This window comes from Aedes aegypti, chromosome 3 (assembly GCF_002204515.2).
Source record: "Aedes aegypti strain LVP_AGWG chromosome 3, AaegL5.0 Primary Assembly, whole genome shotgun sequence".
Classification (NCBI taxonomy): Eukaryota; Metazoa; Arthropoda; class Insecta; order Diptera; family Culicidae; genus Aedes; species Aedes aegypti.
In genome coordinates this window covers 8,723,618-9,011,975 of record NC_035109.1, presented here as the reverse complement: position 1 = coordinate 9,011,975, position 288,358 = coordinate 8,723,618, and the positions used below count along the sequence as shown (strand labels likewise).

The window sequence follows — 288,358 nt, the reverse complement described above, 5'->3', positions numbered from 1 at the left end:
ATCCATCCCGGGCACCGACTGCTGTCCGGTGGATCACTAGGGGGTGGTCTGGAATGACCATCCATCCGGCTATGACGTGTTGTGACTAACCAATACTATTGGATGTTTTTAATGCTCTCGACGAGATGCAGCCGAAAAGGAAACCACAAACACGACGGGTTCCGTGCTAGTGATGTACTGCGGCTTCTATGTCGTCAACAAAACACGTTCACAATTTGCAACAGAACTTCACTTTAGCGTCTATGATTTAGTGGATAACACTATTGACTATTAGGAAAACCTCTAGTACCTTTCACGATGTGAAAATCACAATTAATTTCGACCGTTTTCAAGAGAAATAACTCGATTTGAGTTTTAAGTAAACAAACTCACGCAACCGTACTGATCATGTTGTGATAATTTTTTGAATGACCCTAATGCACAAGGAAGGTTAAGGGTTAGTTCACACTAATTTAATGAAAATCATTACTAGAATATTTTGTACAATTTTCATCTTTTTATACACAAGAGCTATATGAGTTTTTTTGGATTATTGATAACGATGTTTTCTAAAGAAGCTTCTAGTATAAATATATTCATTACATTTATTTTGATTGAAGATTGGACGCGGAAAAAATGCGGCACTTTGTTTTGGGTGTAACTTTTGATCATGTGGACAAAATTTCATGAAATTTTGGGTAATACTAGGTTAGAGTGTTATGTTTATGTATGCAAAATTCAAGATCTGTCAAGTGGTTTTCAAGATGCATTCGAAACAAGAAGAGCTACGCCAACAAATCTTGGGTGCGGTGATCGAAAAATCCTGGTCAGTGGATCGGCAAAAGGCTTGGAATCCACCAGTGACGAATACCATCGAGCCGAAAACCGAAAACGGAGAACCCACTGAAGGCGCGGAAGATAAGGCAGTACTTTAAGAATAACCCGAACCTTTCCACTCGAAACGTGGCCAAAAAGGTCAATTCGTCGAAGTGATTCGTCCAGTAGACCATGAAGCGGGCTGGGCTACGTATTTTTAAGGTCAGAAAAGCGCTAAACCGGATTGACAAGCAAAACACAGCGGCCAAATTGCATTAGCGGAAGCTGTACCGTGAGTGGCTGGTCAAGTCATGCTGTCTCGTCATGGGCGACGAGACATACATCAAGGCGGACACCAAACAAATCCCCGGCCTCGAGTTATTTGTCGGTACGTCCCGCATGGAGATGGAGAAAATGGACAAATTCGCGAAGAAGTACCTGTTGTAGCAAGCAATCTGCGAGTGCGGACGATACTGCAAGCCGTTTGTTACAAATGGCAGATTTAGCTATAGGAATGCTTGCAAAAGTGCTTGCTGCCCTTCCTCCCGTGGTCCCACGCTGTTCTGGCCGGATCTCGCTTCGTGCCATTACGCCAAACCTGTAATGGATTGATACGAAGTGAAGGGCGTTAATGTGGTCCCGAAGGAGGCGAACCCGCCAATATGGTTATTTAATCCCTGAAAATTTGAGAAGTATCCCGTTCAAAACAAATGGATCATTGAAGGTAGTTTTTGTCAGTGGTCACCGCATCAAAACAAAGGCGTCACTGTATATGGTATTTAACATTGTGACAGCATTGCTGTTCTGTCAAACACACATGGCTACGGTGGCGCTATCTATGCTTTCCATAGCAGCCATTTTGGTTATTTTAAAGATCCATCCATTGGTGATCATTTTTGTGTGTCTGAGTCCAGTCTTTAGTATCAGTTTATTCCTTGTACAAGTATAGTTGCTCTTGCTGCAACTGCGGGCGGTCCACCAAGCTCATGTTCATGCCCTCGCTGTACCTTATAAATAATGGACCAATTTAAATTTAGTGAATTCGTGCATCGGTCCATAAAGGATTGAATCTTGATTGCCATATGTCATTTAGTATGGAAGATTCCATGGCATTTTTCAACAGCCTACTCGATTTCGGAACTACTAGTATGATATTAATTTGGACTTATCAGTATAGTTGCCCTCAAACGATAATTTTAATTTTTTGAGTGTACTCCTTTCTATCAAGTTACGATACGATACAATATACGTATATTTTATAAGTTAAATATACGTAAAGGAAATTTTCTCGACTTCCCAGGGCATAGAGTATCTTTGTACTTACCACATGATATACGAATGCAAAAATGGTCAATTGGCAAAAAAGCTCTCAGTTTATAACTGTGAAAGAGCTCAAAAGAACACTAAGCTGAGAAACAAGTTCTGTCCCAGTTGAGACGTAACGCCAGATTCAATGCTCTGAAAATCTGGCATCGCTGTTTGTACCTTTGCCCAAACGCACGCATAATGCTGCTGCGAGATGCGACTAACGAAAGTACCAGAAGGCATATCAAATATTGGAGAATATGAACAAAACGGGATAAATGCGAATGTCCCTAAAGGATTTTGGCCAGCAGGCAACGACGCGTTGCAATTCCTCCAGAGAGAAAGCGGTATGCGCTGGCAGGTGAGCTGATTTACCTCTTCTCTGCTTGGACAACAGTTGGCATTGGGTTGGGATGCGAGATTTACCGTTTCGCTTGGCCCAGATCTGCTATCAATATCTGGACCATACGGTGGTTTGTCATTTCCTAAAATAATTCCTGTGCAGGCATTGCAGAACTCTTTCTCAATTGATTTCGAAGCGCTATTAAAGCAAGAAACGAAAAACATCGCATCGGTCCATGATCGGCAATGTTTCGAAAATTGTAACAAGCTTGATAAGCAGCAGCAGCGAAAGCGAATCTTAAAGAGAGATCGATTATAAAACCCATTTATCTCGCTTATCTACCTTTGGAGTAGGTGTTTTACTTTACTGGCATGATAAACAATCCCCGAACATCTCCCAGGTTTGGATCTTGTTTAGACGGATTTCATCATGCATTGTTATCTCCCCGACCTAATCAGAGCTGTAGCAGTAAACGATAAACAGATTGTCATGATGTGCAGCGGATCACGATTGTTACAGAGAGCGATAAATGAGAGATACTCTCAATTTTCTCAGAATTCAACCCCTGGTCCTGTGACAGTTTCCTTGGAATACCGATAAGCCACTCTTACCCAGTCGATCAATCTCGCGCTAGGCGTGTATAATTACAGCTTTTTTTTTACATCAAAATCAATTTTATGCTGCAAGAGGCCTACTTTGTCCTGCGGTTGGTCATCTGTCATTTCCCTCTGACACAATGGTCAAGAACAAACAAAATCGTTCAATCATTTCTTTTTTCTTTCCTCCGAATAATAAAGAGATCGTAACGCCACAAAACGACTTGGTGTGCATTATTTGCCTCCGACCCAAATTGACCTTTCTTCGTTTCGCTTTTCTTGAGAAGCTGTCCTGCTATAGCAGGGCCAATCGCAAGAAAATTGATCCGTTTGTTTGACGTTGATTGCTGTTTTGTGTGGGTTGCTTTGTTGGTGTTTTGTTGTGTTTTATGAGGTGACATTTCGATACTCATCGGAGTAGGCTTTTGAAAAAAAAGACGTTCTTAACGCTATTAGAGAATGTAATCTTTAGGGATTACATGTTGCAGGTGAGATCTTCACCACTTTAAAGGAACTGTGAGAAATGTGGAAAAACATTTCTTATAATTGTTCGAATTGAATCCAAATCCAATCCAAATCCAATCCAATCCAAATCCAATCCAAATCCAATCCAAATCCAATCCAAATCCAATCCAAATCCAATCCAAATCCAATCCAAATCCAATCCAAATCCAATCCAAATCCAATCCAAATCCAATCCAAATCCAATCCAAATCCAATCCAAATCCAATCCAAATCCAATCCAAATCCAATCCAAATCCAATCCAAATCCAATCCAAATCCAATCCAATCCAATCAAATCCAATCCAAATCCAATCCAAATCCAATCCAAATCCAATCCAAATCCAATCCAAATCCAATCCAAATCCAATCCAAATCCAATCCAAATCCAATCCAAATCCAATCCAAATCCAATCCAAATCCAATCCAAATCCAATCCAAATCCAATCCAAATCCAATCCAAATCCAATCCAAATCCAATCCAAATCCAATCCAAATCCAATCCAAATCCAATCCAAATCCAATCCAAATCCAATCCAAATCCAATCCAATCCAATCCAAATCCAATCCAAATCCAATCCAAATCCAATCCAAATCCAATCCAAATCCAATCCAAATCCAATCCAAATCCAATCAAATCCAATCCAAATCCAATCCAAATCCAATCCAAATCCAATCCCAAATCCAATCCAAATCCAATCCAAATCCAATCCAAATCCAATCCAAATCCAATCCAAATCCAATCCAAATCCAATCCAAATCCAATCCAAATCCAATCCAAAATCCAATCCAAATCCAATCCCAAATCCAATCCAAATCCAATCCAAATCCAATCTCAAATCCAATCCAAATCCAATCCAAATCCAATCCAAATCCAATCCAAATCCAATCCAATCCAAATCCAAATCCAATCCAAATCCAATCCAAATCCAATCCAAATCCAATCCAAATCCACAATCCAAATCCAATCCAAATCCAATCCAAATCCAATCCAAATCCAATCCAAATCCAATCCAAATCCAATCCAAATCCAATCCAAATCCAATCCAAATTCAATCAAATCCAATCCAAAATCCAATCCAAATCCAAATCCAAAATCCAATCCAAATCCAATCCCAAATCCAATCCAAATCCAATCCAAATCCAATCCAAATCCAATCCAAATCCAATCCAAATCCAATCCAAATCAATCCAATCCAATCCAATCCAATCCAATCCAATCCAAATCAATCCAATCCAATCCAAATCCAATCCAAATCCAATCCAAATCCAATCCAAATCCAATCCAAATCCAATCCAAATCCAATCCAAATCCAATCCAATCCAATCCAAATCCAATCCAAATCCAATCCAAATCCAATCCAAATCCAATCCAAATCCAATCCAAATCCAATCCAAATCCAATCCAAATCCAATCCAAATCCAATCCAAATCCAATCCAAATCCAATCCAAATCCAATCCAAATCCAATCCAAATCCAATCCAAATCCAATCCAAATCCAATCCAAAATCCAATCCAAATCCAATCCAAATCCAATCCAAATCCAATCCAAATCCAATCCAAATCCAATCCAAATCCAATCCAAATCCAATCCAAATCCAATCCAAATCCAATCCAAATCCAATCCAAATCCAATCCAAATCCAATCCAAATCCAATCCAAATCCAATCCAAATCCAATCCAAATCCAATCCAAATCCAATCCAAATCCAATCCAAATCCAATCCAAATCCAATCCAAATCCAATCCAAATCCAATCCAAATCCAATCCAAATCCAATCCAAATCCAATCCAAATCCAATCCAAATCCAATCCAAATCCAATCCAAATCCAATCCAAATCCAATCCAAATCCAATCCAAATCCAATCCAAATCCAATCCAAATCCAATCCAAATCCAATCCAAATCCAATCCAAATCCAATCCAAATCCAATCCAAATCCAATCCAAATCCAATCCAAATCCAATCCAATCCAATCCAAATCCAATCCCAAATCCAATCCAAATCCAATCCAAATCCAATCCAAATCCATCCAAATCCAATCCAAATCCAATCCAAATCCAATCCAAATCCAATCCAAATCCAATCCAAATCCAATCCAAATCCAATCCAAATCCAATCCAAATCCAATCCAAATCCAATCCAAATCCAATCCAAATCCAATCCAAATCCAATCCAAATCCAATCCAAATCCAAATCCAAATCCAATCCAAATCCAATCCAAATCCAATCCAAATCCAATCCAAATCAATCCAAATCCCAAAATCCAATCCAAATCCAATCCAAATCCATCCAATCCAATCCAAATCCAATCCAAATCCAATCCAAATCCAATCCAAATCCAATCCAAATCCAATCCAAATCCAAATCCAATCCAAATCCAATCCAAATCCAATCCAATCCAATCCAATCCAATCCCAATCCAATCCAAATACAATCGTTAACTGTTCAATTCCACTTGAAATCCAATAAAATCCAAGTTCATTTCTTATCCAATCTAAATTTATTTCATATTCCATCCTAGTCCAAATCAAATACGAATTCAATCCAAAATCAAAGACCATTTAAATTTATGATTTATGGATGAAATTATGACTCCATCTGTGAGCGCCCAAGTTCTAATCATAGGCATCTGTTCCAAAAATAACAGAAACACACGTGTCTTCTCTTATCGTTCAAATATTCTATGATGACCACGCCGTAACATGCTGCAGCTGGACATCGCAGACGCCTTTTTTCGACCGATAATCAACAAATCGAAAAGCTTCAATCAAGAAAATGTCATATGGAATTTGATCGGAAAACTGCGCAAGATCAAACATCTCTCCCGAAGCGCACGTGATCAAGACGAAACAATCTTTTTCTTAAGGAATCGAAACCATCGGGCAACGTAAAACTTTTCCGAGAATTTCGCCCTCGAGATTTGTCCGCAAGAACCACAAGAAAAGGGGTTGCCGAAAGTGACTCAACAACTTTTATAGGAATTATGTTTGTCAAAGGCTTCAAAGTAGCTTCGAAAACCGGGAACGATTTGCTGGTTCCTTAGTCTGCTTTGACCAGAAACCAGGACTCATATGGTCAGCATGTCGAAACGACGAAACAAAGCAACCCGTTTTGCCAAAAAAAAGGTGGAAGTTGTTGAAAGAAAGTTGCCAAATCATTGCCACATTTTGTCTAGGATTCAGTTATGTTGATTTGCATAAGAATGTAGAAAAATGTTTTTCTTTTGTACGGTTTGGAAATCTATTGCGTTGCGAAGGGATTCAAATTTCACGGAAGAAGTCTCCATTATACGCATGATATTAATGATCTTTTCTCTTTTTTGGCAATGCGGAAAACTTTCGCAATTCTCGACAATCATCCAGAACAAGCAAATATGATGTCGAACAAGGATTTTTCCTGGTAAATCCTTGTCAAGCAAATTTGTTCATCTCGGGTAAAGAAAACACGCAGCTAATCCCAATATTGACCAAAGCCAACCAACTCCAGCCGAGTCACGGTAATCGATTCATGGAAGATGCCTTCTCCATGGATACTGTTTCTCGTAAAATTACACCCACGGGGCAACGCCTACTTTGCTTCTTCGGTCGTCCAGTTACAAACTCTCTTGTAAAACTATAATTGTACGTCTGCTGGATGGATTATGCGCAAGAAAACAAACATAAATCCAGTTTTTTGCACGCCTGTTTGTTTGCTTTCCTGAACTCCATTGCAGCCTTTTGCAGTCAATTTGATCTCGAGTAAAAAGAATGTCACATTAACACCTTCTCGAAAAAAAATGAAAGAATATCCAAGAAATAATCAGCTTCCACTTTTGGTTTCCCATCCATCTCCGGTAAGCTGTTATTCATCACTTTATCGCCGATGGAAGACGAAGGACGGGATCGAAATCCTTTTTTCCCATCGCTTCCTAGAGATGCAGCTGGGAAAGGATGCGACTTAAGCCGTTCGGTTCAACCAACCGTTGTGAATCCGCTTCCCGTTAGGTTCGCATCGCTCGAAGCACTGTTCAATACTTGTGCCCTTGCCAAAAATATTGGATGCTGAGTGCAATTGAAAGGTGTGAAAAATTGGTTCAGTGAATGTCAGAAGGAAACTTTTTTTTTGTTCAGATTGTTAGGTTTCCTAGTTTGGGTTTGAGATCAATTGATCAAGAAAATGTCGTTGATTACCATTTGTTTTTAAATGAAAATGAAGCTCGGTCAACTACTTATGGTTGTTGCTCTCTAAATTCACAACTTCCTTCCGAAAAAAAAGTGGTTTTCAAAACTGTCACTAAACGCGGAATCATCATTTTTCATAAAAAAAATCGTACGCTGAATCCGAAAATGCGGTCGAGAAAATTCTAAGTAGAACCAATCAGTTAGATGCTCTACACAAATTTTCCGAATATCAAATCGAATCAGACTCTAGCCCAGGCTCTTTGATTCAAGTGAGGAAACTAAGAGTGCCGCCAATCATGGCTAGTTGTTCCGAATTCGGAAGATTCAGTCAGAAGGTCTTGAACTCCATAAGAGGAATCGAGGTTTAGTTCCAAATCGCAAAGAAAGGAGACTGGAAAAACCTTCGGGTTACAAAGAACATTTGTTCGGTGTTCAGACAAACTGGACTTGATGATATTTTGGCGTTCTGAAAATACGTTAAGGACTCCATCAATTCTGATTTTTCCGATCCTATTTTGATAAAAATGTATCATCATCTAGATAAGTTCTATTATTACAGCAAATAATGCAAATATGTTGATATAACGAGCGTCTGGGATACGTTTTTCTAAAACCATTGGTCCAGTCTGTCTGAACACCGACCAATACGTTATCTACAAGCATTGTTCTACATTCTACTTTTGAAATATGAGTAGCAAAACGGCATTTCAATATTCTGATATCGTTCAAATAATCTGCATTTTTCCTAGTTTGTTCGAAAGTTTATCCAAGCTACGTGTATCCAGCACATACATTAGCGTGCTATCGTTCAACAAATCTTCTTCTGGTCTGTTTCTTATAGGGTGTCTGATCCAGTCATAGTGTGTGTACCAATAATAGTGGTAGTGCCGTTTCAAGCGTGTTATAGCCAATTTTTATTTTTATGTGTATTTTTCTAACATGGACATTGTCAAAATGATATGAATGTGTGAAAAAAATCTTGTGAAATAGTAAGGAAATAGTAGAAAACAATTAAAATCCTTAACTTTTTTGCTCCTTTGCACCAGTTATAGTGGGGCGTTCCTATAATAGTGAGTCTCAATGGGAAATCAATGTGAACCACTATTATAGGATCAAAAGTTAGCAAATACCACTATTACTGGAACGTGTTCCAGCAATGGAGGAAATGCTTTTTTGATAGATTTAATGATTTTATCATTCTAAGATTATTTTTTACGTGAAATATAATAAAAAAGCTTTCGAATGACGTATTCAGATATAAAAAACGAGTTTCCGTTATTTTTTGGCGATTTTTTATTCCTCAACCCGTTACTATTGCCACTATCACTGGTACAGACGCCCTATACGTTTTCAAGTGTTTCAACGAACAAAATGATCTTTGAGTGCAAGTCACAGTAAGAAGCATTGCGACTATCAGTAGCAAGGCAAATCAGCATTGCAGATATTGAAGCATTTCCAAATTGTACACCAAAGTTTGTGATTTTTAATCTTAGCAACGGAATGATCTCCTTTAATCTTTCCTAAGATTTTTATTTGTGATAATTTAAAACTACAGAATTACTTCTCCGGAAATTCACGTGCTCTCTGAAGGTCATAACATTTGCCTAAATGCTAAGCTAAGTAAAAGCTTCTTCAAAATATTGAATTTTGCATCAATCAGTTATTCATACGGTCCGGAAATGCATACATATTTGCATTGGCGTAAATACGAAGAGGCTAGGGGGTTCTAAGCCCCCCCCTAGAAATTTTCAAGCCCCCCTAAGAAAATTCAAACTTCTCTTCAAAACCATGTTTCTTATTTATCAAAAAAAAGCGAGAAAATTAAGTTTTTCAAAACCCCCCAAAACACAACATAATTGGTAATACAACTTACTGATCCGGTGTTTATTGACTTTAGTGTTAAGTTTTAAAAATATATTTAAAAATTCTTCAATAAAATTCCTATTATGGGGGTAGTGTTGATCCCCAAACCCCCCCCCCCCCCCCCTCCTTGGTTGCGCCACTGACGAGCAACCGTTCTAATTGTTTCAAATCAAATGAAAAAAAAACCTTGCCGCCACAGAAAACTTCTATTCCGCCTCTCATTCTACCAAAATTTCTAACGGAAAATCATCAGATAATGTACCTACTTCAAGTAATATGTTTCCCTCTGATATTATTTCTCTAGCTAATATGTCTCCCTCTGGTATTATTTTTCTGAACAATTTAATCAATTGATCGATGCAATGTTCAAAACCATCACTATGTTTAATTTTCTGACAGGTAATAACATAGCTACATATTGCAATTAACACTGAAACCTATTTGAAATCTTGCTCCAAATTCAAAAGAAATCCAAACTTTTTTGTTTGTCATGATGATCGACTGGTTGGTGCATCATCACTCATAGGCCTATAAAACACACCGTTTTTCGTTATTTGAAGCACAAGTTCTTGAAACTTTGGGTGTTTCTGTTGAAACACGGCTTGGTAAATATCCTTCCATTGCTGCCTATTTGCCTTTTCAATGCTCTGGGCAGCAAGTTCATTTGCTCCAAACAGCGAAAATTGATTAACAATAAGTCATTTTTTTGTCATTGGTGACTTTAAGGCCAAACATCGGTCATGGAATAATTCGCAAAGTGATTCCAACGGCAAGATTTTATTTGATGAGTGCTCTTCAGGATATTTCTCAATTCAATACCCTGATAGCCCTACTTAAAAGAAGACACCGACACGTTAATACTTCCAGTGGACGGTTTGCCCTTTGAAGGAAGCACCACACTAGACAACGGACTAGCATGCAACGCCCAGTGGGACAGCCGAAATACGTTCCTGACGAAAAGTATTCCGGACTGAAGCGGGAATCGAACCCACACACCTTGACTCGATGTGGCTAGATGCTTGGTAACACTAACCGCACGCCTACGGAGCTGTAACCAGTGTCAGTGTGGTGTCTAGTGTTGATGAGATTTGTCGCGTTTAGTTTCGTAAATGTATTTTTAAGAAAAAGAAAACGTTTGTAGATAGGTTTAAGTAAGATGTTCCGAAAGCTCCCACGAACGCAGCCAACACAGCTCCACCCTATATCAGGACGACGGCAGTGCCGCTAGCTACCACCAGGGCGGCGCTAAACCACACGAATGGGCGGCCATGGGGTGGCGAAATGGGTGGCCAAGCATTGGCGTAAATAGGGAGGGGCCAGGGGGGGCCTGGCCCCCCCGAATCATGGGCTTGGCCCCCCCGAAATAAAATGGAGAAGAAATGAGAATATAGTTAAAACTAGTTTTTAGTATAAAACATGCACTTATGAAATTAAACGCGTTAAATGCATTTTGAATATAAATTTCTGGATGATCATTGTTTGACAGGCAATAGCAATATGTAATTTTAAAACGTCACATAGTGCCATACTGTTTCCTTTTTGCCCTTTCCCGATTTTGAAATTCATTGAAGCATGTTTTAGAATTAGCAGAACTGGCTTGATCTATTTGTAGTGGTATTATTAATTAGAAAACCAAAGTCTCTTCATATTTTAAAACTAGCTGCGATATTTTGTGATCAATTATCTAGAATGAATCGTTGCTACTAGGAAATGTTTGTGTATGAGAATTATGGTAAAATTTTACAAAAAAAATCTCAAAAATAAACAATTGTGCAGCAAGCGAACTATAGTTTCTTCACATTTTTCGCGAACCTTTAAATGTTTCATATTAAAATTTATTAGTCATACGATGTATTTGTCTACAAAACGTCGGGAACAGATATGAACTGCTAGTAAGTTGACGACAGTGAAGCAGTTGCATTCAATAGTGACAGCTAAACTGTTAACATTGAAATTCCTTTACGTATAGTAAGATAGTGGCGGATTCGTATAAAAAACAACATCAAACCGTGTAAAGGCGTAGATTTCGCAGCATTTTTTTTTCAATTTTCAATTAACAAAAATGTTCTGAAGTGTTCAGATTGAAAAAATAATAAGATCATGTTACTATTTGTTTCTGTAGAACAAGCGTAAAACCTAGTTCATACTGAAGATTGTTTTTAGACACGCTTTTAATTTTTCTATAAGTGTTTATAATATGACTTTTTTTATTATTTTTTCTTACGCAACATTTTTTGGCGTCTTACGTAGGTTATATGGAAATTATTTCAATTCTTTTTTTGTCTTTGTAAACGAGATTTTTAACCCTGGGCTAGTTCATCTCGAGACCAACAGCTTTACTTCCCTTCCAAATGAAGTCACCAATATAACTTTTCTAGTCATAAATGACTATCACCGGGATGGGCTTCGATCCCAGGTCCTCGGTGTGTACGGTTAGCGGTTAGACTACACTAGGTCCGTCCCCACATCAATTCGGTTCAGAGATTTTTTTTTCGTTTTAAATATATATGCATTCATGTACAATTTCTGTTATTTGTAAGAAAAATAGAAAAAAACTTGTTTCTAGAATAATGAGGAGATATCGATGATGTACTGCATTGTTTTTTATATGTTTTTATTGCAAGTATGAACAAATCTAGAAAGCCTAATTGCAATCAATTTTCTTTAAGTGAAACTAACATTAGAATTTTATACGTGTAAAATCAAAATACAATCTTAAATTTGTCTTGGCTCAGTCTGCTTATTTTACCAAGTCCAATGAAGCAGCCGTTTGTTAGACGACCTTTACTAACATCTATGTCAATCTATTGTATGAAAACTTATTGTTTTCCAAGCATGAGCTCACGATTTTTAGTCAATATGTATTTCTCAGTCGTACATTTATATTTTAAGACCGGCCGGATTTATTTTTAGATTTTTAGTAGCCCAAAATTAAACATTACTAGAGAGACTGGGGCAAAAGTGCGAGTGAGACAAGATTTTGTTTTTAAGATTTCTAGCTCGATTCAAATCAAAGCTAATAAAAACCAAGAATGTTCAAGAATAGATTGAGATTTGGATAAATTATGGTCATTTGTTGTTTTTTAACGTAAAAAATAAAATTTTTGGTCAAACTTTCATTGCATGGAAATGAATAAGGATAAAATCTTCTTTTATTATTTATGTAAGGCCGTTTTTAGGCATCACAAGGATGCATTGAGGTGTATTGATTGCTACATAATTGCTTGGAATCAAATTTTGACCCATTGTGTGGCAAAAGTTTGAATCAGCGGGGCAAAAGTTCAAGTCATATAAGCTTACAGAGAAATTCACAAATTACCCCAAATTCACACGAAATTTAACGAAATTTGGCTGATCGTGCAAAAAAAGTCACAAACTTTTCACATTTTCACTTAGTTTTGCAAAAAACTGCTTTTTTTGGGCTTTGGGAAATTTTTCTTTTTAACTGCTATTGTTTTCCATCCTGCTTTCTTCAAACAACTGTTATCGTACGAATTTGCTGACAAAGGCTTTATTTGAATACAAAAAAACCTTTCAATTCTTCAATATGATGTTAGCCAAGCAGCTTTAGGTTTTAAAGTTTTTAACTCTAAATAGGTATTATTCAATCCTATGTTCAAATTTTGGTTTCGTGAGGTTTAGAGAAATAAATCGTTCGCTACAGAAATTCTGAGCAACGATAATCCATATTTTCAAACTAGCAAGCGTTATTTTTTTTCAAACGCTAGGTTTTTTTTTTAACTTGTCTACTTCAAAAGGTTTGAATTTCACATTGATCTTGAACCTTAATTGAACTTGTACATTTAAATCTTTATCTTGTTTTATAACTTTGAAAAAGTTCTAGTTCAAATCTAAATGGAAAGGTAAATCCTGATTATAGTCTGTTTTTTTAATTCTTGTATTCTATTCGATATCATTAGATTGGGTTGAAATTGTCATCTTGGCAATATAAAACGATAAAATAGATTTAAAGATGAAAGTGACATTTGGTATCTAAGAAAGTTGATCAATCGGTTTTGGACGATTTTTAGGTTTTGATCCACCTCTGTATGAAAGTACGTGACTCGGTTCACAAATATTATCGAAACAAGCATTGTTAAGTTATCTAAATCCCTTATGACTTTTATCTCTCATGAGAAAGGGGCCGTGGCCCCCCTCAAGTCTGATGGCTATTTACGCCCATGTGGCCAAGATGAGGTGGATTACGTCATCGATGGACATGGGTCAACGGCCAAAGGTTCGGGGTCAACGTTCACCAGCAATACATATCATAAGCCTGGTGATCGTTGAAGACAGCAGAAGTGCTTTCCAAAAAGTTATAAAGTTATAAGAGAAAGTTTGAAGAAGTTTAAGAGACTAGATATTTTGAAGAGGAGAAAGGAAGTGAAGTGATACTGTACATTCAGGTAAATGTTCAGCCTCAAATAATCCCGAACCTAGTCTGACCGTACCGCGTCTAACTCCCGCCATTTTGTATCCGTCGTGCCCATAGGATAGGCTGACCATACGTCCCGTATTTAACGGGACAGTACCGTTTTCACCACCTTGACGGGATGTCCCGTCGTTTTATTGAAAATTCTCAATTTGTCCCGTATTTTTGGAACAGGGTATTTTTCCGGTTCCTATGAATTACCCATCTCGTTTGCAAGTAGTTTCCAATTAGTCATTCAGAATCCGTTTTTAGTATTTTAACATTTACTTCTGATAAAATATTTGCACCATCAACTAAGATTTTCATGCTCATGGTTCCGTATTTTTTTGCAATTGAAAAAAAAAATGGAAATTGGCATACGGGTAAGCATACAAATTTTAATGATTTGATGGAAATGTTATCGACATTTTGATAATGCATAATCCAAAACCAGACTTTTAAATCGACACTGATTTAGTTAAACTTGAAGAAAAACATGATTTTTTATGTAATCGCTTGACAGGTCAAGATCAAAAATAAGAATAACTAAGCCCTCTGCCGGGGGTGGAGCATTCCGCATAAAGACGTTTCGCATAAGGACGTTTCGTGGCACCATTTCTTACAACGATTTTTTTTTAAATTTTAATTCAATATGTGAATTGCGACTTTGTTTTTTGTTTTTCGGTCTTTTGCACCATTTTCCTCAAAAGTATTGAAGTTTTCAGCAATCGTATACGCACAGAATGGTGCTAGAAACTGCTTTAAAATCGACTAGAAGAGTTTTTTGAGAACGTTAGAAAAAATGGTACATCCCATCAAAAAACAATCGCAATTTTTAAATTTATGTTTGTGGTAAACAATTATGCTACCGATAGAGAGGTTAAAGTGCAAGTGATAAAATCGACTTTTAAGAAGTGAATTATTTAAGCAATAAAACATTGTAGCCTTAAAACAATTTACGTTACACTCCTCGTAATGGGATCACTTCTAACTTTTTTTTCTCTATTAAGATGCTTATAGAACGAAGCCACACCACGAATTTTCAAGAGCACAAGTCTTGAGAACCAAACAGCCCTCCGCGTTGAATATTTATCCGCTTGATCATCTCACTAGCCAGCAAGCAATTTGATCGATTTTCAATGCGAATGGTCGTCCAATTCTCCAGTGTTGTGCATTTGAAAATACAAAGTTTGGCTTCAACCCGGTTCTTTATACCTACCAGAACAAATTTTTGCATCTAAAATTTTAATCTATTCAAAAATGAAACATTTTTTAGAATGGAGTTGTTAAAAATATTGTTTAGAAGAACACTGTTAGGAAGATTATCTATCTATCTATCTATCTATATGAATAAAAATGAAGTGGTGTTTGTATGTCACGAAATAGCTTGAAAACGGATGAACGGATTGGCGTGAGTTTTTCACTGTTGAATTTGACAAGAGATGCGACGTGATCGTGCGAGGAAAAGTTTGGGAAAGTCTCCGGAATAATTTGGAAAATGAGAGAAGACTAATGTGTCATTTTGTATGGGAGATAACATCACCTTCCACAACAGCCTACTTGATGATAATACGAAGTTTATCGGGATCAAGTAGATAAATTAAAGCTTTGAACGATCATAAGTAAGGACAACTGAAATTCGCGATTTTTTTGTGATTCCGCGGTCGACTAATTGTACCTAGAAACCTCGATAAACATGCAATATAAGAATGCAAATGTTCTTAATTTTAATCTTGAAGCTTCAAAACTAACAACATTTTGAAACAATTAATAAATTCCTACTATTGGCACGCAAATCATCCAGTTTAAACCAATATATGATTTTAATAAGGGCAAATTTCGCGAGTTTCGTGGTATTGAACTGTCCCGTTTTTGTTCTTAATTTGTCCCGTTTTTATCTTGATACCTTCTGGTCAGCCTACCATAGGACCTCGCGTTTTTTTTAAAAACGCCATTGCCGTTTGAGCCGTTCCACCGTAGCCCTAGGCGGCTAATTCAGGAGTGAATCCGTGAAGACCTGTACCCCAGAACGACAACCAAGTGCGCTTGGAAACCCAGGCGTTCCAGTGAATCCACGGATCACTGAAGCCTCGAGTCCGTCACCATACTCGAGGGGCGCATGGGACAGGCAGGAGGTCCACGAGAGGTTGCAGCCGAAGAAGAATAGAGAAGGAAGCATCGTCACCCCTGGTCAGAAGAGAAGGAGAAATCTGAGCGATCTGTGAAGGAGCAACGGTGAAGGAGATGTGGAGAAGGTGCTGCAGTGAACTGGGCCCCGAAGAAGAGAAGAAGACGTAAGGTAGGAGTAGTCATAAGAAAGTGGGAGGCGTAGTCCAACGTTGTGGACGGACGCAAGGAAAGTTAGAGAGGAAGTTTAGAAGTCAGGAACAAAAAGTAGGACGTCAAGGAAGTGGAAAATATAAGTGTACACGAGACCACGAAAGAGAGGGAGTTTTACTTGAGCCAGTCTGTAAGTGTTTTCTTTCGCGGAGTGTCACGAGCGTAGCGCCGACCCTGAGGCTTGGAGACGGGGGTCTCAACTAGGCTGGGAGTAACACGGCCTGCAAGTTACAGAGCCCACTTGTTTTTCCTCTTCTAGAAAACCTTCTACGATTGATTTGGTCTTAACCATCTTTAGTCATCTTTGTATCCTTTGTAGCCATGCTGATTTTGATTCTGATCATATCCCTGTTACATTTCAAATATCCCATGAAGCTCAATCCTATCAGCTCCACTTTCAATTATTCTCAAGCCGACTGGAATATATATATGAAACATGTATTGACTCTAATCTTGATGTTAACATTTATTTACAAACAATACTTGATATTGACAATGCTCTTGAAACTTTAACAAATTCCATTGTTGAAGCCAAGAGCATTGTAATTCCAAAATGTGAAGTAAAATTTGAATCCGTGATTATAGACGATGATCTTAAACTCTTGATCCGTCTTGAAAACGTGAGGAGAAGGAAATTTCAACGCACTCGCGATCCCGCTATGAAAATTATATGACAGGATTTGCAGAAAGAAATCAAAAAACGTTTTTCACAATTGAGAAACAAAAATTTTGAAAATAAAATTTCTCAATTGGACCCTGGCTCTAAGCCCTTTTGGAAATTATCTAAAATTTTGAAGAAGCCTCAGAGGCCAATACCGGCATTGAAAGAGGAAAACAAATTTTTACTAATCAATTGCGAAAAAGCTCAAAAACTTGCTATACGGTTTGAAAGCGTTCACAATTTTAATTTAGTCCAATTGAAAATCAAGTTACTCAGGACTTTGAAAATATTCTCAATCAAGAGAACATTTTCGAAAATTCCTGGGAGACTGATTTGGAAGAAGTGAGACACGGTGTGCCAGAAACCGTTATTAACAGAAAAAAATGTCCATGAATTCGGCACCTACCATTCGAAAGATATAGTATTCAAGCATCTTCTCCGTGAATTTGAAAATATTCTAACGAGGGAATCGAAAGTTATAGTGATTTGAAGGATTTAAGCTATTTTGCATGGGATATTCACATGTTTAAAAATATTCTTCAACGGTGCATCATTATTAACTTGTAAACAAGCCAAGTAACGATCAGCTTTGCATTAAGCATTCAAAACATGTGATATCCAAGCATCTTGCCTATAAATTTGAAATCATTACGTCGAGAAAATCTGAAGTTACAGCGATTTGTATATTTACCATTATTTCTATGAAGTCCAAATTAGAGCTTTTTTTTGCTTTTTTATATTAGTGGACAGAATTTACAAACAAAAATGTCCATATGACTGACACTCGACATTCAAAGGATGATTATTCAAGCATCTTCGCAGCTAGTTTGAGAATACTTTATCTAGAGACAATACTACTAAAGTACTTTGAAGTTTTGGACCTATAATAAAGTAAATTTTGAGTATTCAATTACCACGTTCAATGTTTTACCACTACTAATTGCAACAAAATCATATCAATATGTTGATCAATGTGATTTAATAGCAAGATTGACCGCCTACTGTTGCTTCTCCGTTATTACAAGAGCAACTATACATGCACAAGGAACCAACGGATGTTACTTAGGATTAGTCGCAGCACTCTCAGTGTGTGAGTCATGGAATTCTCTTTCCTTGTACTAAGCAATACCGCGTCCTGATGCGTCCAAATACATGCAAATGGGGTTATGGAATAAGTATTTACGTGATACTATCTTTGAGGAAGCCGTTGGAATCCTCTGCACTTCCACGAGAAGTCAATGGGAGTTTGGAAAATTGGAACTGGTTATACTACAGATTCGCCTTGGTAAACAGAACGCTTAATTACAATAGTCCTAGTGATCATCACATCATTTTCATTGGTTATACCCTGTTATACCTCTCTTAAAACATAATGAAGTCATCAACATAAAACAAAAAATAATATAAAAAGTAATCCTTTTATATGGGGCGATCCATTAATTACGTAAGACAATTTTGGCGGTTTTCAGATCCCCCCTCCCCCCATAGTAAGATTTTTTGTATGAAAATTAAAAATAATTTGTATGGCGCGTAAGAAATCTCAAAACCCCCCTCCCCCCATAAACCCTTACCTAATTAATGGACGACCCCTATGCACAAAACATGACTGAATCGATACGACGATACATTTGATGACGAACTATTCAAAGATTTCGCATGATGCAAATCATGCAGCATCAATCCAAAAAGTAATCTATCAGTATCTTAAGGAAAAGTCGACGCTTATAGTATCCAACAATTCTAGGAACTAAACAAAATATGAGGCTTGTTGCACATACATATTTTGCAAAACTTGAAACAAGGATAATTTCTACAATAAACTCCAACTAACTATTAATTGAACAAACACATATATAAACGTATCCCCTTCACTCTCATGAACAAAATGTGAACCATCATATTTAACTTATTTAAAACACTAGCACAAAACGATCTCACTAGTTGATAACCTAACCTCGACTGAGCAACATGGTGCCACTTTCAAATTGTTCAGGTTCGCCAATATGCTTATTTGGGCCATAAAAACACAAAAACGAACCCATTTGCTTACCATTTAACGAAACGCTGCATTTCTTCAATATAAGATACAAGTTGAATGCAAATCTGTTAAGTTAATTTGTGTCGAAATTATTAAATGCGTGTTGCGAACACTATTTTAGACGATTGAAGAAAAAAATATTAATTACTCCAAAACTACAAAGTGTTCTAGTTATGTTGTCTTTTGATAAAATAATCTAAAACTAACTGCGAAGATAATTGACTACTATATTTATTGAATGCCGAGGGTCAGTCCTATAGACATTTTTTTTGCAAATTATGTACACTTTCATAACAAAGGCATAAAAATCAGCCATAACTTAAACTTCACAGAAATAATCATAAAAATACAAATCACTGTAACTTCAGATTTTCTCGACGTAAGGATTTTAAATTTGAAGAGAAGGTGCTTGGATTTCACATGTTTCGAATGCTTAATGTTAAGCTAGTGATAACTTGGCTGGTTTACAAGTTAATAATGACGAACCGTTGGGGAATATTTAGAAGCATGTGAATTTCCCTTCCAAAATAGCTCAAAACTTTCAAATCACGATAACTTTCGATTCCCTCGTTAGAATATTTTCAAATTCACGTAGAAGATGCGTGAATACTATATCTTTCGAATGGTAGGTGCCAAATTCATGGACATTTTTTTCTGTTAATAACGGTTTCTGGCACACCGTGCGAGAACTATTATTGAAAAATTCAAAAATATGAAAGCTCCTGGCGATGATGGAATTTTCTACATCCTCATCAAGAAACTTCCAGAAAGTAGCTTATCATTTTTAGTTGATATTTTTAACAAATGTTTTCAATTAGCATATTTTCCTGACAAATGGACAAATGCTAAGGTTGTACCAATTTGAAAACCAGACAAAAATCCTGCATCCTGCTTCTAGCTATCGTCCAATCAGTTTGCTTTCATCCATCAGTAAACTTTTTAATACGGTCATTTTGAACAGAATGATGGGCCACATCAACGAAAATTCAATTTTTGCCAATGAACAGTTCGGATTCCACCATGGACATGCGAACACTCATCAACTTTTACGTGTAACAAATTTGATCCGTTCCAACAAATCTGAAGGCTATTCTACTGGTCTTGCTCTTCTAGACATAGAAAAAGCATTCGACAGTGTTTGGCATGAAGGTTTGATCGTAAAATTAGAAAACTTCAATTTTCCACCATACATTGTTAGAATAATTCAAAGTTATCTGTCAAATCGTACACTTCAGGTTAATTATCAGAATTCCAGATCTGAAAGACTTCCTGTTTGGATATTTTTTCTTCATACTTTCAAAAATGAAAGATTTCTCCTAATGCTTCCAAAACTCAACTAATAATATTCCCACATAAACCAAAAGCTCTTTATTTGAAACCTTCAAGTAGAGCGGTTTTTTTTCACTTATAAGCAGGTGACTCAGCTGTAAAAAAAACTGCTACGGCAAAAAAAAAATGTAATATATTGTCAACAAAATGTTAGTAAAATCTTAAATTTGTCCTAATGGATGATAGTGTTATTATTATTATTATAATTTGTTTAACTCAATAATTTTGAAAGAGGGAAAAGCCTCTTAATGATAGTGTTGTCTAATAACACAGAACACCTAGATATAAGAAATGAATGTTATGTTTGGAATAATACTAATAAAGAAATAAAAAAACATATTTTTTTACATTATTAAATTGATATTTGTAGCAAAAAATGTTTTTACGATCTTTCTCTAAAATTTTGATAAATTTTCAAAGCTTCGTCCGTTTTATTTGAAATGTTTTGGTAAAACGAGTCACTCACTATTTTTCATTATAATTCATCTATTTCATGATTCAAAACTGTATCATGTGTCATAAGTCGTTCAAAATTTTACTAAAATTACTAAAAGGAAGTTTAATTTGTAACTCTAGTTCAAGTTTATGTACAAATTAATGCATTACATTTTTTTATTTTTATAATGAAAAAGGTTCCAAAGTTTGACAGCTCGCAGTACATTTTTCACGGGATTCTATATTTTGCTCCATCACCTCAGGTGGCATAAAATTTAGGGCAACTGCAGGTCTTTATTTCGTTTTTGATGGAACGTACTAGCCCTAGCCTAGCTGGAGCCGAGATCCTAGGACTGAGTGAAACTTTGGAGAACACAGAATACCATCGGGACAGATTCTGCTATATTCTGGCCTGCGAGGTGAACACGCTCCTCGGCTTCGTGGAGTTGGCTTTCTGCTTAGCGCCCAAGCTCACGCCGAACTTATTATGAAGTGGAAGCCTATAAATGAGAGAATTATTGTCGCCAGATTTAGAACACGGGTTCGAAACCTTAGCATAGTCCAATGTTACGCGCCAACCAATGATGCCGAATTGCAGGACAAAGAGAACTTCTACAGTTAACTCAATGCTGTCGTGGTTAAGATTCCGAAGGGTGATTTCAAGATCTACACGGGCACGGTTTACAATATTTATATGGTTATATATTCCGAAAACTGAAAGCTTCTTAAGGACATATCCCCATGAGTACCAAAATGGCCTCTAATATGGCACCTTACCTCCCCCTTCGCTTTCCGCTCCCTCCTCCCTCCTCTCCTTCTCACAGTGTTTTGGAGAGCGATCACAAAAAATGATTATTTGAAGCTACTAACCTTATTGTAGAGCGGTGGTTTCTTAACTGAAAGCATTCCATAATATGTTTTTCACAAATCACCAGTTTTTGAATGCAAATACCGTTTTGTCTCAAATTCCGAACAGACTCATATTCCGAACACTCGGTTTTTGTATGGCGATTTGGTTGAAATGTTTCGCTGAAATATGTCACCAAATAACAAGCAAACGGCAGTCGATTGCAATTCAATTTTAACGTCGCCAATATAATTTATACCGCTGATGTAGTGATGATTCTCTAGTTTGAAACCAGTAGAATCAGCTCAGATAAATTTATTAGCAAAATTATTCATTTGAATACAGTTTATTCGTGCTGTTCGGAATTTGAATCAAGGTGTTCGGAATATGAGACAGAATAAACACAGTGTTCGGCATTTGAATCAAAATGTTGTTCCATACTTTTACGTAAATACAATACTAAAACTAATTAAATCAATATTATTATTGGTACACCCTACAGCTAACAGTTAGGCTTTACGAAGAAATTAAAATTTACACAAATATCAGCTTATTTATGCCAATCAGATGCATTTGAAGTCACTGTTAGCCTTAAGTGTTCGGAATATGAGTCAAAACGGTACGTAGTTATTGCTGTGATTTGTGTTGTAAAATACCACGCACTTCCGAATCACTTCTTCTTCACGCACCGAGATATTGTTTGCTGGCTTTTCGGTGCCCGTTCTAAAACTCACTTTTAATCGTATTTCTACTCACCGTAGCAATTCAAAGATCTAATGCGATACTTGAAACACTTTGATTATTCACGCACGATGCTCCTGGGAGCAATAAATCACTTATATTAGTCAATTTGTGCTCGAAAACAGCACCGGAACGCGAATTAACTGATCCAACATTGTTTATGCTTCGGATGCGCCGCTCTCACTGATTGCCAGTGATGCCAGTTTTGATGTTTGCAATTAGAATGGTTTGGATATTCATACACTTGCTACAACCACGTATTTTACAATTTCATAATACTCAAAAGGTGTGCAATGTCACAAGTGTTGCAAAACATTTTTATGCGTGAGAAAAACAATGTACGACGCAATTTAACAGCAAAAATGAATATAAGATATTATACAGTACAATTGACTGTAGAATTCAAATGCATACTGATGGCAACTTTCTCCGTCCTTGAGAAGCGAGAGAAGAGAGGAGAAAACTGCCAAAAATAGTAAACAACACACGCATGGTGTGAAAAATGCTTATAATTTTGGTCAAAAAACATGTTCTCACTACCAAATGAAATAAATTGTGATTTTGAGTTTTTATGAAGTTGTTGATGAATTCATATCGACAATAATACCTTTGTATGAAACGTGTGCAAGTAACACTACCTACATAATTTTGTTGGTGGAGGTATACATGAAACATGATGATTTATTTTTGGCCGACGCACATAACATTGTGCTCCGCCTTGTTGGGTGGCTCGAGAGGGTGCTTTAGCGGGTGGCTCGAGTGGGTGGCAACATTATGTTTACGTGCTCAATGAACCTTCACCTTAACGACGTCATTCCTATCCACCTTGATTTATTTTGACAAAATAATATAGTAATCCAGATCTTATATGCTACGATAGGAATTACGTCACATGTTTACAGCCAAATTTGATGTATACACAAGTAAAGAGACTGCCTTGTTTATGCCGTGTACATGGGTGACTTCAAGGCGAAGATCGGATTCGACAACTCGAGCTATGGGCCCGTCATGGGACGCCATGGTCTCTGAGAAATGAGCGAAAAAGGAGAGCTGTTTGCAGAAGAGTTTTGTGACAACAACGACATGGTGATCGCTCTTCCCCCATTGTTCGGTTCATAAGGTCATGTGGGTCTCCCGTGACGGCTGTACTGCAAATCAAATCGACCACATCTGTATCAGCCGAAAGTGGAAACGGATCCTGATGTGCGGAATAAACGTAGCGCTGACATCGTATCCGACCATCACCTTCTCATCGGCGAGGTGCGCCATCAAAAATGCCTTCATCACTACCGAAAATAATCTGGGTGAGCTACGCTATCGGAGATAACAGTGGATCACCGATGAAACCTGGAGAAAGATAGAGGAGCGGAGAGAAGCCAAAGCCGCGATAGAACAGGCGAAAACCAGAGAAGCCAAGGCACTTTCCCGTCAACGATACTCGGCTCTAGAAAGGGAAGTTAAGCGCTCATATAGGCAGGACAAACAAGCGTGGACGGATTCCCTTGCTGACGAAGGTAAGAAAGCCGCAGCGACTGACCAGTTGTTAACCGACCCCACTGACCAGCTAAAACGCTGGTTTGAGCACTTCGAACAACTTTTTTAAGAACCTACCCGGTCACCAACACCTCAACATGATCCGCCTAGGGTTCGGCATATTAGACGCGTCAACACCGAAGCTCCATCGTTGCAGGAGATAGAAACAGCCATTCAAAGTATGAAATCTAACAAAGCCCCTGGGGTCGATCGCATATCAGCCGAGCTGCTCAAAGCAGACCCCGAAATATCCACTCAACTGTTGATCAACTATTCCGCAAGATCTGAGACACCGTGACTTTCCGGCCCGATGGATGCAAGGCGTGTTAGTGAAGGTACCCAAAAAGGGTGACCTCACTGTATGCGATAATTGACGGGGCATCTCTCAAAGTTCTATGCAAAGTGATCCTAAACTGGATCCAGGAGAAGATCGATGTGACCCTCCATCGACAGCAAGCGGAATTCCGTGCCGGACGATCCTGTGTGGACCATATTGTCTTGCTCCGTATCATCCTGGAGCAAGTCAATGAATTCCAAGAGTCCCTGTATATGGTATTCATTGACTACGAAAAAGCTTTCGACCGCAACGCAAACGCAAGGGTGTTCCTAAGAAAATCATCGGCCTCATCGAAGCGCAGTACGAGGCCTTTGCGTGCAGAATATTGCACAACAGGGTCTCGTCTGAACCCATCCGGGTTGTAGCTGGAGTGAGGCAAGGATGTATACTATCACCGCTACTGTTCCTTATCGTGATTGACGAGCTTTCCTTGACCGAATTACGTTTTGATGATTTGAAGTAAACCATTCGTCCTGGTCCTCATTGAAGATTTTGGCTCTGCCATGGATTTATTCCGTATGAGCCTTTAGCATAGTTTTATTCTATAATGTTATTTGAAAAGATAAAGAGGTTTTATGCCTTTTTGAGAACGATTTGTAAAGATAATCACTCAAAGGGGCTTTTCCTTCTTTCTAAATTAGAAGTTAAAATAAATAAATAAATAAATAATTGACGAGATCCTGGTAGGCACCATTGACCGTGAACAATACCGTGAGCGGGCTGCTGTGTCAGACTATTACTACACACTAAGCTTTTACGGTGAATTTCACCGTAATCTCAACAGCTGAACAGTTCGGTGGAATAAAACACCGTAATTTCGTCGGAATTTGACGGATTCCTGTGAAAATTTACCGTACTCCGTTAATTTATTTTACCGAACCGTTCAGCTGTTGAGATTTCACAGGAATCCGCAAAATAATTTAAGTGTGTATGGAGCACTTAAATGACCTCAATTTGGCTGATGATATTGCTATCCTAGCTCAACGGCGCTCTGATATGCAGAGTAAGCTCGACGATCTTGCCGAACGCTTTTCAGCGGCAGGTCTCAACATCAACGTCAACAAGACCAAATCGTTGCATATAAACACAAAATTCATTCTACAGTTGCCAAACAAAGTCAATTGCAGTCAGCGAAGTCAGTGAAACTCACTCCTATCGCTGCTGTAGGCAAAGAGCCTTGAAAATTGTAAAACACTCGTTGCTAAGGGCAACCCAAAATTACTGTAGAAAAATGTTCTATTTCCCGCTGCATTTCCCGCATTTAGAGCCTTCAATGACACTAACGATTTAGAAAATTCATACACCCAACACAGGCTACTTGATGAGATTCACGTTTTTTAACTACTGTACTGGGAAAGCCACGTGATTTTCGCGAAATTCAAGCCTATTACTATTACCATTTCCAGCACTGCTTCCAGCTTTAAGGCTCCCCCAGATCTAATGGTGGTAAGCTCCATCGAAGTTAATACGCCAATCGCGTATTAACTTCGATGGAGCTTACCACCATAAGCGACTTTTTACGGCGACAGCGACAGACAATCGCTGATATTTCGCTGCATGCACTGTTTGATGAACGCGTCTAAGCCACAGCGACGCGATTACGCAGCGATTCGCGTCGTGTCAGTCAAGATGGTTCCATAGAAGAGTGCTTGCAGCAACACAGCAACGAAATCGCGCCATTTTTTTGTCGCTGTCGTCGTAAAAAGTCGCGTAGATTAGAGGGAGCCTTTACAGTAGCCGGGCAAACGGTGGAGAACGTTGAAAACTACCAAAATCTTGGCAGCCAATTCACGTCTGACGGCGGTACCAAGATCGACATAGGTACACGGATCAAGAAGGCGAGGGCTGCTTTTGCGAGCTTATGGAATATCTGGAAGAACAGTCAGATTCGAATATTAAACTCCACTGTGAAATCTGTGCTGCTATACGCCAGTGAAACGTGATGTGTATCAGCGGAGAACACTCAACGGCTGCACTGCCCACAACTGCATATTTTTAACATTCGACAAAAGTAGGCATTGAGTAAATGGAATACACGGTGTCTTTGTAGAGTAACTTTATTACAAAAAAATAGGTAAGTCTGAAATTTCGAACTAAAAACAATTAGACTTTGCTCTTTCATTTGCGACCAAAATCAAAATAATCGGTCGGGGGGTCCAGAACATTTTATTTTTTTATTTTTTGTGAAGTATTCATGGATATGTGTTTTTGTACCGACACACATTGCGTTGAACATAGATACGGGACAAACTGCAAGATCAAACCATTTGAACACCTTGGCTTGGAAGGTAAAGTTGTTCTTGCTCAAAAGAGCTGTATTAAGCATATATGACATATGATATACGCATAATTGCAAAACTGTCTCAAACGTCATTTTAGTTATTGTCCACGAAAAACCTTGAAAATCGCACTTAAATTGGTCATAATGATGTAAGAAGTTATTAGGAAATATTTTTAACAGGTGAAGATGCATCGATATCAAACCCCGAATTTCCAAGAGCTTGTTTGTAGATTTGTATCTTGAGAAGTCGCCACCAGCGAGTGACCAGTGAGTTACCGGTTGTCTGCTTCTCTAGACTTGTGCTTTTGAAAATTCGAGGTTTGGCTTCTATGTATATTCACCCTTAAAACCATTGATAACCGAGTGTGTAGCTCGTTGTTATTAAGCAGATAAACGGACCAAATAAAAACTGTCACCGCTGGGAGACAGAGGAGGATCTTCTCTTCGTCGTAGCATTGTGAAATAAAGTGTAAATCCATACGTTTGCTCAGTAATAACAAGCTATGGCTTTTAGGACGAGATCATAAATTATGCGAGATTTCTCTTTTTACTCGTAGGGGATGGTACACAAATTATGTCACGCTAAATTTCAATTTTTTTGGGGGACCGACGCATAGCCATAACTCTCCAAATTATCTCTGGCTACAGATTTTTTCTCATATTCGGTTATTGGCTTTTCAAAACTAAACTTTGATGAAAGTCTATTGTGAAGAAATTAAACAAATCGGTGTGAATGTTTTTGAGCAATGAGTTTTTATGTTTCTGGTACCACTCTAGCCGTAACGAGATCTTGAAAACTTCTTAAAATATCATATTGAAATTTTATATGGGAAGTGTCGGTCCCCCAAGGAACACCGAAATATTTTTAAAACCAGTTGACCAATGGTCAATACCGACATAGATTCCAAAAGTAAAAGCGTTTTTTGAGAAGTTGTGAAAAAATGGTGGAAAAATATAGAGAAACGAAAAAGTTATCGCAATTCAAATATATTTTTGTACTGAAAAAAAGCAGCTGCCGGTAGAGGGGTTAAGCTAAATAATAGCAAACAAACTGATGAATATCTCTTCTGCTATCTGTCGAATTGAATTTCTCTCTTCAGCAAATTTCTTTATTATGGTTTGAAGAATGAGCTTTTACAATGGGATAATAAGTTTGTAGTTACATTACAGTGCAAGCGTGTTTGGAACATACCTCAAAATTTCTTCATAGTAATTTCTGAAGTGGTTTCGGATAGGCCGGGAGGAAATTACAATAGTAATACCGCGATTAACTTTAACTAAAAGATGGTTTTATTCGAAACGTGTTTTTCACTTTAACATTTGTTTACATCAGATGTCACTTTCATAGCGACCGAAAGAACTTCAAAGGTGTAGAAATAAAAGGGGGCAAAACATAAGTACGCTCATAGGAGCAGAACAAAGTGGGGGCAACTAGAGTACGGTGGTTACACTCAACACCCCTGCTTAACCACGGTAGTCTTCTCTACTCTCGAGTCCTAACTTGGCACATAGGCCTCTGAAAGCGGCCACTGGTAGACCTTTGGTCATGATGTCCGCTTCTTGATCCGATGATCTCACGTACTTGATGGCAACAACTCCACGCTGCACAAGGTCACGTACAAAGTGAAACTTCGTGTCCACGTGTTTAAGCCGGCTATGATCCTTGGAGTCCTCAGCTATACGGATTGTGGACTGATTGTCCTCAAACACCGATATCGCTTGTCCATATTTTCTTCCCAGATCGCACACCAGCCTTCTCATCCAGACGACGTGACAGATGGCCAAACAGAGCGCAGCTAGCTCCGCTTCGGTAGACGATAAAGCAACGGTTTGTTGCTTCCGGGTCGTCCAACTTACAGTACACCCATATATCTTGCACACATATCCGCTTACAGATCGCCTGTCCACGTTGCTATTCGCCCAATCTGCATCGGTAAACACTTCCAGCAAAGCAGCACCCTCTCGCTTCCGATACACCAGCCCAACATCTAGCGTCCCTTTTACATACCTTAGTATCTGCTTCAAATAGTTCCAGTGCTCGTCGCTAGGGCACGCTTGAAACTGGCTGAAAAAGTTGATAGCTGCCGACAGGTCCGGCCTTGTAGTCAGCGACGCGTACATAAGACAGCCGATGAGTTCACGGTACGGCTTATCCGTTCTCTGCTTTTCGTCCGCTTTGCTAAGCTTCAGCCGATTCTCGATCGGCGTCGACCTCGGCTTGCATTCACTCATATCGAAACGTCTGAGCAATCCGTCCAGGTAGTTTCGTTGGCTAATTCTCAATACGCCTTCTTTGAAATCACGCTCGATGTTCATGCCCAAGAACTGTCTTACCTCGCCAGAGTCTGTCATCTCGAACCGCTCCGACAGTTTTCGCTTGACTTCTTGGAGAATCTTCAGTGACGAACTTGCGATCAAGACGTCGTCGACGTACAGCACCAGGATCACCTGTTCCTTGCCGGATCCAAGCGTGTAGAGGCACTGGTCATTGTCACTACGTGTGAAGCCCAACTTCTCGACGAACCGATGGAATTTGTCGTTCCATGCTCGCGAAGCTTGCTTCAGCCCATAGAGGGCTCGATTTAGGCGGCATACTAGTCCTCTCCCCTGCTCAAACCCGTCTGGTTGAGCCATAAAGATCTCCTCTGACAGTTCACCATTGAGGAACGCGGTTTTAACGTCCATCTGGTGGATGTGCATACCGCTCTGGTTCGCCAACGCCAACACTGCCCGCAAGGTGTCCATCTTCGCAACAGGAGAGTATGTTTCGGAGTAATCGAAAACCTTCTTCTGGCTGAAGCCTCTCGCTACCAACCTGGCCTTGTATTTCTCCGGTCTGCCTGCTTCGCCACGCTTAATCCGGAAAACCCACTTGCACGACACCACTGAACGTCCCTCCGGTTTCTTCACAAGTGTCCAAGTATTGTTCCGCTTTAGAGAACTCATTTCGTCTTCAATCGCTGCCTTCCACTCCTTCCAGTCGTCGCGCTTCTGGAGCTCAGCGATCGTTCCGGGAATCTCATCCACGTAGTTTACTGCACTCAAGGCGAAACTTGCGTATTCCATCTCGAAATCTTGATGCCATGCTGGCGCCGACCTGTTCCGCTGTGGCCTTCCGCCGGAAGGCGATTTCTTCTTCTTCTTCTGCTGGTTCTTCCTCTACGAAGCTTTCAAACTCGCCGTCTGACGGGTCTTCTTCCGGTACCTCCAGTTCACTATTAGCATCATCTTCTTCTTCTGCAGGAACATGAACCACTTGATCAACAGGTAGGTTTCTCTTCACCAACGAAACACTGTCTTCCACGAAGTCAACATCACGCGCGACGACAATCTGCTTCTTCATTGGATTCCATACTCTGTATCCGTTGTGACTGTATCCCAGGAAGATTCCGCTCCAGGCTTTCGAGTCCAGCTTCCGTCGCAGTTCATCCGGGACGTGCACGAAAACTTTACAACCAAACACTCTCACGTTAGATACGTTTGGCTTCCGGGACTCCCACCGCTCAAATGGTGTTTGCTTCGTACTCAGTGCGTTCGTTGGACTTCGGTTGGTAAGAAAGGCTGCAGTCAGCACAGCCTGCCCCCAGAACCGTTTGTCAACTCCAGAATCCTTCAACATCGCTCTAGCCTTTTCGACTATCGTCCGATTCAGTCGTTCGCTCAGCCCATTCTGTTGGGGCGTATAAGGGACCGTCCATTCGATTTGAATGCCTTTGCTTCTACAGAATTTCAGGAATCGCTTGTTCTTATATTCCCCTCCGTTGTCGCATCGGAGGCGGGAAAACTTCTGTCCGAATTTCGCTGTGGCCCAGGCCTCGTACTCCTCAAAGTACTCTACCACCTGGTCTTTCGACTGCATCAGGTACACGACTGTGAAATGGCTCCAGTCGTCGGTGAATGTCACGAAATACTGCACACCCGACAGCCCAACCGGCGTTACAGGGCCACACACGTCCGTGTGAACAAGCTCGAGCACACGCGACGCGCGCTTTGCAACCGACGAAGAGAACGGTTTCCTCGTCTGTTTCCCAACGACGCACGATTCGCACACAATCATGTCCTTATCACTGTTATCAACGGAACTCATGTTCATTCCCGACACCATTCCGCTCTGCATCAGTTGCTTCAAACTGTTTTCGTTCAGGTGGCCGAACCGACGATGCCACAGCTCGGAACTCTTACGAATTCGACCGCACGACAACAAGGCATCACCCGCACTTTGCCTGGTCGAATAGAAATCGAGTTCATATAGTTTTTCACGCCGAGACGCACTCGCGACGATTTCGGAGCCGTTATACACCTTCGCTTTTCCGCACTCGAAAACGACACGCATTCCCGCTTTCTCCACCTTCATCACAGAAAACAAGTTGCAACGCAGTTTAGGCACATACAAAGCGTCTGAAATCGTGCAATCGATCGGTTTACCGTTCACTACCGATATAATCTTCACGGTGCCGGCAAATTCAGCCACTATCGTTTCACCGTCTTTTGCCACCGCGATCTCAACCGGTTTCTTCAGTCGATGAAGCTCACTGAACAACACTTTGTCCCGCACTAGATGGTCCGTTGCACCAGAATCGATGTACCATCGGGTACGCTGGTCTTCCGGCAGATCCATGCCACCACTAACACCGACGAAACAGATTCCTTTTCCAGCATCCGCCTCAGCTACGTTAGCTTTCGATTTTCGATGATTCTTCTGGTTCCCCTGCTGTTTCCTATCGGAGCAATAAATTTGCTTATGCCCTTCCTTCTTGCAGTGAAAACAAATCAGCTTCTTCTTCTTCACCTGCTTCGCTCCGGAAAAAGCAGCATCTCCACCCGACGAGGATGACGATTCAATCCCACGGCGCTTGGTTTCTTCATCCAGTAGTCGACATTTAACAAACTCGAGCGATAGATTTTCTTCTGGCATCGTCTCGAGTGCCGTAACTACCCCGGAATACGAAGGGCCAAGCGTTAGTAGGAGATGGCAAACCACGTCTAAATCCCAACGCCAGTCGATCGATACTCACGTACCAGCTTATCGAAGCGAAGAAAATGTTGCTGTAAATTTCCTCCTTCGAATCGCAGCTGCAGCATCTCCCGCTTCAAATGCATCCGGCTTGCGATGCTGCGACGCTCGAAAACACGATGCAGGGCATCCCAGATATCTTTGGGAAACTGCTTGCCCTGAATATATTCGAGCTGCGTATCGTGGATTCTCGACACCAGCAGGGACTTACACCGGCGGTCCTTCTTCATACGCTTCTCCAGCTTCTTGGCTTTTGCGGCTTTCACTTCGTTCGTGTCACCCTCCTGGACGACCAGCTCCTCCACCTCCGCTGCATACGTGTGGATGCACTCTTCGAGCTCGTGCTCTTCCAAGAGTATCAGCATCCGAAACTTCCAGGCAGCAAAGTTCGAGCCGTCGAACAGCGGCAGCAACACACGATCGAACTTTTCCTCCTCCATACCGAAAAACGCAAAAAAACGACACTCCCGACTACTTTTCGATCAAAGCGCGACCGGGGCCCACAACCTGAAGTGGTTTCGGATAGGCCGGGAGGAAATTACAATAGTAAAACCGCGATTAACTTTAACTAAAAGATGGTTTTATTCGAAACGTGTTTTTCACTTTAACATTTGTTTACATCAGATGTCACTTTCATAGCGACCGAAAGAACTTCAAAGGTGTAGAAATAAAAGGGGGCAAAACATAAGTACGCTCATAGGAGCAGAACAAAGTGGGGGCAACTAGAGTACGGTGGTTACACTCAACAATTTCCATATAAACCTACATTGTCTTTGGGCCACCTTAAATCACCACCTAGAAAGCTGAAAATTTCACAGAACACTATTTTTATAGTAAGGATAGTAAGGAACATATGTGAGATTGAATTCTCAAACATTTTTTAATTTTGAACCGCCCTAATGTACATAAACACATAGATAGGCAAATTCAAACATATGTGCAAGTCTCTCGAAATCAAATAAAAAAAAAATTACTCTGGACCCCCCGACCGATTATTTTGGTTTTAGCAGCAAATGAACGCGAGAAACCTAGACTTTATTGTGGAGAAGTTTCAGACTTACCTATTTTTTTGTAATAAACTTGTTCTACGAAACACACCGTGAATACCAATTGTGAATTTTATTGCAGTATGGGAGGAAACTAAAATTTCAAATAAATTCCAGGAACTAAAATGTGCTTATTTGAGGCTGATATTTTGTACATCTCATATCGCATACTAGGTGAATAGTAAAAAAATAATTCTCATAGAAATTTCATTGCTATTACATTACGAGGCACATTAATAATCTCAATGTGACTGTTATGCGGTTATAATTACCAATGTGACAAAACAACTTGGTATTTTTTCAAATTTCCTAGAACAATCTCACAGATTTCATCAAGTTGATCGAAAGTATTTATCATTTGATGACTCTCCATGGTATTAACTCCAATTTGTCAAAAATGTCAAATGTGACTGTTTTGCAGTTATGGGCAGTGCAGATATTCATCAACAGACACCTACGGTATATAATTCAGGCATGGTGGCCACACAACTGGGTCTCTAATGCTGAGCTCCATCTTCGGTACCACCAGATACATACCGAAATTCGACAACGAAAGTGGGGGTGGGTCGGCCACACTCTACGTCGAGGCGGAAACGAAATCGACGTGAAGTTATTCAGGATTTCGAAAGCATTCTCCATCGAAAGAACGATTTCAAAAATTATATTATTAAAAAAAACAAAGCCCGTTACGAATGTATCACATCCTCTACAAGAAACATCCAGAAAGTAGCTCATTATTTCTGGTTGATATATTGAACAAATATTTTCAGTCGGCATATTTTCCTGACAAATGGAAAAATGCCAAAGTTGTACCATTTTCAACCGGACAAAAATCCTGCAGAAGCTTCTAGTTATTGTCCAATCTGTTTGCTTTTCTCCATCAGTAAACTTTTTAATACAGTCATTTTGTACAGAATGATGGTCCACATAAATGAAAATTCAAGTTTTGCCAATAAACAGTTCAAATTCCAACATGGACATTGGCATGAAAGATTGATCGTAAAATTTAAAAAACTTTAATTTTCAAAAATACATTGTTAGAATAATCCTAAAGGACTTCATTCAAGAGCTGGTGTTCCTCAAGGCAACATTTTGGGACCAATATTATACAATATTTTCACACCTGACTTACCTGAGTTATTTCAGGGACGTCAAAAATCTTTGTTTGCAGATGACACAAGCCTCTCTGCCAAAGGACAAAGCTTGCGTGTCATTTGTAGTAGATTGCAAAAAAGTTTGGATATTTTGACGTCATACTTGCTCTCTCAATGCTTCCAAAACTCAACTAATAATATTCCCACATGAATCAAAAGCTCTATTCTAGAGCTATACCATGTATTCGCGAAATTTCTTTACCGGCACATCTAAATACTAATCTAAACCATTGTTTTTTCATCGCTCATGTTACCGAAATAGATTCCTTAAAATGCAAAATGACATCCGTACAAACGGTAGTAATAAGCGCTAACCCTTGTCTCGAAAAAGTGAAAACCCTTCCACAATTTCCATAATCCCTATCCGGGATCTGTCACCCCTTCTGTCTTCCCATGGTGAAGCCTCGAGTTTCATCTTATTGACTGCACCTCTTCCGTCAGCAACTGTACCTTCATATATTTGTATAATGGGAGCTGCCATGGCTGGATGTTTATTTATTCTGGGCGCATGTGCAGGCAATCGAAGTTCGACCCGATGCGATGTGAGAATGATCTTTATTAGAGGAACTCGGGGCAACAACGGAACAATAGTGCTTTGTGGCCACGAAGGGCGTACCAAATCAACGCCTAATGTGATGCGGCTGAGTATAATAAAAAAAGGCTTGATTGAGCTGGAAAGGTGCTTTGTGTGACACATGTCATCCAACCAAAAGAACAGTTAGGTTGGCGAATTTTTGATTTTCCAAAATTGTTCGTCACTTACGGTCGCATTGAAGTTTCTCCGCCACCAAATGATGATTAATCGCAGTGACTTGAACGGTGGGTACGTGACGAACCGCGTGTTCCAGTTGTGTAACATGAGGGTTAATTCGGTTTTCGGTCAGAACCCTTATAATGAACAATATGATTACACAACGAAGTTAACTCGTTCGAAAGCAGAGACCTCAACGACGACAAAGAAACAGGTTATGAGCTCATTGCGAAATTGCATCAAATGGTGTGACTTCAGTAATCGCCATGCATTTGGAAAACCCGTTTATTGGCTCTGAACCGAAATCGACAATACGCAAGCAAATAGACGCCTTGAACTTGACCAGACGGAAGTCGAGGTGCCACAAATGTTTTCTGTCTGTCTTGTATCGGTTTGTACATATTGCGGGTGAAAGAATCTTCAAAGCGATGCCGTCGATCACCTGTACAAAGCCGGGTAACTGTACACGAGGCCACCTACCATGGTTCCCACCGGCTTCATGCCGCATTACAACCGTTTCCGGAAGTTTCAGTTATGATTGATGACCACCAAACAAAATTCTTTTCAATTGATGACAATTACTCCGACAAAAAGAGCTACCGGTTTTTTGACAATGATTGCAACGGAGATACTTCTCACGGAAGCATTCATCAGTGATCAGTGATCATCATCATCTATCGGGATGAAGTTAGTTACGCATGAAGAAACCGTCGCCGTAGAGGAAATTTACCGAAAAAAGCATTAGGTATGCTAATGCAAAAAGGACATCACCGATAATCTGATTATGTGACCAAATGCAACCGGGCGATTGCGACAGAAGGGACGGCTAATTTGCATTTATCGGATTTAGATTTGCTGAGTAAAGAGAGAGATAACCCGCATTCCGAGCCAGGTAGGACGGGAAAGGAACATCTCGTCTCTCCTGCAACAGTTATATTGCATTCCGTTCATTCGGTAATCCAATTCATTCAAATTTGTGTATGTATATAAGCTGACCAGTATTTGCCTTGGGTAATGTTAGCTACTTACTCGTATTCATGAACTGCTCGAAGGCGCATCCAAAATCACCAGACCAACAATAGACTGGTTCTGAACTTCCAAAATTGATGTAAACTTAATATTTTTGACCTCCTAAGCTTTTCTTAACAATGTCATCAAAAGTGTTTAACAGTTCGATAGGTAGATTTGGTTTCACTCTTCGCGAAACTCTTCATTTATAGACTCTGGATCAAATTACATGTACACTAGCGCCTCGTAGCGGCAAAATTGTGCATTGAAATTTTCACCTAATGAACGCCATAGTGCTGCTGAGCAACATTGCCGAAGATCCACATCTTTGTAGAAACTAAAGATTCCGAGATCATAAATATTATAGTTCTGAAGTGATGCTAAACTTTTCGGGGTGCTGCAATATTCAAATGATGTGTTGCAATCAGGGATTGAATCCTGAGAAAATTGAGAGAATCTCTCACGTATCGCTCGCTGTTACACCTTGCGATACAATGACGATCGTGGACAGCAACAGATGAGATGTTTTTCTTTGCTTGCTTTGATCATGCTTCATACTCAAATGAGAGCGAATTCTGCAATGCCTGGTTGCAATACTATGTGATGTGAATCCATATTTGAGATTGATAGTGTACATTGCACATTGGTCCCAAACCATATCTAGGAAGACAAAAATGATTGCGCCTAAACCGTTAGTTTTAGATATATGGTGTCTTTGGCAAAGTATCTCCATATTTTTCAGACATTTTTTTCAGTGATGTGAAATTAGGATGACCCACATGGTTAACGAGATCAGCTCATAAACTTTTTTGCTGACACATTTAGGCCTACACAATGTTCTACGATATTTAAGAACCGGTGGAGCAAATTTGCCGAAGAACCCAAATTTCTATCTCTTATGGTTTGCGAGTTATGATTTTTTTTTAACAAAAAATTTAGGGTGGTACTGAAAAATCAGTTTTTTCTTGATAACTTTTTATACGATAATTTCTCGCAAAAACTTTGTTCCGAACACTTTTAGAACTTTTGATTGCGCAACTTTTTTACCGAAGAAACTACTGTTCTATATCTTATGGTTACAGAGTTATCAGGATTTTATACCATTACCCGGAATGCAGTTTACCTGAAGACCGCTTAGCGGAATGTACCATTATCCAGAAAGTCAAATCTTCAAGTATCGACGATATCTATCAGTACACCAACATCAACATAACAGTCGCACCTCCAAGAAAGTTAATCAGTACATGTATATACAATTTTTATTCTCATTCATTGATGCTCAGCACTCCCTTGGTTTAAACACTTTTTCGAAAGACATCTCCGAACTGCTATGAATCAAATATGATGTTCTTCTTGCCGGCGTTATGACTTAACTGGAACAAAGCCTGCTTCTCAGCTGTTCTAGGAGCATTTCTACAGTTAATAACTGAGAGCCTATGTCAACTGATCATTTTTTAATTCGTTATAGTTTGACAAGTATGTAAGTACTTCAACTCTGAAAAGACGTCAAATTGCCATCCAGACATAATTTTGAACCGGCGGTATTCAATTCTACCAACCTCAGCTTGATCTTTCTGAATAGCTTCACTTTGCCGCTACGTAGGCCTTAAGTTATGAACGAATATTACGATACCAAAATTTGATTGAACATGCAATTTATTTGTGAATTAATTAGAAAAGGGGCCGCCCTGACCGCTCTCGGTTCTCTCTACTACGATGAACCCACTTCCTTGGTTGGGCTGTCCTTTCCGTCATCCAACGACCAATCCGTTCAGAAATAACATGCAGCACACCACAAGCAATAGTCACAAACTACCGTTTATTTAACACATTGCTTTACATTAAATACACTACATTAGCTTTATTCAACTACACTATACAATTTTACAGTACTAAACATTTATTTAAACTTATTAAACTAGACATTGAACAAAATCTACAACAAGCTATGTTACGGGGTTCGCCCCCGGTCGACCGATCGCGACAGTGGTTGGTTTCGACACACCTGCCCTACTGACCTACATTTCACTATATACATGGCGATCACTTTCGCTTTCAACCATCTCCGCCATGGCCAAGCGAACCTCTCTCCCTCTCCATAGATGCTACCGTAGTGGTGAGCTCCCCATTGAACCGGTTCACCATCACCAGCTACGGCACTCAATCCGCTTGGTAGCCGGTGGAGTACCTGAACCAGGCAGAGTGGCTGGATCACTCCGTGCCGCTTATGTCGCTCGTAGACATTCTCGCCCACCCTGAAGTTGCCGGGAAACTTCTGAAAGTAAATAAATAAAATCCTCGCGGTGCACTGGACTACTGGCATCAAACTCTATCTGAGGTGTCTTCCGAACGTTTCAAGGGTAACAAACACAATCTTGCCACAGGACGTTTGAGTACCCCAGTCGATGTTCGCACTGTAGCCACTCGAGTTACTCCATCATCGCCGGGATGAAGCTCTTGAATGCGACCCATCTTCCATTGTGTGGCTGGCTGATTTGCATCGACAAAAACAACGAGCTGGCCGATCTGCATTTTAACTGCTGGCTGCCAATTTTTCATTCGGCCCTGAAGCTGCGACAAATACTCTTTCCGCCATCGTTTCCAAAAGTCTTGCAGCTGCCGCTGGACCAACTGCCACCTGGAAAGTCGATTTATCTGGACGTCTCCCAAATTAGCATCGTGCATCGCGAGAAGCGATCCTCCTGTAAGGAAGTGTGCCGGCGTCAGAGCCTCCAAATCTTGAGGATCATTAGAAAGCGCTGTTAGAGGCCTAGAATTCATGCACGCTTCCACCTGTGCCAACAACGTCACAAAGTCCTCGTGTGTAACTGGATTACCACCAAGAACCCGCAGAAGATGAAACTTCGCCGAACGGACAGCTGCTTCCCACAATCCACCAAAGTGTGGGGCATTCGGCGGGTTAAAATGCCAATAAATTCCTTCGTTCGCACATTCCTTGGACACTTTCTCACGATGTTCCTTTTCTTTCAGCAATTTCGCCAGTTCCCGCAATTGATTGCTAGCGCCTACAAAATTCGTCCCGTTGTCCGAGAAAATATCGGAGCACCTTCCTCGACGAGCAATGAACCTCCGCAGCGCTTGCAGGAACCGTTCGGTCGATAAATCTGAAACCAGCTCCATATGCACTGCCTTCGTTGCCATCCCGACTAAGGGTACATAACAAAATTATATCTGCATATGTTATTATGTTATAAGTTTTTTTCGAACATAGGTTGTTACAAACTTGATGCAGGATGTTGTTAAAATAACTAAATTTATAACAAAAAGTGTATGAATAGTAACATAAATATAACAAAATGTGTTTTAATTCTATCAAAAACATATCAAACCAAGTTATAATGTTTGATACAAAGTATCAAAATTATAATACTGTTCGATATACGATAATATTGTATATTATTGAAATGCATATTCTATCTATTTATTTTGTTATAAAGTTGTTAAAAATGAACAAAAAAATATCATAAAGGGAAATAAAACACATTATGTTATATTTCTGTTTTATTATGTTTCATGGATAACGGAGCCTAACAAAATTATATCATAACATGATATGCATATCATATTCTGATAAAATTTTATTATATTTTTGTTACAAGCCTCTAGTCGGGATGCAAACGAAGATCGCGACGTAGGCCTTCGTCGGTTGACGCCCGCGTCCTGCCCGTAGGTACACCGGACCGAAATAATCCACGCCAGTCTTGGAAAACGGCCTAGACACCGTCACTCTAGCCGCTGGCAGCTCACCCATTTGCTGCTGAATTGCCGATGGTTTAATTCGGAAACATCGTAGGCACTGACGAACTACCTTTCGAGCGATATTTCTGCCTCCAAGCGGCTAATATCGCTGCCGAACCGTACCCAGAAGTAATTGCGGTCCAGCGTGGAGATGCTTATCGTGGTAGTAGCGAAACAACAGCTCTGTGAATGGATGCCTGGCTGGCAAAACCATGGGATGTTTGACCTGGAAAGATTCATCCGAATGCTCTAAGCGGCCACCAACTCGAAGGATGCCATTTCCATCGATGCGAGGATGGAACCATCTTAGTGGGGACTTTCGACCCACGACGGAGCCCGACGACAAGTTCTTGAGCTCTTCCACAAACGAGCCCTCTTGGATTTTACGGATAATCACTCGTTCAGCTTCCTCCAATTCCTCAGTGGTGATAAATCCAGTCCGTTTTTGATCCTTGGAGCACCGCAAATTGCCCAGGAAGCGTAGCGCGAAGGCAGTCGTACGAATTAGCTTCGAAAATGACGAAAATCTTGCTACGTAGTCCGATATGAACTCCTTTTCCTCAGACGAAGCACAAATCAGCATATTGCGTCGTCTTTCCAGGTCCTCTTCTGGTGAATATCCTACCCCTTTCGGCCATTCTTCGGGCGCTTGCATCAGCCAGTCCGGACCGTGCCACCATCTGCGATTTTCAACGATATCCTTTGGTGCGATTCCTCGCGAGATTAGATCTGCGGGATTGGAGAGTCCGGGTACGTGATTCCACTCGCTTCCTTCCGTTAGAGCTTGAATTTTGGCGACCCTGTTCGCCACGAAGGTGGTCCACGTTCCAGGAGGAGACCGAATCCATTGAAGGACGCACGTTGAATCCGTCCAGAACCACACACTGCCTTTTGCCTTCAGCGATTCTGCTACCTTTTCCCACAGCTGCGCCGCCAGGAGTGCACCACATAGCTCCAACCGTGGTAGAGATTGCACTTTAAGAGGTGCCACCTTCGACTTAGATGTCAGAAGGTGCACTGACACCGTACCATCCTGCCGCTCACTCCGAACGTAGATGGTTGTACCGTAGGCTAAAATCGATGCGTCCGAGAAACAATGGAACTCTATAGACACCGCTTCAGGAACAACCACACACCGTTGAATTCTAATCTCGTTCAAGACTGGAATTTGCTTGTGGAACGTCCGCCATTCCTCGCCCACCGTTACAGGTAACGGGTCATCCCATTGCAGGTTCTGATTAGCTTCATTCTTCATTGCCCAAGGTCGCTGCATAAAGATTTTTGCTGCTGTGATCGTCGCACCGAGTAGTCCCAGAGGATCGAACAATTGTGCGATGTAACAGAGCACCTGTCGCTTCGTCAGAATCTGGTCATCCGTGATTTGTGGCAGCGAGAACGCGAACTTGAAGCAGTCTACGTTGGGAAGCCAAGTCAGTCCCAACGTCTTCACCTCCGCATCTTGGTCCCAGTTGATTCCGTCTGGTAGTGCCAGATTCTCCTTAGGAATACTTTCCAGCACAGTGGGACTGTTGGAAGCCCATTTTCGTAGCTTGAACCCTCCGCTGCTCGTCATTGCGTCGATTTGTCGCCTCAATTCGACTGCAGAGTCGACGTCATCTGCTCCAGAAATTACGTCGTCCATGTAAACGTCTTCCTGAACTGCCGATACTGCCAAAGGAAAACGTTCTCGTTCATCGTCCGCTAACTGCTTCAACGTACGAGTAGCTAGATACGGTGCCGATTTGGTACCATAGGTCACCGTTAGCAGCTCATACGTCACGACGCTTCCATCGGGTTCAAACCACATAACACATTGAAGGGGTGTGTCGCTTGTGTTCGTCCAAATCTGCCGGAACATTTTCTCAACGTCGGCTACCACCATCACCTGACGTATACGACTGCGGAGGACAATCGACCGTAGATCCTGTTGTACCACAGGTCCAGCGTAAAGAGCATCGTTGAGTGAAATCCCGGAAGATGTCTTGCAGGAGGCATCGAAGACGACCCTCACCTTTGTCGTAGTGCTCGACTCCTTGATTACAGGATGATGCGGTAGATAACATCGTTTGACCGTCTCCTCTTCGCTGACTTCCACCTTCTTCATGTGACCAAGCTCGAGATATTCGGCCATGAAGTCGTAATACTGCCTTTGAAGATCTGGATCCCGTGCCAGTCTCCGTTCCACTGATCGCAGACGTCTCAGAGCGATGTCTCGTGATTCGCCTAGCTCCGCAAGAACTTCGTTGTTCTTAGGAAGATTAACGACATAGCGACCATCCGAATTCCGCTGGAAAGTGCGCTCGAATTGCTCTTCGCAACGCGTCTCGTCCGGAGAGAGCTTGCTGACGGCTCCTACTTCCTCGCAGGACCAAAACCGTGCCATTAACTCTTCCAGCTTGCCTGATACGGACAGGTTGCATGTGTACTTCGCACTATGACCAGATTTAGCGACTTCGCCTGTCACTATCCACCCGAAAACAGACTCGGTTAGTGCTGGTAGGCCACTTCCTAACGTGATCTTCCTTCCCGTTGGAAAGAAGCTGAAGAAGGCTTGGATACCTAGAACCAAGTCGACCCTTCTTGACCGGAAAAATTCGGGGTCTGCCAATTCTACGTCAGCAGGAATGTTCCACCCGTCGACCTGCACTGTAGAGGTCGGCAGACAGGCGGTGACCTTCGGCAACACGAGAAAATCCATCGGTTGACTATAGATGGAATTTCGAGACTTCACAACAGCTTGTATCTTTCGCGTGACTCTTGTTCCAGTCTGTGCGATACCCGATATTGCGATGTCCACCTTCTGGCTAGAAACCTTCATCAGCTGGCTCAAACCTTCAGAGATGAAGTTGCATTCCGATCCGGAATCCAGAAGTGCACGTGCTGAATAGCGAGAACCCTGGTTGTCCTCAACCACAACAACAGCTGTAGCCAGAAGAACTTGCGATGCGGAACGTTGTGCCGAATTCGACGATGCTGTTTCAACCGATGATGCATTCGCTGCTTTGGAACCAGAAGCCGTATCGTCGTTGTTCTTCCGGGAGTTTTCCTTCTCCGATTGCTGGTTTCCACTGTCCTTGCGTTCACCTTTGAAGCACAGCAGCGTATGATGACGAGCCTTACAATTCCGACACGAGAACTTGGACGAACATTCTCGAGCCAGATGTCCTCGTTTGAGGCAGTTGCGGCAAAGTGATTGTGCCCGCAAAAATGCCTCTCTACTCGTCAGCGACATCTTCAAGAAGGCTGGACAGGTATGTAGTCCATAAATCTCCGCACACGAGGGGCACTTAGCGTTGTTCCACTGCACGGCATTGTGACTGACCTTCGAAGAAGACGTGTTCCGCTTGAGTGGCTGCTGCTCATTCCTAGACGCTGGCTTCGCTGGCAGGGACTCAAGGATTTGAATTCTCCGTTGAAGGAAATCCTGCAAATCTTTCAGCGTGTCTTGCTCCTTAGCGGACGTATGTTCCTCCCAGCCACGTCGAGTGACTGGATCCAGACGAGAACTCAGCAGCTCTACCAGCAGTAAGTCCTTGTACTCCGCTGGTTCGATGACTTGATCTAAGGTCTGAATCGCACGGTCGAATCCATCAACCAGCTGGTGGAGATCCGTGACTGATTCTCTGGTGAGCGTGGGCAGCTTCACTAGTGCTTGCACTTGCTTCCTCTTTAGTAGCTTGCTGTTGTTGAATCGCTTTAGCAGCAATTCCCAAGCAATTTTGTAGTTGTCACCAGTGATCTTTAGCGGATCCACTAGCGTTTTAGCTTCACCTGCTAAGCATCCCTTAAGGTAGTGGAACTTTTCCACTTCCGATAGATCAGGCTTTTGGTGAATCAGGGATGTGTACAAGTCCCTGAAACTAAGCCAATCATCGATGTTCCCGTCGAAGGTCTGGAGCTTGATTTGTGGCAGACGTACACGTTCCATTGAGCTGTGGCTGCCACCAGCACTCCGCGAAGAATGATTCGAAGCAGATTCATCTCGGAATTCCTGGGCCTTCTCCGTCAGAAAGGATTTCGCGTCATAGAAGCAATTCTCGTACCACAGCTGCTCCTTTTCGAACCCTTCCTGTTCCTCGTAATCGTCGTGGGCTTGAATTTCCCACACAGTTTCGCTAATCTGCTGCCACAACAAATCTAATCGATCGAGGCGTACATTGACCTGACTAGCTGTAGTAGTTTCCTTAAAATTCTTTACAAACTGGCTAATGTTGTTTAACGATGCCTTAAGACTCTTAAGTTTAGAATTCAGAGCCTTCAGGGAATCGCCCGACCTTGTGGTTCTCGTTAACATCGTAGCGGATGGTGGAATCTGGTCACAAAACCGATGAACCAATGAAAAGTCGGCACTTGAGCAGCGTCACTCCCGTCACAGTGATGATGAACGTTGGAAATCCGAGAATTGAAGATAATCGGCGATGTAGTATGCAAATTATCTACTCCGGCTGAACATATACTGTTCAAACTCACCCAGGAGAAGAAACAGTGGTACCACCGAAGCCAAAGTGATAAATCCAAATACGCGCAGTCTCTCAATCAGCAGACTCGGTTCCAATCGGTTGTTCAATCAGCCTCAAGTTGAATTGGAGCCAGTGAATAGCGAGGAAATGGAAAGCCAGGTGTAATAATCTAAATTTGAGCTTCGGCTGAACATATACTGTTCGCTTTACCTGTAAAACGACAGACTGCACCAACAGCCAAGTTCAAATCACTTAACGTTTCAATATTTTCAGCAACCAGGTCTCAACGTCGCATCAAGGTACGGTAGCCAACGAGTAGATTGATCAGTCCAATGCAGCGATGGAGGAAATTGCAAATGTAGTATCGCAAAAATGCCTGCTTCGGCAGGGCATATACTTATGTCTCACCTGGAGAACTTTAGATGTCGCTGAACGTCGCGCGGATCGAAAAGACAGCAAATTGAAACCAAAACCCCAGGGCTTGCGTTCGTTGAATGAGTTTGAGCTCAGGCAGTCCAAATTGTGCACCAACGAATAATTTATTCAGTGTAGAATCAAAAGGAGTCCAGCTTCGGCTGGGCATATACTGTAAAATTGCATTTACCTGGCCACGATGACCGTCGAGCGATGCCCAAGTCCGTACGTTGCAGTTGTCGTCTTCGTCTGGTCGTGTAGTTGCTCAAATCGCCTTCGTGGTCGCTGGACGACCACAGGATGTCCTCTCAGAGGCTGGATAAGCTTCGACCGGCAGGGAAGGTGCCCGAAATCAAGCTCTCCATGAGCTAATACTCCACTCCGATGCCGTCAGCGATTGACGATTTGGTTCACCAGCAAAGCACAGAAATCGTAGGGTGGGTGTTAGTGGCGAAAACCAAACGCTTCGGTGGACATATACTCGTTCTAACCTACCTGACCGGTAGTAGAACAACGCTCTGGTTGTCCTACAATCCTTCCGATTATCCAAGGCGTTATTTGATAGCTGTTGCGATGGTGCTGCTGATGGTAATGTAACTCGATGCTGATGCGCGATGGCGAAAACTTCTCACTCGGCGGTGATTTCGTTAGACGATGATGGCGAATGTATTTGGCGGCAAAAGCGATCCTTTCACTACCTCGGCGATGGCGACAGGATCATTTGATTCAATCACGAAATGGCGAGAATCCTTTGGACAAGGTCTCCAGATTGCGATGGCTTCCTTACGACCTTTGTGTAGGTCGTTGCTTAGCGCAATGGCGCAAACCGATATTCAAATCGTTTGATATCCGTGGTCCACAGGGTGTAGAGGATCCGGCTCGAAGGACCAACTTATGTCAGGGGCCGCCCTGACCGCTCTCGGTTCTCTCTACTACGATGAACCCACTTCCTTGGTTGGGCTGTCCTTTCCGTCATCCAACGACCAATCCGTTCAGAAATAACATGCAGCACACCACAAGCAATAGTCACAAACTACCGTTTATTTAACACATTGCTTTACATTAAATACACTACATTAGCTTTATTCAACTACACCATACAATTTTACAGTACTAAACATTTATTTAAACTTATTAAACTAGACATTGAACAAAATCTACAACAAGCTATGTTACGGGGTTCGCCCCCGGTCGACCGATCGCGACAGTGGTTGGTTTCGACACACCTGCCCTACTGACCTACATTTCACTATATACATGGCGATCACTTTCGCTTTCAACCATCTCCGCCATGGCCAAGCGAACCTCTCTCCCTCTCCATAGATGCTACCGTAGTGGTGAGCTCCCCATTGAACCGGTTCACCATCACCAGCTACGGCACTCAATCCGCTTGGTAGCCGGTGGAGTACCTGAACCAGGCAGAGTGGCTGGATCACTCCGTGCCGCTTATGTCGCTCGTAGACACCTGATATAGATCGGAAAATATGTTTTTCAAATTTAGGCTTAAAAAACCAAACATTACAGGCTAAGATAGAAGGAATAAAAGAATTATTTTTGTTAAACATATTTGATGCAAAATATTAACGAGGTCAATATAAATCGAAAAAACCGTCTAAAAAACAAGGTAGGGTGCATTTGATTAAATGGAACATCTCAGCATTTAAAAATGATTGGCGTTATGATTGTTTTATTTTTCCCTTAAGGCCAGTTTGCTACTGACAAGAAAAGGAATCGCCTATCTCGATGCGTGGAAAATTTCTCCCAAGAAATGGTCAAGAAAATCACATTTTGCTGATCGCAGTACGCTGTTGAGAAGAAATGTCACTTTAAAGGGGGCTAATTTCTTGGCCCTTTCAATCAAGGAATTTCTATACTTTTCTTGAGCGAAACAGCATACTTAGCTTTAAAGCTAAGTATGCTGTTCCGCTCAAGAAAAGTAAAAATTTCTGCTCAAGAAATGGTCAAGAAATTGCCTCCATTTGAAATGACATTTCTTTTCAACTACGTACTGCGATCAAAGAAAAATGTTTTTCTTGAGCATTTCTTGCAAGAAATTTCCGATTACTTTTCTGTTGAAGTGCATACTTCGCTTAAGTTAAAGCAGTTTAGAATAAAATTTTAGTATTTAAATATAAAAAACCTTTTATCTTGCGAGGGAAGAGGCATACAACAGTGCAATACTCATTTTAGCTTCATGATTTGAGGAAAGTCAAGACGAAAACAATAGTGCCTTGTGTCCCTACTATTCACCATTGTGACGTCCATCTTTAGATTCCGAGATATTGAACCTCAATAGATCTACTTTTCCTTTGAATTTTCTTGATTGTGTTATTTTTCTCCGAATTTCATATCTCTGCATTTGGCATTGAATTCAGAGATTAACTGTGGCATTAAATTCAGGTGATAAACTAGAAAGAACAATAAGCAATCATAAGAAGGAGATATTTGGTCATTTTCGACTGAACACATATTACCAAAAATGTCGAGATCAGTGGAACTCGAAAGAACCACCAACCAAATGAAGAAGGGTGAATATCAGATTGAGTCATTATAGAAAAAGGGATATACGGAGGATTTGCAATTGGGTGATTGACGTTTGCGGCAACGAAATTCGATGAATTGACACTCAGCGAAAAGAATCACAACCAGTCGTATTGAAATCTCTAATCATTGCTTTTTTTAACATTTGGACACTTGGAGAACCGACGGTCAATGTTAAATGTTAAAAAGTAAAGTAAAAGTTAAATGTGAATGTTAAAAGTAAAGTTACATAGTTGTAGTCATATTTAGCCAGTTTAGCCAAGTTAAACTGCAGAGATAAGTTGAAAGAACAGCTTAATTTTGAAAGAAGGGTGAATCATCTATGAAATGCAAATATTCGAAGCTGATGCATATTGACATGACTAAGTATGAAGAAATGTTAGACTCCTCTTAGATGCTTATGTATTTTGAAAGAAGAACCTCTCCTATCCATTATCGTTGGTGATAATTTTGAATATTTTTAAGTCAACATACAGACCTGAATGGCCGTAAAACGATTAAAAGGACGGTAATGAAAAAACTTGAGAAATAGAGAAATAATTTTCCGGTTAATGGTCCTTCCGGGTAATGGTTTTCCGGTAAATGATTCGTTCCGGTAAATGATTCATTCCGGTAAATGGTTTTCCGGTAAATTGCATTCCGGTGTTGTGCTACTTTTCCCCGAATGTCGTTTCCCCGAACGCCAGTTCTCCGAATGCCAGCTCCCCGAATATCCCGTTTCCCCGAATAACCCACTTCCCCGAACTTTGGAGGCTTCGGAACTCATAATTTTCATATCTTTATACATTTCAGGGTGGTGAACGTACTGGTCATCTGATATGCACCCTTCTTTATTTGATTGGCGGTTCTTACGAGTTTTACCGTCCTCAGCATTTTGGCAACATGTGTACAGTCAAAAATGTCCAAATACCTCCTTCTATTGATTGTTTATCGTTCTTTCTAATTCACCATCCTGCCACTAAAAACTATTATTGCGATTGTCCGACATTTCCCCGAAGGATTTTTTCCCGAAAACCATTTCCCCGAATGCACTGTTTCCCCGAATGTACTGTTTCCCCGAATGCTTTCTGCAAACACATTTTCCTTTTTTTTCAACTATCAGAGTAATAGACTGTTAAACATTAAGTTCAGTATTAAAATTTAGGATGCAGATCGTTCGGCCAAATGTCGTTAGGCCAAAATCCGTTAGGCCGAATGTCTTTAGGCCTAAGGCCATTAGGCCGCATGCCGTTAGGCCGAAAGGGTCGTTAGGGTAACATTTGATCATTTAATTTCATTTCATAAGGCTAACACATTCATCAGTGTTTTTTTCCTTCTTTTAATCAAAGGCTGTTCTTTCTAGTTATATTTCACAGCGGATATTGTGGGCTTCTAGGTACTGCAAATTATCCTGATCGAAAATCAACAATCCGTTCGACCTTACAATTCATTCGGCGGCTTCTAGGTAACGCAAATTAGCCTGATCAATCCCTGTTAGTTATACATTCGACCTTACAGTTCATTAGAACTATCGGTCATTTTCGGCCTAATTAACCTTTCGGTCTAGCGACCCTTTCGTCCTAACGGCATTCGGCCTAATGACCTTCGGCCTAACGACATTCGGCCTAACGGTATTCGCTCCTAACGAGATAGAACCAAAATTTTATTATGCTAAGAATAGCAATAAAAATGTAGAAAATGTAGAAGGTGGGTTTTGAAAGATTATCCAAGAGGTGAGCAAATCTGATGCCTTATGTCGTTTGTCCGGACATAATTTATCTTAATGACATCTGGCTGAACGGGCATCGACAAAATTATTAAATAAAGTTTTACTGATTGAAAATTTTGTGCAGGATTCAAAGGCGTGAGCCAAAAGGCACATCTTGATCTTCACTACTTAAGAATTTTAAAAGAAAAAAAATGAGTCAATAAGTTTGTTTGAGACGCATCTGACAGATTAGTGCATCGTTTCGAGGCTGTTATTCGATCATTGCTTCCGCATTAGTAGCTTGTATCCCATAAAGTATAGGCAAATGTTTTATGTTACCAATAAATTGGTACCATAAAAGTTGCTTGTTTTAAATATTGTAAATATCCCTTTTTTATTTTACTGCTCTAATAATCATTTCCTTTTTTTCTGTTAGGAACTTAAACCACTGCGACCAATATTTGATCTATTGTAGTATTTCTCGTGTCCTTTGTTTGGTGCATGTCGTATTACTTTGTCACTATCCAGGTTCACTGGTAGATCTTTACCCCATGACGCATCACGAAAAGGTGATAATTTTTAAACTAGGTTTTTCTTTTTTCAATCGTAGGCAGTTCATTGAAGCTTTGCTGTGTTAATATTGTTCTGCTCACAGCTTCTTCTTATTTCAACAGGAATTTTCTCTTCTTCAATCAGAAGGCAATTTTCACAGATAATTATACCAATAAAAAATGACAGAGCTACTGAAACTTTATGCAATTTTTGTTCTGGTAATTATATCCTACTTCTTCAATTTTTATTGTAAATGCAAATATCACGGATTCTAATGTTTTGAAACAACATTTTCAATGCTTCCGATTAACCCTTGATAAAGATTTTTCATTGAATAGGCATGTTTTTTTTTCTATTAAGGTAGAGATTATTAGCATTTTGGGTATTCATTACTATCATGTTCACTTCATTTGATGTTTTCGGCTATTAGTTTTAGGTCATTTTCGACAAATTTGTTTCTAATGAAGACATTTATCTTTAAACTGATGTATTGTCAGAAAATGGAAATAGAAGCATGGTGTTGCGCCTTTTTAAAAGTTTCTAGAAGGAAAAATCGATGTCTAGTTATGTAGGGCAAGATATAATAGATTCTGTAATTAGCCTACCGTACTAAAGCTTGGCTTATTGTAGTGACAGTCCTTTATGGCACGCTAAGTATTATGCAAGAATGAACGTTTGACTAAATGAATACATGGCAAAAGAACATGAAACCAAATAATGAATCTTTACGAAATATTCCGAAATAATTCGAAAGAATAGCCTACCATTTAAAGAAGGAAAAAATCAATTTGAAATATTATCAGCTAATTTCCAATAATTATTGAAACAGTTTAAATAAAATAATAGCCCATAATTCTAAGAAGGCATAACTCAGCCAAATGCCCATTCGCCCAAATGTCCATAATCCAAACAGCCATAGGCTAATCATACCGCTTACAATGAAACTGCCTATCATGAGCTTGTTTTTTCATGTATAGCCTGACACAAGAGCAATTTTTAAGTGACTTTGAGTATAATGCACGCGGCACATCATTTTGAACACCAGTTACTTCAGACACATGGATTTTATAACAAATTTTTATCAAACCTTACATCAGCTAGCACATTAAACACCTTTTGGCAGCAGGATTATGAATAACTTTGAGTATGTAGCTAACATTAAGATTTTTCGGAGAAATGGTCCATTCGGGAAAAATGTTTTCGGGGAAGTGGTTCATTCGGGAAAACGTCATTCGGGGAAATTGCATTCGGGGGAATGGTTTTCGGGGAAATGTCGGACAATCATTATTGCGCCTATTTTAACTGCTCCTCTTTTCGGGGAAACGGGTCATTCGGGGAAATGACATTCGGGGAACTGGCGTTCGGGGAAAAGTAGCACAATCGTTTTCCGGGTAATGTCGGAGAACCGTTATAAGAAATTTTCTTCGAAAAAATGGCGATTTCTCCGAAGGGCGCAAACAGATTTTCAATCTTTTATCGCCAATATAAAGATTATCTCTTCCTCTGTTAGCGTTAGCGTAGTTACGGTATATCTCATAGATTGGATACTAGAACCATTTTTTATTTTGATGATCTCATCTAGAATGATTTCAGGAGCAGGGCTAGGGAGTGAACCTTGATTCAATCTTTAACAAGAACACCAAAACCATGAATATTGCTATTCCCGGCCACGCCCATCTTTACCGTAACTTGGGATAGGGGAAGGAAGTGTTGATGTAGCACATACTTAATGAGAGGTCACCGACTCAGCGACGCCCTCATAAGTGCTACGGAGTTGGGGGTTGGGAAAGGTATTAGGTCAGGATTCGCCTGAAAAGCTGACGATAGACCCATAGGATTTGATGTTTAATTGTTTTAAATTTAATCTTTTGAATGCCGGCCTGCAAAAGAGAGGAACAATGCTTTATTTACAGTATGAACAATATTGTTTCCCGTGAAAAAAGGGAATGATTGCACGTTCGATGGAAGTGAAATTCTGCTCAGAAAAAGCAAAACCGATCCCTCCAAGGTTATCGGATAGATGCTTACAAAAAAGAAGAAATGAAAAATGCTGTCTATATTACACGAAATAAGAGGCTGTCCACGACGCATAAACCGAACAAAAGAAAAATGCCACTACGCATTGCCAACTTTGCGACAAACGACTGATTGATCATTGATTCCGTCTCCCGTCCCCGTAGGGGCAAGCAACAGAATAAAATGATAAACATTACATGCTTTTTCGTAACCGTACAACACAAAAAAACGAACACGATTGATCACGATTCCGGCTCTTGCCCTCCCGTAAGAGCAAGCAACATAATCGAATGACACTACCGAGTTTAATTCAAACCGTCCAGCTGAAACACGTAAACCGAATAAAAATGAATTTAGACCATTTAAATGCATTTCGTAATCGAAAAGCACGAAAAAACGATCCGCGGAACTTTTGCCATGGTAAAACGGAACAAACTCACCAAATTTCCTGCAACAACTGCAAAATTGTTTTCGCAGATGCGGAATCCCGTCATCCGAGTTCCTTGGTCTGAAACTCATCGTTGGTTACAGCACAGAAGGCACTATCTCACACGTTTTTCATTTCACCACTAATCACTATCACCAAAATGAATATAAAAGCTATTGCGGCGCTTATATTAAATCCACATCCAGCGGCGGCGGTAACGCGCAGAAGATATGCGCGCAATTCAAACGCAACGTCAAAATTCAAGTAGGCTTGGATTTTTTCGTCCTTCAAGGACACAAATGTTTCAAATTTGCTAAATCTGAAACATTTGGTGATTTTCATTATCACTGCGACGGTATATCGACATTTTCAGATAATCGCATTACGTGGATTTATCTTGCAGAGCACAATAAATTTCTTCAATGGTTGATGGAACTAAGAAATGAAAATTTTGACGGGAATGAAAAATTTTCACGTCCGGTATGAAGCACGGAACACTACGATCTCAATCTCTTCCTCTGTTTATGGTGAAAAAACTGTTAGGACGTTTTTTGTTTGAAAAGATTGACAAAATTTTGAAAATAATATGTTTTTAAACGAAAATTGTCCATAACTTGAAAAATTATCGAAATAGTTCTTTGGTGCCTTCAGCAAAAATGTGCAAAATTGAAAGTTCTGAAAGTGTTTCACACAAAGTAAATCAATTTTAAATGACTTTACATACAGTTATTTCGATTGTTCTAGCAAATATCTCTTTTTTCGCTTTCTTTAACATATAAATTTTGGTTTATGGTGAATATATATTTAAGCGTTGATTTTTTTTTTAATTCTTTGTATGAAACACCTTCAGAACTTTCAATTTTGTACATTTTTGCTGAAGGCACCAAATAGCTATCTCGATGATTTTGTCAAGTTTTGGACAATATTCGTTTAAAAACATATTATTTTCAAAATTTTGTCAATCTTTTCAAACAAAAAACATCCTCACAGTTTTTTCACCATAAACAACAGAGAAAAAGATAATCTTTCTAACGGCGATAAAAGATTGAAAATCCGTTTGCGCCTTTCGGATATATCAGTTCTACAAGTGTTCGGAACAAAGTTTTTGCGAGAAACAATCGTATAAAAAGTTATCAAGGAAAAACTGATTTTTCAGTACCACCAGGTCCGTCCCACTCGGGCTCAGATTGAGTACTACTTCTAGTACTGCATTTGGTCCCTCGGTAGTACAAAAGGTACCCAAGTTTGACAGATCGCAGTACACTAAATTTTGGGGAACTGCAAGGGACATGGAGGCACTATGGGCGGTTTCTATACAGACTGGCGGCCAAAAATATTTTTTCCATCTCATGTTGTATTTATGAGTTTTATGATACAAATTTGATGTTTTATTTTTAAAAACAAGTTTTCGAGACTAACTTTTGAAAAGGGCCTATAGCTAAATATTAAACTTTGTTACTTATAATGCATATAAGCCATTTATGCGACTAACGTTGTGCAAACCATTATTAATATTAAAACTTACATAGAAATGATGGTATGAATGATTTAAAATAGAATACAGTAAACACGTTTTCATGTCAACTTTCATGATTTTGAACAAAAAACTGCTCTTGAAAATTTTCGAATTGATAACGAATCCTGCCCCTTACGTTCGTATGATAGATAATGATCACAGGTCCCGTTCTGTGTTTATCATAATATGAAAACTTTGCTCGATTTCACTGAATAAATATCCCACTCCTCACATCAAATTCCGTAATGCACTAACCAACCCCACTCAATCGCACCGATGCGCGGCACGTGGTCCCAATTCAAGCAGCACCCAATTAGTTTAGCATTCTTTTTTTATCAAGATTCAGTTCTTTCCCGGCGCGGTGGGCTGCAGCAAGCGTAAAGCCAAAACCAAACAGAGCCTTCTGCGAACTCGATATCCCTCCCGCTTAGCCCTGGTCGGAAATAGGATCTTCATCAATAAAATCGGCACACGAGCCAAAAACCTCGTCACCCTTTACCCCCTTCCGGAGAAATTGGAAACGAACGAGTTTATTTTTCTTCCACTCGTCGAGAGCTGACGACGCATTGCCCCCTCTTGAAGCGAGGTCTTTCACAATCGTGATTTTCAAAATTTCCTCTTTTTCTGCTGTCATCGCATAATGGCGGGTCGCAAAGGCTGGGTCTGAATGTATCTTCCTCTAGTAATGATCGCATTTTTTCGCCACCACCAAAATGCTGCAGATGTTGTTAAAATTCTGTTGTCTTCCGAAGGGACTTGAGCAGAAGAGGCTCAGGCTGAAGACGTCGCTTGAGAAAATAAACAAAACCTTCCAAAGTCAACCAGGCAGATAGGCCTTTCTTTCAACGATGTCTGTACGGTTAGTGGAAAATTAGTCAAAAGATAAACAAACGATGCAACTTCGCCCAACATGGGGCTGAAGTAGACTTCCTTGAATTTGGACGAAATTTCGAAAGAAAGGATTCGTCCGGAACTGGAGAGGAAATGTGAAATGGTCATCTTTGTCTGGTGTATCTGTTTCGGTTTGCTAATGATCACGCTGAATGAGTTTGATAAATGATCGTTGCTCAACAGAAGGGAAGCTGACTGTTTCAATTTCAGATGCTACAGCCTGTGGCGCTGCCGATAGGCAATTTGTCACAATTTCAGAGTACTGATTCTATGTTGCCCATTTTGATTTCGAAAATTGATTGATATTTCTCTAATTTAATGAATATAAAAATTACAAATGATGTTTTTGCAATGAGTTTATAGATTCTTGTTGGTTTTGGTTAGAGTGGTACTAGAAACATTAATATTCATTGCTCAAAACCGGGTCAGCAGTTAACTCAATTTTTTTCAACTTGAGCATTAGAGTGGTTCAAAAATCGTTTTGTTCAACACCGCTCATTCGATTCTAGATCAAATCTGGAGTGTCCTTTTATAATTTGCGCTATTTTGAATGAAAACTGAGACTGCACAGACTGAAAGATATGTTAAAAACTGAACTCAACTCAATTTTGACGAAAATGCAGATGGGACTGACTTGCGATTCACGGCAGTGCATTAATTGCACATTCGTTAAAAAGGCCTTGGAGAAATTCCTAGAGAAATACCGCTGGACCTCAATAAGTACTCTCAAATTTTACATTGAACAGCGCTTTGAAATTATAGTAGCCCGTCATTCGTTATGGCAGCCATTTTGACTTCACTGCTAGCAATTCAAAAGTAATAAAACTCAGTTATCATAGCTAATTTTCATTCAAAATAATATCACTATTTGCTCTTATATATAGAAAGTATGCTGATTCATGTAGCTCGTCTGTAATCACTGGGTGGTAAATGACTGGACAATGCGTACCATCGGTACTTCGCGTACCTGCAGCAGGTACAAAATAAACCCCATTTGTGGTCCTTAGCCTCTTGTCCAGTAACTCCTATCCCTACCTCCCCGTGGTGCCGCCTGGGGTACGAGTAACCGTAGGGAAGATCGGGTAACCAACCCTGGTGGGACCTTGGTCGTATGCTGACAGGGAAGGGGGGCTCCTCTCTTCTGAGGGTGTAGCTTATCAGAGCGTCTGTTCTCCATGTTAGGAGCGGCTGATCATCGTCCTAATGTCAGCGTGGGACTCTAAACAGTGCTGTCCCGATGATCCTCCGGCGAGACAGGGGGTTGGTGCAGGCCTTACAAGCCAAGCCGTAAAAATCATCAGTACAGGAAGCATACAATGTAAATTCGCACCGGAACAATCGGCATAGACCCAGGCATCGAAAACGGACTAACGATTGGAAACTCGGATCATGGAACTGTAAGTCTCTCAATTTCTTGGGAAGTACCCGCATTCTTTCCGAATTATTGAGGGTCTGCAAGTTCGACATCGTAGCGCTGCAGGAGGTTTGCTGGAAAGGGTCGACGGTACATCGATTCAGACCACTACCTTGTGACGGTTAAAGCAAAGACAAATTAAAGACCCCCATGTCCCTTGCAGTTGCCCAAAATTTTATGGCTCATAAGGTGATCTAGAATGCCGTGAAAAGTGTACTGCGGTCTGTCAAACTTGGGTACCTTTTGTACTACCGAGGGACGAAATGCAGTACTAGAAGTGGTACCCAATCTGAACCCGAGTTGGACGGACCTGGTTAAAGTGCGCCAACGACTCTCCGTTGTGAACAACATTCGGTACCGACGCCCGCCACGGTACAACCTGGAACGACTCAAGCTACCCGAAGTCGCAACTGATTACGCGCAAAGCCTTGAAGCAGCGTTGCCGGAAGAGGGAGAGCTCACCGAAGCCCCTCTTGAGGACTGCTGGAGTAGTCTCAAAGCAGCCATTAACAAAGCAGCGGAAGGTGCCATTGGGTTCGTGGAAGGAAATCGACGGAACGTTCAAAAATACCTTCAGGGCCGTTGGGGGACCACTTAGCGTCCACGTACGGACTTCAAATTTTTACCTGATTTTTTTATTATCAAAACGAGCACTTTACAATTACGAACTTGAAACATTTCGCATTTTCGAAAAATAAGGGACGGCCTACTCCACAAGACCTTGCGGTCTGGTAAACTTCACTTCCGTACTAAATGCACCATGTACAAGACGCTGATAAGACCGGTAGTCCTCTACCATTTTTTCTTCGCGTGATATGTCTCATATTTCCCTTGGAATACATAGCAAACTTAGTGGCATCGTATAGAGGAAGTATATAGCTTAAATCTGAGACTAAAAAAAATGAGCGGCCATTTTGAATTTGGCCTCCATTTTAGATTTTGTTAGAAAACCAGTTGTTTTCACGATTGGCGCACCCCTCGTTTTGAATTCTGAGATCGCCATCAGAAAGCTGGGGAAAAACTGTGTAAGATAGGCTACAAAACCTAGGTGAGCAATGGTGTTTGCTCTATGAAATGGAAGATTTTCTAAATCATGTTCTACGATTTAGTGCTTATGACGAATGCAATCAATGCAAACATAATTGTTTGTACAGCACAGAAACAAGTTTTCAATCGTAAAAAATACGAATATTATTCAAGTGAAAACATCTGGCGGCCATCTTGAATTTTGACGCCATTTTAGGTGGAAGAACGAGTTTTACACCTTGTTATCACTCAACATGTTGAATTTCGAGGCTGCCACTTAAAACAAAATACGTAAACTCTTCTTCTTATTCTTATTTTTTCTGGCGTTACGTCCCTACTGGAACCAAGCCCGCTATTCATAAGCATAAGCATTGATGACCGTACAATTCGTAGTTGCTACTCCGTGATTGACCGGAATGATCAAAATTGAACAGGTAACCAACAGAAGCATTTTGGGAGTAGCATATCATCTTAAATGTACAATTGCGAGAACTTCAAATTTAGTACTGTCAATGACGGCACTAGCCACGTCCTTACGGACATCGAGGAAGGGAAGGAATGTTAGTGTGACGTCCATTGCTACTAGAGACCGAGATCACCTCTGCATCTCCATGGTTTTCACAGGAAGGAGTTTTGTTAGTGGGAGGGTTCCAAAGCTACATGATCAGGATTCACCTTGGTAAGTGATGCGATACATGTAGTCTCAACTCTATCAGTGCGTCGACATTTTTATGTCGAACTTGTCAAATGTTATTTTTAGTAATAGCGATAAAATTAATAAAAGAATAGGTACGTGTATCTCATTTTTAAAAGAACAGGAATAAGGGCTTATGTCGACACTTATAGTGACGAACCATCCATACTTTGTTTAATGATTAAATAAATATAACATTGCCATTGATAACATAAATTTGTATTCACAAGCATGAAACGAGCTCACCAGTTGGTTATCCATCCTCTACTGAAGTTTGCGAGTTAATGCCGAGTTAAAGCTGAGATTTTGAATCACTCCTACGACGCGCGAATTATTAGGCCTTATCGTGCCTTTGCAAAGCACTGCCCAGCAAAATGTGAAAACGAGAAAAACAAAAAAAATCCCTCTGGTGACGCAGAAAAAAAACGAATCCACCTGCTTGGGTTTTACCTGGGAGGGAGGCACAGATACTACACACGAAATATGACACACAGTTATTTCAAACTGCAAGAAAACTTAAGCATGGCAACGACAATCAAGGCAGACTTGATGAAAATCGCTAGTTTTCTTTTGTTGTGTACCTTCGATCGTTCTGGACAAACATGGAAAAAAGACCAAAGCTTTCTATGCGTTTAATTTTTGTTTCTATCGGAAAAAGGGTAATTATGCGTTTTTGAATACTTTACATTCAGTCAGAATAAAAGGTGCTCTCGTGACATTACTTTTGAATAAGCATGAATAGCTTTTCAATTGATTTTTTGTCACATTTGATAAAATGTAAAAAAAAGTTTTGATCAATTACGCGCTCTTATCATGTTTGTCCATTGCTCAAGATCTGGGCTCACAGTGACAGTTCGCGACAGCAGAATCTCGGCTCACTATGACGTACATAAATTTCGTATCGGTTTCTACCTCCCAGGGTTTTACTAAACGCACTCGTTTTATAATCTAGCGCAAAATTTCCAAAATCAATCGATACACTCACGACGGTCCAATCGATTCGCGGTGGTTTCCAATAACTTGACAAAAATCATTTGTTACCTACAAACAGCACTATTTATTAGATACAAAAGAATTGAACTTTAAATAGTTGCACTTATCAAGAAATTTGGTTAGTAACGCCCTAAGAGGGAGGCACAGATACTACACACGAAATATGACACAACACTTTTCCAAATTGCAAGATAATTCCCGCTCACCAACGACAATCAAGGCAGGCTTGCGAAGAATCGCTAGTTTTCTTTTGTTATGTACCTTCGATCTTTCTGGACAAACTTGGGAAAAGGGCTATTGTTTTATGTGCATCCAATTTTAATTTTTAATGTAAAAGCGTAAAAAGATGCGTGTTTCAATACTTTATATTCGATCAATTAAAAGGTGCTATCTGCCATTGCTGTTGGGTGTGCAGGAATTAATTTTCAATCGATTGTAATAAACTTTGTTGAAATGTTGAAATATGTTTGGATCAATTACGCGCTTCTCTCATGTTTGTCCATTCTTTAAGATCTGGGCTCACAGTGACAGTTCGTGACAGCAGAATCTCGGCTCACTATGACGTACAGAAATTTCGTATCGGTTTCTCCCTCCCAGGTAACGCCGTTTTGCGATTCCGCCAGCCGAAATATTTTTTTACGGAGAAAAACGCGACAGAAAATTTGAAACACGTCAGTTTGCACACGTGGCCTGCTGCGGTCTCATCTGGAACCAAGCCCGAATTCAGCCTAATAAGTTATAAAAACAGGTTATCGAATAGGAATTTTCTTGCATGATGCGTTTTTGATTACAGAATGATTCTTCGATATATCTTTGAACTCAAGAATAATGAATAAATGAATTCAATAGATGAAAAACGCCTAAACTGCCGTTATACGCATAATTTTCCCATGTTCCAAAATATGCAATCGAGAAAAACGCGTTCAAAGATTTTAACACATTTAGGCCTCTAATTACCAAGCGTGTGGTAAATTTAATTAAAAACTTTACAATAGTTTCAAGAATAGCGTGTTTATTAGAGTCAAGAGTTTGTATTATGGGAATAAAGTTAATTTAGTTACTAAATTTAAAGTGGGACTGTTATGCCTAGAAATACAGGGTTTTTGGTGAATTTCTACGCATAACAGTCCCACTGCACGGTGTGCCAGAAACCGTTATTAACAGAAAAAAATGTCCAACAATTTGGCACCTACCATTCGAAAGATATAGTATTCAAGCATCTTCTCTGTGAATTTGAAAATATTCTAACGAGGGAATCGAAAGTTATAGTGATTTAAAGGTTTTGAGCTATTTTGTATGGGATATTCACATGCTTCAAAATATTCCTGAACAGTGCTTCATTATTATCTTGTAAACAAGCCAACTAACCATCAGCTCTACATTAAGCATTCAAAACATGTGATATTCAAACATCTTCAATGTGAATTTGAAATCATTACGTCGAGAAAATCAGAAGTTATAGTGATTTGTATATTTACCATTATTTCTATGAAGTTTATATTAGAGATTTTTATGGCTTTGTTATATTATTGCACAGAATTTACAAATAAAAATGTCCATACAACTGACAATTGGCATTCAAAAGATGTATTATTCAAGCATCTTCGCAGCTAGTTTGATAATACTTTATCAAGAGACAACATAACTAAAGTACTTTGAAGTTTTGGACCTATAATGAAGTAAATTTTGCGTATTAAAGTACCACGTTCAATGTTTTTACCACTACTAAATTCATCAAATAGTTATCAATATGTTAAACAATGTTATTTAATAGCATGATTGACCTCCCACTGTTGCTTCTCCGTTATTACAAGAGCAACTAAGCTTGCTCAAGGGACCAACAGATGCTACTTAGGATTAGTCGCAGCACTCTCAATGTGTAAGTAATGGAACTCTCATTCCTTCTACTATGCAATTCCGATGAGGCTGTGTTCGAATACAGGTCAACTGGGGTTATGGAATTTATATTTATTATACGTAATACTATACTTATATTTACGTGATACTATCTTTGAGGAAGCCGTTGGAGTCCTCTGCGCTTCCACGAGGAATCAATAGGAGTTTAGAAAATTGGAAGGGGCTATATTACAGATTCGTCTTGGTAAACAAAACGCTTAATTACAAAAGTCCTAGGGATCATCACATCATTTTCACTGGTTCTCCCTCCTTCAAAACATAATGAAGTCAACAACATAATGGATAAAATAAAATAAAAAGTAATCTTTGTATATGTACAAGACATGACTGAAGAATCAATATGACGATACCTTTGATGACGAACCATTCAAAGATTATGCATGATGCAACTCACGCAGCATCAATCCAAAGAGTAATCTTTCAGTATCCAGAGGAAAAGTCGACACTTCTAGTATCGAATAATTTGAGGAATTAAAAATAATATAAGGCTTGTTGCATTTAAATATTCTGCAAAATATGAAACAAGGTTTATTTCTACAATCATCGACTACTAACTATTAATTGAACAAACACATATATAAACGTATCCCCTTCGCTGTCATGAATAAAATGTGAACCATCATATTCTGCTTATTTAAAACACTAGCATAAAACGATCTCGCTAGTTGATAACCAACCTCGACTGAGCAACAAGAAGCCGCTTTCAAGTTATTCAGGTTCACCAATTTGCTTATTTGGACCATAACGAAAAACTGCCCAGCAAAACGCGCGGAAATTAAACAAAATTTACAAAAACGAACCCATTTGCTTGTGATTTAACGAAGCACTGCCTTTCTTCAATGAAAGATACAAGTTGAATGCAAATCTGTTAAGTTAATTTGTGTCGGAATTATTAAATGCGTGTTGCGAACACTATTTTAGACGATTGAAAAAAAAAAAATCTCAATGACTCCAAAACATCAAAGTACTCAGGCTATGTTGTCTTTGGATAAAATATTCTCAAACTAACTGCAAAGCTAATTGACCACTATATCTTTTGAATGCTGAGGGTCAGTCCTATAGACATTTTTATTTGTAAATTATGTACACTTTTATAATAAGGGCATATAAATAAGCTTTAATTTTAATTTAAACTTCAAAGAAATAATGGTAAATATACAAAGCACTATAGCTTCAGATTTTCTCGACGAAATGATTTCAAATTTACAGAGAAGGTGGTTGAATATCACATGTGTCGAATGCTTTATGCAAAGCTGGTGATAACTTGGCTGGTTTACAAGTTAATAATGATGCATCGTTAGGGAATATTTATAAGCATGTGAGTTTCTCTTCCAAAATAGCTCAAAACTTTCAAATCACTATAACTTTCGATTCCCTCGTTAGAATATTTTCAAATTCACGGGGAAGATGCTTGAGTGATATATCTGTCGAATGGTAGGTGCCAAATTCTTGGACATTTTTTTCTGTTAATAACGGTTTCTGGCACACCGTGACTGATAGTAGTGACCAATTGTGTGCTAAGCATAGTGCTGTATGTGCGTTCTTACGTATAGATTGTACCGAATATAGAGGACGTATATCCTCAAGACTATGTTAAGGCACTTTTTGCAGGCTCAAGTGACATGTGCCAAACGGAGCCACATGTGGGGAAGTGGAGAAATACGATTTTATAGTTTGGGATGGAAAGCAAAGTTTTCTGTATGAGTGATAATGAAAAGATATATTACTTAGTGAAAGAAAGAGGGGATGAGTAAGTTAGAGAGTTTATGAGATGTAATCAATTCCTGTTTCGACTCTTCCAGGCTTGACAGAAACTCATCTGCGAATTCAAGGTTATTCTGCGGAGTAAATATTGAATTCAAAATTCACGACACAAATCTTCACACGATTTGACATTTTTTGGACTTTGTTTGCAAAATCATGATATTTGATACATCGCAAATTAAGCTCTAGAATCACCAACATATTTGCCACTTGCACCGAGAAGCCAATTATCCAGAATAACCCAGTATGTGGCCAGGTCATCCAAAACCTTTTGAACTATTCTTTTTTTGACTTGACTTTGGTCTTCTTCTTGATTTCATCAAGTTTGATATGTCGCAAAATAGGTCTCAGGACCGCCAATATAATGGCCACTTCCTCTGGGGAACAGGGTATCCAAAACAACCTGGCATGTTATCAAGTCATCCAAGAACCTTTGAATAACCCTTCTTTAGCCTTGATTTGGGAATTTATGAAGTTTGATGTTTGCTAGGTTTCAGAACCGACAGCTTAGAGGCCATTTCTCCCAGGGAACCGGGAATTCGGAACAATCCGACATGTGGTGAAGTCATTCAAATACATTTGAACCACCTTTAGACTTGATTTGCAAATTCATGAAAATTTATATGTCGCAAGCCAGGTTTCAGATTCGTCAATATAATGGCCACTTCCACCAGTGAACCGGTATTCGGAACAACCAAGCATGTGGACAAGTCATCCAAAAACGGCCAAACTTTTTTTATTTAGACTTGGTTTGCTAAATCATGAAGTTGATTTGTCACAAGCCTTAAAGTGGTTACTGATTCTTCAAGTGGGATTATTTCAGTACTCCTCGTGATGAATCCAAAATTACGGTGAATTGCTAATCGATGACCGCAGTTCAAAAAACAAGAAAAATTTTGTGATTGACCCTGAAAATTCAACTGAAATTCATTGTAAAACGGATGGGCAATAATATTTTGATATTGAAAATAAAAAAAAGACACGGACACCGTCTTCAGCCATTTAGTTGCACAGACTGTAACTTCACACTAGACAACGGACAAGCATGCTCCAATGGTACAGCCGAGAAACATTCTTGACGAAAAGTTTGAATGGCTGCAGCGGGAATCGAACCCACACCTCATGACACGATGCGCTCATTGCCTGATGACACTAACCGCACGGCCACGAAGCCCTCAAAAAAGAAAAATTTCAATCAAATTTGACGTCTGGCTCGCATGAATGATGAATGCATCCCGATAAAACACATAAAACAGGTTGTGTTCCACATGGGATGTAAAGCCAACGTAAGAAGATATTCAAAACGATTTTCCCAAACACCAGCTAATTGAAAACTGACAACTAAATATTTTGTTCGAGATCAACACAGCAAATTGTATAGTGTGACAGTTATGCGTAGAAATACAGTAGTGGGACAGTTATGCGTGGAAATTCAACAATGGGACAAATTGACTTGGCTTGCTTTTCATGGAGTTTACGAACAAACTTAATTTTTGGTAAGTGTTTTGTAAAACTATACGTAAAAATAAACTGTTTGATGACAAAAAGTCAAAATGCACATAAAGTAACATGGGACATTTATGCGTATAACGGCAGTAAAGTCATTGATTGAAAACCGTATGTATTGTTCTTCATTTAAAGATGTTTATAGATTGCGAGTTAAAACATTAGTAAGTCTTGTGGAGATAACGGTAGTTTTAATGCAAAACAAAAGTGCATTATGAATAATGAAAATCTTAAGTTTTTGAGCTAAAAAATCTTTGATTTCTTTAGCCATGAAGAAATCGTTTTAAATGCCACCCAACATACATGTAACAAACTAGCGAAACTAAAAAGCTGAGAAGCAGGCTTTGTGCCAATACTCAGGAGTATCATTTGGAGGTTGAAAAATCTGGCGGCCTGGGATTCTACATCTCGGTTTCAGTTGAACAGTTTTTTTTATCATCTTATCGCTCATCATATTAACTTACGAGGCTTTCGTTGAAAAAAACAATTAGATTCTTCTATTTTTATCTTATCTCAGCAGTTTAATTGATTGATCATTTCCATCAACGGTTTTGGACCAAATAAATAAAAAAATGGTTGCTATTCCTTACTGCAATTTTTGTTCTGGTACCAAATATGTATTATAAAAGAAAATTAATATGTAATTACCTGTTCTATAACTAATAAGGCTGACAAGCAGGCTCTGTTCCAGTAAGGATGTAACGCCAACAAAAAGAAGAAAAAGAAGAATAAGCGTTACGGTAGTCTTAAAATTCAACAAATGCAAACAAGGTGAAACACTCATTCTACTACTTGAAATCAAGATGGCGTTAAAATCCAAGATGGCCGCCTATTTTTTCACTTAACTCGAAGAGAGCACCTATGATTGAAAACTTGTTTATTTGTTGTACAAAAAATGATGTTTACATTAATTGCATTCGTCATATACGTCAAAATCGTAGAATATGACTTAGAAAAACGTTCATTTCATAGGGTACCATCAATAGAAATATAAGTAGTAGAACGCTAGTGGCGCTGTTATCACAAAATAGAATTATTTTATTAATACTTACTCTTGAAGTTTTTGATCGTTTGTTTAGTGCCATGTTGTAGGGAATGTTTTATTATGGTTGAAAAATGTGATTTGACACTTATAGACCCGGTACTCAGACTGTCAGAGCGTGGTAAACTAGATGTTGGTCACACGAACAGTCGTGACATTGGCCTTCTACGGCTAATGCTTCTACTGTACCATCGCTCACCTAGTTTTTGTAGGGTAACGGTCGTATTTTGGACCCCCTAAGGAAGTGATTTTAGTTTTTTGTCCCAATTAATTAATTGCACAGCGTAACCAAGTCAAAGAATATGCCAAAATGTAAAGTAAAACTTCCCCTGCGAGATAAAAATGCCCCTACGATCATGTAGGATCCAAAAAATGTCGAAAATAATTGAATTGTGAAGCATTGTTTTTCATTATTTTGGACACACCAATACATTTTGGACCCTCAAAGTATATATTTTGGACCCCCGGCATTTTTTATCGTTTGGCGACAAAGTCCACGACACTGGTTGTATAATATGCTTGCCCATAGTCTAATCAATCGATTGACAATGGAAAACCTAAGAAATTCTACGCTTTTAGTGCAGAAATTTGAAAAAAAGTTTTTGTTTACATTTGAAAAAATTCTGACGGCTTCAATTTCTGTGTGTAACGTGTTGAACGGTTGCATGGATGAACCGATTAATTTAAATTAATTTCAGATAAAATAAACACATTTTCTTTGTACAAACGGTTGATGCGAGTGCGGAATAGTCCTATCTTTCCAAATGGCATGCGAATTGAGTTGGTCTTTCGATTTAAACTGAGAAATTTGCAGGAAAATGGTACAGGGGGTCCAAAATACATAGGGGTCCAAAATATATTGGTTACCCTAGCCTATCTTACTCAGAATTAAGAACAAGCGGTGGTGAAAAAATGGGTTTTCTGACAAAATTCAAGATGGCGGACAAATTAAAAATGGCCGCCCAATGTGTTTAGTTTCAAATGAAACTTATATCCTTTCTCACTATACCATGCTATACCATTGCTATGTATTCCAAGGAAAATATGAGACATATCACGCGAAGAAATACCTATGATTTAGCAAAAATGGGCTTTTCGCAAACTAGCTGGCATACGAGGGATCCACCAATTTGAGAAAACAGAAAGGAGCACCCCTTAGTTTTAGCATATACTGGCGATCCAGTGACACAGAATTAGAATTATTACGATGTGTGTCGATGGCGGCCTGGTTTCAGTGAGAATTGCCCATTTAATACCGTTTTGATCCATATTACGGACAGCTTTAAATTCCGGACACTCTACTAAGTATGGGAAACGTTTCACACGATTTCAATTTTTTCCGTTCAAAAGTTCTCAATTTCGAGGCTCTTTTTAGTAAGCTTTTTCCATAAATATCTTCGAAAATTTATAATGCCCAACTACCTTGGATGTCTATTTAGTAGTTTGATGATTTCAATTGATGATTTGACTGTTCCATTAATGATTATCATGAGCTGTCCGGAATTCGATTCAAAGTGTCCGGAATATGAGGCAAAAGTGAGGAAGCATCCGGAATAAAATTTTGATTTATTTAAAATTATACAAATTGCCGAAGCGTATTCTTTACCCACCATTTGAAAGATAAGGGCTTCCTACGCTCGATAACGCTAAGGTATCATACATAATGATTTATTTTGTATGCTCTATGCTGGGTTATACTTCACGGAGTCCTTAAGTATCCGTAATATGAATCAAACCGGTACTTTGATCGATAGCGGCTACAGACGAGTACTATGAGTGTGCTCGATCCATAAAATATTCCACTGAAAAAAGGGTCGTTAGTAAGTGTAATGATACGTAGATCGCTGCAATATCAAATAATGTTAAAAATTTTAGGAAACAATGAAGAGCATGTTGATTTCAAAAACTAATGAGAATGAAAGAGAAACTAAATTTGCTGATAGATTATCACTGTACTGAAATCTTTTGCAGAAACAAAAACGGAAGCTAAAATCCCTAACATCCTTCAAAAAATCCAACACAGCGCATCAGCAGCAGCGCTCATAATTATGAAATTATCCTTTAATCCGTTTTCACGCTCCCGCATATGGTGGTTGCGGCTGGTCCAAGATGCTTCTTCAAAAAAGCGCACAATTTCCCATTAAAGCTGACCTAAAATAATGGTTAATCCTTTTATGGACAACCCAAGGAGGAAGTGCGAGGCGGAACAATGGCTCCGAAATCGGATTTAACTCAATTAGAGGCCGAAGCGGTATCAAGTTGAACCACGGCTTCCGATTCTGTGCAGTGGGCAACATATTTTCCGGTTGAGTAGGTTTTCAGGATTGTTTTTTGTTCCTCCTTCAAGGAGTGCAACGTTCATTCATAAAAAAACGGTAGAAGTGGTTTACAGCATACTTTGTCCCATTCATGGAACTCTAGACAAGAGATTACGGTGGGCGTTCATTGTTGGTTATTTCCTTGTTGCTTGGATTGGGCCAAGATGTACTTGTTGATGGCTTCCATTGTCATTATTGTGACAGAAGTTTGATTTTTTCTTAAATTGTCGTCCCGAATCCGGGATGGGAAGGTAACATATGGCTGAATGTAGATTGTAGAAGAAACAACGACTCGATACGAAGATTGTGTGATATTTTAGGTAAATGTACAGTTCAATGAAATTTTGTGCTACAAACTTAGTAAGCTGAAGCTTACTAGCTAGGATTTTTTGTTTTCAAAAATAATGCTTCTTGTCTTATGTGCTTTTTTCGAGTTTTTATTATAGGTGAACTAAATCATAGAAGATTTTTTAATGCTTCAATAATATCTGAACAGCCTTTACATTATAAAACGTTTAAAATTTTGTGTATATACTTGCAAATGCTTTTGTTAAAACTTGCTGTATCGCAAAAATGTGTCAAGTACGAGTATTTCGTACTTACGAATGAAAGTGGCGTTATATAAAACTATCAATAAAATCTTGTTTTGCGGAATATATTTTTGAAAAAAAAATACAAAATGCTGATTTTAATGTGATTTTATTCTGTATTTCAGGTTGTTCAGGGCTGATAGTAGGTCTTTTTTAGATACTTTATCTATACATTAATGCAAGTGTCTAAATAGCCTCTAAAGCCACTATTTTCCTTCTCCTTGCGGACACAGATCGGTTATTTCTCTTTGCTTGCTTTGATCGTGCTGCAAAATCAAATGGGAACGAATTGTGCTATGCCTGATAAAATTTCACACGATCTTCTAATCTAGTCGTCATTTCTTCATTCATCATTTTACCTGTCAGCTTCGAAGTGAACTTTCCCACCTTCGCGACTGCGGCATGTCCTTTATTTGCTTAAGAGTGAGACACTATTCATTGTAAAACTGACCGTCGAAAAAAGGTCAAGAGTAACGTGTGAAGCCCAGTCTATGCGAAAATTGAAGGCAAACTTCCCGGCATAATGATGCCTTCATCAAACCCCTGATTTTTGGCGTGAATTCAAATGGAAATTTACAGCCTGGAATAACCTCGAAGATGAGGCGAAACAGGGACAAAATCAATAAAATCGGCTTCCCGATTCGAACCCTTTTCATCGAACAACAAACGCATAAAGGTTCTTCAATTCGAGCAAACAAATTCTCACGGAATATCCATAGGCGAAACGCGTGTGACCCGAACCCTACAATCTTCATTCAACGATGTGCGTCCGTGTTCCACCCCCACCTTATTAGCGTGGCCAGCGGCGGCGGAACGAAAAAGGGGTTGTGCGTGTTTGTTCTTCATCCTCTCGCACACTGTAGCAGTAGGCTGTTGTTGGCTGGAGTAACGGATTCCATGCATATGCTTCCTCGTCTGCAGTTCTGCAGATTGGTTTCCGTGTGGAGATGACTTTCGTTTTCTCGGTTAGGGAACATTTTTCCAAATGGGAGAGGAGGATGCATAGAAATTTTCGGTAGGAAGGTTTACGGTACTTTTGACCCGAGTAGCAGAGAACAACCATTGGACAGGATGTCAGAGTACACGGATTGTACGACATTTCCCAGAATGACGTTCCCCAGAACGACATTCCCCAGAACGCCATTCCCCAGAATTGGACATTCCCCAGAAATCCATTCCCCAGAATGGGACATTCCCCAGAAAACAATTCCCCAGAATGGGACATTCCCCAGAAAAAAAAAATAACAAGAGATCTTTGAGGTGTTCAAATCCAGGAAAATGGTAAATAGTAAATAGTGGATGCATCTAACTGGAAAATTCGAGGAAAACCATAATTTTCATAGGTAAAACATTTTCGTATTGTTTTTTTTTTATTTTTAACGGTAGGAATTTTGGTTTGTTGCAGTCTTTTATTTATTGAATGGAGAATCTTTAAATCAAAAATTCTTTAAAATAAACCAGCTATGGTCGGAAATGTAATTCGAACCATTTGGACGATTTTTATATTTTTTGACGATTTCCTCGTCGAAAAAGTTAAAATTTAGCGTGACATAATATGTGTACCATCCATAATTATTTAGACAATAAACCTAGGAAGAACAGCATATGTTCAAAAGAAGGGAGAATATGCCATGAAAGCCGAAAAAAAATTCCATTAATTTACTTTGTGATATATTACACTACACCAATCTCCCTTTGAAAGTACAATTAGAAAGAACAGCCAATTTTAAAAGAAGGAAGAATAACTATGAAAACAAAAAAACAATAGCTTGGATCAAGTTTGATCATAAAACACAGTATGGCATATGTAGGAACAGCTTATGTTAAACGGTTGAGCTACTTTTCCTCGAATGTCGGTTTCCCAAATGTCGTTTCCCCGAACGCCAGTTCCAAGAATGCCAGTGCCCCGAACAACCCGTTTCCCCGAATAGCCTAGTTTCCGAAAAGTTTTAGCTCTTATAATTATCATAACTTTTTATGTTTCGAGGTGGTAACGAACCGGTCATCTAATATGCACCCTTCTTCACTTGATTGGCGGTTCTTTCGAGTTTCACCATCATTGGCATTTTTGGCAAGATATATTTAGTCGAGGATGACGTTCAAATCTGTATTATCTTCTTCTTTTAATTGCTAATCATTCATTCTAGTTCAGCTCCCAGTCCTTAAAGACTATGCTTGCACCTGTTTGAACTGCATAACTATTCGGGGAAACGGGTCATTCGGAGAGGTGGCATTCAGGGAAATGATATTCAGGGAAACGACAGTAGCACAATTATGAAATTAATTAAGACACAATTAAGGATATTTTTAAACAGCAATTCAGTAGGTACATTTCTTAACGACAAAAAAAACTAAACTACCAATTTTTTCCACTCTTTACAAACGTATAAAACCCATTCTGGGGAATGTCCTATTCTGGGGAATGGTTTTCTGGGGAATGTCCCATTCTGGGGAATGGATTTCTGGGAAATGTCCCATTCTGGGGAATGGGTTTCTGGGGAACGTCATTCTGGGGAATGTCGTTCTGGGGTTTGACTTTCTGGGAAATGTCCTACAACCAGTACACGTGGTTGAAGAGTTCATTGCAGAATGCTAGATAGCTACTTATATCTCGTAGACAACAGCTTAGCTTGACGCAGTTGATGGGCGTTTATAGAATACGGATGTTCTAGATTGACAAAGCTTTCCATAGAACATAAGCTTCAAGATGTAACAACATTTTTATTGGTGTTTTTTTCAGTGTCATACAGACCCTTAACTATGTGCCTTAACCCTTCATACAGGTAAACAGAACATTCTATTCAATTGTACAGTTGTTCTAGGTCCTACAAGAACATGATAATATATATAGATATATTATATTATAGATCATAGGATGTATAAGCGTAATAAACAGTATATTGATTTTTGTTAACATGACATAGACCTTGAACATTTCATACACAAGTAGATTAAATGTTTTTGTAAATACGGTTACGGTATAGTTACGGTATACAGGTATACCTCGATTTAGTGAACATTTTGATTTCAAAATAGTCCTTGAGCATTGCACAAAACCAGTTGACGCAGTTGAGCACCATGCCGATGCCGTGTACAAGTGTCGTTTTTTATTTCTAGTGTTGTACAAAATGCAACAGCGCGACGTGTTATTGTAAATATTCATCTCGATAAATTCGTGCACGAATCATTGAAAAAAATCTGTATTTCCGGAAGAATCCGTAGAAAACTCATGATACAACACTAAGGCAATGCTGCCCAACGTATGGCCCGCAACTTTATTTTGTACGGCCGCGATGGGTTTGAAGAATCTTCTCATATCTCATATACCAACTTATGATTCAATTTCCTGCTAATATCTCAGCTTTGTTTTTCTTTACTTGAATTGGTATCTCTTTACTAGTAGTTTTGATACCCGGTAAAATTGTTCTAACTAAGCATATTCTGATAAGCTAGCGACGATCGGTTCTAGTGGTTTTAGGAATAAATCAAGTTAATTTAAAGTTGAGATTTATTTTTGTAACATTACAAGAACCATTTTCCTGCCATGGTTTAGTTAGTCATTACACAGACAAAACTGAATTCTAATCATGATTGAACAAAAGTATTTACGAGAAGTCGAGTATTTACGAGAAGCCTTACAATTAGTGGGGGTTCTGCTAAACCGCACCAAGTGCCATTTTTTCCCAAATTGAGTTTTTTACACCAGAGGACTCAAATAATCATAACCTTTCTACCATAAAAATATCGAGTAATTTCAACAGTCCCTTGTAATCTTAGATCACAAAGTTTCTTTGGAAGGACACGTAAAACTGTAATTTTGTTCAGCCAGAGCGAACCATAAACCAACGCACGTCATCAGAGGGAATTCATTTTTCAGATAAAAAGCAAATTTTTTCCAATTTTTTTCAAATTCAATTCAATTTTGTTACAATTTATCCATTCGGAGCAACTCATAGAAACAGAGGCCAGTGAAACTGGGCAGCAATTGATCGATTAAAATTAAATATTGTTTCGGTGACGTTGATCTATTTTATTTGAAATTTTATCCAGCCACGCCGCACTAAGTACTGTATCTGAAAATCACATTTTGACATGAAGGGAAGACATTGACATGCATTAAATAGTTACATTTGCTTATTATATAATATGTTAATCAAACAATACCGGTGCCGTAATGAAAATATAACGAAATAATTTAATCTGATACTGTGTCAACAACTGAGGTGGACTTGGTGCGCTTTAGTTGTTCAGAAAATTGCATTATCGCCATCAAACCCCGTCAGACGGAGTGCATATTACTTGTTTCAAGTTTATCATCCTTCATTCAAGAAGTAAAGATGACCTAGTGGTGGCTCACTAGATTACCACTCAGAAGGCACGAGTTCGAATCCCAATGAAACTTTTTTTTCTGTTGCGCTATCCGATGGTAATGAAAATCAAACAACTTTTAGATTATGTGGTTAGTAAAACATCAGCAGGTTAATGTACAGCTGAAATGATGGTCATTCCTGGTGAAAACTTCACGCATTGAACTGTGAACTTGGTCTGCATAAGTCCACCAAATGGGAGCAACTTGGTGCGCTTTGTCAGAGCAAATTCATGGTTTTCTTCGATCTTCAAAATCTATGTATGAACACTTGAGGACATTGATTCAATACATACGAATCCTTCCCAATCATAGTACATAAACAGTTGTGACAAGGATCCAACATGTATGGTGATGATAAACATCAATTTGTCTCCAATTTTGCTTGTGTTGTTGAAAACTATGAAACACATCCAAACATACCGAACCAAGAACCATATTTTTCAATTTTTGTTCAGCCAGAGTGAACTGAGTGCTTCATGTGTTCCAATTACATCGAAAGTTTATGATGATTTACTTGTTTATTTAATTTCGGTTTACTTATTGGACACTGTTAATCGCATGTGAGTAATGAAAAATTACAATTTATCGTCCGCTATGGCTGAAAGTCTCTTTAATAAAGATAATAATAATAATAATCGTCCGCTATAAACTAGTACGCGATAAGACTTTAAAGTGAAATATCTCGGAATAGAGTTGTTGGCACTTGCTACGGTTTAGCAGAACCCCGACCAGTTGAGGTCAAAATACGCGTATCTGTCAAAGGATACAAACTGTAGTGAAATTATATGGTATAGAACTAAATTCGTTTCTTTTTTATTTACTTAAGAAGCCAAAATTCAGCGACTTCACTAAATCAGGAGCTATGGTTGAACATGCTTATTGTAGATTTAGATTACTTAGACAACATTCTGAGCTGAAAACTGTGGAATCATATAGTATTCTAGCCAAGACTATCACTGACTGAATTAAATTAACACAAAACCCTAGACAGAGTTTATGCAGAATCCAAAACTGGGTTTTTTACATAACTTCCCGAGGACGAAAGAATAATTCGCAATAACATATTATTTGAAGTATTTTACCTCTTATGCAGGGCTCATTTATACCTCATTCAGGTTGTAAGTATTGTAAATTATCTGGTATGGAATACCTCAATTTGGTATTCAGTAGTTATTTTCTTCTGCTCGGGTTGAGGAGGTTTCTTACTAGAGATGGGCATAAAGAATCGGAGCCGTTCAAAAGATCCGCATCACTCAAAAAAAAAAACGAGTGATCCGTGGCTCTTTTTTGGCGAGAGTCGGTTCATTTGACCAGCACGGATCAGGCAAGGGCGGCCCAGCAAAAGAACGAACCGATTATTTTCCCCAATGCTTCTTCGTTCGTTTCTTGGTTCTATTATAAAGCTTGACACGGGTCTTGTTTTGCGCGCCACGGCGCAGATACAAAGACAGTTTGCATAATAGATGGCAGATGAAAGATAGAACGAAAAAGTGCACACTTGAATCGCAAACCGCATTTTGCTTCTTCCTTTTGGTTCGGGTAGGGGAAATCGGTGGAGTGTATCGTGAGTTTATGGGGAAGGATGAGAGAGCGAAAGATACGAAAGGTACGACGCATGTCACGCAATTTCTTGGCGAGCCGCTGAGCCATTGAACCGTTCAAAAGATCCGGTTCACTAAAATGAGTGAATCGGGTCGGATCCGTTCACTGAAATGAGCCGTTTTGCCCATCTCTATTTCTTACGAATAGTTGGGCAGCATTCGGATAAACTCCAATACATAATTTTTAAATTCATTCTCAAAGAATCAAAAGCAAGATTTTCGAAAAAATTCAAAACATTTATCCTGGGAAGGTTTTTTACAGAATCCAGAGCAAAATGCTCAGAAACAATTATATTTCTTCAGGAGAAACTGACTGACTTTTATTCGATTTTTCAAAACATTAAAATCTTTCGTGAACTACGAACTTTGGCCCACTGCAATACCTACCTTACCTTGATGGCTACAGCGTATTCGTGGTCTTCCCCGAAGCCGCCGACCTCTACCTGGTTCCCTGCTGAATATTATTATCGCAATTTTTTCTTCCGACATTCGCACGCAGGTGACCAGCCCACTGAAGTCTGCTGTATTTTACACGCTTGATAATATTCGCATCTTTGTACACTTGATACAACTCGTGATTCATGCGCTGCCCATAACTGCATATTTGTAACATTCGACAAAAGTAGGCATTGAGTAAATGGGATACCAAGTTTGCATTTAATTGCAGTATGGGAGGGAAATAAAATTTCAAAAAATCACTGAGAATTCAAAAGTGCTTATTTGAGGCTGAAATTTTGTACAACTCACATCGCATATTGGGTGAATAGTCAGAAAATAATTCTGATAGAAATTTCGTTGCTACTGCATTATCAGGCGCATGTATAATCTCAATGTGACTGTTATGCGGTTACAATTGCCGATGTGACAAAACAACTTGGTATTTTTTTCGAATTTTCTAGAACAATCTCACAGATTTTAGTAAGTTGATCGAAAGTATTTGTCATTTGATGACTCTCCCCGGTATTAACTCGAAATTGTCAAAAATGTCGAATGTGACAAACATGCAGTTATGGGCAGTGCGTCTGCGCCACACACCATTTTCGAGTTTCCCACCGAATATTGTCCGCAGCAACACAACAACGAATGCTTTCCGGTCTGCCTCTTTCAACGTCCACGCTTCGTGCCCGTAGAGAGCCACCGGAAGAATCAATATTTTATACAGGGCGAATTTTGTTTCCGTTTGCAAGCTAAACTGGTTACGTAGTCCGTAAAAGGCCCTATTCGCAGCCACAACACTGAAGTCTCCATATATAGAATATATGTTCATGAATAGGGGTGTTACGAGATTCTCCATATGTCTGAATCTTGCGTATTATCTCGAGTAACCGGCCCAACTAATCCTTGCTGTATTGAAAAAAAAATAACTCAACAGCTCAAATGTATTTGTTTTTCACACTATCACGAACTTATTGTTAAAATTCCTAGTTGTGATGGAATTTTAGCATTTACAAACCCCTCTTTTTCTAAGGATACTGTTTGCAAAATGTTAGAGAATGATAATTGTAAATATAAAAAACGATTACTTCAAAAACTGGTCGCAGTGGTTAAACCCAAACATAAAAAATCCCTCGGATCTCGCAAGAGCTTTGTTGTGTATATTCATTTAATTATGATAACAAAACTGGACCCCACCACCCTATTAGCATAGCGCACACATTGGAAAACCTCTTACAAATGTTTACTTTACAGAACGCGTGTTTAGAATTGGTTAAAAGTTAACATTTTGAATGTCATTAAAATCGAAGTACAAAAATCGAGGGTCCACTAAATCGAGGTATACCTGTACTTCGTGGATTGGATACAAGCAACATTTATGTTTCTTTTTGATAATCTCATTCAGACTGCTTTCAAGTATTCTTTGATCCAATCTTAAATAAGACCAAAATCATAAATATCGCTATTCCTGGACACGTGATTATGGAGATGCAAAGGTATTCTCGATCTCCAAAAGTAACAATCATTACACCCTTGCATTCCTTTCCCATCCCAACTGACTGTAAGGACTTGACCGTCATCGTTAATAATCTATAATATGAGATCTGCTAAAATGTGTATGTGCACTTCGAAAATAAGTGGACAGTCCCATCCCATATTCATTTGGATCGAAATGCAATTCTTACCAGTTCCGATCAATAACGCAGTAGCAACCATTGACATATGCAGTCAGTATACTATGCTATACACACAGAAATAAAAATAGTCACAGAATTACTAAATTTTATGCATTAATGACTATTTTCAATTTGCCGCTCTTTCATTCTGGTGTGAATTTCTAAATGTCATTTTGCCTGGGTTGAAGCTTAGCGATGCTCCAACCCAGGCAAATTGACAAATAGGAATAAAATTCCCTGCAGAATGAAAGAGAGCCCGATAGAAAATAGTCATAAATTTCTAAAATTTAGTAATTCTGTTTCTGAGTGTAAATGCCAAAAATCAAAAAGAAGATATTTGTCGTTGTTGACGGCGCGCAGCCCACTGTATTGGCAACGCTTTTCGATGCACTACCACAGAAGGCACTATGGGCGGTTTCCATACAGACTGGCGGCCAAAAATATTTGTTCCATCTCATGTCGTATTTATGAGTTTTGTAATACAAATTTGATGTTTTATTTTCAAAAACAAGTTTTCGAGGTTAACTTTTGAATAGGGCCTATAGCGAAATAATAATTTTGTTACAAATGATGCATATAAGCCATTTATGCGATTAACGTTGGGCAAACCATTTTAAATATTAGAACTTACATAGAAATGATGTTATGAATGATTTAGCGATATTCAGTAATTCTCTGAATAATTTTTTAGCTGTTTTTAATAGAAAATGGTTAAAAATATTGGAAAAATTAAAAAGCCCTAAATTAGAAAAGTGTAAATTTGTGCAGCTAAATTCTTAACGATCCTTTAGTTTACATCTCAAAGCACCCTTGGAAATAAATTTAAGCCTGAAACAACTTGGGACAAAAAAGTATGAGGTTCAATAAAAAAAATCAAATTTTCAGTGCACTCCCCGCATTTTTTCGAACTAAAGTACAATTTTTTATTTCATTTTATTTGTCTAACATAACTTTTTGAATAAGCTTTCGGACAGTGTATTAAGATCTGTATAAAATATTACGATTATGCAGTATATTGTATTCAATGTGTACCTTGTGTTTGCACTGAAATCTTTATTTTTCCTAAAAACTCTAACTTTGACGTACTGTATCAATTAAACTATAAAAGATTTTGCCCTGGTATTCCAGGAATATCTTAATAGAAATGTTCATTATGAAACACACTTAAATTATTTTACGGATTCCTGTGAAATTTCAACAGCTGAACAGTTCGGTGAAATAAATTAACGGAGTACAGTAAATTTTTACAGTATTCGGTAAAAAATCACCGGAATCCGTTAAATTCCGACGAAGTTACGCTGATTTATTTCACCGAACTGTTCAGAGATTACGGCGAAATTCACCGTAAGAGCTTAGTGTGAATGATGTACAAGAAAAACCTATCAGAATAAGTCATTTTTACGATTATTGCCCACTTGATGGCCCATAGTGGAAGGACGTAGTTGTACTTAGACGGAATCTACTGATAGGTAAGCTGTAAGCTGAAAATGTAAAAGACTACTTTAGAATCAGATTACTTGCAAATGGTGTTAAATTTTGCATACAAATGCTATAAACTCAATATCAACTTTAGGTTGCGTGACGGCCAACAATTACCGGCCTGCTTGGAACGCAGTAAATCAAAGTAGCAACTAAAGTTAGATGTTATAGCCTAATTTGCTACTGAAAAGGAATCGCTAAAGAAATTTCTCGTCGATTCCTTGCAGAAATTTTCTACAGCGACTCCCATTTGAACTGACTGTTCTTTTCAACTGCGTACTGCGATCAGAAAAAAGCGCATTCTTGAGCGATTCCTTGTAGAAATTTGCCATGCATCAAGATAGGCCGAGAAATTACTTGTCAGCAGCGAATCAGGCTTATTGAGGCAAATTATCTCTCACCATTCTAATAGGAATTTTGTAATCCTCCGGCTTAAATAAAATTGGGTTAAAAATACAGAAACTGCTCTTGTTGCACGGTGTGCCGACAGTCGTGTTGAAGATATTTCGTTAATTAGATTCCGCATAGAACTTTCCGTTTTGACTGATTATGTTAGCGACGAATCAAGTGTGGGTATCTACTTAATAATGATTTAAAAGCAGAACCGATCCTTGAGGGATCATCAAAAAAAAGAAAGAAAATAAACGCTACGCGTAAGATCTACTACAGTCCTTGTATTTTTTTTTTTTTAAACTATTCGGAAACTGAACTTTAGAAACAAAAAAAAATGGCAACACTTCCAAAAAACGCGCCTCTTTGTTTTTTAACTAAAAAGTTCAAAAACGGAGAAAACTTGGAAAGAGTGGTAACAAATTCATATTTCCTCCCAAACGCGAACCACTCGATTATCTGTGATCCCGAATCGACGACGCACACACAAAAAAATATTAATCGTACCCGTGGCAGCCAAAACTTAAATTCATCAGCCGAGTCGAGACTTGACGAGCACGATAAAAATAGCAGCAAGATTTTCTGTTAATTCTACGCACATTCTAGATCTTCCAAATACTCTTTATTACATAACTTTACCATCTACCAGCTTAACCAGTTTTCTATTGATGTCGTCTTTTAAATATGTCACGCACACTTAACCATTTGGTCTGCACAGAGGTCTTAACAAAAGTCTCCCCGGGATTATACATAAAACTCTACTTATAAGTCTTTACAAAAGTTTTTGAAGAGGTGTTAGTAGAAGTCATCACAGTTGTCGAGTTTTTTGACAAATTCTCCTAGGAATCCTTCGAAAGATTTCACTCAATAATTCTTCAGGTTTTTCAGCTGATTATTCCCAGGAATGACTACTGACATTCTTCTATCAATTGCTTCAGAGAGTATTTTGAATATCTACATACAGTTACAGAACTCCCAGAGTTCTACAAATTTCCGCCAAACCAGGGACGAAAAAAAATCATTTTCGCTATACTTAATCCATTGACACGATGCAGATAACACAAAAGTAGATGGAAAAACTAACAACGATGACCGCTAGTTGTTGGTGTTTAAGATTTTCACTAGCAGATGAGCGACAATTTTGGAATACTTAGTATGCTGTGATACATGGAACTAACGGTATGATGAACGATATCGACCATATCGGAACGTGTTTAGTATGTTTTGTGCAAAAGTGACAAATTCCTGCACGCTTGAAAAAAGGTAACACAGATCTGAGTACGACTCATACAAAATCAGGCTCTTCTAGACAAACACATAATTTGTGTAAGTTTTACACGTCCCTTAAAATCGCACCTGTGCAAAATTCTTCTTCTTTTTCTCATGACTCTCTCTCTCTTTTTATGACACATATGGCTGCTCGATATTGCATATCATCTCTGTGTTCCAGAAAAAAAACCGAAAAAGAAGAAGAAGTCAGTACAGAAACGATTTTTCAGGATATGGAAAAATTATACAAAATATGTATTAATCCAAAAGAGCCCGTTGTGTGTGAGTCGTCGTACTCAATTCTGTGAAATTTTCTTAAAGCGGCTCGAATGAACTTTCATTTGAAATCATTTCGTTTTGAGTTTCACAGGCAGTTGAGTAGCAGCAGGTCAAAAAGAAACTGACAATCTTGTAGCAAGCGATATGACAATCTTTGTTGTGTTGTGGATTTTTGTTCATGTTGAGAATCTCATAGCCAAGGTTTATACGATGTTTCTAAAAAAAGTGTGAGTAATGTAAACTCTTGCTACAATAATTCTGAAAGATATTTTCAAACTACAATGTCATTTACAGAATTAGAATAAAGCTTATGAAGTTTTTTTTTACTTATCTCGTTTATTTGGCAGGCTCAGGCGCCGTAGGGCATAACAGAGCCGAAATCTTTTCTTTTTTTACATTATTTACATTTTGAAATTTGAACTTATTTTAAAAACTATGTTAGTTTGCGGAAGTTTTAAGGTTAGTTAATACATTTGTAATAGGGAAGGAAAGGATTTATCGGGATTTCTTAAGCTACTTAGAATACTATGCTGATGAAGCTTGAAGGGACAGGATGTCCAGATCTGTAATGAAACTAAACAGAAACGGTTTGTGGGAGACACGACGAGAAGAGGACAATTTGAAGGGGAAAAAGAAAGACAGGGAACGAACACAATCAAACTCGGATATTGATACGCTTCAAAAAAGCTTATGAAGTTAGAGGACATTGAATTTTCCAAATTTAATTTGTCGCAGTCCTTATTTGATGTGTAATGCTACTATCTGGGCCTTTTTTCAGGATCCAATCAAAATTGAAATAATTGTTATTACCAAATCATCCCTACTCGCTCGGGAAACCCGACAAAAATTTTAAAAGCAATCTCTTTCCCATTCCTGAATCCAGGAGAAAGGAAACGACAGGGACAGAACCCCTTCAGATGCATGAGGGACCGCAAAAAGTCACAAGTGCTGCTAAATCGGATCTAGCCGTAGAATATGACCCGAAAGACGGGAGAAAGTGAGAGAGAGTGGAAATCTCTCCTCTAAGCAAGGCAAGTGTGCCAGATCGGCCGATGATGACCTTTGTCTGTCGTCTCTTTCACACCACGGCACCTTTTTTACGGCTTCCATACATCCTAGTGCGTGGGAGAAACGGGCACCGGTTGCTGCGATGGTCAGAGCGAAACGGAACTACCAGGAAGAGAGTGTATGAAAATTTTGCAAAATGTATATTTTTGCATATTCTTTCGGGAGAGAAAGGGTTCGCCGGTATAAAAGGCACTTGCGGTGGTCAGTTCGCGGCCACTAGAAGAAAGAGTTTAGAGTGAGGCGGTCGTTTTGGTTTTTGAGTTAGATTACCTGAAAGTGGAACGAGAGTTTTGAAAATTTATGAATAATTAAGTTGTGCAGTGAGTGAAGTGCGTTTGGTCTATTTATAATAAGATGATTGCTCAATTTATGATGGATCTAAAAACAGGTAATTAGAGCTTTTTATATGTTTTTCTTTCAATCAAAATTTTGGATGAAAGGCATGATCACTAATTTATTGAAATTTTCCTCAAAATTTACAGATCATCGTACAAGTCCTTCCCTGTACTTTCCGCACTCTCCGAAATTGAGCGACAGCTGCCGACCCGATTCGACTGACTCGGGAGTTCTGGATCTATCTAAGCGTCGTGATTCCGTGGATACTCGAAAAACTCCGTCACCATATGCTAGCTTCAGTGAAGAAGGTTCTCCGCCGTTGCACCGATCGCATCCCAGTAATGCTCTTCTGATCAACTATCATGCTGCGATCCATCATCCTCATCATGAGCTACCGCTGAAAGCTCCACTGCCATTCGAATCACCGAACCATCTGGATAACAGCAGACTTCCACTTTCATCGGGATTCCATCCCAGCCAGAGTCTACACTTGCCACAACACCCTATCCTCCCAAAGCAAGAAATCCTGCCCCAACGCCCAGAGCTTACGCCATACCTGATGCGACCAGATGCCATTCAACAGCAGTCCCAGTTTCAACACAGTCCGCTGCATGCGTCCCGTGAACCAGATTCTCTCTCCGAATCCGGTTCGGAGGGCCATGTCATTCCCAGTGGCTTGAAATTACCACTAATCAAGCAATCCAACGAATCATCCTCAAACGGACCGTACCCAATGGTAGTAGGCCGTGACGGAAAACTCGCGCGTCCGTTCAAAGCATACCCCAGAGATCCACTTAGCCTTGCAGCCGGCTTCATGGCCAGTGACTCCCTACTTGACGCCAACTCTGCCGAAAAGTACAACATGTTCCGGAAGCGGATGCTGGAGCAGATTCACGCCGCCAATGGCGGTCATCCAACGATTTCCAACCCGAAAATGCGTCGCCTTAACAAATCCCTCAGCGACACATCGGAAACGGAGAGTGTTCCGGATAAAATGCCGGAACCATCATCGCTGCCGCCGAAAGCCCTTCCCTCCGATCAGCACCCCAGCAGCGACGCCTTAACGGCCAATCGCAACGCGCAGATCGGAAGTAGCAACGACGCTAACGATGGCAACAGCAGTAGCAATGGCGGACCGGCAACCAAAGACTCCGCCTACTACGAGCGCCGCAAGAAAAACAACGCCGCTGCAAAGAAATCGCGCGATCGACGGCGCATCAAAGAGGACGAAATCGCCATTCGGGCTGCCTTCCTGGAGCGGGAAAACATCGAGCTGAAGTTTGAACTGGCCGCGGCGCGGAAGCAGCTGGCACTGTATGGCGTGGTGACGGGAGGATCGCCATGAAGCGATTGCGATTGGATTGGGTGGATTCCAAATTGTAAATAGGTGTAAAGTTCCTTTGTTTGAGCCGAAGTTTCCTAAGATTAGTGTGGATAAGCGAACGAGACTGTATAATATACTTAAAGACTGAATAGTATAAGAGTATAATTAGTAATGATAATGAATAGAAGCTTTATAATAATAGAATTCATTATTATTTGATTTATTGGAAAGAAATGTCATAAATCTGTCGTTTATATTATGTAGGTCTAGCAGAATACAAAACGCCATTAAACTTTTCTTAACTAATTACGCATTAATTTCGAAAGAGTTACGCAAAATGACCATAACACTGGCACATGTGCAATACTGGGACACATTTACAGTATCGAATATGTAAAATGCACCAAATCTGTTTTACCCCCAATTTTTGATAACTATTGAAATAGTTGTGTGGAAACAATAGATTCAAAAGTTACAGAGAGATTCAATTTTGACAAAAAAAAACGAAGACGAAAAGTGGTCTAGCAGAAATACTACGCGTCATTTTGTTTTGGACGTTTTGGTGCTTTTTTGCCAAAATTCAACCTATCTGTAACTTTTGAATCAATATATTTGGTAATTTGTAGTTCGCCACAGAAAAATGAAAATAATCTGTTGAGACTCGGCTTTGGTGCATTTTATATGTACACTACATACGAATATTTTAAATTTTCTCTACAGTCCACTATTCGTGTTCCGTTTTATTCCCATAACAACTGAACTAAATTTTAGCTTGATTGATAAAACTATAATTTAGCGCCATCCGTTGAAAGTTTTTATGGAGTTTACTGTGGGAAAACTTACTTTACAAGGAAAACGCGCCAGAGGTTATCCACAGAAAGTCTTCGAGTTCTTTAAACTCAAGCATGAGAAAAAAAAATATTTTCTTATTTGTCTTATTGGGCCTAACTACAGTCAACTCTTCCTTTCACAATATTCCGTAACCGGATATGGAGTTAGAGAACCATAGTAAAACTTGGCGTGCATGGCTACCTCGATGGTCCCTTGGATAGCATATCCACTACAACTCGATAGCTCCCTTACTCGATGACCCCATCAATATCGAGTTACGGAGAGTTGATTGTACCACCATTAACCTCTCTTCCAGCAGAATCGTATTTTTACAAGTCTTCAAAAAGCTCTTCTTTCTTGGAGTCGATTATGATCATTGGTCATCTGATTTTGATATTACGATGTTCGTTGGTTCGATGTTATACAAAATGTTTTATGTTTTTTTTTTGATTTGGCTGATATGGGGTAACATTGACCACCCATGTGAACAACGATTGGTACCAGTCATTTAGTTTTTAAGATATTTTAAAATTATTTGATCTGATTTTCTTCATTATAGAGGCTTTCACCTTTAGGCAGGTTCACCTCTTAAGTATTTTAAAATGAAATACACCTTGAACCACAGAATACGCCTAAAGGTATGCAATTTCCTATGGAAATCATGGATTTTTCATAGCAATTCGTCAATTTTGCTGAATGGAGAATGCATATGAGAATCTTGACAACGGTTTCGTTTGCGGCGATGCCATTTTCAGTAAAAAAAAATCACATTTTTCCTCGCTTATATTATTTGTAGAACTCATGTGAGACATGAATTTTTGGTTGTGTCGTCCATAAATATGGAAATCATTGTTTCAAAAAGTTAAAAAAATACACATGAACAAGAATAAAATTTAATTTTTATTAGCTCATGAATATAAGAAACAAAAGCACCATTCATGTATTGCAAATATTCCTACATTTAGATTCGAACTTCTTATTAGGAGGGACATTGCGGTAAATGCTACCACGTTTTACAGTACCGTAATCCGGGGTAACATTGATTTTTTTTTTTTTTGAATATTTATCAAATATTTTGTTTGAAAATGCAGATGTTGAAAATTTTATATTTTTAAAACAAGTACTGCCACCCATAGCTCGTGACTATATACTAGAGTGGTTCAAAAATCGTTTTTGCTCCACACCGCTCATTCGATTCTAGTTCAAATTCTGAGTGTCCTCCCAAAATTTGAGCTCATTTGGATGAAAACTGAGACTGCACAAGCCCTTTAAAGTTTATATGGGAATTACTATGAGAAAAGCAAGCAATTCATTCAATTGGTCATTATTTTTGCCCATGTGCTCTTGGGGATTAGAACTATGTGGATACTGTGAGATAAATTCACCAGCTACAACTCTGCTGAAGACTGTTTTTAAATTGGACGCCCCAGTAATTAGTTATTGTTTTTCGAATGAGTTGTAAAACTTTGGCTATAATTATTGGGCTGTTCTGCAGGCATCACTGGATATATGCAGTAAAACATAGTAGCCATGATTTGTGCGTGCTATCTTTCGCGCCATGTGCAGCAATGTTGCCTATTCAGAAGTTAAATGAGCACTGCTGAAGAATTTGTGACTGGATATAAATCAATAACTAATTACTGAGGCGTCCGATTTGAATACGGTCTTCGGCAAAGTTGTAGCTGATGAATATATCTCACAGTATCAACGTAGCTCTTATCCCCAAGAGCGCATGGACAAACACTATGACCGATTGAATGAATTGGTTGCTTTTCTCATAGTAATTCCCATATAAACTTTAAAGGGCTTGTGCAGTCTCAATTTTTGTCCAAATGAGCTCAAATTTTGGGAGGACATTCAGAATTTGATCTAGAATCGAATGAGCGGTGTGGAGCAAAAACGATTTTTTGAACCACTCTACTATATACTGTATTTTGTTTTTTGAAAGATTTAAGCATGTTTAAAAATATGTTTTAGGTGATTTTTTGATTTAGCATTTAGCAACATTGATCACCTATGTAAACAATGTTCGGTAATATTGAAAATGTCGTTACTTACTTAAATCATGGTCCCCGAAGCCGGATATAAAGGCTTACAAGTCATTTATTTTTTAGGTTATTTTAAAATTAAAAACACCTCGAGCCATGGAATACGCCTAAAGGTAGGCAATTTCCTAAGGAAATTCTGTATTCTTAATAGTAATTCGTTAATGTTGCCTAATCAGTGGCGTAGCTAGGTTTTGGGGGCCCGGTGCGGAGATAGATTTGGGGGCCCCTCAAATAGAGGTTTTCTAAATATGCCTTATTAGCTTACACATACCTACATATTTTTGTCAAAAACGTTTAATATTACAAAAAACGTGATTTAAAGGTCAAAATATATTCTGCTAGTAAAAATTAATCCATACGAGGACTTAGCCAGGAAGTCCGTCAGGAAGTACTTTTTGATGTTATGTCTGTTTTTGATGTTATGGAAGTAGTTTTTGAATATATCTATGAAGCAATTGCTGCATAAGTTCCTATAAATTCATGTTTTAAAGGATGTTTGAAGGAATTCTTGGATAACTTTCTGTTATGATGTACAATATTTAGTAGTTTGTTTACGGTTATACCTAGACGAACGCTTTGAAGGCTCGTAGAAAAATATCTCAATTCATTGGAAAATAGGCGATGAAACGGCTCTATTTTAGTATTGCGCAAATAATTGATTTTTTTTGTGGTTTTTGATGCAGATCTACGAGGCAATCAAGATGAAATGTTTGATGTAATTATTGATATTATTTTATGAGGAATCCCAGCGAAACTCATAGAGGTATCGTGAGATAAAATTTTGGAATTTACCTTGAAAAAAACATGCAGGAAATCTTCTGAAGTAAAAAAAAATTCCTTGAACTCTGTCAAAATTTCAGAAATGTATGTATTTTTTTTTTTATTTTGGCGAAACTCCTTATAACAGAAGTCTTGTAAGAATATATAACAAAAATCTAGAAGAAACTGGTAGAATCGCTTAGAAGTTTCTGGGAATATTACTGCTTTTATCACTTGAAGAACTCATTGTAGGAATAGGGCCGGATTAACAAATGTGGGGCCCATGGACCAGAGTCTTTCCTATAGTATATTTGATTGATTAAAGTTTTTATGAAATTTTTAGAACGAGATAAAAAATGGGGAATATAGCACGGAAATCCCGTATTACCTTAATGTTTTAGAAAAGGTTCTAATTACCAGAAGTTACACAGATAAAAATCTGATCCCCAAATCGTGATTTACAAATCATGAAATTCATAAATTGTTTAGGTCATAATATCATGGTTCCTGGAGTCATAATCATGATTCTTCATAAGCGTTACATCCAGTGTGAAAACACTAAGTGGCGCAATTTGCTACAACTCATTCGTATCGATCGATCACTCTTAATTTAAGATGACGAAGAGGTTGAGTGGTAGAGTAGGTGGCTTACAATCGGAAGGTAATTGGCTCGAATCTCAGTGTATGCTATTTTTTCTTTATTTTTTTTATTCTGTCGATCATAGACGGATGCGCGACTTAGCATTTTTGGCATTTGAATCATGATTCCGAGCAATCAGCAAAAAAAAACCTTACGCGTGTGTTGCGTTACGGCAATCTGACTCATGGTATCATGAGTCCAAATCATAGTGTATTTTCATAAGATTAAAACACACTGGTGGAATCATGATATCATGAGTCATAATCTTGTTTTTGGATTCTGATTTCTAACCGTGTAGTTTTGAACTGCTTTGAACCTTCCATAAGCGCGAGTAGAGATCAATATGTACACTAAACCTACCTTTGAGGAAAAACGCTTATAAAATTTTCCAGCCATAGCCACTCCGTACAAATTGTATGAGAGCCAAGAAGCAAACCAATCTTCTATAAATTATGTCTTTTTCAAACTGAAAAATGATTTAAAAATTCCATAGGAAAGCATGGAAACAGTACAATATTTTAGTACACCCAACTCGAAATCTACCAAAGTGTCTTTTTCTTTCCAATTATAATTCAATAAAACTAAATTTAAAATATATCAAATTTATGTTGCATTCCCTTACTTTTCGACGTATTTATTCTGTACAATTCAAAAAATATGTACACCGCATTTTTTTATTTTTCAATTTCGATTATGTTTAGATTTGTGTAAAAGAATACCAAACCAAAAACTTTTAGAAAAAAAAAACAAAAACTGTAGCTCTCAAATCGAAAAAAGTAGGTCAAATATGCTTCACGCTTTAGAAATCCCTAAAAATCATTTGAATTTATAGCTAAAGTTAGAACGATTTTATCGGTTTGTAATAATTCTTAAATGTTCAATAATAATTATTTTAGACGCATTTTGTGGGGGCCTGGGGGCCATGGCCGTAAATACAACCCTGAATGGATGAAACCATGAAGAGCTCCCTGGGAAATATGAGGGACGTATCTAAAAGAATACCCAATTATCTGAGGAATTCAAACTTTTTATATAAATATCAGAAGAAAAATCGTCAAATAAATTTCAGAAAGTATATTTGAAATAAATTAAACAAAGAATCCCTGAAGCTTAGTGGTAAAGGAATACTTAGGGAAAACACGGGATATCTTGGCCAAAGGTACGCCAAGAAATCCTTCAAATGGTTTTTTCAGTGGGCTCCTCAATGGAATTTGTGGTTGAAACCTTGATAAATTTCTAGAATGATTTCTGTAGGAGTTCTTGAATTAACCTTGAGAAAATCCGGGTATACATTTTTGGATTTCCTGTAGCAATTTCATTGAAAATCACTTAATGAATTTACAACCACATAGGAACGCTAGATAGATTATTGCTAGAAATATTATAGTGTATTTCTTTCAAAAATTTTAGGAAAATCCTGCTGGCATTGCTTAGAATATTCTGTACAGTTTCTTATGAAAGCGCCGGAACTTCCCTGGATTTGTTGCTTATGTTTATTCCGAAGAAATAAAGAATTTCTGCAAAAAATCCTGAAAGAATTCCAAAATGAATATTTGGAAATATTTTCTCGTTTTTTCTTTTTTCAACGTTATCTCAAAAGAAATCCAGAGATTCCAGAGACGTTTAATAAAAAATAATAATAAATCCATGGCATAATTGTATATAAATTACCAGGAGAAATGTTCTAAGAAATGCCCTGATGAGTTATTCAAGGTCACTTGAGAATAAGTTTGGTTGATTTTTGGTAGGTATTTTTGGATGATTTAAAAAATAAAATCTTATAAATGTAGTACATTCAATGTTCAAATAAAATAAATAAATCAAAATTTGTAAAATTAACTTTTTGTGTTTTATCTGTTTTACTCAAGTTTGTGCCCTTAATATTTTTTTCGCTCAGTCCGTAGTGGTCTTGGATTTAAAAGAAAATTAATATTTGCATCTGCCTAAATAGTCGACCTGAAGTCGTATGCTTACTCATTCTACAAAATGCATGCTTTTGAGAATATCTCAAACATTTAAATTTGAACAAAATGTACACCTTTAGCATTTAATGCATTCATGTATATACTATTGAGAAGGTATCTGTCAAATTTCTAAAATGAGTGACAATGAGAATGGTTAGTATCGTAAGAAAATATTTCACCAAAATTTCACCAATGTTCCAGATTTCTGGAGGCCCACAAACTTGGGTAGATTTGATTGGAAATCATAATTCATAAAGTATTATATAAATATAAATAATTATGAATGCAAAGCCGTAATTACACTCAACATCTTCAACATAGGTATTTGAGCCTACTTAAGTATCTACATCAGGGCCCCGTTTAGCTATTAGAAGACTCGTGCTATCGATTGAACTACAACAAGGGAAATAACTTACACTGCAAATATTCGTGGAGGTCCCTAAAATGTGGGATAGATTTAGGGTGGGCTGAGGGCCCCGGTAGGACCGTGACCGTGGGCCCTTCATTTTAGGGGCCCCCAGTCACGGTCCTCCCGAAGCCCTCAGCCCACTCACTCTAAATCTATCTCTAAAATATTAAAAGTCAGGGATAATCAAAGGGCCTTTGAACATCGTAGATCCAAGTCTGCTTGTCATGCTACTTTGTTTTTGGATCTTACAAATTGCCAGTTTCTCAAAGCTATGTCGAACTTTTAATGCTATAAGATATCCGTACTGCAATTTTGGGGCCCCTAGAAGCTCGGGGCCCGGTGCGGACCGCACCCACCGCGCCCCCCTAGCTACGCTACTGTGCCTAATTGAGCATACTTTTGAAAGTTTTGACAACGGGATCGTTTTCGGCGATGCCATTTTTAGTAAGAACCCCATTTTCCTTGCTCATATCGTTTGCAGAACTTATGTGAGACATGAATGTTCGGTAGTGTCATCCTTGCCCATTGAAATAATTGTTTCGAAAAGTTGACAAATTTACGCATAAGGTAAACGCAATTTACGCAAAAATCTTCACTTTCATTAGCTTATGAATATAAGAAAGAGAAGCACCATTCATGATTTGGAAATGTTCTATAAATAAATGGCGATACAAACTTTTTACGAGATGGGTCATTCCGATCAAGGGTGGAGGGCGGCTGTCAACTGGGAGTAAAATTGAAAAGCCGCCAACCAGAACCAGTTTTAAGGCTTAACGCGAAAAAGTAAAAATAATTATTCGCAAAATTACAGGTAATCAATGCGTTTAAAAGATATTATTTGCAAGTAATTATTTGCTACGTGCTACTGCAGTGCGCTGTTGGCAATTTAATCATCAAATTCTGCAAAATTCCCAGAATGAGTGTTTTCGAGAAAATTGATTACGCCTCAACCATTGTTTGGTCGTAATTTTATATGGTTGTTTACTTTTTAGAACCAGCGACACGTTGGGGTAGCAGTAAAGAGCCGCCAGTACCTCCCTTGATTCCGATCAATGTTACCCCGCTGATCAATGATACCCCGGATTACGGTAGGGTAAAAGCACCGGTTTTGGCCAATGTAAGAGAAAATGTCAATAAAAATTAAATGGGAAGCCGTATTTATACTACACATATGTCAAATGCAAACTTTCAATCCATATTATCTGTGTAAAATATCAAAACTGAGCTAAAACCATTTTTTCGCTTTGAAAATCCCGTTGGTCAATATAGGCCAACGGAACCAGTTTCAGCCAGAGATTTAACTTCGGTTCCTAAATTGGCCAATCGCATTGATTTCTCATTAGAGTGGTCAAATTAGGAGTGCCCTGGCTAAAATAGGTGTATGGGAGTTAAAATTATAAGGAAAATGAATTGTTTTTCTTATGTTTGGATCAATTTGGACGAGAATGTAGCTCTATCATGTGAATGTGATCTACTGAACACTAAAGGTTTCATGCTGATTGGCTATGTAAAACGGTGTATAATCCACTATGGCTACAACTGGCGTATGGCCAAAACCGGTGCTTCTACCCTACCAGAAACAAAAATGTTCGTTACTCAAAAGCAGTAGCACCAATTTGCTTCATTTTTTTTTTACAACAGATTCTCATCAAAGTATTGTTCTGAGAGGTGGATAATCGAACATGTGAAAAATGCTGTAGCCAAAGACATTTACGTGGATTGTTCCTACCTGTCGACCCCCATAGGAATTTTGAAATAGGGGAGGTGTACCAGTTTTGGCCACCATAAGGAAAAATATTGTTTATACATAAATCAAACGACCTTTGGTTACTGTCAATACATTAAACGAAAGCTTTCAATCCATGCTCAGCAGGAAAATGATTTTTTTCTATTGTTTTCTGAGAATATTTTGCGGTTTCCAAGAATGTTTCCGTATCATCTTAAAGCAATTTAGCGAACACTAAACAATTGGCAACCATATATGTCGTAAAACGGTATATAATCCGGGGTGGCAAATAACTGGAATATGGCGAATACCGGTACATTTTCCCTATGTCTGAAAAAAGAAAATCAAAATCGACATAGATTCCTAAAATGAAAGAGTTTTTTTGAGAATTTGTAAAAAATGGAGCAAAATGGTCAAAAAATTTAAAAAAAAAGTTCTGGTAGTTTTTTTTTTGTGGTAAAATATTATGCAGTCGGTTAAGTGAGGTTAATCAAAAGGCCTTCCGCTAATTTAGGCAGTGATTCGAGGTATGAACAACATTAATAAGTTCGCTCAAAGTTTTGATTTTCTATCAATAAGGGGATAGAGACATTTTACATATTTATTACATTTGGCTTGAATGCCCTCAATGTGATTTTTGAAAGTTAAATTCTTATCTAGCATGAGTCCTAGATACTTAACTTCATCTGACCAATTTGTTGGAACCACTCTCATCGTGACAACATGTCTACTTGAAGGTTTCAAATAAAGAGCTTTTGGTTTATGCGGGAATATTATTAGTTGAGTTTTGGAAGCATTAGGAGAAATCTTCCATTTTTGCAAGTATGAAGAAAAAATATCCAAACTTTTTTGCAATCGACTACAGATGACACGCAGGCTTCGTCTTTTGGCGGAAAGGCCTGTGTCATCCGCAAACAAGGATTTTTGACATCCCTGAGGTACCTCAGGTAAGTCAGATGTGAAAATATTGTATAATATTGATCCCAAAATGCTGCCTTGGGGAACACCAGCTCTTATAGGAAGTCTTTCAGATCTGGAGTACTGATAATTAACCTGAAGTGTACGATTTGACAGATAACTTTGAATTACACAGTTCGACAAAAAAAGTCGATCTGAATGCACAGAGACCGCATACCCGGGCTTGAAAAAATAAAAATAAACAAAAATAATGGCATTTTCAGAATTTTCGTGTCTGCCCCAGGTAAATTTTAAAATATACTTGAACATTTTGCATTTTTAAATCAAAAATCTAATCTAATCAATAACCCGACACAGTCTTTTATTTTGAGGACAGCAGAATTCATATGCCATATTATGTTTTAAACTTGAAATTCAATATGAAGAGTTGTATTTAGATTTGTATGGACTCCCCCACCCTCCTTTTTTGTACCCTCTTCATTTTTAAGGTATTGCAAATGATGGAATGTTTGATATAAATGGTTGAAATAAGCGATTTTAGTGATTCTACCATCCATTGGCTATCTCTCCAGAAATATCGTGGTTTATGAACAACCCCTTTACTATACTATGGAACCGTCCATAAATTGCGTGTTTATTTTAGGGGGGAAGGGTCTGTTCAAAGGTTACGGTTCATGCAAATAAAAATAAAAATTTGAAGAGTTGACCACAAGGGGAAGGGGGATGAAAACTACCAAAGATATAACCACGTGGTTCATGGAGGACCTTGCAGATTATTTTATGTCTTGTTCACTATGATGACTGATAATATTTCATTTGGTCACAAAAAATGCCTTTTAATTGTTATTGGACTTTTAAGCATTTTCACAAATATCAAAAATAAACATTTTCAAAACGAATTTATGTTTTGTTCACGAAGATCTACAATTCCTTGAGAACAAGTATAGTTCGTTTGCAGCTACATTATCTTCTGCAATATTTTTTGTACATCACGTTTTTGTACTTTTGCTACAATGTAAATTAGAATTTCGGATTGAGAAAAATAAAATGAAATATATGTTTCATGATACCTTTTATTAACCTTTCTTCTACATGTATTGAACAACGAAATATTTTGTTTTGATTGGTGATTGTCTTTTATGTTCTTTTGGATTGTCATTGAAATCTAAATGTGCTCGCTCACCCTGCTCGTCTGAAAAACATCCAAGGTTTGAAGGAAATCTTGCATGATGACAAATCAAAGAATGCATTTTCAATGTAACATTAATGTCTAATTTTTTTATAGCTAGCCATCATGTTACTTATAAGTTCTTTGTTGTTGTTAGCTCTATGGTTCCCCAGAAAACCAGCACAAACAACTTTGAAATTTTGGTAAGCAGATTGTTCATCAATTGTTAATATGTTATCAAAATCAGTGCTTTTGAATATACCGGGTACCCCCGTTGGTTTGACCACATTTAATCTGAACACTTTTTAATTTGTACCCCGCTAATTTGCACGTCGTTCAGATTAAAAATGGTTCAAACGTCATTTAGCTCATGGAACGGAGTAAAGTGAAATGGAACGTTGTGAAACGGAACGCAAAATCAAAACAAAACAGCGAAAGAGGTTACCAGAAACTCGATCCTAGGGTGACTAGATGTTCAAATTAAAAATGAACCCCGATGGTTTGCATGAGGTACCGTTCAAATTAGCGGGGGTGCACGGTATTTCGAATCTTAGGCTCATCTCAACATTCATGTGACTTAATTTTGGGAAAAGATCCTTCAGATGCTCCGTCACTTTAGAATTTTGGCATTCAGGGTAATGGGGTAGAATCGCAAACACAATGATTAATTTTAGACAAATCTTTGATTTGTGGATCCCTTTTAAAGTACTGCTTGTACTTGTCAATTACCAGTGGAGCGAAGTTTATTTGCTTGTGCCTTGGCATGTTGAAACCACAAATGTTACACAAAAGACTTCTAACCAAATCACATTTTGAGTTATCCATTTTCACCTGCTACCCACTCGAAAAATGCAAGTTTGACAACAACAAAAATCAACCGTTTTTTATCAGCCCACTGCTAAGTAGCCATGTTTTTGTAGTGAGCATCAAACTGTTTACGAGGCTCACCATAGAAAAACGATTCTATTCAGTGTTAAATGTTTCAATACAGTACCAGAATTACGACATAAAATGAGTTTTATTCATCTAACAGTTTATTTGATAAGTTACAATCATTTAATGCACATCTGTTTCTCAAAAATAACGTTTCATACGAAATAGATGAGAAAAACATAAAGGTGCATTTCATTTTCTTTTTCCATACGAACTCTGATGTCAATTTCGACCATCTTCTCCCCGGGCGCATTTGAGATTGAGTGTGGCAGCAGGGCGTATTTGAAACTGCTAGTGCAGAAGAGCGATAGTGATGATGGTTCGTGTGAAAGGACGTAGCAAAACGGCGAAGCTGATGATAGTCAAACCAGAAAGACGAGGTCTAAAGGCTCAATCGCTGCTGTCAAACTGAAGGAGACGAAAAACCGAGGGCGCAACCATTCTAAATTTTGATGAATGGCGCATGATTTTTTATTTATTTTAGCATGTTTATTTATGTTCAGCAAAGGTAATATTGTAATGGATCATATAGAATTGAAGTTATATCCAGGGAATGTCTGAAAACTCAGTGCAGTGCCAAAAACAAGCGTGCCACTCAGAAATCGATTGTGCGTCTCCCATTCTTTGCGAGTAAACTCAAAGCAAGGCGCAGGAGACAATTTGTTTTTGTGCGAGACAAAGCAAAGCACAATCTCTACTCTTTCAGTCTCTTTCGTGAAAGCACAAAATCCACTCTAGAATATTTTCAGCAAAGCATGCTTTGAAAGCGGACAAGCTTAATAAGTGCTTTGCAAAATCTTATTGTTGTGGATCTTGACATATTTGGTAAAGTCAGAAACATAAGGTGGTGACGAATTATGTTCAACGTGTTTAAGAATTTTGACAGTCACATATTAATGAAATGAATTCAAGTGAATTTATTTATGCGTGTACGAAACGCAAAGAGTGAAAATGAGAGAACTCGATACCATGCATCCCAAAGCACATTGCGAGTCAGCACAGCCAGGGTGCAGTCCAGAGAAAAATACTCCTACACGTCTCTTTCGAATTTTGGGTGCTATCTCGCAGCAGCGCGTGTAGCACCGAAGAAGATTTGAGTCGCACCCCATCCCTGGTTATATCCGCTTAACTTCAAATCGATTTTAAAGAGAATGTATAAGTTTTCACATTCGCCCTAATTCTGACTATGTATTTAATTTCAAGCGTTTGCAACTGTGAGTCTGCTTAAGTTAGCGTACATCTCTTTTCGCCATTCTAGATTGATTTTCCCGAAACGACTATTTGTTTACTAACATTGAATTGTCTTCAGGAACCACTTCCCAGTGGAAACCGAAGATGGTGGCTCGTTTTTTCCCATGGGGTAGTATTGTGGTGCCAAAAGCATGTTTTTATAAATTGATCTTACCTGTAAATCGTTGGCTAGAAGGTACAAGTATTGTTTGTTTTACAATTAATCAATGTGAAATGTACCGATTTCCAATACCTTCAATTTCAGCATTGTATATCCTTCAATGTTCAACACCCAGAACAAAGCAGTTTACGGCACCATATCGATAGGATATTCATAAGAATATTATAGTTATCATACAAGCATAGGATTAATTAAGAATTAGTTCATAGTCCGTTGATCTGATGAGTGGTCGAATGTCCATGGCGGAATCCGAACTGTTCATTGGCAAAAAATGAATTTTCGTTGATGTGGGCCATCATTCTGGTTCAAAATAACCTTTTCAAAAAGTTTACTAATGGAGGAAAGCAAACTGATTGGACGATAGCTAGAAGCTTCTGCAGGATTTTTGTCTGGTTTTAAAATTGGAACAACCTTAGCATTTTACAATTTGTCAGGAAAATATGCTAATTGAAAACATTTGTTAAATATATCAACTAAAAATGATAAGCTACTTTCTGGAAGTTTCTTGATGAGGATGTAGAAAATTCCATCATCGCCAGGAGTTTTTGAGCTTTATCGCAATTAGTTAGTAATAATTTTTGTTCCTTAATTGTGCAAAACGTTTTTTGATTTCTTTCTGCAAATCCTGTTATATAATTTTCATAGCAGGATTGCGAGTGCGTTGAAATTGCCTTCTCCTCACGTTTTTAAGACGTATCAAGAGTTCAAGATCATCGTCTATTATCACGGATACAATTTTTACTTCACATTTTGGAATTACAATACTTCTGGCTTCAACAAAGGAATTTGTTAAAGTTTCAAGAGCATTGTGAATATCAAGTTTAGTTTGTAATGAAATGTTAACATCAAGATTAGAGTCAATATACGTTTCATATAAATTCCAGTCGGCTCGAAAATAATTGAAAGTGGAGTTGATAGGATTGAGAATCGCTTCATGGGATATTTGAAATGTAACAGGGACATGATCAGAATCAAAATCAGCATGAGTAATCAGTTGGCTACAAAGATGACTAGAGTCGGTTGAGACCAAATCAATCGTAGATTAAAGCGATCATATATGTCATATATGGACACCGTGTCAGATCTCGTTCCCAATTAAACATGATTCGTATTGGATGCGTATTCTACAACCATTTTAGGTCTAAATCATGATCTAATTGCTCAGATTACTCAATACGCCTATGAATGATGTTTGAACTCCCTCACATGCCCCATCAAGTCGATCGTTACGATAAACAAAAAAGTTAGGATCTCTTTTGAGTTTAGATCCAGGTTTCAAATACGTTTCAGTAATTACTGCTATATGCACGTTATTAGCCATAAGAAAATTAAAAAGGTCGTCCTCTTTACCATTCAGAGAACGAGCATTCCAATTTAAAATATTTAAATTATTATTTGGATCCAATAGATACGCAAGTTGACAATACCCAACTGTCTTAGACGTCTCTTTAGTGATTTGACCAATTCAGTTGATGATTTGACTTTTCTTTTTATGATCTGTATAAGCTGTCCGGAATTCGAATCAAAGTGTCCGTAATAAGAATCATGAAAAGTCTACTCATTTATATTTATTTATAATTTTTCATGTGGTGGAAACGAAATCTTCATTCGCCATTCGAAAGTTAAGTGAAGGCTCAATAATGTGAGGGAAGCACACAGAATAATTTGTTTTATATCCTTTTCATTGAATTACAGAAATAGTGAACCAAAGTCAACACGGACGGCAGAGTTCTTGTAGCATCGCATAGCATAGCATAGCATAAACGACTGTACAAATCGTGGGTGGCTGTGCAATTCTCAACTCTTTTCGTTTTGAGAAATCTAATAAGTAGTGTCGCAAAAAAAATCGTTTTGGAGTTAACGCTTTTTTTCTACATATTAGAAATTAACAAAACAAGCATCAAATTGTACACCTGGCCACGTCCTCACAATCGCTAAGGGAAGGGAAGGAATGTTAGTTCAACGTCTACTTTAGAAGATACAGGGAACCCAAACTATCTTCATAGACATCACAGGATGAGGTAGTTGTGTTAGTAGGGTAGGGTGGTAATGAGGAAGAGCTCTATTCGACAACTTAGAGCATTATTAGTAATATATAATCATAAATGAGTTGAAATTGGTTTTGAATTTACCTGATCAATCTGGATCACTTCTGTAAGAGAACATTTTTTTTATTAGTAATATTATAAATATAACCAAAAAATAAATGAATAATGGATGTTTGGGTATGAAATAAAGTGAATAATAAAAAAAAAACTTCGGAAATTTCTTTTATGTGTCTCTGTATTTGTACATTTGGGAGTTGGTGTAGAATGATTAATTGCGTTTTCGAATGAATTACTGGTTAATACTTATATATACATTTATTTCCTCAAACAACGCTATTATCTTCAATCATCTGAATCAGTGGATTCCGCTTTTCCATAAATTTTTCAATTTTGTTTGTAACCTTTTCTCTGTCTCTTGCTAAATCTTCCCATTCCTGAAAACTCAGATCTCCATATCTATCGACATTTTGTTTAATAACGTCAAGCCAAGTAAATGATGGTCTTCCTAATTTTCTATAGTCTTTTTTGTACATAGCAGCTAATTTTGACAAATGGTTGTCTTCCATCCGTACTATGTGACTCCAAAATCTCATTTGCAGTGCTCTAACCTTCTTGGTGACCGTTTTTCCTCGTAGTATTTCAGTACCGGTTGGTCTGTCATTGTTTCCTGTACAGCAACTAGCCAATTCCTCTACTATTTGTTTCTCATATTTCCGCATGGATTTACGAGTACGTTTGGTAATAACAGAGACTTGTGATTCAAACGTCATTGTTGGTGAGATTATTGAATCATACAACAGCCTTCCAATTTCAATACTAGGCTTATTTTCTTTAGCAAAGGCAATCACTGCTTTTGACGATTTCACTGCCTTTTTACATCGGGATTTGTTCGTTTTGCGACGGCACAATCGATCTGTAATTGTCACTCCCAGGTAGTCTAATTCGTTGGATACCTCATATATGCGTCCATTGATTGTCAGCGACGGTGGTGTTTCTCCTGTAGGCGTCCTTACAACTATTTTGGTTTTATCATCATTTAGCATTAAATTTGCTACTTCTTCAGCACTGGTAGTATTCTGTCTAATTGCTCTTTATTACATGCGATAATCAATATGTCGTCGGCATACACTAGGATTATCGGGTATCTAATATGATGTACCTGATCCAAGACGAAAAAGTCTCTCAAATCAGCTTCTGTCTTTCGCAGAACGTCCTCCATTATCAAGTCGAATAGATACGGAGAAAGCGGACATCCTTGCTTTATCCCCATGCGGCGATTTTCCTGTGACGTTTTCTGTCCATTCCACAAGGTTTGGTAAGATTCCTCTCTTACGCATTCAACAACTCTACAAATTATTTCAATCGGAGCATTCTTTTGCTCCAATATTTTGGGAAGGTCCCGCAATGAAATTTTGTCAAAGGCTTTACTTATATCCAGTGACATTATGATCAAGTCGTCTCCTGCATTCCATTTCTCTTCTAAAATCCGTTTAGTAACAAAGAGATGATCCATAGTTGACCTCCCGTGAAGAAAGGCCGTCTGGTGATGTCCAATGGGAACTGTATGTTTTATCAGATGTTCAAGTACCCAAGATGCATACATTTTGTACCCCGTGCTACTCAGACATATTCTCCGGTAATCATTTTCATTTTTAGGGTGAGATTTTTTTGGGATCGGTACAAGCAATGATTGTCTCCATTGAGATGGTAATGAATTTTCTGACCATATCCGCTTCAAGATACCTTTGAACTCATCTTTTGTTACAGTATCGGCATACTTTATTAACTCGGCCGGTATATTATCTAGCCCAGGCGCTTTATTATTCTTACTTTCTCTGATAATAGTGTCCAAATCATCGATGTCAGGCATGTTACATTGTACCTCACCAGACATGTCGATTTTTTCTGGTAAAAGAAAATTTCCTTCTTCTCCAATTCTCCATTTACGCATCGAAATGTTCGGTTTCCGAGTGCTACTAGAATTTTTCCTATGCTTTTTCATATACTGATGCGCTCTACTGATTCTTTCACCAACCTTGTAATTTTTCAAATTTTCGAAAAATTGTTTCTGATCTCTGCTTTCCTTCTCTTTACACAAACGAGAAAATGTAGCCTTTGCATTTTTCTTCTGTTTGATTGCACTCTGATTATAGGGTTTCATCTTATTTCTGAAAGACCACTTCTTCACATCCGCCAGCGCTTTTCAGCGAGATGCTGATAAAGGTATTTTATGCAGATCAGATACTGACGAGTTAGCTGCTTGCTTCAATTTATCAACAAAGTTTTTCCACAATTCTGATGTTCCTGTTTGGAAGATGTCAATTTTTTTGTCAGCCAAAGCTTTATGGTAATTTGTTTTGAATTTTTCTTGTTGAAGCAACTTCAAATTCCATTTGATTCGTGAACAATCGTTCAAAGATCTCTTGCCTGACGAAATGTCAGAGCAACATTCAGAAGTATTGATAAGACAATACAGCAGTTTATGGTCTGTGACTACGGTTGAATCCCAGGTAGCATGGACATTCTTCAAAAACAACTTGGAGTTTGTTTTTGTCAAAATATGATCGATTTGAGAGCCCCTACTTCCTCTAGCCCATGTGATTAGACATGATCTGTTGGCCATAGTACTCCTTACAGCAAGATTGTGTCGCCTAAAGAAAAATTTCAATTGTTCGACGTTCGCATTTGATTCAGAATGGCCCAAAAATTTTCCAAAAAGAGAGCTGTCTTCGCCGCCCAGGTCATCTCCTCCTATCTGAGCATTAGTGTCCCCGATACATATGAGATTCTTGAAGTGTTTGATTGTCATAAAACATCGGCCTAGATCACTCAAAAATTTACTGTAGCCATGATTTGAAGCATGTATGTTGATTGGGTCCAGATAGCCGTAGCGGTAAACGCGCAGCTATTCAGCAAGACCATGCTGAGGGTCGTGGGTTCGAATCCCGCTGGTCGAGGATCTTTTCGTAAAGGAAAATTTTCTCGATTCCCAGGGCATAGAGTATCTTCGTACCTGCCACACGATATATACATGCAAAAATGGTCAATCGGCAAAGAAAGCTCTCAGTTAATAACTGTGGAAGTGCTCATAAGAACACTAATCTGAGAAGCAGGCTCTGTCCCAGTGGGGACGTAACGCCAGAAAGAAGAAGAAGAATGTTGATTATCTCAAGGGCAACCCTTTTACCTCTAATTGCGACTACCACCTCAATTTTTTGTATGTTCTCGAAAGCGTTATCCAAACCTACGATTGAAATGTCAACTCCCTTTCGAAGTAGAAACGCTAGACCGCGTAGATGATTACCTCCATTTCTTGAAATATACCAAACGTAATCGTTGGTCTGTAGTTCGGCTGCATCCACATCCACTTCCTGCAAGCATGCGAGATGTACATTTCGTCGCAACAGTGCGTTATTTATCAGATCCCGTTTTGCTGAGTCGCAACATCCTCGAATATTCCAACTACACAGGCTTGGTAAATTTTGAGCATAATCATCGTCAGAAAAGCGAACAACTCCTGTCTGGTATACCTTCGTAATGCTGTGGAATCGGCCACATCCATCGTCAATTGTGTGGTATAATAATAGGGAACCGAATATCGTATTAGAAGTGTACCCAATCTGATCGATTTTTAATTTTTATTTTGCTCCACCTGCTTTTTTTCGTGCTCCCGTTTTTCGTGATTCCGCAGATATTGGTTAGCGCTACACACGCTCAAAAAAGCGTTCTGGAAAACGTGAACTGTCAAAAATACACCGTGAACTACCATGATTGGTCTCGTATACATGATCTAGTTCACGGTGTATTTTTGCTTGTTGACGAGTTCACGCCTGCTGTTCACGGATACGAGAACGGATTTTTTTCTGTGCACCAGCAGAATTTTAGCTAGAGAGTGAATCACCGATGCCTCCGTAGTTAAACGTTCTAATTCGTGGTTTGTTGTAACGGTTCACCGGCAATTGCAACTGGCTAGTAGGTTTATCCCTGGAAAAAATTGTCTCCGAAATTTCGAGTTGGGTTCTACCGCCACCCAGAATGTTAATACGTGATAAAAAAAAGTCGCTAATTGATCGCAGAGAGCCTCTTTCTGACAAAAGGAACAAATCAGAAGCAATAAATATCGCGTTCTGTAATTCGGTTTGTTGGAGAAAAGTGCTTTAATGTGTAATTAAAGACATCGAAGAAATTGTTTTTGTGTGGTGAAATGACGAACGAATGCGCGGCAAAGGCGAAAGAGGAAGACAAATATATCCCAAGGCTGGTTGAGTCGAAGGTTTCCATGGCGAAGGCAATGCCACCTTAGATGGTTTTCGGTGAGATTGTTCTGATTATGATTTTACTAAAAAAAAAACTAAATACGAGCCTGTTTAAAAGAAAACATCTTTTAAACAGGAAGTGTGTTTTCATTACCTTTATCCATTTGATAACGGTAGTGCATGCATGCGGGGCTTATTGTTAGTGAAGGTGACTTCTGAATGGACGTGTCTCTCCAGCCATTCTGAAATGGGTCACTGGATCTGCAATAGAGCTATCACCTTCTAACTCCTGGACTAAAGCTTTTTGCAAGAGCATAAAAAAAGCATTGCAGAAAGATTTCTGCCATAATATCACTGCCGGACAGTGGGTGTTAGTTGGATTACACACACACACAGAAGTGTACCCAATCTGATCTCGACTACTATATTATATCTATATTTGATATTTGTTTTAACGGTTAACCATGCGTCTCCATTGATGCTCTCCTCCCATGAGGCCCTCCAGATCCAGAACGACAAAAACGTATGACCACATCTAAACCAAACCGATCAATTAGAAATCCGGCCCAGCACGAGCCGGCAGATGCAACTGCACGCATGCTCTTTTCCTGACGGGCCACGAGTTGTAATCAGATGATGAAAAGTTCCGCATTTCTGAGCAAATATGTTTAATTTTGGCACGTCATCCCAGAGGCTCTATTTATAGGGGAAGTCTAACAAATGGGAACCCCTTTCAGTGAAATGAATTGAATGGAAAGATGCTGATGATGACGATGGGGTGCCATGCTAGCCAGTCAGCCATCCGGACAGATAGATATAGGAATTGAGGAAGTGAATGGCGAAATTTGTTTCATGTGGGAGGATTATTCGGGATTCCCTTCCAATTGTTCTCGGCGTTATTGGATCGGCCGATGAGGAAAGATTGGAAAGGGTTCAAAGTTCCGTAAGTGATGGCGTGTCTGGGGTTAGGTGACGACCGACCACCACATCGGCGTAAATTGCAGTAGGGTGCTGTCATGTCTAAATTAAGCAAACTGTATATCTCTAACGGGACAAAATGTGAAAAAGGGTGGTCAGCTGAGATAACACTTCCGCATTTTGCATCGGAAGGGACTTTGAGATGGAACGTAATTAAATCTAATGCTGGAAGTTTGGGCGTTCGGATGGGAGGGCATCGAGCATTACTTTTATGGAAAATATTCATATGAAATAAGAGGTGTTTTATCCCAAAAATAATAAGGAAAACGTTATGGCGATGAATGAATATAATGATTCCATTGAAAAATGGCTTAAGGAGAATCGAAATCTAAAGATGGCCGTCCCTAAAGATATCCCTAATCACGTTTTCGAAGTCACTTATCTGAAGAAATAGTAAGCCAATGAACTCATTCTTCTAATTTATGCTCTTTGCTCTGAGTTTGAATAAAAAATGCAATGTTCATGTTTTGTTGCTTCGTTCTTGGGATCTGTGTCCCTGAAGATTTGGCACAAAATTAAACTTCAATTCCAAGTTGTTTCGTCCTTAATGGTGTAAATATTATAAAAATATGTCTGCCAATGTATTACCATTTATAGTTTATTTAGATATTACTTTGGAAATGGCTTTTATTTGTGTTCAGCCATAAAACTTTCTAAAGGGTAGGTGTACCAGTTAGGTGGCTATCTTTCTCGCTATATGCGATTATTAAATTGTGTTCAAATTTTGAATTATTTTTCGTGTCTGTAGTATTCAGATATTAAGTAATTACATTACACTAAGCTACTCCCAATCTTAAGTAGGCCATGACTTAGGCAAGACCTGACATTAGACTTATTAAGGACCATAACTCAATAAACGTTAAAACTGATAACACTTTTTTTTTTTTTTTTTTAAACTTTATTTGAGTGTATTTTAACGCACGAGGGCTAGTTCTACACTTAACTGATAACACGTATTTTACTAAAATATCAGAAGTGGGATATGAACACGTTCCTGCGGAGTCATTCACGGTCGGAAGTTGAAGTTATGGAGAATCTCGGAAGTTTTCTTCCTTCCCAAGACGTCAATAACCAGTCCGATACGCTGAACGCTGAAGTAGCAAACACTAATACCGGAGGAAGTGGAGATGCCCTTACTGTGGATCAAAGATGTTGTACTACAAAACGATCGATAAAGCTAGACGAACTGTCCGCCTTTTTGCCGTTCTTCTCGGGAGCACCAGACGATGACGTTGAATTGTTCATCAATACAGTGGAGAAGACTCGAAAAACGTTCAATGTAGAAGAAGATGTAATGAAATTGATGATTTTCAAGCACCTTCGAAGTAATGCGAAAATATGGCTATCGTCACAACCAGATGTATTTGAAATGAATTATCAAGGTGTAATCAATCTAATCAAGACAACGTTCATTGTGTCCTTCAGCCTGTTTGAAACAAGAAAACAATTAGAATTTCGAAAGTGGAGTCCTGAAGAAACGTTTTTGGAATACTTTGTTGCAAAAAGAAACCTTGCTGTGCCGCTGAAATTACCTGAAGGAGAATTGATCGAATATGCCATTGAAGGAATCCCCGATCGTCATTTGAAAAATCAAGCAAAAATTAGTGGATTTTCGACCGTTTGTAAGCCTTCTCAAAGCCTTTCAAGCAATTCATCTACCAAAGCAAAAATTTTCATACGCAAACCCCCCTGTTTGTTACAACTGTTATTTACCTGGACATATTGCCACACATTGTCGGAAACCGAGGAGCCATCAATCAAGAACTTGTGGTCGAGATGCTTTCCGTAGGAATCCAGTTGAGAGAAAACGTTTTGGAAATGAGAAAATACCAAGGATCGCAGCTGTTCAAAATGATCCAGACTTTGATAACAAGACGGTTGACCTCGAACATGACGGACTGGTAGATATTCATTTGACAGATTTTAAAATTAATTTGAAAGCGTTATTTGATACAGGAAGTCCAGTTTGTCTGATACGCCTTAGTTTAGCAAAAAGAAGAAAATTTTTCCTTATAATAGAAAAAACACATTCAAGGGTATCGGAGAACCTGGACTAAAGATTGTGGGTAGATTAATAACTAATGTAAAAATTCAAAGTTTAACTTTCAGTATTGAGTTTTTGGTGGTTCCTGATTCGGATATACTTTCATATGACGTTATAATTGAATAGTTAAATAGAAAAGAACAAAATTAATATACTTAAATGTCCAATAATGAATGGCGAAGCAAATGGAGCTGAAAATAAGGTTAAAAACATAAACTTGGTTTGTGATTTTAAAACTATCAAAAATGTAGGTGATATTGGTAAAGATCATTTGTCAACGTTAAATAATGTTTTGGAAATGTACTATTTTAACTTCAATCGTCCTATCTATCCTGAAATTAATTACGAGATGAAAATCATGCTAAAATCTGGTGCACCATTTTAAACCAAGGCGACTTTCTCAAAATGATAAAATTAAAGTAGATGATAAAGTTAACGAATTGCTCAAATTGGGAATAATAAAAGAAAGCGATTCTCCTTTTGCAAGTCCCATTGTAGTTATTCCGAAAAAAGATAATGATATAAGATTATGCGTAGATTACCGAAAATTAAATAAAGATACATATCGTGATAATTATCCTCTACCATTAATAGAAGACATTTATGATATGCTTAAAGGAAAGTCAGTATATACAATTTTAGATTTGAAATCTGGTTTTCATCAAATCAAAATTTCTTCTGAATGTACCAAATATACTTTTTTTGTTACGCCAACAGTGCAATATGAATATTTACGGGTTCCTTTTGGCCTTTGTAATGCACCAGCTGTGTTTCAAAGATTTGTTAACAAAATTTTTAAATCGCTTTTTGATGAAGGAAAGGTAGTTGTTTACATTGACGATATTTTAATTGCTTCAGAAACATTAAAAGAACATTTTGAAACATTAAAACAAGTTTTAACAATTTTGAGTAGAAATTTGCTGGAATTAAATTTAGATAAATGTAAGTTTTGTTTCAATGAAATTGATTATTTAGGTTATTCGATTAATGAATATGGTAGAAAACCAAGCAAGTCTCATATTGAAGCTATATCTAATTTTCCACTCCCAAAAAAAAAGACGTTCAAAGATTTTTAGGTTTAACTAGTTACATTAGAAAATTTATTAAAAATTTTGCATCAATTGCTAACCCTTTGTATAACTTATTAAAGAAGGATGTTGAATTTGTTTTTGATGATAAGGAAATTCATGCTTTTGAACTTTTGAGAAATAAATTGATAACAGCTCCAGTTTTGGCAATCTATGATCCCAAAGCTGAAACACAATTACATTGTGGTGCAAGCTCTTTCGGTTTTGGTGCAATTTTATTACAAAAACAAAATAATGGGAATTATCATCCCGTTAGTTTCTTTAGTAAGAGAACTGATGAGTATGAAAAAAAGTTACATAGCTTTGAGCTAGAAACACTTGCTGTTGTGCATGCTGTGAAACGATTTCATGTATATTTGTCCGGATTCAAATTCAAAATTTTTACTGATTGTAATGCTTTGGCACAAACATTGGCTAAAAAAGAAATCAATCCTAAAATTAGCCGATGGGCAATGTTCTTGGGAAATTACAATTATACCTTAGAATATAGAGATGGAGTTAAAATGCAGCATGTAGACGCTTTAAGTAGATTTTCGATGGGTGAGATTGAAAAGAAATCGGATAACCGTACATTAAATGAAAATAAAGAGCAAAACATTTGTCTGTTAGATATTGAGGATATTGAAAGAAATGTGATACTGGCACAAGAATAGGATGAAAAGATTAGACACATAAAAACACATTTAGAATCAAATACCTGGAGTATTGTTCAGAAAAGATAGCGAAAAGTTTTTACTTGTAGTACCAAAGACAATGATAGATAACATAATACGAATTTGCCATGATAAATTGGGCCACATAGGTATTGAGAAAACAATAATTGAAATCAAAAAAATTTACTGGTTTTCAAGTATGAAAAAGATAGTAAAGAAATACATAAATAATTGTTTGAGTTGTATATTTTATAGTCCATCTGACACTAGAAAGGAAGGGTTTTTAAAAAATATTGATAAGGGTCAAAATCCGTTTCAAACAATACATATGGATCATTATGGTCCAATCCAGCTCCAGTCATCAAAAAATTTCAAATATATTCTTGTAATTGTAGATGCTTTTACTAAATATGTTAACTTTTATCCAACCAAAACAACAAACACCAAAGAAGTAATAGATAACTTGATAATATACATGAACCACTATAGTAAACCATTAAGAATTATTACAGATAGAGGAAGTTGCTTTACTTCAGAACAATTTAAAAACTTTTGCATTAATCAATGTATTCATCATATCAAAACAGCCTCATACACGCCCGAAGCTAATGGTCAGGCTGAAAGAATAAACAGAACCCTTACTCCAATGTTAGCAAAATTATTAGATGATACAAATCTTAAATGGGATAATTTACTTCCGAATTTGGAATTTATTTATAACAATACATACAATAGATCAATCAAAAATTTCCCTAGCATATTATTATTTGGTACATTCCAGAACAATTTGAATAATGAAACCAACAATATAGAAATATTTGTAAAAAACAATCAGCTTTCGTCGCGAAATAACAATTTGTCAGAAATTCGAACAAAAGCAAAAGATAACATATTAAAACTTCAGGAATCTAATAAGGAAATTGTGGACAGAAAACGAAAGCCCGTTCAAAATTATAAAGAAGGAGATTTTGTTGTCTTGAAAACTAATGTTGATAATAAACTTTGTAAAAAGTTTAAAGGTCCCTATATTATTAAAAAGATGTTGCCGAATGATCGATACCTTGTTACAGATATTGATGGTTTTCAAGTATCAAGTTTGCCATTCAGCTCAATTTGTTCACCGAATAACATGAAAAAATGGCTCTCAGATTCCAGTGTACTCTCTAATTATGATGTCGATGAGGACATCGACGAGTCAGGATGACCGAATGTAGTATTCAGATATTAAGTAATTACATTACACTAAGCTACTCCCAATCTTAAGTAGGCCATGACTTAGACAAGACCTGACATTAGACTTATTAAGGACCATAACTCAATAAACGTTAAAACTGATAACACGTATTTTACTAAAGTGTCTCAGTTGTAAGATTATTAAAAACGTCGTCATGTGAAACCATTTAAAATGGAGAACTAGGGTTACTATTGATTTCAAAATCTACCCCAATTATGCTGAGATAATCATTCAAATTAGTTGAGAGAAACACTACTTTTTACAGCCTAGCATGATTAATTTAATTATTGATTATTTTGTTCCTTTGACTTTTACTGTGCGCCGTGTGTTGGTGCTGTCTCGTTCTCTCCCACGGATAACTTGAAAACAGCGCGCACAGTAAAGGCCGGTTTGCTACTGACAAGAAAAGGAATCGCCCATCTCGATGCGTGGAAAATTTCTCCTAAGAAATGGTCAAAAAAATCACTTTTTTCTGATCGCAGTACGCAGTTGAGAAGAAATGTCACTTCAAAGGGGGCTCTACTAACAACCATACTAAAACAACATTTAATGGTTACATGGTCCCTCGAATCAGCTCGCCAAAGCATTTCTGTTCCATTACTCGATATTTCCATGAGTCGATGGTCCCTTCAGATGGAAGTTTGAAAGTAATCGGAATACGCGTATCCGTCAAAGATAAATAATTAGGGCGGACTTAAGGTGAAGATTAATCGAAGCCAAACTTCAAATTTTCAAGAGCACAAATCTGGAGAACCGAACACCCGTTTGAGCTGAAAACTTAATCGATTCGCCAGCTAGTGACCAATCGATTATGTTTTCAGCTTAAAAAGTTGTTTGGTTCTCCAGATTTGTGCTCTTGAAAGTTTGAGGTTTTGCTTCGATTCATCTTCACCTTAAAAGGTACAAGGTGCTCCAGTCTACTTTTTTGATCCTCTATTGAGAATTAAGATTCTGTTCAGATGGTTCGAATACATAAAAAAGAGTACAAAATACAGTCAACTCTCGCTTACTCGATATTCCATATCTCGATATCATGTTAGAAAACCAGAGTAAAAGTTAGTTTTCATGGCTACCTTGATGATCCCTAGGATCGCAGTTGCACTTATGTTTATGTTGTGTAACTCGATACCTACTTTACTTGATGGTCCTTTCAGTATCGAGTTATGGAAAGTTTACTGCATTTCACAATTTGTTGAATAAAATTGTTTGTGTAATTATTCACTAGAAAACTCATAAAAAGGTGTGTAAGGAACAAGCGTTGCGTAATGACTTTTTCGGCACTGCAAAATTCATTGCATAGAAGAAGGTTGTTCATGACAGATTGGCTAAAAATGTATTGTACTTTCAAATATCCAGCCCATGCTGCTATAACAATCTGAAGGCCAGAAATCAGCCAGAATTGAACGCCCATATTTTCCGACGGATCACATCACACGTTTTCTAGGAAAGGATTATCCCTCATCGACGAACGCACGAGCCTCCTGTGAAGGCAATAATGATGTCCATTTTGCGTCCCAATCTTATCGATTCATGTGAAAATCTACTATCCTTTTTTCCGTACCATATTTGTGCTCATGCAAGAAATAGGCAAAGGTTACGGTCAATAAACTCGATTTGCCCTCTGCAAATGCTCTATGCGCATAGTATTTTATTGGACAATATTTGCAACATGCACCGAATCTTACCCTTTCTCCAATATGCTGCAAACTCGAAGTATCCCAAAACGGTCAGTTTCACAAAATATTTGCATACTGCTGCTCTTAACTCTTTTTACTGCCGCTCAACCCCTTTTTCATTAATCATTAACTTTACTTTTGCCATTTTCTAACTGTTCTTTGTTGTTTTACTGCCCAGCGTGCGGTCTCTAGGATTGTCGTCCGTTCATCCTCTGACCCAGTTGCGTATTTGGGCATTGAAACTCCACAAAAGCCTCTCTCGGTGAGCGTTTATTGCAAAATTTTTATGACGTCCATCTAAGCAGGCAGTTCACAAATCCAGGCAGGCAGTGACTTTTTTTGACCTCATGTTGTTCAAGAACTCGCTTTCGATTGTCCAGCCTTTCTTCCGCAAGAGGAAAAGGATTGCAACCCGTGACCGACTGGACGTTGTCTTTTCAGCTTTTTCACCCATCCTGACGATAGGAAAATATTTATCCAAACAGTTTAATTTCCCATCCATCACGGGGCTTCGGAATTTGCGGCCGGCGTCTAAAGCATTGTTTATATTTTGCAAAACGGCCCACTGTTGGTTTTGGATCCGAAATCGAACCGACAAACTCAAGTAGGCTATGGGAGACGTCGCCGTTATGTAAACAGGATCAAACCACTCCAGCCGGCTCGTAGTAGGCTTTGAGAGAGTTGCGATGACCGGAAAAGAACTGCCAAAATCCGCAACACTCATATGTTTTATCGTTTTTTTTTTAACATTGCCGTAGCGATTTGTTGGTGTTTGCATAATCAACTTAACCACCAATACTTTCATTGCTGCGAAGCTGCGTTTTTGTGTTCTCCTCTGCATTCTTGCATCTGTTAACAATTCCACTCAAATAATCTATGCATTTGCTAAAGATTGAAAACACATACATTATTTCATCCAACCAAACAGTCAGTTTGATGAACGAAGATATGCATGCAGTGCTGGGAATGGTAATAGTAGTAGGCTTGAATTTCGCGAAAATCACGTGGCTCTCTCACTACAGTAGTTTAAAATCGTGAATCTCATCAAGTAGCCTATATTGGGTACATGAATTTCTCTAAATCAGTAGTGTCATTGAAGGCTCTAAATGCGGGAAATGCAGCGGGAAATAGAACATTTTTCTACAGTAATTTTGGGTTGCCCTTAGCAACGGATGTTTTGCAATTTTCATGGCTTTTTGCCTACAGCAGCGATGGGCGTGAGTTTCACTGGCTTCGCTGACTGTGATTGGCTCTGTTTGACTATGGACCTATGCACGGGTTCACTATTTGACGTTTTAGCGGTGCCGTGTTATTTGGGTGACCATGGAAACCAGTGAATTCGGCACCGCTCAAACGTCTAATTAGTGAACTCGTGCATCGGTCCATTGTAGAGTGAATTTCAGATTTTTTCCCAACCATGTATGCATGACTTGATCTAAACACCTGGTCACTGTCATGGCAACCTGATTTTTAACGCCAAACAATCCAACCGAACAAACATTGCAAAAAACGTATGTTTTTACGCATAGGTTGGGCATGTTCTCATGTTAATCCGTTATGCTCTCATAATTCAAATAATTTCCCACAAATAAATGTTGCTCAAATGTCCAGGTCCAGGTGAAGAATCTTTAGGCGCCGTCCACAAATTACGTAACGCTCTAGGGGGAGGGGGAGTAGGCTCAAGCGTTGCGGCTCATACAAAGAATTGAAATTTTCACATCAAAAGGGTTACGGGCGGTGGGGGGAGGGTCGAAAATTTCCAATTTTAGCGTTACGTAATAAATGGACGCTGCCTTAGCAATGACAAAATGCATTTGGGCCATATTGCCGCTTACGTCGTCTATTGCGAACATGAGCGTCTTTGGTAAAAGCGCAGCTATTCAGCAAGACCAAGCTGAGGGTCGTAAGTTCGACTCTTGACTTCCCGGAGTTAGACTGAAGTATCTAACATGCAGAAATGGCAATAAAAGCTCTCAGTTAATAAATGTGAAAGTGTTCATAAAAGCACTAAGCTAAGAAGCTAAGGTGCATACTCAAACTCATCCGATTTAATCCTCATTTGTATACTCCCGTGCAAAAGTTTGAGTTCACCATCTCAAAAACATACTTAAGTTTTTTGTCCATATCTCTGTGATTATGCGTCTAATTGAAATTCTCTATGGCGCATTGGTAAGGAAATGAGTTAATCTTACTTCGTATGTACTTTGGTAAAAGAATTTATTAAATTTTGTTTACAAAATTTTTACCTAAGCTTGTGACATTTTCCAAAAAGCACACTTAAAAAATATTGCTAATTTTCCCAGCATTGGATTGACCAAAGTTTTAAATCAATGCGTCATTAGAACCATAATCTTATATTCTTTGAGAATTATTAGCGAAATTTTGGCGTAAATCTGAAAACTATTTCTTATTAATAAAATTTTCATTTAAGTACAAAAAATTGGTTTTACTAGAACTTATTTAAACACGAAAAATCTGAGAACTTTCATACCAACTATGTACTATTGGTTGGAAAACGGCAGATATATAACGAAAAAAATTGCATCCGTCGTAGGTGAAACCAAACTTTTGCACGCTATTTAATTAATATTGAATAGGGTCCTAAAGGCCTATCCCAATTTCAATGCCAAACGCTTAAGTTTAAGCCAAAAACACATGTTTACTCAATTTTCAAATGTTTTTCTTTTGTTTAAGTCCAACAAAACATTTTTTTTTAGATTTTGCCATAATTCTTGGCTTAAACTCAAATTTTGGGTGTATTTTGCTTTCCGTGTCCCTTCCGAAATGTCAGATAGGAACAACCCCAGTGTTAAAACTAAAAGCCCTGTGGTGTTTTTTGTCGATTAAGCGAACGTCAAACATGATCAAAAGAGTCAAGGTTCATTTATAGACCCAATTTTTAAAATAAAGTTTAAATATGATATTGCCATTATTTGAGCAGTTGCTAAAGTAGTTGCGATAACATGCTCTTTCGTGTCATTAAGTAAAAACACGATTTCAATAAACATTTTAGGACCCAATTGCTTTTAAAAATTACAACCGATATTCCGCTTGTACTCTTCAAAGAATATAAGATTACTGTGTTTTTTTTTTAATGTCACAACTTCATGTAAAAGTTTAGTGAATAAAATTAAAAAAAAATATCAAAATACCTACGAAGTAAGAATAACTCATTACCCTTCGAATGCGTCATAGAAAGTTTCAATTGGAAGTGTAAAAACAGATATACCAGACTACGGGTACGTAACAAATTTATATCAGCGTATGTTATAATGATATAAATATTTTTTGATAGTTTTTTGGAGCAATAGACAGAGAAATGTATGTTTTTTTTATAAAACAAGCAATTTAAAATTGGGCTTATAGCACAACAAGTTAATTTTCAATCACTTGCAATTTATTCAATAATGAAATTAAGATAATAACAATTTGTTACCGCTTGGATGGTTTAACCTTAGTAAGGACCTTGGGTCTTTTTCGACCCATTTCAAAATTCAAATCAATGTAACTTTTGATTGAAATAACCTAGCAATTTGGAACTTTCTGACAATTATTTTTTTGTGGGAAATTTTGTTTCTGCGGAAACAAAAGTTTTGAATGACCCCTAGGGGAGCATCCATAAAAAAAGTTACAAATTGTGACTTAGGGTCGTTTTCGACCCGAAAATTCAAACAGCTCGCAAAAATCAGTGTGTAGACCGAATTTAGTTCTGTTGGGCTTAAATGAAGAGCACACATGTCTAGTTTCAGAAACCCTCCCGGAGATCCGGATTTGGTCACTGTGGCCACCGGGAACCTGCTACATATGGAAAAAGTCCCTTTAGAGACCCTTACTTTGACGACCTGTAGTTTCGTAACTAAACAAGTAATCTGAACCGTCCTCATATTGTTGAACAGGTATTCACGTGGACTGTGAATAGAGATTCTCAAATCACTTAGTTATTCATACCCGGTTCCGGAAACCCGGAACATCCGAAAAGTAAGTTTCCATCGCAGTTCTGTATATGTAATTCACATCGGCACTATTCGGTTGATGGATATTTTGGCATAATTTTTTTCTGTAATAAGGGATCAATTACCGGCGCACATTCCCTGAAAAATTCGGTCCAGTATGGTCCCTGCGGAACCGGTTCCTAGAGTCCCGGGAGGTGGTCAATCTGGACAATTCGATGAAATTACTCAGATTTGAACCCCTAAACCAAATGAATTGTGTTCAATTCTTTATGATTTTTTATATTTGGATGTATTTTGCCAAAATAATAAATGGATGGTTATTCTGGTCCTTTTGGAGCACCGGAATGGCCACCGGGAAACCCGTAATATGGGACCACAAAATTTTAGCACCAAAAGTAGGCATGCGACGGCTCAATCTTCATGATTTTGCTTCCCTGTGACTCTGCTAGTTCAATTATTGATGAATGACCACTTTGGTTCTTCTGGCCCACCAAAATAACCCAGGAATGGCCACCGGAAATACCCGTATTGTGGGACTTTTCAGTTTTTGTGCCAAAACTAGGCATGCGACGGCTCAATCTTCATGATTTTGAATACCTGTGACACTTCTAGTTCAATTTTAGATGAATGACCATTTTGGTTCTTCTGGCCCACCAAAATTACCCAGGAATGGCCACCGGAAATACCCGTATTGTGGGACATTTCAGTTTTTGTACCAAAAGTAGGCATGCGACGGCTCAATCTTCATGAGTTTACTTACCTGTGGCACTTCTAGTTCAATTTAGGATGAACGACCACTTTGGTTCTTCTGGCCCACTGAAATAACCCAGGAATGACCACCGGAGATGGCCATATTGTGGGACATTTCAGTTTTTGTACCAACGCTAAGCATGCGACGGCTCAATCTCCATGATTTTGGGTAACTGTGACTCTGCTAGTACAATTATTGATGAATGACCACTTTGGTTCTTCTGGCCCACCAAAATAACCCAGGAATAGCCACCGGAAATACCCGTTTTGTAGAACGTTTCAGTTTTTGTGCCAAAACTAGGCATGCGACGGCTCAATCTTCATGATTATGAATACCTGTGACACTTCTAGTTCAATTTTAGATGAATGACCACTTTGTTTTTTCTGGTCCACCGAAATAACCCAGGAATGACCACCGGAGATGCCCGTATTGTGGGACATTTCAGTTTTTGTACAAAAACTAGGCATGCGACGGCCCAATCTTCATGATTGGGCATGGCCAACTGACAGCTGGGCAAAATCTCTTGGGTGGTGTACTGATTGTTTATTTACTTTTTCACTTCCGTAAAAGTTCAGCATTTATGAAGATCTGTTGCTCAAATATAAATTGAGAAAGTTTTGTTGTGTTTCGACTTGTTCTCTTGTTTCAAGGTGAGTTATAAATATTCTCCATTATTATAAAACCTACTTATTTATACGCAATCGATAGGAAATGAATTCGCCGGTGGAAAGTAAGCCGATCAAGCGGAAGCACACAACATTAACCCTGGATAAAAAGCTGGATATCATCCGGGATGTTGAAGCTCGTGAGTTATCTTACGAGCAAATCGCCAAAAAATAAGGAGTTGGATGTTCATCTGTGAGCCGATTCGTTAAGCAAAAGGAGACCATCAAATCAAAATGTCCGAATATGGACGAAACCCTGAAATTGATGCTTATGTTCATCGGCATGTCGGAAAACCCTCGTGATTTACCGCGCGATAAGAAATCACTTCCGGTTTCTTATTATAATGCAAAAAAGGCCTGGATGACTCGGGCATTATTTCAGAAGTGGTTCGATGAAGAGTTTGTTCCAGCTATGCGCAAGTTCAGTGAGGAAAATGGTCTGGAACCTAATGCACTGCTGGTATTGGATAATTGCTCGGCTCACCACATAGGATGTGATCTTCGGAGTGATGATGGTTTGATCCAAGTAATATACTTACCACCCAATGTCACTAGTGAGTGCCAACCCATGGATCAATCCGTTATCAACGCAATTGGGTCCTAAAATTTTTAATGAAATCTTGTTTTTATTTAATAACACGAAAAAGCATGTTACTGTAACTACTTTAGCAATTTTTCCCGCTCAAATAATGGCTATATCATGTTTAAACTTTAATTTAAAGATTTGGTCCATAAATGAACCTTGACACTTTTGATCATGTTTGACGTTCGCTTAGTCGACAAAAACACCACAGGGGTTTTAGTTCGACCACTGGGGTTGTTCCTATCTGAAATTTCATAAGGGACACGGAAAACAAAATACACCCAAAATTTGAGTTTAATCCAAAGGATGTGACAAAATCTAAAAAAATGTTTTTTGGGCTTAAACCAACGGAAAACATTAGAAAATTGAGTAAACATGTGTTTTTGGCCTAAACTTAAGCGTTTGGCACTAAAATTGGGACAGGGCTTTAGGACCCTATTGAAACCCGATATAAGAAAAAGCTGATGTTAAAGTTGATTCTTGAAGATGAGCATTTCTCTTTCAATCAGAGGTTGAAAAATGTCTCGCTATCGCAATGCATGGGTTGGTTTGGCTAGTTCGTGGGATGAGATATCTGCTTCAACAAATACGGACTCTTGGAACAAACTGATCGATGAATTCCCAGGGTACGAACATGATCAGCTATTGCCTGTTCCGTATACATTGGAGGATACCGCTGGTGACATCAAGTTCATCATTGCTGCCGCGGACGAAATTGCTGATACAGATACGAGTGAAAGGGATATTGACCGTTGGCTCAATGACCAGGTAGTTGATTCGGAAGGAAATATATTGAGTGAATCAAACTATCAGTACACGAAAAACACGAAGACACGTTTGACATTTAATTCTGACATTCGAGTGCTTTTTAATTGGAATTTATTCCAATTAGCGAACATCCAACTACACTGAAAAAAATCCACACGTTCGATCCATATTCTTTACAACGTGGATCTGTCGTGTCAAATGGCAAGGTGAAATAACGTGTAAAACTTGTAATTCTGTTAAGGCTTGACTTTAGTTCGCTAGCAAAGGCTTTTACATACAATTTCAACGTGTTTCACAAATGCGATATCAATCACTAGTAGAACTAGTTTGCCTTTCATGACAAGGACTTACATTTGCCATCAACGCGTGACATGTTTAATAACATGTTATTTTTGGGAAACCGTGTGCCCATAATGGGTGCCTGGTATCAGAAAATCTAGAAATCTCTATTTGAAAATTCGTAAATTAACGTGTAAGTATAAATCCGGAAAAGTGGAATGAAACGCACCGTCTTCACAAGAGATCGTTTATTGATGTTTTCTCGATCAGAGTTCACTTCAAACTGACTATCGGTACACACTCCAGAGTAATTCTACATATCTAGCTATAAACTATAGGGTGGTCCATATTCGATAGGGTGTATCATAATTTATTTTTCTCTGAAAGCTTACAGCTCGGCCATCCTGCACTTTAATTTGGTAGCAAATCACTCATCTGGAAAATCAAATCAAAAGTCACAATCTTCTTCCAAATATTCAACGTTTACGAATTCTATTTCTGATTCCTGATCATCTTCTAAATACTCTATATCCTGATACTCGACTTCTTCATTTTCATTCTCCCCGTTAGCACCTTCTACTCCGTTGCTTTTATGTTCCCTTAATTCGTCCTTCGTGGCTCTCTGGTAGAGACGCATGTTCATTAGATCATATATTCCCTCAAATCGCATGCCTGACACTTGGAACTCATCCATGTCACCCACTACGTACCGGTTGTTGTCCAAAACTTTTTTCACCTCATAAGGTCCCCGGTATTTCGGCTTAAGCTTGTTTCTTTCACCTGCTACTCCGACTCTTCTGAGCATCACCAAATCGCCACTCTTGTAATACGTATTTCTAGAGCAGTGTTTATCGTATACTTTCTTGTTATACTGCTGCTGCCGTTTAGTATTCTTGGCAGTTTCATGTAGTTCACCCAGATCTCGATCTTCGGCTCCATTGATTTCATTCAAATAATGCGTCAGATCGTGATCTACACGGCGTCGCTGCTCTATCCCAAAGAGTAAAATAGAAGCTGTAGTTCCAGTTGAACGGTTTACAGTGTTGTTGAGAAGAAACTCTGCATCTGTTAGGATTGTGTCCCAATTTCGTCCTGTTTCTTATACTAACTTACTTATCAGCGGCATCATAGTTTTATTATACCGTTCCACCTGTCCATTGGCTTTTGGACACGCAGAGGCGATCTTAATATGTTTTATACCGTGGCTCTGAGTAAAGTTCTCAAAAGCGTGAGAAGTAAATGCAGTTCCACGATCGGAAATAATTGCCTTTGGAGCCGAATAAGCGTGGAAATAGTTACGTAAGCTTTTCATTACTTCCGTTGTCTTCGTGGTTTTAGTCGGATACAGTTTAACATATTTCGTACATGCATCTACGACTGCCAGTATATACTCATTTTTGCCTTTGCTTTTTTCAAGCGGGCCTAGATGGTCCATGTGGAGAACTTCAAATGGTTTGTCTGGTTTGTCGACGATTTGGAGGTCCCCGTCATATCGTTTGTTCCGTGGATTGTAAGCTATACACGTAACACACGACTTAATATGATCTTGCACCTGTTCTCGCATTCTCGGAAACCAGTACGTCCTCCTTATCAATCCACACACTTTGTCGACTCCGAAATGTCCCATCTCATTATGGAACTTATTAATCACAGACTGGATCATTTGACCCGGCACGCACAACAATGAATTCCGCCCTACCAACTTGTACAAGATTGCTTCGCGGATTTCATAATCTTTCGTAGAACCGGACAGTACAGCATCTTTCAGTTTAGCTATCTCCGGATCACGCAGCTGAGCCACATATAGTGCGTTCTCAAACAGTGACGATTCATTTAGTCGCTCATACTCGTCAACCATATAAACGTTAACACGCGAGAGGGCGTCTGCATGTTGCATCCTAGCTCCAGATCTGTGAACTATCTCGAAGTCAAATTGTTCTAAGAACATTGACCAGCGTGCAATTTTTGAATTAATGTCGCGTTTCTCCAAGGTGTGTTTCAACGAATTACAATCTGTAACTATCTTGAACCGCAACCCGAAAAGATAGGTTCGAAAACGTTGCAGACAATACACAATAGCAAGCGTCTCCAATTCAAAGCTGTGCAGCTTCGACTCCGTTGGGGAAGTTTTTCTACGGTGGTACATCACCGGATGCATCAGACCGTCGTCCGGTTGCCGCTGTAGTAGGACACCTCCAAACCCAGATGAACATGCATCAGTGTGAAGTTCTGTTTCCGCAGTGGGTGAATAAATTCGTAAAACTGGCTTCGATATTAGCGCGTCTTTCAAGTTTTCGACGGCTTGAACATGTTCAGCAGTCATAAGGAAATCTCTATCCTCCTTGAGTAGTTCATACAACATGCCCGCCTGGACATTGAAGCCTTTAATGAACTTTCTAAAATAATTCACCAGGCCTAGAAAACGCTGAAGGCTTTTGCGACTGGTAGGGACAGGGAAGTCATGTATGGACTGGATGTGTTTGTCACTTGGTTGAATTCTGTTGAACTGGACGTCATATCCTAAGTGTTCAACTCTTGTTTTAATAAACTGACATTTCGAAAGCTGTAACTCCAAATGGTTATCAGAAAGCGTTTCCAAAACGTCTTGTAGGGTTTGGAAATGTTCATCAATATTTTCCGAAGCTATCAGCATATCATCGATGAACACAACCACTTTTCCATCGCGGATAAAAGGGTCCAAAACTTTTGTAATGAACTTCACGAACACCGCTGGAGAGTTTGCATATTCAAACGGTAGGCGATTGAATTCGTACTGGCCACTATCAGTCACGAACGAAGTGTATTTTTTACTATCTTCTGTCAATTCAACGTGGTAGAACCCGTTCTTTAAATCTAAAGATGTAAAGTATCGCTTTCCTTGTAAGCGCATTATTTGGTCCTCGATAATCGGCATCGGAAAATGATTCCGCTCCACGAGTCGATTGAGTGGCCGATAATTCACGCACATTCTCAAAGAATTATTTTTCTTCCTGGTCAGAACAACGCGGGAAGTATAAGCTGATTCACTTTCGCAAATTATCCCTTGTTGTAACAAATCGGCAACCATCTTATCCAATTCACCCTTCTCCCACACACTGAGCCGTTGTGGAGTAGCGGTAAATATCTTATCATCCTTCAACCGAATGTCTGCCTGATCATCGAATCAAAGGTTTATCAGGACGAGGTCTGTTGAAATAACTATCTTGCAAAATCTTCTCCAGCCTCCCAGACTGACACCGAGTCTCATTGCTGTCTCCCACATCCAGTTTCAAATTACTTTGACAGTCTATTAGGTACGATTCATCGAAGCTTTCGAACATAGACCAATCTTGTTTACTGCCCATTTTCTGCGCCTCGTAGGCACCACCCTCAGATATATGCAGATAATGTATGCGATTGTCTCTCAAAAAACTTCTACCCAATATCATGTCTACCTGCATCGTATCATCAAGAACTACTAAACATCTCGCAGTCATATATCTATTTCTTATACGCAAGCTCTTACTGAACTCTCCCAAAACAGTTACTTTGGCATCATTTATCCCTACAACATCCTGAACATTTCCTCCAAGAGTAATACTCGATGACAAAAGCTTACGTTTTATAAGGTTCACATAGCTACCTGTGTCATCCAGCGCCATGGTCCGGAAACGTTCGCTGCATCAACGTCCACTTCCACCAACGAAGACTCATTCAACTCGAGTGTATATTCATCTCCGCCAAAAAGCGCGTTTACCACATTCCGTCCCGATGTTCCAGATGCGATCTGATTTGCTCCTTGATGCTTCCTTGAGCTCGCCATCACCATGCACTTTTCCGCTGTGTCCCACCTTCATACACTTGGTGCATCGCTCCCTGCGCTGTGGTTTTGGACAGTCAATTGATCTGTGTCCTACCTCACGACAATTGAAGCAGATGGTTTCACTTCCGGATGAGCTCGCTCCCGATCCCGTCATCGTCGGTACCTTGGAAATGCGCATCGGAACCGCATTGGCACGGCTCGAAATCATGCACAGATTCGATGATATCCATTTGATGTGATGCAGCAAGTCCAGTGTCGAAGTGTATTGCCTTGCTAGCAGGCTCGGGTACACTTGATCGTTCCGTAGTCCCTTGATAATATACTTGAGGGTAGCCAAGGTACTAAAATCTCCTTGTTGCGCTAGAGCATCAACGCGATAGACGAATGATTCATACGATTCGTCCTTCTCCTTCTTCATCTTTTCGAGTTGTCGATGAATGTCCGCCTCATCGAAAGTTTCCGGAAACGCCACCGTCAAATGCTGCTTGAACTGCGCCCAACTGAATATTTTTTCTTCGTACCGTCGGTACCAACTGGCGGCTGCCCCATTGAGCCGAGTGGATCCAAATAGTAGACACATCTGCTCCGTCCAACCGTACAAGATGCGAAAATGGTCAATTCGCCGCAGCCATTTGGTAACGCCGTCTCCTTCCGAAAACTCTGGAATCAGCCTTCCAAGATCGTGTGGATGCGGTGCAAAAGTATGGGTTTGAGATACTGGTTGCACACACACATTCTCCTCTCGCTTAACTCCGCTCACCGATTTATGGTCGTCCGCCATTGTTTTCACGTCGAAAAAGGTCGGTTATTCTTCTTCAATTTGCGCTTGGTGCCTCGTCTAGGCCGCCTGGCTTCTGGTCACCGGCATCGCGTTGAAAATTCCGGAATATCGTCGTGCTCCTGGAACGTTGGAGTCACCGTCACCGAAATTAACTTTTGACTGCCGGTGCTATCCCACTTCTGATAACTGTAGGCATAAATCCGGAAAAGTGGAATGAAACGCACCGTCTTCACAAGAGATCGTTTATGGACCGATGCACGAGTTCATTATCTGACGTTTGAGCGGTGCCGTGTTATTTACGTGACCATGGTAACGAGTGAATTCGGCACCGCTCAAACGTCAAATTAGTGAACTCGTGCATTGATCCATTGATGTTTTCTCGATCAGAGTTCACTTCTAACTGACTATGGACCAATACACTGTTGGAGTATGCAATGGTTGTGCCTCGTAAGTAAAGCGGCAACACTGATGTGTAGAGAATGGCGAATGACGCATGCGCCGGCAGGGCAGTCGGCGAGCGCGCCAAATAGCAAAGGAAGAAAGGAGAATGAAAGTTTGCCATTCATCCGTAATGTGATGTTCGATCCGTTCAGACGTGTGTTTATTAAAGCTTTCTCGTTGCGTACAGTAGTCAAGTTGTAGTTGTTTTCTTTCCTACCGAAATCCTGGTTCCGCGTTCCGCTTCGGTGACCCTGTTCTGCGTTGTGGTGTGTCCACCTCTGCCCAACAGGTTATGGGCCCAGCAGTGCCGAAGGGAAGGTTCTGGATTGCATAGGAAAAAGGTTCCGAGAGAGCGAAAGTGATCACGCCGTGTGTGAGTGTGTGTGAGTTGTTTTTCTCCGCAGTGGTGTTTTTGTGTGGACAAAATGGCGGATGTGAACAAGTTTGCGTTTGCCAGATTAAATAATCATAATTGGCAAATATGGAAGTTCCGGATGGAGATGCTCCTGACCAGGGACGAGCTGTGGTATGTGATCGGTGATGCGAGGCCGGCTGTAGTGACCGATCAGTGGACGAAAGACGACCGGAAAGCTCGTGCCACTATCGGATTGTGTATTGATGATAACCAGTTTGCACTGGTGAAGGAAGCAAACAGTGCAAAAGCGTTTTGGGATCAGTTGCGTGCTTATCACGAGAAGAACACGGTAACGTCACGTGTATCTTTGCTGAAGAAACTGTGCTCGTTAAATCTCGCGGAAGAAAGTGACCTTGAGAATCATCTGGTGGTGTTGGACGATTTGTTCGATCGTTTGACGAATGCAGGCCAACAGCTGGAGGAGTCACTGCGGATTGCGATGATCCTGCGCAGTTTGCCTGATTCGTACGGTGGTTTGGTCACGGCGTTGGAGAGTCGTGCCGATGCCGATATCACGATGCAGCTAGTGAAGTCGAAGCTGATCGAAGAGTTTGAACGTCGGAAGGAGCGTTCCGGCGAAACGTGTGAGACGAAGGCGATGAAAAGTGTTGTTGTGCGAAACGAAGTGCAAAGCGTGGGTGGACTCGGCAATAGAGCACCAGTGAGAAGATGCTACTTTTGCGACAAGCCCGGTCATTTGCGTCGCAACTGTCGATCATTTTTGCTAGCGAAGCAGGAGCTAGAACGAGAGTGTGAAGAAAAGAAGACGCCGAACGACAGAGTGCGTGTGAATCAAAATGCGAAACAAGTGAAGAACGAAAATTGTGGTGCCAGAAGTGTGTGTTTTATGGCTGGAATCGATCAGCGAAAGTGCTGGTACATTGACAGTGGAGCGAGTCGGCACATGACGGGCGACAGGAACTTTTTCAAGTCACTGAAGGAAGAAAAAGGCCCAAGCGTAATGTTGGCGAACGGTAAAGTGGTTACCGCTGCTGGTTGTGGCGAAGGTGTTGTGTACGGTGTAGACGGAAACGGAAGTAAAGTTGAAGTGAAACTAACCGACGTGTTGTACGTTCCGTCGTTGAAGAGTGGACTCGTTTCAGTGGACAGACTGACGGCAAAAGATTTTTCAGTGACATTTAAGAAGGATGGTTGCGATATTTGCGATGCATCTGGTAAGAAAGTGGTAATTGGTGAAAAGTCGGGGTCATTGTATCGGCTGAAGTTGGCGAAGGTTGAGAAGAAAGTAGAGGGCCAGCGGCCGATAATTGGCGAGAAGAAGACAACGAAGGGAAGAAGTTCACCAGTCGGTGTGGTGAGCTGGTATTCGGAAGTGAAGCCGAATACTGTCGATGAACGTGAAGAAGAATACTTCGATGCGGACACTTCAAGCGAGGAAGTGGAGCCGCTGCATGTGGCGGAGACCAACAGTGGAAGCTCGGATTCGGATGCTGATAACTGGAGGGAAGTTCGGCGATCCAGGAGGAGTAATCGTGGAGTACGACCTGGCCGGTTGGTTGATTACGTTGTTTGAAGCAGGAGGAGATCAACCCGGCAAGGAAGGCAGAGAGGATGCGGACGAGTACGAGGACAACATTGAGGAGGAGTGTTGGAGTATGCAATGGTTGTGCCTCGTAAGTAAAGCGGCAACACTGATGTGTAGAGAATGGCGAATGACGCATGCGCCGGCAGGGCAGTCGGCGAGCGCGCCAAATAGCAAAGGAAGAAAGGAGAATGGAAAGTTTGCCATTCATCCGTAATGTGATGTTCGATCCGTTCAGACGTGTGTTTATTAAAGCTTTCTCGTTGCGTACAGTAGTCAAGTTGTAGTTGTTTTCTTTCCTACCGAAATCCTGGTTCCGCGTTCCGCTTCGGTGACCCTGTTCTGCGTTGTGGTGTGTCCACCTCTGCCCAACATACACGAGTTCACTATTTGACGTTTGAGCGGTGCCGAATTATTTACGTGACCATGGCAACGAGTGAATTCGACACCGCTCAAACGTCAAATAAGTGAACTCGTACAAAGGTCCATCGGTACACACTCCAGAGTAATTCTACATATTGCGGTTCCTTGAAAAATTTCCATTCTGCGGTAGCCGCCAAGTCCTACCGCAGCTGTCAAAGTTCTACCGCAGGCTGGAAAATCATTGTATCATTGAACGAAACCAACTAATCAAAGTATGCTTGTAGAGTCCAGAGCTTTGGAAAACAGTAGTAAACAACAGTCATTAGCGTGATTTCCAAGGTATCATCGTAGCTGATCGATGATGCTTTGTGAAAATCAGTAATGTGACAGCTGCGGTAGCTTTCTGTTCAACCGTAGAACGGAAAGTTATCTCTAAAATTGCAATATCTAGCTATAAACTATGGACCGATGTGTAGTAGATAAAAGACCCATGGAAAATATAAAGTTAAATGAAAAATAATTCAAACTTGAATCAGCAGTATTTAGCGTGTTTGACATCCAACTGATCATTATAATTTGCCCGGAAGAAAGAAAAAGGCTATAGAAAAGGAGAAATGACAAACGGGAGAAATCTGGTTGTGCAAAATTAAGCGTCCTTCTCAAATTTACAGAGAGCGTGTTTGGCCGCATGAGAGAGGGTTATACTCGGGCCGAGAACGGACGACTAGGTTGCGCTGGATGAAAGATTCGGATCGATCAGTTGAACGTGAGTGAGAGTGTGATGGGAAAACGAACGATGGGTCGAGGCCGTCGAGACCGAACTGAGGGTTCGGTTCGATGAATGAAAAGGTTGAATGCGAAAAAGAGCGGGGAGATATTTCGGGGCGTTTGGCTTCGGGTAGATAGCAGCGTGAGTGAGAGTGGGTGATGGGGAACGAACGATGGGTCGAGGCTGGACTGATGGTTCGGTTCGACGAATGAAAAGGTTGAAGGCGAAAGAGATGGGGGAATATTTCGGGACGTTTGGCTTCGAGAAAAATAGCGGAGGTCTCTCGGAAGAAGCAACGAAGCGAACCGACCCGAAGCGGCTTCTGACTGATTTGGGAATAGGTTCGTCGTCGCGGTGACGATACGGGTTTTCCATTCTGTTGACGAACGTTATAGCAGTTGGACGCGTTATTTTGTTAGTAAAACTTGGCTTCAGAGTCCAAGTTGTATTCCCGATTAGTTTAACCGGCGATTTCGGAGTAGTTCGCGACGAAAATGAGAAAATGTTACGACAATGGCGTGGTGTACGCTCCCTTTTAGTAAAAGCGGTCTAGTACGGCGGTAAATTTGAACAAAAAAAGAAATTAAGAACGAATAGTGTGAGGTAAACAAAATGGTGGTCAATCGTCTAAGCCCAAGCCACGTGGAGTGATGCAATTCTACTGGTGAGTATATGATGGCAGAATCATTAATAGTGCGTGTATGATATTGAGAAAGTGACGAAAGTTGAATTCAATGTATGTTGCAAAGAATTGATTCTGACGTTGTACAACGAGGAATTTAAATATACGCATGAGAGTTTAGTAATCGATTCAGTGCTAGAAAATGGTCGTCGCTTTTATGTAGCAGAGGATTGCAAAGGGCAAGGCACCGTATGAGATTAAGTCGTTATTGCGACTAATAAGAGTGTCTGAATAGTTAACAACCGTCTTTGGAATGAGTTTTTTCTTAATTTACAATTTTGGATAGAAGAGCGAGAGGTCTCCAAGAAAAAAAATGAAGCGAGAGGTCTTCAAGATGAAAGTAGTAATTCTGGAGCGAGAGGTCTCCTAAGCCGAATTTTGTTGGATTCCAGAGCGAGAGGTCTCTGAGAAGAATGAAATTAAACGAAAACCTAAAACAAAAGGAATGGAGCGAGAGGCCTCCTAGAAAATTGCTATCGTATAGCTGAATTTACAAGCCTCCTTCGGATTATGTTGATCAACCGATTCGTTGATAATCTACTCATCAATAGAAATGGACGCTTGCCACATCCATTTTTGACTGAGTGGATTTTCTATGGAATCGCTGATTTCGATGGATTTAATTTGGAGTGGATTTGAATTGAAGTTGGTTTGGATTGGATTTGAATTGGATTTGAATTGGATTTGGATTGGATTTGGATTGGATTTGGATTGGATTGGATTTGGATAGGATTTCGATGAATTTGGATTTGGATTGGATTTCGAATGGATCATGTTGATTAACCGATTCGTTGATAATCTACTCATCAATTGAAATGGACGCTTGCCACTTCCATTTTGACTGAGTGGATTTTCAATGGAATCACTGATTTCGATGGATTGAATTTGGGTTGAATTTGGATTAGATTCGGATTGAATTTAGATTGGATTTTGATTGTATTTAGATTGCTGGATAACTAGAGTGAAAAGCCTTTGGGTTATGTTGATGAACCGATTCGTTAATAATCTACTAATCAATAGAAATGGACGCTTGCCACATCCATTTCTGACTGAGTGGATTTAAATGGAATCGCTGATTTCGATGGATTTAATTTGGATTGGATTTGAATTAAAGTTGGTTTGGATTTGGATTTAAATGGATTTGAATTGGATTTGGATTGGATTTCGATTGTAAATGGATTTGGATTGGATTTGGATTGGATTTCGATTGTATTTCGATTGTATTTGGATTTAGATTTGGATTAAATTTGGATTGGATTTGGATTGGATTCGGATTGTATTTGGATTGGATTTCCATGGGATTTGGATTTGATTTCGATGAATTTGGATTTGGATTGGATTTCGAATGGATCATGTTGATGAACCGATTCGTTGATAATCTACTCATCAATAGAAATGGACGCTTGCCACATCCATTTTTGACTGAGTGGATTTTCTATGGAATCGCTGATATTGATGGATTGAATTTGGATTGAAGTTGGTTTGGATTGGATTTGAATTTGATTGGATTTGAATTTGATTGGATTTGGATTGGATTTGGATTGGATTTGGATTGGATATGGATTGGATTTGGATTGGATTGGATTTGGATTGGATTTGGATTGGATTTGGATTGGATTTGGATTGGATTTGGATTGGATTTGGATTGGATTTGGATTGGATTTGGATTGGATTTGGATTGGATTTGGATTGGATTTGGATTGGATTTGGATTGGATTTGGATTGGATTTGGATTGGATTTGGATTGGATTTGGATTGGATTTGGATTGGATTTGGATTGGATTTGGATTGCTGGATAGCTGGAGTAAAAAGCCTTTTTTGGATTGTGTTGATGAACCGATTCGTTGATAATCTCATCTCATCTCATCTCAGAAAAATACGCTTCCCACATACATATTTTACGGAGTGGATTTTCAATGGAATCGCTAATTTGGATTGGATTGCGATTGGATTTAGATTTGGATTGGATTTGATTTGCATTGGGTTTGGATTGGATTGGATTTGGATTGGAATTGGATTGGATTTGGATTGGATTTGGATTAGATTTGGATTCGATTTGGATTGGATTGGGATTGGATTTGGATTAGATTCGGATTGAATTTGGATTGGATTTCGATTGTATTTAGATTGCTGGATAACTGGAGTGAAAAGCCTTTGGATTATGTTGATAAACCGATTCGTTGATAATCTACTAATCAATAGAAATGGACGCTTGCTACATCCATTTTGACTGAGTGGATTTCAATGGAATCGCTGATTTCGATGGATTTAATTTGGATTGGATTTGAATTAAAGTTGGTTTGGATTTGGATTTAAATGGATTTGAATTGGATTTGGATTGGATTTCGATTGTATTGGGATTTGGATTGGATATGTACTGGATTTGGATTGGTTTTGGATTGGATTTCGATTGGATTTTGATTGCTGGATAGCTGGAGTGAAAAGCCTCTTTTGGATTATGTTGATGAACCGATTCGTTTATAATCTCATCTCAGAAAAATACGCTTCCCACATAAAATTTTGACTGAGTGGATTTTCCATGGAATTGCTAATTTGGATTGGATTTAGATTTGGATTGGATTTGAATTGGATTTGATTTGCATTGGGTTTGGATTGGATTTGGATTGGATTCGGATTGAATTTGGATTGGATTTCTATTGTATTTAGATTGCTGGATAGCTGGAGTGAAAAGCCTTTGGATTATGTTGATGAACCGATTCGTTGATAATCTACTCTTCACTAGAAGTGAATTTTCAATGGAATCGCTGATTTCGATGAATTGAATTTGGATTGGATTTGAATTAAAGCTGGTTTGGATTTGGATTGGATTTGGATTTAAATCGATTTGGATTTAAATGGATTTGAATTGGATTCGGATTGGAATTCGATTGTAAATGGATTTGGTTTGGATTTGGATTGGATTTGCATTGGATTTGGATTGGATTGGATTTGAATTGGATTTGGATTGGTTTTGGATTGGATTTGAATTGGATTTGGATTGGTTTCGGATTGGATTTGGATTGCTGGATAGCTGGAGTGGAAAGCCTCTTTTGGATTATGTTGATGAACCAATTAATAGACCAACAAGACGCAATGATAACTTCGTGTATGGAATTTACCAGTAATTCTATAAGCAAGTCTTACAAACACCTGTAAAAAGTTGATTAGTACACTAAGGTTCACTTTGGAATTATATAATTGATCAAACAAGATAGAGTAAAGCTTATAGTACAGTAGAGGGATATTGTAGTAGATAAAAGACCCATGGAAAATATGAAGTTAAATGAAAAATAATTCAAACTTGAATCAGCAGTATTTAGCGTGTTTGACATCCAACTGATCATTATAATTTGCCCGGAAGAAAGAAAAAGGCTATAGAAAAGGAGAAATGACAAACGGGAGAAATCTGGTTGTGCAAAATTAAGCGTCCTTCTCAAATTTACAGAGAGCGTGTTTGGCCGCATGAGAGAGGGTTATACTCGGGCCGAGAACGGACGACTAGGTTGCGCTGGATGAAAGATTCGGATCGATCAGTTGAACGTGAGTGAGAGTGTGATGGGAAAACGAACGATGGGTCGAGGCCGTCGAGGCCGAACTGAGGGTTCGGTTCGATGAATGAAAAGGTTGAATGCGAAAAAGAGCGGGGAGATATTTCGGGGCGTTTGGCTTCGGGTAGATAGCAGCGTGAGTGAGAGTGGGTGATGGGGAACGAACGATGGGTCGAGGCTGGACTGATGGTTCGGTTCGACGAATGAAAAGGTTGAAGGCGAAAGAGATGGGGGAATATTTCGGGACGTTTGGCTTCGAGAAAAATAGCGGAGGTCTCTCGGAAGAAGCAACGAAGCGAACCGACCCGAAGCGGCTTCTGACTGATTTGGGAATAGGTTCGTCGTCGCGGTGACGATACGGGTTTTCCATTCTGTTGACGAACGTTATAGCAGTTGGACGCGTTATTTTGTTAGTAAAACTTGGCTTCAGAGTCCAAGTTGTATTCCCGATTAGTTTAACCGGCGATTTCGGAGTAGTTCGCGACGAAAATGAGAATATGTTACGACACGATGCACGTGTTCATTCATTTGACGTTTGAGCGGTGCCAAATTCACTGGTTACTATAGGCCTTTTCATGTGACAGATCCGTCTATGCATTTGTTTACATCAGTGGAGGACCGGTGCTAACACGGGCCTGTCATTTTCATAGAAGAAATGTCAAAGTGCTTCCCGATCAGCTGATTTGAGACGTCATTTGAATAGGCCTATGGCCACATAAATAACACGGCACCGCTCAAACGTCAAATAATGAACTCGTGCATTGATCCATAGGGTGGTCCATATTCGATAGGGTGGAAACACATTGATCGATCTTGTAGAATGTTTTCAGTGTAACGAGCACCCCCAACTAACGGACCTCCAACGAACGAATCCCCACTGTATTGTTATTGTATTGTATTTTTTATCCGGGTGGTTACCCACACGCAGAAATAAAAGCATTCTAAATAGCTTAATTGTCATACTAAACCCCTATTCGATCTATTCACCCCTAGTAAGGCATTTATTATCAAAATACATTGCTAGTATAAACGGCGTTTATCAAATCAAATGCATATTGTGCAATTATCTGCTTGATGCTTAAAAGCCTTTTATATTCAATTGAGCATAAAACCTATTTTCAATCTCAAACAAAATGAAATCTAAATGAAAACAAACAAGAAGAAACTTGTTTCTTTATTTCACACTTTAACATCTCATGTAAATAAAATCATTTATTCGTGTGATGCTCGCCATGCGTCATTTCGTTTTCCTTAAATTTTACTGGGGTTGGAGCTACTGTCTTCGTTATCTTGCACCGAAGCCGGCACTGGATAATTTCACGACGAATACCATTTCGATCCTGATTTTCTGCGTCCTGCATAATGTACCGGGAATGATACAATTCTCTGAAAAGTTAGCCCAACAGCCTACTCGATCCATACACGCAGCGAACTGGACTATCGAATTTCATACATTTTGCCTTATGAAAGGTGGAACGGTTATTGCAATACGAACGCTTTATGTATCGTTTTAGCATCACTCCACATCAAGGCGTCGATAGGCGCGTGGTGTACGCTCGGGCCTATCGATCGCAAGGTTCGTGGTTCGATTCCAGGTTGCCACGAAATCGTTTTTTGTTTTCAAATTCTGGTTTCATAAGGCAAATTTATGAATTTCAATCCGATTTCTTGTGGCGAATTTTCATAAGGGGTTCCTATGTTTATCGATAGTCCATTTGCCTGAGTGTACGTTGAAATTAATTTTCTTGAATCTCCCGGTCAGCTCCACCTCCTGCAGAGCTGTTGGTAGAATAAACAGTTTGATGTATGGAGTATTCATTAAAATAATATAATGAATGGAATGAATCAGATTAACTCACCTTTAACATAGCTGTAGATCTAAATTTCCAATCCCGAAATTCATCAAAAACTTATTTGATTTTCTGGGAGCTGCCGTTGAACTTGGCGCTAACAGTGAAGTAAACTCACTAAGTTCCAAGAGTAACATTTGCACCAAAAAGTTCAATTAGAAATATATTTTTTAGATATGCATTGTGAAGTATACTATTATGATTTCCAATGATTATAAATATAAAATATCATGAATGTAATAAAGAATACCCTACTTAGTATTTTCATTTCTAACCGTGCAATGCGTTTTCTACACGCAAAAAAATTGTGCGGTAAAAACTACCATTTTAGGGGGTTAACTTAAGCGCTCGCACTAGCAATTTTCAGCAGACCGGAAATGCGCTTGATTTTACCATGTCTGTAGTCAAAATCGAGTTGATGAAAATAACTTCTGTCAAATGTACCAGTAATGCGGCGGGATGTACCATAAACATAGTAATTTGTTCTGAAATTCCATGGTAGTTTCAAGAATGGGCGTAGTCAGCTACACGGTTAAATAATTAAATACTAAAAATCTTAAAAGTCATACTAAAACGATATTCGATCTATTCACTCCATGGGGTGCATATCTTCAGTGTAAGCATTCCAAAGTATAAATCGCATTTATTAATCGTAATGCATATTATTCTTTAATTTTTATACTGCGGTATGTTTTTGTTTACTTTCAACATTTCAAAGAAAAAATATGAAATCAATCAAAGTCAATCAAATGAAACGAAGTAATGAATGTTATTTATTTGGAATAATAACTTGATCATGTTATAATCTGTAACAATGTCATACTTTGCGGAGCGCTTTGGAAGCCACGGTTATCCTACGTATTATAGCGAAACCTGCTGCTGGAATCGCCAACCTCCTACGATCTTCTCGATTGTTTCTGGTTGATTCAAAAGGCAATTCTCGGGTCGCTTACATTCTCCTGCAGGAACGAATGCAACGAATGAGCTGTCGGGTAGCTGGGAAAACGAAAAATAGGCCTTTGGAATGGAGTTGATTGGAACGGTGCTAGATGCGCGTTATTTTGGAACTTACCATTTGTCCGCACATGAGGAGTCTAAAGTTCTCCTTTTTGCTGCAAATGGAATTTTCATTCCGTAAGTACATGCTGATTGTGCACAAAATCAACAATTCTTCAACTTATAACTACAACTACCTACTCAAAAGAAACACCAAACACCAAAAGTTAAAACTCGTGAATTTGAAGACATTTGAAAATTGTTTCTCGCCGAGAACGAAGCGAACCACATTTGAAGCAGACAAAAATAACCAAGACCCAAGTGTAACATCAGTCAACGTAAATGCACCACCACATATAATTTACGAAAATTCATGGGAAAGTATAAAAGAATATGATTTGCAAGGATTAAAAATCACATATGTGGTGGAAGTCATATATATCACACTAACTAGTATTTTCATGTTTCTCCGTGTACAATAGTAGTTTTTACCACAGAATTTTTTCCGTGTAGCTCCGGTATAAATGATTTCCGTGTCAGACTATTTTTGCGTGTACGTTGCCCCCTCTTTCGCCACCCATGCCTGTCCAACTGTCATCCTCCTGCAAGTTTGTTTTGTTTTGAAATCGTTTCGTCGTCTTATGGTCGATGCTCGTTTTTGCGATTTTACGCGTATTTCAATTTTGAGCAGGAAAAAAAGCCACATTTCAATCCGATTCCGCCATGGAAAAGCCCCAGAAAATGCCCAAGGTGGCCAAGGTAAGAAAATTGCTTGAAAGGTTAACGATTAGCAATTGTAATAACTTCCAATTTTTTAGGTCAAAAACAAAGCCCCGGCGGAGGTGCAAATCACCGCCGAACAGCTGCTGCGCGAAGCCAAGGAACGAGACCTGGAAATCCTTCCGCCGCCGCCGAAGCAGAAAATCTCCGATGCCGCCGAGTTGGCCGATTACCAGCAACGGAAGCGCAAAACGTTTGAAGATAACCTGCGCAAGAACAGAATGGTGGTGAGCAACTGGATCAAATACGCCCAATGGGAGGAATCGCAGAAGGAGATCCAGAGGGCGAGGTCGATTTGGGAGCGGGCGATCGACAATGAGCACCGGAACATTACGATATGGCTGAAGTACGCGGAGATGGAGATGAAAAACCGGCAGGTGAACCACGCGAGGAATTTGTGGGACCGAGCCGTGACGGTTATGCCCCGGACGAATCAGTTCTGGTACAAGTACACCTACATGGAGGAGATGCTGGAGAATGTGGCCGGGGCGCGGCAGGTTTTCGAACGGTGGATGGAGTGGCAACCGGAGGAACAAGCCTGGCAAACGTACATCAATTTCGAGCTGCGGTATAAGGAAATCGACAGGGCTAGGCAGATTTACGAGCGTTTTGTGATGGTCCATCCGGAAATCAAGAACTGGATCAAGTATGCTCGATTCGAGGAGGCCCACGGATTCATCAACGGAGCTCGATCTGTTTACGAACGGGCCATCGAGTTCTTTGGGGATGACAACGCAGATGAACGGCTGTTCATCGCATTTGCAAAGTTCGAGGAAGGTCAGAAAGAACACGATCGAGTCCGGGTGATCTACAAGTACGCATTGGACCATCTGCCGAAGGAACGGACGGCAGATCTTTACAAGGCGTACACGATTCACGAGAAGAAGTACGGCGATAGATCGGGGATAGAAGACGTCATCGTTTCCAAACGAAAGTTTCAATACGAACAGGAAGTAGCCGAGAATCCCACAAACTACGACGCCTGGTTCGATTATCTCAGACTTGTTGAAAACGAGACGAACCAGGAAGTGATCCGGGAAACTTACGAACGGGCCATTGCTAACGTCCCCCCAGCGAAGGATAAAAACCTCTGGCGGCGATACATCTACCTGTGGATCAATTACGCCTTGTACGAAGAACTGGAAACGGAAGATCTCGAAAGGACTCGCCAGATCTACAAAACCTGCCTGGAACTCATCCCTCATAAAGTGTTCACATTCAGCAAAATTTGGTTACTCTACGCTCAGTTCGAGATCCGCTGTAAGAATCTACAAGTAGCCAGGAAAACGCTCGGAATGGCAATCGGTATGTGTCCTCGGGATAAACTGTTCCGCGGATACATCGATCTAGAAATCCAACTCCGAGAGTTCGATCGCTGTCGAATTCTGTACGAAAAATTCCTGGAATTCGGTCCGGAAAATTGCATCACCTGGATGAAGTTCGCCGAGCTGGAATCCCTACTGGGCGACATGGACCGTGCTCGGGCGATTTACGAGCTAGCCATTCAGCAACCGCGTTTGGACATGCCGGAACTGCTTTGGAAGAGTTACATCGACTTTGAGGTGCAGCAGGGAGAGTTCGACCTGGCCAGACAACTGTACGAGCGTCTTCTGGAGCGAACGACCCACGTGAAAGTTTGGATCTCGTTTGCCAAGTTTGAAATGGCGGCGGAGAACGAAGACAACGTCAATGTGCAACTTTCGCGGCGGGTTTACGAGCGAGCCAACGACAGTTTGAAGAACGCAGTCGAAAAGGAAACCCGTGTGTTGATCCTGGAAGCGTGGCGTGACTTTGAAAAAGAACACGGCGACGAGGAAAGTTTGAGGAAGGTGATGGCCAAGATGCCACGAAAGGTCAAGAAGCGACAGAAGATCATCTCCGAGAGCGGTGTGGAAGAGGGCTGGGAAGAGGTGTTCGATTTCATCTTCCCAGAGGATGAAATGGCGAGACCGAACTTGAAACTGCTCGCTGCTGCCAAGAGCTGGAAGAAACAGAAAGACGTACCCGTTGCGCCTGCTGCTGGGGCGAATGAGAGTGAGAGCGCCGATGCTGCGGAAGAAGAACCCTCAGAAGATTAGTCGTTGCATGTAGATATTAGAATAATAAAATCATAAGTATTTGATAATTCCATGTTTTGGGTGTCCTACGTTAGGCAGATGGGCTTTTTCTGCGAGTGGCGTGAGGTGAGAATTGTCGGTGTCGTATAGCGAGGTGAATGAAGTGACTCGCCGTTTAAATCAAATGGAGAGTCACTTCCACTTCACTCGAGTCGAGAATTGTCACCTCGCTATACGACACCGACAATTCTCACCTCACGCCACTCGTAGAATAAGCCCAAATAAAACATAAGAATTCGATAGAAATAGATATTAAATTTTGATAATGACATGTTTTACTTATGATGTATTCGAAATGTACAATTTTTGCTTACAATTGTAATTTTCACAATTGATATTCTCCCCCACCTCATTACTATCAGTCCACTTCGTCCGGGCGCACGGGATGCGTCAACGGAATCACCGACTTCCGGTGGACATCCCTCGAGCAAGCCTTCCTCATATCGTACGCGTCCTCATCCGGATCGCCCACGTAATACTCCAGCACCGTCCGATACACGATGTAGCCCAGTTTGGTGTACATGTCGATGGCCACCTTGTTGCTAACCCGCACGAACAGATCCACAAAGTAACATCGCTTCTTCTCCGAGACGTCCTCCAGGAAGTTCATCAAAGTGGCGGCCAGTCCCAGACGGCGATAATCCGGCGAAACGGTCAATGCGGTTACGTGGCCGTGCCAGTTTTCCCCGTGGCCGGCTGCCTTTCCCATGATGTAGCCCATGATTTCACCGCTCGGCGATTCGGCAACCTGGAAATACTCCGGCCAATGGGCCAAGTACTGCATGTAGAATGCCAGGCAGTAGGTTTCAGTCAGAGGATCCAGATTCCTAAAATGGTAAAGTAATCGATTATTGATGAGTTAAACCAACCAAAGGTACATCGCCTAAACAATGGAATACTTACACTTTGTTGAATTTGAACATATCGTTGCAAGTGAAGGGCCGTAATGTGGTCATTTTGACGAATTTTAATGGGATTTTTCTCTAGAACTTGAAAATGCTTTCCAGTGTGACTGCAAACCTCGCAAACCTGGAACTGCCTCAGCTCGCCGATCAAAAACAACTAAAACGTCGCATCGCAAGAAGCTGTCTGATTTTGACAGATGATGTGCGATGTTTTTTCGTCTCGAATGTGTCATCATTTGCCAATGAGTTACAGTACAGGTGAAGAAGACCATGATTTGCATATGTATTGGTAACCAAAAAAGCGGTGACGTCACTATTTGGTTGCAAGCACGAGTAGATATGGGATATTTGAAACAAATTGAATGTAACATAAAAAATTGTGGTGCATACCATGAAATTAAATCAAACTAGATGATTTTTGATTATTGTATTTATCGTTGGACTATTTCAACACAATAGACACAAAAATATTCAAAATAATCATATATTTAATTGAGGTTTGCCTAGCACGAAATAGGGTATTCCATCTGTATAAATAACTAATGTATGACGCCGTAAAAACTATTAGTAACCAAGTGTGTAGCTTGTTGTTTCTGAGCAGATGAATAGATTAACACGTTATTAAACAACACTGTGGTGAAACAATGCTCAGAAACAATAAGGTACATACTTGGTTGTCATTGGCTGGATTATATATCTTGCTTACGTTTAATCAGCGTTCGTAGTGTGTTCAGCATTACCAATCTTACCGCTTCCTCTAACATGACATGAGTAGAATTGAGCCCATCATGACTGACGAACTCTGACCAACCGGAATCTTTCAGGCTATCAACATCTGAACTTCGTAGCGGTAGAGGGATTGGCGAGCTCAATCGCCTCTAACAAAACATCCATGTTTGAGTCGGAATCACGTATGTTCTGTTCCTTTTGGAACGGTGAAACATCGCAAGAAGATCCATTTTCAACTATTAACGTTTTTCGATTTCTCCGCCTCCAGTGAACAGTGATTTTGCAAAAGGTTAACCACAAGTTCCTTCCGCTCGTTCCGTTGATAACGTTGGGAACGACCTCTACTCTCAACGCATGACGATTACGGAGTACGAATGGTGGGAAAAGCTGTAATTGGCATTACGTTTCTTGGTACTGGACAAAAAAATCTTACCGCCTCGGACCAGACTATTTCGATCTGCACCTGTCAACGATTTTCGGATCGAAGCATTGAACACAAAATCGTCAGATGTGAAATGCTGGGAGCATACATAAAGCGATGTACCCGGATCTTTGATGAGCCCACAAAATTTCACCCATTTCGATTGCTTGCTAGGTTCTTTGGGGAATGTGTGAAAACTTATGCAAATATCACTGTTCTTCGCTTCCTGTGTCGTTATCTTGCACACATTGACTGCACACTGCGGCATTCTATCAAAATTTACCAGAAATTGTTAAAACTGTACGAAATAAAGTGGAAAAACTTCTGAACTCGCGCACTTTTTGCTTTCGCGTCAAGGGATTTTAAATTGTAAACACAAATAGTGACGTAGGCAAGATCAGCGATGTATTGGTGTTAGGTGTCATTTTCAACTTTATACAGTTGTCACACACACTATTATACGGAACTGCGCCACCTGTTCTGTAACTCATTGATCATTTGCATACATTTCGGCGCTTCATCGAATAATAAAAAATCTACACAGGGCTAGAATAAGGGCGAATGTGAAAACTAATACATTGGGCCGTATGAATAAAATGTAGTAAAGTTGAGTCTACTACATTCTCGGTAGTAAACGCTATATGTGGAACACGAGTGGAACATGTTTGTGTCATTTTCCTTTCTACACCTTTCGAACATACTACAAACAACGCATTGCTATGAATAAAGGTAGCATTTACTACAAAGCTACTGGTAGTTAGCTTCAGAGGTTGCTACACATGCTTTGAGTATGCAGAATTGAATGGAATAATTTACTTTTGAGTAAAAATCATGGGAAAACGATATGAGTTTTGATATATCGGAAGGTATTTTGAGTTTTGCAAAGGAATTCTGAGGTTACGAAAACTTTCGCTCCGCCAATTATGAGATTCCGGTAAGATTAGCGACAGTAGCAATTTGTAATATCCGTGTGAATTCTGGCATTACGATAATTATGTTATTTTCTAGGAATTTTAGGATGTCGGTAGGAATTCAGATATTGATAAAGTAATTCTGAATTTTACGTGTAAATTCTGACATCTCAGATTTCCTTTTGAATTCAGGAATTCCTGTAGGAACTTTGAGATTCCGATCCCTATCGGAATTTTTTAAGATAATTCTGAAAATTTAAATACCATTCTAGGAATATTGCGGAAATATTAGGAATCTGGTAAAAACTCTAGAATTGGAGTGGGAATGGGATTCCGAATATTAATCTCTTGGAATTCTGTGGGTATCTTTGAGACGGTATTTCTGTAAGAATCTATGAGATTGCGGTGGGATTCCTGCGAATTATTGTGTGAATATTTGTAATTCCGAAAATCAATCTTTGTAATTATTGTAAAAACCTTTAAGATTCCGTTGATCTCCAGTTCCGTTGGAATTTCAAAGTAAAGCTTTAATATAAACGTTTTGAATGTGGGTAAATATTTTATAGATTTCAATGGGATTTTTTGTGGAATCGTTAAGAATTTTAATAATTTCAAAGGGAACCCTGGTGTTTTAGGGGAGATCCTCATTGAATTCTAACGACTACCAATGGAATCACTTCAATTCTCATAAAAATCTCTACATTCTAAGCTCTAGACATTCCAAGGATACTATCATAAACCCCACCAAAACAACGAGAATAACACAGAAACACTTAGAACATCGGAATTCAACATGCTGTTAAGAAAACACACGAGGAGCATCAAAATTCTACCGCAATTTTACCATAATCTCAGTACTGGTGCTAGAAAATATGTGGTTCCAAATTTGATAGCTGTAATCTCAAGATCTCTTCATAAATCTTAAGCTAGTATTTAAAAAATCATCGGCGTTGGCGAAGGCCGAAAACCACCCAGAAAATTCTTTGATGTACCATCATCATAAAATCATAGGCATAGAGAGAATACCAGACTAATCGCAAAATAACACTACAAAACTTGTCAAATAACAGCACCTTCATGATTTGTGCAAATTGTCGCGTAATCGATTAGATTCCATGCATTTTCTTCATATGCATGATTGTATTAATTTTAAGCGTCACTCTGAATAGATTATTCTTTACGTGCAGAATCACTCTGCACTCTGAATGGAAATTTCTTAACGTGCAGCTTCAGTCACTGCTCATGTTCGAAAGTAGTAAGTACTACATGTTCGAAAAGTTTTTTATTCATACCAAAAGTGTAGTAAACTTTGTGGATTTTGTTTTTGAGTAGATGCTACATGTAGTAAAGTTCAACGTTTTTTATTCATACCACCCATTGGGTTATATAAATAAAAAACTTTGAACTTTACTACATGTAGCATCTACTCAAAAACAAAATCCACAAAGTTTACTACACTTTTGGTATGAATAAAATACTTTTCGAACATGTAGTACTTACTACTTTCGAACATGAGCAGTGACTGAAGCTGCACGTTAAGAAATTTCCATTCAGAGTGCAGAGTGATTCTGCACGTAAAGAACAATCTATTCAGAGTGACGCTTAAGGCCCAAACGCAATGATAGCGGAACGGCAACGGAATGCGGAACCGGTTCGCCAGCAAGAACTTAATCAGCTTGTCGACTCAGTGTTGATCAAATTTCATTCGTTGTCAGTTCAGTCGAGATGTTGTGATTCATGCTGGCGAATCGGTTCCGCATTCCGTTGCCGTTCCGCTGTCATTGCGTTTACGCCTTTAAAATTAATACAATCATGCATATGAAGAAAATGCATGGAATCTAATCGATTACGCGACAATTTGCACAAATCATGAAGGTGCTGTTATTTGACAAGATTTGTAGTGTAATTTTGCGATTAGTCTGGTATTCTCTCTATGTCTATGATTTTATGATGATGGTACATCAAAGAATTTTCTGGGTGGTTTTCGGCCTTCGCCAACGCCGTTGATTTTTTAAATACTAGCTTAACATTTATGAAGAGATCTTGAGATTACAGCTATCAAATTTGGAACCACATATTTTCTAGCACCAGTACTGAGATTCTGGTGAAATTGCGGTAGAATTTTGATGCTCCTCTTGTGTTTTCTTAACAGCATGTTGAATTCCGATGTTCTAAGTGTTTCTGTGATATTCTCGTTATTTTGGTGGGGTTTCTGATAGTATCCTTGGAATGTCTAGAACTTAGAATGTAGAGATTTTTATGAGAATTGTAGTGATTCCATTAGTAGTCGTTAGAATTCAATGAGGATCTCCCCTAAAACACCAGGGTTCCCTTTGAAATTATTAAAAATCTTAACGATTCCACAAAAAATCCCATTGAAATCTATAAAATATTTATCGACATTCAAAACGTTTATATTAAAGCTTTACTTTGAAATTCCAATGGAACTGGAGATCAACGGAATCTTAAAGGTTTTTACAATAATTACAAAGATTGATTTTCGGAATTACAAATATTCACACAATAATTCGCAGGAATCCCAAAGCAATCCCATAGATTCTTACAGAAATACCATCTCAAAGATACCCACAGAATTCCAAGCGATTAATATTCGGAATCCCATTCCCACCCCAATTATAGAGTTTTTACCAGATTCCTAATATTTCCGCAATATTCCTACAATGGTATTTAAATTTTCAGAATTATCATAAAAAATCCGACATCCCTATAGGAATCTCAAAGTTCCTACAGGAATTCCTGAATTCAAAAGGAAATCTGAGATGTCAGAATTTACACGTAAAATTCAGAATTACTTTATCAATATCTGAATTCCTACCGACATCATAAAATTCCTAGAAAATAACATAATTATCGTAACGCCAGAATTCACACGGATATTACAAATTGCTACTGCCGGTAATCTTACCGGAATCTCAGAATTGGTGGAGCGAAAGTTTTCGTAACCTCAGAATTCCTTTGCAAAACTCAAATATATCAAATATATATATCAAAACTCATATCGTTTTCCCATGATTTTTACTCAAAAGTAAATTATTCCATTCAATTCCGCAAACTCAAAGCATGTGTAGCAACCTTTGAAGCTAACTACCAGTAGCTTTGTAGTAAATGCTACCTTTATTCATAGCAATGCGTTGTTTGTAGTATGTTCGAAAGGTGTAGAAAGGAAAATGACACAAACATGTTCCACTCGTGTTCCACATATAGCGTTTACTACCGAGAATGTAGTAAACTCAACTTTACTACATTTTATTCATACGGCCCATTGTCAGTAAAATCCTGGGTGGGTATACGGCAGTCAAGTACGAACAAAGCTCGCCTAACAATCATCTCTCAAACAGCACAGCTCGAAAACGCGGACCAAGCCAAGCGTGAGAACAATGACAATGACTGTAAACATCGGAGGACCAGCTGGTTTTGTTGTGTAAACAAGACCAGCTGGTGAGTTGAGAACAAAGAGAAAATGGTAAACCAGAGGCGTCGCGTGGTCTAATCATCTAACTCTTCAATCTAACTCTTTAAGTCTATGGTCTAATTATCAACCTGTGCACTTATAATTTAGTGTCATTTTATGTTTGTCATTATTAGGTGCCTTGGGTTCAAACCATTTTATTAAGTTAAAAAACCAGTGGTCACTGACCGTCGTTTTCGAATACAATTTTCTTTTGATCTTTCAGTTGATTCAAAATATTTAAGACTAATCGAGTTGTTTAGTTTAATTTATCAACTCAACAAACAATTTTTCAATTTTAACGATTAGTCATCATTATGGTAAAATAGTTAAATTGAGTATGAAAATAATTTTAGGTTTACTGGACTGCGAAGTGCACTCTCATAGGTGCGAAAGTGTAAATAAAAGTGCGGGATAGCTTCAAATCATGTTAGTGTCTTCAGAGCACTTATTCTTTGATGTGCGAAGAATAAGTCCCTCGAAGACACCTACACGATTAGATGCAAATGAGCACTTTTATTAGCGTTTCCGCACTTGTAAAAACTTCTGCGATAGTCCAGTGGTGCAAGCAGTGATGGAAAGTGGCGAACGCTTCTTCTGAACTGGAACAAAAACAAAACCAAACGCTCCGAGCGTCAAAGCGCTGGCTTACTCGCATCTGTCGACTCCCGAGTAACTGAAGCTAAAAGTGATTCGCGAACGTGTTCGGAGCTGCTCAGAGTCATATTGTGCTTTTGGGAAAAAAGCTGCTTACCCTCCGAGATTTATGATTTTCAAGGGCTTTTCACTACAAACTGTTGGAGGCACCACACAGCGGACAACAACAGCGAACGAGAAACGAAGTCGAACGGAAATCACGGACCGGGAAGAGCAAAGTAAAAACACCGGCGTACTTCTCTACAGTACTCGAACGAATGATTTATTCACAATAATAAACATCAACATATACATAAACAATAACATTCGACATCACACGATCATGGTGAATCCACAACATAAATGTTGTCTCGATACGAGGGTAGGCGATTGTAAAATTACACTCTCAACACGCCCCCTCAAGTCGACAACCCGAGTACATACATATCACAGTTCCTTCATATCACAGATCTATCAACGATAGTCAAACAAACACATCGACAACTTGATCACACAAGTCTAAAACAACTACAAAAATTACCAGTTCCTTATCGATGTCACTATATAAAACATCCATGAATCAGATCACAAGCTGCACATCTTACAACTTGCTCATAAATCTCATTATCTACAGGATACACCTTCTTGTCAAAATATCAGGTTCCTTAATACACAATTTTCCCTTGACGTGGCATACTGTCCGGGTCTTCAGCTGTTGCTTCGCCTCATTCACGTTTGCACAACACATTAAGCTTATACTGCTTGCCCTTGTGCTGACCTACAGTCACTACATTTCCATCAGCTATTACTTCCGCCACGTCACCATGGAACCGGACCTCTAATCCCGATCTCGCAATTCGGTTAACAGACAGCAGATTACAGTTCAAACCGGGGAGGTACAACACATTCTTGACTTCACATTTCTTCTTCTTATTTCCAACTGCCGCATACAGTACAACATCGCCACAATATTCTGCCGTCAGCTTTTCTCCATTTGCCACAAACACTTCAATGGGGCGTTTCAAACGTCGCACCTCATTAAAAACGCTGGAATCGTTCGCCATATGATCCGTCGCTCCGGAATCCAGGATCCACTCCGCATCCACCAGCTCTTCCTTTGACGCCAAGAAAACAACATCCGCACGATCCGAGGCACGATCTTCATCAACTGCTACGCTCGTTCTACGTTTTTCAAATTTTGTTTGCTCATAACCACTCGGATCCGAATTAACTGGCAGCCTGACACGACAATCAATACGTTTGTGTCCAAATTTACCGCACCGAAAACACGTTATTCTTCTCCTGGTGTGCCTACTCATCATGGCAACACCGTCGCTATCATCATCACAGTTCATCGTATTCTTCTTTTTCAAATCCACATCGAGTAAACGCTTCTTCACAAACGCCATTGTAACTCCATTAGGAAGCGTCTCGATGGCGGTTACCACTGAATCAAATGATGATGGAAGCGTCAACAGCAAGTGGCAAATCCAAGGGGCAAGACAGTGAGCAATTCAGAGTAATTATGGAGCTACTTAGAGTTACTCTGAGTAACTATGAGCAATTTTGTGATCGAAAATTCCCACCCTTCAATCATCTTGGCATTTTGACAGATCCGTAGATCGAGAACAATAATACAACATCTAAACAACAACAAACTACAGTCGAAAATATAATCAACCGATCGCGACCGAGTAATGTTTCTTTTCTAAACTTGCTTCTAAAAATGAATGGTTCTGAAGAATTATCGAATAAAGTTGTAAGTGAACCCTTATTTATTTATACAATTTTAGTTTGACTAATTTCAATACAATTTCATTTTCATTAGGACTTATTTTGGTGTCGAATTCAGCAGGAGGTCGGAGATGTAGCAACCCATCTAAAAAACATAATAAATTTTCAACAGCTAGCTGCCACTAAGGCGCTAGGCAATTTAACGGTTGAGGACATCGGAGTGATTGAGGAGCAGATGCGCAATGCAGTTACAAGAGTGCGGAAAACAGCGGCTCAGCAAGGCAAATCTTTGAAAGACTTTTATGGAAGCTACAGCGACGAGCCGGAAGGTTTCCAGTTTAGCATCGGCGATGTAAGGGTATTGCAGACCGTTGTTGAGGCCGTAAAAACTTGTGGAATTCATAAGCTGTTAAGCTTGAGCCCTATTTCGGGACAACAGGCAGCCTCCACATCGGCTCCAACAGCTTTTACAGATGACCACAAAATGCAGGAGTGGGATGCACTAAAAACACGCATCAAATTTCAGCTCTCCAAATCGTAAGTTTTCAATATATATCCTGCGTTCACTATTTTTTTTATATTTTTCAACCAAACGAATTTTAAATATCAGATGCACGGTCAAATTTTTGAAAAATATCCCTTTTTCTTCCCGAATAGACGTGATTTTTTAACATTTCCTAATCTGCCCATTAAAGCATAACTGTACCATATACATTTTCGAATCAACGCCTTTTTTCGTCGCAACATTCATGTTTGAATATGTACTTTCCCAAGTAACACAACATGTCTCATATAAATCACAATGACTTCAATATGACTAATGAGAATGTTCTGTTTCATAGCGAAAAAACTGGAATTCATACTTATATATGACTGGAAAAGCGCAGAAGGTGGAGCTTGTGCAACATATTTTTGTTGTCAAAATTATGTATCATATGGGTTTAGGTATAAAATGGAATCATGAATGAATTATGAGTAACTTTTTTTTGCTGCCATTATTTGGGTGTCCGAAATTTAACGTGGACAGGCTTTATATATTATGACATACATGTAACATGAATATGACATATTGAGTCTGTTTATTTGTCGTACATGTCTAAAACAACCGAAATAAGACATATAACCAAGCACATGTTTTGATAAACATAATAAGACAAATATAAAACATAATATGGTTGAAACATAGAAAAAACATAATTAGAAAATTTTCGGCAAAATGGTAGATTTGTATTGCAAAACAAATTATATGCCTTAGTAGAACATCTCCATTCAAGATCCATATTGAAAGGTTTAACAAAACAAAATAGCGACTTACGTGAGACATGACATGTTTCAAAAACTTTCTAGCAACCATTGTAGGACAAACTGTGTATTTTTAAATTTGGATTTATGTTTTCGGTGTTACTTGGGTTGGATATGAAAATAAATGCTTTGCTTAAAAATGAACTTTCAACCCAAATAGCAACTGCAAAACGTGAATTACGTTCAAGTTTATACTTTTTACTAATGAATAGAAGCAAAATTAGTTATCTGTGCGGTTGTGTTAAATGAATATGGCGTATAGAAATGTATGTACTATAAAATTTATGATAATTGTATGAGAAGTCGAGCTTCAAACTTCGAGCGTTATTTTCTCAATACTTACTTTTTTCGTATGGGACAGTTATGCCTTTATGGGCAGTAATGGTAGTGGTCGAAGTCCTCTTTCCAAATTGAAATTGGAAATTATAAAGCTCGAAATGAAAAAAAAAATCAAGTTGCATGGTCTAATAATAATGTATCAGTAATATAATAGTACTTTTTTAATTCTCAAATCTTAGGGATGATGCTGCAGAGTCCACCGAGATTATCCATAAAATAGTTCAATCTTTGGACGAGCTAAACGCAAAACCGCAATTTGAATCAGGATCTGTAGGAAAAATAGTGGCCATGGTTGCATGTCCGATTTGTGGCAAAGTAATACGGATTGTGCGAGACCCGCCCCGTTCATGGCCACTTTTCAATTATTTGCGACATCTACACCGTCATCTACCAGAAAACGAACATCGTCCAAAAAAGAGAAGAACAAATGACGTTGTAGCAGACATTATTGAGCCAGGCCCCTCGAAGGTTTTCGAGACCGATCCCTTCCAACCGGAAAATAGAATCGATTCACTGCCTGCTGATCCGATACACAGTCAATCAGAGTTTGACCTGGAAGACGCAGATTTTATTCCTGATGAATTGAAATCAGACCGTAGCTCATCTTACTGTCAGGTTGAGTATTTAAGCATTCACGACCCGCTGGAACAAGAAATGCTTAACATAAACACCTTAAATGAAACTCAACCTGAACCAACCTCATCATCCTTCACGGAAGAAGCTCGTCTAAAGGAAAATGGATGCGAAGAAGTTTCCGACAAACGTTCGAGTATCATCGTTCGTCTCAGCATTGAACCGCTTGATGTTGATGATTTGGACCCATATCATGGTGATGCTGAAATCAATTCGTCATATGAAGATCTTCCTGCCTTCGAACCGTTAATTGACATAGTTAATGGAATTCAGGATAATTATTTTGTTCAAAATGATGAACTTGATGGTATATAACAAGAAATGCATTGCACATACAGAGCCGTAGCGTTGCCTTATGGCGAACCTTCATGTGTGTGTCTTTGTCGAAGTCAGAACTTACAGTTTGGTTTAGAATAATAGCAATGAAAGCCGATTTTCACACAAAACACTCAACTCTGGCATGCTGTAACTTAGTTTCTCTATCACAGGGCTGGTAGCGAGTCATTCTTTAAGTCACAAAACTTCTTCGACCAAGTCACTAAAAAGTCGCTATTTGCAACAAAAAGTCACTTTTTTCAATCAAATGTTACTTTTTTCGCAGCTATACTTGCTTTTTTTCAACCCTGTTATAGATCTTTTAACATTTGTGTCCAAAATTTCCGTGCAGAATTCTTTTTTTTCAGGATAATATTAGGTTCATACTCAGGATTCTATGTACATATTTTTCATGATGCCTTTTCAAAAATATCACCAAGTGCTCACCCATTTTGGCGCCACGTAGACTGGCGTGTTTGGCGGGGAACAATCGCACGCTACGGCACTGTGCACGTTGATATGTAACATTTGTGTAACTCTTTGTTAAAATTTTAGAGAAATCTCAACCTTTCGAGCATTCAGAAAGTAATGATAATCACCACAATACCGAATGCAATAGTTCTTCGGAGTATTTAAAAATTATGAATAGTTTGCATTCAAAAACTGAAATAACAAATAAGCAAGCCAGACGATATAATGCAATAGAAAAAGATATGTGTGCCTTCGAGTGCCTAACTACAGGAAACGCCCATTATGAGTATTTACGATCAAACATGGCGACAATGTCCAAGAAAACGATTCAAAGGCACATCAACGAGAAAACCATACACATCAAAGAAGGTATCATAGATGTGGAGGGTTTAAAAGCGTATTTAATTAAATACGGATTTCCATTAGCTGTTGTTGTGGTAATAGAAGCGACAAAGAATAAACTAAAATGTTAGAGACATTGATTGAACTAAATATGATAGTAGTAGTCGATGTTTAATTGTCTATAACAAATATAAGCATCCCTAGTCATTCCTTCGCGTGAGAGTGAAGTAGTAGAATCTGATCACCAATACATTGAAGATAGACCAGAAAACGAAAAGAAAGAAATATAAAATCAGGCGATAGTTCGTGTAGAAGTCAGTTAATCGACGATTGTACTACGAAGCGGTAGCAGAGGAAAAATCAGCATCGCAGACCAATGCTTATTGTTAACCACAGCCGGACTGACGTGAGGTGTTTGGAATTTCCCCATTACAGCCGGCTTGGTTTACAATATTAGCTATTCTGGTTAATAACCCGGATGTCCGACGGATGAGTAAGCGAGTGGCTTCGCCCTCTGTCCGTCGGCATCGATCATCGGCAGTTCCGTGAAGGAAAGCCGGTTACGACATTGGCGCAGCCGGTAAAGTGTGCTAAAAGTGAACAAAAATATGCAAAAAGTGTCTGGTGGCAAAGATGGAAGAGAAAAAAAAAAAAAGAATAAAAGTTGACCAGCAAAAAAAAAAAATAGATGCGACTGAAAAAAATATACATGGGAATAAAAAAAAAATGATTGGATGCATACCGGTGGAGATAATAGACGGCATGCTATAACATGAAAAAATATGAAAAAAAAAAAATAAATGATTAAAAGCTTTCCGGTGGAGATAGACGGATTGCTTATACATGAGAACGAAAGATAAAAAATAAGTGATGTTTCTAATCAAAATATAGATGCGACTAAAAAAAATAAATGAGAATAAAAATAAATAAATGATTGGATGCATACCGGTGGAAATAGACGGTTTGCCAAGACATGAGACAAAAAATAAATGGAAGCATATCGGTGGAGATAGACGATTTGCTCAAAAACATGAGTAAGGCTAAAAAAAAATGAATGGACCAAAAGATTTTGGTAAAGGTTTCAATTTTCACGGGATTTTACTTCCCGGGAAATACGGGAGTTCTGTGAAACAGAAAACTATTTCGGGATTAGAGAACATATAAAATATCTAAAGTTAATGAATATCTAAATGTAAATGTACTAGTGAAATGACAAGATATTTTTTTTTATTAAATTGAAATTGGATTTGATTGGAGTTGGATTGGATTTGAAGTGAATTTCGATTGGATTTGAATTGGGTTTGATTTCGATTCCATTTTTTTTTCTTAGATTGTATTGCAATTGGATCAGATAAGGATTGGACTTTGATTCGAATTGGAGTAATATTAGATTTGTATTGAATTCGGAATAAATTTTAATTGGATTTGGATTATTTTGTACTGGATTTGGAATTGAACTTGAGTTTGGATTGTATTTGATTGAGATTTAATGTGGATTGGATTGGATTTGGAGTGGATTGAATTTTGATTGTACAGGATTGGCTTGAATTTGGATTTGGATATGGATTGGATTTTTTACTGGAATTCGATTGGATTAGGATGAGATTGGATTTAAATTGTATTTGGAATGGATTTGGTTTGGATTGAGATTGAATTTAAAATGTATTTGAATAAGTTTTGAATTCGATTTTGATTGGATTTAGGTTGGATTTGAATTGAATTTGGATTGAATTTTTTACCGGCTTTTAATCGGAATGGGATTGGATTTGAATCATAAGATTTGGATTGGATTAAGAATGGATTTAGTTTGGATTTGATTTTATTTTGGATTCTGATTGGAATTGGATTAATTTGGATTGGATTTAGATTGAATTGTATTTAATTGAGATTGAATGTGGATTGGGTATGGATTGGATTCGGATTTGGATAGGATTGGATTGGATTTGAATTGGATTGGATTGGGTTGGACTTGGATATGGATTGAATTTTTAACTGGATATGGATTGGAATGAGATTGCAATTAAATTGTATTTGGGTTGGTTTGAGATTGAAGATAAAATGGGTTTGGATTAGTTTTGGATTCGATTTTGATTTGATTTGAATTGGATTTGCATTGAATTTGGATTGGATAAGGAATGGATTTTGTTTGGATTAAGATTAAATTGGATTCTGATTAGTTTCAAATTCGATTTGAATTTGGAGTGGTTTTCGATTGGATTAGGATTGGATTTGGATCGGATTTGGATTAGATTTGGATTAGATTTAGAATGGGTTTGTATTGGATTTAGATTTGATTTGGATTGGATTTGGATTGGATTTGAATTGGATTTGAATTGGATTTGGATTAGATTTGAATTGAATTTGGATTGGAATGAGATTGGATTGAATTTGGATTGGATTTGGATTGGATTTTGACTGGATTTGGGTTGGATTTGGATTGGACTTAGATCAGATTTTTATCGGTTTTGGATTGGATTTAAATTGGAATCGAATTGGATTTGAATAGGATTTGGATTGGATTTGGATCGGATTTAGAGCGGATTTGAATTGATTTTGGATTGGAATCAGATTGGATTTGGATTGGATTTAAAATGGATTTGGATTTGATTTTGATTGGATTTAGATTGGATTTTTACCGGTTGTGGATTGGATTTAGATAGGACTTGGATTGGATTTGGATTGGATTTGAATTGAATTTAGATTGGATTTGGATTGGATTGGATTAAGAATGGATTTAGTTTGGATTGAGATTGCATTTTGATTTGGATTCTGATTAGTTTTGGAATCGATTTAAATTGGATTTGTAATGGAATTTGATTGGATTGGATTTGAATTGAATTTAGATTGGATGTAGACTTGAATGTGGATTGGTTATGGATTGGATTTAGATTGGATTGGATTTGGATTGGATTTGAATTGTATTTGGATTGGATTTTTACAGGTTTTGGATCGTAATGGGATTGGATTTAAATTGCATTTTGATTCGAATTGGATTCAATTAAGAATGGGTTTAGTTTGGAATAATATTGAATTTAAATGGGATTCTGATTAGTCTTGATTTCGATTTGGTTTGGATTTGAAGTGGATTTTGATTGGATTTAGGTTGGATTTGAATTGAATTTGGATTGAATTTTTTACCGGCTTTTAATCGGAATGGGATTGGATTTGAATCATAAGATTTGGATTGGATTAAGAATGGATTTAGTTTGGATTTGATTTTATTTTGGATTCTGATTGGAATTGGATTAATTTGGATTGGATTTAGATTGAATTGTATTTAATTGAGATTGAATGTGGATTGGGTATGGATTGGATTCGGATTTGGATAGGATTGGATTGGATTTGAATTGGATTGGATTGGGTTGGACTTGGATATGGATTGAATTTTTAACTGGATATGGATTGGAATGAGATTGCAATTAAATTGTATTTGGGTTGGTTTGAGATTGAAGATAAAATGGGTTTGGATTAGTTTTGGATTCGATTTTGATTTGATTTGAATTGGATTTGCATTGAATTTGGATTGGATAAGGAATGGATTTTGTTTGGATTAAGATTAAATTGGATTCTGATTAGTTTCAAATTCGATTTGAATTTGGAGTGGTTTTCGATTGGATTAGGATTGGATTTGGATCGGATTTGGATTAGATTTGGATTAGATTTAGAATGGGTTTGTATTGGATTTAGATTTGATTTGGATTGGATTTGGATTGGATTTGAATTGGATTTGAATTGGATTTGGATTAGATTTGAATTGAATTTGGATTGGAATGAGATTGGATTGAATTTGGATTGGATTTGGATTGGATTTTGACTGGATTTGGGTTGGATTTGGATTGGACTTAGATCAGATTTTTATCGGTTTTGGATTGGATTTAAATTGGAATCGAATTGGATTTGAATAGGATTTGGATTGGATTTGGATCGGATTTAGAGCGGATTTGAATTGATTTTGGATTGGAATCAGATTGGATTTGTATTGGATTTGGATTGGATTTAAAATGGATTTGGATTTGATTTTGATTGGATTTAGATTGGATTTTTACCGGTTGTGGATTGGATTTAGATAGGACTTGGATTGGATTTGGATTGGATTTGAATTGAATTTAGATTGGATTTGGATTGGATTAGATTAAGAATGGATTTAGTTTGGATTGAGATTGCATTTTGATTTGGATTCTGATTAGTTTTGGAATCGATTTAAATTGGATTTGTAATGGAATTTGATTGGATTGGATTTGAATTGAATTTAGATTGGATGTAGACTTGAATGTGGATTGGTTATGGATTGGATTTAGATTGGATTGGATTTGGATTGGATTTGAATTGTATTTGGATTGGATTTTTACAGGTTTTGGATTGTAATGGGATTGGATTTAAATTGCATTTTGATTCGATTTGGATTCAATTAAGAATGGGTTTAGTTTGGAATAATATTGAATTTAAATGGGATTCTGATTAGTCTTGATTTCGATTTGGTTTGGATTTGAAGTGGATTTTGATTGGATTTGTGTTGCATTTTGATTGGATTTGAATTGGATTTAAAGTGGATTTTGATTGGATTAGGATTGGATTTGGATCGGATTTGGATTAGATTTGGATTAGATTTAGAATGGGTTTGTATTGGATTTAGATTGGATTTGGATTGGATTTGAATTGGATTTGGATTAGATTTGAATTGAATTTGGATTGGAATGAGATTGGATTGGATTTGGATTGGATTTTGACTGGATTTGGGTTGGATTTGGATTGGACTTAGATCAGATTTTTATCGGTTTTGGATTGGATTTAAAGTGGATTTCGATTGAATCTGGATTGGATTTGGATTGGATTCGGATTGGATTTAGATTAGTTTATATTTGATTGAGATTTAATGTGGATTGGATATATGGATTGGATTCGTATTTGGATTGGATTTAGATTGAATGTGGATTGGGTTTAGATCGGATTGGATTGGATTGAATTTGCATTGGATTTTGATATGGATTGTATTTCAATTGGATTTGAATTGGATTTAGATTGGATTTGGATTGGGTTCCAATTGGATTTGAAATGGTTTGGATTGGATCTTGAAACGTTTACCTCTTAGAATGGTATTTTAAGAAAAAAAATCCATAAAAACTGTCCAATGTTACCCTGTTACCCTAGATTATGGTACTTATAAAAGATGTTAAAAACATATTAAAAGAACCAAAAAAAAGAACTCAGCAAAGCATAGCAAATCAGAAATACTCAGTAATACTTGTTTTATACAACCACAGAGATTGAAGAGTAGGGGTGAGAGAGATTGTGGTAATAGAAGCGACAAAGAATAAACTAAAATGTTAGAGACATTGATTGAACTAAATATGATAGTAGTAGTCGATGTTTAATTGTCTATAACAAATATAAGCATCCCTAGTCATTCCTTCGCGTGAGAGTGAAGTAGTAGAATCTGATCACCAATACATTGAAGATAGACCAGAAAACGAAAAGAAAGAAATATAAAATCAGGCGATAGTTCGTGTAGAAGTCAGTTAATCGACGATTGTACTACGAAGCGGTAGCAGAGGAAAAATCAGCATCGCAGACCAATGCTTATTGTTAACCACAGCCGGACTGACGTGAGGTGTTTGGAATTTCCCCATTACAGCCGGCTTGGTTTACAATATTAGCTATTCTGGTTAATAACCCGGATGTCCGACGGATGAGTAAGCGAGTGGCTTCGCCCTCTGTCCGTCGGCATCGATCATCGGCAGTTCCGTGAAGGAAAGCCGGTTACGACAGTTGTGTTATGCGATGATGGAACAAGAATAACCTCTTCTACAGACTATGACTACAACGCAGATTCAATAACCGGACTCGTGGCTCCGATGGATTCGAATGGATTGCCTGTGAGGAATTTGTTTAAAGCGAACACCCCTTACAAAATGGCTAGCGACTTAAAATCCTATCCAGTGGGAAATTATGCCTACGTTCAAATGGCGATCCCATTGAGCAAAGAAGCCGCTCCCTATGTCATATACCATGCCTGCTCTAATAATAAATTTAGTTATAATGATGTCCTCAATCGTTGGAATTACACAGAATCTCTTTTAAAAAGTCACGGTATTACTGTTTTGGCCAATGCCTCAGATGGCGACACAAGGCTAATGAAGGCTATGCGAATTAGAGCCGGATTTGATAGACCATGCACACCGTCTCCATGGGGACCTTGGTTCCGAGTAGACTGGTTCAGTAAAACTCCGATCAATGTCCAAGACATGACTCACACGATCAATAAGCTTAGAAACCGCATGCTGAACGGCGATATGACGATTGGTAAGATGATTTTATTTTAAACATCAATCAAAATGTAATACGGTATGCACAGACAAACGAACGTAATACTTAATGTTCATTCACAAATTACATAACCATTTTCGACATCTACCCACCCCCTCCTAATGCATTTTGTATGTTATATTTCAAGAAGAGCACTGCAATATTATGTCCAGAGCGTTATGGAATTTGTTGTTGAGCCTTTAGTACGATTTCCTTTAAAGTCCATATCGCGTTCAGTATCCATAAGGGCATATTTACAATGATCGATTTCTCATCTTCGATTTTATCTTTTGCAAATTACTTGTCCGGGTGACTGTTTTTGACTGCTTGCTTTGTTTCATTAAAAAGTACTTCGACGTGCAGTATCGTAAAATGTTCTGAAAATCGTTTAACATTCGTGATTCTCAACGCAAGATATTAAATGCAAAATGGATGGACATTTCTTTAGTGTTACGTCTGTTTGTCTGTGCGGTAAAGCTGTACTTGAGCACTTCCTTAGGGATCGTTCAAATATCGCGTAACGCAACAGAAAGAGGGTCTTGCATAATGTTACGGCCCAAAACAAAATCGTGTAAAAGCTGTTGCGTGGGGAAGGTCTATAATTTTCAAATTTTGCGTTATGTAATATTTCAATCATCCCTTAAATAATTTTGTTATTTCTTGTAAATGATTATAACTATGCGCTATCGATTAGTAAATTTTTATCTGAATTCTAGGAAAGTATAAAATCAAGAAAGAGCATTTGAAACAACTTATCGAAAACCACAGCAAAGACAAGCATGGATTGTGTATGTCGGATATAAATCTTAAAGATAAAATGAAATTCGACTCGACGGAAAAGCTTATGAAACTGGACTTAGAATATTTCATGACGCATGTGCCGAACAGCAAGGGTACTGTGTTGTTTATAGACCTTATGCGGCGCATGTATCGATCATTCGACAAGACTGAACATCCATTTCTCGAACGTATCGAAGATATCTGGTATATTAAATATAATAAAAAAATAACAAAACCAAATTTAAAACATAATACTTTTTCTAGGACCAGTTTATTCATAGTACGTGGATGGAGGAATTTCTGTAAACAAAAATACAACAACCTGGCGGAATGCATAACGCCAAACGCGTATCACTGCCTTGAGTTAGATGCGCATGCACTAATTTTATTCATTTGCATATGTCGCGACAATGAGGTTCCAGAACAATGTATAATTGACTATTTATCCAGCCAGCCATGCGAGAAATTGTTTCGAGAGTTAAGATCTTTGTCGTCAACACATCAAACAGTAGTTAACTTTTCCATAAAAGAATTAACGGAGAAGCTAAAGAGGATATACATGACTCGATGTATTATGTATGAAAACCGCGATCGCATCAGCTACCCCTATATCGACGCCAAACAGCATAACCAATCTTCTCTTGTTCTACCATCTAATGATGACATCATCAGGAAAATTGAAAAATGCAAAACCAATGCTGAACAAAATTTGTTGGAAGTTGGAATTGAAAAGGCAATGATTGATCTAAATGATTCAGTTTGTAATCATGCAATAGTTCCAAGAATAGAGTTCGTAGGAATAGAAGAGAGTTTCGAAGAAGAAGTAGAAGAAGAAGAAGAGGACGAAGAAGATGATGTAGTAGCAGGAACACCAGAAACACAGTTCGTAGGAGTAAAAGATTGTTTCGAAGGTGAGAATGTCGAGCACGAAGATGTTATTCAAAGTAAGGAACTGGAGGAAGCAAACTGTTGTCATCAAAGTGATGAATTTCAGAATATTACGTTAACGAACACCTTAAATGAGGATTTAAGACCTGTGTATGATGCGAACAAAGTGTTCACCAACTGCGAGGAATTAAATATTAAGAACTCTGTATCTGGGCAGAAACATACGTTCAGGATTTCTGATTCTAATGGTCAAATTAAAAATGTGAAAAAATCCACATTGTTGTGGATGCTGACCGATGGCCGAAATAGATTATCATCGGACAGAATGAGAAGATTTCAGCAAAAATGATGTTTCTATTGTTAAGGACATATATCAGTGCATTAGTTTTTTGAATGTTTTATTCATCAAATGTTGTTAGTCGATGCTTGCTTTTAATCGCCAACTTTTATTATGTAAGATTTTAACGTGCAATAATTGTTTATTTTATTTTAAAATTCAAATAAAAATTCTGAAAAGTAAACAGCATGTTTCTTGAACAATTATACATTTCACAATTATCGCTGAAAAAAGACCAGCTCTGATACGTTAGAAAAGATGTAAATTGCGCTATGTCTTCGAAAAGTAAATACAGTTGACTCTCCCTTACTCGATATTCCGTATCTCGATATCGAGTTTGAGAACCATAGTAAAAGTTGGTTTTCATGGCTAACTCGATGGTCCCTTGGATCGCAGTTGCACTTGTTTTGTGTTCTGTAACTCGATAGGGGGCCCAGATAGCCGTAGCGGTAAACGCGCAGCTATTCAGCAAGACCATGCTGAGGGTCGTGGGTTCAAATCCCACCGGTCGAGGATCTTTTCGGGTTGGAAATTTTCTCGACTTCCCAGGGCATAGAGTATCTTCGTACCTGCCACACGATATACACATGCAAAAATGGTCATTGGCAAAGTAAGCTCTCAGTTAATAACTGTGGAAGTGCTCATAAGAACACTAAGCTGAGAAGCAGGCTCTGTCCCAGTGGGGACGTAACGCCAGAAAGAAGAAGAAGAACTCGATACCTCCCTAACTCGAAGGTCCCTTCAATATCGAGTTAGGGAGAGTTGATTGTACATCGTTTGTTCACACGTCACGGTTTTATCTCTCGGTATATCATCGGCCACAATCAACACGGTCATTTACTGCTGCACTTCATTGAATGTTTTATTCAGGATCAATTCCAATAGCGTATAAATTGTGCCTAGGTCAGCCTTCACGATGACGTCGTCTTCAGCTTCATACTGGGATTGTTTGGAAGCTAAAGGCCCAAACGCAATGATAGCGGAACGGCAACGGAAAGCGGAACCGGTTCGCCAGCATGAACTACAACAAGCTTGTCGACTCAGTGTTGATTCAATTTCATTCGTTGTCAGCTCAGTCGAGATGGTGTGATTCATGCTGGCGAACCGGTTCCGCATTCCGTTGCCGTTCCGCTATCATTGCGTTTGGGCCTTAACGATCTAGTGTCCAACATCTGCGTTAAGGCCCAAACGCAATGACAGCGGAACGGCAACGGAAAGCGGTACCGGTTCGCCAGTATGAATCACACCATCCCGACTGAGCTGTCAACGAATAAAAGTGAACCAACACTGGATCGACAAGCATGCTATAGTTCATGCTGGCGAACCGGTTCCGCTTTCCGTTGCCGTTCCGCTCTCATTGCGTTTGGGCCTTTACTGGTTTTACCATGTAGGTGTCCTACTGGAGTGATGTGGTTATCTGCAACAAAAATGATACAAAGTGATATGTAAAACATACAGCTGAATATTTATACATTCATAGGGAAGGTGTATCAGTTTTGCCCACCCTAGGTAAAAATATTGTTTATACATAAATCAAAAAACCTTTGATTACTGTCAATACGTTGAACGAAAGCTTCCAATCCATGCTCTGCTGGGAAAAACTAATCAGAAACTTTGTTTTTGTATTAAGGCTAAGTAGCCCGTCATTCGTTTTGGCAACAATGATGACTTTTCAGCTTGCGTTTCAAACTGATAAAACTCAGTCTTGATAGTTTATATTGACTTGAAAATGTATCACTGCACGCGCTAACATGCATAAAGTATGCTGATACTTTTTCAGCTGTGTCAGTGCAAAACCAACTGATTTTCTTTGATTCGAAATCGTGAGATGAATGAGCAACAATCATCAACGGCGCTTAAAAATTTCAATGACGGCCTACTTCGCCTTAAAAATTGAGGTGGCGAATACTGGACCACTTGCACCAGTATTTGCCACGTTTTCAATTTCTATTCCTGAATTCGCCACCTACGTTGATTTCTCATGGAGGGTGGCGAATCAGGAACACCATGACGAAAAAAAGGTGCAAAGGAGCAAAAAGTTTAAGGAAAAATATGTTTTTCTATTATTTTCTGAGCAAATTTTGAGGTTTCTAAGAATGTTTTCGTATCATGCTCAGGGATGGGAAATGTACTGTCGCAAACATTTACAGCCTCTACATTTACATGTTTCTACACGACCATCAAAATCCAACGCAAACCATGACCGTTCAAAACAAAAAATGTCACGGCTCTTCAAAACTGTAATATTTTTCTTCACAACGTTTTTTTAAACCCGAATGCGAAATGACTCGAGCACAGTGGTGACACGATTTTTCCGGTTTTCGGGGTTTTGCATTTTTGCTCGATAAAGGCAGCATGAAATTGAACTTGTTTATATGTATCACAACGGAATGATTGTGCTCTTGCTGGTAGTGCTAATAAATTTCAATTAGTTGAAAACACAAGCAAAATATTAGCGATTAGCGATAATAGCGAAATATTATTCAACATTTTTTTCAATCATTCGCTATGGAATGGCTGCCCGAAAACGGTCATAGTGGAGAGACAAAAACAGTCAAGCAGTGTGCGGAACGTTGGCAGCGCAACACTTGATGGTATTAATGCTGCTGCTGCTTTGTGTTTTGGTTGACTGGCAGAATCGATGAACTGTGGAAAATGGATCATTAAAATAACCAAAACGGCCGCTATGGAAAGCATAGATAGCGTCACTGTAGCCTTGTGTGTTTGACAGAACAGCAATGCTGTCACAATGTAAAAACCCATATACAGTGGCGCCTTTGTTTTGATGCGGTGAGCACTTGCAAAAACAACCTTCAATGATCCATTGTGATCACAGTTCCCAAGCCTGATCATGCTAAAGCAATTTAGCGAACACTAAACAATTGACAACCATATGGAGAAGGTGTACCGGGCACCCCCGTTGGTTTGACCACATTTAATCTGAACACTTTTTAATTTGTACCCCGCTAATTTGCACATCGTTCAGATTAAAAATGGTTCAAACGTCATTCAGCTCATGGAACGGAGTAAAGTGAAATGGAACGCTGTGGAACGGAACACAGAATCAAAACAAAACAGCCAAAAGGGTAACCAGAAGTACGATTTTCCGTTGTTCGTAGGGTGACTAGAAGTTCAAATTAAAAATGAACCCCGATGGTTTCCATGAGGTACCGTTCAAATTAGCGGGGGTGCACGGTACTGGTATTCGCCACCCCGGATTATAAAAAAATAATTTTCCTTAAACTTTTTGCTCCTTTGCACATTGTTTCGCTATGGTGTTCCTGATTCTCCCGCCACCCTCCATATGAAATCAACGTAGGTGGCGAATTCAGGAATATAAATTAGAAACGTGGCAAATACTGGTGCAAGTGGTCCAATATTCACAATACAAAAACAAGGTTTCCGATTAGTTTTTATATTTTACCTGCAGAGCATGGGATGAAAGCTTTTTGTTCAACGTATTGACAGTAATCAAAAGTCTTTTGATTTAAGGTGAAGATGAATCGAAGCCAAACCTAAAATTTTCAAGAGCACGGATCTGGAGAACTTGACATCATTTTAAGCTGAAAACATAATCGATTGGTCACTAGCTGGTGGTGACCAATCGATTAAGTTTTCAGCTCAAACGGATGTTCAGTTCTCCAGATCCGTGCTCTTGAAAATTTTAGTTTTGGCTTCGATTCATCTTCACCTTAAGTATAAATAATATTTTTCCTTAGGGTGACCAAAACTGGTACATCTTCCCTATGTCGTAAAACGGTATATAATCCGGGGTGGCGAAAAACTGGTACATGGCGAATATCGGTACACCTTCCCTATATGTCTTAGGGCCGATTTCTTCACCCCCGCTTAGGTCTTAAACATTGTTTAATCATATCGGTAAATGTGTTTCGTCTTTCGACGTTTTGTCCCTTCGACGTTTTGTCCTTTCGACATTTTGGCATTCGACGTTTTGGCATTCGACATTTTGTCTTTCGACGTTTTGTCACCCAACCTATTTGTGGTCTGTATCTGTAGCTTTCAAAAAACCCCACTGCTGAAGTGAATCAAAAGTGCCAAGAATAAGATACGGCTCCCTATTTAATTTTTGGTTGATATGAAACGGTTTGGACAATACAGTCAAACCTCTCAAAGCCGTTATACTTTAATAAATAAATAAGTTAACCATTTTCTCAACTTTTTGTGTATTTTATTGGTATTTTATTATAAATTAAGATTTGAATACTCCTAAAAATGAGTGCACATTAGGGCGGTTCGAATTTCAAAAAAAATTAAAATCCGATCTCCCATATCTTCTGCAAAATGACGAACAAAATTGACTCGAAATGGATTTGTTTCTTCAGCAACATTCTTCGTTTAGGTTCGACGAATAGGTTTTCACTATGAGATGATAAGTTTGTACTTACACTACAGTACTAACGTGTTTTTTACAATTTCTCCATTGTCTTTGGGACACCTTTAATAACCACCGAAAAAACTGAAAGTTTCACAGAACACTATTTTTATAATGAGAATGGTAAGGAAGACATAGAACATTTTTAAATTTTGAAATGCCGTAGTAAACAAACTACTAATAACATATTTGCTCTACCAAAAATGTTCTTCAAGATTCGAAATGGATCATTGAACGTAACTTTTGCAAGTGCTCACCGCATCAAAACAAAGGCGCCACTGTTTATGTGATTTAACATTGTGACAGCATTGCTGTTCTGTCAAACACACAAGGCTACGGTGGTGCTATCTATGATTTCCATAGCGGCTGTTTTGGTTATTTTAATGATCCATTAAATCATGACGAAATCTCGATGCACGGTAAATGGTCACATAGAACGGTACAAGGCGAGCTAAATATGATATTGTATTTTATAGCTCATATAAAATTTCCTAAATATTCATACACAAAGCGTTACGAAAAGGTGGGTGGGTGTCAAAAATGGTAATTGTCAGTGTTATGAAATATGTGAATGAACCCATAGGGGAAAATCACTAATTTTCGACCTACAAGAATGTTGTACCAATTTTCGGATTTCCATACAAAGTAGGCCAAAATCGTATGGATGGGTCGTAAATTGGTGTTATTCCTCTATACATGGTGTGTATTCGCTCAGAAATGACGTGCTACACACGAGGTTACAAATGGCTGTTATTGCGTTATCACAAATCAAGCGAGATATTTCAGCCAACTAATTTTAAAAATGCTTGGAATTTGCTGAAAATTCTACAAACACTATTTAGTTTAACCATGAGAACATAAAATTTTAGGACAATTTACCTGTCCAATAAAATATTTGTTTTATTCTCAAAAATTTGGAAATTCAGAACCCAAATATCTATGATGTTCAAGCAGCAATTTATGCAAATAAACGTTTAGTTTAATAAAAGTTAGCAATACTGTATAACTACAATTAGAGTTGATTCAAAGTGAGAAAAGTCGAGTTAATGTTATGAATTATGACTTCAATATGGCTCTAGTGGGTCCCTTTCCCACTTTGAATCAACTTTAATTGTAGTTATGCAGTAATGCTAGTTTTATATACACAGTTCATATGCATAAATTGCAGCTTGATCATCATGATTACTTGGGATTTTTTTTGTGACCCCCTGATATTGGCTTACGACCTTTCAGAGGGTCGCGACTCACAGATTGAGAAACTCTGCTTTAAAAATTATATATTTCATTGCTCATTTCACTCATTACTGCTATCGCAAATATTATTATTAATGCGAAAACATGAACAAGATGTGACGCAAATATGCGATGATGTGATTTTTATTAAAGTAATGGTTTTCGTGCGAACCGATGATTAAAACAATGTAGGATGCAGAACCACTTGTGCACTTCCATGACTCACTTGTTCAAACATTAGCTTCGTAGCTTTAAAAAAACCTTACTGCCGAAATGAATAAAAAGTGTAAAGAATAGAATCCGGCTCCCTAAAAGGGTTCTGGTAAATGATAATATTAATTGAAATTGCAATCAGCGGTAAACTCACCAAGAGCAAAAATAAAACAATCAAAAGCTTCCTTACCTTGAATAAATTTCTCGATGCATTGCTTTAGCTCAGCTAACAAGAATTGTCGAGTTCGAGAGGTTTCGTGTCGAATTTCGATATTTTTGATGTCGCAAGAGCTTTTCCTGTATGGCTCAATCGATGTACACTTTACACAAGTAAACTTGTCCTTTTCCGCTTCCGAGTTGAAGAACAATCAACTAACGAATGATCCAGCTTAGTGGCCCTGGCCTTGCTGACGATTTGGCGAGTTTTGTCAAATTGGACCTCTTTGATTATGTATTGTTGGTTGTATGCTGAATCCGCTTCGAGTATTTTCTGTCCACTTGACGATTTTGTTCCTCATTGTTTTCGTCGATTAGTAGATCCGCAGCAATAGTGGACAAAACTGATGATCTAGTGTTATTGCCCCGATATTGGTTAAAGGATTTTAAACAGCCTTATATGTTCACAATATACATAGTGCCTTATTCGTTGTCGAATGAGTAGTGGGCGGTGGTAAGGAACGAAATTTCAGAACGGTGCAGATGTTTACTATCGGTGGCCGAGGATGAAGCGGTAAAGTTGTGCAACGTCGCGATTGTCTTACGCGGCTTTCACATATATGCAAGCACTGGGATTATTGGACTGAAATATATAAAACAATCATTAGTTTGAATCTCATTTCTTTACTAAACTTTAGCTTACATATGCAACTCCTGCCCTGAATTAATCACCGATCAAAAGTCAACAAGCTGCTGCGATGGCTCCGATTGTTTTCGGCAGAAAAGTGACAGCTGTTTAGAGAGACCTGCAAGCAATCATGATTGTTTTTGATGCAAACGATGGAAGCTGATGCGTTCTGAGCAAGCCTGAGGAACTTTTGTGTTTTTCTGAAGAACACTCTCTTTTGCACTTCCCACCATCTTTTATCTTGGGATTGCCCAGTAGGGATGCCAAAATTATGAAAGTGAGCAAACATGATGCATTCTGAGTAACTCAGATGAAAATATTAACTCATGTTAAAGCTGTCTTGCCCCTTGGGCAAATCGGATCACAGTCTTCTACAGCCGCACCACTTTCCTTCAATTCACGAATCAGCTTATCAAATTGCAGCAAGTGTTCCGGCAAACTCACACCAGCTCCCTCCACATACTTCAAAGTGAGGAGCTGCTTCCTTATAAACAACTGGCCGGCAACACCGCGCCGCTCGAAAACTGCCCTTAGCGTATCCCATATTCGCTTCGGGGTTGCACAATCCTTCACCAACTCTAGCTGATTATCAGCGATGGCCGATATAATCACTGCTTTACATTTCTTCTCGGCGGCCTTTCGTTCCACTATACGCTTTTTCTTTTCAAACTTAACTTCAGTAGAATCTGCGGCCATCGCACGCCACTCTTCAATCTCGTCAATTTCCCGGTGCACACAATCGATCAAATCGTATGTGTCGAGGACGGTCTCCATCCGGAACTTCCAGTTGTGGAAGCCGGTACCGTCGAACGCGGCGATCTTCATTTTCTCGTCCATACCTGGGCCAATAACCTGTTGGAGGCACCACACAGCGGACAACAACAGCGAACGAGAAACGAAGTCGAACGGAAATCACGGACCGGGAAGAGCAAAGTAAAAACACCGGCGTACTTCTCTACAGTACTCGAACGAATGATTTATTCACAATAATAAACATCAACATATACATAAACAATAACATTCGACATCACACGATCATGGTGAATCCACAACATAAATGTTGTCTCGATACGAGGGTAGGCGATTGTAAAATTACACTCTCAACACAAACTAGTAGTTTACTGTCGGTATGATGGTTATACAATAAATTTGTCTGTCAAAACCATAATAAATCACACCTTGCTCGGTTACTCGCGAGTAAACGCTCCCGAGTTTGTTGCTACTTCTTTTGACATGTTCTCCCGAGCAGACGGGTGCGGGCTTACTCACACCTAGCCAGATCCCGAGTCTGTGATGTTTGATATGCGTTGGTATACACTCGTGAGCTGCTTCGTGATGCGAACTTTTCCAGCACTGGGTGCAAGAAATGCGCGATATTACTGTAGTCATAGCTTACATATCTTTACATAGAATTAAAAGATCGGTAGCATCGTGTACTGAGTGCACGCATCGTGAAACATGCTCGCTTTTAAAACACACCACAAGCGTCAAGATGCTGGCGATGATGGTACAACCACTGACTAAACTGACGTGACTCTCGATTGCAGACGGTAACCGAAAATATGCAACGGTCAATTCAAATGATGAGTGGTCGCAAATGTCAAACTGATGCAACGTCAATAGTACGAAAGTGACATTTATACAACGAGCATCTTCATCAGTCAAACCAAACAATACACACTGGTTTCAAACTAGGAAGGTATGAGTAAAATACTAAATCTAAAATAAACTAAATCAATTTCGTATGATGCATTTTAGTTTTGTCAAAACTATCGACAATCATGTGAGTCTGATTCTAAAGCAATATATTTGAGTCAAGAAAATTTTATTTCGTAAAGGAAAGCTTAGATTTTTGTATTCTCTATTTCCCAAATATGATTAAATATATTCCTCGTATTTTTACCCGAACATGTGTAGTTTTTCCTCGGAGTGCTAAAGATTTGTCCGTCAAAGTGTTTCTTTACAAAAACCACCAGGTGGAGTTAGTGTTCCAACGTATTTTCATTCAAATATTTGGCTATTATTCATGAAGCAAAATGCTCTAGCCACCACGTCAGTTTAGTCAGTGGTACAACCGCTCTTGAGTTAATTTTTAGGTTGTCATCTGATTGACTATCGCTTGCAAGTACCACCGCGCTAATACTGTATGTTAAAAGCGAGGTTTTTAACCAGTACTATACAGAAAATAGCAGCGCGAGTACTGAGTGCCAAGCTTGAAAAAACTTCCTATCGACAGCCGCCTGAAAAATCGAAAAAATCCCACCTAACCTGGTTTCATATCCCAAGCGTGGTAATGCTGAAGGCGCTAGGGTAAAAAAAGAGCATGCGAAATATATCTCTCCCGTAGATTGATTTTTCTCTTATCTCTCTCATCCGCACGCTTGCACTGATCGAGTTGATTGATGTAGCAAGACTGTGCACTACTGTACGATACAAGGCAGCGCGTTTCCCGATGAAAGTGCACGCGTTGGTTTCCATCGTCACAGCAACGAAGTGTAGCATGGAACAAAGTGCTGCGTAGCATGCATCGCGATGAGCGCGAAGAAAAACTTAGGTCCCAGATCGTGCGTCGAAACAGCATTTTCATTTTATTTGCATAGCAAAAATTTAACAACAGATATTTTGTTAGATGAAAATTCCGTTGCAAGCTATCAATGAGAGATAATTGAAAAGAAATAAATTTAATTTTATTAAGAAAATTATTGAATTGTACTTCAAAAATAGTACATATTGTAGGTGGCTAGGATGAACGAGCTCCCACCTGTGCAGTGCACATATTGCACATGTGGACTCGACGCCTCTGTGGTAAACACTGAGCCGGCCGGAGTGAACTGTCATGAACATCAGGATAATAGACCATTTCCGTCAGATCTAACACCTAGCTTTTGTATTTTTCTTCGAAAGACAATCATTTTTAATGAATATTAACGCTTTCAGATTTTGCTTATATACACTCCTGATTTTCTTATAATTTTTTGAAAACATAGATATTCACCACACTTTGAGATAAAAATCGTCGTGCGTCACAGTTGTTTCAACCCTCTGGGCATTCAAAGTGGAGATTTTTCCGCAACGTTCATTAACACCCCTGCATTGAATGTTTGTAGACATGATGAAATGTCAAAACCCATCATTCCCACAAGCAACAGAACTGACTCGCTCGCCCATATAGAAAAAAAAATGAGTAGCCATTTTTCTCGTTTATTGTTTACCAAATTGCTATTCATTGCCTAAAACCGTCTCCGGAATGATAAGGACTACCCGAAAAATGACCATCATCGTTGGAATGCAGCTGAAGCTGCTGTGGTGCTCCGTGTAAGTCCTCGAAATGGGTTCCGAGAAGAGTCCTGCTCGTTTCCGGTTCTGCGACCGCAGTAACAGATTCCCAGGGGAAATCCGGATCAAATGTTGAGCTCTTGCAACCTCGAAACGGGAACTCTTCCGGATTGGGATCAGATTCAAAAACGATATACTGACACGCAGTGAAATTTTCATCGCCATTTTTCCACTGGCCACAAAACCAGGAGAGAGCAGGACCCTTGTAGAAAACCATTCAACCGGAACACCACAGCAGCTTCATGCGACGGAGATGAAGGATCTTGGTCGTGAAGGATTTTTTTGTGATGATGGCAAATGTTTGATAAAAGCAAAAACGTGGAAATGTGTATGCTGGCGCAATGAAACTTATGGCTCCGTTCAAGAACCTGTTAATATAGCTGGCCGTCAACAGCACCAACAATGAGGTTTCCGGGATGGATGTGGGGATTTCAGCCACTGTGGAAGTGGCATAATAGGAGGAGATAGATATAACCTCCAAACTTCAAATAAAAATAATGTCAACAATTTCTGCAGTGAATGACAAATCTCTATGACAAAACGTAAACAATTCCTGCAGGGAACGTCAAAGAGCAGGATAGTTAAGGCCCAAACGCAATGATAGCGGAACGGCAACGGAATGCGGAACCGGTTCGCCAGCATGAACTACAACATGCTTGTCGACTTGGTGTTGATTCACTTTCATTCGTTGATGGGTCAGTCGAGATGGTGTGGTTCATGCTGGCGAACCGGTTCCGCATTCCGTTGCCGTTCCGCTATCATTGCGTTTGAGCCTTTAGTTGACCATGATGAAAGAGCAACAGAGATAGCATTTGTTTTTGTGACGTCACCATGCACAAATTCGAAGAGTAACAAAGTGTAGACCGCGGAGGAACAGCTGATCAAAATTCACCACAACGTGGAGATAAATTCATAGGGGAAAAATGGGTTCCTTAAAACATCGGAGAGATAAGTTATTCTAGGAGACCGTGGGGTGAACAAGTGTGCCGCCAGTTTTTCGTTGTTTTTTAATAGTTAGAGGCTTCAAAACATATGAGTTCCTTGGGAGACTTGGTCCAGTAAATTAAAAGAAAGCTTATGAGCAAATAAAAATTTTTCACGGAAATGGTCTATTGCATGGGCGGCGGTGATTGAAAAGGGGCAGCGAAATCGGAAGCGAAATCTGAGAAAGATGAAATTCAGTCTAAAGCCCCAAACGCAATGATAGCGGAACGGCAACGGAATGCGGAACCGGTTCGCCAGCATGAACTATAATCAGCTTGTAGACTCAGTGTTGATCCAATTTCATTCGTTGTCAGCTCAGTCGAGATGTTGTGAATCATGCTGGCGAACCGGTTCCGCATTCCGTTGCCGTTCCGCTATCATTGCGTTTGGGCCTTAAGTGGTGAACAAAATCGCAGAATATACTTCGAAACTATCGCAAACACGAACGAGTGCAAAAGAAAGCAAGGCCTGCTCTCCTTTACTATCCTCAAGGCATCATGCTTGACGATAGGAATGACAACACATGTTTTGATGGAAAATCGTTGCTTACACGTGGGAATAGCCTACCTTGTTGTGTCTATACGGAGCCGCAAATCAACTCAACTTTGACTTTTTTTTACGCAATTCGGCACTTCCGTGGGATAACCACCCAAGTAACCATAAGCACTAATAATAAGCCCTTAATCAGCATCATAGATGCGTACAAGCATTATAATAGCACCACAAATGCTTACAGACCTTATAACAGCACTTCCGCTGCATAGAAACCCTATTACAGCATCATTAATGCTTCTAAGCCTGATGCCTACAGGCAATAAATAAGCACTATATTGGCTTTATATTCGAATACAGGGCATGTTTCAATGCCATCCAGTGTTTTGACAGATATACCACGTGCTTTGTGTTTGCATATAGTGGTAAGAGGGAGTCAAACATAAATCTTCTCACTACTACAATTGCAGGTTTTATGACGGGGAAAAGTGATGGTTTAAATTGGTCACTTTTCTTTCCAATACTATTCATCTTATGTGGCCGTACAGGAGCAGGACAACAACTCAACAATACGGGTGTCACAGGTTCGAGACGCGAAATGAGGAATTTCATCATCATAAAACGAAGATCAAAATGTGGCAATTGCAAGTCCTCAGAAGGATGAAAACTACCAAAACGAATATGTCTGATACAAAGAAGTACTATCTATATCATTTTATTACATTTTTGCATACTATTAGAGGTTTCCGTTTTCATTCATTCAATTATTTACCTCATGTACCAGTTGCTTGGGCGCATACGCGAAAGCTCTCTGGCTGCGTACCCGAAAGCACAAAATATTCGCCCTAAAAACCTGGCGAAAACAACTGACGTTTCTCACGTGGTCTTATATCAGCATCAATGGTGCAGAGAAGCACGGCTATACCCAAGTAACCACAAGCATTATACCATTGCATTAATTTGGTCGAAAGTCAACATTTTTTGCATTAATAATGTTATCATGCATTTATTCAATAACTGTCAAGCAATGATGCATTTGATTAACATTGTAAATGCTTTGTAGCATTATTTTAGTATAGCATTATGCTAAGCGTTTAGAGTGAATATACAGTTATGCTGTCATAAAAGATAACATAACCTCATTAAACGCACTCGAATCTGTAATAAATAAGTAAGACGATCGAGCACGTTCGCACTCGCTCATTACGTTTTGTGGGATATGGAAGAATAATGAAATGACTTTCTTCCATCTCGAACCCCCACTTCATTATCTAAGGATATAAGCATTCATTCAAAATTGTTGTATTTTATCTATGAGACTCTTTTATTCATAAGGAGCGAGAAGAAATGTCGATCAATTTCTCTCCCCCGAAATCTGTTTAATGCGCTACGGCTCTGTTTTGTGGATTAAGTTCTGTTATTTCCTCTACGAGAAAGAATGGTGATCAAATTATGACTGTCTTTCTATTGTGTTTCATTTGGTGAGGAAAGGAAATCAATCGCCGAAGAGAATTCTTTCTAATCGTAATAACTGGGCGAATAGTAATGTTGACACACACAATGGCTTCGTTTATAAGGAACTTTTATCCTACCTTATTACATCAGCAGCTTTAGCACAGGACACCAACGCGCCAGGCATCCAGCACACCATCATCCTAGTTGTGGGTTCGAATCCTGATTCCAACAAAAAAAAAAAATCATTAAGCTGGCAAAGAAACCCATTGAAAGGTAGTCAATGGATTCTTTGTTTTGTTTATTTTTAACGCAAGCCCTAAACATACATTGTTTTAAGCTAATATACATCATGAACCCTAAATATACAAACATAAATGCTTTAGTAGGGCTTGTGCATTAAAACTGCTTTACCAAGTATTGCATTAACTTGGTTGTTGTGGGGCCCTTTCCTACTTTAATTATGCTTTATAAAGCTCTTAAAGGTTATGTCACTTTAAAACAAAATCTGATAGCATACTATAGAGCAAACATAAAGTATTCATATAAAGCTTCGTGGTTACTTGGGTATCTTGGCACTATAATGGCACGCTATTTCGCCTTTTCTGGCATTATAATAGCATTATATGCGTATATAAAATTGACATGCATCAAATGATTACCCTATATGCGCATATAATGCTGTTACCGTGCCGCATTATCGTGCTTACTGGTTACTTGGGCATAGCTTTCGAAGTCTCCGTGATGGGTTAAAACAACTTATCACGCCGAGGACCTGGGATCGAATCCCATCCCCGACATAGTCACTTATGACGTAAAAAGTTATAGTGACGACTTCCTTCGGAAGGGAAGTAAAGCCGTTGGTCCCGAGATGAACTAGCCCAGGGCTAAAAATCTCGTTAATAAAGTCAAACCAACCAACCTAAAACAACTTAACGTCAGGTAAACTCTACACGCAGCGAACTGGACTATCGAAATTCATACATTTTGCCTTATGAAAGTTGGGACGGTCATCGCATTACGAAAGCGTGTCATTTTAGTGATCACCAAGGCGTCGATAGGCGCGGGGTGTACGACCGAGCCTATCGATCGCAAGGTTCATGGTTCGATTCCAGGTTGCCGCGAAAACTATTTTTGTTTTCAAATTTCGGCTTCATAAGGTAAATTTATGAATTTCAACCCGATTCCTTGTGGCGAATTTTCATAAGGGGTTCCTATGTTTATCGATAGTCCATTTGCCTGAGTGTAAAGAACCCAAATTTGGCTTATTCCATTGAACTTCGACGCTGGGTCGGTGCGTCTCTCTCTGTTTTTGACACTCTACCAGCGGGATGTTTTATGCAGCGTTGTGAGCCACACCAACACACTCATAAAATATGAACGGTAGGCGTACCTCGTTGCGTACACCCCCTCTGGTAAAATCGGTTCGAAGTTTAGTGGATATAATTTCAATTCTATATTATGTTTCGGATCTATTCAATTGCATTATGCATATCCGTGGGATTCCAACTGGAATCCGAGAAATTTCAACTAGAATCCGTGGGATTGAAACAGGAATTCGTGGGATTCCTACTGGGATTCGCGGGATTCTATCTGTGATTGTTGCTGATCCTATTGGAGTCCTTACGAATTCCAGTCAACCGAGGATTCCAGTTGGTCCGGGTGGAATCCAAAAATTCCAGAATTTTCCGAAATCGATAAATTCTTACGAGGAATCGAATATTTTGAAAACTTCTACCCGATTTACAATAATTGCATCAAGTTCCTAGTATTCTTATCAAAATTTTGAAGGTTTACCCAAATTCCCAAAATTTTATTTCGAATATGCGAATAGCAGCGCAACTATCATGCAGCTAAGTTTGCTCCAAAAGAAGCGCTGTCTTTTTGCTACCCCGGTTAGGGCTTAAGCCTCAAGCATAATGTTAGCGGCAGCGCGGTACAACGGGAAAACGTCAAGTCCATCTTGAGCTACACTCTACTTGTCAAGTCAGTGTTGAAAAGGATTTAGTTAACATGGGATTGATAAGTAGAGTGTAGATCAAGATGGGCAAAACGGCATGCCGTTGTACCGCATTGCCGCTCACATTGTGCTTGGGGCCTTATTCACAAATTTCATAACGCTTAAGGGGGTGGGTGGGTATCCTTCGGTTGTTACAGATCATACAAAATTTGGAGAACGTTCATATAAAAAGCGTTACGAGGGGGTGGGTGGGTGTCAAAAATGGTCATTTTTGGCGTTATGAAATTTGTGAATAAACCCTTAGCAGCGCCCGGTACGGATCAGCGTAATGATACTGCACTATGTAATTTAGTTTAGTCGCGCACCGTTAAGCTTGCTCAAGTATCGTAACCATACAAATATTGATATTTTATCATACATATTTATTTGGCAGTATACATTTTATTCATACTGCCAAATATTTAATATTACGCCCTGTAGGGATTAAAGCTAAGTATGCTGTTCCGCACAAGAAAAGTAAAAATTCCTGCCCCTGCGTACAGTGAGCTCCATTTGAATTGACATTTCTTTTCAACTGCGTACTGCGATAAAAGAAAAAATGCTTTTCTTGAGCATTTCTTGCAAGAAATTTCCCACGCATCGAGATAGGCGATTACTTTTCTGTTGAAGTGCATACTTCGCTTAAGAGGGGTACTAGAGAAGATAAAAACTAAGCAGAAGGTCATATAGTTTAAGGGGTTAATTCATTTATTTCATAACGCCGAAAATGACCATTTTTGACACCCACCCACCCCCTCGTAACGCTTTTTGTATGAATATTCTACAAATTTTGTATGAGCCGTAACATCATGAAGACACCCACCCACCCCCTTCAGCGTTATGAAATTTGTGAATGAGCCCAAGTAGCAAGGAAAACCTAAGCAAACGGAAAGAGGCTAGTGAAACGTCAGTCTTGTAAAAGTGGTTCGAGCGATGAAGTTGCGATAGTATTGCTCCTGTTGCAATAGGCCTTTTCATTTGATAGGTTCGTCTATGCATTTGTTTACATCGGTGGAGGACCGGTGCTAACACGGGCCTGTTATTTTCATAGAAGAACTGTCAAAGTGCTTCGAGATCAGCTAATTTTAAACGTCAAATGGAAAGGCCTGTTCGGATGAATGAGCCACTTGTATATGCCGGTTCCTCCCTCCGGACACTACACGCCCTTTTTCCACATCATTCTCGGCAATCCCACGAATCACCCCTCGTTCGTTCGTTGACAACTCGGACAGCTGTCAAAAAACTCCGCATTATTCGAGCAGAACTGCTGGAAAAATGGCTTCCACGCATTTCGTCGCGTCGAGCAGCTCTCGGTTCGTTGCTTTTCGAGCAGTGGCCAGCAGCCAGAGCAGTGTTTTGTGTGTGCGCTAGACTAAAGAAGCCAACGATCGTGTGGTGGAGCAGCTTTTGACTCAATTTTCCGGAAAAGTTTCGGCCTCCCGTGTGGCCCCGCGTGCGAAAAACGGTCCGTGAAGTTGTTTCCGGCGTCGTGATCCAGTTGGTGGCCGATTTCCGCGTTCGTTTGGTGTGTTTTTTCGAAGGTGAAAATCATGATGGGTGTCTTTTTCTCCTGTAGGGTGATTTCCATTTTGCTCCTCTGATGGTTGTTGGATTTCACACAGCAAGCCACATCCAAGAATCGGTCGACTTTTGTGTGGTGCTACGCTTTTACCGTGCGGGAGAGTGAAAGAGACCGAGGTATGGGTCGAACGGGTGCATCGGAAAGAGAAGCAAATTATCGCGGTAGCGAAGAAGAAGAGGTGGAAGAAGCAGAGTGCCGCTGCCGATCAGGGTTGCCAAACTTTTCGTATTTTTATAGTTTGGTAATAAAAGTTGAAAGCTGTTTGGTCAGTGTTTGAACCGTATTCTAATAAAATGGATAAGAAGACTTCATCGAGTATTCGATGTAATTTCGACGATTGTGATAGAACAAAATAGACAGCGTGTGTAATCGCCAAAATAAAGTGGCAAATTGAATGTCAAAACTGGAATTTATCCATGAAAAGGTTTGTAGTTCATATTTAAGGCCGGTTTGCTGACTGTTTGTTGACAAGAAAAGGAATCGCCTATCTCGATGCGTGGAAAATTTCTCCCAAGAAATGGTCAAGAAAATCACTTTTTTCTGATCGCAGTACGCAGTTCAAGACCAACAATTGAAAAGGCCTCAAGTCCAAAATGTAAACAAATCGGGTTTCTGCTGATTTAAGTGTATAAGAGCCTATTCTTACTGTAACATACAATAGTCATGCAAAAATATGCATGAAAGTTGAAAAAATATCATTTTTCTAAAAGGCCCTATCTCATTTCCCGATAATTAGGATATTAATCGTAAATGCGGCCTTTTCCCAAAAAGGCCCCATTTCTATATTTACTTGAAACCGAGTTGAGGCCTATTAAACAAACATCAAAATTGCAACTAAAATTACGAAAAAATGTTTCAAATTTACTTAGCAGATACAAGTTATACTTCAGCCGCTCCGCTCCCTGTATTATTTTACACAGCGATAGTTTCAACAGCGAACATAATCAAATTTTCTGTCGGGTTCCTGTGAAGTGATGTATTTTGTACCATACTACCTAATAATACCTGTGTCAGCCTGTCTGTACTTCACAAATTATCAACAAAAACACGATTTGGTTTCAATTGCATGAAAAATAACGTTTAATTGCAATATTATATCAATTGAACCAATTTTCCATACATTTTCTCGACGACAAACTCGCGTAGCACATACATAATGTTCATGGATGACGAAGGGTTCAATCAATCACATATTTAATCGACCGCACGAATCTTCTCTTGCTGTAGGGATCTCCATGTACTTTACTTCACCACTTAACACTCTTCTACACTTCAAATTTCTTATTTCATCATCAATTTTGAATGATTTTCAAAAGGCCACATCAGAAGATGATGAAAAAACAAGCCACAACTAGAAGGCCTCAACACATTTTAGAGTAAACAAAGGCGTCAACTCACAGGCCTCATCAGCGTCGGCCGGCGTCTATGGCCACAAATGAAAAGGGCTGCACAGCTTTTGGTGACATAAAAGCCTCATTTCCTTTGACTCGTTTTTTTAGCAGGATTTTTTGCTAAAATGATAGTAATGAATATTCATAGCTATAAATCAGTTTATCCATCGACTTTCTGGACGATAAAATAACATAAAAAGCTTAAATTCATAATATAAATTTGATTTATTGTTTGACAAAACGAGATTGCATTTTTCTCATTGTTTACTTTTTGGAGATGAGGCCTTTTGAATTGTTAGTCTTGAGTTGAGAAGAAATGTCACTTCAAAGGGGGCTTTCTGTAGGAAATTTCTTGACCCTTTCAGTCAAGGAATTTCTTTAGTTTTCTTGAGCGAAACAGCATACTTAGCTTTAACATATAACTTTCGTGATACACAGACAAGAAGGTTTTTATTTGCGGATAAAAAAAAATATTTTTTACAAAGACGAAACTAATGTTCCCAAAGAAGGTTGACAAAATTATGTGGGTAACCACTTCGGCGTTAATCCTCTTTTTTTTTCATCACAAAAATGTTATATTAGATATTCAAGACTTTTATAAGACGTACTGAAGCGAGTTGTGATAGTTTTAGAGAACTATTGATCAAAACATATTCAATTGTGCTGTTAGGCGGCCTAAACATATTTCAACTGGTCATACTAGTTATATCATTGAATGGAACTGGTTGAATCAAGCTTGTTTTAAAAAATAACTTACACTGCCAATAAAGATCCTTCTAAAGAGTTTTCTTCTTCTTCTTGGCATTACGTCCTCGCCGGGACAGAGCCTGCTTCTCAGCTTAGTGTTCTTATGAGCACTCCCACAGTTATTAACTGAGAGCTTTGTTTGCCTAAGTTGTCATTTTCGCGTTCGTATATCGTGTGGTAGGTAGGATAATATCTATGCCCAAGAAATCAAGGAAATTTCCATTACGAAAAGATCCTGGACCGACCGGGAATCGAACCCAGACACCTTCAGCATGGCTTTGCTTTGTAGCCGCGAACTCTAACCGCTCAACCAAGGAAGAGTTTTCTATAGGATTTGAATGACTTACGTGAATACGAATATAATATCAATGAACATAGATGCATGAATCACATTATTCAATGTTTTCGCACACAAAGAGTTATTGATCTTCATCTTTCCCACAGAGATGCATATGGTGGAGAACACATATCTCTTAAAGCGAGCCATTTCAGTGACTTGACTACTATTTTCGACCTGGTCAATACAAGGTCACTATTTGCAGCAAAAAGGCACTTTTTTTCAGACAAATGGTCAATAAAGTCACTATTTGTATGATCTGATTATAAATCCATATGCTGGGTTAGCTTCTAAAACTCAAACAGCAAAACGATAATACAGATTTTTGTTATTCTGAAGATAAACCCTGTGCGATTTTGAAAAAAAAATCCAAGCGAAGTAGTGATTTTTTGCTTTCTCTCTGGAAGAATTCAGGAGAATGTTTCGTAAAGATTCTTGTCGGAAAATCTGAAATTGTTTGATGGGGTTCTAAGAGAAATTTTAATTGAAATTTCTGGCGCACGATTTTTTACTGCATTTTCTGGTCGAGATACTTGAAGGAAGTTTGGTAATACCAAAAAAAAAATATCATTCGAAGATTTCATCAGAAACTTGTTTAATTCCAATTTTTAAATTTTAGTAGTGAAATCATTATGAAATACGTTCAATATTTTTTCTAGACTTATTTTCGACACCGTCTAGGCTTATGTTATAATGCTGTCCTTTTACGTAACTATTGCTATGCCATGGATAAAAGCAAAGAGTCCACTTCAAAGTTCGCTAGACTTACCATATTCTTCAACAAGGTTGACATAAAATTAAACATGCAAATTGTTTTGCACATCTCCATTGTAAAAATTTTCAATTTTAGCTTTTAAGCTTCCTGAAACTGAAATTTTGCAAGAAATTTGGGCACGATTTTATCGGAATCCATGAGTTTGGAAATACGAGTCCCATACCTACTGATGTGTTTTACCTACTATAATTCTCGCACAACTTATGATCTAAAAGTAATCTAAAAGCCATTTGTAACCAAGTATGTAGTTCGTTATTTTAACCAAATAAATGTATAATGATAAAAACTATCACCGCTGGGAGATAGAAGAGTATCTTCTCTTCATCGTAGCATTGTTAAATTACGTATCAATTCATTTGTTTGCTCAGTATCAACAAGCTACACATTTGGTCAACTTATTTTTAGGGCGAGATCATAAATTAAGCTTGAATAAGATAACCTAATTTGGGGCTTCCTTAGCCGAGTGGTTTGAGTCCGCGGCTACAAAGCAAAGCCATGCTGAAGGCGTCTGAGTTTAATTCCCGATCGGTCCAGGATCTTGTCGTAATGGAAATTTCCTCGACTTCCCTTGATAGAGTATAATCGTACCTGCCACACGATATACGAATGCGAAAATTGCAACTTTGGCAAAGAAAGCTCTCAGTTAATAACTGTGGAAGTGCTCATGAGAACACTAAGCTGAGAAGCAGGCTCTGTCCAGCGAGGACGCATTGAGAAGAAGTAAATAACCTAACTACAATCCATTTATGGTTATCGAGTTTATTCTTTCAAAGAACCAGCCAGTTTAATCTACTGATACAGCAAGTATAAACAGTTGAAATCTATTTAGGCCGACAAACAACCCAACTGAAGATGTTGCGATCAACAGCTCTTTTAAAACATCACAGATCGCTTCAAAAAGCCTCATAACAGTTTTGAATAGTTAATACAACATGTTCGTAATAAATATTCTTTGATAAATACTAGTAAAATATTGCTAAGTGTTGAAAATGCCAAGTGGATACCTACTTGATTTTGACACAATTTATTTGAGAACAATAATTTCGCTTTGTGAAAATCAAAATTTTATTCAAAAATTAAATTATTTTTTACGTGTATCAAAGATTAGTGTTGAATATGAAGTACAAACATTTCATAAGCAATTTAATAAGCACTTTATTTTTGGCGGTGACTATACAATTAAAAAAATAATCATTGGAATTTTACTTCTAAATTTCCAAAGCTTAGGAGATTCCGGTAATTTGGCAGCCCTGTGGCTGAATGGCTTCTCGCAGGCCGATGATGATCTCCCAACTAACTGGTCGTCAAAAGAAGAACCCAGATCGGTTAGCATGTTCCTCGCCGCGTTTGGATTAGAAGCCGAAACTTGGAAACTAAATTCAGTGAAAACCAACCGAGTGCAATAAAAGAAAAAAGTGTAAATTTGTAATCAAATTGTGAACAACGTAAAGCGGAAGAAGAGGTTAGGTGTTTCTTTTCTTTTTTTTTCTGTTCGGTCGGTTGAATGTGTGCTGGTTGCATAAAATGGAAGGAAAAGCCGTATGTCAGACGGTGCTTCTGTGAAACGAAATGGAAACGTGTTTCGTGTTGTATTCCGTAGTGTGATCCGGATTGTGTTTTCCAGTGGCCAATTCCACCCGCGAATTGTTTTGATTATTAGCGAAGGCGGCAGCAACAGAGCATTTTGGCATTTTTCTCATCATCCCGCTTGCTGCGACAGAAACGAACAGCAGCTAGCTCGCCGTCAGGCAGCTCAGAAGAAAGCAAAGTGCACAAAAGTGCACAGGGAAAAAAGAACGAACAAAGTGAACTGAGTGAACTAAACGAAAAAAGGGGGCTGTGAAAGAGCGAAAGAAAGAGCCCGTTGCCAACGATATGTGCGAGAGAAACGAAGAATTTCAGTGCGTATCGTGAAATCGAGCAGGAGGAAAATTTCATTGCCCTCGTTCGAGCAGCCGTGTCTTGGTACAAAGTGCTCGAATCGGTCGTGTAGTAGAACAAGAGCAAACTCAAAAGAGAAAGAGCGAGAGAGATATATATATATATATATATAAGTTGTGTGGGTGTGTGCGTGTGATGCGAAGAAAAAGCGGGCCAATCGGGTTTGATAGTGTGCGAAGTACCGTACAAACGATCGACGACCACTAGTGTAAACAATGGCATTACCGTTGTCACTAATACACTTGCGTAAGGATGAACTGCACTGTGGGAGTCTGTCGACAAATTTTGATACAGATTTGATATATTATTAAGTTTTCTTTTGTTTAGAATCGCGGCTTAGACCAAAGCAAGTTTGTTAAGTCGAAATTACGATACGTTACCCAGTCACACCAAATTATCTCCTGACCAACTGCACCCTGCACCAAACTCCTCACTGCTACCGAGCTCTTTCAAGCTCGTGCTTCGATCAATCAGTACCCGCCACCAGCCTTGATCACATCTTGGCCTCCAACTCTTGGGCACCTCGTCCAAGCCACCTCCCGTACAGTCTCTATCCCCACATTGAGGTTCTGCCTCCTCGTGGTCCCTAATCGAAGACTCCTCAGTGTCATCCAGGCGTTCCTGGGCCCATAACCTGTTGAAATAACAACAACTAAACAACCAAGCTATTCCTTCCACACCGCATGCTACTGATTAATATTGTTACCAGCCAGCACCTCTCTTTTATTCCACGTCTGGGTATATACATATTTACAATCTTACTCACTAAGCGTTACCTCTACAATTCTTACCCTTAGGCATCTCCACTGCAAGGTGTGTGATGTACCTGCTCTGACATGGAACTTGTTTTTTTACAAGGGGGAAATCTGCAAACAGATCCACTAAGAAGGTAACTCAGGGATGACGCACCAACGACGACCCGCTAAAATCAGCCTATGTACTGTACTTGAGCAATTCTTTTGGAATTGCTCAAGTGGTGTACAGTGCATCGACACTACCCTTGGCCTCAGACCCTTATCTCCCTGGAACTACCTTACGTTGTTTCTTCGGGGAGCGGCAGTGCATATATCACAGCACTGTAGCAGAAGTAGCCTAGGCAAACTGCTTCTCCTAACCGACTTAAAAAATGTTACAAGGGACCAGCCTCGGAAGGGCTAATCTTCTGCAGCCAACTCTTGGTCGGCGCGCCATAGGCGCTGCAATTCTAACATAATTTGAGTGACAGCCGTAGTTATTGCATTCCAGCACTCGGCATCCGAACACATTATCTCTATTATATTGTCGGGGGCGTGTCCCCTCCGCATGTAGTGAGCATCGAAAACGACATGCTCCGCTGTTTCCTCCACACCACGCACGCAGGAGAATATGAGTGCCCGAACCTATGCAGGTACTGTCTATAGCAACCATGTCCTAACAGAAACTGCGTCAGGTGGAAGTTCACTTCCCCATGGTTTATTCCATACCAATCTGACACATTTGATATTAGGTGATGGGTCCATCTACATTTAGTGGAGTTATCCCATTCCTGCTGCCAACTTCTGAGCGTTTCCTCTTTACACGTGTCACGGACTCCTCTGGAACCTCTTTGGTTGAAGCATTGAACATCTTCGTTGATGATGAGTACGATGGGCGTCATCCCGGCTATGATGCACACGGCGTCTTTACTTGCTACTCGTAAGCACATTATCCTGTACGTGCTTTCCAACCGCTTTAAGTTTCTGCTCGTTCTAAGCGCTTTTGACCAGATTGGTCCTCCATACCTTAGTATGGATAGCGCCACGCTTGCCAGTAGCTTGCGTTTGCTGCCAATTACAGCAGAGCTGTTAGACATCATCCTCGAAAGCGCCGCTATAGCCGTAGATGCCCTTTTACAGGCATATTCAACGTGGCTAGCGAAGCTCAGCTTGTCATCGATCATTACCCCAAGATGCCTAAGGGATCGCTTGGTCTCTATGGTGCAATCACCTACCGAGATAAGCGCCCGTTGCTCGGACTTGCGGTTGTTGAACACCACCACCTCAGTCTTGTGACGGGCCAGTCCTAGTTTCCTAGACTTTATCCATTCCTCAACTAGGGAAATAAAGTGCACTGCTGTCAACTCCACTTCCTCCATGGATTCACCATAGACCACTAGGGTGATATCGTCGGCGAAGCCAACAATCTTAACACCCGTCGGAAGGGACAGCCTCAGTACGTCATCGTACATCGCATTCCATAACAGCGGGCCCATGATTGAAACTTGAGGTACTCCCTCGGTAATTAGAACGCTTTTCTGCCCCTCCTTTGTGTCATACAGTAAAATCCTATCATCAAAATAGGTTTCTAGAAGCTAACACAACTGCACCGGTACCTTGAGGCGGTGAAGCGCGTGTGCTATTGCTTCCCAGCTTGCGCTGTTGAACGCATTCTTCACATCCAGAGTGACAACCGCGCAGTAACAGATGCCGCTCTTTTTATGCCCGATTGCCACCCCAACTGTCTGGACAGCGTCCGGAGTAGATTTACCTTTCCTGAATCCAAACTTGTTGGACAGGCCGTCCGCACTCTCCGTATACGGTACTAGTCTGTTGAGATTCAACCTCTCCAATAACTTGCTTGTCGTATCTAGTAGACCGATAGGTCTATATGCCGACGGGTCTCCTGGTGGTGGTTTACCCGCCTTTGGTAGTAGCACCCTCTTGCCACTTCTTCTCCTTCATCTGCCGCATACGGCGCTGGGGGCCATGGGATTATGGGATGGTGCGGAAAGAGTACATCGATTATCGATCGCAGCAACTCGAGCGACTTCTCTTGGGGCGCTATGGTACTTTTGATATTAGCCATTACCACTCTGTAGGCGTCACCCCACGGACTCGAATTGGCACTCTCGCATAGACTTTCAAAGCATGCCCGATTCCGACTCTTGATTTCTTTTGGAAAGCCAACTTTGCCTCTCGAATGCTGCACCGCGTTCTTCTTTTTGTTCTTCTATGCGTGTGCGTTGAATTCTTCGTCTTGCCCGAAGGCAAAATGCTCGCAGATTTGCAATTTATTCGCACCACTGGCGGCCTGTTTTCTCTAGGGGCTTTTCTCGGCATGGAAGCATCACACGCTCGTGATATCACAGCAACTAGCTCTTCACCATTTAAGTCTAGAAGGTTCCGTTCGCGCCTCAGGACTTCAGTAAATACTTCGCCGTCATAGCGCGCTGTTTTTCAATTTAGGGCTTGGATCGAGTTACATCGCACTGCCCTCTGCTTGCCTGCTACTATAGCGAATCGATTGATTTATTTATTTATTTATTCACCAATATTATCCATCTGACTTCAAGGTCTTAATGAATGAACTAATAACAAAGAAATTACAAAATGGACGAGCGAGTAATCTTGTTTTTAAAACACACAGTTGTTTCAGCGAACTCAAAGAAATCTTCAACCATAGTGAATGAGCGAATCATCGACGACACTGGTTCATTATATCCAAACGTAGTTCGGTCAGAGGCGTCCCGTGAGGAATTCGATTACCTGTGCACTGACTCGCACAAACCGTTTATTTTGAATTATGAACACGAATTTTTCAATTGATTTTTTAAAATGTATTTCAGCCTAAAATGTAATTTCTTATAATTAACACCTTAAAATGTAATTTCCAATACTGTATGCAATCTTCAAGTGTCTGGAAGCTATTATATTTGTTGCTCATTGGACGTATTTTTTTTCCTTCGTTTCAATCACTAGTTGCAAGTTTTAAGAATTTTGGATGATTCCAATATACAATGTTTAGGGACAAGAAAAATTCTCAAAATTTCGCTGATATCAAGGCGATGAAAGAAAAATTTTGCGTATTAATCGCGGCCCCATAGTTTGACAATATTTGACATAAAAATATATTTACAGTAAAAATGATCTTTATATGCGTAAATTTCAAACATTTTTCGTATTTTGCGAACTGAGATAATAAGTTTAATATCATATTATCAATACAACATTAAAAGCAAGAAGAAAGACGTTTAACTTGAAACTAAACGATTAGCACATATTTTTATATGAAACTTGGCTTACAAATAAATAAACCATTCTTATGAGCAAAAATCTGAACTTTTCTGAGATTATCATATAAACCTTCAGAATTCAACTATTTACGCGTTATTTTCCAAGTTTCCAAGTGAAGGATAAATTCCGTGGATTTCATGGCTTTCGCGAAATTCCGAATCTCCATTATTCCTAACGTTGTTATTCTATATAATAATTCTTATTATTTACAGCTTTTGTCAATTGTATCACGATATCTTAGCTTTCGACGATGTCCAGCGCTGGCACATCTCTTTGTATACTTTTGTTGATACATCAAAGCTTTTAAGTGAAATGATGACTGACTATTGAACGCTGAAACCCACTTTACACCCACCGCAATTTATCAATTGTCGGTCTATTGAGCAAGAAAAACTATATTCACACATAGTTTATAAATCAATTCAAAGCCACATAAATTTTGGGTTTTTTATAAGATAAAACATAATCAATTTGGCCAATATGTTTATAACATCTAGATTTGGTTCCAATTAATATTACGCCTACTATCGCGCGACACCTGGAAGCTCCATGCAACATACATACACACAAAGCATGTATGGCGTTGACGCTTTCTCTTCCAACAGCAGACGTCGTGACACCAGTTGCGCGCGCTTTCTCAATTCTTGCAAACCAATGCGAGCGTCATGGGCATTTCTCTCTCGGGTGCACAAATTGGAGTGAACCAAATTTTACCTGTACAACGCCACTGTTGCTCTAGAAATGCCAATACAAATGCACATTCCTGCTGTGTCCATACACGCTATTTTCGTGCACAAGAAAGAGTGCACGGCTGAAATGAACATTCTCTGCAATACGATGGAGACGCATGGCAGTTTGTCTTGTTTGCTTGGCTGTTTTCGCTTGCTGGTTGAGCAAGACCATGGGGGGAGAATCAAACGGTTCACTGAGGGCGATGCACCAATTGAAGGTGAAGAAATCAAACAACATTTTCAAACAACTACACATTATGAATGTTAGAAGATTGAGAATTATAATATATATATATATTTAATTTGTTGGTTTGAAATCTTTGACTGTGCAGTGCACCAAGTGCACCTTAGGACGAGACGCCACTGAGTTCGGTGAAATCTGCCTTGTAGCAATGATCGCTGCCGGAGAGGTAGTTGAACAGCCCGAATATCTAGCTTGGAAAGCAGTCGTGGACAATCAATTTCATTGTTCAGAAGTTTAGCTACAAACATCGCCTGTTGAATTTTACGCCTTTTCTCAAGGGTGTCCATGTTGAGTAGCTTGCATCGAGCAGGATATGCATGAAGATTCAGTGGATCACGCCAGGGTAGATGACGCAGGGCCATCCGAATGAACCTTCGTTGGACACGTTCGATCCTCAATGTCCAGGAAACATCATTTGGCGTCCAAACAATCGAAGCAGTTTCGAGAATTGGCCGTACCAGCGCACAGTATAGTGATTTCAAACAGTACGGGTCTGTGAAATCTTTGGCTATTTTCGATATGAAGCCCAGCTGACGATTTGCCTTGGCTATTATTGACGCATAGTGATTGTTGAAGGTCAATTTCGAGTCCAACGTCACTCCTAAATCAATCACTTCATCAACCCTACGAAGTCTGGATTCATTCATCCTATAGTCGAACAAAATTGGTCGTTTCGAGCGGTGAAATGCCATTACAGAGCACTTTGGAATGCTGACAATTAACTTGTTCAGTTGGCACCAGTCAATAAATTTGTCTATCAGATTTTGCAGACGATGGCAGTCTTCCACTGATCGAATCACCAGATAAATTTTCATGTCGTCAGCATAGATGATTTTGCAGTCCACACCTAATGTAGAAGCGACGTCGTTGAAAAACAGTGCAAACAATAGGGGACCCAAATTGCTTCCTTGGGGTACACCCGACGAATTACAGAATGGGGTCGAAACGCAGGAATCGATTTTAACACGTAGCTGCCTTCCGATCAAATAGGAGGCGAGCCATGATGCGAGTTTATTAGTCGCACCAAGGCGAATCAGCTTCGACAATAGAATATTATGATCGATTCGGTCAAAGGCCGCCTTCAAATCGGTGTAGATCACATCAACTCGTGCTTTCTCCTCCATAGCAGTTATACATGTATTAGTAAAGCAAAGCAGATTCGTAGTGACAGATCTTCCAGGCATAAAACCATGCTGATCGAGTGAGACGTAGTGCTTCGACTGACTAAGAATGACTTCACTGACGATAATTTCGAACAGCTTCGATACTGCTGACAAGTTTGTAATTCCTCTGTAATTTCTAACACTTTCCCTATCTCCAACCTTGAAGACCGGAAACATGTACGATTGTTTCCAAATGGCCGGAAATATACCATCATTGAGAGACCGAGTGAAAATTTTCGAAAGCGGATCAGCCAGAACAGCTGCACAGCGACTGAGCAATACTGATGGAACGCCATCGGGTCCGGGGGACAATGAACTCTTCAATTTTCTGGCAGCAGTGATAACCATTGCAGGAGTTACTTCAAAAGTCGTCAGACTAAGGAAATCCAGCGGGACCTCCGAGGAAGCACTCTCAGCTTCCACCGTGGAACTAGCAGTATGATTGAAAACAGAAGCAAAAAAGTTCGCAAATAGCTCACAACACTCAGCAGAGGAGCTTGCCTTCACATGATCATATACCATATTTCTAGGGATGGCCGGATCTTTTCTAACTATGAGTATAACCATCATCAACGCGCCAGTTCATTGTACCTAAAAGGTTAGGACCAGTGATGCATTTTGAACTGAACGCGAGCTAAAAATGAACGGAGCACGTTCAAATTTTGCACGAGAACGCAGTAAACATTGAACTCTCGAGCCAGAGCTTGTAGCTGCTCTCGAACGGACCGTTCAGATCGCAATGCTTTACAACAGTAATCAAATCAATTATAATAAATATAGCATTTTTAGCTTTGAGCACCTTCAAAACAATTTTGGTAAGTTAAGATGCCGAGAAATCCGTTAAAACCATCTGCGTTCAATTTTCTGCTCTCTAGCGTTCACATTTTTGAACTGAACAATGAGCAAGCCTACTTGATCACTCCGTTCTAAAAATTGAACTGGAACGCGAACTGAACGCGTTCAAATGCATCACTGGTTAGGACTACAAAACGTCACGTCGATAATCGATTCTGCACCATTTCTGCGGAAGGTACTCACTCACTGTACCCACATTTGCAAGCTCTACATTTAATGCGGTCAGTGATACCAATAATTTAGTTGTCTTTCTTTGGAAAAAGGTTTCCGTTCTTTTGTCCCTTCTTTTTTCCTCTTCGACATTTTGTCTTTTGATCTTCTGTCCTTACGACCTTTTGTCATATATTCATTGGCTCGTGCCAGCTTTTCTGCTCTGGAGGACGGCCGCGTAGATCATTTTTCGCTTAGCAACCATGCGTCTTTTCGCCACGTATTCATCCTCTCTCTTTCGCATCACGTATCGAATAAAGTCATCTGATATATTCGTGTTGCCTGTGAAGGAAAACTCTTCAGTCTGGCACGATTTAGTATCTTCTTTGCCTTCTACCTTGTCAAGTTGTTGCTTGGTTTTCTCGTAGTCCTGATTTGCAGCTAGAACTGATTGTCGATGATGACGTCGAGTTGCTTAGCAGCCACCTGTATTTTCGGGAGGTACTCCCCATTGCGATCCATGGCCTCTATTAGTCCCGGGCCATCAATTACCTTACATGTTGCACTGGAGCACTCATCGCCCGCCGTCGTTACAGTGTCTAGACTTTTGCCCATATTGTTCTCACGTAAGTTGATGTTGGTCGCCAAGAAAGGGGAATCTTGGCTGATTACTGATGGTTCCAGAAGCCTCTCCTTCACATTCCGCTAGTTTGTTTTGATGGATAATCTCTTATGGGTCCCCTAAGAGCCGCTAAACATCACCGCTGGAATAGCCGCCTTTGTGATCCCATGGTTATCTATGCTAGCAGGGAGGCCATGCTAGGGTTGACATAGTCCTTCATGGGGTACTATGTTCAGAGCCGGATAAGCGCAAGTCACGTCTGAGTCTACTCCAACCTAGTTGGAACAACCAGGCGACGGATTTGGAACGTTCTCTTTGGTGTGCCACAGTTTTACGGGACGAGGGCAGCCTGCGCCATTATCCCACTCGCCGTTTCAGACCAGTGTCACCCGACCCTACTAAGGTACCTAGTAGAATTTCGCCGCTGTCAGCCTCAACGCATATGATCCAGTACATATACCGTCACTTCTCCTTAGTCGTGCCCTGCCAGTATACATAGTTGGGGCAGTACTGGCGTTGGTCCCAATGTGTTCGAAGCACTCCTACTCGTAGTTCCATGCCTTGTCCGTTTGTGTCGCCTTCAGTATGTCATTATCAGGATCTTACTGGTATCTATCCTGACGTGCCGGTTGGCAATCTTGTTCGAGTGCTTTGGTACATTAAGCGACACCGGTCGTTTTGACGGAGTTGCATTCGGAATTTTGTGGTATTCAAGTAGGTTCATCAGAATCTACTGTGAAATTCACCACCTACTGGGCAACACCCCCACTCGCAGAGGTCCTATTATGCCGCTCTTTTTATGCTCGATTGCCACTTCAGCTATTTGAACGGCTGACTGAAGAGCGTTCAGAGTTGATTTATCTTTCATGAATTCAAACTGGTTGTTAGGCAATCCACCTCTTCCGTATTAGGGTATTAAGCCGATGAAATAGTAACGCGTGTGCGAAAGGATTTCATACTGTTGAATTTCTGTTTTACGAGCTCGCATACGTGCACGCGTCACATGACATATTCACTATAGAGCTTATGTCGAATTCGTTTTTGTTCAGTTCCAACCTAGGTTCGCACTAGTTCCAACCTAAGTACTGTCAAAACTATTTTTTTATTCGCTCAGGTTGGACCTAGTTTCGCACTAGTTCCAACCCCAAATCCGATAGGTTCGCACTGTGATGAATTACGGTTTCATGACTGGGTTCACCAATACAATTGCAATCGAACTGTCATATTTGTAACAACAAAAATAGTTTTCGATTGTGATTACGAAACAGGTTTCGCTGCTTCTGCGATTAGAAATCAGATTCTGACTCGGATTTTGAAGATTTGTTTTTATCAGTTATTTATTTCGAAAAATAACGAGATTAAAACAAAACCCTGTGGGCAAAGTTTTGAACGACATGAGGGAGAACTACACGGAGGAAGAGGTAGTACCTATATGCATTCATTTCATTTATCAGGCTGCCCAACGTACGGCCGCGGGCTATATTGGGCACATTTGATGCGGCCCGTTGAGAATTATACCAAATTGGAGTCAGCACATATGAAGGCAAAACCTTTCATTTCTCGCGGAACATTACTAAAGGACCTATGTACAAATGAGAGATTCTCTCCTCTATCGTTCTCTTTTGATTATAACAGTGGAATACTAAAGATTTTGGGAAGTTTTTCACTATAGATCGAAAGTCAATTTCCTTGACTAGCGTTTCATACAAAAAAAAGCAACAGAAGAGATTAATGTGACTCAGTTATTAATGAAAGAGAAAGTAAACAAAGAGAGCCTCTCAATGTTAGATAGGTCCTTTAGTAATGTTACGCGAGATTTGTAAGTTACTCAAATCAATATCAAATTTGAAGATTTTATTTGCAGCTAAATTTTAAGCACCTATTTTGAGACTACGAATAATGGCGAAAATTGTACTACACATAGGTTTAACGTGAGCACGTCACGTTCACGATGTGAAAAGTTTTATTTAATAATATTAATCTTACAATATAAGAGCAATTTATTTTCTTTACATCTCTATTTGGTAGACAAAACTAAATGCCTTTTGAGGCCTTGTCAGATGTAACAATGAAACTTAGAAGATATTTTCTAACCTCCTGGGCACAGTTTAAATGTAATCCTGGGTAGGATTCTCACATAATCTTAGACAGAATTAGACAGATTCTGACGGAATCTTTCTAATAAAATTATGAGAAAAAATCCTTGATAATCCTGGACAACATTATCGAAGATTTCAAAATTATGTAGGAGAGGTTTGAAGGATTTCTAGAAACATTGTTTATAGGATTTGTAGGAGTTCTTGGAAAATTTTGAGCAGGATGCCAGAACATGATTCGCACAGTATCCTATGAAAGGTTTTCGTTAACAAGCGTTCGATTCGAATGTTCTTTCGATCGAAAACCGTTTTGCATTCCCGTAAACTGCAAAATCAAGTGGGCCGTAGATTCGAACGAATAGGATTCGACCGAAAGTTTGATTGGCCGTAAACAAGAATAAGGGTGAATACACGGAATTTTGAATATCTTCAGAATTTCCATTATTATTCTTTCCTATAACAAGTATTCACTTGCATGTATCTCATATATTATTTTTTTTTTAAACGCTCAGTATCTACCTAGCATTTCATTATCGTAATGCAAATACTAAGCATTTTTTAGTGATGGAACTATGATGATATTTGCATTATAATTACGAAATCTTAACTAGATGCTGAACGTTTTCCATATCCATATCCAATATATGAGATACATGGAAGTTCGATGTTAATACCTTACGAACTTACTATGGAGATATTTTTCATAAGAATTAGGCAAGTATTTTCAAAAAGTTATGGTTATTCAATTATGTTGGAATATTACTTGGGGATAAACCTGCCTACGGTAGAAAATCTCTCAATAAAAAAAGATAAAAAAAAATATGTTGGAAGGCATTTTACGGCATCCTGCAGGATGCTTGTCAGCTTTTTTGCGATGTCTAGAAAAAATGCAACATTTACTGACTTTTGTTAGATTTTACGCAAATGCATGTGCATCAAAAAATTTGGACCGCCGCACAAAACTGTTTCTGTGATTTGACCCGCGGTTCAAACGGGTTGGGTAAGCCTGATTTATATAAATTGAGTACAAAATCATTGCAATTCAGTTTCGACGAAACTTCCTCCTGAAATAATCAACAGCTGTTGGGAGGTTTGCACAATCTGCGATTTGTTTTCGACAAGCATACGCGAAAAAATATAATATTCGTAGTATTATTCTGCAAAAGTGGCAAACACACAGGTTGAAAAAAACAGTAGAGCGAATCTACGTTTGACTGCTCGCAAGCAACACCGCGTGATGGCACGCACACCAACATACCGTTTGACAGATGAACCTGAAAACGTTTTTTTATTCTGGAGCCAGGTTAGCACTAACCCAGGTTCAAAAACGAAAACGACATTAGTGACATTTGAACTAACGAACATTCGCATACGCTCGTCATACTCAGTTTATTTTTGTTTTCCTCAAAGAAACTTGCACACACTTTCCAGACTAATCAAAATGTATATGGAAATATTACCCAATTTGAAATATTTACACACAGATTCTGGGTGATTTTCGAGACAGAGTGCATATTGTTTTCCTCTAAGTTTCACAAACACTTCTACACTAGGGCACTTATACAATTGAGCGTGATAACCACTATGGCAGCACCCTTAGCAATTTTGCCTCTTCAACAGCTTGTGATGCATTTCAAACTGAACGCAAGCCAAAAGTGAACTGAACGCGTTCTAATTTTGCACGTGAACGCAGTAAACATTGAACTCTCGGGCCAGATTCTGACGCTGCACACGAACTGCCCGTTTACTTTAAAATGCACAGAGAAGCACAAAACTTAAAAATATTGGTTTAAACTACATTGGATTCATATTCACATTCATATTCATATGGGAAGGTGAGCCGTAGTCGTAAGAATAAAAACAACCTTCTACTTCAGTGGGCAAGAACAGAATGAACAAATTTATTTTTCTACTCATTTACAATTATACGTCAGCTAGCCATAGCCTACTGGAGTTTCATAGTCGCTTCGCTTCCAACACTCCTCCTCGACGGATAAACTCCAGCTGCTTCTCTGAATCTGGTCAGCTTCACGTTGGTCAGGGGCTTTGTTAACATGTCGGCTATCATGTGCTCGGTTGAGCAATACTGCATCCGGATCACGCCATCCGCCATCAGTTGGTAAACGAAATGGTATTTCGTATCCACGTGTTTCGAACGGTTGGTGGCACGTCCGGACTCCATTTGCTTAATGCAGGATTGATTGTCCTCGTGAATCAGGATTGGCTTGATAGTTTTCACCGAAAAATCCGTTAGCAATCGGTCAATCCATTGTAGCTCTTGACAGCTCTCCGCCAGTGCTACAAATTCAGCTTCCGTGCTACTGAGGGCGACGCATGTTTGCTTGCGGGACCCCCAGCATATTGGACCACCGCCGAACAGGAAAAGGTACCCAGAGTTGGATTTGCGACTCTTCGCGTCATTCGCCCAGTCCGCATCTACGTATATTTCCAGGTCGGATTCATCTTCTCCCAGCACAAGTTCGTGGTCCATGGTTAGCTTGAGGTAGCGAAGTATTCGCTTAGCTTCGTTCCAATCGGCATGTGTTGGTGCACTTACCGATCTTCCTAGAATTGAAACGCTTACCGCAATATCCGGCCTAGTATTCACCGCCACGTACAGCAAACTTCCAATGAGACTGGCATATTGATGGTTGTTGGCCAGCTTCTCTTGCTACTACTCGCAGTAAAATATTCTGGACCAATAACCTATGGGAAGGTGAGCCGTAGTCGTAAGAATAAAAACAACCTTCTACTTCAGTGGGCAAGAACAGAATGAACAAATTTATTTTTCTACTCATTTACAATTATACGTCAGCTAGCCATAGCCTACTGGAGTTTCATAGTCGCTTCGCTTCCAACAATTCATTGATTCACGCACAATGTATGCAACCTTTAATGTCTTTTGTCATCTTTACAGGGCTGGTAGCAAGTCACTTTTTAGTGACTTGGTCACTTTTTTCGATCTGGTCACTAAAAAGTCACTATTTCCAACATAAAGTCACTAAAGTCACTTTTTTTTCCGAAAATTGGTCACTAAAGTCACTATTTTCGTAATCTAACGGTATTGAAATTTAAGGCTGGGTTATCTTTTCAAACACAAACAGCAAGAAATAGATATTTATTATTATAAAAACAAATAAGTGTGATTTTGAAATTTAAGAGTCAAAAGAGATATGGATTCCTGAATATTTCGTAGACATTTGCAACGGAAAATATAAATAAAAATCTAGGAAAGGTTTTGGAGAATATGTTGGCTTAAAATTTGTGCTGAATTTTGTAGTCGTAATATTTTAATAAATATTGGCGAATACCAGGGCCAATATCTGACGGATCTGCTGAATAAATTAGTAATGTACTTTCTGCAGTAATATGTGACTATAGAAGGAATCTTTAACCTATTATTTGAAAGATCCTCATAAAAATTCCTCCCGGAGATATGCCAGAGACGGGGTTTAATGGTAAACAAAAAATCAAAGAGTTTGTTTGAAACTCGCCCAGGACTTCAAAATTGAGCACTAATATTGATAGGAATCTAATGATCATAAGTCAACTATATCTATACAAAACGGGCGTAAAACAGATAAAACGTGAGATTACGAGTCGAGTGATACAATTGTTTTCAATAATTCTAGGGTGGCCGCTGGACCGGGGAAAAGGACAGGAAAACCAGAAATTTGGGATGATCACCGGGAAAATAATTTTGACCGAACATCTCCAAGCACTAACCTACAAACCACCAAAATAAGTTGTAGAAAGTAGTTATGATTGATGATATTGCCATTTACGAAAACCTGAGCCAAATGAATATTTGACAAATTTCTTGGGAGATCCACTGAAATCTTGAACAGATTAATTCAGAAGTACGATTGGCGGATTTCTGAGATGATACTGATTTTTGATGAAGCCTTGTCTGGATTACCGATTAGTTATTCATTGATCTATGAAAAAGTTCTTATGAGGCCCCTGACGAGATTTTGTATAGATTTCTGCAGATTTACAGTGTATTTTTCCAATCGTTCCCAACACATTTCATGTAAAATTGTTCATGTATTCATGGAAAAATCTTATAAATCTTAATCAGATTTTTGTTAAGTTTTTGACGCAATTCTTAGCCAAATTTTTGATAGATTGCTTGTAAGATGCAATTTTAGATTTATGTCAAAAATTTAGCCAGCTTCAAAGGAGAAAATAAAATGTTTTCGAAGATACCGTTTCTGTTAAAAAGATCCAACATAAGTTTCACCAGATCAAGAATTTGTCCAGGAATCAGTCATGGTCTATGACTAACGCATAATTTTGAAGGCAGTCTTAGAAGGTTTGTTATTGAACTTTGCAGTTTTTGGGAAAAGCAGTATAAATTACACAGAGCAAAAATTTGTTCATATAATTACAAAAGCTCTCTGAAATTCCAATGACTTCACCCCGTCCACCCTGGGCTTTTAGATATTCAACAAATAAGTTCATATAATTTTGTCCAAAACTCTTTTGAAATTCAAATCATATTCAGCTCACAGTATTAATCAAAAATAATTTAATCTCAAGTCTTCCGATTTTGACTATTCTGTATAAAAAAAATAAATTTAAAGATTTTTTTTTAAATCGGGCATCCGGGAATTGAAAAACTGATTTTGAACGGACACCCTAACTACTGCATTGTCCATATTCGCATGGTATTTTATGCGACCAAACAGTAAGTTTCAATCATGATCATAGCATCATAGCAGACTGGTTTATACGCTGAACTATCCGCACAAACATGTGTATGTGCTAACAAGCAAGTGCTGTTCGCATGTCCAACAAGTGTGTTATTAGGCAAAGCATGCATAGCAACGAAAATATGAATTTTGACCATATTGGCGCTTACGTTGACGCTTATTTTAATTTATAGTCATTTTCATGACTAATACATGTAGTTTTGAAGTCACTTTTAGATCACTATTTGGTCACTTTTTGGTCACTATTTTTATCATTTTGGTCACTAAAGTCACTATTATTTTACTGTCTGACTGCTACCAGCCCTGTCTTTAGTAAATCTTTCTGCTTTTAAATTTGTTTTAAATCTGGCTTGTACCGTGATGAACCAAAATCCGGACGGTACCAATATCCGGACACTCTGATATTATTCATTGATTTACATGTGAATTCGAATAATATTGTGAGTTTAATTATTATCTTAGATTTGTAACATTTCTCATCAATTTACAACGATTTCTCATCTAGTAATCATTGGCAGAAAATTAATAAACATAAAAACATAATTGTTGCCCCAGTCAGACACCGTCTTATCATAATGCAGTTTTTGTGGTTTAAGTTCGTCAGCAAACAAAGAGCAACATTGAGTTAACGGTTATTCATTGAAAAGTATAATTTTTGTGAATTCTTGTGATCATTAGTGTGTGAAAACTATTTAGTAAACAATTCAAGCGTACCAAAGTGTAGAAAAGAAGTGTAATATGGTATTTATCGAGCGATTAGTGCGTGTCCGGTTCGGTGAGCCATGGTTTCAAAATCCGGACGTTAAGTGTTCGAGATATATTTTGCCTAAAAAATAACTGCTCGGGAAGAAAAATGCAGAGAAATATTGTGGGATGGCAAGAAAAAGGATATAATATATATTTGGTTGAAAAATAAGAAAATTGCGGTAAAATTGCTCCTATGGCAGGTAATCTGAGTCTACCTACAACCAAGGAAAGCAAGTAACCGAAACATGAAACTATCTTAGTGAATTTAGTTAGCTGAAGTACAGGTGTCCGGAATTTGATTCAAAAGTGTTCGGCTTTTTGATTCATATGTCCGGATTTAAAAACAAGACTTGTGAAATTAATATTGTTATTTTAGTAATAATTGTATGATTTTAACAGAAATACTTGTCGTTTTCATAAAGATAGATGTCTAAACGATTCGTGACATGGTGGTAAATTATTCAAATCAAACGGAATTGAATTGAAATTAGTATCTGAACATTTGACACTGCTTAAGCGTCCGGGTATTGATTCATCACGGTAAACAATTTTCCATTCGCGTTCATTTTTCAGCTCTTTTGAGTTAAAATTTTTGAACTGCTCAATGTTTAAGGTGGAGATGAATCGAAGCCAAACTTCTAATTTTCAAGAGCTGGTGGTGACCAATCGATAAGGTTTTCAGCTCAAATGGATGTTCGGTTCTCCAGATCCGTGCTCTTGAAAATTTGAACTTCGATTCATCTACACCTTAAGCCTACTTGATCTCTCGTTAAAAAATTGGAACTAGAACACTGACATAAACAATTCAACGGATTTTGCAGACACAATTGTACCTACTTGTTTGTTCTCTTCTACTGACTGGAATCTTAGATTTAAAATGTCTTTGTTAAATGCTTAAATTTTAAGCATTCCCGTGAAAAAAACGAACGGGTGCGTCTTACATTTTACCAATGTTGACCATTATTTTTAGTATCTATTCCCACAGTGCATGGTTCAAGTACACCGCACATACAGCAGGTTCGGTTCAGATGGACCGTAGATTGCTCGAATATTTTCTTCGCCATCGAACGCACACAAACACACACACTAATCGGAAGCGACCTCCTCTACTAGACTGCTGCCAGCCAGCTGCTCGCCTGTATCCGTGAGGCCATACAATATTGTACCGTATTCTAGTCGAGTTACGCTGGTCTGGGATTTGGGCTCCGTAACTGCTTGACGAATGATGGTCGATTTTGCGGTGACGACTATCCAAGTACTGCCACAACGGATTGCTGCTTTCCCGCCTCCAACCTTCGTTACTCAATCAGGGGTGTAGAGAGAGTTGGTGAGGGAGAGGGAGGGGTGGACTAGGGTGACTGTGGCCACTACACCTAATTTTTATGTGATATGAGTTGTGTATGTGTTTATATCTCTCTCGCCTCGAATGGTGATGATGTTCGTACAATGGCTCGGCAATCGGAATATGTGAAGCAAATCAATATTATTACAACTCCACGACCATATTTTTTCAATTTTCCATCTTTTGCAGTGTAGTTTAGTAAGTGTAGAGCAAATTGCGTGAAAAAGGAAGTAAATCAAAGGCTTGTTAGAGGAAACAAAAGAAGAAACCCAAATCTGAAGAGAACAAGTGCGAAAGAGTGTTGTGAATGACATCGAGTGAAAGCCAAAGCCGAAGATAGCGAAGCGAAACGAGAAACTGTGTGTAAATAGAGAAACAGGACGCGAAATGCGACTACAACAGGTGCTGAAGAAGAACGATGGTCGATTCTGGTCCGCTGGTTGTCGCTGAGGATGTCCATCGTCAACGTCAGCGGGAGATCAACGGCAAACACAACGACCAGAACCCCGACCTGCAGCGGCAGGATCAATTGGAAGTGCTAAAGATGAATAGTGTCGAAAATGTGGAAGATGCAGGAACATCGTCATCGCCGGAAATTGTAGAAGAACTGGTGGATGGGTTAGCTCTTGGTAGGGAAAAGAGTCAAGAGGAAGTGATTGTTGTATCAGAAGAAGACGAAGAAGAAGAGCTGCCGAAGAATGGTGGTGGAGAAACGAACGGTCCCAATACTATAATGGGAGGATCGTCCAATACCGATGAGGAAAGTATTCTCACCAACTGCCGGAAGGAAAATAGTTTAGATGAAAAGCAGACAACACCAAGTGTTGATGAGACGGCTGATGACGATCTGGAGGTGATAGAAATTACTTCGACACCTCCGCCAACGTCGTCTGAAGTGATAACTGGGAACGAGGCTAGCAACAAAATTGTAAATAATAACGATAGCATTGCTTTGAAGCACAAAATCACAGGTGCTTTGGAAGGTAAGACTGCCAACAATAACGTCGTTCTACAGAACTGTGTAGGTCGGACAACGCAAGAATCTCCAAAGGAAGGTAACAATACCTCTTCCAAGCATAACGAGATGGGTCTTTCAGAGGAAAACCGTAAGGTTGAACCACTGAAGATTAATCTTCATCGAGAGCCCATTAGAACTATAATCAAACTGCCACCGGGCACTGGTTCCGGATCAGATCATCAACCAAGCTCTCCAAAGATTACTATCAAGCCTATAAAACCTCCGCCGAACGTGGACGCAACTCAGGTCAATAGCATTCCCAAGCTCACGATCAAACCAGTGGTGAATCCTGAGGAATCCAGCAGCGAACAAATGCAAATCATTCCTAAATTGCACATAAAAAATTCGTCTCTGGACAATTCCGGTGGCGAAGGAGCCGAACCACACATTGTGCCTAAGTTGACGATACGTGCCGTAAACCACAGTAGTCCGACGATAGCGGGAAGTTCCGGATCTGCCAGTAACGATACATCAAGTTCGGCAACTCACAACTCCTCAAACTCGTCGGCTTCTAACTCGCCTCCCATGGTTCCTAAGCTCACGATTAAAAAAGACAACCATCACCACCACAGCAGTCATCATCATCACCATCACCATCATTCGCACCACAATAACCGGTTGGTAGCCAAGGAGGATGACCCTCCGACTATCCCAAAGCTTCACATCAAAGCAATACCGGACCCGGCAGCGTCCTCACCCAGCTCAGGCTCCTCCGGAACATCATCCGGACCGGTGCTAACCAGCTCTGAAGGAGTCAAACTCACTATCAAACCCATTCCGGAACCACCTTTACCGAAACTCACCATCAAAACGAGTTCTCTGGACTCCAATGATGTGTCGGTAGTTTCATCGACAAGTAGCAGTTTTTCGCCGAAGCTCTCAACGCCTCCACCTGCATCTCCGAGTGATCAACACTCCAGCATTTCGTCAACAATTCCAAAACTCACCATCAAGCCCATCCCTAAACCAGCACCGGTCATTCCACGGGACCCATCGGAAGTCCCGATCCCGAAACTCACAATCAAACCAATGCCTCCGAAGCCACTCGCTTCCGAGGACAGCTGCTCAAGTGAAACCAGTATTAATTCGCTAGAATCCTCACCAATCTCATCGTCATCGTCGGCTCCCGGTTCTGCAATCTGCTCACCTTCCGTCGTTCCCAAATTAACGATCAAAGTCCCTAAGGAAAACGATAGTGTCGTAACGTCGTTACCGCAAATCACATCCGGTTCCATTACGACCACGACTAGCACATCTGCAGTCACACCTCCCACTATCCCCGTCGTAAAGAAACTCAACATCAAACCTATGCCACCACAACCAAAAGAAGTCCTCAAGGAAAAGACTCCACCTCCTGAGGATGACATCGTAGACGTAACGGAAGACGACGTTTACGAGCCAGTAACGATCAACATCGATCTGGAGGAACCGGAACCGATCCTAATTCCAAAGTTCACCATCAAGACCATCCCCACAAATTCCAAGTCTAAGGATTCGGAAACCGATTCGGCACCGAAAATAACGTTGGAACAAATCCCAGAACCTGATCGTGAGCAGACGACACCGCCCCCACCACACGACCCGTCCACTGAGGAAAGCGACCAGCAACCTCCAGAAGTGTCGACAAGCAGTTCGAAAACGCCAGACTCCGGCTGCGACTCGCCACGCATCATTCTGAAGATTAACAAGGGAAGCTCTTGCACAACAACTAGCGCAGCACAAAGCACACCCGCTGTTCTTCTCGAGAAAGAGGAGCCCCTTGCAAACAAAGTGGAAGAACCCGTCAATGACCTGAAACGATCGATTCCGGAACCATCACCGGAACCGAGCTCCGATGTGCCAGAATTGAAAAAGATCAAATTGAATCACCAAACGGTCATTGTACCCAATCAAGTGGCCAAAATGCCACCCGTCGAAAACGACGTAATTGTGATAGACGACGATAGCAAGTCGGATATGGGAGAAGATCCAATCCCGGCCCAAGTTGACGTCCAAGTGGAAAAAGTGCGGACACCTTCGCCCTTAATTGAGATTCCCAAATCGAACGAAGCTCCCACTGCGAAAACCATTGAAACCCCTGCAACTGTGTCCCAAGAAGAAGGCAATAAGCTTAAGGAAATGCTGTTCCAAGCAAAGCGGCAACGAGCCAAGACACCGACTCCTCATATGGATCCCCGTCCCAAGCGGACGGCAGCAATTCACGCGATTCCAGCTTCGGTACTTTTAAAGAGGCATCCAACAACATCGAGCTCACCGGTTGCTGTTCCGGTAATACAACCAATCCCTGAAGCTGAGCGACCCGTGTCCAACAACATTACCAGCGTCCTGCTGCTCGAAAACGACGAAGGATCCAGTTCCGATTGTATGATCATTGAAGACCCTTTGACGTTAGCGGAAAAGAACGGAACCTCAAGCAACAGTAACAGTAGTAGTTTCAGCAGTGTGACTCCCGTTATGTCCATAACAACCACACCTGCCGTCAGTTTTCCTGTTATGAACGATTTTACGGCAGCAATCCCGTCAACGAAGGTGCGTATGAGCACCCGTAGTGGAGGTTCTGGGAGTACTCCTTCACCAAAAGACACCGTAATTACCCACAAGCCTCCAGATAAAGACTCCGGCTTAGACGAAGGCAAAACGGACTTGGAAGATGCCCCGCCACCAGTAAAACGACCCCGTGGACGTCCGAAGAGGACCGTCATTGTGGCCCCAAAGGAAACCGACGAAATTGTAGCTGACGAAGAAACGGAAGAAACCGTCAGCACCAAGCTAACTATGGCATTGAGCTTGGAAGCCAACGGCAATACCAGCTCATCGGAGCTACCACCCATGCTTCCGTTGTCGTTATTCTCCAAAGACAACCCTTGTCGGGTTTCACCACGGGTGCTGCTGAAACCGTTAACACCATCACGGCTAGATCAGAAACCACCGGCCTCGCCGTTGGTGGTCAACACCACCACCATGGCATCGACGGATTCCGTCGATGTGGAAGAATCGACATGTTCGTCGTCGAAAGATCCGCTGAACGGGGTGGCGATACCATCGACGGAAGTGTCCACCAGTCCGGAAGTTCCGGAAGTCGTCAAGGAACCAGAACCAGTGACACCAAGGTAAGTGATGCGAACTTATTTTTATTCTGGTTTATTTACAAAACCTAAACAAAATGCAACAGATTTGGCAATACAGTGTAAGGGATATGGAAAAGGATAAGTAATTTGCACATGAATTGCTACGAAAAATCTCACGAGATTCACATTAGAAATTGCCGTAGATGCTTCCATTGATTTTTTCAGTTGATACTTCAAAAGATCAAAGATTTGTACTGGGATTCTCAGAAAAACTAACAAAGGTTCATTTCAGGGTTTCAATCGTTTAGGGATATTTATAGTTAATCTCACAATAATTCCTTCGCCGCTGAAAATATAAAAAACCTGCGAATTCTTCGAGGATTATTACGGAAGCCTCCAGGAACCCTTCTTCTATCTTCACACTGATTCCGAGTAATTGCTCAGAAAATTCGTGCGGAGATCTTCCAGGGAATCATACAGAAATTGCAGCAAGAATACCTCATGAAGTTCCTCCTCTGTTGATCGGAATTCACACAATAGTTGATGCTATTTTTTCTTGGCAATTCTCTGGAGTCATTGTAGTTCTTTGGAAAACCATTGGAAGATTTTTTACGGAAACCCTCGAGGAATCACTGGAGTAATCTCTGCATTAAAATGAACGTCGAACCATGAACAGGTTTTAAATTTACAATGCTTGGCATGATTGACAAATACAGATACATAGGATAAATTTGTGGTATAATCCCGAAAGGAGTTGAACAAAAAAATCATGAAGAAATTTCTTGAAAAAAAAATAGGAAGAATCTTGAACGAAATTTCTAGAGAAATTCTTTTGAGGAATCCCCCGAGGTATCCTTACAAAACTTCTTGGTCAAATTCTTGGTGATTTTCTAACTTCAAATCAGTTTTATAATCTAAATTTGTTAAATGTATATTGTTTTCATAATTTTTGAGCAGGTAAAAAGTGAGTCTTTGAGTCGTTACTGCTCTTTAAAATAAAATAAAGTGCCGTAATTCAGCGCAATTACGAAGTAAAGCGATTCAAATGGTTTATTAAAAATATGTATTGCATCAGCAAAAGTGCTTTATGAGTGGATCGCAAGAAAATATGTATTAGATTATGGGATTTTTTCGGAATAATTCACTCGTTGGAGTTGCCTTATTCCGCGCATTTCAATGCAACTTCAATGCAAATTGTGTTATCATACACAAAAGACTATAATAGAACGTCAATGCTACCAAAGTCCTAACTGTTTGTTATTGAAGTTTTTCCGTCTATACAATACAAAGACCAGTTTGCATCATTGCTTCACGGAGAAAGCAAAATTGGTAAACACAATCAATATTCAACTTTAGTTTCAAAATTTAATATGAAAAATGAAAATTTGAAAACAACAGAACTTTGTAAGATTCAATCTAGAAAATGGTTGTCAAACAATATTTGTAGAAACAAACATGAGCTTAGGTTATTTTAAACAGGAAATATTAGGTTGAAAGTACCAACCATGAGTTTGTCACAAACGAATTTATTTTTCAAAATAAACAATTTAATTGCTGTTTTTAGCTCTACGGTTTTAGTTTTTTGCATTTTTATTTTTCAATCACAAAACAAACACAACATATTAAACTTTTTTTTTTCATATTTTTATCTCAAAAATTGGTTTGAGCTTATTGTAAAAGAGTTCATTAGCAATTTATTATCAAAAACAAAGTGACATCCATGACCACCAGTCACGCGGAAGGATTCTGCTTTGCACTCCTTGTGCGTTATGTAATGGGAGTTTTCAATGTCCATCTGAAATTGAAGCTTGATAATGGATATCGGGGATAAACTGATGGAAATGAATTAGGGGAACATAGTCCAATACGCACTGATGGGAACTACGCTAACGCTAACGCTAACGCATAGTCCAAGACGCACTGATGGGGTAAAATAACTCACTCATTAAATCATTCCTAGAACGTTTCAATTTGTATTCTTTGCTAAACGATGTTAAAATATGTTTACCCAAGAGTTGCCGCCACAACTTTTGAACATAAACTCATAGATTTTTTTCTTTATTTTCCGGTGAAATTCAACATTTTTCACTTTTTTGCCTAAAATCGATTGTGAGCGCTCTTGCTTTGTTTTGTGTCTGTTTCAATGACAATTTGATTCACTGATTAAAGGTATGGATCGATGCACGAGTTCACTAATTTGACGTTTGCGTGGTGCCAAATTCACTGGTTTCCAAGGTCACATAAAGAACACGGCACCACCGAAACGTGAGAGCGTGACGTAATTTATAGAAACCCCCTTTTGGTTGTTGCCTTTATACCGATTGTGTAATATAAATTAGAGTCGCAATCAAATGTACATTGACAATAGTTCACAACGTTATCCTTCCAAGTGGGCTTTACAGATTTTCCTGCTTGGACGTGATACGTATTGAATCGTAATTCTCTGATATGCATGAAAATACTTTTCAGAGAAGTAATCATTTTTATTTTGTTTTGGGGGCAAATATTGCATATTACTTGTGTGTTGTTCTGCGAAGAACAGTGAGCGGAATTAGGGCATCGTAAAAAAGACGCAACTTTATTTCGTGCAACACTTTTCGTGACAAAACTCAATGGTAATGCTGATATTTGAGAAGTTTTCATAGAAATACCTTAAATCATACCTATATCAAGTAGTTGCATGCAATATTGCATAAATTATAAAACATTTCATATAAAAAAATCGCGTTTGTTTTTGTTCTGCAGTCTCAGCAGGGATGCTAATAAAATTAGAAAAATGGCTTCTGCTTAGTCGCTTAGACGAATCGCAAAAAAATGCCTTATTTGCTTTTAATTGCGATTCAAACTTATTTTAAATCAAGGTAGCATCGAATGACATAAAAAGATACTGGCACATCATTTTTATATTGTTAACACATCCTGAAAAATCGTTTTTTTTTGTGTTTTTTGCATCAGTTACTCAAAGTTCACAACACACAGAAATGCTGCGGATTATAAAGCTTCTGTATGTGTCATAAGCTTTCCTAAAAGAAGAAAAAATCAACTCAGGAGCAGTTTTTTTTATTATACACATGATGTGGTCCAGGAGAGCTTGATTTTGTGCAAATTTTACTCAATTCTGTGTGACTTCTTTTAGGCGTGCTAAACATAAATATAGGTGGAAATCCTAAGAAACTCCATTGGCTTTCTTGGCACATTTCTTGAAAAATACTAGGAGCAGAATTTGAATGCTGAGAAAATTAAGAGTATCTCTCACTTTTCGCTCTCTGTAATAATCATGATCCGTAGCACATCATGAGAGTCTGTTTATCATCTTCTGATACAGCTCTGATTAGATCGGGAAGATAACATAGGATAAAATAAAACCCATCTAAACAAGCTCCAATCCTTGGGGTCACTATGGCTATCGTATATTCAAGGATTGTTTATCAAATAAAACGTCAACTCCCAACGGTAACTAAGCGAGAGAAATTGATTTTATTATAGCTTTCTCTCTTTGGGGCCTGGTTTGGTGCCTTTATTTTTTCAAGCCTGTTTGTTACAACTTGCGAAACATTGCCGGTCATGGGCCGAAACAGATATGATGTTTTTCTTTGCTTGCTTTGAACGTTGAAGCACAAGAACAATTGAGAGCGAATTCTGCAATGCTTGCCTAGGAAGAATGTTTGGAGTAATTACAGGAGACAACCATGCATAAATTACAAGTTAAAACTTAAAGAAGGCCTGACCAAAATTATAAAAGGAATTACTATAGCAATCCACGAAGTGTTTTAGAGGATCCCTGGAGCAACCGTCTATATTAATTTATGCTGAAATTCATGGAAAATAATCATGAACCAATATTTTAAGTAATACCTGGCATAATATAGCACTTCTTGGAAATTCTTTGAAAAATGTCTGGTCGGATTCTCTTAGTAATCCTAATTTTAAAAAATAAGTGTATTGTTCGAATTAAAAAAAATGTTTGGTCTTTTTTTTCAATTTCTGTTTTTTTTTTTTGTTTGTGATCAAAAAGGGTGTTGCAATGTCCCAATTTAAAAAAAGAAAGATTGGTTGTGTAGGCTTAAAAATATTCTAAACATATAGCCTAATCTCGCATTTACAGCGAATTAGGGAGCCGGATCTTTTTCTTGTGATTCACTTTGGCAGTGTGGTGTTCTGAAAGCTACTGAGCTTATATTTGGCCACAATATGCGTCGTATTGAAGTACTGTACTGCCGTGAATCGCAAGTCAGTCCCATCTGTAAAAAGTAGGCATTGAGAAAATGGGCTGTGAAGTTTTCAAACTCGTTTTCCATATGAATATTCAAAAAATTCCAAAGTATTGGAACATGTTCCAATCTTAATGAAACTTCCACAACTTGCTTATCACTATGATATCTTACCGAGAAAAATATAAAGACAATCAAAACAAGTTGAATTTTTGTGTTCCATGGTGCGAAAGTCTGTAGTGGGACTGATATGCGATTACTTTTCATTATGGGACAATTTGACTTGCTGTTTTTTTCCTATTTTTTCCGAACAAATCATATTATTTTATTAGTGCAGCTGGAAGAGCATTGGAAAATATGTTGAAAACTGAACTCAACTCAATTTTGACGAAAATGCAGATGGGACTGACTTGCGATTCACGGCACTGTATGTTACATAGTTTCATAAAACTCGGCAGTGAAAACCCCTCATACCAAAGTTAATCATGGAAGTGCCCAAGTAGTTTTGTACCCTATATTATGAAAGTATCAACTCACAGTACTGGTCATTACCTATATGGTTTAAGTTTTTTTTGTATTTGACACCTTCCAGAACACTCGGGAGTTTAGAAAACAAATCTACAGATTCATTGGTACACTAGAGAAAAAAAAGCTTCTGTTGTCCAAGAAAGTATGGATACGATTGTGATAATGAGAATCATAGTATTTTTGTAACAAACAAAAATTCAAATGTTACAATATTCTTTTTTTTCGGTAGCGATAGGGGTAGTACTGGGATTTTTAATCTACCCTAAGCTTCTTTCCTACATTTCAAGCCAAACTTTTCAATCCGACGTATCTGCAAAAATAAACAAATCGAGATTTGCTTTGCATGGGCTTGACAAACGCATAATCTACCTAATGCGTCTATAAAAGTATTCCTACATCCATTTTTTGATTTTTAGAAATAAATTAAAATTATGCCCTATGTGCACTTTACTCAGTGTTTTTAATTTGGCTACATACACCCTTCGTTTGCAAAGCGACTCAACTGTCAACATTTTTCATGCTAGCACATACACCGTACATATGCTCATAGTAAAGCGACCTATATGTAGAATCAAAACATAAAATTTCGAACACCAGATACGTCATACTGTTTCCAAATCACTAAACATGTTGGAAATCGAGAGAATTGAATTTCCACAGTTGAGCGAGCTGACGGGTCGGCAAACTGATGTGGAACATCATCAGTATTCGGTTTAAGACAATATTTCTCACCAAATTTCGCACAAGAACTGTTCTCCTCCTGATTTTGTTATTTACGGCTCCGTCCGGTGCTCCTCTTAGTCGAGTTGAAATTGGAAACATTCGGAAACTAATATTCGTTGTCGTTGAAAGTTGAAACTGACGAATTGACTACACGGAGAAATATTTTTACCTAATTTTTGAGTTTACTTTACCCAAAATTAAGTATATCGATTATAGTTTCAACCCAAAATCTCTCGGTTTTCTCTTTCTCCCACACGAATGTTGTCAAAAATAGAGAGAGCTGCATCTACCCAATGGGGGTAGTTTGGCCCAATAAGCCAAATTTGGGTAAATGCAACTTTTCTTATGTTTGGGTCGAAAGAACTCAATTTTGCGTTAAATCAACCCAAAATTGAGTATATTTTTCTAATGGAATTAAAGCCAAACTACCTAGTGGGGACCTTGGAAATTTAGCCAAAATTGAGTTATTGGGCTCAACTACAGAATTGCGTTGAAACAACCCAAAATTGAGTTGAATTCCGTCTCCGTGTAAGTTTAATAAGTTTTATGGGAATTTGCAAACCGGTGTATGTGCAACTTCAAAACAATACTGGTGTATATGACGTGACGGATGTGCAAAACGAACTGTCAAACCGACGCATCAAGCAAGGTGTATGTATCAATCAAGGTATGGTATCGACGAATCATCCATGGTGTATGTGAGCAGCACAAAGCAAAAGGGTTTATTCTCTAATTTTACCTGTTTTTCAATTAAATTCAAAACAAATCGGATTTGTTTAATAGTGGTTAGAAACAGTGTTCTTTTTTTCAACTTATAGTAGACATCGCAATAGAAAAAATGCAAAACATTTTAAACAGGATTTAAAATGCTTTACAATATTTTGCATCGCATTTTTCTCGAAACCATCCGAGTGTTAGATACGCCGATTTGAAAAATCATGCTTGATTTGCCTTTATAAGCCTCTGTTACGTTCATCACACAGACGTTCCTAAGCAATGTTGCTCAAATGGTCACTGTGTACCCTAGCAGCAATCAGCTCTTGCCGTAGTTTTGAAGTCTAGTATTCCAGCCTACTATAAAACTATGATAAGACTTGAAATGCTACTAAATTGGTTGAAGTGAAAAACGAAATAGTTTTATTAAAAGCTCCTCATTCCCCATCTCATTTCATCAGTCACTGTCACATAATTACCACACTTTTGTTTTTGACACTATCACTGATCACCACCGATTATCACTCATTAACGTCCGTAATACACATCATATATGTATACTTTCCATTTTATCACTTCATTATCACAACTACAATTTTATCACAATATTTTCATAATTGATTTTTATTACCATTTCCTATCTGATATCATTAATAAATTATTGAAAGATAATCGAACGATTAAGAAAGTTACAGAAAAAATAAAATCACTTCGATCAATTCTACTGCACTTGCTGTCAATTTTATCACGAATTCAGAGAAATGATTGCAGAATGTATTATAACCATCAATAAACTAGTAGGGTTCATATTATCATTATTATGTACGTGTTTTAAACAAAACTGTCACAATCACTTCTAATACCATTTTCATCACCATACATCAGTGTTGATATACTCACACTCAAATCTCAATCAGTACGCTCTCCATTGAGAACAAACTCATTAGAGATCTGCTTCGTAAAACTCACGCTTGAGATTTTGATGCAAAATCACTCAATCAACTCAAAACGTAATAAATGATTAAGTCGCAAAAACTCGTGAAGCCCTAATGTTTTTGTTTACGTTAACTATAATTTTACCAGACCAACAAGAAATTATTACCGTACCTATGTGAGTAAACTGTGGAAATACGAGACAATGAGTCAAAAAGATGAGCAAACTCATCCATGATTTTTTGACTGCTGAGTTACGTGATTGACAACTCACGTATGAAAAATCTCAAGCGTGAGTTATAAAAAATTGAGTTTTTCACAACACTGCCATACATTTCTTCAAATATCATTATTAGCACTTACACAATCGCTTATTTTATAACGACGAGTATAACTTACAGTTTCACCAAACACCCATTCTTATGTTGAATTATAAAACGATTGATCACACGTTAGCTTTGAAACTTAACCACCATTACTGATTAGTACAAAGGATACTACAGTTCGTGTAAACGGACTGAAACATCAACAACCAGCCCTAGTTTAAGTAACTACTGAGCCCTGGCGGTCCCTCTGTTCGAAGAGGACCTGATAATATGCCGAAACATATTAACAAATCCTCCGCCTGAATGCAGCCGTTTCATGATAAATCATGAACCGTTAGGGGTGTGCCAAAGTATTGGGAAGGTGATATGTTTCACAGCCGGATATTATTATGGTGCACCTTCTACTTTGGCACCGTCAACCCCTGTGATCTTGGCCAGGGAAATACTCAAATGTTACAATATTCTTAAACCCAAATTCAAATAATTCAGGGGTTATAAATAAGCCTGTGTTACAACAATTTAATCAACTCACCCAAAGCTAGAGATGGACGGACAAAAGTTCTACTTATCCTTTAACACAGCAAAGTTTCGAATGTTCCCAAATTTTCGTATGCCAAATCTGTTGCTCAAAATTGATGACCTTTGCTTTGAAACTGAAACTTTATCACACCAATATTTTCGTGTACCGTTTAGGCCCCGTGGCAGAGGCCGTGGTCGAGGACGTGGACGAGGTCGATTCGCTGCAGTAACGCAAAGCGCCCAGGCAGTGCTGCTACGACATGATGGTAAGTAGCGCTAGTTCCTACCAGCTCATGTTTTGTATGACCTTAACGCCGGAACACTGTCTTCCATCGTTCATAGATGACAACGACACGGTAACCCCGTTATCTTTACGGTCCGCATTTGCTGGCGTGGGTTCGGCGCCTCCGATCCGCCGAGGCCGTGGTAGTAGAGGAGGTCGTGGCAGTCGGGGAGGTCCCGGTAGCAGAGGTGGCCCCGGAAGCCGAGGCGGACGTGGAAGTCGAGGTGGTCCTGGTAGCAGAGGTGGACCTGGTAGCAGAGGGGGTCCAGGCAGTAGGGGCGGCCGTGGCAGTAGAGGAGGTCGTGGTTCTGGTCGCGGTCTTGGCCGCGGACGGGGCCGAGGACGCGGTCGAGGAAGTCGTGGTGGCCGCGGTGGAGTACGATCCAATTCCGGCAGTCCTACCAAGTACGGATCGCCACCGGAATTCAGTACGTTCACGACACCGGAAGGAATGGTAAGTGTACTAATTTTCTATCAAGCCCTATCTTCGATCGTCGTTTACAACATCTAACGCCACCAAGTAAAGGTCATCGACCTTCCGTTTCCAATCTTCTGTGTGCAGTGACCTAAACGATAATAGCTGGATTTGCGTGCACGCTTACTTTCATTATCTGCTGCTTCAGCTAACCCAGCTACGAGGCTACTATACGTATCTACCAGTAAACAGAGAGCGTAAACTTTAACGCAAATATTGTGCACTTATTACGAATCCTAGAGGCTTGCCTCTGATCCCTCGGTGCTCTCTCTTACTGAGTCTATCGCTCACACTCTAATTTTGCTCGTCGTTCTCTCCAAACACCCACCCACCGATTGGCGATAGTGGTCCACCCGACCCAGAGTCTCGTGCTTCCCAACATTGTGTACTGGGTACCGGACGGTGACGGACGACGGGATATAGAGATGACGATGGTCCTCGTACCTATACGAAACTGCTCGATTCTCGTTGATGGCAGAGCATCATCACTTGCCGTCGTCGCTTTCGGAAACGCGCCTTGGTCCATATCATCACCTCGCTGCCGTCACATGAAATGAAAATGCAACCCAGAGTCGGTCAACCGGCTAACAACACACCACACGGTGGGGTGTGTGTGGAGAAAGAGAGCAAGAGGATTTTGTTTTTCGTCAGAACCGTCATTGACGGTTTTGTTTTGCTCCGGATTTCCCGCTAGATGCGGCCGTGTCCGATCACTTCGATATCAACGCTGCGTTTCACGTGAGTTTTGTGGCGGAATAACCGAACTGCCGCCGTTAGAAACGAATGCTGCATGCTAGTTGACGTCCTTTCTCTTCGGTACTATTTCTGTCCTCGTAACGAGGTTAAAAGGAACTCCTTGCGGGGGGAAGATAGGAAAAGAGATAGGCTGGGTCAGCTGATGTTGTTTGATCGGGGAAAGGTACAGAACAGGTGTAGGTTGCACAAGCTGTGAAATGATATGGATATTGTTATCAGTAATAAATAACCTGGTGATCAATGTGGACTATTTCAATTCGACACAGTTGAAAATATACTGCAATGAGAATTGAAATTTGGATAGAACAATTAAAACAGCTTTTTGAAACAGATGATGACTACACATTTGTAGTGAAATCAATTTTCACCCATCTGGTTGCAGCAAGTACTGATTATTTTGTCCTATTCATAGTTAAATTGTTTGTTAGGGGCATTCCTCTGTAGCTCATAAAATAATTTGCAGATATTTGTTTAGCTCTCCTAATGTCAACTATTTTAAGGGTGAACACGAAACCAAAAAAAAAAACGAGCATTTATATTTCTATATTTTACTAGAATCATAGTAAGTCGAGTTATCTTTTATTGATTTCCTTAACCCTCTAATACCCAACCCCGCCTTTAGACGGGGAACACTTTGGAATTTTGTGTATTTTTTCTTATTCTTATTGTATTCTTATATAACCTACAAATGCCTGGGGTTTATTTAACGTGTAATATAAAAAATCGTGCTTTTTATATTTTTCTACTATTAACCTACAACAGAAGAAAAGCTTGGTGGTATTAAAATAATTTCAAACCTGTTTTTCCTTTAAATACACGGAAAATAAAAATATTTTCAGAAAAATATTGAAAATTTATTATTTTTAAAAGTATCTTAAAAACTTGAATTTTTATTATTGCCAAAAATCAATAACTAGAAGAGGCTTCAAGAAAAAATGAATAAGAATAGGGATGTTCAAAAATAAAAATTTTAAAAATCAAAAACCAAAATTCATAGATTTGCGAATAAAAAAAATCATTGCCCAAAACTTGTTTAGAACGATTTTAGATAACTAAAAATGATATTTAGATCGAAAATAAAAAATTGGGTATTAGAGGGTTAATTGAATTTTAATTATTAATTGATTATCGAACTTTTACTTCAAGTTTGAGACGCAAGGAAACAAATAAGAGTTATAATTTGCATCAAATTATAAAACGAGCCCATGAGAGATGCGTGTTTCATCAAATCTTTCACGGGGCAGAGGATCCGTGGGGGTCCCGGTTGGATTTTGAACCTTTCTTCGTGTTAGAAGAAAAATTTTCATGTTGGGAGACCTGTATCTCTACTTCTTGCAAACCGATCGATCTTAAATTTCTAAACTACATGTCGCATATTACTTCAAGTTAGATCTGTGAAGAAATCTCGCGTAACAATTCAAAAGGGCCAATCCTCAGATCGTTGACTCTGAGAAAATTCGATTAGAATATTGTTCACCACATTTTCAAGAATTGATTTTGATTTGATTGATTTCCAGTATTCAACTCATTCAATGTGATTTCTTGCCCGTTGAGTGACGATTTACCATTACAGTGAAACCTCCATGAGTTGATGTTCCTTGACTCGATATTGACTCATAGAACCATACTAGAAACAAAATTTCATGATTACTACGATGGTTCCTTGAAATAGCTTTCCAAAGGATATCTGTTCCATGACTCGATATTTCCATGAGTCGATGGTCCCTTCAATATCGAATCATGGAGGTTTCACTGTACTACACGTTAAAAATCGATTTTATCCTGAAAACTCACAAAAATGTGGAAAAAATTATGAGTTTAAATGCTTGGCACAATTTCGATTTTCAACAAGGCATGGGCCTTTTTCATTGCACTATGGGCCAGGGACGCAATCTGGCAGGACAAAATTAATAACTCGGTAACGAAGCGTTTCCGGTATTTTGGTGTCTTCGGCAAAGTTTTTTGTAACAACGAGGACCATCTACTGACATAAACGGATAGTTCGTAAATCGTCCGCATAGGTGGCGCCACAATCTAACTTTTTACTGTGACGTTCTAGAGACTTGGCATGTTCTGCAAAGTTGTTCATTTTGATAAAATAAACTACTCTCTCGAAGACGTCAAAATTCCACAGCCTACTGTTTTCGAGTTATTGGCGAAATTAGAGAAAATTAGTGAAAAAACGATTTTTTTCACCGAATTTGACATTTTTTCTAAGAACCATGTCATATAATATTTTTGCTGATAAATATACAACGAACGCAAGCTCTGGTGGAAAAAAAAATAATAATACGACGCATAAAACCTAAGAAATTATGAAAAAACTTGAAAAATAGAGCAATTTTTAAACCTCAATATCTCCAAAAGCGCAAAAAATCGCAAGCTCAAATTTTCAGGCAACATAGAGCAATACTTGATGAAACGGATGTCGAAATTCCAGAGAGGTATATTTTGGTGTTTTTGAGATTTTTTAATTTTTTACGGTTTCCTTTCCATTACGCGATTAATATTGTCATGGCAAATATTTAAGTGTATGTTTAAATTATCGGAAAAATATATTTTATTATTTCATGAAATTATTATATCTGCTCACTGTACAAGCTGGTTTTGGATTTCATCTCGAATTCGTTGTCACAGTTTTCCGGAAGCTCAAAATTCCAAATCCGGTGATTAAACACAACCTAACAGTTCTCAAAATCGAAGGAATCTCCAAATTGATACCTTTGATCTGTATCCTCTGTTTCGAAACATCCAAGAATCAACGCTCTTTCCGCTTTAAAACAAATATACAAGCTCCGAACAAGAGATCGTGCGCTCTGAAATTTTAGTATTTAGAGATATCGACATGAATATGCTTTAAAATTTGATTTTCCGTGTTAAAATTAACACATTTACAAAATAAATTGCTCATCTCGAACCATGATGACAACAATTAACTGACACATGATCAAGTCTTTCATGGCATACTACAGTGATACCTCCATGAGTCGATGTTCCATGACTCGATATCGACTCATGGAACCATACTAAAAACAAAATTTCATGGTTACTATGATGGTCCCTATAAGCAGCTTTCCAAAGAATTGCTGTTCCATGACTCGATATTTCCATGAGTCGATGGTCCCTTCAATATCGACTCTTAGGGGGGTCCCGTAGCCTCGAGGTTACGCTTTCGCTTCGCAAGCGGAAGGTCATGGGTTCGATTCCCAATCCCCCCACACAAAAACTCCGTCCAGCCACCAGAAGACGCCACACGAAGGACCGTGTATTGGGGAAGAACACATCCATCCTTCGTCAGTATCGGATGGTGACTGAGACAACCTGACCCTCTTTGTAGGCTGTTGCCTCACACGACACATAAACATGGCAAAATGAACCACCGCACACCAATGGGCTTCGATATGAATATGGATTGGACCAACGATAGCACTCTCCTCTACCTGCTCGGTATGAGAGAAATAGCAATAAGAACTATAAATAGATTCTGTATATATGATACTCGGCATAGTAGTGGCCAAGTGCACGGAGTGCCTAACAAATAAAAATAAGAAAAAAAATCGACTCATGGAGGTTTCACTGTATATCATTTGAATTATTGAAGAAAAACAATTATGTACCCAGTTTTAATCTACATTACTCGATATCAACTCAAGGAACTGCTCTTAAACTGAATTTCATGGCTACTATGATGGCTTTTTTAAACAGTTTTCTGAAAGATTTTGTTCCACGACTCGTTATTTCTTGAAGTCGATCGTCCCTTCACATTTCTCATGGAAATTAACTGTATTGGAGAAATATAATCATTGTAAAAAAAATGATAGATCTCAAAAACACCAAAATATACCTCTCTGGAATTTTGACATCCGTTTCATCAAATATTGCTCTATGTTGCCTGAAAATTTGAGCTTGCGATTTTTTGCGCTTTTGGAGATATTGAGGTTTAAAAATTGCTCTATTTTTCAAGTTTTTTTCATAATTTCTTAGGTTTTATGCGTCGTATTATTTTTTTTTTTCCACCAGAGCTTGCGTTCGTTGTATATTTATCAGCAAAAAATATTATATGACATGGTTCTTAGAAAAAATGTCAAATTCGGTGAAAAAAATCGTTTTTTCACTAATTTTCTCTAATTTTGCCAATAACTCGAAAACAGTTTATTTTATCAAAATGAACAACTTTGAAGAACATGCCAAGTCTCTACAACGTCACAGTAAAAAGTTAGATTGTGGCGCCACCTATGCGGACGATTTACGAACTATCCGTTTATGTCAGTAGATGGTCCTCGTTGTAACAAAAAACATTGCCGAAGACACCAAATACTGGAAACGCTTCGTTACCGAGTTATTAATTTTGTCCTGCCAGATTGCGTCCCTGTCCCATAGTGCATTGGGGGGTACACTTTGGTATTTTGTGTAATTTTTCGTATCTCGGAAATAAAAATGATTTTATTTTTGGCTTAAAAGTTGGCTCAAATTACGCATATAAGGAAACATTTTTATGAGTTCTGAGACTTTTTTGTATTTTTGAAAAATGTTTGAAAAATTGTATACTTTTGTAACCTACAAATGCCTGAGATTCGTTTACCGTGTAATAAACAAAAATGGCACATTTTAAAATTTTCTACAATTAACATATCGTAGAAGAAGAACCTGGTGGTAAAATAATAATCCCAAACCTGTTTTCCGTTAATTACACGGAAAATAAAAAAAAATGAAAATTTGATATTTTTAAAAGTATCGTAAAATGGGGCGAATAGAAACACTCTCCAACATGTTTGAATGTGTACAACTGAAACCGTGTAGATAAAAATCATTTTTATTACTATCAAATATGGGTCCCGTCTTCCTTAGCTGAGACCCCAATTACCGATAAAAAACAAAAACTATTTCGTACAAATATTTTTGAAAATGTTGTATGTTTCTATTCACTCCGCAACGGGGCGAATAGAAACACTGTTCAGTAAATATCAATACATTTTTCATTTAAATGGAAAAATAAACACTTGTTCGAGTGCATCTTAAAGAAATATCATAATGAATTCACCTAGTGAAGAAAAAAAAATGAAATTATTAAAAAAAAATCACTTTTTGATCATGTTGCAAATTGTCAAAAATGACGGATGTTTCAAGCTATCAAAAATGGTTGAGATTTCAATATTTTCTTCTTATTTTGTTTAAGCAAAATGTATCAAAATGTATGATTTGAAAATAGTCTGTCGATACTCTGTTACTACCGTGAGGGCCCCTAACTCTGCGCAGCTCCTAACTCTGCGCACTTTTACCAAAATCCACCAAAATCTGGTAAATCATTTAAATGTTTGTTTAAAATTTGTTATCCATATATTGATACAATAGTAATATAAAAGTACGCGAAGAATTTTCTTGACAAATTTACGTTTATTACTTTAATAAAAAATAAAATAGCTTTAATAATATTGAAAAACGTCCAAATTGACTGCCCGTTAGCAAAAATGCTAAGGGAGTACCTCATCACTTAAGTCATTTGAATCAAGTTAAAGAGAATATATTTCAGATTTTTAGTATGTAGGCACTAGTTTATTTATCGAGCAATGGTCACTGGTAAAGTGCACCTTATTTTCTCTTCATTTACTTATTCTTCTTAAGTGCGCATAGTAAGGAACCATTTTTCAACTATGTCCCTTACTATGCGCAGCAGTTATAAAACGTTATTTTCAACATACAATCAACCCTCCAGAGGTCGATATTGAAGGGAACCATCGACTTGTCGACACCATCGAGATATGGAATGGAAATGCTTTGGTAAATTGTTTAAGGGGATCATCATCGTAAGGGAAGATTAAAAAATGACGTCCAACATATTTTAAGGATTTCTACACTCCGTCCCCTCAATCCCCTGTCGCGATTTTAACAGTACCTAATAGATGCATTGTCACATTTTCGTAGACTCCTCCTTCCCTGAACGATGGACGTAATTTTTGAATGCTCCCTAACCATGCAATAGAATAATTTTGATTTTTTGTATAGTATCATGAGTCAATATCGAGTAATGGAACATCGAGGTTTAATCGTATTTGCTATATAGAAACGCCAATAAAGTACTGTTATTGATCTGAAATATGAATCGTTCATTAATAACGTCACGCTTATACAGGGCGGCGATACTTCTCGATTGAGTGATGAACAATACATTAAGCATGGATATACCCTTTCGCTTAAACTATTCTTCGTATTTAGTAGGAATGTTCGGGTTTCACATATAACAAACCAGAACCAGGTTCTTATTAATTTTATTCAAACCCGGACCCGAACCGTATAAAAGAAAATTTGGTTTTTATATTTTCTAGTGAAAATACATAAACAGTCAAAGCTAATTTTCCTTTACACGCCAAGGGAGAATGCAAAAAAGACGTAGTTTGTACCCTTTTTGTATGTTGCTTTGGATTTTAGAAAACTAAGTTAATTACATGTTTTGGAAATCATATGATGATTTCGATTATTTTGAGAGTTGCACTTAATGGCATTCAGTAACAGTAATTATCATGGATTGAATTAAAGATAAAATTCACTTCACTCAATAAACTTGTTAGAGACATTCCACGCTCCACTGGGGACGTAAAGCCGTATAAAGCAAGAAAATTAAGGATTAAATCAGAGTTTGAATGCTAGTAATGCTTTTAGCGAAATACTTCAACTGTTATAGATAATGTATCGAGTGCGCAGAGTTAGGAACCTGAATGCGCAGAATAAGGAGCATTGCAAAAATGAGTGCGCAGAGTTAGGAACACGGACACCCTTGAGAAAAATTAAAAATTTACAATAAAAATCGTTACTTAGTGAAGCTTTTATATTTTTTCCTTATACATGAAATCAATAAGTATTTGCTCCCAAAATTTCAGAGGATTGTGTTTTGTTTTCAATTAATTACAGCTGTTTGAAATTTGAAAATCCTTAAGTGCGCAGAGTATGGGGCCTTCACGGTATTGAACTAATGGAAAAAATATATTTCAGTAGGTTTTTTATGTTTAACTTTACATAATAGACGCATTTCTACCTGTAGGTCACTTTGTTTCTATTCACCCCGTTTTACGGTACTGTGAAAACTTAAATTTTTATTTTTGCCAAAAATCAGTAGCAAGAAGAGGTTCCAAGAAAAATTGAAAAAGGATAGGGATGTTCAAAAATAAAAATTATAAAAATCAAAAACCAAAATTCACAAATTTGCGAATAAAAATAAACCATGGCTCAAAACGTATTTAGAGCGATTTTAGATAACAAAAAAAGGGTCTTCTTCTTCTTCTTGGCATTAACGTTCCCACTGGGACAGAGCCTGCTTCTCAGCGTAGTATTCTTATGAGCACTTTCACAGTTATTAACTGAGAGCTTTCTTTGTCAAAGTTTCCATTTCCACATTCGTATATCGTATGGCAAATACGATGATACTCTATGCCCAGGGAACTCGAGGAAATTTCCATTACGAAAAGATCCTGGACCGAGCGGGATTCGAACCTTCAGCATGGTTTTGCTTTGTAGCCGCGGACTCTAACCACTCGGTTAAGGACGGTATTTAGATCGAAACTAGAAATTTGGGTATTAGAGGGTTAACCCAACTGAAAAACATATTTTCTGTTTAGTCATTTTATTCAATGACATTTTTACTTATTTTGAGCCTGTTATGTTTATGGCTCATAGAAAACATTTTACATGAACGGTTCCATGTCATTTGAAATAAAACACAGTCACATTCAGCAAAATTCAATTCAACATTAAGGATAAATGTAAAGATGAATCGAAACCAAACCTCAAATTTTCAAGAGCGCAAATCGAGATAACCAGAAAACTATTCAAACTGAAAACTAGATTATTACTCGTTGGTGGTGATTAATCGATTAAATTTTCACGATTTTGTTTTGGCATACAGTTGTTTGGCTTAATTTGAAAAGGCAGATACTGCAGTGGAACAGTAATATCCGGGACCATAAGATACGTCGTTATTACTTTGTAGAAATGCGCTAAAATATCCCGGACATAATGGCCCCTAAAGTCATTTGGATGTAATTCTAACAGAGATTTGTTAGATATTGATTTTCCTAAAAAAAAATAAGATTAGAAGTATGTCTTAACAATAACAGATAACCGAATGCACGATCGCGAGCATCCCTTTTCTTATTGGAAGGAATTTGATCTAATCCTATATTTTTCACAATTATGCCAAACGGCTTTTATGCTAAGTAATAATTTTGCCAAACGATCCTTATGCCAAATGGCGTTATACCAGATTTATTATGTCAAACGACTGTATGCCAAACGGCATTTTGCCGTATGGTGGTCTGCCAATCGAGGTAGACCCGTTATTTGAGTACTTAGGCGACATTGGTTCAAAATCAATCATGTTTTGATGTTTTCGGACGGATGACGTTTGTCATATTGAAAATTGCGCTAAATTTACTTACAATGATTACCAATTAAGCTTCTCAATTCCTCAAAAACCGTCAGGATTTTTCGACATTGCATGAAGCTGTGATTCGGTATTTGAGTGTTTGCGTATGCTCCCACCTTTTCTGTGGAAGCTTGTTGCAGACTAGACACTACTAATTAATTAATTGAAGTTTCCTTCTTATCGATTTGTTGAGGGCTGTTCTTTTAAGAAGGCTACCACTTCTGCTTCATAAACAGAAGGTCATGAGTTCAATTCCAGGCCCGTCAATTTCCTCGTACTTTGTAGTTGTATCTAACCCTGGCTTTTAACTTGCACTCTTAATCTATCACACTTAAACTATTCGTTCATAGCAATCGCTGGAACCAGAGACAAGAAACCGTTTCCCTACGCTTCCATTTTTTCATAATTATAGCACGCTGTCTTAACCAAAAGCAAGCCAATTCTCTGCCTTGAAATTGGCTTACCTTCAATACCCATACTCTCCCACTTCATCTGACGTATAGGTAGGATATATCCGGTTACTCTTCACTGAGCCAGAAATTGCGTACGATTTTCATAAGAGAACGCTTGTGAATTGATTTCTTGACTGGTTTTCTCTCTTTCATAAGATTCTTATGAAATACAAAACGTCCGATATTTACAAGAAATTCTTGTCGTTATCATTAGAGATCTTATGAATATCTTCATTTCCCTCAAGCGATTCTCTAAATACTTAATGGTCGTGTAGAGTTCCATAATTGATATCTACACTCAGGCAAATTAATTAACGAATTTCATAAATTTTCCCTTATAAAGCATTGAAAAATCTATAAAAACCTATTTCAGAAGGCTAATATGGATTTCATATCGTTAAAATGGTAATCATAATTGAGAAAATAGTTAAATATAATGAACATTTACAAATTTCATTGCGCGCCTTATGATTTCCATTGCCGTCATTAGTCATTTCCTCAATGATACCATCTTTCATAAGGCTATTATGGATTTCATATTAGTTCGATGAAAAGCATAATTGCAAAGCATGATAGACCTCATTAACGTGTATCAATTTCATTAGGCCACCTTATGATTCACATAGCTGTGACTAGTGTGAAAAACTCATAAGGTTGTCATTATGAAAAATTGCAATTTGAAGCATTGTATTGGACGCTGATTGCGGATTTATGTACGGAAGCACCATCAATTTGTTCTGATGTTTTCAAAGATAATAAGTTGTCTAGTTACGGGGGAAAGAAGTACGGTAATGCACAAAGGTGGAAATTGTAAAAATAATTAGAAAAAGGAAAATTAGTTTAATAAAAGGAGAATGAGGGTTCTGATGTATTGCATATTTTTATTATCTGTTTTGCTATTAGGAAATTGCTGTAAAAACGTGTAAAAATCTAATTTTTATCCTTCGTTGTGTCGCAGCTCAATATGCATCAGTACTTTACTTCATATTGTTGTAAATCGAGTAGCAACACGATAAAATAGGTGGAAATTCGATTTCTACACGTTATGAAATCAGTTACCTAATATTAATGAAGGAACACATAGGAAATATTCAGAATGAAATGTATTGTCCACGAGGTATAAAAAACGAACTGTGGAATAATAATTAGTGTCATAGAAACTAATGTAGTTTATACTGTTAATAGAAGAAATTCTTAAATTATCATTTCAATTTTCATAATGCTGTTTTATGAAATAAGCAAGACACCACATTGGCATAATTCAGATCAATTCATAAGGTGAATCAATGAAATACTTACCGATTTCTTGTGGCAAATAAACATAAGGGAAAATAATGGATATTCATAGTATTTTTGCCTGAGTGTATGATCCTTCATAAGAGTGTCTTATGATATTGTACCCATTTATATTATGAACGCAATGATCGATGGAAGTTCACAAGTTTTTCTTATGAGTCTCATTAGATGCTTCTTATGTCTTTATTCCATAAGAAATTCGTATGAAATTCTTACGTGTTTTTCGATAGGAAGTCGACCGTTTTTCACAAGTGTTACTAATCATTGACATACGCGCGCTTATGAATCTCTATCGTGAATATAATGTTATTATTATCGATCCACGTATTTCATAAGATTTTCGTATGAAATTGTTAAGAAAATCGTACTCCATTAGATTGTCTTATGAAAGCCAATGATCAATGCGTATGATAACCAAAAAAAGTTTCTTATGAAATTATATCTGTCTATGTAATGAGTATTGTTTCATAAGTCTGTTGTGGAATTTTATAAGATTCTAGAATGAAAAACAAAATACTTCTTATGTCGTTATTCCATAAGAAAATCTTATGTACCTCATACGTTCCGTTTCCTCAGTGTTTATCAATTAGCCCCTTTCCCCTCATTGATCAGCAACTTGGTGAGGCAAGCTCCATTGTTGCTTGAACATAGAAGTTGACCAGCACTTGTACACTGAGGATGTCTGTTAGTTCTAAGCGCAGCTGATCTGGCGGTATTGGAGTAGCGTCCACGGGACGCCAATCAAGTTCAAGCTTGAAGGAGAAATTTGCAACAAGACCCCTGATAAAAAATCATACTATTAACACTTCAGTCGTCGCGCTGTTGTATTTTGTACAACACTGGTGAAAATAGCTCGCTCTTCGTTCACAACAGCAGCGTGATGATTTTGACGGTGGCGAACCGCGCGACGACTGGAAGTTTAAAAAAATAATCAATGTTTTCAAACTGATACCACAAACTGTTGTTGACCGTTTTGTGGTTATGTGTAGTAGAATTCAATTGGAATGTTAGAGATATAACCAAGCAAGCGAAAAGATTCATAATGCCCGGACTACACTAAATCTTAATTAAGGAAATCTTAGGGTAATAACTAGCCTGATGATCGGTCACTGCCCAAGAAGGTATCATATTAAAATAAAATAGGTAAAATCCAATCCTCTGAATGTAGTTTTTGTCAAGCTGAAAACAAAACTGCTGAGCATTGCTTAAACAAAGAATGTCAACATTTGGAAAAGGGTTATTTGAGCCCTTGGTAATTTGGCAAAGTAATCCTAATAGGATAATATACTTTATGAAATGAGTTGTGGTGCCCAGTTGGGATAGTGTGCCACATCAACCTTTGTCTATCATATCTCAATTGTGGAAGGATATTTGATGAGCACCAAATAAAATATGGGTCATACCACCACAATGTTCCTAAATAATGGTAGCAATTGTTAAAAGGCGTTACAGGCGAGGAAAAAAACTGATATCAAAGAAAATAGCCCATTTGCAACATTGTTGGTTCGAGCATTAGAACAAAGTAGTGGTAAAGTGAGGTCAAATTTGTTTGCTTAGCGAACCCTTCTTTTTTGTGAAAAAAAAAAAAAAATAATAGTACCATGCCCACACAGTTACGGATCACCCACAGTGACGGACCACTTTGGCGTTCAACATCGGATAACTTGCTCAAAACATAAACGTTGACGTAAAACATATTTTTCCCATGTTATACTATTTGTCTTCTAGCAATGATAAAGTTAAGCACAATATTCAACCGCTTAATAACGGTGTATTTGACAAATGTTTAGTTGGTACCACACAGTTATCATTATATGGTCGTTTTCTATAAGAAGTGCCGTCAGCATTCATAAGCTCCCACAAGTGGTAAAATTCATAGGTTATAGCATAAAACATGCTCGTTCGCTTCGATTTAGTGTGAACTCATCTTTAGAAAACAGTTTTCTTGATTATTGATTCTAAAAACCGAATATTAGCACTTCCAACTAGTGATCCATAATATGGACCAGGAAATTATTGTTTACCACGGTTATGGATCACTTCCAAAGGATGTAGATTTCTACCATTTTAAGCATTGGATTCAACATTTTCAGACAATAGCACTAAGGATAAAACAAATACAACATCAAGGTTGGTAAATTTCATTTTTTAGCAGACAAAAATGCGTGGAAAACTTGGTGTGGAGCGAAAACAGTTCATGCCTCAGTTACTACAATGCAGTATATCACAAAAAATGACATTTTACCCTTGTTTCATGCTATTTTTTGCAGTAATATGTGACACATTGTTAACTTTCACCAAATCATGCAATACAGATGCATTGAGTTTAATATCTCTTGATTTTGCGCACTGATCCGTAATATGTTACAATTTGATCCATAATATGAAAATTAATCCATAATATGGTTTTCAGAAACCGATGCAATTTTTAATTTTTATGTAATCCTATGTAAATATTACACTCAAAACAGTTTACTAACCGATGTTCCAATTTGAAACGATTCAATTCGTGTTTTTCAATTACAATTTTACGTTTTCCATGTCGTTTTATTGAATTTTATAGGTTGGACTCTACACTATTTGATCCATAACTGTGGGGTCATGGTAGTTCAGTTAAAATACCTTCAATTAGCAAAATGTAAAACCGGGAAAATTTTGGAAACTATCGGGAAACTATAAATTTGGTGGCCACGCTGATTCATTCAACATTCAATCATACATTATTCTTGGTGCAACTCATTTTAGTTAAGGTGAAGATGAATCGAAGCCAAAGTTCAAATTTTCAAGAGCACGGATCTGGAGAACCAAACATCCGTTTGGGCTAAAAACCTAATCTATTGGTCGCCACCAGCTAGTGACCAATCGATTAAGTTTTTAGCTTAAATGGATATTTGGTTCTCCAGATCCGTGCTTTTGAAAATCTGAAGTTTGGCTTCGATTCATCTTCACCTTAACACAAAAAAACTCGGTTCACTACAGGTATGTTATGAGCTATGTTCAATACCGAGTGTTATGAGCTACCGTCGATGGGGGTGACAATGGGTCTGGGGGGTGAGATTGGGTCAAATCGGAAAAATATGATTTATGCATTATTTCAGCTAATAACGGTGATATTACTAAAATTAATAATTCATATGTTAGGGAGCATATTATTACACATAATTCATCACAATATACACTTTTAGAAATAGTAGTTTTTGTTTACTATATCAATAAACTTGTATGTTGCAGTTAGATAAAATTTACAACATTAAATTTCTCCTGTGCAAAGTATCACGCATGTACTTTAACCTTCACCGTTATATTAGTAGAAGGTTTAAAGTCTTTTCATTACATTTCACACGTATTTTCCGGAATCTATTTGATTTTTCAACAAAAAAAAATATTTTTTTCGGTACGGTGTCTAATACATCAAAAATGGGGGTGAGATTGGGTCAAGCAAGAACGACAGTAAATGAAATTGCAAGTCCACTTTTTTGACATTTTACGGTGCCGGTAGTTCTCTTTTTCATTAAAATGTGTTTATTCTTTCTAAATACAGCATCTCTGAAACATCAAACTAGTCTACTTGAGGATTGAATAACAATGCAACGCATTTTGACAACTTCTCAATCCAGCAACTGTGCATCGTAAAATTTATAGAATATTTTGTTTTTTTTTTTAATTAAATTATTTATCAGTGTTTTCATATTATAGAAACATCCCAAGTAACCGTACAGCTGTATATAGTTGCATCAATATCACTTTATATGCTTCTATAAAATATGGCATATAAAGTCATACTGCATTACATGTCTCATTAATGCAGTATTAAAGTGGAAAAGGGCGCTATTAAAGTGTAAATACGGCTACATTTCCTAGCTCTATGTTGGCAATTGCTAAAGTGTAGTTACAGCCTGTATCGTATAAAAGCTTTAGCCAAAGTGTATTTAATGCATGAAAAAAAGCATCAAAAATAGAAACACATTTTTTTTTGTTCGTTAGATGTCAGGTCAGTGTTGTTTTTTTTTTTTGGTATGATTCATATGTGTATTTTGTTTACTTCCTTTGGTGGGATTTGAACCTAATTAATTGTGTGATGTTTTCGATAACTCGCCGCGCCTATCCTCCGGACCATGAATGCTGCATGTCTTGGCCGGGAAAATTGTGCAATTTCAAGCAGCGCCCTTTCGTTGCCAGTGATAAATACTGTCGATTTCACTCCAAGTTGGACCGTCTCAAGTGTGTAAGCTTCTTCAAAGTGTGGAAGCAGCTCAGGGTTACGTCGAATCATGATGGTGTTTTTGTGATAGTCCAATTTGGGGTGAAGTGCGCAATAAGTAAGTGGACACAACTGTTGCACTTCTAAGTTTACCACGGTTGTCGCTTTTTTGCTGTTGAGATTTTGTTTTGTTTTCATTGTGTGGGGCAAAATCTTCACGTTTTATGTATCGTTTTAGCATCTCGGCATATTGAATCGTCGATAGCCGTGTGGTGTACGCACGGGCCTATCAATCGTAAGGTTTTTGGTTCAATTCCAGGTTGTTCCTTATTTTTTGTTTTCAAATTCTGGTTTCACGTAAGACAAATCTACGAATTTCAACAAGATTTCTTGTGGCGAATTTTCATATGGGATGTTTAAGTATTTCTATAGTCTATTTGCCTGAGTGAGGGAAGGATTGACGATAAATAGAGCAATGAAGTCTTGCCATTTTTGTTGCGATGAAGCATTGAGTAAGATGATGCAATGAAGCATTTAATGGTGACCGTATATCACCCATTAATGAACATTTCATTGCTACAATAAAACAATGCTACATTGCATTCATACAATGAAATTAAAGCATTACTGCATGTATATTGCAGAATAAAAGCAATGATGCAGCGCACTCGTTGAAATAAAGTTAAAATACGGTAATACCTTAATGCTTGTGGTTACTTGGGATCTCCTGGAAGTACAAATGAGTTGGAACACTGAAATATCGTGATCATGACGTCAACATCTGCCTGCATTCCTTGTTGAGTGCTCGCCCGAGTCAGTCGACTATCGCGCTTTGTGACATACCGAAACCGAAGTTCACCAGTGTTTTTTCCAAGTATATGGTTTTTTTTCCTGGCTACGATTGGAAAGCATATTGCCGATAGTGCACCCGCACAAGGAGCAGCTACCATTGGCCGAGCCCAGTTTGGTAGACTGAACATCTTTAACCACATCACCACCAGCATTAATCGGTGGCAATAATACCACAAGAGGCACCATCTAATTCGCACCACGTGGCAGAACAAAGGCGATCGGCGTCATCGTTTCATCGCACCAAAACAAGCTGCAGAAATAGACGATCGCACCACGCCGGTACATCTGTCCTCGCAGCTAAAGCAGCAGAAAGGAGATTGTAGGTATTGTTCCTCTCCAGTTCCATACCATCCGCATTACTTGGTTGCTGTTAGTCCCCGTTGTTAGAGTGATATTCTCACAGTGGTCTCGAAGTGCTCTTTCGCTCAATTAATTGGCATATTTTTTGATAATTTTTTCAAAACATTTTGTTGGAGTAATATTCACACACCGTGTGACACAGTGGTCTCGGAGTGTTTTATTGCTCAATTAATTAGTTTTTTTTCCGCTTTATTTTTTTTTTTTTTTTGTAAATAAATATATATATATATTTTTTCTCTTTTTTTATTATTACATTTTTTTTGTAAATACTTTTTTCGTTATTTTTTTTTCTCTTCGTTAATTTTTTTTCTTGTTAATTTTTTTTTTTTTCGTTATATATATTTTTTTTTTTTCGCCAATATTTTTTTGTTTATTTTATTTTTTTTTATTTTACACTATTAGTAATTTCTCGCCATACTAGTTATAGCACGTAAGTTGGTTTTTATTTAATTCCTTTGAAAACAGTGTGATTAAATTAAGTGAAGTTAGAGTTAGAGTTGCTCATTAGAGTGTTGACCTTCCTTTGCGGTAGAGCAAAAATTGCTCCGCAATGGAACCAAATGATACTGGCGGGGGCTCGCCGGAATATTTAGTCTCTTCTGACGATGAGTTAGTTTTGGGTCAGATAGCTCAAATTCTAAAAACCCAACATAGTGAGGCTATGGAGACCATTGATGATGATACTCCTTCTCCTCCTTTATCTCCCTCATCTGTGCCTCCAGTACACTCAGGTACTGCATTGTCAGGAGATGTTACGGTTAATCCCTCTCTTCATGATTTACCGCATTCGTCTCAAAAGCAAATGGTTACTAATTCTGGTCTGCCCGGCAGTTTAAGCCAATCCCATGCGTTTCCCCTCTCTGGTTCCTCCTCAAACCCGGCGCCCCCCCGCCATAAAGCTTACCCACCCGGATCTAAGGGTCCCTTTCTGGTTTTCTTTCGGCCCAAAGCGAATGGTAAACCATTGAACAAACTTCAAATTGAAAGGGATCTGGCAAAATCGTTTCGAGGTATCCTCGAGATAGATTCACCCAGCCGTGATAAGTTGCGTGTCACAGTCGGTGACCGCGACCAGGCGAATAAAATTGCTGCCTTTGAGCTCTTTTTGATGGAGTACAGAGTCTACATTCCCAGTCGAGAGGTCGAATGTTATGGAGTGGTCACGGAGCATAACTTGACTCGCGCAGACATCATGTCAGGAGCTGGTGGGTTTAAAAATCGTGCCGTTCCGCTAGCCCCTGTTCTTGATGCAAATCAAATGAACAAAGTGTTCCCCGATGGCTCAAAACAGCCGTCAAATTCGTTTCGTGTGACCTTCTCCGGATCAGCCTTACCAAGCGTCCTTGTGATTGGGCGTCTTCGATTACCCGTCCGTCTCTACGTACCGACGGTTATGCACTGTGAAAAGTGCCGGCAGTTGGGCCACACTGCACCTTACTGCAGCAACAAACCACGCTGCGGTAAGTGTGGCGAACAACATGCCGATGGTTCCTGCAATATGGAGCCAAGATGTACCTCTTGTGGCCAAGCTCCTCACGAGCTCAGTGCATGCCCGAAGTACCTAGAGCGGGAGAAACATACCATAAACTCCCTGAAACAACGGTCTAGGCGATCTTATGCAGATATGCTGAAAAAGATCGCTCCGACTGTTGTTCCATCGGCCCACTCTATAACCAGTAACAATATCTTCGCATCCCTGCCGGATAATGATCAATGCGATGACTCTGAGGATGGGGAAGAGTATACCATAATTGAAACAGGAACGAAAAGGAAGCGTGCGGTTACAAAACGGCACTTGAAGCAACAGGCTTCTCAGAACGTTCCTGTTGTTCAAAACTCTCCTCAAAACCCTTTGGCAAAATCAAGAAATGGCGGAAATACCAAAAAATCCTCACCTCCAGGTTTCAAATTTTCAGCTGGAGAATTTCCGTCACTTCCGGGAACATCTAAAACCCCAGTTGCCCCAGTTTTTCGCCCAGAAACTCAACCAACTCGTCAGCAGGAGCCAAACAGTGCTTCCGGTAAACTGACTCTTTCTGGGATAGTGGATTTCATCTTCGAAATGTTTCAGATTTCACCCGAAACGAGAAACCTAATCAACATGGCACTTTCTTTGGTGAAACCTTTTCTAAAGCAAATAGCTTCAAAGTGGCCGATTCTTGACTCGTTCATATCTTTCGATGGCTAACTTATCCAATGAGGTCGGAGATATGATCGAAGTGCTACAGTGGAATTGTAGAAGTCTTATAAAAAATATGGAGGCGTTCAAATTTTTAGTACACAGCACTCGCTGTGACATATTTGCTCTTTGTGAAACATGGCTAACTTCTGATAAAAATATCTCTTTCCACGATTTTAATATTATTCGTCTGGATCGAGGGGATGGATATGGAGGGGTGCTCTTGGGGATTAATAAGCTCCACTCCTTTTACAGAATCGACTTCCCCTCGATGACAGGCATTGAAGTAGTTGCATGTCATATCACAGCTCGAGGGAAAAGCCTCAGCATAGCCAGTGTATACATACCGCCAAATGCTAGAGTATCTCGCAGAGACCTTGCGGCAATATGCGAAGCTATGCCTGCGCCATGGTTGATCCTAGGAGATTTTAATTCTCACGGTACAGCCTGGGGGTCACCGAGGGACGACAATCGCGCAACTTTAATATATGATCTTTGCGACTACTTCAATCTGACAATCTTGAACACTGGGGAAGCAACACGAATAAAACCTCCAGATCCCCCAAGTATGTTAGACCTCTCAATCTGTTCGAATTCATTATCATTGGATTGCATGTGGAAAGTAATTCAGGATCCCCATGGTAGTGATCACCTGCCTATCAAAATTTCAGTTACCAATAATTCGTGTCGAACACACCAGATCGACGTAGCGTATGACCTCACGAAGCATATCGACTGGGGAAAATACGCTGAAGCGATCTCCGTAGGTGAGCAATCGGTCGATATACTTCCACCGCTGGAAGAATATCAATTCTTATCCGCGTTGATTATAAACAGTGCTCTTCAAGCTCAGCGTAAACCGGTTCCAGGATCTTCAGTACGACGTCGGCCGCCCACCCCGTGGTGGGATGGCGAATGCACCGGAGTCTATCGCGAAAGATCAGATGCGTTTAAAGAATATCGGAAACGTGGCACGCGCGATAACTACGATCGGTATTGTTCTCTTGACCGCAAGTTCAAGAGCCTCGTGAAAGCGAAGAAACGCGGTTACTGGAGAAACTTCGTCAACGGATTATCACGGGAAACTTCGATGCGAACCTTGTGGACGGTCGGTAGAAGAATGCGGAACGTACAATCGGTAAACGAGGATCGTGAAAGCTCTTCTCGATGGATATTCGACTTCGCCAAGAAAGTTTGCCCGGATTCTGTCCAAGTGCAAACGATCACACGAGATTATCCAGACGAAAGGAATGAAATGGACTCAACTTTTTCGATGGTAGAATTCTCACTTGCTCTCCTTTCATGTAACAATTCTGCCCCAGGTATGGACAGGATTAAGTTCAACTTGCTCAAAAACCTCCCAGACGTCGTAAAGAGACGCTTGTTGAACTTATTCAATGCATTCTTGGAGAGCAACATTGTTCCGGATGATTGGAGACAAGTGAGAGTTATTGCCATCCAAAAACCAGGAAAGCCTGCTTCGGACTACAACTCATACCGTCCTATTGCGATGTTGTCGTGTCTTCGAAAGTTGTTAGAGAAGATGATTCTCTTTCGGCTGGACAAATGGGTTGAATCGAATGGCCTTCTCTCAGATACTCAATTTGGATTCCGCAGAGGCAAAGGAACGAGCGATTGTCTTGCGTTGCTTTCTACTGAAATTCAACTGGCCTATGCTCAAAAAGAACAAATGGGCTCAGTCTTTTTGGATATTAAGGGGGCTTTTGATGCAGTTTGCGTAGATGTCCTTTCAGACAAACTCCACGGGTGTGGACTTTCCCCGATTTTGAACAACTACTTGTACAATTTGTTGTCTGAGAAGCATATGTTTTTCTCACATGGAAACTCGACAACTTTGCGAATAAGTTACATGGGTCTCCCCCAGGGCTCGTGTTTAAGTCCTCTTCTTTACAATTTTTACGTAAGAGATATTGATGATTGTCTCATGAGAAATTGCTCGTTAAGACAGCTTGCGGATGACGCCGTTGTTTCTGTCACAGGACCAGAGGCGGACGATTTGCAAGGACCGTTGCAAGATACTCTGGACAATTTGTCTGCATGGGCTGTGAAGCTGGGTATCGAATTCTCTCCGGAGAAAACTGAGTTAGTTGTCTTTTCTAGGAAGCGTAATCCTGCGGATCTAGAGCTTCAATTCATGGGTAAGGAACTCTCTCAAGGTTTATCACATATGTATTTAGGGGTCTGGTTTGATTCTAAATGCACCTGGGGAAAACAAATTAGATATCTGTATCAGAAGTGCCAACAACGAATCAACTTCATGCGTACACTCACAGGAACATGGTGGGGAGCCCACCCGGATGATCTGATAAAGCTATATCGCACCACGATTCTGTCGGCTCTTGAATACGGTAGTTTTTGCTTCCAATCCGCCGCGAAAACACACATTCTGAAGCTCCAGCGTATTCAGTATCGCTGTCTTCGGATCGCTTTAGGCTGTATGAACTCGACTCATACCATGAGCTTAGAGGTGTTAGCAGGAATACTGCCTTTATCAGATGGGTTCGTGGAATTGTCGTTAAGGTTCCTCATCCGCTGTGAAGTGTTAAACCCGTTGGTAATTGAAAATTTTGAGAAGCTAATCGAACGAAATTCTCAAACAAAATTCATGACACTGTACTACGCGTACATGACTCTGGAGGTTAACCCTTCTTTGAATCTTTCCAATCACGGTTGCTTCCCTGACTTCTCAAGTTCCGCTGTAGTTTTTGATCTGACCATGAAGCAAGATATCCGTGGAATACCAGATCTGCTTCGTTCGGAGCAAATACCAAAAATTTTTGCAAGCAAGTTCGGTCACGTCAGCTGCGATAGAAGGTTTTACACAGACGGGTCAAAAACAAATGATTCCACTGGATTTGGTGTATATAACGAGTTTCATAGCGCCGCATATAAACTTCAGAACCCTTGCTCCGTGTATATCGCAGAATTAACGGCTATACATTACGCATTAGAGCGAATTGCCTCTCTTCCCTCTGATCAATATTTCATTTTTACGGATAGCCTTAGCTCCATAGAGGCTATTCGTTCAATGAGGCCGGTAAAGCACTCTCCGTATTTCCTCGGTGAAATACGATCTACATTGAGTGCTCTATCGAATGAATCATATACTATCACCTTGGCCTGGGTCCCTTCGCATTGCTCGATTCCGGGCAATGAGAAAGCGGACTCGCTTGCCAAGGTGGGCGCTATGGAAGGCGATATTTATGATCGACAAATTGCCTTCAATGAATTTTTTTCAATGGCTCGTCAACATGCATTGGTCAGCTGGCAACAAAAGTGGGATGCCGGAGAATTGGGCAGGTGGTTACATTCCATTCTCCCGCGGGTATCGAAGAAGCCGTGGTTCAAGGGGTTGGACTTAAGCCGAGACTTTATTAAGGTAATGTGTCGTCTTATGTCCAATCACTACTCTCTAGGCTCTCACTTCTATCGAATAGGGCTCACAGATAGCAATCACTGCAGCTGCGGTGCAGGTTACCAAGATATCAACCACGTAGTTTGGGAATGCCCCGAATACGGTTTTGCCAGATCTGATTTTTGTGCATCCCTCAGGGCCCAAGGGAAACCAGAAAAGGAAGACATTAGGGATGTGTTGGGTAAACTTGACTTTGTGTACATGAAGCTTATGTACAATTTTTTGAAACAAGCTAACATTCTTGTTTAACTCCCCTTTCTTGTCGGTCCACTTGTCCACCTTGTGTCCCCTCGAAACCCGTCTTTTTGTATCGTTACAGGTTGTCATTGTCCACTCAACGTTCGACCAGCAGCAAAGCAAACACGTCACACCTTAAAGCTGCTGAATGTCAACGGAACGATCCCATTGTCCTATCCCTTCCTTTAAATTATTGTTACCCCTAACCTCGACCAAACCGCGAGTTTTTCGGTTCCCCAAAACTAACATAGAAAATTAAGAAAACACCATGAATTTGTAAATAAAATCAAAAGAACTCGGCTCCGTAATGCCTAATGGCGCATGAGCCTAATAAATAAATGATCAAGTAAAAAAAAAAAAAAAACATCTGCCTGAAATGTATTGATCGTGGAATGTCGCTCTGCAATTTAACTATTTGCGAAGAATTAAAATAATCACTGTTTCAGTACACCTTTGGGGAAACTGAATAGGCTTCATGGCAATGGGGATGAGACTTTGAAGACAATTCGAGGGAAAAAAAAATAGAAAATTTATGTAAACTTGACGATGAATGTTGTGTTTACATATTTTTTCTCATAGCTCTTCAATTTTTTGGTATAATCGTTCTTTTAAGTGGGTTTATCATACTTGTGAAACATCTTAGATATCTATTCAACTTGTTTGCATCGTATTTCATCAATATTCTTCAGCTGTGAATGGTTTTGCAACCATATTATCAATAACAAGTTATTTCAGTTACAGTGACCCAATGTCACCCCCTCTATGGGGTGAGATTGGGTCATTTTTCATTCACTTGTGGTGCCGCTGTGAATAAATATTTTTCTTCAATGTTTTGAACAGTTGTTAATGTACCATCAAAGTACATACACACCAAAATTGAAATTTATTGGAGTTAAATTGCGATAGTTATTCAATAAATAATTCGTACACATCCCTTTTTGACCCATTGTCACCCCCAACGACGGTATGTTAAATGCACATTTTTGTGTAAAAGGTGCGCTCTTTGTATTGCCATATCTCTCTCGCTCACAGTATCTTTCACTATTTTGGTGTTTTGTGGGACCAACGATTTACACATAAGTTTGGTCTGCCAGAACTCACAAATTATCAAAAATAAATCAATTACAATAATAAGTGTGCACTGTAATATCACAACATCAACAAAATTGTGCAGCTTTAACACATCATCTGTGTAAAAATAATATTGAAGCGTAAAAGACATAGTAAGAAAAAGTCTTTCCAAATGAGCAATGCAACCATAATCGACGCCGACTTTGAATATTCGCTTGCTTCGATGGGAACAGTGTTCTTTATCGTCTGCAAGTGACTTTCAATTCCGAAAAAACGTCCTCCTCAGCCGTAAGTCGTTGTTTTTCGCAACGAACAATGTCAACCCGCCGGGAATAGTAGCAAACCGCGTGAATGCATTCCTTCCAGCTGCTATGCTGTGCTCTGTGCGGTGGCGTACGGCAGAGGAACAGGTTTGCCCAAAAATGGTTCACCTGATTGCGACCGGGATGTAAATTTCGACGGAATTGAAAATCGATTTTGCAGGCCCTTTTCGAATTTTGAGATATTGTGATTCGATTGCAGTTTTTCATGTTGTCTTGTTTCATCATCTAAGACATTGAGATCTGCTTCAAATTGCTCTTTATGAGCTGTAGGTACGATTATTCTTTGCCAATCGTCATAATTTGTTTCGCTTTTGCGGTGTCAGAAGCACCAACACAAGCTCAAGCAAATAAGTGAGGCAAAAGTAAGCTGTGCCTTCTACTTGGCCGGGTGTTCCTCATGGCCATCTTTGACTGTGTGTATAAAGAAGCCAGGAACACGGTTATAACACTAACATGCGAACTGTAGCGAGCTCTACACTGAAACGAATCGAACCAGGGTGAGTGAGCCAGCGAAACAGATAAAAAATGCTTTGGCGTACGCGCGAGTGTTCAAGAAATCGTCAAGCATCAGACAACATACACCGATAAATTAGCGAGACCTCCGCACCGCAATGCTTTGATGATAGTGCAAAAGCAATAATGCGTTGTATAGGGTAGGGTTGGCTGTCAGCAAAAATGTGGATGACGAACGCGCTCTTCACAAGACCGACAAACGATTGGTGCTGGTCTTGATGTGTGTTTGTTTTAGTACTTACAGCTACATGTATTATACGACAGGAAGTTTGGGTTGGAGATACGGAATTAAACACTTGGACTTTGACCAACTTTTTCTTTACAAACATCATAATTTTATACGCCATTTTGATCAGATTTCAAGTTTTGTTGAGAAGCATCTTTCATGTGAAAATGTGAAAATAGATGCAACCAGCCCTGCACTCCCCTATTTCGACTATGTGTCAGTGCAGGGCTGCACTTCCATGACAATGTCGGGCAATAAGTTCTCAGTCCGCAGTAGGCCAGATAGCTGGCTTCACAGTAGGGTAGGGTGTATGAAAATATCATGGCACTTGTATATTTCCACTTTGTTTCCCCTCTTTTGCGAGTGATGTTTCATAAGCTATCATAACACACATCATAGCTGCGAGTCAGCCAAAGCTGAAATATGTACGGTCTACTGTTTCCCTCACAGCGAATAGAATGATTGAGCATTTTGGGTTCAGAGGCAGCAGGCGTTGCCTCACTTTTGGCCGTCAGTGTACGTCGCATCGAAGCAGCCAAGAAAGAGATATTGTGTGCAGTCTTCTCCATGGCTTGCTCAGATCTTCGCTTGGCGCTTTGCTCTGCACTCTCCTCCGACCGACTGCAGAGGTTTTAGTGATGTATAAACATATAATATAACACAGGCAAGCGCAACGTTTAGGTCATCATCATGATCCATCGCTTGACGTATCGACAGACAGATATTCGAAAAACAGAGCCGAGTAGAAAATGAACAAAATATACAACATACTTATGCCGTTTATGATGGCACGGCAGGCAACTGTGAAAGAAAGAGCCCTCATTAACCGCGCTTCCCTTTGCTGCCTGCCTACTTCATGCACCACCCACCATTCTTTGCTCTCAAAGGTTTGTGTTTGCCCTGGTGGTATGGTTTCCAGGAGTTTGGAGGAAGCAAAATTCGGAAAACCAGTCGAACCCCTTTCTTTTCGCTCTTTTGGTCCCTTCCGAAGTATCCGCTTTTTATCGTACCAGGGGTTTTCGGTGGACAGCGAATAACCAATCGGGAATTTCCGATATGTCATCGACGACCGATCGAAGTCTACTGATGCGATGCTATGTTTCGTCGTGTATTCGAAACAAAAGGGAACTATATTTGCACATGGTTTCGCGTTTTGGCCGAATGTTGTGTGCACTTATCAGTGAATCGGACATCGGAGTCCCCTTCGACATACTAACAGTAGTTCCTTGTTTTCACATTTGTCGTTAGCTTTAAATTCCTTTTTGTGCACCCATTCGTATTCGGGGCAGCATAGCATTGAAAAAGATGATACAGTGTAGAGATGGAGCGACACACTCTTTAGTGACTCGGGTACTGAGTCACTAAAAATTAATTAAAAAGCTATTAATCGATTAGAAGAGATTTGCCAACTGTTTCCACGTATCAGTCAGCTCACGTCCGACTGAATGGGTCTACCCCGTTTGGCATAATGTCATTTGGCATAATGCCGTTTGGCATACAGTCGTTTGGCATAATAGTCGTTTGGCATAACCAGTGTTGCCGATCGAACCATATTCGAAGAGTGTAACAGTTCGCGAACCATAGCAGTTCGTGGCACATCGCAATCGGAGAGTCCTATGAATGTAAACATTCACTCTCTCGTTTGGTACGTGGCACGAGAGCGTTCAAGAGCAGCAACTCTCGCAGACTGCAACACTATCGAGCCATTCGGGTGATTTATGTTTTGCATAAAATTGGTAATAACTTTCATATTTTCTGATAATGCAGCCTTTAACAACCTAACTATAATCTATTAGACCATTGAACACACCTTTGGTTGCAAACATAGCACAGAAAATAAAAAAATATTCGCCTCTGTTTCTTGATCAGAATGAGTGTGGGTCAGCGAACGTTACAAGTGTTGACACACAGTGATGTTGTATGAAAGCAGACGTATAAATGGGCTGAAATTATGGCTCGTGTGTCAATGATCGTTACATTTTCCAAAGCCTGGGCATAACAGTTGTTTGGCATAATCATGGTGGCCACCGAACCGGGAAAACCGTGAAAAAGACGGGAATTTGAATCCACCGGGAAAAAGACGGGAAAAACCGGGAAATTGGGAAGATCACCGGGAAAATCGTTTTGAACGAACATCTTCAAGCTGTTATCTGCAAACCAACCTCCAAAATAAGTTATAGAAAGTAGTTATGTTTAAAGACATTGCCATAAGACATCAGCAATTTTGAACAAGTATCTTTCAAACATCAATGATTTATTTTCTACTATACTACGCTATATTTCTTAGAAAATATTCACTATTTTCTTAGCAATGTTTCAAAATATTTTTTTGGATTTTTGTTCTCGAACTACCAGGGCTAATATTTTTTTTTTTAACTTTTCTCTAACTTGTTTTACTAGACGTTTTGAAACAAAGTTTAATTACTTATTGCGTATTGGCGTAGCACTATTCTGTAATTGCTGAATACCACAACTAAGCTTGAAAACAAGTCTTTGTTTATGAAAGCTTTTAATATGTCACTAGTTATCTAATCGACGAAGTTTTAAATATTGGCTCATTTACGATCTTAATAACGATCAAACCATTACAGCTCATATAAAATTTGTAAAATATCCCTACAAAAGGCAAGAGGGTGGGTGGATGTCAAAAATGATAATTTTCGGTGTTATTAAAGTTGTGAGCACTTACTTAGCTTCTACGTGTGTGGCCTTGTTTCAGGGTGTCGACTACCAGCAAAAACCTGGAAAGTCAGGGAATGTCAGGGAATTCAATTTTTGACCTGGAAAGTCAGGGAAAGTCAGGGAATTTCACTAGAGGTCAGGGAAAATATAAATACTACAACATCAAACAAGTTGATGTCTCCATTTAATACGATTAATGGAAAAAAAAATGCGGTACATCATTGAGAAAACGCTCTTATGCATAGTAGAGTAAACTGTACATTACTACTTATCCTACAAATCCAAAATTTTCTAAGATGAAAAGTATCTTCAAAACTATCTAAAATGAAAAGCATCAACAGCATAAACAGTGCTCTTCGAAGTTGGCTTAGATTTCACAAAAAATATTTAGTTCTCAAGTTGCCTAGATCAACCCGTTGCCTAGCTTCACTCCATCAAATCATGTCAGTCTTTTCTCAAATATCTTAGTAAAACTGGTGAAACGATAAATAGAGAAAAAAAACTATGAGGGTACTCATTTTCAAGAGCATAATTCCGCAGGACAGGATATTTTCTTTTTGTTTATCAGGTTTTTTCTCTGGAAACAGTATATATTGAGATAATGCCGCAAACTGCTCTTTACAAGGATAAAAATCTGATCCCCAAATCATGATTTACAAATCATGAAATTCATAAATGGATTAGGTCATAACATCATCAGGATCACAAATCATAATTCCTGGAGTCATAATCATGATTCTTTATAAGCGTAGCATCCAGGGTGAAAACACTAAGCAGTGCACTTTGCTTCAACTCATTCGTATCGATCACATCTAATTCAAGATGAAGAAGTGGCTAAGTGGTAGAGTACGTGCCTTTCAATCGGAAGGTTCTTGGCGAATCTCAGTGTATGCTATTTTTTATTTTTTTTTATTTTGTCGATCATAAACGGTTGCGCGACTCAGCATTTTTGGCATTTGAATCATGATTCCGAGCAATCAGCAACAAAAACCTAACGCAGTTCAAGCGTTACGTCAGGATTTTATCAGGAGCTTACTTACAAATATGTCCAGTTTGTTTTACTAAGATTAAACTCAGGAAGGTCTGCAGATATTCTGAAGATCATAATATTCCTCGATAAAATTTAGTTGGGAATTTCAGAAAATCCTTGAAAGCTAAAATTTGCGGAATTGGGTTTGAAGGAATCTGCTCGATAATCCATTGACAGTTTGTGAGATTACTTGGAGATACTTATTGACAATTCTTTGAGGAGTTCCTCCGAGTTTTGCATGAGGGACGACAAGAGGAACATCAGAAAACTTATTATTAGCGCGTTACTCAATCTCAGAATGCATTCTGTCAAAAATATCTTGATGATTTCTTCGGGAAAAAAATCATATCGGAATCCTAAAAAATTGGCTGAAATAAATAATCTGTAACAAATCATCTTGAAAATTTATAGAATGTATTTGCGATTCCTGAAAAAAATCTTTTAAAGTATGCCTGAAATATTCCTAAAAAAAATCATAATGAGCACATTTACCGAATGCTTACTTCATAAAAGGAAAAAAATCCAATTACCCTCAGCTAGTTTTCAAATTTTATATAAGTACTGCGTTTTTTTTTTCATTATTAACGAGATTTTTAGCCCTAGGATATTCCATCTAGGGACCAACGGCCTTACTTTCCTTCCGAAGGTCGGTACTATAGCTGTTGATTTTAATAAATGACTATCTCGGGTATGGGATGCGATCCCAGATCCTTGGCGTGAGAGGCATGTATTCTAACCACTACAGCAGGCCCGTCCCCATAAGAACGACGTGCTGCCTGATAATCACATCAAATGTAGGAAAAATCAAATACAAAATTGGTTGGATAAGGTATCGGGCAACATGAGTACTATCGAGAAATTTAGTGAATGGAATATTCTTAATGGCTGACAATCGTTCTGATTTGTAAAAGGCTCTTCCTTGGTCACACTAGCAATAAAAAACTTCTCTGCGTTCATTACTTTGCACAAAAATCAGATTATTTCATCAAAAAAAGTTAAGAAGTTTCTGGGGGAAATATTAGAAAAATTCCTGAAGAAATATTGGAGGAATACTCGGAAAAATACGAAAAAGGAATTTCTGATAAATCTATATTCAGTTCCGTAAAACGATTCTCTAAGAAAGTTCTTTGGTAATGGCTAGAATTTTACCTGTATAAAGAAGAAATAGTCAATATTCAGGAAGGAAGTCCTTCTACCAAAAACATGGTGGATAATCTTGATAGTGTTGCGTCTTATATACAAAAAATGATATAACCAAAAAAGCGGAAGATGACAAAAATTTTTGTTTTTGCCAGATATTTGTGAAATTATATCTGAGGTAGTTCAGTATACGAGTTCATCCTTTTTTAAAATTTTAAATATATATTTTGTACTAGAAGTTTTCAAATGAGTATGGTCAATAGGTGACTCAGAAGAATTTTCCAGGGCTTATTGAGCTTATACTCAACTTTTACCGCTTTATTCATTCGAATTGTTTGAAAAGTAAATACTCAAGTGCTCAGTTTTATCATATCATCTTGAATAAATGCCCAAGAAAAATCTCTGACAGGTGTATTTAAGTAAAGTAAAAGCTTTTGCTCAGTTTATTCATACGATCTAAAACATACCAAACCAACAAATCTGCATGGTCTGGATTTTTTTTTTCTGGAAAAGGACTGGAAGATCAGGGAAAGTCAGGGAATTTTATTTTCAAAATTGAGTCGACACCTTGTGTTTCATTCATATCTTGAACTTATTTGCTTTATGGAATAAAATTCAAAGGATTAATAGGGTTATCAAAGTATTTTGGACAGACCGTTACGCGTATATAATTTGGCCATTTACGGCAATATCAAATGGAGGTGGCCAAATTATATACGCGTAACGCTCTGTCCAAAATACATAAAACACCCTAATTCAAATAATTTCAATTACGGCAAAGAACTACTTGGGCATCTTGATGATTTACTTAGGCACCTAGGGCTTTTGTTGGCCAAATTATCTCAAATTCAGCATTTAGATGATTATAAACCAAAGCCAAAACTCGAAATTTCAAGAGCATCAGTGTAGAGAGGCAAACAGAGCTTTGAGCTAAAAATTTCGATCGTTTCATCATCACCCAACCAACCCATCAAATTTTCAACGCGAACAGTTGTCAGGATCTCTAGATCTTAAAATTTGAACTTGAAATTTCGAAGTTTGGCTTAAAGGGCATATTGTTGGCATACAAATGAAACTCCTGTCGTGTCAAGAGTAGGATCTGTTTTATTAGCACAATTAACCATATCTTTCCCATGATAGATAGCTCCAGAGCTCCATTGATTCTCGATGAACGCGAGACAAATCGATTCAGGTACTATACTAAGCCATAGTTTTCAGAATAACATTCTATATACAGTACTGGACAAAACATTTGCAACTTTTTCGATTTTCCATACAAAATGACCTATTTTCTTGAACTATATCTCGGTTATTTATGGACCGATTTGAATGAAATTTTCACAGAATATCAGACATAACTTGAATTATAACATATATTTTTGAGTGATTTTTCTAATCACAAGTTGAAAAGCAGTAACGGTTTGACTAAAGTGAATTTTTTGACGATTTTTTATAATTGACATACCGTCAAACGGGGCTTCTTTTGACATTATTTCCACATTCTTCAACTTTGAGGATTTGTAGCTCTGTGAATAATGGATAGATTTCAATAATTCTTGCGCATAATTAAGTTGTATTTGTAAGTAACCAATGTGCAAAATATGAGGCAAATCCATCAATAAATAAAAAAGTTGCTTGAATAGCGAAAAAAATGTGTCCTTCAAGACAAAAAAGGGGCTACTTTGGACACTTTTAGAAATTAATACGTTTTGATAGTAAAATGATTTTTCATCATAAATTTCAAACTGATTCTATTGATTATCGTTCATTGTGATGTTTTAGAATGTTTTTCAATGATATACATAATTAGGAAAATTGTAAAGCATGAAAAAACTACACATACCTATACAATACTTTTCATAAAAACATGCTATTCATAATTTTTAGTTTGCATGATGATATGTTTACTTCCTTTTAAATGTCAGCTAATAAATAGTGACTTATGCTTGATTGTTCAAGTTGATGCAAACGAATTGTGTAACTACCAAGTACTGCGATGAATAATTAGCTTTGTACAGAAATATTCGTTCTGATTCTTAATGTTATATGAACGATATGTAGAAGAATCTAATTAATTGCTGTAACTAAAAGTAATTTTTATTCCAAATACAATCCATGAAGTATAAGAATAATGATTCACAAGATCATAAACAATAATAGATTGCTTTTGTTAGATGCATTTTGGCTCTTAATAGTTTTGAGATGGCGTAAGAGTAGTTTATTTTAGCAGTTGAAGGATGCCATTGCTTTGTATAGCAGATTCATGTAAAATATGAATGAACAATATTTTTAAAGGATTATGTTGTGAGTTTACTGTTTATACGAGTTGAAATATATATGTTTTACAATTATTTACTTTTCTTAATCCTTTGTTTATTTTTTATTGTGTTGTAAAATATAGAAACCAACACTTTAAAATTAAATATGAGTCGTAAAATTAAGACATTTGTTCATTTATTTTTCTAAAAAAAAACAACTTTCAACATGAATTTATTACAAATTTCTTTGAATCATGACGATTCGATAGTTTTGTGATGTTCCCAATAACTTTCCACGATATGTGGAAAATTCATACAATGTTTACATAGCAAATGTTTTGTAGCTTGTGAATATTTGTTTGGACTTTTTTGATATATTTTCTTGTTTATCCTGTTATTGTTGATGTTGTTCCAAAAAATATTCATGCCTGATTGTTGAACATAATTTGGTTAATAAAAGTGCTGAAGACACAAAATGGCTCAGATTAATATTTATGCTGGAAATAAATCCAAAACGTGAGTGTCCAAAGTAGCCCCCGGAATCAAAAGTAGCCCCGTCTGACGGTAATTAAACATATTGAAGGAATAGCTTCATGATATCTTCAGCAAAGTTGTAGATTTTGACGAGATGAATAAGTTTGCTGAAGGCAGTTTTTGTGTAGAGCTATCAGATTTTGAGATAAAAAGTTTTGAATTTTTCGTCGAAAATTACTCTTTAGTCAAACCGTTATTACTTATAAACTCGATATTGGAAAAATTATTCAAAAATATATGTTAAAATTCAAGTTATATCTGATGTTCTGTGAAAGTTTCATTCAAATCGGTCCATAAATAACTGAGATCTAGCTTACCAAAGTTGGTCATTTTGTATGGAAAATCGAAAAAGTTGCAAATGTTTTGTCCAATACTGTAGGCTAGAACACTCTAATAGTCAACATATTTCTCCAATAGTGAAACTATTGATAAACAATCAAATAACTATGGAAAAACAACTAAAAAAATTAAACCGATTTAAAAAAAATTGTGGCGGTGCTTTTCATAGAAAAGATTTTCGATATAGAAAAAGTCAATTAAAGTCGTTGGAAAGAATGGATTAAAAACCGGGAAAATTATGTAAAATATACCGGGAAAAGCGGGAATTTCAAAACCGAAATTTTCTGGCCACCCTGCATAATAGTCGTTTGGCATAATTTGAAAAGGAAGATACTACAATGGTACAGGCAAATCCGGGACCATAATGTGCGTCAGAAAATATCATGTTCCTTCTTTTTTCAAACAACATGGCAAACCTTAGGCATTGGACACATTTTTGTTATTTTTTGAATAATAATAACGCTATAATACCCCGGACATAATGGCATCGGGAATCATGTATGATGTAATTCCAAAAGAGCTTTATTAGATGTTGGTTTCCTTTAAAACTGAAGATCTACAGTATGTCCTATTAATAATTAACAGCAGAATGTACGATCGCGAGCAGTTTATCAACAGCCCCTTTGCTTAATTGAAGGAATTTGATCAAATTCAACGTTTTTCATAATTATGCCAAACGGCTGTTATGCGTTATGTCAAATGGCACTATGCCAAACGACTGTATGCCAAACGGCATTATGGCATTATGCCAAACGGGATAGACCCGAGTGAATAAATTCATAATTTCTCCCATCCTTATCCCTGCACATTTCGGCTCACATGGCCAAAGCCTTTGTGGAATGCGTTGAACTTCCGTTGATACTTCGCTGACTCTGACAAGGTTCACCGCTGCGTCCGGACTGACCGTTTCCATAGTATTCCAGTAATCTTTCGGGCAGCGCTAACTAGACCTCTGGCTGCTTCTGTTGAGGCAGATTTTTTTTAATAACAACAGATAGATTTGGTCGTAGTTTTACCGGTACCTACCAGTTAGTGGTAAGAGTCGATATGAGCCTCTCGTCTCTCGACAGATCCTGACGATGATGTCGGATAGGTTTCCATTAATATATTTCGATGCATTCCCATTAAAATATTTAGAATGCTAGAAGGCTTGATCCTATTGTTGGCACTTAAGAATCACTGCGGCAGATTTTTATAAAAGTAATTGGTATTATATTTGGCTACATTATGCGTCGTATTTAAGTGCTACTTACTGCAAAGATCCAAACAAATCCGCCGATAAATACCCTCCATGCCAATGTGAATCATGAAGATGCCCAAATAGTTCTTTATTCAGCGGTGATTGTAGTCGTTATCATAGATTTGTTATCTGGAATAATCTCTGAAAGATTCCGTAATGAAATCCTTGTGAGAGTTCGTAACATTTTTTTTTCTGGGCTCCTTAGAAATATCAAGCAAACTCTAAAAAATAGAGGCGGGGCGGGTGATGCGGTCAGGATCGAACGTGTTACGCGTGGAGTGCAGTGAAAAAGTGTATAGTATTTTACGGAAACCCCAGTGCGGCGACGGAGAAAAACTGCTTCACATCCTGGTAAAATCGTTCTTTATTATTGTTTACTTTACTCACTTATTACCAATTCAAACTAAATACGTGCCAGGGTCGAAAATATGATTTTCGATTCGGGAAGTGTAAAAACATTGCATATATCCATTTGATATCTGGATGTTTTTATGCGGGGCTTACTGTAAATAAAAATGACCTCAGAATGTGTGTGTATTTACTGCCATTCTTGAAATGGGTCGTTGGAATTTCAGTAGAGCTATCACCTTTCATCTCCTGGGCTAAAATTGTCTGCAGATATAAAGATATCGAAGGGTATCATTAAATACATGCATACAATTTTCTTCCATAAAAGCACTGCCGGCCAGTGGGAGGTGGATTGTATCACACACACACACACACACACACAACTCTAAAAAATAGAGTTCTTACAAATTTCTTTAAAAAATCTTTAGATAACATCTAGAAATAGTATCTGAAAGGATCCTGGGGAAAAGTAAAACCCGCTTGCAGAAAAACGTGGAGGAATGCTCCCAGTAATCTGTGGAGGATATGATATATTTGCAAGGCTGGTAGCGAGTCACTTTTTAGTGACTTGGTCACTTTTTTGAGGCCAGTCACTTTAAAGTCTCTTTTTTGAAGCCATTTCAACTAAAGTCACTTTTTACGTCAAAAAGTCACTTTTTTCAACTATTTTGAGCTAAATTTTCGGGAGAAAATAATGTACCGGCCTTTTTTAATTTAGGCTAAGTTTTAAGTTAGGTCGTAACCAGAACATCTTCTTGTCGGTATCAAAATAGTGGTTCATGGTTTCCATGTGAAAAAAACTTTAAAAAAGTTAATCTTTCATTGAGTTCCACGTAACTTGTAATGCAGGTCGGACTCGAATATCCGGAGACTCGATTATTCGGTGACTCGATTATCCGGAATTTTAGACTCGATTATCCGGAGTATGTTTTTTACATTCTTGGTGTTCAGTTTTTATGCATATGCATTTGAGATAATTTAGTATTACAATAAACAATATGAATAGTTTAGCTGTTTTGAACGTAGGTAAAAAAAAGGGTTTTAAGAAGGTTATTTTTAGTGTTTTTTTCTTTTTTCTTCTCAAGACTCCTAATATTCCTACAAATAATTTTTGTCTACGCCATTGCATCATAGAAATAAAAATAAATGATTATATTTAAGTTATTATATCGCAGATATTAATATCAAAGAATAAATATTTAATGTTCTATTTGAGAGTAAAAACTTATCATGCTTCCTAGGACAGACTTTATTTGCAAACCAAACCTTTAAAAATGGCCGGATAGATCTAAGCTAGAGTATACCCTAAGGTTTTTTTTACGTCGGTCGACGTCCCGCGTAAAAAAAACGCGTTGTTTCAAAAAACGGCGTAAAACCGAGTTTTTTTTTAAAAAAACGACGTAAAAAAGACTCGTGTTTTTCGACTATTAATTTATGGTCAATTTATCGTTTTCATTGAATCGTTCATGAAATCTTGCATGCATTCTTCAAAGAAATGTGGAGCGTCCTCTTCTTGGATTTTTTGATTCACTTCGGCAGGAGGTTTTTGAAACCCATAGAGTTTATATTTGACAATAATATGCGCGGTATTGAAGTATTTTTTATTCCAATTCGACCAACCCCCAATGTCAAGTGAATCATGAAAGTATCCAAGTAATTTTGATTGAAATATTAGAAGATTAGTGCTATTAACTACTTTAAAAAAATAACTCAAAAGAACAGCCTGTTAAACCTATCGTCTTTATGCTAAATGTCCATTCAGCCAAACGTACCTCCCATTAAACTTACTGATGGAAAATTCCAATGTCACTTATATCAACCATTTGTTCTTTTTAAGCCGGCGTTTGAAGGACGCGCTTTTAAGAAGTATTTCAATCATATTCGATCTTCTATCATCATTTTTTATTGGAAATATTGATTAATGCCCAAGTATAACATTTTCCGTAATCTTGATCTGGTTACTTAAAATATTAACCTTATTAGGTAGGAGAGTTTGGATGGAAATGTGAAACGACAAAATTTTTATTTTTTTTTTCAAATGTTTCAAATTGTATTGAAATTTACAAAATAAAATACTTTGGTGATACTTAGACACAACATTTTGAAAATATTGAAAATTTGCTAAAAAGGAATATTTATGTAAAAGTAAACTTTTCTGTTTGAAAAATTGTTGGGAATATCTTAAAGTTTTGGAAGTACAATAAAAATTTCCAAATATGGTACTCAACTAGACTTACTACCTGCAGAAGATCATATTGAATATTCCCAATCTATTGGATATTGATCGTAAAACAGTATATTAGAATTGAAATAAAACTGATTTCGGTTGGATTTTCAAGTCACTTTTAGTCACTTTTTCGAAAATCGAAAGTCACTTTTTAGTCACTTTTTTCTCAAATCTGGTCACTAAAATAACTTTTTTCGGTACCAATTTTTGCTACCAGCCCTGTTGGGGGACAGTTGGAAAAATATTTGATGATTTTTTTTTTTTGCAGGAATTCTTGACGAAATCAAGACCAAGCTGAGGATGATTAGTTCGAATGCCGAACGGCATTATGCTAAACGACTATTTTGTAAAACATCTATTATTTCAAACAACGATATACCAAATGCTATTTTTCTAGCCTACCTTATTATAAAAAGGTCACTGAAATGTTACTGGATTGGCGGTTGTAAACGATTGATTGCTCTTCAGCCATACTGATTTTCCGTTTCGTAATCCACCAGGAACTCCACCGGCGGAAACTGTTACTGTCAACGCCATCCACTGGGGCCAACTCGTCCGCACTGCAGGTGTTCGAAGAGGACACTCGCATGAGCGGAGATTTCAACTTCACCACTCCAATGCGTCTGATCAGTACCGGCCCGGGGCCTTTCGGCATAAATGAAGAATCGCAAAGCTCGTATCTCAGCAGTGCCAGCGTAACGCAGGATAACAGCGGTGCGTTGCCTTCGATTCTATCCACCACTGGCAGCAGCCGGAAACCGAAAGCCAAATTGGAAGTATTCGACTTCAATGGGTGAGTTTTGCGGGGGAATCTAATCCTTCATCTAGTTCTGCAATCTCGAATTTTGTTTTTTCGACAGGCAAATGGAATTCAGCGTTGAGTTCTTAGCCGAGTACGAATGGCCTCAACCGACGACAGGAAATGTCCGCGGAGCTGCCGACAGTTATATGATTCAGGAGCAAATCGCCGAATATCTCGGGGTGAAGAGCTTCAAGCGGAAATATCCGGATCTCATGCGAAGGCCCGTCGATATGGAGGAACGGAACTACATCATGGAACGAGGTCTTGCGTCCGAAAAGATGTGCGATCTTGGCCTGACCGCAGTGTATGCTTCGGAAATTCTGGACATTATGTGCAATGACTATCCAGAAAAGTACGAAGAGTACAAGCGGTATCAGCGGGAGAAGCACTATCGAGATCGGCAGAAGTACCTACAGAGAGCAGCTGCGGCGGCTGCCATCGCCATCGACGATGTCGATAAAAGCCAGTTGCTGAAGATGAAAGCCATGCAGTCGGCCGCCGGCTGGAACCTTAGCATGAACAAAGAGTACGTAGAATGATTCTTTTTTTCACAGATATACTTGAATACTAATGACTATTTTACATCTGCAGACGGAAGGAAAACCGCAGGGCGTGTATAGATCTTCAAACGTACGTGGTGCAAATACCTCGGGAACAACGGTTAGAAACCGAGCCCGCCGGCCCAGAGAAACATTACCCGATTGCTTTGGTGCCAGGCCAATTCTCCGAAGCTTATCGTACCTACACGCCGGAGGAGTTAGCGTAAGTGTTCAAAATTACGATCAGGGCACCAGATTCCGCTCATTTAAGACACATTTTAGGTTCAAAAATTTATCAAAAAATAACTATTGATTCAATTTATACTGTTTTCATGTCACAATTTTACCATACCATAGTTATGGATCAATTGCACTTTAGTTTTTTTTTCCAAAAGCTGTTTTACATAGCAGCTTAACGTTTCCTGAGCAATCAGTGATGCACTGCAGGTAGTTGTATCGCAACTGTAACTAATATAAATCATTTCCTTTCACAGATGCTATCCTATCAACACCGCACTACTAAATCCATACCAGTTACGGGAAATCCTGCAGTCGGATCGGTACCGCAAGCTGTTGGCTGAAGTCGCATCGGGAAGTGAAAGCAGTAGCAGCGATAGCAGTAGCGACGAAAATGACTCGGACAGCGATAGTAACGATAGTGAGGACACCGAATCCGGCTCGGATTCCGACTCTAGTAGCTGTTCGGGTGATTCTGATGTAAGTATGAATGACTTTTATATCTGGGTTTGTCTTATAACTTAGTGCCGTATTCAAAGGATTCCGATGCACCACTGATGAAGACACCGAGTAAGAAACCTCCCTCGGCTAGCACAGGTGCCAATGCTAGTCCTACCAATAGTAGCAAGTTCCGGCCGCCTCCACCGAAAACGAAATTTCCCCTCCCGGTGTCGAGTCCATCCATCAAAACCGAAGAAGAGTCCACTAAACGCAAATTGAATCCCTACCTATGTGCGGTCTGTCAGGGACCGCAGAACCGAAATCAACAGCACAAACCGGAACGTTTCATCCGCTGCTCGATCTGCAGGCGAAGAGGTACCATACCCCCATTACTTTCTAAGCCGAGAACTCTTTCCCAAAACACCCGTATTTCGTTACAGCTCATCCATCCTGCATCGACATGTCGGCGAAGATGTTCAAGCGTGCCTCGGAATACCCGTGGCAATGTTTCGAGTGCAAATCCTGCCAAAAGTGCCACCGCCGACAAAATGTAGCCGCTCCTGCTGCTGCTGCTGCTACTGCAGCAAAGGTGGACAATCCTGTCGCTGGCGCTTCAACTACGACAACCGCTGCCAACCGGAAGATGGTATTCTGTGATCAGTGCGATCGGGGATTCCACCTGACCTGCATTGGACTGCGAAATGTGCCCGATGGTAAGTAACTGCTTCTCTGCTTATATAGTAAGTGCCTTCATGAGACATTGCTTATTGTGACCTTCCTTCTTCTTCTTGGCATTACGTCCTCATTGGGACAGAGCCTGCTTCTCAGCTTAGTGTTAGTGTTAGGGGTTGAGATTCCTTACGCGCCATACAAATTATTTTTGATTTGCATAAAAAACATCTAATTTCGGGAGGGAGTGGGTGGAAAAACCGCTAAAATTGTCTTACGTAATTAATGGACTTCGGTAATACTTTCAGTAGATAGCGTGGGCCGTAAGTAGGGCTGGTAGCAAGTCACTTTTTAGTGACTTGGTCGATTCTTTAACATTCCCCAGAATTCCATTCCCCAGAATCTCATTCCCCAGAATGTACCATTCCCCAGAATTTCACTCCCCAGAATGAACCATTCCCCAGAAAACCAATCCCCAGAATGGACCATTCCCCAGAAAATTCTATACCTATTTTGAAGTTTTTAAATAATCTAGTTAAAAATACTTGAAAATGAAACTCCATATAAAGTTCTTTACAAGTACATGAGAAGATTAGCATTGGTGCTGCTTTACGCATAATTCAAATTTCATTTGCAAATGAACTATCACAGTAGTTTCACTTTTATTGGCACTTATGAAGACTTATAGTTCAGTCTAGGGGAAACACAATATCCAATATTCACGGTGTCCATCCATCCGGGAAAACCGGGAAAAACCCGGGAATCACAAATGACCGGGAAAAATACGGGAAATACCCGGGAATTTGGTGAACACCCCGGGAAAACATGTATTTCAAACATAAGACTACCAGTTTATTTAAATTTTAAGTACTATGGGGTAAAACTAGAATTTTTAACAAGCGGTGCAATACCGTCTGCAATTCGTAATTTGCATTATGATTATTTTTTGGTGAGGTGATAGAGAGATACTTAGCGATTAGGATCTTTGAAACATTTCAAGAGGGGTACTTAAGGATTTCTGACAATGTTCTTGGCGAGATGATTGCTAGATTTCCATTTGAAATCATTGCAAATTTTACATGAAATCTTTGCTAGAATCCTAACGAAAATCGAACCGATATTTGACCAGTATTTAAAAATTCTTTCTGAGAGATCACTGATATGGTTATTAGTAGATTGCTAATAAGATTTTCAGTAGCCTCTAGAAAAGGTCCTTGGCTGATTTTGCTTTAAATTCTTAGAAGTTAATGTCCCTCTGACATTTGTATAAGAATTTTTTTTTTTAATATTATCCTTTCAATTTTTTTTCTCACAGGAGCTCTTTTTACTCAGAATTTCAATCACAAACACATAGTGTTCATTCAAACAGCATAAATGTTGATACATATTTTTTAAATAGCAGTTTCCTGAGAAAAATCATATTAATTCAATGTGAATTTAAAAAAAAAAAAAACAAACAAATTAATGATATAAAATTGTTTTAAAAAAATTTTTACTAAGATATTTTCTAGAGGAAAGCGCAAAAAAATACTGACATATTTATGATTATCCTCGTTGTAAAAATCCACGAGATCTTTGAAAAAAATATCGTAGGGATGAACAATAGATATAATTTTTGAAATTCAAAATTCTTCACTTATTGTATCCAAATCCTTGGCGCAACTTGCATACAGTTAACTGGATTTCTATTTGATTCCTTGTTAGATTTTAACATATTCCAGCAGTAGTACTTCTTGGGAAGATTCTTGAAGGTTATCTGACTAGCTTTTCTGACAGTTCCAGGCGAAATTCATCCCACGGTATACAATTGGCTATGAAACCCATTAGAAAGTGTCTTGAAATATTCACAGAAGCCGCCAAAGTTGTTGCTTGTTATATTCCTTACAATATCCTCGAAAAATTGCCTAGCAAAAATATCTTCACGGGAACCTTTCAAGACGATTTTTGGGGAAATCTTTAACGTAAATCCCTGACCATCAAATTGATCGTGAGATTATTTGTTGGAGTTTTCGCAAGAGCTTATACTACAAGAATTTTGTAGAATTTGAGCAATATTCTTTAGAGATGTTTCTTAGATACTAGTTCCTTATTATTTTCACTGTAGATCCATGCAGAAGGCCTGTCAAGGATATCTATTGATAAATGTATAATTGTTCGATGGATTTCCCTAAACCGCTAATCAGTTTCCTTGCCAAGATGGAAATCACGAAGTATCTTACGCGTGTAAACCAACGCAAAACAAACACGACAGACTCGCGAACAAACTTGATGAGAGTAGGTTTGCACTAGTAATCCTTCATAAGAGAGATTCGCGGAAGCTGACATTTCTGTCAAAGTGTGAGCCAATCGAGCAGCGAGAGCTGTCAAAGTTTGAGCCAAACGAACATGCGTTTGTTTTGAACTTTTCCTGAAGAGTAATGTAATCCGCTTGAAATTATTTCGGCAAAAGTAATTTTGCATGAAGCAAAAAAAAATAAATATTTTTCTTTTTTAAATTTTTGCCAATGCGATTTTTAGTTGTTGATTTTTTCGGCTGTTTATTAGATTGGATATGTAGCTCAAAGATCTATAACGAAACAAAATACACTTTTAAGCAATGCTGAAGTCATGTCCGTGTTACAATATTATTCTAAACGCCGAGCAAAATCAGCACTGCTGGTCTATTGCCAAATCATTCCATTTTACTTCCGCTTATCTCTCTATGAAGGATCACTAGTTTGCACCTGCCTGCACGGGAGAACATACCAGAACAAATATTAAAATGTTCGTGAACATGTACTCGCGTGCAACTTAACAAGGTGAGATTTATTATGGTTTTGACAGACAAATCAAGTGTACATCCATCAAATCGACAGTAAACTACAAGTTTGTAATAAAAATCCCCTGAAGTCTAGAAAACTCAGAGGCCTTTTTTACCAAAAGCTCAATTGACTTCGAACAGCTCCGAATACGTACATGAAAAGATTTATCATCGGCAGATTACAGCACTGTTATACTCGCGAGTATTTTCTGGACAAACATTTCAAAAGGGCACATCGACATTGGTAAACATTGGCTTTGCAAGACGCTGTTGAGCCCAATTCAACTCGATCAAGCTCACCAATCCACTATCAGGAAGAGCTAACACCAATCTTTCTGATAGTGGTGTTAGTTTGCGTGGGCGGACTAAGAAGGGCTCAACAGCAACGTTTCTGAAAAAAAGGCTCAAGACCTCTTGGGCCCTTTTCAAATGTTTGTCCAGTTTTGCTTGTTTTTGTTCTGGTTCAGCAGACATGTTCACCACCTTCATCACTGGTTCATTGACAGTTTTTTTTTTCAATGTCTTTGATCATAGAAAAATCCTTTGTGAGATCTATTTAGATGTGCTGGGAAAAACGAGAAAGAATATGTTTTTGTAATTGTAGTTAATTGAATCTGATCCTTTTTCTGATCTGCATTTAATTCACCTTATACTAAAAACCAATCAAATCTTTTTCATTTATTTAACAAAAAAAGATTTCTACAATTTTTGTTTGCATGGGTCCGCGGGATATTTGTAGAACTTGAAAGGGGCCACAGCTCCAAAAAGGTTGGGAACCACTGGCTTAGATGGTTCTTATGAGGCCTCTGACGAGATTTTGTATAGATTTCTGCAGATTGACAGCTAATTCTTTCAATAATCCAAAACAAATGTCATGGCTAGTTCTTTGATTAATAAATAAATAAAGAAGTCCTTTAAGTACTCTTGGTAAGATTTTTGTAAAGTATTTGACTAGATTATTGATATGTTGATTAAATCTTTTGAAGATTACTTGGATTCATGTCAAAAGTTTTAGCCAGTTTCATAGGAGAACAATAACATGTATTTGGAAATATTGTTTCTGTTAGAAGAACTTTTCTTGGATCCAAAATGAGATTCATCACAGATCAATCATTTCTCCATAAATCAGGCATAAGCCAAGTCTAACGCATAATTCTTAAGGCATTCTTAGAAGGTAATAGCAACCTATTGAATTTTGCCCTTTTGTGGAAGTTTAGATGCACAAAGCAGGCATTTATATTATTCCATAATTTCTCTGAACTTCCTACAAATTCCAGGGGGTAACGGTGTTTTAGATATTTCAGCAAATCAGCATTGTTTTTTCATAAGGGCCTATCTACATTCATCGATTTCTCTTCATCGTTAATCTCTTTGCGTTATTGCAGAAAACTGATTCTGTTGTCGTAGAATGAAGAATTACTATATCTTCTTCATTAATAAGAACTATTGAAGATTTATCTAATTTAGCAAAGTTATTAGCGGAAGAGAGGATCGATAAAGATGTGCAGAAATATTTTAAATCTTTTAAAATGTAAACCGTTTTTTTAATTGTATTAAAAATAATTCATAAATAAATTAGATCATGTCCTCCAAATTTGTCAATATCGTATAAAAAGAAAAAAAAAATCTTGGACACCCGGGAAAAATCCGGGAATTGGAAAACTGATTTTGAATGGACACCCTGAATATTTATTTAAAAGAATATACAACTCATCACTATTCTGCACAAAATAGAGCTACACCCTTCTTTCGGTATAGTAGTTTCCAAATGTATAATTTCACATGTATGTCCAATTTTTATCAAATATAGTAACGCATCCAGCTTTTCATCAATGTTTTAGGAAGGTGCATTATAGCTTACCTTTTGGGGCTACCCCGAGTGGCGTAAAGACGTGCATAGTTTCATATTATACGTTTCCGATGTAATTATTACGTAAATTCGGCAAAATAAAAACGTACTATTCTGCACATTAAAATGATACGCCCTTCTTTACGTCAAGTCTAAGTTACAAATGACTTGTTTGATTTTGCACAAAATAGTGATACACCCTTCCTTCAGTCTTATCCTGTTGACAATAAAGACAAAATGTTCCAAGAATGTTGACAAGAAGGCATTTGGCATCATTGATTAAATGATCAAGGATCATTTGGCATAACACGAAGAACATCCTTTTTGAAAAGAAGGAGCATAGGTATGGCTGGATGGCAAATGGCTTTATTTCATTTCATTTATTTAGTTAACATCTACACAGATAACACTGAATCAACAATTTCACGCCACAATACTCGGTTCGTGGCCGCATCTCTCCATCCTCGGTTCTGCCCCACGCTCGCCAAATCGATACGCACTTGATCCGCCCACCTAGCTCGCTGCGCTCCACGCCTTCTTGTACCAACCGGATCCGAAGCGAATACCATCTTTGCAGGGTTGCTGTCCGGCATTCTTGCAACATGCCCTGCCCATCGTATCCTTCCAGGTTTGGCCACCTTCTGGATACTGGGTTCGCCGTAGAGTTGGGCGAGCTCGTGATTCATCCTTCGCCGCCACACACCGTTCTCCTGCACACCGCCGAAGATCGTCCTTAGCACCCGACGTTCGAAGACTCCAAGTGCTTGCAGGTCCTCCTCGAGCATCGTCCACGTTTCATGCCCGTAGAGGACTACCGGCCTTATGAGCGTTTTGTACATGGTACATTTGGTGCGGGCGTGAATCTTTTTTGACCGCAGCTTCTTCTGGAGGCCATAGTAGGTCCGACTTCCACTGATTATGCGCCTCCGTATTTCACGGCTAACGTTATTGTCAGCCGTCAGCAAGGATCCAAGGTAGACGAACTCGTCGACCACCTCGAACGTATCCCCTTCTATCGTAACACTGCTACCTAGGCGAGCCCTGTCGCGCTCGGCCCCACCAGCTAGCATGTACTTTGTCTTGGCCGCATTCACCACCAGTCCAACTTTTGCTGCCTCGCGTTTCAGGCGGGTGTACAGGTCTGCCACCTTTTCAAATGTCCGGCCGACGATGTCCATATCATCCGCGAAGCAAACAAATTGACTGGATCTCGTAAAAATCGTACCCCGGCTATTAAGCCCGGCTCTCCGCATAACACCTTCTAGCGCAATATTGAACAACAGGCACGAAAGTCCATCACCTTGTCGTAGTCCCCGGTGGGATCCAAACGAACTAGAGTGTTCGCCTGAAACCTTCACACAATTTTGCACACCTTCCATCGTCGCTCTTATCAGTCTCGTGAGCTTCCCGGGAAAGCTGTTCTCGGCTTTATACCAAATCATTTTATGCCAAATGACCTTATGCTATATGGGTTCTCCATTGATATATTTTGTCTAATCATTAATAAGATAATACTGAAAGAAGGGTGCATCACTATATAGACAAAAATAAACATATAATTTGTATATTTTATGGGAATAGGGTCCTAAAGCCCTGTCATAATTTTAGTACCAAACGCTTAAGTTTAGGCCAGAAATGCATGTGTACTCAATTTTTAAATGGTTTTCATTGGTTTAATCCCAAAAAACATTTTTAACGGTTTTTGAAATTTTGTCAATTTTTTTTTGGCTTAAACTCAAATTTTTGGGTATATTTTGATTTTCGTGTCCCTTCCGAAATGTCTGATAGGAACAACCCCAGTGTTAAAACTAAAAGCCCTGTGGCATTTTTTTAGAGAAAGTGAACGTCAAACATGATCAAAACTGTCAAGATTCATATTTGAAACCATTTTTAAAATTAAAGTTTAAATATGTTATAGTCGTTATTTGAGCTGGAAAAATTGCTAAAGTAGTTACAAGAACATGCTCTTTCGTATTGTAAAGTAAAAACAAGAATTCATTAAACATTTTAGGACCCAATTTACTGAAAGATACACCCTTATTATAATATGTACAATAATCATAGGGGGATTAGGGGCATAATGGACATATTAGGCATATGCTTATTTTACATATAATGGAAATATGTTTCAGTTACTCTCGGCTGGTGTCCAAGTGCGTAATTAGTATGACGTGCTGAATCCATGCATGGTAAGAAAAAATCTTATCAAATGTCAGAAAAACGAGATAGAGAATTGGGTTCAAAACACGACTGATAAAAAGGTATCCGGGTAAAATAAACACTTTCGTGGAATTTAGTAAAACTTAATTATTAATGGGTGTCAAATCGTACTGATATGTTGGGTACGAAAGTACTTCCCCCCTATCACATTAGCAAGAAGAAACTTCTATAGGTTAGTTACTTTGCTCTAAAATTAAATTCTTCCACCGCTTTGCTTATAAACTAAATTGAAGCCGAGAAAAAAATATAGTAGAATTTCAGAGGACAAATGAAGCAAAGCATAAACTTTTATATCGTCAAAAAGTTAATATAAGGTACCGCGGGGCAAGTGGGTAAATGGGGTAAGTGAAAACAATTGATATATTTTACTGAATATGTGAATTAACGTTTTAAACTCATGCGTAAACCTTTGAGGTCATTGAGAACATTACGATAGGTAAGAGATTTCTGAGATTTGTCAGCCATTATTGCATAATAGAGTGAAAAATTGTTAACCTGTCAACTGTTACTCCGTAACAAGTTGGCGGCGTACAATCTTATTTTAATATTTTCAGTGGAAAAAAGTTGCGGAAAATAATTTCCTGTACCACTTCTTAGTTGTCCTCTGTGACAGTTTCAAACCGCAATAAAAAAAAAGTTTTAGTATTAATTCGATGTAGACCTAAAAATAACTAAATTTAAACACCGTCAATTTTCTTATCAGGTGGGGCAAGTGAAAAGTTTATCGTTAGAGATTGAATTTGTGTTTTCTCTTCAAGCAGCCATAAGTAAACATGGTTCGCAATTATCATAGAAAAACATAACGTGCTGATAATTCAAGAAACACTATACTCAAGCGTTAAAAGCTATTAGAAATCATGAAAATTCTCTAAAAAATGTTGCCAAACAATATCAATATGTCTACTTCGGGCAGCCAATTAAAAGGAAGTCGTTGACTGAAAAGTTGCAATATTAGAGAACACACGGAAATCTTGTGGAATGTCTATGTAAAGCTAGTTCAAAACATAAAAATGGGATATAGGTCTATCCACATAAAAAAGACCCTAAATACGTTATTGAAGGATTCCGTTTGATTTCTCCCGAAGAGTTATCCGACGTCATATCCGACTTTCCCAAAAACAAATAACGAGCGGTGGAAATTCTACAAAGCAGAAATGCAATTGCTGTCCTATAATGTAAGAACTAACATTGGAAATGTTGCAGTTATAATGTTGTCGAATCATTTCAACTAGCATAACTGAACAGAAGAAAATTGAATTGATAAGAATAACATTTTCTTTGTTTACATGTTACTTATGTTATTGTTCATTGGGAAACCTTAACAAGTGTTAAAGCTAATAGGAATCGTGAATATAACTGTTTGTTTTTGAATTTATTGTTCAAAACGGTAAACTTTTCACTTGCCCCACTTTTGGGGCAAGTGAAAAAAAGGAGACATTTTTCAAAAACTTTTTCTGTATTTTTTTCTTCAATTTTTCATAAAAATCAATTTCAGCATGCTGCTTATATATGGTGGGAGTCAAGTTAAAAAATATACACAACCTCATTTGTTTCAATTTAAAGTCTCTAGAATTGGAAGAATCTCAACTATGCGAATTCCATTACCCACTTGCCCCACGGTACCTTACTATACAGATTTCCTACAGTTTATAAAGTTTTGCTGAAATATTCATACTCCAGAGAATAAGGGGGTGTCCATTTCGCCCCGTGTGTTCATTATACCTCTAACCTCCCTACCTACATATTTGTTGTGTCACATCAGACCATTGCCTGTCACATAAGTGACTCGCTCAAGGCCAAAATTTAAAAACAAAAAAAAAGATATTCATATAACTTCCTGGGGAATGGTGCATTCTGGGGAATGAAATTCTGGGGAATGTTACGTTCTGGGGAATGAGATTTTGGGGAATGGTTTTCAGGGGACTGGTTTTCTGGGGAATGTTATAGAATCGACTTGGTCACTTTTTTCGACCTGGTCACTTAAAAGTCACTATTTCCAACAAAAAGTCACTAGTCATTTTGTTCAGAAAAATGGTCACTAAAGTCACTTTTTCCGTGATCTGATGATAATGAAATTTAATATTTTTGGCTGGGTTAGCTTTTCAAACACTAACAGAAAGAAATAGATATTTGTTATTATAAAGACAATTACATATTTATTATAAAGACAATTACATATTACATACCATATTATGGTCGGCGTTAAGTCAGAGGGAACCAAGTATAAAATTTGGGATAATTTGATTATTCTATCATTAGATGCGAAATTACCTTATCTTCGTTTCACTTTGATCAGATTTGATAAATGCTGTATATTGCGAGAGATATGCAACAAATTTACTTTGAATGATCAATAAAAATTGATAAAAGTGTGCAGTCAGTGTGGACCAAGACCGATACATGTCGGAATTCAAACATGGCTGGCACAATGGCCGACTTGTGCCCCTACTCACGATTTCAAAGGCACTAATCTGCTGAAATAATGAATGTACAAAGTACACAAAGCAAAAATAAAAATTGCACTGTGATTTGATGCTTCTTTCGCGAGATGTGTGCCTTCAAAGTTTTGAATTTTGAGTCCAGGCTGTTTCAACTTAAAGTCACATATTTCATGATTTTATCGGCATATTATGTCTTTTTCCTTAGTTGCTCCACTGTTGGTACACTTTCCTTTGAGATGTAAATTGAGAGAGAGAGAGACGATAGATGGGTAGATATAATACAGTAGGGCAGTTCAAGCACTTCAATGTTTGTATAGAAATCACTTGGGCTTGAGCTTGAGTGGCCGCCGTGTTTGCTACTCCAGTATCGCCAGATCAGCGCACTTTCACAAGAAACCAATCAGATGACTGCTTGGGACTAACAGGCACCCTAGATATCGAGCGTAAGGAAAGGCGTGCTATAGTAATCGAAGATTGGAAGCGCAGGAAAACGGTTGTTTTTGCTCGTCTCTTGTTCTAGCAAATGCTATAAACTGTGATAGATTAGAAGTGGGAGATAAAAACAAGTGAAAGATATAATTACAAAGTGCGAATAACGGGACGAGCCTGGGATTGAGCCCATGACCTTTTGTTTACGAAGCAGAAGCGATAGCCATTAGACCACAAAACCCGTCTCAATTCAATGTTTGTATAGAAATCACTATGCGAAAAGCAAGCAATTCATTCAATCGGTCATAGCGTTTGTGGTCTTGAGGATAGGTTAGAGCTTTGCTGAAACTGTTAGATAGATTCGTCAGCTACAACTTTGTAGAAGACTGTATTCTAATCGGACGTCTCAATAATTACAGTGAAACCTCCATGAGTCGATATTGAAGGGACCATCGACTCATGGAAATATCGAGTCATGGAACAGTAATCCTTTGGGAAGCTGCTTCTAGGGACCATCGTAGTAACCATGAAATTTTGTTTTTAGTATGGTTCCATGAGTCGATATCGAGTCATGGAACATCGACTCATAGAGGTATCACTGTAGTTATTTGTGCTTATTCTGCGCGGCCTGTGAGGTGAGGCGAGTCGAATGAAGTGACAATTGTCGACTCGCTCCCATTTGATTCACATTAGTCTTCTCATGTCACTCGAGGTGAGAGCGACTTGTGCCGCGCAGAAAAAGTATTGAATTTCGTTCAATATAAAAGTTTTTAACAGTGCTCATTTATCTTCTGAAAAGGAAAGATTGCTGCATCTGGCGCGCAAGATAGCGCACACAAATCATGGCTACTGTGTTTTACTGGTTTTACTGCAGTGATGCCTACGGAGCAGCTCAATTATTATAGCCAAAAAATTTCAATTCATGCACAAATCAATCGTGCCTATTCTGCGCGGCGTGTTAGGTGACACGAGTCGAATGAGGTGACAATTGTCGACTCGCTCCCATTTGATTAACATTAGTCGTCTCACGTCACTCGAGGTGAGAGAGCCTCGTCTCGACTCACACGCCGCGCAGAATAAACACAAATCTGGACAAACATTTCAAAAGGGCACATCGACAATGGTAAACATTGGCTTTGCAAGACGCTGTTGAGCCCAATTCAACTCGATCACGCTCACCAATACCACTATCAGGAAGAGCTAACGCCAATCTTTCTGATAGTGGTGTTAGTTTGCGTGGGCGGGCTAAGAAGGGCTCAACAGCAACGTTTCTAAAAAAGGCTCAAGACCTCTTGGGCCCTTTTCAAATGTTTGTCCAGAAATAACTACTGAAGTGTCCAAATTGAAAGCTCTTTTTTTTTTTTTTGATTGAATGAACTCATCTATAACTTTTTGTTTTCAAAGTAGAAACATTTATTAGACTATTAACCCCGTCGATAGGTTTACGGAAATGCAATACTACAAATTTATAAACAAATCTTCGTGTATATCCTATTTTGCAGGCCGGTTTCACTGTACGGTATGTTCGATATGCAACCGTTGCGGAGCGCGCAGTCCCGAGGGTCACCCGAATCCCTACCTAACGCCACAGCAGCGGGAGAATCTGGCCATGGTTGCCAACTGGACGCACGAATATGCCACCAATGAGCTCACTCGGATACGAGAGCACGTTCTAACGCTGTGTGTGCCCTGCGTGAGGCACCGGAAGCTTCAGGAGGAGGAACGGCTGAAACGGTTACACCAGACGACAACGGAAGCCGAAAAGGCTGCAAACAGGAAAGAAATAGACAGCAGCAGTACTAGTGGGCATAATAAGCACATCCACATAATAAGCACTAATAGTGGTAGTAGTTCTAGTAATGATAGTAATAGTAATAATATTAATAATAGCAGCTCTGGTTCGTCCAAAAGCGGAACGAGGGAACCAACGGCGGCGAAAAATACCGGTGCACCCCCTCCGCAGCCACCATCGAAGTCCGTCGCTTCGGTGAAAGGATGAAAGTAAGCCGCAGTCTGGTAAGGATCAATAATTGAAGACTTTCTGTTTTTTAGTTCGGCTGTTGTGTGTCACGTTGCTCAGCGCGCAGCACACCAGCCGTTTCGTGTAGAGTTCAAATCGAATTAATTTGTACAAAAATCAAAGTTTACATTAAGAGAGAGTACATTGCGTAAGGACAACAGGATTTGTTACGTCGTTTATCTAGGTTCGTATGTGTGTTTAATTCTTTAGGTAAAATAGTGTTTCGTTCTCTTTGCGATTACCTTCCAGGGTTTGTTCTTTCAATTGAAAGTGCTTGCAACGGCGAGGTTAATCAGCATTACGCAAGGTTCCGTTTTCTGGAACTGAGGCGTTAAAGCTTTTTCTAGCTTGAAGTGTTTGATGTCAAATGTTCAGTAGAAAATTGTTTGAAGAAGAAATTCGCGATTTAATTGGTTTGGGACCTGGAATAAATCAGACTTTTGTTAGATGCCATCATTTTAGAACGACACTTTCTAAGTGTCTCATCGTCATGACTCTTTAATTTTTGCACTGTTGGTAAAACTACAGCAAAGTGAGTCAAAAATATATATTTAAATGTACGTGGAGTAGTAATTATAATTATTTTTCTGGGTTGGTATCTGGACTCGATGGCATTCATGGGAAGTCGTTTTACCTAATTGGAAACCTATTTTGCATTATCCATCTCAGATAATCCTTGTTTATCGGATTTTGTACAACCGTTGGTTTGCACCGAATTCTGCACATGGAACTCAATAAGTTTTACGAGAAACAGAAACTGATGTATAGAACAAGTAGGCTATAAGTTTCATGACGGCGTCCAAGTGGATATTGTCGCCTGCTTTGTTTCGCTGTAACAAAGCTTGTAACATATTTTGTTTACAATAAGACCACTGATAACGAGAAAGTAATAACAATGGAAACAATCTCATCGAATCTACTTTTGTGGGTAAGCTGATAAAACTATAACTATTGCACGTTTAAATATAGTTATAAATCCTGGATGTAGTTTTGTTACTGTATTCTGATGAAATTTAACTGACAAAGCAACACAGAAACACAATTTTTAGTTTAAGCGCAACTGTTTCACGACATTTGTCTACGTTAATTGCTTTCTGGACCGATTTCGGTTGCATACAGAGCTCCAGTAGATTGCGAAATCTTTCAAATTTCAAAAAAAACAATTGAATATATGGGGGACATTGTAAAAAACAACAGATACATCTGATAAGAAAAGTACTATCTATAAAAATAACTGTCATTGTGACAAACAACAAGCTAAGCATAAGAATAATCGTAAGAGCCATGTAAATACACTGAACGCATAAAAAAGAATCATTAGTAGCCTATCAGCATGAATCCCTAAACAAAAGAATAGTGTAAAAAATAAACACCTTCTAACAAGTATTAAACTTATTTGGTGAGAGGTAGACTTACCGCTTCTACGGTCGATTCAACGGTCAATATGCACGACGGGAGAGCGATTTCGAAATGAATCAAGAAGCAAATAGAAAACGATAGTCGTTAGAGTAGACCGAAGTAATACTATCGCAACTCGGATTATCACAGTCTCCAACAGAACAAATAAACCAGCACTTCTGGCGGGAATGGTGTAAGCAGTTTCATGCCAGCCAAACGAATCAGGCGCCAAGAATGATAGGCAAATTACATCTAAACCGCACCCCCACAGACACACACCTACTTATATTTCCGGAAAGTTGAGGTTTGGCGCAGAATGTGGCAAACTTGATAGACATATTGCGGCTTCTCTGCAACTTTACGGTTTGTGCTTTTTTTCTCAATATTTTTTTTTTTTGTAAACGAATACTTTTTGTTCATATTTGCCAATAACATAATAGGTAAACAGTGAAAAATACCCTGAAGCAAAATATGTGGAAAGGATAGGTCAGAGTGAAAAGCAAAACAAAAGAATAAAATTTACAGATGAATAATGGGCGTTAGCTTGTAATTTATTGAATTGAATATTCTTTTAACAAATAAATTTTTACAGAAATAGGTCGCCAATCAGTGGATAGATACTGAAAGAAAGCCAGTTGTATGATCCGATAATTCTGATGTTTACCTTGAATGGATTGTTCCTAGGATTGGTGAGATCACATAATAATAATTTATTTGCAACATAATAATAATTTATTTGCAGTAGAAAATTGTTCAACAAAAACTTTATTTAGTACTATACCATTGAATTCTAACTAGAGTTTGTATCCTTTTACAGATACGTGTTTTTCGAGGCTCACGTTTTCGCGCATGTTTTCGTCGCCGGAGATTTTTTTTTTCCTGTTTTCAAGCGTCTTGCTGGGTAGTGCTTCGTGAAGCCCAAGCAGGACAGTTCGGTTTTGCGTCGTCCGATAGATTTGGCTCACGGTTTCGCGCATGTTTTCGTCGCCGGAGATTTTTTTTCCTGTTTTCAAGCGTCTTGCTGGGTAGTGCTTCGTGAAGCCCAAGCAGGACAGTTCGGTTTTGCGTCGTCCGATTAATTTGGCTCACGGTTTCGCGCATGTTTTCGTCGCCGGAGATTTTTTTTTTTCCTGTTTTCAAGCGTCTTGCTGGGTAGTGCTTCGTGAAGCCCAAGCAGGACAGTTCAGTTTTGCGTCGTCCGATAGATTTGGCTCACGGTTTCGCGCATGTTTTCGTCGCCGGAGTTTTTTTTTTTTTTTTTTTTTTTTTTTTTTTTTTTTTTTTTTTTTTTTTTTTTTTTTTTTGTTTTCAAGCGTCTTGCTGGGTAGTGCTTCGTAAAGCCCAAGCAGGACAGTTCGGTTTTGCGTCGTCCGATAGATTTGGCTCACGGTTTCGCGCATGTTTTCGTCGCCGGATTTTTTTTTTTCCTGTTTTCAAGCGTCCTGCTGGGTAGTGCTTCGTGAAGCCCAAGCAGGACAGTTCAGTTTTGCGTCGTCCGATAGATTTGGCTCACGGTTTCGCGCATGTTTTCGTCGCCGGAGATTTTTTTTTTCCTGTTTTCAAGCGTCTTGCTGGGTAGTGCTTCGTGAAGCCCAAGCAGGACAGTTCGGTTTTGCGTCGTCCGATAGATTTGGCTCACGGTTTCGCGCATGTTTTCGTCGCCGGAGATTTTTTTTTTTTCCTGTTTTCAAGCGTCTTGCTGGGTAGTGCTTCGTAAAGCCCAAGCAGGACAGTTCAGTTTTGCGTCGTCCGATAAATTTGGCTCACGTTTTTGCGCATGTTTTCGTCGCCGGAGATTTTTTTTTTTCTTTTTCCTGTTTTCAAGCGTCTTGCTGGGTAGTGCTTCGTGAAGCCCAAGCAGGACAGTTCGGTTTTGCGTCGTCCGATAGATTTGGCTCACGGTTTCGCGCATGTTTTCGTCGCCGGAATTTTTTTTTTTTTCCTGTTTCCAAGCGTCCTGCTGGGTAGTGCTTCGTGAAGCCCAAGCAGGACAGTTCGGTTTTGCGTCGTCCGATAGATTTGGCTCACGGTTTCGCGCATGTTTTCGTCGCCGGAGATTTTTTTTCCTGTTTTCAAGCGTCTTGCTGGGTAGTGCTTCGTAAAGCCCAAGCAGGACAGTTCAGTTTTGCGTCGTCCGATAAATTTGGCTCACGTTTTTGCGCATGTTTTCGTCGCCGGAGATTTTTTTTTTTCTTTTTCCTGTTTTCAAGCGTCTTGCTGGGTAGTGCTTCGTAAAGCCCAAGCAGGACAGTTCGGTTTTGCGTCGTCCGATAGATTTGGCTCACGGTTTCGCGCATGTTTTCGTCGCCGGATTTTTTTTTTCCTGTTTTCAAGCGTCCTGCTGGGTAGTGCTTCGTGAAGCCCAAGCAGGACAGTTCAGTTTTGCGTCGTCCGATAGATTTGGCTCACGGTTTCGCGCATGTTTTCGTCGCCGGAGATTTTTTTTTCCTGTTTTCAAGCGTCTTGCTGGGTAGTGCTTCGTGAAGCCCAAGCAGGACAGTTCGGTTTTGCGTCGTCCGATAGATTTGGCTCACGGTTTCGCGCATGTTTTCGTCGCCGGAGATTTTTTTTTTTTCCTGTTTTCAAGCGTCTTGCTGGGTAGTGCTTCGTAAAGCCCAAGCAGGACAGTTCAGTTTTGCGTCGTCCGATAAATTTGGCTCACGTTTTTGCGCATGTTTTCGTCGCCGGAGATTTTTTTTTTTTCTTTTTCCTGTTTTCAAGCGTCTTGCTGGGTAGTGCTTCGTGAAGCCCAAGCAGGACAGTTCGGTTTTGCGTCGTCCGATAGATTTGGCTCACGGTTTCGCGCATGTTTTCGTCGCCGGAATTTTTTTTTTTTTTCCTGTTTCCAAGCGTCCTGCTGGGTAGTGCTTCGTGAAGCCCAAGCAGGACAGTTCGGTTTTGCGTCGTCCGATAGATTTGGCTCACGGTTTCGCGCATGTTTTCGTCGCCGGAGATTTTTTTTTCCTGTTTTCAAGCGTCTTGCTGGGTAGTGCTTCGTGAAGCCCAAGCAGGACAGTTCGGTTTTGCGTCGTCCGATTAATTTGGCTCACGGTTTCGCGCATGTTTTCGTCGCCGGAGATTTTTTTTTCCTGTTTTCAAGCGTCTTGCTGGGTAGTGCTTCGTGAAGCCCAAGCAGGACAGTTCGGTTTTGCGTCGTCCGATAGATTTGGCTCACGGTTTCGCGCATGTTTTCGTCGCCGGAGATTTTTTTTTTTTTCCTGTTTTCAAGCGTCTTGCTGGGTAGTGCTTCGTAAAGCCCAAGCAGGACAGTTCAGTTTTGCGTCGTCCGATAAATTTGGCTCACGTTTTTGCGCATGTTTTCGTCGCCGGAGATTTTTTTTTTTCTTTTTCCTGTTTTCAAGCGTCTTGCTGGGTAGTGCTTCGTGAAGCCCAAGCAGGACAGTTCGGTTTTGCGTCGTCCGATAGATTTGGCTCACGGTTTCGCGCATGTTTTCGTCGCCGGAATTTTTTTTTTTTTCCTGTTTCCAAGCGTCCTGCTGGGTAGTGCTTCGTGAAGCCCAAGCAGGACAGTTCGGTTTTGCGTCGTCCGATAGATTTGGCTCACGGTTTCGCGCATGTTTTCGTCGCCGGAGATTTTTTTTTTTTTCCTGTTTTCAAGCGTCTTGCTGGGTAGTGCTTCGTAAAGCCCAAGCAGGACAGTTCAGTTTTGCGTCGTCCGATAAATTTGGCTCACGTTTTTGCGCATGTTTTCGTCGCCGGAGATTTTTTTTTTTTCTTTTTCCTGTTTTCAAGCGTCTTGCTGGGTAGTGCTTCGTGAAGCCCAAGCAGGACAGTTCGGTTTTGCGTCGTCCGATAGATTTGGCTCACGGTTTCGCGCATGTTTTCGTCGCCGGAATTTTTTTTTTTTTTCCTGTTTCCAAGCGTCCTGCTGGGTAGTGCTTCGTGAAGCCCAAGCAGGACAGTTCGGTTTTGCGTCGTCCGATAGATTTGGCTCACGGTTTCGCGCATGTTTTCGTCGCCGGAATTTTTTTTTTTCCTGTTTCCAAGCGTCCTGCTGGGTAGTGCTTCGTGAAGCCCAAGCAGGACAGTTCGGTTTTGCGTCGTCCGATAGATTTGGCTCACGGTTTCGCGCGTGTTTTCGGCTCCTAAGAATTTTTTTTCTGTTTTGGAGTGTCTTGCTGGGTAGGTATTTGGAAGGCACAAGCAAGACGGTTTGTTTTCGGGACGCCAAGAAGTTTTGCTGTCAGTATCAGTTTTGTGTTCAGTCGAGGATGGATTACCAACTGGTGAGTTCGTTTCATTCTTGTGATAACACATATTTTCTTGAAAGCGTAAGTTTTAAGTAATTTTAAAACAAACTTTGTATGGTTCGTCACTATAAGTGTCGGCATTATGTTTTTTTCTTATACAATTTCAATATACATATATTTGTCTCTTTTATACGTTATTAAAAATTATCTTTTGAATTGTTCGACATTGTGAATGTTGACGTATTTTTTAAAACTTGTACCATATCGAGACAAAATGCACAGTAATACTCATACGTAATTTTCAAACAGACTATGTGTGGTTCGTCACTACAAGTGTCGGCATTATTCCTGTTTCATATAATTTAAAATATATACATGTAATTTTCAGTTTTCGTCATTAATAAAAACATCTTTTGAATAGAGTAGTGTTTGATCCTTCGACCTTGACACTTGCTCCTGCTGGGGCGGGTGATGAGGGCAGGATCAAACATGTCGCGCGTCGGTAGTGAAGCGGTGAAAAAGTGATCGGTTCGTTAGTAGTGTTTGATCCTTCCACCTTGACGCTGGCTCCTGCGGGAGCGGGTGATGAGGGCAGGATCAAACATGTCGCGCGTCGGTAGTGAAGCGGTGAAAAAGTGATCGGTTCGTAAGTAGTGTTTGATCCTTCGACCTTGACGCTTGCTCCTGCGGGGGCGGGCGATGGGGGCAGGATCAAACTTGTCGCGCGTCGTTCGCTCAGAGAAATGAAAAAGCGCCGCGGATCGCTAGTAGTGTTTGATCTATTGATCGCGTCGCTTGCTCTTGCGTGGGCGAGTGACGAACACTTGTTCGGCGTTTAATGCGATTATCGAATTATTTCGCGAATCCGGTTAGGCGTGATTATATCATGGCTCGCATCACCAAACATTGGTGACTCCCAGATCTTTACCTTATCCCACTAACCCAATATCCTCTCCATGACAACCGTGGAGATGCAGAGGTGATCTCGGTCTCTAGTAACAACGGTAGTCACACTAACATTCCTTCCATTCCCCGATGACCGTAAGGACGTGGCCGGCGCCGTTATTGACTTTTAAATTTGAGCTCTCTATTTGTGCACATTGAAGAATGGTAAGCTAATCCCAAGCCCCATTCATTAATTCCCTGTGCAACTTCGATTGTTCTGGTCAATCACGGAGTAGCAACTACGAATTGTACGGTCATCTATGCTTATGCTTATGCTTATGCTTTTACAGATACGTGTTTTTCGATCTCAACTAAAGACATTCTTACAATAACGTATACTTGTATCTCTCAAAGGATACAAACGATAGTTGGGATTAATTGGTATACAGGTATGTTCCGTTTTTATCACGTTCCGATTTTGTCACGCTCCGATTTTGTCACGTTCCGATTTCGTCAACAAATTATTCCGTTTTTATCAACACAAAAAAAAATGATTATTTTAAATTCTCAAAAAACTTCTCAAATACTTATTTTGAAGCAATTGAAATGCTTTTTAATAGCCGCAGAGTTGAATTTTCGTCATTTTGTTAATATTGAGCATCTACGATACATGGTAGATGTCAAGTCATATACGATTTAATAAGGTTTGACTTCTTCTTATGCAATTATTCAATTTGAGTTTTTAAACGTAGCATGTTCTGTTGGATAAGATTGGCCCATCTTTCAACAATCGAGAGTTGCTCTGGCCACGTCCTAGCAACAACGTACTTAAAAGAGTTGCTTGAACCTCTCCTTTTTCTTATATAATATGGCTTAAAAGAATTTTCTATGTAAATTTGATAGACATATATATTCCCCCTATGGTATGAATTTTTGTATGAAAATAAAAAATAATTTGTATGGCACTTAAGATACCTCAAATCCCCATTACCGCTTACATGATTAATGGACGATCCCATACATGTTCAACTCTTTTTGATAAGGGATGCACTTGTGAATGAACTCAATGTTGTGTACAACGGCAAGAGGTATGATCAAGTTTATTTTATTCTTAATAAGACTGTCCACCTTGTCATAGTTTGGACATTAACTTCTATCTCCAAGGCTGGTAGCGAGTCACTTTTTAGTGACTTGGTCACTTTTTTGAAGCCAGTCACTTTAAAGTCTCTTTTTTGAAGCCGTTTCAACTAAAGTCACTTTTTTCATCAAAAAGTCACTTTTTTCAACTATTGTGAGCTAAATTTTCGGGAGAAAATTATGAATCGGTTATTTTTCAATTTAGTCTAAGTTTTAAGTTAGGTCAGCACCAGAACTACTTCATGTCAGTATCAAAATATTGATTCAGTTTTCTTGTGAAAAAAGCCTAGAGTTCCACGTAATTTGTAATAGTATCTAAGTTATTCTTCTTCTTTCTGGCGTTACGTCCCCACTGGGACAGAGCCTGCTTCTCAGCTTAGTGTTCTTATGAGCACTTCCACAGTTATTAACTGAGAGCTTACTATGCCAATGACCATTTTTGCATGTGTATATCGTGTGGCAGGTACGAAGATACTCTATGCCCTGGGAAGTCGAGAAAATTTCCAACCCGGAAAGATCCTCGACCGGTGGGGATTCGAACCCACGACCCTCAGCTTGGTCTTGCTGAATAGCTGCGCGTTTACCGCTACGGCTATCTGGGCCCCCAAGTTATTATTAGTATTATATTGTTATAAAACTAAAGCTTTGAATGTTTAGTGTCCTTTTTGAATATCTCGGGCATTCTCATTTAATATGATTTTTTATACCTTGTGGTGGATAATTAGATGTTAATCCTTTACTGTAGAAAACTACGTTTTCAAATATGTATCCTAATTATTCTCTTTATCTTCAAAATTCCCTGTAAAATTTTACTAATTTTATTATTTCATTTAAAGAGAAGTATGCACTTCAACAGAAAAGTAAACACATATCTCGATGCGTGGGAAATTTCTTGCATGAAAAGCTCAAGAAAAGCCTTTTTATTGCAGTACGCAGTTGAGAAGAAATGTCAATACAACTGGAGCTCACTGTAGAAAATTTCTTGACCATTTCTGCCGCAGACATTTTTACTTTTCTTGAGCGAAACAGCATACATAGCTTAAGAGTAAAAACTTATCATATTCATTAGGACAGACTTTATTTGCAAATCATACCCTTGAAAATGGTTGGATAGATCTTAGCTAGAGTATACATTATGGTTTTTTTCACGACGGTCTACGTCCCTCGTAAAAAACGCGTTATTTTGAACAACGACGTAACATAACGTAGAATCTAATAAAGTTGAATAGAAAGTATTCTTCTATGAATATCACACTTGACGGAACTTCATCTATACGCTTATATTTTTTCTAGACTGAATCTTAAATTCTTATGGACTTGAAGTCATGGAAAATTTTTGGAATCTACACAGTTTACAATGAATTCAATTTTAGCAGTTTTTGAGATGTCATATTTTTTGGAATTTGCATGAAAATGTGAAACGACAAAAATTTAGATATCACAAATGTTCCAAATTGTTATTAAAAATTACAAAATTAAAATACTATGATGATATAAAAAAAACAACATTTTCTGTTTGAAAAAATTATTGGCAATATCTTGAAATTTAGGAAGTATAATAAAAATTTCCAAATATTATACTCAACTAGACCCACTACATGCAGTAGATAATATAGAATATTCCCTATCATATTAGATATTGATCGTAGAACAGTACGATAGAATTGAAATAAAACTGATTACGGTTTGATGTTCAAGTCACTTTTAGTCACTTTTTCGAGGATCGAAAGTCACTTTTTAGTCACTTATTTCTCAAATCTGGTCACTAAAATAACTTTTTTCGGAACCACTTTTTGCTACCAGCCCTGTCTATCTCTCAAACTCGATAGCATTGCACAAATTATAGCAAACAGCAATTGATTAGATCCTGTTCCAAGGGGTAGGGGAAGAGGTCCAGCAAAACTAAGCAATTTGTAGAATACTTGTTTTTGATTAATTATGATTCGTGGTTTATGGCTAATGAGCCGAGTGGAAATTTGACAACTATCAAAAAACTAAACATTACATATGCTTTGCATTTGTTCATTTAATCCAATTGCACAGTACATGAAATGTTTAGTTTATCAGTAATTGTCAATCTGTAGAAGATTTTGTTGCCAGAACGGGCTGATAGACTAACATGATTATTTCACTCTTGCATTGGTCAAATGTTCTGACGCGTTTGAGTGAAAGAAACGATTTGGAAAATTATCTATAATACCTGTGTTGGTTTTCCAGTGACAGTTGATGACAGGTTCCCTTAACTTTTGGGAGCTCGCAATCTAAGCCAGCTGTCTCCTCTCTCTCAGTTATTCAATATTATTTGTACTCAACAAAAAACTACAACTTAGGTTAGTTTATTGCCAGTCTATTTGTGATCTTACGTACAGTTCTTAACGCAATGATAGCGGAACGGCAACGGAAAACGGAACCGGTTTACCACCACGAATCACACCATCTCAACTGAGCTGTCAACGAACGAAAGTGAACCAAGTCTGGGTCGACAAGCATGCTACAGTTCATGCTGGCGAACTGGTTCCGCTTTCCGTTGCCGCTCCGCTATCATTGCGTTTGGGCCTTAGAGCGAAAAGGCGATGGTGGTGCTGTTCTAGATTGGCGATTAGTGCATCCTTGTCGAAGTTGGTAGTAATAACTTAAAAAGAAAGATCACCACAATCATTTTAATGTTAAATTTGACAATTCAAACCGTACACAGAAAAAAATATCCATGTAAATTTCAGCGTAAAATAATGCATATAAAGGGAATGCCAGATTTGTCGCAAATTTACATGACACATCGTGTAAAATTACACCAACATCATGTAAATTTATGCCAATTGTCGCGAAATCGGTTAGAGTCCATGCTAGATTACACGATGTCTAGCGGAATTGTAATTTTACACGATGTGACGTGTAAATTTGCAACATTTCTGGCATTCCCTTCATGTGCATGATTTTACGCTGAAATTTACATGGATTTTTCTTTCTGTGTAAGTATTCATTTCAATTGCAAAACTTTCGCAACATAACTCCACATTTAATCATCAATCGGTTGTGACCAAAAATGCAAAAAAATGTACCGTAAAATGGGGTGAAGTTGATCACTTTTGAGAGATTCTGTTCTATAATTCCAAGTAGGATGCATGTATTATCATCCAAATATTTTTTAAACCTGTACTGAATGGATGTGTATCGAATTATACAAACGGAATTTTGAAAAATCTTATCGTAATAACAGAAACATTTTTCAGAATTGGAGTTCTTGATTCCGGGGTGATGTTGATCAGTTACTGCGATAGGTTTCATAAATTAAAGAGATATGTTATTCACTAAATTTGAGTTCACGAAATCCGAATCAAAACTCGAAAAATCATTTTTTTTTTTATAAATCGATCAAATTTAGAATTAAATGTTGTTAATTGCAGATATGCAATTTTCTTCGAAATTAGTAACTCGCTCACTAAAAGAACATGGTTATTCTCTGAAAATTGATTTTAATCCTCAATGCTAATTAAAAACTGGGTTCACTGAACATATGTGGAATGTATGAAACAGTTTTTTTAAATGGTGTCTTTATACAGTTCATAAACATTTCCTAAAAATTCTGTTTTCCATGAATGTCAAACCGAATTTAAGAACATCAAGCGCAGCTATCAGGTAGAGCGACATCACATATATTGTGATATTTGAAATCGGATCATAGCACTCTTGACAGTTTATACATGAGGGTACGGGAATGATCAACTTCTCCCCACTGATCAACTACACCCCGAATTACGGTACCTTGGCAAAAAAAGCTCTCAGTTGATAGTTGCGGCAGTGTATATAAGACACGCAGAGAAATGATTTTTAAAATCAATAATATTCTGTATTGAAATCAACAAAAAAATTATCATTTCTCGGCTAATAATATGTTTTTTTGAATTCAACAACAAAATTTTGTTGTTTTAAAAAAAAATTTTTTTGTTTCTAAAATCAGTCGTGAGCACAAACAAAAATTAGGTTCTTTGAATTCATAATAAATATATTTGATGATGCTAAACCTTATATTGAACCAAAAAATAACTGTGTTGTTTTTAAAATTTATATTTTTTGAACCAAAAAATGGATTTTTGAAAACAAAAATAATAATTTTTGTTTTCAAATATGTACATTTTTGATCCAACTTTTTTATTTATATTTTTTTCTGGTAGCCCGATATTTCATTTGAAATGATCACAAATAAACAGACTATTTTCTCTCAATTTAGATTTTATTTACATCTCATTTACAAATAATCATTAGATGAGTTATTGCCCTCTTATAAGCTCCTGGTTAAAAAATTGCATTTGCCAGTACTGCAAATAACTCGGCATTTTGTTGACGCGGTCAGTACGTAAATAACAATGCACCGTTCACGAGTGATGGCTTCGGAATTACTTTCTCTTACCACCGGTGATGCGGTCGAAAGGCAATCTGTGGATAATGGTGGAGATACCTATGATACATAGAAAAATACAATTTATTTATTTTTTAACACTTCCTCTGTTAATTTATACCTGGACAATCCATGCATCAATTCTTGAATTTCCTTCCGTTCCAGGATTTGCATGGTTTCAAGGGTATATTGATTTTCTAAAGATCAAAAAAATGCGTCTAAGTTCGTTATCAGATAATTACATGGAAACAAGACAATTACTTACCCAGGGTACGATTGATAAATTCTTCAGAGAGTCCAAAACTCAGCAATAAATCCACCAGCGCGTCAATAACTTCCTCAACATTCATAGCCAGTACTTCTTCTGTTGAATCCATTTTATCTTTGTTTCAAATCATGGAAATGGCGTCTGGCCGTGCGTACATACTAGCAAAAAACATACACATACACTCTCATATAATGCATATGTATGTGTATCAATATTAGGATTTTTTGAAACAAAAAAACTTTTTTTGAAAGCAAAACAGATTATGTCAATAGCCAATAAAATATTTTATTGAATCTAAGGTACTTGTGTTCCAATCAGTTTGGTGTAAAAACAACAATTAAATTTTTTGGAACAATAAAATTTAATATTTGTATTCAACAAAAACAATTGTAGTTTTTAAAAAATATTTCAATAATATTTATTTTTGAAACAAAAAGGTCTGTTTTCTCTGCGTGGAACACTAAGATGATAAGAAGGCTTTTTCTCAGTTGGGATGTAATGGCATAAAGAAGAAGAAACAGAAGAAGAAGAAGAAGAAGGATGAGGATGAACAGTAGAAAAAGAAGTTGTTTCTTGTTCAATCTTTTTTTTTTAAATGATCAGCTTGCCTCACTTCTTTGTAGTTATTTTTACAAATATGGTGTACCTTGTGATGCATAGGACATTTATGTGATTATCGTTTCAATATTCTATATTACTTTTATTGAAATTCTAACTAAGAACTATTAATGATTTATATCAAAATCATATTGATTGATAGGAATCTGCAATCAACTTTCATTACGAGCCTATAATAATAAACAATCTAAATGGTCGTCACAGCTCTTAAACGTCAATACTGTGCATTAATATGATGAAAATGTGTATTATTCTGACAAAACTGCAATTTTCATTTCAAATTTGTAAAATATTTTGTCTAAGAAAATTATTCCGTTTTTGTCACGGTTCCGTTTTTGTCAACTGAAAATCGCCGATCGTGTTGATAAAAACGGAACATACCTGTAGTACCAAATTCTGTTTTCATTTACTTACAGGTATTTCATTGAACAGCTCAAACATTTATCATAAAAAATGCATCCAATTAAAATGGGATTCGTCTAAATTCTTCTCTCTTAAAATTATTCAACTTCAACTGAGATGGATCTTGTTATTCATTTATTTAAAATCCTGATGTAGGGTAATACCAAAGAGAGTGCGACGCGAAGGAAGATTTTTTTCTCCAGAATTTCTGGGCAGTGCGACGCGAAGCGATATATAGTCGGGTTTAGTCTACGCTTGGCGTGAGGTGACAATTGTCGGTCTCGTATAGCGAGGTGACAATTCTCGACTCGAGTGAAGTGACTCTCCATTTGATTTACACGGCGTGTCACTTCACTCTAGTCGAGAATTGTCACCTCGCTATACGAGACCGACAATTGTCACCTCACGCCAGTCGTAGAATAAACCCAAGTGCGTGGTCTTTTGATTCGGTTGCATGTTCCGGAGGGACGAGGTACGGAATCAAGACCAATTGTGTTCGGTTCGTGTTGATCAAGTGCGAAAAGCTTCGTGTTAAGCCGAGGATGAAGTACTGGTGAGATCATTTCATGCTTATGATAATTCATTTTTATCGTTGCAAAGCTACTTGAATTTTTTTTTCAAACAAGCTATGAATGGTTAGTCACTACAAGTGTCGACTTTTTTGTGTTTCATTTAAATTTTATATACCACTAGTGGGCCCGGCAAACTTCGTCTTGCCATCAAGTAGGCTGTTGAAAAACGCTATGGATCGTCCCATACAAAATGACAGTTCCGTTCACGCTCGTTTTTCCAACTTTTGAATATCCTGGGATTTTTATACACACAAACACGTCGGAACACTTGACGAACAAAACGGAAAAATAATCATTCAAATCGATTGACCCGTTCGGAAGCCATTTCGTGACATACAAACACCACTCCATTTTTATTTATATAGATTATATTTTCATCATGGCTAAAAATAATCATTGAATAGGACATTATGAATATCGACGTAAGACTACCGGCACCGATTCCGGGGAAATGGCCATATCTTGGTTGTTTCTGGACCGATCTTAATAATTGGCGCACTAATCGCTTCAGAATTCGATCTGTTATCATCATGTGCAGTGAAATTTTGATTTTTTAACCGAGATCTTTGCTAAAAATACGGCATAATTTTACTACATAAGTCATGCTTCCGGAAATCCGGATTATCACCGGTATCCGGTGGTCATAGTTCATCTCCGTGGATGCACCTAAAAACTAGATTACTTGACCCGTCTATTGCTTCTCAAAGAATTGGAATCGGTCATTTTTTGTCAAAGTTACAGCATTCCAAAGTTGACCAAATTTTTGCCTGTCCCAGTTATTTTGACAACCCCCTGTACATACACTTTTAAAATACACAAACCTTTCTGTCTTCATCATTACTAAAAATAACTATTCAATTCGATATTATGAATGTCGACTTTTTTATAACTTCTTTCAATTCAAATTTTTTACTGCGATACAAAAATGCAAAACTAGTTTTAGGTGAAGGTCGTATTTTCCCTCCTAAACCATGGATCGGATCACCGACCAAAGGTGACTCCCAGATCTTTTTCCTCCCTCACTAATCACATCTGTCATGTGATGATTGTGTAAATGCAGAGGTATTCTCGGTCTTAAGAAGCAACGATCATTACACAATAACGTTCCTTCCCCTTCCTAACTGACTGTAAGGACTTGGCCGGCGCCGTTATTAAATGAGAGCTGCTAAATTGTACTTCGAAAATATGCGGAAAATCCCATCTCTTATTCATTTGGTTCGAAGTACAATTCTTACCGGTTCGGATCACTCACGGAGTAGCAACCATTGACATGTACACACTTAAACAGACTGTGAGTGTTCGGTAAATAAAATTACTGAAACTGATCGGTAATTTCTAAAAATACCTATGTTTCGGTAAACGACCACTTTTTGACCGATCGCTATCGTTGAAATTACTGAATTTCGATGAAACATAGCGAATCTGTATTTTTTTTAACGACAGGTCTGTGAATCTTCAGTGTTACCGAAAACTGTAAAATATTTAACAGAATTTTTTCTATTGCCGTGGGATGATTGCTGGTGTACGTGTTCATGTCAATTCAACATAAATTAACTAAATTGGATAGTAGTGCGCATATTGTAACGATACGGGTTAGTCAATCTAGTCTTTGTATGTTTTATGTATTAATCATCAATATTATCCACAATCCAGATATCATCGACGGCAGTTTTTGAGTGCGATTGATTCCATTGGTTCCGATTGCGCTGCCGTATCGGTCGTCAAGTGAAGTTCATCGGCTGTGTCCTTCTCCTCTTTTGGATTCTGATTTTTATGTTTATAAGAAGCAGGTTTGATGAAATAAAGATTCATGTACGGTATGATTTGCAAACTTTGTTTTTTTTTTTCCTTGAAAATGTGAGATTCCCGTAAAAAAACGAAAACACCAAGATTACCGTTCTTCGGTAAACGATTACCGATGATTCGGCAGGAATATTTGAATTACCGACTAATCGGTAATCTATTCGTTTACCGATTACCGAACGTTCAGCTGTTGAGATTTCGGTAAACGAATTACCGACTTCGGTGATTCGAGCTGAGTGTGTAAGATTAGAGGCTTAAATGTCAATTGTCGTGAAGTCTTAACATAATTAGGCTGTTTAGTAGTAGTTCTAGTTAATTTCATTTTTTATTGTTAAAAGTATTTATGTTCCCTGTCCTTTGGTTCAGAAAGGGGTACGGGCGCGTTCTGCCAACTCGGTCGAGGCAGATTTCTTGTGTGAACAAGTTTCAACATGGACGTTCTAAAGTGCCAGAATGAAGTGTTGTGCTTGTGGGGAGCACTTGAAGATGGGATGGAAGGTCATTACTTCGCGTTCGTGATTTACTTCTGCTTATCTATAAAGTTATATACAATAACCGACCCTTAGCTTAACTATAACAGTTGCAAATACAATAATCGTTTTGAGCTTACTAACATGTCGTCGCGTTAATTTTATAATGATCTTTTATCTACATCCGTCGAACCATTCTGAATGGCCGTTGTGAGAATATCACCAAGAACTTCTCACATGCAATAAAGCTGGATTGTCATACATTGAAACATCAAGGTTCTCGCTCTTTCGGATTCATTTTTTGTTGTTTATCATTAGTTTCAGGCCTTCGTGTGTAAAGTGTCACTAATAAATTAAAAAAAAAGTTTCAGGGATTGTTATCGTGGGAATCCAAAGAGCGAATTTTGTATGACTTCAATGTACGCCAATACTGCCATAAAGCATGTAACAATCACTAACATTCCTTCTCTCTTTATTCTTGTTTTCATATCTAACCCGCTATTGCTTCGAGGAATAATTCACCGGAGAGGAAAGGCATCTCTTATCATGGCAGCGTAATAGCCGAGAAAACGTCGGTTTAATGCCGTATCTCTCCATCCTCGGTTCTGCCCCACGCTCGCCAAATCGGTACGCACTTGATCCGCCCACCTAGCTCGCTGCACTCCACGCCTTTGATAAGTATAAAATTTCTGTAATCATTGAATACTAATTGAAAGGTAAATCAAATTAACTTATTATTCAACTAATAACAAATTTGTTCCACAGAGCGATTTACAAAACACCACACAAAATCCCTCCTTTCACATATCCTTAGGCAAAACACTTCACTACCGTTATATGTATAACTGGTTCATGTTCTTTTGACCTTGCATCATTCATACGTGTAGGGGAAGTCTAGTGTAGAAGCAAAACTTAAAGAACCTTCTGGTCAAAGATGTTGCGTTGCCTACTTCCCAAACTTCAAAACCCCCGGTGTATTATGGAAGGTGTGAGTTTTCAAACTTATGCTGGAGCCTTGGCCCCTGACCCCCTTGTACATCAATAAAATAAAAAAAATAAAATAAAATAAAAAAAAAAAAATAAAATAAAAAGTATTTATTGGTCATCACGTTCATATATCCTTATAGAAAAAAGTCATTTTCTTTGTCTGTTCAACAATTTCTCGAACCTAGCAAGTGAACCCTAATGGTCGATCCCAGCGTCTTACTTTCTACAGCCATTTTTGTAGTGAATATTTAAGAGTAAAGTTACCTTAGGCTTCTATAACAGTATCCTACAAGATTCACTTTTCGGTGGCAAATGCAATGCTTCACAACGCCTACTTCCTATTTGTAAATTTTGCGAAAATGAAGCTGGAATCAGATTATTTATACAGTTGTTACATAGCAATGTAAAAACCATATTAAAATAAGATTGTCGCCATTTATTTGTACTCATTGAATCTACTAGTCATTTTCCTCAGAGTAATATTCCCTACGTCGTACATGATAACGATGTGTCTAGCTAGCTAATAGTAAGAGTGGCTACGGATCATTCTGGTTAGCAAAAGGCAAACTGAACGTCACCAATAGTATTAATGTCCACTTCGAATAGATTAATTATTTGAAATGGGCATCAATTCTTTCAATGACGCAGAATGTCCGTTGGATCACATCCGAGATATTAGTGCGTCTATGACATATGAATTATGACGCGGCTTTGAGCAAAAAAAATGCCAAAATGTGATACCACCACTACAGGTTACGCCTTTGGTTTCTATCATATGGGCTAATGGATTATGCCCTCCCATCGCGGCAAGGTCGCATAACCAAGGGGAGGGAAGATACTCTGGACAATTTGTCTACTTGGGCCTTAAAGCTGGGTATCGATTCTCTGCGGAGAAAACTGAGATGGTTGTCTTTTCAAAGAAACACAAACCTGCCATGTTTCCGCTTACACTCATTGGTAAGGCAATCACTCATAGCTTGTCTTCTAAATATCTTGGGGTCTTGTTCGACGCCAAATTCACCTGGGGGAAACACATTTGGGTTAATTCTACGAGTGGCGTGAGGTGACAATTGTCGGTGTCGTATAGCGAGGTGACAATTGTCGACTCGAGTGAAGTGACTCGCCGTGTAAATCAAATGGAGAGTCACTTCACTCGAGTCGAGAATTGTCACCTCGCTATACGACACCGACTATTCTCACCTCACGCCACTCGTAGAATAAACCCAATTGTGTATCTGACACAGAAATGCTTAAAACGAATCAACTTCATGCAAACTATAACCGGAACATGGTGGGGAGCCCATCCGGAAGATCTGATCAAACTGTACCAAACAACCATCTTGTCGGTCTTAGAGTACGGTAGCTTTTGTTTTAATCCGCGGCGAAAACACATGCTGAAGATTCAGTGGATTCAGTACCGCTGTCTTCGCATCGCGCTAGGCTGCATGAACTCGACTCACACAATGGACCGATGCACGAGCTCACTAATCTGACGTTTGAGCGGTGTCAAATTCACTCGTTGCCATGGTCACGTAAATAACACGGCACCGCTCAAACGTCAGATAGTGAACTCGTGCATCGGTCCATTGTCGGTGTCGTATAGCGAGGTGACAATAATTCTCGACTCGAGTGAAGTGACTCCATTTGATTTACATGGCGAGTCACTTCACTCGAGTCGAGAATTGTCACCTTGCTATACGAAACCGACAATTGTCACCTCACGCCAGTCGTAGAATAAACCCAAATGAGTTTAGAGGTACAGGAGTACAGCCCCTGACAGATCGTTTCGCGGAGTTAACACTCATGTCGTTTTCATTTTTAGGAACTGGGTCGGTGATCAACACATAAACAAACAAACGTCAAGCAAATTGTAGTTCGGTCGAACCTGAATCGGGTTGGGGTTGAAACTGTGATTCAGAACGGGTTGCGCCAGTTCCAACCTAGGTTCAAAAACGAATTCAACATCAGGTTCCTCATCCGTTGTGAGGTTCTCAATACATTGGTATTTGAAAACTACGAAAAGCTGCTTGAACATAACCCTCAAACTCATTTCATGAATGTGTACTACTGACGTTTCATATTGCTAAACAAGTTAACGAGTCCATGTGATCCCTTAGGCATCGGTGTAATGATCAATAACAAGCTTCGCTAGCCACGTTGAATATGCCTGTAAAAGGGCGATGCTCTATTACCTAAGAGGTTTTGGGCAGAAGCCATTTCCACCGCGGCGTATATTGTGAATCGCGGTCCTTCCAGATCACTTAACATTACACCGGAAGAAGCATGGTTCAAACGAAGCCCGATTCTGCAGCACTCGAAGGTATTTGAATCGCATGCAATGTACCGTTTTGTCTCAAATTCTGAACAGACTTATATTCCGAACACTCGGTTTTTGTATGGAGCGGTTCCACGCCGTTTCGCAAACCCGATTATTTTTGTATTTTTCGAATCGCTTGAAAATTTGCATACAGATTCTTTATGACCAAAAATGCCGTTATGCACTTTCAGACCTCCATTTTGAACCTCGCCTTATTTTTGAGAAGGGCGTATCGGAAAATGCATGGCAAATCTTTAAAAAACTGTAACTCGAAAACGGTTTGTCCGATCGATTTGAGATCTTCTACAAAGTTGTAGGTATTGCTTAGGACTATATGGAGAAAAAATGCACGGTAAAAAAAAGTTACAGATTATTTTTTATTTCAAAAACAAAATTTTAAAATCGATTTTCTCCAGAAACGCAGTTTAGATATTTTTTATTTTTGGATATGTTTTAGGGGACAACTTATGTGATTTATTGCACAATGTTTCAAAATGGAAGAATTATGGACAAAAAAGTTATGATTTTTTAAAAAATTACAGATTTTGAAAAAAAATCGAAATAGAGGAAAACAATAATTTTTCATGTGATTATTTGAAAGTACAGAAAAATTGCAATCGAAAAGTACTTAAGTAATTTTTTTCTAGGTTGCATCAATTTCGAGATATACTCATATTTATAGAAAATTTTCAAATAAAAAAGAAAAATAGGCCCTTTTCAAGCATATTTCGTGTTTCTCCATTCCAGAAAACAAATATTTTGATTGAGCGAATCATAGCTAAATCGTTTATCGTTTGATCAAAACATTTATGCTTAAATATTGAAAAAAGAGTGCACGGTAAAAAAAATAAACGATGTTTTCAAATGAAAATGTGAAGCTAATTGTTCTTAAAAACCGCAAAATTGATGTTTTTAATTTTTGGATATATTTTGCGGTTGTTGTAGGTATTGTTTAGGACTATTTGGAAAAAAAAATATGCACGGTAAAAAATAATGACAGATTTTTTTAATAAAACAAATTAAAATCGATTTTCTATGAAAATGCATCTGTGTTTTTTATTATTTTTGGACATGTTTTAGGGGAGAACTAATGTGATTTATTGCACAATGTTTCATAATGTAAGAATTTTGGACAAAAAAGTTATAATTTTATAAAATATTAGAAATTTTGAAAAAAATCGAAATAAAGGAAAACAATATTTTTTTATGTGTTTATTTGATAGTACAGAAAATGCATTGGAAGAGTATTTAAGTAAAATTTTTCTAGGTTGCATCAATTTCGAGATATACTCATACTTATATAAAATTTTCAAATAAAAAAAAGAAAAATAGGCCTTTTTCAAACATATTTCGTGTTTCTCCATTCCGGGAAATTTTATTTTGATTTCAACAACACAAACCAAGTCAAGTCAAGTACACAACACTGAAGACGGCTTTACAGTTGAAGTTGAAATACGCGTATCTGTCGAAGGATACAATAGTAGAATTAAAAGGAACAGTACGTATGTACTATTCACGAAAATGTTAATTTGATAATCCATAGTTTAAAGAAATATAATTTACTGCATGATTTAAATTTTTTACTGATAGTTTATTATGTGAAACAAAAACAGTGGATTGCACCTTACGTTGTTGTGAAAAATGTTCAGATTCTACTACCTTTGAACGAAGCTTGTTATCAGAAATCGAAGATAATGGCATTGACGAATTACAATTTGAACAGTGGGTCACAACCGACAGGTGTGATATTGAAACTTTTTTAAAGCAGCCTGATGAATTTGCATCATATTTTACTCGTAAATTGGAAAAAACTAATACCTCATGATTTCATAAAAAAGAGCAGCTACATTTTTAAATAACACAAAAAACAATTTGATAGAAGGTGAATTTGTGGTAATTTGTGATTTTTCGGAAAACTACTCATTTATTCTTTAAGATGAAGTTCAAAGCCATCATTGGAATGCTCAGCAAGCTACTTTGCATCCGTTTGTAATATATTATCGTCAAGATGGCAAAGTCAATCATTTAAGTTTTGTTGTAATTTCAGAAGATTTGCGCCACGATTCTGTATCTGTCAACTTATTCATATCTAAAATGATAGATTTTTTGCGATTGGATCACAAATTAACTATCAACAAGATATATTTTATGTCTGACGGAGCTGCATCACAGTATAAAAATAGGAAGAACTTTTCAACTCATTGGCAATTTAAAATCAAATATGATATAGAAGTTGAATGACATTTTTTTGCAACATCACATGGAAAAGGGCCATACGATGCCATAGGAGGGACACTAAAACGTATGGCTACCAGAGCCAGTCTTGCCAAAGAACGTGAACATCCGATAAAAAATGCTAAGGAACTATATGATTGGGCTCAAAATCGGAAAGAAGAGCGGCTGACACAAATCTTCTTTTGTTGTTCAACTACTGAGGAATATGATATCATTGCACAAGAACTTAACCAACTATTTTCAAATGCAAAAACAGTTCAAGGCACTCAGAAATATCACTCGTTTATCCCTATCTCTGAAACACAAATTGAAGTTAGACAATTTTCGAGCTGAGAAGATAACAAGAAAGTAGTTGATATAATTAAGAAATAAAATTGCGGTATATATATATATATAAAAAAAGAACAAAAAAAAAACAAAAAAAAATACAAACTCCTTCTCCATGGTTGTACGATTTTGCCGCGATGAGAGGGCTTTATCCATTAGCCGGGCTTAGCCCTGGGGACCAAAGGTACACCGTTGTGATAGAATCACATTTAGATTTACCGGAAGTGATGCATCTCAGCTAAATTTTACTTGAGTATTTTTCGATAGAAATTTTTCATACCGTCAAACTTCTTTTGACATTATTTTCACACACCTCAACTTTGGGGATTTTTAGCTCTAAGAATTATGGATAGATTTCGATAGTTTTTGCATATATTTAAGTTGTATATGTATGTAACAAATGTGCAAAATATAAAGCAAATCCAGCAAGAAATAAAAAAAAATGCTTGAATAGTGAAAAATATGTGTCCTTCAAAACAAAAAATGGGCTACTTTGGACACTTTTAAAAAGCAATACGATTTGACAATCAAATGATTGTTTTCGCATAAAATTTCAACTGGTTCTGTAGATTATCGTCTATCATGATGTTCTTAGGCGTTTTTCGTTGATAAACATAACTAAGAACATTATAAAGCACGAAAAAATACACGTACCAATATAACACTTTCCAGCAGAACATGCTATTCATAGTTTTTGATTTCCAGTATGAAATTTCAAGTTTACTTACTGTTAAATGAAACTGTCAGCTACGAGTGCTTGATTGTTTAAGTGAATATAAAGAAATGCTGTAACTACCAAGTACTACGACGATTTTTAAGGTCTGATTAACAATAATTACCATTCGTTCTGTTTTTTAATGATATATGAATGATATGTAGAAGAATCTCTCTAATTCCTGTAACTTAAAGTACTTTTTATTAGAAGTGAAATGCATGAAGTACAAGGATAATTCTTCGTAAACAATTGTAAATTTCACTTTTGTTAAACGTATGTTGGTTTTCAATAGTTTTGAGGTAGCGTTTGAGAGTAGTTTATGTTTAGCAGATGTAGGGTGGAATTGCTTTGTGTTGCGGACTTATGTAAAATATGACCGATTTGTTTTTTTTTAAAGGAATATGTCGTGAGTTTACTATTTATACGTATTAAAATATATGTGATTTATGGTTATTAACTTTTCTGAATACTTGGGTTACTTTTTTTGTGTTGTAAAATATACAAATCAACACTTTAAAATAAAATAAAAGTCGTGAAATTAAGACCTTTGATCAATTATTTGTGTAAAACAATTTTTTTAACACAAAATAATCACAAATTTCTATAGAACATGACAATTTGATAGTTTTGTGATTTTCCCAACAACTTTCCACGCTATGTGAAAAATTCAAACAATGTTTACATACCAAATGTTTTGTGCCTTGTGAATATGTGTTCGGAATTCTTTGATATATTTTCTTGTTTATCCTGTTATTGTTGATGTTGTTCCAAAAATAAAGTAGTCCTGATTGTAGAGCATATATTGGTTAATAAAAGTGCTGAAGACACAAAATGGCTCAGAATAATATTTATGCTGCAAATAAATCTAAAACGTGAGTGTCCAAAGTAGCCCCCGAAATCAAAAGTAGCCCCGTTTGACGGTATTTAAAAATACATAGTTATTTTTCTGTACTCAAAAAACGCACCAAAAATATCGTTTTACATAAATTCATTTTATTTATTTTTTTTTAATAATTTATTTTTTATCCAAAAATTTTCCGTTTTGAGGCATTGTGCAAGAAATTACAAACAATATGCTGCAAAACATATCCAAAAAGTGATGTTTTTACAATTTTGCGGTTTTTAAGAACAATGAACTTCAAATTTTCATTTGAAAATATCGTTTATATTTTTTTACCGTGCATACTTTTTTAAATACTTTAGTATATTGGTTTCGATCAAACAATAAACAATTCAGCTACGATTCATTCAATCAAAATAAAATATTTCTGGAATGGAGAAACACGAAATATGTTTGAAAAGGGCCTATTTTACTATTTTTATTTGAAAATTTTATATAAATATGAGTATATCTCGAAATTGAAAAAAATTACTTAAGTACTTTTCGATTGCAATTTTTCTGTACTTTCAAATAATCACATTAAAAATTATTGTTTTCCTCTATTTCGATTTTTTTTCAAAATCTGTAATGTTTTTAAAAATCATAACTTTTGTGTCCATAATTCCTCCATTTTGAAACATTGTGCAATAAATCACATAAGTTGTCCCATAAAACATATCCAAAAATAAAAAAAATCGAAATTGCGTTTCTGGAGAGAATCGATTTTAAAATTTTGTTTTTGAAATAAAAAATAATTTGTAACTTTTTTTTACCGTGCATATTTTTCTCCATATAGTCTTAAGCAATACCTACAACTTTGTAGAAGATCTCAAATCGATCGGACAAACCGTTTTCGAGTTACAGTTTTTTAAAGATTTGCTGTGCATTTTCCGATACGCCCTTTTCAAAAATAAGGCGAGGTTCAAAATGGCGGTCTGAAGGTGCAAAATGGCATTTTTGGTCATAAAGAATCTGTATGCAAATTTTCAGGCGATTCAAAAAATACAAAAATTAAATTTAAAAAAAATTCGTCATGTTCGGTGGAATTGCTCTATGGCGATTTGAATGAAATGTTTCGCTGAAATATATCATCAAATAACAAGGTAATGGTAGTCAATTGCAATTCAATTTTAACTTCTCCAATATAATTTATTCCGCGGGAGTAGTGATGATTCCCTAGCATGAGACCCTATATAATTTATTTCGCGGGAGTAGTGATGATTCCCTAGCATGAGACCAGTAGAACAAGCTCAGGTATATTTATTTGCGAAATTATTCATTTGAGTACGTTTTATTCGTGCTGTTCGGAATTTGAATCAAGGTGTTCGGAATATGAGACAGAATGAACACAGTGTTCGGCATTTGAATTAAAATGTTGTTCCATACCTTTTTAAGTGAAACCAATATAAAAACTAACTAAATCAACATTATTATCGGTACACACAACAGCTAACAGTTAGACTTTGCGAAGAAATTAAAATTTACACAAATATCAGCCAATTTATGTCAATCAGATGCATTTGAAGACGCTGTTTGTTGGCCTGTTCGGAATATGAGTCAAAACGGTACAATGTACAAGCAGAAGAGGAGGAAATTCGATGTGAAGTCTAACGAAGGCAATGTACGCAGATAGCACGAAAGGATTTCGTATTGACTGGCATTCGACCAAAATTCCACGGTAGACCATTTAATAAATTACCGCAATGTTATCTCCCATAAGCGATGGTACACAAATTATGTCACGCCAAATTTCAACTTTTTCGACCACCCCATTGTCACGCTATTTGTATGAGTCCTACGAAAATTTTTTAAGGCTTGTCATGCTTGGCTCGAAACCAACAACCCCAACACCCCCCTCTGGGATCGTGCCGTAAATTGTGCATGACCCCTAAGTACGAGCAAAACCGCGGTTGTTCCTTTCCTCTGGGGAACGTCGCGTGTCCTTTTGAGCAAATGCGCCAATATTTCAATTCCGATTCTGGCGACGTTACCGTCATTAGAGCTGTAGTCGTTGTGGATTAAGGATGACCAACGAAGTTTCTTAAGAAGCAAGAATTCACAGAATTGTTCACTTGGATTGAAACAACTGGCGATAACTTGCAAGCTTGTTCACCAAGGGTCCAAGAAGTAACGATGGTACCGGCCGATCAGGCCAATGACCATGTTCCAAATCAGGTCAACATTTCCGATCATTCCTCGGGCAATGCGGTGCCTGATCTTGCGCTCCTACTGCAACTTATAAGACCAATTGATGAACAGTCAGGACGCGTTCGGGAGCGCGATTCCCGGGAAAGTTTTCTGGTTCTGTATGCTTTGGTTCAACTGCTGTCCAGACAGTTCGAACGATACGATTCCAACGACAAAGCAGTTAATGATGACGGAGAAGATCACTGGACCAAGGCGATGCAAGAGGAACTACCCCACGAAACATTTGCCTATTTTAAAATCATTTATTAAGCAATTTTTCACAACTACATACTGAATAGTTGCTTTATTATATTACTTTGCAGCTGCTACGCACACATTGTTCAAGCAAATCTGGCGAAATTATTAGGCTACCTATCATTTAGTGACTGTAATAATATATTGAAATGATGTGTATTCAGGTTTCACTCAGCCTAATAAGGATTGATGATTTAACAACGCGAATTTAACAAACAACATTATTGCAGTTTAATACAGCATCATGTTTAACAATATTTTAATTATTTCCATGTGAAACCTTTGTTCAGGCGTTGTTCACACAAATTTGGAGAAGTTATAAAGCGTGTCGTTGTATATTGACTTTATTCTACAACTTCATAATATAAGAGTATTTTATAAGCATTTATCTCAGCTTTTATTCAACTGCCACAAAATAAATTGAAAACAAATAAATTACTAAAAATCGCTTACACCGTATACATCAAATGCAGTGTACACTTTTACCATGAATTAATAACCACTTTCAATAATTACCTGGATACTGGATTCAAACCTTCCCATCGTCAGCGGTATACCTTGCCATCTCCGCCATCCCTGAATTCATATATCAGCCTTCCAGTGCCCAATATAAACCTCTTGTAGCTGAACATTGATCATGCTTGAGCTTCTGTTCAACCAATGTCTAATCAACACGTGCTATGCTGATCAACAACTGAACAAGTTCATTATTTCTGCTGCTGTTCAGTACTGATGCGGGCTGAATTCAGTCGGCTATTTATAGCGCACATTGAGAAAATTTATGTCAATGATGGTCAAAAATAAAGTTTATTCACAAAGTTAAAACAGTCTGAAATGATTAATCTAATTTAATAATAAGTTTTACCTTGTTAAAACTTTAATTTAATTGTTCATCTAACTATAATAAAAGTCATTTATTTCATATATAATATTTGTATTAGATTAATATTTTAAGTATTTGTCGTACTTTTTCATATATTAAGAATTTTAGAAATATAGAGTATATTTCAACCATTTGTATGTTAAATGTGCTCTTTTTGTTTTTCAAAATAATCCTATATCAGAAGACTGATTCAAAATATTTTCTAAACATAATTGAATAATTGTATTGAGAAAGCATCAGTTATTATTGTATCCAATATGTTTTTATATATTAGTAAGTCAGTGACGAATTCGCCAAGGGCGAAAAGCTACTCAAATAGAGATGAATAATAATAATATTATTAAGTTGAACATTGTAATACATTAGGAATACAACGAAATTTTTAAATATTTTGTCCATTTTTCGAAAATTTGGCTATGGTGCGACCTCTTTTGTAAGGCTTATTTGTTGCTGAACAATGCGTTTATTAATCGTTATTTTGGCCTTCTTTGGATTAACTGCTCGCATGATATATCTATGTTGTATTCAGATTTTATAAAATACCTATTCAGCTTTAAATCATGTTCATGTTAAGCATGGAAACTGCTGAAGTGCGAAGCAACCAAAACGTTAGTTCGTCTCCTGTACATCTATTTACACAATTATATTTTTTTGGTGGAATATTGGCTCTTTAATAGAAGGAAAAATGACTTGTTCAACTCATTAGTAAAACAATCTTGACAAGTCGGCAGAGATTCTTTGGAGAAGTTTAAGTGTTGATACTACTATTATTCATTCCAATGACAAATGTTGAACATTGTCTTAAATTTGGATCTAAATAGCATATTCTCAGCTCTTTGTAGGGCATTTTTTCAGCTGTCACCCCCAAGGAACAATTAAGATACTTACGTGTTTAATACAAGCTGCATAGCAGCAACCATTGCTGAACAAATTTTTAGCTGAATCAATTAATTGAATAAAATTAATTTCCGCTTATAAAAAAGCTGTTATTCCACTTGAAGTTTGTGTTTTTAATACGAATAAACCTCCGAAAATGCAAGTATAGTAGCTTTTGTTCTACAACACATAAGAAGTCTAACAATTGACTGATTAAAATTTAATTATTGTTAAATTATTATCTATACTTTGATTATCATTGAAAATGTTATGGTTAGTAACTTTTCCCGATATCAATAACGTCGCAGATGATGTTCACTACATTTGGAAAATTTAAATTATGATGTTTTTAATCCAATTCGAACTTTACCCTCGTTGATCCATAGTCGTCAACATGTCTTAGATTTGATTCGAAAAACATTTGAAACATTTGAAAATAACATAAAAAGACAAGCTATGTTTTGCTTGAATAAAAGCATACCGTTAAGTCACCAGTCACCGTGCGGCCTCCATTCACCGTGCACATATACAGATTCCTACAGAATATTCATGAAAATTATACAAATTATTGTTTTGTTAGCAAAATAATACAAAACTGATAAAATGAAGTAGTTCTTGTCACAATGCTTTTTGAAAAACTTAGTTTATGTAGTCAAAATCATGTGAATTCTGTTTAATAATGAAATTTCTTAATACTCTTAGTAGAAATGCCAAAAAATCATATTTTTCATTTTAACGCTAGAGTATCGAATTTTCCATAATTTCAACAAGTTTTCGCTGTGGATACAACAAACAAGATATATTTCATCGTATGAGCAATGAGATTTTATGCAAATTATTTTTTTATTGTATTTCAGTCAAAATCCAAATACACGGTGAATGGACCCTTCTCAATCTGTATGGTTCCTATTACCGTGCATTAGTGTAAAAGGCATGAAATTATTGGTTAATTTTAGATTCATTGTTATGTCATGATTTAACTACTTCATACTCAGTTTTTGAGCGAATATGGAATGGTTTGGACAATACAGTCAAGCCCACTATAACGATTTAAATGAAAAGTTGATGATTTAGCTATATTTTAAACTTTCCATGGCTTTTATTGTAAATTACGATTTGAATACTCTTAAAAATAATTGCGCACACTACTAGCGACATAGTTGTTCCACCTACAACGTTTCTTCAAGATACAAAATTAAATCATGATGAAAACTATACGCACGGTGAATGGTGCACTAGTGTGCACGGTAAATGGTGTCATAGAACGGTACGAGGCGACCTTAACATGATATTTGTAAACATAATTTTTGTTTAATTTTTTGTCAAGCATCACTAGTTTTAGATTTTTCCCTGAATTATGGTATGAATGTACGCTTCGTAGTGGTATTCTAGTACGCTTTAGATTATTTGGAAAAGTTATACAATTTTTTGAAGTGTAGATTTTTCTTAAATGCACGGTGAATGGTAGCTCGACGGTACTCATATACTGTTATTCGCATTGTTTTAAAGTTTTACCAATCATGCTGGTCAACATTTTAAGTATAAGACACTGAAACTTTTGTATGATTTGTTGTTAATCAAATGTTCAATATTTTGCTAAAATGATGGCTACAACCTATAGAAGCTGTTAATCAGTTAATTGTTAAACTTCTTATGTGTTGTAAAACAAAAGCTACTATATTTGCATTTTCGGAGGTTTATTCAGCTCTTATTCGAAACACAAACTTCAAGTGGAATAACAGCTTTTTTATAAGCGGAAATTATTTTTATTCAATTAATGATTCAACTAAAAATTTGTTCAGCAATGGTTGCTGCTATGCAGCTTGTATTAAACACGTAAGTATCTTAAAAGCTACCAATTGTTCCTTGGGACGAGCGTTGGAGGAAAACGTTACTTGGGTCCAAACTGATCTACCACACGGTAGCGGTATGAGAATAATGGAAAATCTGGGAGTGACTAAGTTTTGTCTGGGACTGTGGACAAGTCGTGATCGATTGAATGAAAAACTCTCTAAATCAACAGCCGTACAACTAAGTTATCTTGCAGAAATATACATATGGATACGAGCATCATCGACAATTCAATGGGAAATTGTTTAAATGAAGGATGTTCCTTTCAAAGAAGCAGAGCCAATGTTATATACAGCCTAAACTACAAGACCGGACATCGCATGAAGCATAACTCTCCCTTACTCGATATTCGGTATCTCGATATCGAGTTAGAGAACCATTGTAAAAAATGGTTTTCATGACTAACTCAATGGTCCCTTGGTTAGCAGTTGTACTGATTTTTTGATCTGTAACTCGATACCTCCCTAACTCGATGGTCCCTTCAATATCGAGTAAGGGAGAGTTAACTGTAATAAATTTCCATTCTTTGTTAAGACTTTGACCTTTATGCAAGTGTTTTATTTCCATTCACAAGTACTTTCCATAAGATATTTTTAAGACATTAATAAATATTAGTTACAGGTACACTGAGACAAAAATACTTAAGTTTTCCATAAATCAGGACTAACGAACCAGTGAAATGTCTATTTCAATGAATGCTTAACAATTTCTCATATAGACTAATAAGTTTCATAAATGAGATCTTTGAATTCTTTATGAATCATTATTCGAAATAATTTTTCAATTGCTAAAAGAAATGTTTTTCAGTGTAGCGAAAAATCATAATGGTTTTTTATGAACTTCCAAGGTTTTTCTTTTGGTTTAAGATATCAGTACTGCAAAGCCACCATCACTCTCTTAAAAAAAAGTTACAGAAAAACGGGTTCACATCTGTGTTTTTCCAGATAAGCGTGTACATATATAGTTTTTTTTTAAGACTGCACAGTGGGACGGATTGGGGTTTTAGGAGGAAAGATGGAACTCACGCCTTCAATTTACGTAAAAATGATATTCTACAAAGTTGTTTCTATTATAAAATCAATTTTTTTGGTCGGAACGAAAATTGGGGTGGCCCTTTGTAAAAAAAGATAACCATCAAAACTTTTTTATTTTAAGGAATATAAATAGTTTGTTCTACAAAGTTGAAGATCGGAAAATTTTAAGCTGATTTGACAAAAAAAAGTTTTTTCCTAGCTCAAAAATTGACCGTTTTAGAGCATTTTCGCTATTGATGTATCTTTTTTTACAAAGGGCCACCCTAATTTTCGTTCCGACCAAAAAAAAATGTTTTTATAATAGAAACAACTTTGTAGAATATCATTTTTACGTAAAATCACAATTGGGTTGTTTAGTGATGAAAAATTCACAGTTTTTTGTAGCTTGATCGAAAGAGTATATTTTTCTGAGTGTAACACGTTATTATTGCGCTTTAATATCTCAATTTTGATATAGTAAATTTGTAAAAAAGTTTTCATTCCGTCGACTCAATGACATTTCAATTTGCATAATGACAGCTCGTACCGAAGTAAAATTTGCCGAGGGGTGATTCAAACGCGATTTCCATACTAAATTCAAACGTCTTTTAAAAATAGTTCTTTGGATTCTGGCTCAGTTGTTAACGTAGAATCCGAATACAGTGGCTCAATTTCATTTTCGTACGGGGCACTGTTTTCATATCAAGTTGGTATAAAACTATTAAATGGTGCATGGACTTCGATATACTTTATCAATAATGAAGGTTATAGGTGTCATCTATTGTTTGGCAATGGCAAACTGTATTCATTTGCTTAAATCTTTGGAATAATGGAAAAGTATTGAGATTGTGTCTATAATTGACCCAATTCCATATTCGTACACCTAACAAAAAAGAAATATACAGCATTCAAAACTAATTTTTAATGAACTAGATGACTACTTAAGCTCTTCGTTGTGTTGTTCAGATGCAGTAGAATACATTTGGAAAATTTATAAACGGATATATTTGAAACTTAAGTAAATTTAAGAAAAATACCAGTTTTCCCATGTTTTTTGCTAAAATTTTCGGTAAGTCGAACAATAAATTGCATTTTTGTCATCATCACTTCCTTAAGAATGATAATTGCGAATATTGCACAAGTTTCAAAAAATTATAATCAGTTTTAGAGTAGCTAAGAGTGGATATCGACAACTTATACTTTTGAATCTTAGGTGATATAATATTTATAACAAATCAAAAACCAAAAATTTTAGTCAATTTCTTTATGTTTGTCTCCTAAATGTATATACATAATCCATAGTTAATGTTCCTATCAAAACATTGCGTAATTATCATTTTTAATTTACATTTTACTACCAAACATGATTATAGAGATTTATAGAATAAATATTATTGCCATAACCGCAACACAAACGTGTTTTTAAAATGATGAAAACAACAGGATATATTCTATTAAATAGTGTATCAATGCTTTCTGCTCATTCAAGTTATTTTGTATTTTTCTTATAAAATCAATAAATTGCAAAATAGGGTGCTATTTTGAATATAATTTGAATATTATTTCAAAGATAATTGAATATTACGATGACATCAATTATGTGGAGGTATGTACAGCGTAGTTTAGGGTACTTTATTGTAAAACGAAGTTCGTAGTTCAAATTATTTTTACAGACAAATTCGAAATTAACATTTACCTGTTGTTTGGAATGAAAATTTGGTTTACATTGATTAAAAATATCATTTTAGAAGAGTTTTGAACTTATGGCACAACAATTTTCTGAACTCAAAAGGGATAAAATCTGTTTATGATTTCTGTAAAGTGTATATATTTCAACTTAATTTCTATCAGAGCTTACGAGTATAATCTATAGATTGGATCCAATGACAAAAATAAACGTAATTGTTCGAATTATTGGATTTTATAGCAAAAATCATTGGAAAACTGGCCTTTGTCATAATCTTACCTAAATTTTATATATGTCCACTAATAAATTGTCCAAATGTATTTCACTACATCTGAACATCATAATAAAGCACTTCAGTAATCAAATAGAGCTTCTAAATTTAGTTTTGAACGTTGTGCGTTTGAATTTTGGTAGGTGTACGAATATGGAATTGGGTGAATTTTAGACATCAATTCAATACTTTTCTATTAATCCAAAGATGAATGTAAATGGAAACATTTTGTGATTGGCAAACAATAGATGACACCTATTACCTTCAATGTGGATAAAGTATTTGTAGCTCAATACTTCATTTAATAG

The 288,358-nt window shown here is 38.4% G+C and overlaps 5 protein-coding genes and 2 long non-coding RNA genes across 13 annotated transcripts; 4 read left to right on the top strand and 3 right to left on the bottom strand.

The window, feature by feature from the left end:
- The first annotated feature begins 79,939 nt into the window (after positions 1–79,939).
- On the top strand, positions 79,940–81,426 carry LOC5571901 (protein giant). Its single transcript, XM_001653766.2, has 2 exons — positions 79,940–79,973; positions 80,068–81,426. Exons 1-2 carry the CDS (start codon positions 79,940–79,942, stop codon positions 81,264–81,266), a joined length of 1,233 nt encoding a protein of 410 aa, XP_001653816.1. The 3' UTR covers positions 81,267–81,426.
- A 49,388-nt stretch (positions 81,427–130,814) lies between these two features.
- On the top strand, positions 130,815–133,153 carry LOC5571899 (protein crooked neck). Its single transcript, XM_001653765.2, has 2 exons — positions 130,815–130,977; positions 131,037–133,153. Exons 1-2 carry the CDS (start codon positions 130,942–130,944, stop codon positions 133,074–133,076), a joined length of 2,076 nt encoding a protein of 691 aa, XP_001653815.1. The 5' UTR covers positions 130,815–130,941; the 3' UTR covers positions 133,077–133,153.
- Positions 133,154–133,367: 214 nt separating this feature from the next.
- On the bottom strand, positions 133,368–134,192 carry LOC5571897 (N-alpha-acetyltransferase 20). The gene is made up of 2 exons (XM_001653764.2): positions 134,019–134,192; positions 133,368–133,942 (listed from the first exon to the last, which is right to left on the bottom strand). The coding sequence occupies exons 1-2, from the start codon at positions 134,069–134,071 to the stop codon at positions 133,474–133,476; spliced, it is 522 nt and encodes a 173-aa protein (XP_001653814.1). The 5' UTR covers positions 134,072–134,192; the 3' UTR covers positions 133,368–133,473.
- A 16,402-nt stretch (positions 134,193–150,594) lies between these two features.
- On the top strand, positions 150,595–154,012 carry LOC110679341. The gene is made up of 3 exons (XM_021853736.1): positions 150,595–151,622; positions 152,342–152,609; positions 152,670–154,012. The coding sequence occupies exons 1-3, from the start codon at positions 151,175–151,177 to the stop codon at positions 153,640–153,642; spliced, it is 1,689 nt and encodes a 562-aa protein (XP_021709428.1). The 5' UTR covers positions 150,595–151,174; the 3' UTR covers positions 153,643–154,012.
- A 958-nt stretch (positions 154,013–154,970) lies between these two features.
- On the bottom strand, positions 154,971–160,600 carry LOC110679334. The gene is made up of 3 exons (XR_002502402.1): positions 160,329–160,600; positions 159,660–160,268; positions 154,971–155,047 (listed from the first exon to the last, which is right to left on the bottom strand). It is a non-coding gene; the product is annotated as an uncharacterized LOC110679334 (long non-coding RNA).
- Positions 160,601–169,910: 9,310 nt separating this feature from the next.
- LOC5571898 lies at positions 169,911–256,950 on the top strand. 7 transcript variants are annotated; one of them, XM_021850217.1, is made up of 11 exons: positions 169,911–170,117; positions 192,240–196,173; positions 204,260–204,351; positions 204,428–204,822; positions 241,460–241,752; positions 241,820–242,287; positions 242,353–242,523; positions 242,795–243,017; positions 243,077–243,353; positions 243,419–243,691; positions 254,889–256,950. In XM_021850217.1, the coding sequence occupies exons 2-11, from the start codon at positions 192,464–192,466 to the stop codon at positions 255,383–255,385; spliced, it is 6,399 nt and encodes a 2,132-aa protein (XP_021705909.1). In that variant the 5' UTR covers positions 169,911–170,117; positions 192,240–192,463; the 3' UTR covers positions 255,386–256,950. The 7 variants fall into 7 exon arrangements, with proteins under 7 accessions (XP_021705909.1, XP_021705906.1, XP_021705908.1 ...); XM_021850214.1 differs by having other exon boundaries at positions 192,235–196,173; XM_021850216.1 differs by lacking the exon at positions 169,911–170,117 and adding an exon at positions 174,654–174,870.
- Positions 256,951–267,396: 10,446 nt separating this feature from the next.
- LOC110678843 lies at positions 267,397–268,108 on the bottom strand. The gene is made up of 3 exons (XR_002501977.1): positions 267,699–268,108; positions 267,555–267,630; positions 267,397–267,493 (listed from the first exon to the last, which is right to left on the bottom strand). It is a non-coding gene; the product is annotated as an uncharacterized LOC110678843 (long non-coding RNA).
- Positions 268,109–288,358: the final 20,250 nt, after the last annotated feature.

Coding starts and splice junctions, on each gene's coding strand:
- LOC5571901 (XM_001653766.2), top strand. CDS start 79,940: ATGATTGCTCAATTTATGATGGATCTAAAAACAG. Junction 79,974..80,067: donor TATGATGGATCTAAAAACAG/GTAATTAGAGCT, acceptor CAAAATTTACAG/ATCATCGTACAAGTCCTTCC.
- LOC5571899 (XM_001653765.2), top strand. CDS start 130,942: ATGGAAAAGCCCCAGAAAATGCCCAAGGTGGCCAAG. Junction 130,978..131,036: donor AAATGCCCAAGGTGGCCAAG/GTAAGAAAATTG, acceptor CCAATTTTTTAG/GTCAAAAACAAAGCCCCGGC.
- LOC5571897 (XM_001653764.2), bottom strand. CDS start 134,071: ATGACCACATTACGGCCCTTCACTTGCAACGATATGTTCAAATTCAAC. Junction 133,943..134,018: donor ATGTTCAAATTCAACAAAGT/GTAAGTATTCCA, acceptor TTACCATTTTAG/GAATCTGGATCCTCTGACTG.
- LOC110679341 (XM_021853736.1), top strand. CDS start 151,175: ATGGATTCGAATGGATTGCCTGTGAGGAATTTGTTTAAAGCGAACACC. Junction 151,623..152,341: donor GAACGGCGATATGACGATTG/GTAAGATGATTT, acceptor TCTGAATTCTAG/GAAAGTATAAAATCAAGAAA. Junction 152,610..152,669: donor GAACGTATCGAAGATATCTG/GTATATTAAATA, acceptor TACTTTTTCTAG/GACCAGTTTATTCATAGTAC.
- LOC5571898 (XM_021850217.1), top strand. CDS start 192,464: ATGGTCGATTCTGGTCCGCTGGTTGTCGCTGAGGATGTCCATCGTCAA. Junction 242,524..242,794: donor TACACGCCGGAGGAGTTAGC/GTAAGTGTTCAA, acceptor TTCCTTTCACAG/ATGCTATCCTATCAACACCG. Junction 243,354..243,418: donor CTCGATCTGCAGGCGAAGAG/GTACCATACCCC, acceptor ATTTCGTTACAG/CTCATCCATCCTGCATCGAC.